The sequence below is a fragment of the Bubalus bubalis genome, chromosome 10, assembly GCF_019923935.1.
Source record: "Bubalus bubalis isolate 160015118507 breed Murrah chromosome 10, NDDB_SH_1, whole genome shotgun sequence".
In the NCBI taxonomy this organism is placed as follows: domain Eukaryota; kingdom Metazoa; phylum Chordata; class Mammalia; order Artiodactyla; family Bovidae; genus Bubalus; species Bubalus bubalis.
The window spans coordinates 88,543,984-88,789,865 of NC_059166.1; the positions used below are offsets into that span (position 1 = coordinate 88,543,984).

Below are 245,882 nucleotides of genomic sequence, written 5' to 3' on the forward strand. Positions count from 1 at the left end.
TGCACTTCAAAACTGTCCCCTTATTATTTGCACTTAATTAAAAACAGGTGACTATCTCCCAATGTATCAAGTAATTTTTTAATTTAAGTTTTATTTTATGTTGGGGGTATAGTTAATTTACAATGCTGTGTTAGTTTCAGATGTATAGTAAAAGTGGTTTGGTTATAGACTATATATATATATATCCATTATTTTTCAGATTCTTTTCCCATACAGGTTTTTGCAGAATTATATACAGTTTCCTATGCTGTACAGTAGGTCCTGGTTAATGATTGGACCAGAACCTGGTGGTCCAGAGTTGACAATAAGAAAGTAAAGGAGAGAGAAAGAGGCTGATATTCCTTGGTTTATGCAGAAAACCAATAAAATCCCTGACACAGGGGTTGCTCTGTTCACAAAGGCCTCAGGTGCCCTCTTGATGGGGTAAAGGTGCAGAGCGCCTTCTCGAGAGGGTCTTAGAAGCCTGGCAGGAAAGTAAACTCAGAGAGCCTTTGCGCTCCAGGGGATCAGCCTGAAAAAGAGAGACAGAGAAAGAGAGAGAGGGAAAGAGAAAGAGACACAGGAACCAAAGCTCTGATGGAGCAAAGGTGTTTTATTCAACACTGTGTGAGTATTTATACTGTCTTGCTGCTGCTGCTAAGTCACTTTAGTCGTGTCCGACTCTGTGCGACCCCATAGATGGCAGCCCACCAGGCTCCTCCGTCCATGGGATTTTCCAGGCAAGAGTACTGGTGTGGGTTGCCATTGCCTTCTCCATTATACTGTCTTACAAGCTAGCTAATTTCAGCCGAGATAAAATTAAAACTTACAAGTTATCAAGGAAACATGAAGTCATCCATATGAAAAAGAGAGGGTTGTAAATAATCACTTTTACCGTATGGTTCATAAAAAGGAAGAGGGTCGTAAATAGCTGCTTATCACTGTATGGAAATGCATGCATACTTCAGCCCCCAGGAGTAGCTTGCTGCTCCACTTAATTCCTGAACATTCAGAAATTAATAAGGGACAGAGGATTTGTGACAGATCCAAAACAACACACAGGAAGCCTCCTGTTAAATGCTTCCTGACAAATGATCTAGTATACATATTGTAGTATGTATATGTCAGTCTCAAACTCCTAATTTATCCCTCCCGTCTCTGGGCTTCCCTCATAGCTCAGTTGGTAAAGAATCCACCTGCAGTGTGGGAGACCCCGGTTCAATTCCTGGGTCAGGAAGATCCCCTGGAGAAGGGACAGGCTACCCACTCCAGTACTCTTGGGCTTCCCTTGTGGCTCAGCTGGTAAAGAATCTGCCTGCAGTGCAGGAGACCTGGGTTCAATTCCTGGGTTGGGAGGATCCCCTGGAGAAGGGAAAGGCTACCCACTCCAGTATTCTGACCTGGAGAATTCCATGAACTGTGTAGTCCTTGGGGTCCAAAGGGTCAGACACAACTGAGCGACTTTCACTTCTTCCACCTTTCCCCTTTGGTAACTGTAAGTTTGTCTTCAAAGCCTGTGAGTCTGTTTCTGTTTGTGTTAAGTAATTTTAAAACTGCAACAGAACTGATTATTTTCCCAGGTAAATAGCTCCTTGTGTACCCAAACCTATCAGGTTCTACAAAGTAGTACACAGCATAATCACCTGGTATAGTCCTCATTGTTACTGACATCTTCCTGATGTAGTTATCCACCTTAGTTGTACTTGAATTAAAGCAATTTCACTCCATCTTTGGACACCAGCTCTTACCATTATCTTGTTTGCCTCTCTAGACACACTCTAGGTGAATAGATGGATGAAGGGGTGGAGGAGTGGGTAATGGAAGATGGATGGATGTTAATGACAATGATGATGTCCCTGGATTTTAAATAAGGGGCTAGTCCCAGCCTTTCTTTTGGGGGCTGCAGGTTGATACACACAAGTGCCACAGTTGATTCAAGGTCATAGATGTAAAATGTGAACCTCATCAATGTAACACTTTATCTTTTGTCCATAGTTAAAATGTTAAATTAAAAGTAGAAAGAGATGATTTTCTCTGAAAGATATTAATGATGCAAGCATTCCTCCCAGCAGATGTGGAGCATTTGAATGTATTTTCTTAATTTAGGTAATAAATAAACTGTTGCCTGAGTTATTCAGATTCTCTTCTTAATGTTCACATTCTCTGTACCTTCAGCCTTTGCAGAATGCTATAAATCTTCCCTGGACCCCACCACCTACAATGTCCTATGGAGCTGAATTTTTATTACTTAATGCTAATATATGATTAGGCTATTATTTCTTCAAATACAGTTTATTACTTTTAATAAATATTGCAAATTATTCAAAATCCATTGTAAAATAAAAGCAGATGAAATATATTTTAGGTATGACTGTCAATACCAAGAGCACGAAATTAGCCAGGTATCCGAAAGACTAAAGGCAATTTAAGTGACCTTTATAGATCACTTGAGGCTGAGTGGTGCCTCAAGTTTGAAATTAAGACTATTAAGATATCCCCCTCGGAGAAGGCAATGGCACCCCACTCCAGTACTCTTGCCTGGAAAATCCCATGGACGGGGGAGCCTGGTAGGCTGCAGTCCATGGGGTCGCGAAGAGTCGGAACACGACTGAGTGACTTCACTTTCACTTTTCACTTTCATGCATTGGAGAAGGAAATGGCAACCCACTCCAGTGTTCTTGCCTGGAGAATCCCAGGGACGGGGGAGCCTGGTGGGCTGCCGTCTATGGGGTCGCACAGAGTTGGACACGACTGAAGCGACTTAGCAGCAGCAGCAGCAGCAAGATATCCCCCAGAAGTTCTTGCTTCTAAACTATCTTTGAAAAACAGAAATTTAGAGCCAGTCTCTTGCAATCTTCCCTCCTTTGCACATAAGGATTCCCTCTAGCTGATAAAACGTGGTGTACTCTAGTAATATCTTCAAAATATGTATTTACAAAACCAACTTACAAAATGCATTGAGGCAAGATGTTATGGTTTTAAGCAGCTGATATACAAATGTCTTCTGCAACTGTAACTTGACAAAAACCACTAAAAACTATCATACCAGCTCTCTTTCTCAGGAGGATTTATATTCCATTAAGACGTAAGCAAAGAAAGATCCTAACCAGCTTGTATAGACAACATCCTGGGAATTCAAACATACTTTTAACATATATTTGCTTTTTAGCAAGTTCTATAGATATACAGCAGGAAACATTAATTTTTTTCCCAAAGTGACTTTCATGGATATAAAAAGCATTTTATATGTCAAATGGAAGAATGTTTCTGAAAGAACTTCAATGTGATCTTATTATAGCTTTCTTACTTTTAGAGTACAAAGCTGCTGTCTAAAGTTGAATTTTCTTGTCTTTAATAAATTAATTCTAAAGAAGAGTTCCCTCACAGATTTTGGTATTTAACATAAATGTTCATGTAACCCTTCTGGACCCAAGTCTTTACCAGTAAACTATAATAAAGGGGCACTGGTGGACGAAATAGGGATCCCAAGGATTGAGGGCTGAAGAACAATGTTGCTTTACATCTTCCTCAGGGGCAGATCAGCTGGGCTGCCTGCATCGCTGTGATCTCAGAGAGGCAGCAGTGAGCGATAATGTGTTTCTGGATGTTAGTTCCCTGCCCAGGAATTGAACCTGGGTAGCCTGGATGAATCCCTGGTGGCTCAGCTGGTAAAGAATCCACCTGCAATGTGGGAGACCTGGGTTCGATCCCTGGGTTGGGAAGATCCCATGGAGAAGGGCATGGCAATCTACTCCCGTATTTTGGCCTGGAGAATCCCCATGGACAGAGGAGCCTGGAGAGTTACAGTCCATGAGGTTGCAAAGAGTTGAACATGACTGAGTGACTAAGCACACACACGGTCTGGATGAAAACCAGGAATCCTGAGCACCAGACCAGCAGAGGCTAGAGGCTAAAAGCTACCTTTCCCTGGCTCTTGACTCCAGTGACAAATGCATTTTTCTCATGGAGGAAAAAACTTTATAGTTTAGTATAGTATATAGCAGGTACAGAGTTTATCATTAGAGGCGTAGCACAACAAGTGGGAGAGCACACAGAGAAACCTCTTGTTTAGTTAAGATAGAAGCAAGGCAGAGATGCACACCCAGAGAGAAAGGGCATGGGCCTCCTCCCTCGGGAGGAGGAGCACAGTAAAGAGGCAGTTAAATGTAGGGCAGTTCTTCTGGGTCTTTGTTTACCTTTGGCCAGTTATTTGGTTTCTTTTTCTACACCTGACCTGCCCTAGGACCCTCCCCAATGTGAGTGTGCAAGTTTTTTCAAGATAGATTCCAATGCAAAGGTGTCTGGGAGGAGCAAGACTCATAATGGCTTGGCATCCCCTGAATTCTGAACCCCAAGAAGCCTTTCTAGACATGTGTAGTGTCTCCCTTGTCCCATGGAGGAGAAATATGTGATCTCTTGATCCTTTACTCAACCAAAATTTAGCCCCTCCCTGTGCCTGCCAGGACTGTTTTCTTAAGGTGTCCACAAGAGGCAAAGCCTGGCTATTTACCCTGTTCCTGTTGTTACTTCCATTTCAGAAAGGAAACAGGAGGCTGATTATAAATGCCTAACCTGGAGCCCATCTAGCTCCGGTTTCAGGAAATGCAAACAAGAGGCTAGTTGTAAATGCCTAGCATGGAACCCACCTATCTCCTGCCTCAGCTGTACTTTAACCATTGTACATTTTCCTATAATAAATTGTAGACATCTCCTCTATAGTGTTCGTAAACTTTTCCATGAATCAGAATCCCTGGAGATCTTGTTAAAACACAGATTGCTGGGCCCTTCCCCTGGAGTTTCTGATTCAGTAGGTGTGAAGTGGGGCAAATTAGCATTTCTAACAAATTCCCAGGGGCTCAGGTGCTGCTGGGGGCCTGGAGCACATTTAGAGAAACTCCACTCCATAGGAATAGCTATTGGGCTTTATTTGACATCTTCAAAGCTCTCTCATGCCTTTGCATTGAATTAATTAATTTCTAAACTTTGCCATAAGATGCACAGAGTAGCTCTTCTCCTTTCCATTTTAGATTATAAATGAAAAACACTGAAGTTTCCCTCCCACCTCCCACCCCCCCCCACCCCCGTACCCCTACCCCCACCCCAAGTATTTCCTGTCTCAGTGAATACACTCAGAATGTAAAGAATCTGCCTGCAGTACAGAGGAGCTGGGTTCGATCCCTGGGTTGGGAAGACCCCCTGGAGAAGCAAATGGCAACTCACTCCACTATTCTTCCCTGGGAAATCCCACGGACAGAGGAACCAGGAGGGCCCCAGTCCTTGGGGTCACAAGAGTTGGACACGACTTAGTATCTAAACCAGTGACCACAACCACCATCAGTGAAAGTGCCCGAGCTGGAAACCTAGCAGTGCCCCCAGGCCCTCTGCTCTCCATGCCCTCACGTGCAGCACCTCGGTGCCTCCGCGCCATGCTGCCCTCAGTCCCACCTGCTGAGCGTCCTGCTCCCTTCCGTGTCTGTGCCTGTGTACATACTGTTTTCTCTTCCTGATAAACCGTCAACAGAAAAAAATACATAACCCAAAAGTTGAGATTTATGTTTTATTCAGCAGACCACATGGAGGACTGAAGCCCGGGGCCAAGCCTCTCAGATAACTCTGAGAGACTGCTCTAAAGAGGCAAGGGGGTGGGGAGGACCCAGGATATACAGGCGTTTTTGCAACTAAGACCAGGTAGTTGGACTATCAAAAGATTACTGTTAATTAAAGAAAATCGTATATCTCAAGTTTAAAAATTTGGTACTTTTCTATGTATAGGATGATGCAGGGGGCTGGGCTCACTGAAACTATTCCTTTTATATGAACCTCAATTCTCTGGGGCCCGTATCCTGCGTTTTCTCATCCTGAGTCTCCTCTGGGTATACCACCGGGGGTTACTGCAGTGCTGGGCGGTGGGGTGGGAGGATTGGGAGCCCTCAGGGCTCAGGGTGGCTGTAATGTGATGGCTTCACAGCTGCTACATGCTTTTACTGTTATGGCATTTTTTATTCACAATACCTTGATACTTTTAAGTTTTTCTGCAAAATGTTTCTTAATATTTGATATATAATATTGAAACAGTATGAGTTAACCTTTGATACAGATCTAGTACATTTTGTCCCCTTCTTAGCATTCATGAACCCAGTTTCTCCATCACGCTGGTTAATTTTGTGGTACATTTTGTTTTTAAAATTCAGCATTCCCCAAGTGTGTGACTGGGTCTGAAACAATCTGGCTTGAAACACATGAGGCATGCGTGGCGAGACCTCTTCGGTTGGGAACTGGAGTAGCTAATCGCCTAATTCCCTATGGAATCTGAGTCCCATTTCTCCAGCTTCATTCAACCTGCTTCTTCGCCCTCACAAGTGTTCTGACTCAGAAGTCTTCCCCGTCTTCTCCTGCGCTCATTAATTTCAGCGGAGCCTCGTCAAGACCTGAGGTTGAATGGGGAGAGCTGCTCTCCTGAGAAAAAGTGTACACTAATATTGATAAATACAATTACCCTTTTATTGTGAAACTTTATGAGGAATATAAACAACCATGTTGCTAAACTGTCAGACTCAAAATCATTAAAAAATATAGCTGCTGTAATTTTCCTTAACTTGAAATTTCTGAAGTCTGTATTTTCATTGAAAGAAAGTCTCTCTAGACTCCTTGTTTAATGCTCCCTCAAATCTCAGCTCCTGGACCCTCCCCCCTAAACAAAATGGGAAGGAGGTGGTGAATATGTTGTCAGTAGACCTGCCTGTCCCAGTTCCCGAAGACAGTTGAACTACCTGGAAAATAGGACTTAAGCAGTTTAGAGATTCATTATTGAAAAGTAAAAACTAACCTTTTGTTTTACATCATGTGACCCACTCCAGTATTCTTACCTGGGAAAATCCTATGGATGGAGGAACCTGGCAGGCTATCGTCCATGGGGTCGCAAAGAGTCTGACACGACTGAGGGACTTCAATCAATCAATCACGTGTTAGTAAACCCACATGCCCCCTGATTGTCGTGCCCCTGATTGTTCTCTGTTGTAAGTAGCTTGTAATTCACAAAGATTCACCAGAGCCACTTCTTTGGATGTCCCCACATCCAGCCACCCACCTACCCACCTCTTTTTCTTCTAATTCTTCATGACGTATATTAGATCCAGCACCTTGTTAAACTACCAGTTGTTCCTGGAGACGATGGGTCTCCCATGTACTTAACACCAGCCTTATTAAGTATACACTACTGATTCTATGAAGAGTTTATTTATCTGTCTATGCCTCAATTTCTTTATCTGCACCTGATAACTTAGATGTGGCTTTTAGATACATACATAAATACATAGGAGGTGCTCAATAAATAGAGTCATTGCCATATTTTTGGCCACTATAAGCATTGACGGAGAAGGCAATGGCACCCTACTCCAGTACTCTTGCCTGGAAAATCCCAAGGACGGAGGAGCCTGGTGCGCTGCAGTCCATGGGGTTGCTAAGAGTCGGACACGACTGAGCGACTTCACTTTCACTTTCCACTTTCATGCATTGGAGAAGGAAATGGCAACCCACTCCAGTGTTCTTGCCTGGAGAATCCCAGGGACGGGGGAGCCTGATGGGCTGCCGTCTATGGGGTCGCACAGAGTTGGACACGACTGAAACGACTTAGCAGCAGCATAAGCATTGAGGCAGTGAATGAATTTATCTTGTTCATTGCTACTGTCCCTGTGCCTTGTAAGTAGCCAGCAGCTGGAAGTTATTGCGTAGCTTTCTTGAATTCAATGCAAGCACACATACACGAATGAGTGAAAGAAGCCCTGGCAGAGAAGCAACAACTTTGGGGCTGGGGGGTCTTGGTGGAAGTAAAATGGATAAGTTAAGAAAACTGAATTTTAGGGAGGAGCCCAAGTAAATTTTGAGTAGGACTTCTAAGTTTTCTCAGTCTTTGTCTGTAAATGGGACAACAATGCCTACCTTACCTTTCTCAAAGAGGGGTTAATAGACATAAATGAAATAAAGAATGGGCATAGAGAATAGAAAGCAAGTAAAACATATGTCAGCAGCATAAGACTACACTGGGTCTCACCAACAGGAAAGATGGAGAAAGCACAAAAATGCGTAATTTTCACTGCAGTCCGTGAGGTGCGCTGCCTGTGAATGGCAGAGAGTCGGGGAGAAGGGACCGGACTCTGAAGACCCCCAAAGAGGAGCAGGGAGGACCAAGACAAAAGGTCAAAGACAGCTTGTATTTAGTGAGTATTTGAGTAGGGCTTCCCTGGTAGCTCAGTCAGTAAAGAATCTGCCTGCAATGCAGGAGACATGGGTTCTATCCCTGGGGTTGGAAAGATCCCCTAGAGAAGGAAATGGCAACCTACTCCAGTATCCTTGCCTGGGAAATCCCATGGATAGAAGAGCCTGGTGGGCTACAGTTCATGTGGTCACAAGAGTCAAAAACTGAGAAGAGTTTTGGTTTCATATGGAAAATAAATTACAAATTTTATACAATGTAACTAACTCTTATAATACCTATTAAAATCTTCAAAGCTAATTTTACACAAAATACATAAAAATACTTTGTGAGGTATAAAAAGTCAAGGAAGTATATAGCTACTTGGTATTTCAGAGCTCAGTTCAGTTCAGTTCAGTCGCTCAGTCGTGTCCGACTCTTTGTGACCCCATGAATTGCAGCATACCAGGCCTCCCTGTCCATCACCAACTCCCAGAGTTCATGCAGACTCACGTCCATCGAGTTGGTGATGCCATCCAGCCATCTCATCCTCTGTCGTCCCCTTCTCCTCCTGCCCCCAATCCCTCCCAGCATCAGAGTCTTTTCCAATGAGTCAACTCTTCACATGAGGTGGCCAAAGTACTGGAGTTTCAGCTTTAGCATCATTCCTTCCAAAAAACACCGAGGACTGATTTCCTTTAGAATGGACTGGTTGGATCTCCTTGCAGTCCCATCACAATTAGTGAGTTCTCAAAGTTACTCAAAACTTTGAAATCTGGAAAATTTAGAGGTCCTGCTTAAAAAAGACTCTAAGTTTTCCTTTTCAAAAAACTAAGAACACCATGAGATGGAGTGGAAAATCACACTTACCAGGTTGTTACTATGTTTTCAGTCCATCTTGAATTCTTTTTGCAATGAAGTAAGGGTCCAATAATGAAAATTAATGTTTGAGTTTTGCAATAACCTTAACTTGCCAATTTCCAAACAATTAGAAAAAGTTTAAGAAAAGATTAAATATGTTCATAATCTTATAATCTTCTGTTTCATGTAATTGGATATTTCTATTATGCTTTAAACTAAAAGAATATTCAGTCAGTTCAGTTCAGTTCAGTTCAGTTGCTCAGTCCTGTCCAACTCTTTTCGACCTCATGGACTGTAGCACGCCAGGCCTCCCTGTCCATCGCCAACTCCCAGAGGCTACTCAAACTCATGTCCATTGAGTCAGTGATGCCATCCAACCATCTCATCCTCTATCATTCTCTTCTCCTCCTGCCTTCAATCTTTCCCAACATCAGGACCTTTTCAAATGAATCAGCCCTTCGGATCAGGTGGCCAAAGTATTGGAGTTTAAGCCTCAGCATTAGTCCTTCCAATGAACACCCAAGATTGATCTCCTTTAGGATGGACTGGTTGGATCTCCTTGCAGTCCAAGGGACTCTCAAGAGTCTTCTCCAACACCACAGTTCAAAAGCATCTTCAGCGCTCAGCTTTCTTTATAGTCCAAATCTCACATCCATACATGACCACTGGAAAAACCATAGCCTTGACTACACAGACCCTTGTTGACAAAGTAATATCTCTGCTTTTTAATATGCTATCTAGGTTGGTCATAACTTTCCTGCCAAGGAGTAAGCATCTTTTAATTTCATGGCTGCAGTCACCATCTGCAGTGATTTTGGAGCCCAGAAAAATAAAATCTGTCACTGTTTCCACTGTTTCCCCATGTATTCGCTATGAAGTGATGGGACTGGATGCCATGATCTTAGTTTTCTCAATGTTGAGCATTAAGCCAGCTTTTTCACTCTCCTCTTTCACTTCCATCAAGAGGCTCTTTAGTTCTTCTTCACTTTCTGCCATAAGGATGGTGTCATCTGCATATCTGAGGTTATTGATATTTCTCCCAGCAGTCTTGATTCCAGTTTGTGCTTCATGCAGCCCAGCGTTTCTCATGATGTACTCTGAATATAAGTTAAATAAGCAGGGTGACAATATACAGCCTGACATACTCCTTTCCCTATTTGGAACCATTCTGTTGTTCCATGTCCAGTTCTAACTACTGCTTCCTGACCTGCATACGCAATTCTCAAGAGGCAAGTCAGGTGGTCTGGTATGCCCATCTCTTTAAGAATTTTCCAGTGTTTGTTGTGGTCCCCACAGTCAAAGGCTTTGGCATAGTCAACAAAGCAGAAGTAGATGTTTTTCTGGAACTCTCGCTTTTTCCATGATCCAGCGGATGTTGGCAATTTGATCTCTGGTTCCTCTCCTTTTTTAAAACCAGCTTGAACATCTGGAAGTTCACGGTTCACATATTGCTAAAGCCTGGCTTTGAGAATTTTGAGCATTACTTTACTAGTGTGTGAGAAGAGTGCAATTGTGCAGTAGTAGAGCATTCTTTGGCATTGCCTTTCTTAGAGATTGGGATGAAAACACCTTTTCCAGTCCTGTGGCCACTGCTGAGTTTTCCAAATTTGCTGGCATATTGAGTGCAGCACTTTCACAGCATCATCTTTTAGGATTTGAAAGAGTTCAACTGGAATTCCATCACCTCCACTAGCTTTGTTCGTAGTGATGCTTCCTAAGGCCCACTTGACTTCACATTCCAGGATGTCTGGCTCTAGGTGAGTGATCACACCATCATGATTATCTGGATTGTGAAGATCCCTTTTGTATAGTTCTGTGTATTCTTGTCACCTCTTCTTAATATCTTCTGCTTCTGTTAGGGCCGTACTGTTTCTGTGCTTTATTGTGCTCATATTTGCATGAAATGTTCCCTTGGTATCTCTAATTTTCTTGAAGAGATCTCTAGACTTTCCCTATTGTTTTCCTCTATTTCTTTGTAAGAATATTATATATTGTTAATGTCACAGGAGTTCTATCCGTTATTTATTAAATGCTGTCTATCTCAAAGAAACAACTTATCATTGTTATATCAAGTAATATTTTTAAATGCCACTTCCTCAAATGTACTGATTCTCTATCCAGACTGCATGTTGGAATGACCTGGAAAGCTTTTCTAACAATGCAGGGGCCGTCTCTGAGGATCTAATTGTGCAGTTCAGTTCCTTTGCAGAAGGGCCTAGATATAGATACAGTTATGAAAATTTGCCAAGATTTTAATATTCACTCAGGACATAGAGTCTTTCAGCCTGTGGTCATGGTCTCCAAATACCTCAGTTGAATTTCATTCCAACTGCCTTTGACAAACAGTAAAGAATAATTCTCTAAAGGGGTAAAATCATGACTCTCATTCAAATATAAAATGAACACACGTCAAAGATTTTATCCAACTCATTAGTTAACAATGGGACAGATAAGATGTTACAACTGGTTCAGATGAGAATTCAAAGACAGGCAAAATGTAAGTCAGGAATTGACTATAGCCCAGTGGGCCAAACCCAGCCCACCAAGGGTTTCCAAACAGCCTGCATTAAGTATGGCTTTTACATCTCTAAATGGCTGAAAAAAAATCAAAAGAATATTTTATGACATGTGAAAAGAACATGAAATTCAATTTCAACCCCCATAAATAAGTTTTACTGGAACACAGCCCAGCCCCTTGGTCTACTGACTGTTTAGAGCTACAGTAGCATAGCTGGGTGGTTGTAAAAGAGAACAGATGAGCCATACAACCTAAAACATTTATTATTGGGCCCTTCTCAGAAAAAGTTTGCCAACCCCTGATATAAGCAATCAGGGATGCTGACATGAATTTGCAAATTAATGCAAAACTGGGTCAAAATCTACCCGGCAGTAAAATATAATGCTTGAAATCATTTCTTCCAGAGGAGGGAAATCAATGACCTCCCCACCAGACAAACTTCACTTGCATCTCTATGGACTAGAAATATTGCATTACCTTTAGTTTTCTTATAGCTTATGGAGTTGTAAAATAGCCCAAAGACAATGAAAACCACAGAACACTCTAGAATTAGAAAACCCCTCAAAATCTGCTCACTGATGCTCAGAATTCCTTTGAAAAGACACCCAGTAATCTTTTACATCCATATCACAATCTTCCATAATTTTTCCTGACAAAAAACTAAACTGCATTCACTTTTTTAAAAATTTTATTGGAGTATAGTTGATTAACAATGTTGTGGTTGTTTCATGTGAGAGCAAAGTGAATTTGTTACATATATTCATATATCCACTCTTTTTAAAATTCTTTTCCCATTTAGGCCATTACAGAGTATTGAATGGAGTTTGCTGTGCTATATAGTAGCTGTCTATTTTATATATGTGTATGTTAATCCCAATTTCCCAATTTATGCCTTCCCCAGCCCTTACCCCTGATAACCATAAGTTTGCTTTCTACATCTGGAACTCTGTTTCTATCTGTGGATAAGTTCTTTTGCATCACTCTTTTAGATTCTACATATAAGCAGCATCATATAATTTATGTCTTTCTCTGTCTGACTGATGTCACCTGGTATGACAGTGGCTAGGTCAATCCACGTTGCTGCAGATGGCATTTGTTGTTCTTGTTCAGTCACTCAGTCGTGTCCAACCTTTTGCAACCCCGTGTACTGAAGCATGCCAGGCTTCCCTGTCCTTCACCATCTCCTAGAGCTTGCTCAAACTCAGGTCCATTGAGTCAGTGATGCCATCCAACCACCTCATCCTCTGTCGTCCCCTTTTCCTCCATCTTCCTTCAATCTTTCCCAGCATCAGAGTCTTTTCGAATGAGTCAGCTCTTCACATCAGGTGGCCAAAAAATCAGAGCTTCAGCTTCAGCATCAGTCCTTCCAATGAATATTCAGGAAATAGGATTACTTTGTTTTATCCACTGAGTAATATTGCATCATACATATATACCACATCTTCTTTATCCATTCCTCTATTGATGGATATTTAGGTTGCTTCCATATCTTGGCTGTTGTAAATAGCACTGCAATGAAGACTGGAGTACATGCATCCTGATTAACCATGTTTTTCTCTGTATATATGCCTAGGAGTGGGAGGGCTGGATCATATGGAAGTTCTATGTTTCATTCTTCAAGGAGCTTCCACACTGTTCTCCATAGTGGCTGCATCAATTTACATTCCCACCAACAGTGTAGGAAGGCTCCCTTTTCTCTACATCCTCTCCAGCATTTATTGTTTGTAGACTTTTTAATGATGGCTATTCTGACCAGCGTGAGGTGATAACTCATTGTAGTTTTGATTTACATTTCTCTAGTAATTAGTGGTGTTGAGCATTTTCTTATGTGCTTTTTCTAGACATCAGAAACATACTTTAAACAGAACTTCTTATATTCCAGATGTGCTTAGGACATGGCCAGACCCTGCTTTAGAACCCATATTCTCAGCCTGCTCTGGGAGCTGGGTATGTACCAGTGACTGACCACCACTAACTGAGCCCTGAATGTCAGCTTCTCATTCACAGGCCAAGCATGAGTCTTTATTTGGCTTGTGCCTTGTCCCTGGGCAAGGAGCTCCTTTAAACAAAGACCCAGGTTCTACCCTGAGAGAGCATGTGTTCCTAGCACACACATTCCCAAACCAGTGTTGTTGTTCAGTCACCAAGTCGTGTCTGACTCTTTGCAACCCCAGGAACTGAAACATGCCAGGCTTACCTGTCCCTCAACATCTCCCAGAATTTAGCCAGGTTCATGTCCATTGAATCAGTGATGCCACCCAACCGTTATATCCATTGTCACCCTTTTCTCCTTCTACCTTCAGTCTTTCCCAGCATTAGGGTCTTTTCCAAAGAGTCAGCTGTTCACATCAGGTGGCCAAAGCATTGGAGCTTCAGCTTCAGCACCAAATCCTTCCAAAGTGTATTCAAGGTCGATTTCCTTTAAGACCGACTGGTTTATACAGATTCTCCATTTTAGATCTGATTCCCCTGTGATTTTACAGCTTCCTACTTCCCCTAAAGAAGAGGCAGCATCCTTCTAAAATTCTTATCTAGACTGCATTTCTTCCATGTACTGGTAGAAAAACAAGTCTGCATAAAAATCAGTTTCCTCTGATATCCTCTGATCATCCCTTAAAATACATGTTTGACTTTTCAATCAACGTTGAATACTTACTGCAATTAACAAAATTCTCATTAAGTATACCTTCAGTGTTTTGATGACATTCTTATGGAAAACTTTGTGAGGTAAACAATCTTCTTCCAAACCTGCACTAAAATGTTTGCATTATTCTTTAAAAATGACTCGCTTTGATCTTAGTAGTTCACAATGAAAATTGCTTAAGGCTGTTCTCTGAAGAGACTCTCTCCTAAAGCCAGACATGTGTCTCCAGGGTACACTAGTTTGGTTTCTATAAATGATCACAGTTTGTGGTTCAAAGACTTGCACTTGCTAAGTTTTGCTTTCTTGTGTTTGGCTTTGTTTCTCACCACACCCCTAAAGCCAGCAGGGCAGGTCGTATCAGCCTCCTTTCACAAACACAGACACACCAGGTAGTGAGAGTCAGGTCTCCCTTTATGTCTTCCAAAGCACCCCGCATGAACCCTTTGGCAGCACTTGGCACACGTCTGATTGTACAGTTACTGCTTGAAGATGGAAAGTTCCCTGGAAACAAGGGCTAGGCCTGCCATTTTCATCTCTCTAGCTTCAGCAGTGCGGTGAGGAGTGTTCTGGAGTGTGGCTGTGTGCATTTAAACTCCAGTTAACCACTAACTGACTCATTTGAAAAGACCCTGATGCTGGGAAAGATTGAAGTCAGGAGGAGAAGGGGACGACAGAGGATGAGATGGTTGGATGGCATCACCGACTCAATGGACATGAGTTTGGGTAAACTCCAGGAGTTGGCAATGGACAGGGAGGCCTGGAGTGCTACAGTACATGGGGTCACAAAGAGTCAGACACAGTGAACAACTGAACTGAACTAACCACTAGCAACCTCGGGCAAGTTCTTTAACCCATCTCTGTGCCTCAGTTTTCCATCCGTGAAATGGTCATAACAGTGCTTATTTCATGGGGTTCTTAAGAAGATTTCGTTAGTATGTAGAATACTTAAAATTGTGCCTAGAGGGAGAAATGGACTGGGAATTGGGGGTTAGTAGATGAAACTCCAGTACTTTGGCCACCTCATGAGAAGAGTTGACTCATTGGAAAAGACTCTGATGCTGGGAGGGATTGGGGGTGGGAGGAGAAAGGGACAACAGAGGATGAGATGGCTGGATGGCATCACTGACTCGATGGACATGAGTTTGAGTGAACTCTGGGAGTTGGTGATGGACATGGAGGCCTGGCGTGCTGCGAATCATGGGGTCGCAAAGAGTTGGATACGACTGAGCAAATGAACTGAACTGAACTGAACTGAGATGTAAACTATTATCTATAGAATGGATAAATGACAAGGTCCTACTCTATAGCACAGGGAATTATATTCAGGATCCTGGGATAAGCCACACTGAAAAGGAATATAAAAATAATGTGTGTGTGTGTATATATATATATATATATACACACACATAAAACTGAGTCATTTTGCTGTATAGCAGAAATTAGCACAACATTGTATAGCAACTATACTTCAATGGAAAAAATGAGTTTAAAACTCTAAAAAATAAAAGATCTGTGTCTGGTACATACCATGTAACCAAAAATTAAGAGCATGTCTGGCCACAACTCAGTATGCAATAAATATTTATTAAACAAATGATTGATTGGAATAAAAGCAGAATTGAATCAAATATTCAAATATTCCATCTCCAGATATTCATATATATGAGGGGGAAAAACTATAAATTTCTAAGCATATACCTTGACTCCTGTTAAGGTTGTTGTTATTATTGTTTCATTGTTGTGTCCAACTCTTTATGACCCTATGGACTGTAGTCCACCAGGCTCCTCTGCCCATGGGATTTCCCAATCAAGAATACTAGAGTGGGTTCCCATTTCCTCTACAGGAGATCTTCCCGACCCAGAATCGAACCTACATCTCCTGCATTAGCAGGCAGATTCTTTTCCACTAAGCTACCAGGGAAGCCCCATGTTAATGTAAAACTTTATTAAAACCTTCCATTACTCATTACTCTCATATATAAAATAAACAAGTCAAAGATTTTGTATGTTACAAATTAACTATTAATAATGAGGCAACAAGTAAGATGAGCAGTTTGAAGGAGAATTCAAACAATGCACAATCAGCAATTTAAAAATGAGGAAATATATTTACAAGTATATGCAAAATTGGTCAATATCCACATGGAAACAGTCAATTATATTCCCCCTGACAAAAACCCTTTGTCTTTCATAAACAAGAGTAATTTGCATTACTCTAGGTATCAGTTCAGTTCAGTTCAGTTCAGTCGCTCAGTCGTGTCCGACTCTTTGCGACCCCATGAATCACAGCACACCAGACCTCCCTGTCCATCACCAACTCCTGGAGTTCACCCAAACTCACGTGCATCGAGTCGGTGATGCCATCCAGCCATCTCATTCTCTGTCATCCCCTTCTCTTCCTGCCCCTAATCCCTCCCAGCATCAGGGTCTTTTCCAATGAGTCAACTCTTCACATGAGGTGGCCAAAGTATTGGAGTTACAGCCTCAGCATCAGTCCTTCCAATGAACACCCAGGACTGGTCTCCTTCAGAATGGACTGGTTGGATCTCCTTGCAGTCCAAGGGACTCTCAAGAGTCTTCTCCAACACCACAGTTCAAAAGCATCAATTCTTCCACACTCAGCTTTCTTCACAGTCCAACTCTTACATCCATTTATGAACACTGGAAAAACCATAGCCTTGACTAGACGGACCTTTGTTGGCAAAGTGATGTCTCTGCTTTTGAATATGCTATCTAGGTTGGTCATAACTTTCCTTCCAAAGAGTAAGCGTCTTTTAATTTCATGGCTGCAATCACCATCTGCAGTGATCTAGGTATACTACAATTAAAAGATTGCATATATAATAAATGGCATGGACTCCTATAGATCAGAAAACCCAGAAAGTTCTCTAGATAAGACACTAAAGTCCTTCACACTTTTTCCTGACACTTTTTTGATATAATTTGCAAAATACATTTTGCAAAATTTAACTTAACCTGAAGTTTTCTGCAAATTCAACTAATATGTATAGGGAACTTTGTGAAGTGTTAGCCACCAATTCAGAAAACCATGTACTACTCTTACCATAGTGGTGATCACTGTGTGTCCAATACAACATCTGAATCTGCCACTATAGCTGTAGAATTCATAGTGATGTTTAGGAAAACGATAACTCTCAGATGCTCAGTCATGTCCAACTCTTTGCGACCCCATCAACAGTAGCCTACCAGGCTCCTCTGTGCATGGAATTCTCCAGGCAAGAATACTGGAGTGGGTTGCCATTCCCTTCTGCAGGGGAATCTTCCTGACCCAGGGATCAAACCCAGGTTTCCTGCATTGCAGACAGATTCTTCACTGTCTGAGCCACCAGGGAAGATCCTGGTGATTATAGATGTTTATAGAAATGATGTTTATAGATGTTTACATGTAAGTACATATTGAATCTGACTTGTTTATTATGCCTTGTGGTGCTGTAATGCCTTTCAAATTACATATTATACTATTGTAAATTATTTTTTATTTATCTTTTATATTACATTTTTAACTTTTTATTTTATATTGGAGTATAGTTGATTAACAATGTTGTACTATTTTCAGGTGTACAGCAAAGTGAAACAGTTATACAAACACATGTATCTGTTCTTTTACAAAGTGTTTCCTATTTAGATAGTTCCATAATATTAAGCAGAGTTCCCTGTGCTATACAGTAGGTCTTTTTCGGTTATCCATTTTAAATATATCAGTGTGTACATGTCCATCCCAAATTCCCTGACTATCCCCCCACCCCCTTGTTTATATTACAGTTTCAACCATGCATTGATTTTTTTGAAAGTGTGTGTGTGCTCGGTTATATTCTTGATGAAGCTCATTTCAGGATCATGTGGTGAGCATTACAAAATATTTTCAGGAAAGGGGGTACTGAGTTGGTTGGCTTGGGGGCACCTGGCATGGAGGTTGTCTGTGGTAACCTAGATTAGGTAAATTAGGTCAGAGCAGCAACACTGAGGATAGAAACCACATTCCTGAACACACAAGATATGTCTGTCTATCTGTCCTTCCTTCTGCTCAGTCCTCCCCTTCTTCCCACCATAAGCACAAACACACACCATGTTCTAAAAGCTTCCTGTAAACAGGTTGTCATCTAATGTCCCCATTGCAGATTAGAATATTGATAAAGCCTTTCAGCATATATTATGTAGATTATGACATATTTCTGTAAAAGAAGATGACATACATACATACGTATGTATACATACGTATGTATGTATGTCATCTTCTTTTACAGAAATATGTCATATATAATGACATATTACTCAGCCATAAAAATGAATGAAATAATGCCATTTGTAGAAATGTGGATGGACCTAGAGATTGTCATACTAAGTGAAGTCAGACAGAGAAGACAAATACCATATGATGTCACTTATATATGATATCTTAAAAAATAATTCACATGAATGTATTTATAAAACAGAAATAGGTCCAAAGAAATAGAAAACAAATATATGGTTACCAAAGGAGAAGGCAGAGGGAGGGAAAAGTTAGCAGTTTGGGATTAAGATACACACACTATTGTATATTAAATATACCAACAAGGACCTACTGTATAGCAGAGGGAACTCTACTCAATATTTTATAATAACCTATAAGAAAAAAGAGTCTGAAAAGAATATATATATAAGAATTTACATGTTTATGTGTATGTGTGTGTGTGTGCGCTTAGTCGCTCAATCGTGTCCAACTCTTTGTGACCATATGGACTGTAGCCCGCCAGGCTCCTCTGTCCATGGGATTCTCCAGGCAAGAATACTGGAGTGGATTGCCACACCCTCCTCCAGGGGATCTTTCCAACCCGGGAGAGGAACCCAGATCTCCCACATTGCAGGCAGATTCTTTACCATCTGAGCTACCAGGGAAGCCCATATATATTATATATATATAATATATATATAACTGGATTATTTGCTCTACATCTGAAAAATTAACACAGCATTGTAAATCAACTATACTTCAATTAAAAATTAAAGTTTTTTTAAATTTTCATTAAAAAGGAGTATCTTAAACCAAAGCCAGATCCTTTGGAGTATTCTAATAAAAGCTAGCGTAAGAGACTGAGAGACCTAAACTCCTACAATGCCGGGTCCTTAAGGGGTTCTGTGTGGATCGGCTATCTGTTGCTGCAATAAAAAACGACTGTACAATCTGGTGGCCGAAAGCAACAATGAGCATTTATTGTCACTCCCGGTTTCTGTAGGTTCGAAATCTATGTAATAATTTAGCAGAGTGGTTCAGGCTCAGAGTTGCTCATGAGGTTGCAGCCAAGATGTCAACTGAGGCAATAACCTTAAGGCTTGACTGATGGGGCTAATGGATCTGCTTCCAGGATGGCATACTCAGAACCTTGCAAATTGCCCACAAGAAGGTCTCAGTTGTTCCTCATTCAAGCCTCTCCACATGGCCGCTTGAGTGTTCTCACAACATGACAACTGATTTCCCTCAAAGCAATTCATCCAAGAGACCAAAGTGGAAAAAGTCATATCTTTTGTGACCTAACCTCAGGCTCTTGCATCATCATTTCCATAGCATTCAATGGAAGTCAGCCCTCTGCTGTGTGAAGGGGAATCTATAGGACTCCTAATAACAGGAGGTAGTTTCATCAGTAACCCATGAGAGGCTACCATATCAGGTAATGTGTTGTGGGCTTTCCACAGTCCCAAATGCGCATTTTATGTAATTGTAATCTTTACTATTCCCTCAGGCGCATGTGAAATTATTAGTAGAGAGAGAATATATTGATTAGTTCACTTTGCAAGTCAAAGCTGGAAAAACTCCTTTTCAATAATCTTGGAATAAATGATTCAGAAGCCATTCAGAACCAAACTATGACCATGTTATTAAAACTAATAAATATTAGTTTCCTCCCATTTCATCCTCAATCACTACCACAATACTGTCACAATTACTTCATTTAGCCCAAAATATTCACTTCTTCGGTGAAATTTTATTGTCATCAACAAACCAAGGATCGTTGTTCTTTTTATCCAAGTCATACTCATAATTTCTTCCTAGAGGGCTGATTCTAAGCTTCTAAATGGAAAGCTATTAGAAATTATGCTACAAGGAAGAGAGGAAGTAGTCAGGTGTGACTCAGAGCTCTGTACTATTTATATTATATGAGGCAGAGTTTAGGTGTAATAAGATATCACAGATTAGGCATTTTTGTTTAATGAGGGAAAACTGTAACAAACTAAACGTGAAAAAACTGTGCCTTGCTTGATTTATTAAAATACACTGACAGCCCTCGTTCATTCTGATAACGACCTCTGGTCAGAGGACCTTCAACTTCACAGCCTTGAATCACTTCTCTTAATTACTCACTTTAATCACTTAAGACATACTTAGATATTTCAAAGACATCAAGTAGTGAGTGCAAAGTGTTAAATCCTGTGGAAATGTATAAAATGCCTTAAAGTAAATGAAGTTTTTTTTTTTTAATATTCCAGTACCTAGAACATAACAGGTGTCAAATAAATATTAGTTTCCTTCCATTTCATCCTCAGTCCTGTCTCTCAATATTCTTTTTTTTTATTTATTTTATTGAAGTACAGTTAATTTACAATGTAGGGTTAATTTCTGCTGTGCAGCAAAGTAATTCAGTTATATATATAAAATGTGTATATATATATATATATTCTTTTTATATTATTTTCCATTATGGTTTATTAAAGATATTGAATATAATTCTCTGTGCTTAGAACTTTATTGTTTATCCTTTCTATATATAATAATTTGCATCTGCTAACCCCGAACTCCCAATCTATCCCTCCCCCTGCTTCTCAAGAGTTTAAAACTAGATTCTGAGGCCATAATCCCGTAGAAACATCTAACTAAAATAGTAATAAGGCACAATGAGGTCCTCCAAGGTGTAGGAATTAAATTTCTTAACAATTTCAGTTTTAATTGAAATGTTATTTTAATGTTAACAGTAATAAAGATTTGGTAGTTAAAATATTTTTACTTCTGTGGTGACTCTCTGCATAAGATTTTTACTTATTAAGTAGGCACATGTGAAATTTTACATTTACCTTAGTTAACCAAGGAGCTATTTTTTTATCTGAAGTTTACAAAATCTAAAATAACATCTACAGGAAACACTTTTAAAACTGTATATTTCTGTAAATGTTTATTTATGTAATGTGTATTTATATATCTCACAGTGCACAAACAGATAATATTGGAGATTTCAGTGACCTCAAGTTTCACCAAGAATAATTACATATATTTATGTTAAGAGACTAAACAATAGACTTATAAAAATATTTTTAAATGATACATGCTCATTATTTAAAGTGTTAAAGGATGAAGAAAATTACCAAAAAAAGAAAATAAAATATTAAAACTGCTCACAAATATTTAAATGCTAAATCTGTCTTTCCAGCTATGTCTCAATACATTTTAAAAGATAGGCTAGATTAAGTGCTTTTACAAATATGAAATGTTTCTGGAATGCTATTCAAATAAAATGGACTGCATTTAATTTTACTTGACTTTAACATAAGAAAGTGAAACTGAGATAAAACTTAAGAAATTGCTGAATTTCAGATAAATATTTCCTTACTTTATGAGATACTGATTATTAAAAGATCCCTAAAGGCTAAAAAAGATTACCTAAAATATTAATTTGAAACATTATCACATTTCCTGTCTATGTACCAACATTAAACAGCATTTTGATATATTGTTATAAAAGGCAGGATTATCAGAACACTCACAGTCCAGCCATCTTCACTCCCCCATATCCAAAGTATTGATAATTAGGTGAGTTATACATTGTCAAGGTTTATAAATTTAAAACTGATTCTGCTGCTACAACTCCTATGGCTTCTTGGACAGATTTCCACGTTTAAATGAATTTAAGGCTCAATCTCAAACCTTCTATCACAGCTTCTCCATTCCTGAGTTCTCTGTTTTGATTTATCTTTCAGTTGGCTGGAATGTATCATCAAGTAACTGCTTCGAGGAGGGCTCTGGGTATCAAAGTTCCTGAGGGTTTGGCTACTAAATGAACTATTTTTCTATTCACACCACTTCTAAAATCAAATGTGTAGGGGATTTTCCTACATCAACCAATGCTTAACTTTCCAGACATCAACTGGGTCTCCTCCAACTCATTTACGACACTAAACACCTGCAGTTGGTACAGAGCCCCCAGATAAAGAGCTCAGATCCTCAAGACTGCCCCCTACCATAGATACCAAAGTGCCAAGCTGTCACTTGTACTTCTCATCAACAAGTTATAAACTGAGCTTTCCCAATTTTTATGGTTGCCATAGGAGGAACTGGCTCCCAACTCACCCAGCTCTGGCAGCCAATGGCATTCATCATTCACAAGTCCCCCAGAGCCACAGAAAAGGAAAGAAGCAGTTTTAAACAAACACCAAGCCCTTCCTGTGATCATCACCCTGGATTTAGCACAGGGGAAGCAGGCAAACATGCACGGCTCCCATTTCCTCCCTGAAACAGATTTGACTACAGACTTTTCCAGCTGCTGCTGCCCAAGGTTCAGAAATTTAGGAGCTCTGTGTCAGGAACTGGAGGCTGAGACAAATATGTATTCCTTATTGTATCACAGTTACTTGCTACCTGTAACTTTCAAACGTGAAGGACAACTTCACTTTTGGAGTTTCTTCCTCTGCCATTTTCACTGATGCCCCTCTCTACTGTTCTTAGAACTGCATTTGAATATTCAGTCGCCTCCAAATAAAAAGTGTAATTTTTTCTAAAGCCAAATCGTATTAAAGTATTCTGACAAATATGACATTTTGCTACCTCACACTTCCCTTCTGTGCAGGCCCAGTTACCAAAAGTACTCCCTTTTACCTCCACTCTTTCTTCGGGTATTTATTCTTGCTTTATTTCTAAATGATATATATCCTTTGAGCCGTCTGTTTCATATATTATTTACTGACTTCCTATTACTGCAATTAGGAATATGAGATTCTACAACACCCTTCCCTCTCAGTATGGTAACAACTATTATTGAATCAATATTCAGTGTTTACATTATGTATTCACAGCAGACCTATTTGCCCTAAATATGTTTACTTTCTGTTTTCCTGGAATTTAACGTCTTCTTTGTTTTTGTTTTTCTTTTTTTTAACTTGCATAATGTTCTTTGACATGATACCTAAAAAGTCAAGTTGTTTTAGATCTGTTTTGCATCCCTCATGATGAAATAAATGGCCTTGGCTCTTTGTGCTTGCCATCTCCAATGCAGAGTAAAAACTTCAAGATCAGAATGGCTTTTACTGTTGCCATGTGTTTTACATAAGAATCTGATGAAAACATAATTATTTAAAATACATTTACAAGTGGTGGTAAGGTTTCTAAGAAAGTTTTATTTTGAAAGAATTGACTATAGCCTTCAGTCAGTCAGTTCAATCACTCAGTCGTGTCCAACTCTTTGCGACCCCATGGAGTGCAGCACGCCAGGCCTCCCTGTCCATCACCAACTCCTGGAGCTTACTCAAACGCATGTCCATCGAGTCGATGATGCCATCCAACCATCTCATCCTCTGTCGTCCCCTTCTCCTGCCTCCAATCTCTCCCAGCATCGGGGTCTTTTCAATTGAGTCAGTTCTTCACAGCAGGTGGAGATTGGATGGATTGGAGTTTCAGCTTCAACTTCAGTCCTTCCAGTGAATATTCAGGACTGATTTCCTTTAGGATGGACTGGTTGGATCTCCTTGCAGTCCAAGGGACTCTCAAGAGTCTTCTCCAACACCACAGTTCAAAAGCATCAATTCTTCGGCGCTCAGCTTTCTTCACAGTCCAACTCTCACATCCATACATGACTACTGAAAAAACCATAGCTTTGAGTAGACAGACCTTTGTTGGCAAAGTAATGTCTCTGCTTTTTAACATGCTGTTTAAGTTGGTCATAGCTTTTCTTCCAAGGAGTAAGCGTCTTTTAATTTCATGGCTGCAATCACCATCTGCAGTGATTTTGGAGCCCAGAAAAATAAAGTCTGTCACTATTTCCATTGTTTCCCCATGTATTTGCCATGAAGTGATGGGACCAGATGCCATGATCTTAGTTTTCTGAATGTTGAGCTTTAAGCCAACTTTTTCACTCTCCTCTTTCACTTTCATCAAGAGGTTTTTAAATTCCTCTTCACTTTCTGCCATAAGGGTGGTTTCATCTGCATATCTGAGGTTATTGATATTTCTCCCAGCAATCTTGATTCCAGCTTGTGCTTCATCCAGTCCAGCATTTCTCATGATGTACTCTGCATATAAGTTAAATAAGCAGGGTAACAATATATAGCTTTGACGTACTCCTTTTCCTATTTGGAACCAGTCTGTTGTTCCATGTCCAGTTCTAACTGTTGCTTCCTGACATGCATACAGATTTCTCAGGAGGCAGGTCAGGTGGCCTGGTGTTCCCATCTCTTTAAGAATTTTCCACAGTTTGTGGTGATAGTTTGGCATAGTCAATAAAGCAGAAGTAGATGTTTTTCTGGGACTGTCTTGTTTTTTCAATAACCCAATGGATGTTGGCAATTTGATCTCCGATTCCTCTGCCTCTTCTAAAACCAGTTTGAACATCTGGAAGTTCACGGTTCACATACTGCTGAAGCCTGGCTTGGAGAATTTTGAAGATTACTGCACTAGTGTGTCAGTGCAATTGTGCGGTAGTTTGAACATTCCTTGGCATTGCCTTTCTTTGGGATTGGAATGAAAACTGACCTTTCCCAGTCCTGTGGCCACTGCTGAGTTTTCCAAATTTGCTGGCATATTGAGTGCAGCACTTTCACAGCATCATCTTTTAGGATTTGAAATAGCTCAACTGGAATTCCATCACCTCCACTAGCTTTGTTCATAGTGATGCTTCCCAAGGACCCCTTGGCTTCATGCTCTAGGATGTCTAGCTCTAGGTGAGTGATCACACCATTGTGATTATCTAGGTTGTGAAGATCTCTTTTGTACAGTTCTTCTGTATATTCTTGCCACCTCTTCTTAATCTCTTCTGCTTCTGTTAGGTCCATACCATTTCTGCCCTTTATTGTGCTCATCTTTGCATGAAATGTTCCCTTGGTATCTCTAATTTTCTTGAAGAGATCTCTAGTCTTTCCCATTCTATTGTTTTCCTCTATTTCTTTGCACTGATCACCGAGGAAGGCTGTCTTATCTCTCCTTGCTATTCCTTGGAACTCTGCATTCAAATGGGTATATCTTTCCTTTTCTCCTTTGCTTTTCGCTTCTCTTCTTTTCATAGCTTTCTGTGAGGCCTCCTCAGACAGCCATTTTGCTTTTTTGCATTTCTTTTTCTTGGGGATAGTCTTGATCCCTGTCTCCTGTACAATTCACAAACATCCATCCAAGGTTCATCAGGCACTCTGTCTATCAGATCTAATCCCTCGAATCTCTTTGTCACTTCCACTGTATAATCATAAGGGATTTCATTTAGGTCATACCTGAATGATCTAGTGGTTTTCCCTACTTCCTTAAGTCTGAATTTGGCAATAAGGAGTTCATGATACAAGTCAGCTCCTGGTGTTGTTCTTGCTGACTGTATAGAGCTTCTCCATCTTTGGCTGCAAAGAATATAATCAATCTGATTTCAGTGTTGACCATCCAGTGATGTCCCTGTGTAGAGTCTTCTCTTGTGTTGCTGGAAGAGGGTGTTTGTTATGACCAGTGAGTTCTCTTGGCAAAACTCTATTGGCCTTTGCCCTGCTTCATTCTGTACTCCAAGGCCAAATATGCCTGTAGTCCAGGTGTTTCTTAATTTCCTACTTTTGCGTTCTAGTCCCCTATAATGAAAAGGACATCTTTTTTGGGTGTTAGTTCTAGCAGGTCTTATAGGTCTTCATAGAACTGTTCAACTTCAGCTTCTTCAGCATTACTGATCAGAGCATAGACTTAGATTACCACGATATTGATTGGTTTGCCTTGGAAACGAACAGAGATCATTCTGTCGTTTTTGAGATTGTATCCAAGTACTGCATTTCAGACACTTTCATTGACTATGATGGCTACTCCATTTCTTCTAAGGGATTCCTGCCCACAGTAGTAGATATCATGGTCATCTGAGTTAAATTCTCCCATTCCAGTCCATTTTAGTTCGCTGATTCCTAAAATGTCAGCGTTCACTCTTGCCATCTCCTGTTTGACCACTTCCAATTTGCCTTGATTCATGGACCTAATGTTCCAGGTTCCTATGCAATATTGCTGTTAATAGCATCAGACTTTGATTCTATCACCAGTTACATCCACAACTGTGTGTTGTTTTTGCTTTGGCTCTGTCTCTTCATTCTTTCTGGAGTTATTTCTCCACTGATCTCCAGTAGCATATTGAGCACCTACCGACCTGGGGAGTTCCTCTTTCAGTATCCTATCCTTTTGCCTTTTCATACTGTTCATGGGGTTCTCAAGGCAAGAATACTGAAATGGTTTGCCATTCCCTTCTCAAGTGGACCACATTCTGTCAGACCTCTCCACCATGACCCATCCATCTTGGGTGGCCCTACACAACATGGCTCATAGTTTCATTGAGTTAGACAAGGCTTGTGCTCAGATTGGTTCGTTTTCTGTGATTGTGGTTTTCAGTCTGTTTGCCCTCTGATGGAGAAGGATAAGAGGCTTATAGAGCTTCCTGATGGGAGAGACTGACTGAGGGGAAAACTGGGTCTTGTTCTGATGGGTGGGGCCAGGCTCAGTAAATCTTTAATCCAATTTTCTGTTGATGGGTGGAGCTGTGTTCCCTCCCTGCTATTTACCTGGTGCCAGACTATGATGGAGGTAATGAAGATAATGGGGATCGCCTTCAAAAGATCCCGTGTATGTACTGCTACACTCACTGCCCTGAACCCTGCAGCTGGCCACCACCGACCCATGCCTCTGCTGGAGACTCCTGGACATTCACGGGCAAGTCTGAGTCAGTCTTTTGTGGGGTCACTGCTCCTTTCTCCTGGGCCCTGGTGCACACAAAGTTCTGTTTGTGTCCTCCAAGAGTCTATTTCCCAGTCCTGTGTAAGTGCTGGCAGCTGTATGGTGGGGTTAATGGTGACCTCCTCCAAAAGGGCTTATGGCATACCCAAGTCTGCTGCACGCAGAGCCCCTGCCCCTGTGGCAGTCCACTGCTGACATGTACCTCCACAAGGGATGTTCAAACACAGTTCTGTCTCAGTCTCTGTCAGTCTCTGACTATAGCTTTACTGGTTTCAATATCAAGCTGAGAGAATATAAGGAGTCTTTTTAAAATCACACTTAGATAGGGATACTAAATTCAGCAAAGAAAAATACAACCAACTTAGTTTAAATTTCAGATAAAGAAATGATGATTTAGTGTAAGTATATTCCAGTGGGGACCCTGTCTTTCACCTACCAATGTACATTTAAATAGCCAACTGTTCTATAAATGATGATTTAGTGTAAGTATATTCCAGTGGGAACCCTGTCTTTCACCTACCAATGTACATTTAAATAGCCAACTGTTCTATCAGTGAAACCAACTTGGTTGGGTTTATTGTGAATGTGAATGATTAATGTTAAGAGGCTACAAAGGGGAAAAGAAATTCATTTTTGTTGGCTGATAACATAATGCTGCAGAGCTTCCCTGGTGGCTCAGAGGATAAAGAGTCTGCCTGCAATGCAGGAGACCCAGGTTCAATCCTTGGGTTGGGAAGATCCCCTGGAGAAGGAAATGGCAATCGGCCGGAGTCCAGCCCCGGCTGATCCAGGGTATTCGAAGCGGGGACGGCGTCGGCGAGGATAAGGATACAATAGCTTCAATTAGATATTAATTAAAGATATAAAGAGTAATAGAATGAGGATAGCTCAGTAGGAAAATTCAGTGGAGAAAAGAGGCTGAGTAGCTTGGTTTACGCGGGAGACCAATAAAACTTCAAGGGCCGCAGGCGTCCTTCCGTTCTCCCAAAGGAGAGGAGACACTGAGGCCTCCCCGGTCGGATCTTAGAAGCCCAGGCATAATTAGCAAGCATGGCGGGTTCCGCGCTCCAGATGGAGACTCAGCCAGAATTTGAGAGAGAGAGCGACATGGGGAGACCAAGTTTCAGTGAACAAGGCCCGCACTTTATTTTCCAAAGTAGTTTTTATACCTAAAGTTGTGCATAGAGGATAATGGGGGAAGGGGTGGAGTCATGCAAGGACAGCAGTTCCTGGTCCTAATCGAAGCCAGGCTTTCAAACTTATCATATGCAAAAGTTCAGGTGATTGACATCATCTTCTGGACCGGAGGCCTGTTAACATTTTAAGAAACTTATTTTTCTCTAAAGGTGATTATTCCAAAGTCAGGCACCAGCCTCCAAAAAAGCATTGGACAAAGCTGCATTTTACATTTCTATACACCCATTATATCAATCAATAGACTGCCAAGGACACAGTAGGTAAGGAGTATGGAGACTTAGCAGCAAATATTGGCTCAATAAGTGAAAAACCCTTCACCAATACAATTTCTAATCAATCTTTTAACTACTCAAAAGAATCTGTGTTTAGACAGTTTAGAACATCTCCTGCCTCTCACAGTTGGGAGGCTCTGAGCAATCACATGTGGCCGGATAAACCTATTCAGGCAGGCTAGAGGACTTCCAAAGGAGGTTGTAGGTTGAAACACTGTCACACCCAGGAATTATTAACTGGAGCTGTAAGCTAACTCTCTTTTCAGAGAGAGGTAGTGGGGGACAGCCCCCCGTAAAGTCAGAGGTGTAGGTGAAAGCACAAAGCAGAAAGTAGGCAGACTCTGGTTTTGGGGGTAGATGCTCAAGAATTTCCAGGGGGACTCCTGAGACTCGATCCCACCTTTGCGTATGCTGAGCCTCCTTCCTCATGACCTTTGTCATGGGCGGAGTTCCTCACGCTGGCTCCCGACAGTGATAGAATTCCAGTTGAGCTATTTCAGATCCTGAAAGATGATGCTGTGGAAAGTGCTGCACTCAATATGCAATATGCACTCAATATGCAATATGCCAGCTCCCGGCAGCAATCCACTCCAGTATTCTGGCCTGGAGAATCCCATGGACAGAGGAGCCTGGCGGGCTACAGTCCTCGGGGTCACAAAGAGTTGGACACGACTGAGTGACTTCACTCACTCACTCAACGTAATGCTGCAGACTGTTTTAATCTGACTGAAGTCTGTATAGTGGAAAAGGTGTGAGTGAGTAGTGCAATGCTGACCCAGAGAAGAATGAAGACATATGTCATTGGTCTTCTTCCCTGGCCCTGGTCACCTGGAGGGGTGCTGACATCGCATGCCAGGAGCATGAATTCAAATGCGTTTCTCCATAACACCAAGAGGCCACTGATAGTACTCAAAGTGTTCAATTCACTCATCCCAGATCCCTCCACGGGTGTTCTAGACAGCCCGGGCTGCTATATAGCAAAACATCATAGACTGGGTGGCTTAAGCAGCAGAAATTTATTCCTCACAGTTCTGTAGGCTACAATGTCCAAAATCAAATTGTTGACTTATCTAGTTCCTGGTGAGGGTTTTTTTTCCAGTTAACACACAGACGCCTTCTTGCTGTATCTGCACATGGCAGAGAGAGATCATCTCTCATGTCTCTTTTTATTTATAAGGGCACTAATCCCATTCATGAGGGCTCCATCCTCATGACTTAATTACCTCCCAAAGATTGTTGCTCCAGATACTGTCACACTGGAGATGAGGGCTGTAACACATAAATTTGGGGAGGAGGCAAACATTCCGTCCATAGCAATGGAGATGTGAATAAAATTACAAGTGTATATCCAGAAAGATCTTAGATGTTAGGAAACTTCATTCTGATAGTAGACAAACCTAGGCATCCTCCAAGGGAGAAAGCAAGGGGGAACTTCTTTGAAATCTGTTTACAATTCACCATAGACAGTTTTTATTTTAAGAAACTAATAAAAGTAATATGATTCCACCTTTCAGAGCTGTTTATCACTTGGAATTTCAGTTTGGGTGATTGCACTCTAGTAAATTAGCTGACTGAGAGTCCAAAGATTATATCTGCCTCCAGACAGTCCATTCATCATGCTTAGTGTTTGAATTTGAGCACAGCTTTCCCACATATTTGCCAAAACGCCACCAAAGTAATCACAGAAAGCTCCCCGTTTTGATCTACCTAATGCCTTAAATATTGTCAGTGGCTGTGAAATTTAGGTTTATTGGAATACTTTAATAACCCACCAATCTCTTTATCTGAAAGCTTCATATAACCACTCTCTTAGTTCATAAATACTTATTGATTTTAATTTTGCACCAAAAAGGGAGTGGACTTCAGTAGTTCAATATGTACTTACTCAAGAAAGCAATGCAAAGTCGTAGTATTATCAAGATATAATCATGTAGGAATGAAAAAACCTTTAAATAGTATCAAATATTTACTTGCATGGCCAACGCAAAGTTCAAATTATTTGTGTGTAACCCACACCTTCACACTTTCAATATTATTTTGCAAACAGGCAAAGTGTTCATTTAGATTATCCAATTTTGGAAAAATATGATTTAAATTTTGATTGATAAAACTACCAAAATGTGATCATTGTGATCCCAAAAAAGCCAATTGCATAAAATTCAGGCTTGCATGATTGGAAAGTGAACAAAATTTTCAGGCCAAAAGTGCCCAACTAATTGGCTGAGAGTTCCAGATGGGTATGTGGGATCCAAGTCTATCCCAAAGCCATCTGTGGTTTGTACCACCTGCTGACCTAGTCATTTTTTACCACCTGGTCCCTATGTGTGCTGTGTCTCACTGGGCAGTAATTCCTAAAATTCTAGGCAATTGGTGCTCTTTTAGACTCACATATCCACAAGTTTTGGGCCTGAATAAAATGGTTATAGAGACCTAGCCTCTGTCTCCCTAAGTGTGGATATAGGGCTGCCTGCCCTTTCTGTACCAACTTGTTTTTTGAAATATGATATGAAACATGGTAATTACTTCATTGTATATGTAAGTCAAACCATTAAGCTATACATCTTAAATTTATACAGTGAGGTATGTCAATTATATCTCAATAAAACTTGGAAAAAATCTAGAAATTAAAAAATAAGTAAAACCAAATATGATATTAAAATAATTCAAATGCTATCTTTTCCAAAATTAATTTTATCTTTGGATTTTCTTTTTTGCCTTCTATTCTTTGTGGGGATGCTTGGACATCATGAATTGGTCTCAGGAGCTTCACCCACGGATGGTTGGTCTCCACCTGCTGTGACTTCTACCTCCCTATCAGAAACTCTACCTTTTTTTACTGCATCAAGCATCTTTTCTCAGACTGATCAAAGTGCCACAGACACAATGTCCATTGGCCAGACAGTACTAATCCCACAGCTTACTGTCCCCACTGATGATCATTCTGCCATCAGCCCATTGGTTCCGGAAATTTCACACTTGCCTACATCTTCAGAAGACCGGTTGAGTACCAGCAGCCAAGATACAATGGAAGACTCAGATGGAGTGGATCTCACTAGGACTCCTACCTCCTCTGAGGCCCCAGGATTCAGTGGGCATGTTTCCAGCCCGGATTATTTCCTGGAGAACATCACTCCTGATCCAGGTTTGCACTACGTCACCACCAGCACCATGACTATCGCTGCCAGGGGCCGAGAGTTGGTGGTGTTCTTCAGTTTGCGTGTGGCCAATGTGCCCTTCTCCACTGACCTGTTTAACAAGAGCTCGCTTGAATATCAAGCTCTGGAGCAGCGATTCACACAACTGGTGAGTGGACACCGCGTACAACTCTGTGCGTCTACTTTCCTTTTTGTTGTTACTTTAGAATGGAATCACTGCTGTCTTGAGCAATGCAATTCGGAAGAGACAAGCTTCTGAGATATCTGTTGCTGATAGCATTCAACTGGAGTGTTGAGATGGATTTGGATCTAACAGGCAAGAATTCTATGGTAGACGCACGAGGCAGCCACTCAGCTATCTGGGAACAAACTTATTTCTAAGACCTTTTCATTATAGTTCCTCTAGATTTCATTTTCCTGGGACCACTCAAGAACTGAACTTGGAATTTATAAATAATATGAGCAGACTTTTCCTAAGTTCATTCTGTTTTCCAGCTATCTGACAAAAGGGTTCAAGGCTAGAAAAGTCCAGAAGAGATGAGGTCAAGTGTTCAGGTGTAAGAAATTTTTTTTTTCAGTTCCCTTTATGTTCTTGTAAAACAAACCAACAAAAAAATAAAATGACAAAATGGCTCAGCATCCCAACCACTAACAAAGAAAGTGAGATCATCATCAAAAAGCATATAACTCTGATTACGAAACATCCCCCCAAATCACATATTTATTTTGTTTCTTCATGTACTTTTGTAGAAATACATACAATATGAAAACTGCTAAACTATGAACCTCTCACAGGCATGGATAATTAAATTCAAGTACACAATGCCCATCACAAAGATTACAGAATTTCTGAAAATAAGAAAAAAATATTTGTAAGCTCCATGTAAGTTAAATCACTATGCAAATTAAAACCACATTAAAACCAATTTTCAAGTGAACTTTAAATAAGACTTCGTGCTATACCCACCTCCCCCAAGTGAGGTGAGTTGATGTTGGGACAACCTCAAGGAACAGAGTCCCAGGGTACCAAGTCCAGGTGTATTAACTAGGATACCTCTAGGCTGCCATAATGAAGAGATCAAGAATACAGTAACTTAAATAGAATATGAGTTTATTTTCTTTCACTTGGTGGGTGGGACAACTCTGCTCTACAGAGTCATCCATGGACTCACATTCCCTCCATTTATAACTCTGCCAACCCCAAGGGTGTTTCCTTACTCTCACATCCAAAGCTGGGTCACTGGTACATCATTTTATTTATTTATTTATTTTAATTGGAGGACATTTATTTTACAATATTATGATGGTTTCTCCCATATATCAACATGAATCAGCCATAGGTACACACGTGTCCCCCCCATCCTGAACCCTCCTCCCACACCCCTCCCCACACCACCCCTCCAGGCTTTTCCAGAGCACCAGCTTTGGGTCCCCTGCTTCATGCATCGAACTGGCACTGGTCATCTATTTTACATATGGCAATGTACATGTTTTGATGTTATTCTGTCAAATCATCCTACATTGTCCTTCTCCCACTGAGTCTGAAAGTCTGTTCTTCATGTTGGTGTCTCCTTTGCTGTGCTGCATGTAGAATCATTGGTAACTGATACATCTCTGTTTCTATTCCCCTTCTCTGTGAGAAGGGGAAAGTGAGGAACCCCAGGGCAAGCAATATCCTAAGCAAGTGATGCCAAAGTTGCCCACACCTCTTCCACTCATATCCAATTGGTGGGAATTGGTCATGTGGCCACACCTTGCTGCAAAGGAGGGTGGGAAATGTGGGCTGTAGCAAGGCAGCCTCTTAGCCACGAAGAAGAGGAGAATGGATTTGGGGAAAGGGAGCAACTAGTTGTCTGCACATGAAGTGAGGACAGGGAATTCCCACTAGAGGCCAAAGCAATGTTAAGACACAAAGAATGAGTCTAGTCAAAGTACATGGGAGAAAATAGGAGAGAGTAATTCCACACTCTGTATACAATTTCATTTTATTTTCATAATAACCTGGAGGGGGCAGTTAACTGGAGGTGGTACCAACATGTGGGTTTGGGTCAGAGTCTGGTGGGGTGGAGATGGGGACAAAGGGAAAGCAGGTCTGGGCCAAGCCTGGGAGATAATAGTTTGTATCTGTGTCCTCTCTGGGTTTGTGGGTGTCGGTTCATGAAGGAGAGGTCCCACTTTCAGAGCCAGGAACAAAGCAGACATCACTGAGTTTCAGACATTCCTGAAAAGTGATCTCCAGGATGGCTGTGGGGAATTCCCTGGCAGTTCAGTGGTTAAGGCTCTGTGCTTCCAGGGTTCAGATCCCTAGTCAGCAAACTAAGTTCCCATGTGTCGTGGGGCATGGCCAAAAAAAGGCTGGTTGTGGGTCTCAGGAGGCAGGTGTGGGAATGTGAAGCACAACTCCCTAAAGCATCCTTTTAAGATACTTAAATTCCAGCTTGAAAAAGGTCCTTAGGGAGCCATTTTTTTTCTCCCTCACAATTCAAATAAGAGCACTGAGGTACAACTTAGTAGGTTATGTGGATTGATGAAGTCACATGTCTGGTTAGCAGCAATCTGAGGACTGACACCTAGTTTCCTGAGGACCAAGTTCTTCACAGTTTCCACTGCAGGGAATTTGTGATGACATGAAACCCCCTGAACAGACCAATGAGCCCATGTTTATGCTGTTGTTTATTTCAATAGGTCATTTCAAACTGGTTGCTTCCAAACAGATGTTCCATTTACCAGGCATAGGTCAATCTGCTACTGCTCAGTTTGGAACATGTGTTTATTTACTTGGATTTTTTTTTTTTAATAACTGAACCTGGCATCCCTTCTTGGCTGACGGTGTTGACCAGGATTTCTTTTTCAATCCTCTGTTCTCGCAATTCATCATGAAGAAAATCACTGCCCATCCATCTCAATACACAGAAAAGTGGAAATATGGGACATAATCACTGCAAACAGATCGTTAAGTAGTGGTGTTCTGGTCTCACATTAAATCCAAACACAAATATAAAAAAGGAACTGAAATTTATGCCTCAGATAATGAAATGTGAGTATAAATGGAATTAGCAGCAGCTGAGCACTTGCAACACCATTAAGAGTTAACCGTCTTTTGTTTTTGCAGCTGGTTCCATATCTTCGATCCAATCTTACGGGTTTTAAGCAACTTGAGATACTTAACTTCAGAAATGGGAGCGTGATTGTGAATAGCAAAGTGAGGTTTGCTAAATCAGTGCCATATAACCTCACCAAGGCTGTGCGAGGTGTCTTGGAGGATTTTCGTTCCACGGCAGCCCAGCAACTTGATCTGGAAATAGATAGCTACTCTCTCGACGTTGAACCAGGTAAAAGAATCCAACCCAGAAAATCGTGGGAGTGTTTTTGGTTTTGCTTGTTTGTTTAAGCATGCAGCTCAAGTTTGAGGCAACAAAAATCAACTTATAATGGCATTTAGCAAAATAATTTTTTGGAAGCTATGAATCAATATAGTAGAAAGGTAGGGCCCTAAGACATGCAAGTTAAGGTTTTCCTTCATTAAAAACCAAAGAGCAAGCATACCTCTTGCTTCACAATCTGGGCACTTTAGTTTCCTCACAGAACAAAACTTTTGCTATGCCTAAGATATTTTTCATTTTTTAATGTAACCCACACCTAAGCTAATTTACATCCTTCCAGAAGTCAAAAGCACTTTATTTGTCAGCAGCAACCACCTCAGAAACCTCCCAGTCCTGGTTAACTATGGTCATCACCTCTTCATAGTATAATTCAGGATGAAACTGAGACAATGTCCCAAGGAAAGAAAAATAATCATTACCAAAACTCCAACTTCGAAAAAACCCACTTCACCATCACCCAATAGGAGAATCATGTCCCTTTCTATATGTATACCCTAGATCAGCTTCTATGTGTGCTGCTGCTGCTGCTGCTGAGTTGCTTCAGTCGTGTCCAACTCTGTGCGACCCCACAGACGGCAGCCCACCAGGCTTCCCGTCCCTGGGATTCTCCAGGCAAGAACACTGGAGTGGGTTGCCATTTCCTTTTCCAATGCATGAAAGTGAAAAGCGAAAGTGAAGTCGCTCAGTCGTGTCTGACTCTAGCAACCCTGTGGACTGCAGCCTACCAGGCTCCTCCGTCCATGGGATTTTCCAGGCAAGAGTACTGGAGTGGGGTGCCGTTGCCTTCTCCGTCTATGTGTGCAGGTTAAAACAAAGTAGAGTTAAATGTGAAAAAAAAAAAAAATTAAAGATACAGGGGCTTAGCCTGAAGCTACATAATAGAAAGCAAACATTTGTTCTGATAATAAAGCACAGTGTACTGTACCAGTGTAAGAAGCTATGCCCAAATTTCCACCATTAGCTTCAAAATTCTGTTTTCTAACCAACCGAAGGAAATTTTTTATTCCCCGGACTGCAAGTGGGCAAGGCTCCAAATCTACTGGCAAAGCGACCTGAAAGTCAGGTTCAAAACAAAGCTTCCTAACTGGCCATGAATTAGTGAAGTGGATCTGTAACATCCTCCCTGGATTTCCCCAGACTAACAACAGAGAAAGGCCTTGGGCAAAATGCAAACAAAAAGCCTCTGTTGGGAGACACTTATCTTTGACAGAGCAGAACTTTGAGCAACTTTAAGAAAATTGCCTCCTACCTTAGTAAACAGGATTATTAAAAAGACAGAAAGCCCTGAAGGTGCTGAGCCCTGAAGCACTTACCTTTGAATACAAGCAGCTAAGCAAACCTTCTGGACCCCCTAGGAAATCAAAGACCTCCTAAACACTAGTAAGATACCTCCTCTTCTCCTGAAAACTTCCAGGGGGTCCCTGCCAGTTGAAATCAGGAAGACCAATTTTTTCCAGTCAATTGAAAACAGAAACATAAATAGGGAGAACCAATAAGAGAGCCAAGGGCCCAATCCTCTCCTTTCCTTTCCCCCCTGCCGAGCTGACAGACAACAGAGAGACTCGTCCAACAATAGGAGAAGATCAATCGAAGAACCCACTTGAGGCAGGGGAAAACTGGGCGCCTCTTAGAAAGAGGGCAGGAAGCTGGTGATGCATTTGCCAGTGATGCCCAAGAGACCCTGGTGATGCTGGAAGGAAGCATTGCAGAAAGTCATGACTCTATGATCCTGAATCTGTATGCTGCTGATGCTGAAAACTCAGTCTTTGTGCACGTGTGCCGAATGAAATCTCAGAGACAGAACTTTGGGGAAAGTAGAAAAGAATAATGTTACTGCAAAGGGGGCCAGCAGTCGCGTGCCTCTCAAAACTGTGTCCCAACCCAGAGTTGGGGGCGGGATTTGGTGAGGAGTTTTATAGCAATCATTCAAGGGCAGGGTTGCTGATAAGGATTGGGTTGTACCAGGCCTAAATTCCTTTATTCTGGCTTCAAGAGGTCCCTTGATAAGTAAGCTTCTGGGGTTTCTTTCATCTGTCCTCAGGTGCTCTCTAGATGAGTTTCTTGAGGTTATCATTCTCTGATCTTCTCTGGAAGAAAGAATGCTGACATCTTCCATTTGTTTTGAGTTTTAGTTCTGCAGAAGAGCTCAAAGACACAGTTCTGTGTATCCCTTGAGGCAGAACCAGGACCCTGCCCCGAGGCTGCACTGTTGCTTCCTGACTGCTCCTCCCTTGTCTCAGCACCCTCTGCCTCCCCTGATTAGGACTGTTTAAACCTGCCCTTTGAAACTCAGGGAAGGTCATGCTGGCTGGAGTCTGTTCCTTACAAACGAGAAACAGCAGACACAGAAATGCTTCCATAGCCAGGAGCTCCACAGTGTCCTGCTTGGTTTCACTAACAGCAACACTCCATCTCCACAACTGGAAAAATGGAAACAGTGACAGTTGCGAGGATCAATCAAAATTATATTTACAACACTTAGCGTAACATTTGACACACAGTAGTTAGTGGTTAATATGATAGCATCGTCATTAGTAAATGAGCTAATACTTTGTGATATGAACAGGGTACCAGTGGGAACAATGAAAAGTACCAGGACAAGGTATTTGCGTGGAGGGTCAACTGAAATTATTTCACTAATTTCTCATGACCAGTTCTGCTGTGTAGCCTTTCCTCTAAGAAGCCAAGAGCAAGAGAAATGAGACAGTGCTAACATGGGTTTCAGTCCCTGCATGCTTGCTAGGTCACTTTAGTCATGTCCGATTCTTTTGCAACCCTATGGTTGCATGGAATTCTCCAGGCAAGAATACTGGAGTAGGTTGCCATGCCCTCCTCCAGGGGATCTTCCTGACCCGGCATTGAACCCGCATCTCTTATGTCTTCTGCATCTGCAGGCAGGTTCTTTACTGCTAGTGCCACCTGGTCCTTACTGAAGCCAAATTTATACTGATTACTTAATGGGAGAACAGTAGCGGAAGCTAGAGAGCATTGGGCAGCCTGGGACATTATCTTACTCTACGCCCAGCTAGATAGTTGGAAAATTCAGAAGCTCTGAATTTTTGATACATTGCAGACTCATTGAATAATTGAATGAATGGACAGATGGATAGATGGACAAGGTCTGCCAAGAATGACTACTGTGAGCCAGCCAGGACATAAGTACTGCCTAAACCAGTGGGTTGGAAAACAGCAGATTTTGAAAGCCAAAAATTATTTTATAAAAGTTAAAAATAAATAACAAAGAACTTTACAAACTACATAAATCAAAGTGGATAAATCCAGTGTTCAGAAGGGATCTTATTTATAGTGAGAAGCCACTGTGCCATCTACCCCCAGAAATGTTCCTTCCATTTGACAGGGAGCTGGACAAGGTGGGAGAAGCCTGGGCTTCCTCCTACCTCGTTGGTTTAGTCATTTCACAGAAAGCAAAGTGAAGAGTCACCCATGTAACCAGCAACTGGCTGAGAGTCATTAAACCGTGACCATCTTCTACACACGTGTAATCCAAAACAATCACCGTTCATTCACCACAGTTATAAACAGTAAATATGTGAAAGTCTCTGCCCAAAGGAAAATGCCCAATGGCCAAGGATGATAACCTTACAAAAATGCTGGGATCAAAGCTATTCCTTTTTCCTTCAAAGACCTTCTAATGAGCACTTTCTGATATGCTTTATTTTATGGTTCATTCATTCAGTCTTGTCTGACACTTTGTGACCCCATGAACTGCAGCAGGCCAGGCTTCACCATCTCCCAGAGTCTGTTCAAAGTCATGTCTATTTAGTCGATGATGCCATCCAACCATCTCATCCTCTGTCGTCCCCTTCTCCTCCTGCCTTCAATCTTTCCCAGCATCAGGGTCTTTTCAAATGAGTCAGTTCTTCCAATCAGGTGGCCAAAGAATTGGAGTTTCAGCTTCAGCATCAGTCCTTCCAATGAATATTAAGGACTGATCTCCTTTAGGATGGACTAGTTGGATCTCCTTGCAGTCCAAGGGACTCTCAAGAGTCTTTTCCAATACCACAAGACGGACAGGTCATGGTGGAGAGGTCTGACAGAATGTGGTCCACTGGAGAACGGAATGGCAAACCACTTCAGTATTCTTGCCTTGAGAACGCCATGGACAGTATGAAAAATGCTTCTGCAGAGTTCATTAATTTCATACTTCTATGAATTTATTCATTTTATAAAACTTCTTGAACTTGAAATGTAAAATGTTGTTCTTAAAACAAAAAGAACACCTGTACTATTTACTATACTACAAATAGTGTACTATAAATAGTGTCAGTTCTCCTATACAATTTTAGTTTGGAGAAATATGCACAAAATTAGTATTTTGATTATAGAAGAAATGGGCTTCTGGGTTTTAAAACAAATTAAGGGAAAATATGCACATGATTTTCAATAGTTTTCTTCCTATTTTTTTTTTTAATCGAGAAGATCACAGGTATTTTGCTCCCAGTTTTTCAGCGTGACTAGCTGATCCAGATTTTCTGCTTCTGGTGGTGTATTTGCGTGTAAGCTGTCATGGTGATTGACAGGCAAGCTGATTGAAATGTCTTCCTTGTAGAGTAAACCAGTGCAACCACCTGATTGTGCTGCCTCTCAGCTCCCTGGACCTGTAGTGAAGATAATTACTTCAGCTTCCTAGACAACAAGGACTCAGATTCTAATTTACACAGCCTCTGGCTGTGTAGCCAGTATGGTCTCTTCCAGTGTCTAAGGCTGGGCTGATTCTCAGCAGTGCCCATCCCCCAGCACATAGTAAGGGAGATCACAGATCAGGACACTGCTAATCAAAATCCCAAGTAATACCTAAAGGTCATTTTAGCCAATACATGAAGCCTCCCTGATTCAGACTGGATCTTGCAAGTATTTCCTTGAACTCATTGATGAAAACTCTCCTTGAAAGAGAATTAAAAGGGGAAATCTTGAGGGAGATAAAGGACAGCTGCTGGAAATACCAAACATCAGGAATACACACCTAGCTTTGTCTCTGGGAAAGAATCTCAAGAATCTTCCCTTGGAAAATGGAGAAGATATCCTACCATTTCAAAGTTTTTCCAACCAGGATGGCCAAATATAGCAAAACTGAGTTACTGGATGTCTTACCCCTTTGCCCTTTTCTCGTCACTTTCTTGGGAGAAACAGGCGATTTGAACTAGGTCTCCAAAACACTGGAGGATCTCCCACCTCAAATCCAGTGTTCCCCAGCCCGGGAGCTGCTGGCTTTACCACCCATGCCTCCCACAGCCCTTATCAAAGAATAGCCTCCATGTGTGAAAAACATACCAGTCAATCAGATAGATAGTGGTCGTAGTCACTAAGTCGTGTCTGACGCTTGCATCCAATGGACTGTAGCCCGTCAGGCTCCTCTGTCCATGGAATTCCCCAGGCGAGAATACTGGAGTGGGTTGCCATATCCCTCTCCAGCGGATCTTCCCAATGCAGGAATCAAATTTAACATCTCCTGCATTGCAGGTAGATTTTTATCACTGAGCATTAGACGAAAAATACAGTTTAAAGAGGATATGGAAACAGGTTTTAAACAGAGAACAATAACAGAAAATACAATCACTGTATCATATCCATTATCTATACAATAACTTCTGACTTTATAGAGATCTGAAATGTCATTATCAATAGTAAATGGTAAATCAGTCCAAGTTACTGTCTTTTAGGTGTCAGCAAAGTGTTTCTTAAAATGTAAGATAGTTACTATTTTAGGCTTTGCAAGTCAATAAAGCAGAAGTAGATGTTTTTCTGGAATTCTCCTGCTTTTTTGATGATCCAAAAGATGTTGGCAATTTGATCTCTGGATCCTCTGCCTTTTCTAAATCCAGCTTGAACATCTGAAAGATCTCAGTTCACTTACTGTTGAAGCCTCACTTAGAGAATTTGGAGCATTACTTTGCTAGCGTGCGAGATGAGTGCAATTGTGTAGTAAGTTGGAACATTTTTGGCATTGCCTTTCTTTGGGATTGGAATGAAAACTAACATTTTCCAGTCCTGTGGCCACTGCTGAGTTTTCCAAATTTGCTGGCATATTGAGTGCAGCACTTTCACAGCATCATCTTTTAGGATTTAGCTCAACTGGAATTCCATCACCTCCACTAGCTTTGTTCATAATGATGCTTCCTAAGGCCCACTTGACTTCGCACTCCAGGATGTCTGGGTCTAGGTGAGTGATCACACCATCGTGGTTATCTGGGTCATGAAGATCCTTTTTGTACAGCTCTCCTGTCTACTTCTGCTTTATTGACTACACGAAAGCCTTTGACTGCGTGGACCACAACAAACTGTGGAAACTTTTTAAAGAGATGGGAATACAAGACCACCTGACCTGCCTCTTGAGAAATCTGAATGTAGGTCAAGAAGCAACAGTTAGAACCAGATATGGAACAATGGACTGGTTCCAAATTGGGAAAGGAGTATGTCAAGGCTGTATATTGTCACTCTGCTTATTTAACTTATATGCAGAGTACATCATGTGAAATGCTGGGCTGGATGAAGCACAAGCTGGAATCAAGATTCCAGGGGAAATATCAGCAACGTCAGATATGCAGATGACACCACCCTTATGGCAGAAAGCAAAGAACTGAAGAGCCTCTTGATGAAAGTGAAAGAGAAGAGTGAAAAAGTTGCCTTAAAACTCAACATTCAAAAAACTAAGATCATGGCATCCAGTCCCATTACTGCATGGGAAATAGATGGGGAAACAGTGGAAACAGTGTCAGACTTTATTTTTCTGGACTCCAAAATCACTGCAGATGGTGATTGCAGCCATGAATTTAAAAGACGCTAACTCCTTGGAAGGAAAGTTATGACCAGCCTAGACGGAATATTAAAAAGCAGAGACATTACTTTGCCAACAAAGGTCCATCTAGTCAAAGCCATGATTTTTCCAGTAGTCATGTATGGATATGAGAGTTGGACCATAAAGAAAGCTGAGCATCAAAGAATTGATGCTTTTGAACTGTGGTGTTGGAGAAGACGTTTGAGAGTCCCTTGGACTGCAAGGAGAAACAACCAGTCCATCCTAAAGGAAATCAATCCTGAATATTCATTGGAAGGACTGATGCTGAAGCTGAAACTCCAATCTTTTGGCCACCTGATTGGAAGAACTGACTCCTTAGAAAAGACCCTAATGCTGGGAAAGATTGAAGGCAGGAGGAGAAGGGGACAACAGAGGATGAGATGGTTGTATGGCATCACCAACTGTATGGACATGAGTTTAAGTAAGCTCCAGGAGTTAGTGATGGACAGGGAAGCCTGGCATGCTGCAGTCTCTGGGGTTGTAGAGTTGGACCCGAAGGATCGACTGAACTGACTGAATCTGCCCTTTGGAGTTCAGGCAAAGTCATGGGGACTAGAATCTGTTTCCAATAAAAAAGAAACAGGGAACACAGAGAGGCTTCCATGCCCAGGAACACCACAGTGTCCAGTTCAGTTTCAGGGTGGGGCTAGTCTAGAAAGGGCAGGAGGAAAATAGAGATTCCTAGGAATGGCAGGGTACGTCTCCCACTGTGAAAGCAGCTTTGGATACAAAGTAAAGATGCTCAGCAGAGAAGGAAGGGAAGGCAAGAATGAGACAGTGTTACCCCAAACACAAGGATTCCCTCTTGGTGGGTGTCTAGCTAAATAACACAACCAAGCCAAACAGCAGGAGAAGGAAGGATGTATCACTTGCAACAAGTAAGGAAAACCCCATGGATCCTTCCCAAAGCAGTGTCTCCCCAACCACAAAATTGGGGAAGTTTTAAGCTAAAGGTACATGCATATTCATGAGGGGCTTGAGAAGAGGAGAATTAAGGACAAAATTAGGACAAAAGTTGAGTCAGAACTTTAGCTGATGGAAATCAGCAGGGTCAGAAAAGGTCAACATCATCTTCCCTCAGGTTCCAGGTGACCTGGAGGTTGAACCTTCAGGGTAATCTTTCCCACTGAAACACAACTGGGAGTCTTTACAACTGATATGTTATCTTTGCTATAGGTTTGTAATTTTAAAACTGATATGTTATCTTTATTATTTCTCTGGTTGTTTGTTTCTGCATTCTTTTGTTCCCTTAAGATTAATTACTGAGAACTGTTCGAGGGCAAACATTATAGCCAGGCTTAGATCACAAAATAGCTTAGGCCAACGTGGCTTCTCTTATGTCAATAAAGCCAAGCCTGGTTCTATCTCCCGGGAACCCCATCCTATCTGCTCACAGCAGCTCAGTTAAAGTCAGGTTGTCTAACAGCCCCTGTTCAATCTATTTGCATCTTCTCTGGGGCCCATTTTTCTGTTCTTTCTTCCTCCCTCCCCTCCATGATTTATGGATTTTTAAAGTTAAACTTTAAAAAAAATGTGTGAAAGTCTTCAAACTAGGTGCTTAAAGCATTCCCAAGATTATAAAGTAAAAACACATAGAGTTTATCATTCATAAAATGCTGAAAATTAAGAAAATATTTGTTAAAAATCTATAAATAGTTACAAAGGACACATAAAGTAACTCATTTTTAAAAGATGAAGGGCAAAATTAATAAAATGCCTTAAAGATATAAAAATATCCCAAAAGACCTTTTTGGGGAAGCCAATTTTATGGAAGTGGATATTAGGTGGATTGACCTCTAACCTATGAAGTAGCCGTCTGGAGGCCTGGGTGGGAACAATACTGAAAGGATGCATTTGGGTGAGTGAAGAGTAGATGAAGTTCCTTTAAGCTGACAGTTCATAGGTCGTTAGAATCCTCTGCAAAAGCAATCTGGTGGAGCAGCAGGAGCAGAGGCCACATTTCTATGAGATTGCAATGATACGGAAAATGAGAAAGTCAACATGCCCTGTCCACCTCCTGTCTTACAACTTGGAGCAAGGCTCCAACCCTTCCACAGACACTGGAAGGTAGGGGGTGCTATCTTCCTTGATGATTACATTTCAAAGGGATGGCTCCCAGGTCCTGCAGAAAGTCAGGAGTCCAAATTCTGGCAGGAAGCTTTAAAGAGATTTCCATCTCAAACAGAGGAGGAAGTTACAAGTTTTCTAAAGTCTTACTCTTGATGCCAAAAATTTGGCCTCTGTGCACTGGTGCCAAATCAAATCTGAGAGTCAAGAGTTTCGTGTGAAGCAGAAAAGGATTGCTTTATTGCTTTGCCGGGCAAAGGGGGACACAGTGGATTCATGGCCCTCAGAACTGCGTGTACCAACCTGGTGGGATCTGGCAAGGAGGTTTATAGCAGTGGTTCAAGTATGCGGTTGCTGATAAGACAGGGGGTGTGCAGGGCACCACTCCTCTAATCTAGTCTCAGGTGGTCTCTTGAAGAGCTGGTCTCAGGTGGCCTTCCCTGAAATGAAGAAAGCTAATATCTTCTATTTATTCGGGGTTTTAGTTCTCTTGTTGTTGTTCAGTCACTCAGTCATAACCGACTCTTTGCGACCCCATGGACTGCAGCACGCCAGGCTTCCCTGTCCATCACCAACTCCCAGAGCTTGCTCAAACTCATGTCCATTGAGTTCTATAAAGACCTCAAAAGATAGTGTTCTGTGTATCCCTTGAGCGGAACCCGGACCCTGCCTGAAGCCTACGCTATTGATTCTTGGCTGCTCCTCCCAAGACTGTATCCCTTCCCTTCCGTGATTAGCAACTGTTGGAATCTGCCCTTGGGAACTCAGGGAAGGTCATGGAGGCTGGAGTCTGTTCCATACAAGAAGTGGAGGACACAGAAAAGTTTCTGTGGCCAGGAGCCCCACAGGGTCCTTCTTGGTTTCACAGTAAGGAAAGAGAGGTCAAGGAAAGAAGTCTGGGTAAAGATGAGTTGAGCTTAACAGTCCCAGACAGCTTAACAGTCAGAGGATGTAGCATTTCTTTTCTTTGCCCCAATTTTAATATATTTATAGGCAATGCCCAGACAGACCAATTATTTAGGTGCATCTGCAAAATTTGAAACAAAATCCAATCAGGTCTTTTTCTTTTCTTTTGGCCTAATGTCAGGGTGGAAAGTGGATTGGGGTAGCAGTGCTGGGAGGGGGGTATATTCTTCCTTTACTACTTGGGGACTAGAGAGAAGAAAGAGAGAATTTGAAAACCCTCCGGAGATTTCCAGGTGAGTCTCATTCCACATTCAGATCAGCACCAGGATGTGGGGCTGCATCCTCTAAAGGAGGATCGGCAGTGGTTAGGGCAGAGAGCATCTCAGAGGCGCAGGCAGGTAGGAGAAGCCACACGCTGTTGGTACAGCGTGCGGTTTGCCTTTCACCTTTTGAAACTCCCTGAATAAATGAATCTGTGATATAAAAAGTATAAACCAATGTTAGAACCACCTGATTCATCAACTGAGAAGCTGAATAAATCACGGCTTGCTCAGTATTCTGCTGGCATCCCCGGCCACTAGGGTCATCTTTCATTTAAGCTGCTATGAAAATTCTTCAGAAGCATGTAGGGCTTTTATGCCAGTTAGCTGTGCAGGTTGAAGATTTCAAAAATGAAAAACTCCATATAACTTATTCTAAATCCTTCTCTTCTTGAATTCCTAAAAATCTTCCTTAAAAACAGGCAGACCTCAAGGCTGGTAAGTGGTAAACATTGAAATTAATTTCAGCCTGGCATCCAAGACGCTTCCAGCCAGAATGTGGGTCAAGGCTCATTTTCTCTGGAAAGTGCCTAATGTGTAAGACTCGCACTTAGTCACCAGCTCTGCGAAGGCGGTAGTTGTCACTCATCACAATGGCAATAAAAATGGTAATCGCTCTTAATTAACACTATTTTTAAAATCTTAATAAATAACTACACAAAATTATTTCCCCCCATTCCATAGCTGAAGAAACTGTGTTTCCTAAAAGTGTAAGTAACATGTTTTACCGTTAAACAGTCACCAAGGGCTGGAACTGAATTCAAAGGCAGTTTTATGTGCTTCCCTCAACTCTACCTACGGTCTCTTTGTGAAAAGGAATCTTATTAACCCTCCTCCTCCTGGTATACTGGAGAGGGAAATGGCAACCCACTGCAGCAGTCTTGCCTGGGAAATCCCATGGACAGAGGAGCCTGGTGGGCTACAGTCCGTGGGGTCGCCAAGAGTCGGATTATGCCTTAGCAACTAAACAGCAACTACTGGGTATATGCCAAGTGTTTAATCTACTTAGAAAAGGTGACAACACACTTCAGTCTAATGAGACCTAAATGAACTATTAGGTTCTACATCTCACCAAGAGAAATTTCCTACAATATTTTATCATATTCTAGAATACAAAAAAAAAAAAAAAAAAATTATTCTCAGAAACAAAAGTCCTAAACTTCCCTTTCTATGTTCTGTTGTCCCTGCTAGGAGAGTCCCCTCCCAGCTGGGGCAGCCTCAGGGATTCTCTCCAGGAGGCTCTCCCCAGCCTCCCCCATCTCTGTCTCTGGCTGTGTCTCCTGCTGCCCTGTGTTCCCTGTGCTGCCATCGTAGGGGTTTTCTGTTAACGCCTGCTTCCACTAGGGAACCACAGTGCCAGCTGGACTGCCAGACAGCTTTTGCCCGCTCCAGAGTTTCAACCTGTCTCCTCAGCCCACCCCCAACCACCCCATGGAGCTTCTTTAAGAAGCTCCCAGGGTCCTTCATCCAACCCTTAATGCAAACCCTCCATGCGAGCCTGGGCTTCCGCCCAGCTGCAGGGCCACCTCCCACGCTGCTCTCGGGGTCCCCACCTATCCTGGGACACTCAGGCCCTAAGATCAGTGCACCCAGAATCCCTCGGTTTGGCAAATACAAAAAATGACTGAGAGCGGAGATCATTCTTCAGCCTCTCATCCAGGGTAAGCAATGTGTGTTTGCCTTGGAAGTGTTCCTGAAAGCCTACTATAAACAGGTTGTGGTGGTTGTTCTTGAGAATGGTAGAAAATTGAACTGAAACCCAAGCTTCTTATCGCATGCCCCTTCAAGCCAGAAAAATATCCCATGGATAATTGATTCAATTCCACAAACTTGGAGTGTATGCTCCAACAGCCATGTGCATGGTCCTATGTATCATCAAATAATTATTCTTAATCCTACCCTTCAGCAATAAGTCATAAGCAAAACATTTCTGGCCAATAATAAAATAATAATAAAATGATAAATATGAACTTAAGTGTAGTTGTTTTTTCTTTAAGTTCTTTTAGTCACTGACCTGCACAACAATTCTGGAGCCTGGCTACATCTCCTGCTAGCTTTGTTCCAGTAGGACACCTCGAATGGGAGATTTACTATATTTGATCTGGAGCAATATTAGTGATCACCTTCTTTAAACACCTCTTTTTATAGAGGGAATAAATGGGTCTCAAAGATGCTAACCCACATTCCAAGGCCACAGACACTTGCTAGCAGCCAGTTCTTCTCGCCCAGGGTGCTTGGGTGTGCACAGCAAGGATGAGCAGGTTAACTCCACGGCAAGTGTAGCCAAGCCCACAAAGTCCTCAGAATTTAGGAAAATAAGCCAGATGCACATGTTTGGAAGGTGAGGGATCTGCATTATATCTCAGATGAAACCCCAGAAGGGCACCATAGTTATTCAAATGACTAAGCACTCAGCACCAAGCACTGAATCGATACTCATGCCTTAAGAAGGAGCAGTCAGAAGACCAGGCTGCCTAAGGATTCCCTGGGCTCTAGACCCTTTGCTTCATGCATATTAATTTTAAACATTAATATTAATTAATGTTTAAAATTATATATCCTATCTGCAGTGGTATAGAGACAAATATAATCCAGGCTGCATTATATTAATTTTTGTTTCTGATTTCAAAGAATTTAAAACATGTTCTTAAGTTCCAAAAAGTATGGTGGTCAAAACTGTGTCCAGTGCCCCTGAAGATTATATGGATTGGGATGTGTGAGTTTGTCATTCTTTGATGCCCCAAGCAAAGGAATGACACCCCCTCCTCCCCACCAACAAAACCGGGACTGCAAAGCCTCTGTGGTTGGGGAATGAAGGGGCCCCTGCTTTCCACTCCTTTCAGACTTGGTCTCAGCCTCCTGGGAACGCCAGGGCTCTGGCTCTGCCTTTCTGAAATGGGAAAAGATGAGCCAGGAGTTTGCAATATAACCTCCAGCCAGCCAGGCCAGATCTGCTGTGGTGATCAGAGTCCTAATGGCTCTATCACTGGTCCTCTGGAGCTGCTCTTCCCACCGCCCGATTCCTGACAGACCTCGCCTCCCTGCACCAGTGCGCTCAGCACTGCAGTTTTCCAGCTCAGTTCAGTCTCTCAGTCATGTCCAACTCTTTGCGACCCCATGGACTGAAGCACGCCAGGCCTCCCTGTCCATCACCAATTCCCAGAGCTTACTCAAACTCATGTCCATACAGTCGGTGATGCCATACAACCATCTCATCCTCTGTCGTCCTCTTCTCCTCCTGCCTTCAATCTTTCCCAGCATCAGGGCCTTCTCCAAGGAGTCAGTTCACATCATGTGCCAAAGAATTGGAGTGTCAGCTTCAGCATCAGAACTTCCAATGAATATTCAGGATTGATCTCCTTTAGGATGGACTGGTTGGATCTCCTTGCAGTCCAAGGGATTCTCAAGAGTCTTCTCCAACACCACCATTCAAAAGCATCAATTCTTCGCTGCTCAACTTTCTTTATAGTCCAACTCTCACATCCATACATGACTACTGGAAAAACCCATAGCTTTGAGTAGACAGACCTTTGTTGGCAAAGTAATGTCTCTGCTTTTTTTTAATATGCTATCTAGGTTGGTCATAGCCTTTCTTCCAAGGAGCCAGCGTCTTTTAATTTCATGGCTGCAGTCACCATCTGCAGTGATTTTGGAGCCCAGGAAAATAAAGTTGTCACTGTTTTCATTGTTTCCCCATCTATTTGCCATGAAGTGATAGGACCGGATGCCATGATCTTAGTTTTCTGAATGTTGAGTTTTAAGCCAACTTTTTCACCCTTCTCTTTCACTTTCATCAAGAGTCTCCTTAGTTCTTCTCCGCAGTTTTTAAGGAGACAGAAATCAGTTCGGACCTTATATTAACAATATAATTTCATTCCGAGTCTATTCCTACTTCTTTTGCTATAGAGCGCCACCTAGCGATCACTAGGTTTCATCGCATCAAAAAAAAAAGTCCGCCGTAAAGGCCTAACAGGCCCTCAGCCGGGACCAGCCTTAAGAAGCCAGGGTTTCAGCCACACTGAGCTGAAATCCTGCCCTAGGATGGAACCCTATCAAAGGAGATGCCTCACCTCCCGTCCAACATTTGAGTGTTAGGGCAGCGCAAGGCAAGGGGATGACAAAATGGTAAAGAATGATGAAGTACAGGGTGGAAAGGGAATAATACACAGAACCAAGGATTTGAGACAAGTGACAGGATGTTCTAGGGGAGGCATGTGAGTGCAATGATCCAGAGTTAGTGCCACGTGGGCCTGAGACCCTCAGGGGCTGGCAGGAAGGGAGAGTCTGTGTTCAAGCCTGAGCAAATGAGTAGAGTACCTTTGGGATCGGTAACAGAGGGTTTGAAAAAGACAGTCTTGGACCATCAGGGACCTATGAATTTATAAACTGCTTGATGACCTGGATCATAATCTTTTTAGCTTTAACTGTTAAGTGCTTCCAAGTGTCCCCTGCAGGCAGCAAGGACTGTTCACTAAATGCGTTTTGATTACATGATGTAGAGTTGAGAGACAACCTTCCTCAGTCAGCGCTTGGGAATGCTTTTCAAGACCTTTAAAATGCAAACCTACTGCTCGGCATGCATGCATGCTAAGTCACTCCAGTCATGTTCGACTCTGTGTGACCCTACGGACTGTAGCCTGCCAGGTTCCGTCTGTCCATGGGATTCCCCAGGCAAGAATACTGGAGTGGGTTGCCATGCCCTCCTCCAGGGGATCTTTCCGACTCAGGGATCGAACCCATCTCCTGCGTAGAGAGGTGGGTTCTTTACCATTAGTGCCACCTAGAAGCCACTGCTCTGTAGGCTAGTCCCCAAAAAATGACACAGGGAAAGCAAGTACTCTATAAACTAAGTGCATTTGTTCTTCAGATTTACCCAATTCAGGGCCCCCAAATGTGGATAAATTCATTTCTCGACTTCTGCCTTATTGTGTTCGGTTCAGTTTTACTGGTGCATAGACTATGCTTGGCTGGGCTGAAGGGAATATTGGTAAAACAGAAACGTTTTTTAAAATAGAAACTTATGTGGTTATCCCACATTTTCTATTACTTTTCAGAGGGGCAGGCTCTGTGCATTCAGTCTCCTTCCCAAGTTAAATCTGTTTCTCCACAGCAGAGAGAGGGCAGTGGAGACGCCACTATCCCTCACGGCCTCTGCTTTCAGGACGGCAGGCCTGAGTATCAAGCGGCTGATAGCTGTTATTTATTAAGCCAGACCCCGGACGTGAATCACCTGGGTTGTCAGGGTAAATGTGAGTTATTTTCTAAACAGTGACAAAGATTCCTTTATATGGCCAGCTTTAGGAACTGTCAGGCAGGGAAACTTTGCATTACTCAGGCCTCTCTGTTCACAGGAAACCTCAAGTTGCAGAAAAATACAACTTTACGTAAGTACCTAGCAGGTCTACCTTGCTGGAAGACCCAAAACTACGTTTTCAAGGAACTGCTCTTGCCCACCCATTGGACTGGTCTCACTGACCTCCCCCGCTCTCTTTTTCCACCACAGGGAGGCACTGGATCAGGAGTGAACACGAGGGTCAATGGAATCTCATCCCACAAGCTGCCCACACCCACAGGCAGGGCTTCTGTGTGGTCAGTAAATTTGGCAAAACAGCTGACTGCAGCCTTCACTTGAAGATGCACAGTAGACATTAGCTTATCAGTGACTCTGAGAGGCTTACAAGGAAAAAGAGAGGGGACTGTAGCTGGAGCCAAAGTCCAGGGGAAAGAGAGAAACCCGTTATGTTTATTTCATCTAGCACTTAAAAAAATAAATAAAAAATTAGCACCAAGCCTACTTTTAGTATGTGTGTGTGCTAAGTTGCTTCAGTCGTGTCTGACTCTGTGCAACCCCATGGACTGTAGCCCCCTAGTCTCCTCTGTCCATGGGATTCTCCAGACAAGAATACTGGAGTGGGTTGCCATGCTCTCCTCCAGGGGATCTTCGCAACTCAGGGATCTAACCCACATCTCTTACGTCTACCTGCATTGGCAGGTGGGCTCTTTACCACTAGCACCACCTGGGAAGCCCTATAAAACATTAAATCCGGCTGAATTCGAGCTCTGCAAATGTTCCTGCTTGGGAAATACTAGCTCAGATGATCACTGAAATGATCCTAACTCTGTAACTTCTGAGATCTATGTACATGTTTTCTAAAGCACAAGTCTGCAATATTACAGCCCTCCCCTGCCTGCAGATCCTTCATGGCCCTCACCTCCTGTCAAGTCCAAAGTCCTTAGCACGGCATTCAAGCCCTACCAGAGCTTGGCCTGAACTTACCTCTCCAGGCTCAATTCCCTTCCTTCCCGTCCACGAGTCTCCGCTCCCCCCTTGCTGGACTTGCCCTGCTCCCTCTTCACATGCCTGTTTCTCTCCCACTTCCGTGCCTCTGCTTATGCTGGGTCCGGTCGCAATTCCTTTCCTAGTCCTTGCACATCCAAATGCAATCCACCTTAGACACAGGGTTCAGCAATCTTCCTGGCCCCTGTATCTCTAATGTAACCTCGTGGTTAGAGTTCTTACACTAGACGAGACCCTTGGCTTCTTGTAGAGGAGCATCTGTGTGTGTGTCTTACTGTCCCCCCTCAGCTTCTTGAAAGAGTAGCTTCATACCGGATTGCCTGTCCCCTAGTCCCTAACTGGCTTCCCTGGTAGCTCAGCTGGTAAAGAATCCGCCTACAATGCAGGAGACCCCGCTTCAATTCCTGGGTTGGGAAGACCCACCAGAGAAGGTATAGGCTACCCACTCCAGTGTTCTTGTGTTCCCTGGTGGCTCAGATGGTAAAAAAATCCACCTGCAATGCGGGAGACCTGGGTTCCCTCCCTGGGTTAGGAAGATCCACGGGCTACCCACTCCAGTATTCTGGCCTGGAGAATTCTGCGGACAGAGGAGCCTGGCAGACTACACTCCATGGGGTCGCAAAGAGTCTGACATGACTGAGCAACTTTCACTTTCACTCTACTAGTTCCTAGCACATGATAGGTGCTTATAGAAATAATCTGAAGGGTCAATAGCTGATGCGATTCAATGGGAAACCCTTCTAGGCAGAAAGAACAGTGGTCTGGGGACCAGTGGCCTGTTGTGGTTGTGCCCTCAGCATGTGATGATACCGACCTTTTGCTTCTCCCCTGGAGAGCAAGGTGTGCTCAACTCCAAAAGACAAGGAAGGGGCTGGAAGGGCCACGATTCTCCCAGAGCTAACAGTCTGAGATTTATAATTGTCTGTTGATTTGTAATCTACTTGATGAAGATTTTGAGACAATCCTACAGAATTAAGAATAGAGTGAAAAGGAACAATTGATGACTAAAAACAAAACAAAGAAAGACCTGAGGTCTATTTGAATTTTCAAAGAAAAGAACCTCTAGGGATCAGCAAGAGACTGAAAGAGATTTTTAAACCAGGAAGTTCTTGAAACTATTGACTACCGCTTTAAAATGTAACCCTGATCTTAAATATGTGTTTACCAACTAATCACTGCAGAAAATGTTTGCCTTAAAAAAAATTCTAACAAAGAAAAAGAATTTTATTGAAATATAATCGATTTCTAGTGTTTCGTGTGTACAGCAAAATGATTCAGTTATACATACATAAAATATACATGTATTTTTTCAGATTTTTTCCATAATAGGTTATTACAATGTATTGCATATAGTTCCCTGTGCCATACAATATCTTGTTGTTAATCTATTTTATATGTACTAGTGTGTATCAGTTGGAGAAGGCAGTGGCACCCCACTCCAGTACTCTTGCCTGGAAAATCCCATGGACAGAGGAGCCTAGAAGGCTGCAGTCCATGGGGTCGCTAAGAGTCGGACACGACTGAGCGACTTCACTTTCACTTTTCACTTTCATGCATTGGAGAAGGAAATGGCAACCCACTCCAGTGTTCTTGCCTGGAGAATCCCAGGGACGGGGAAGCCTGGTGGGCTGCCATCTATGGGGTCGCACAGAGTCGGACACGACTGAAGCAACTTAGCAGCAGCAGCAGCAGTGTGTATCTGTTAATTTCAAATTCCCAATTCATTCTTCCCCACTCCCTTCCCTTTTGGTAACTATAGTTTGTTGTGGCTGTGAATCTATTTCTGTTTTGTAAATAAGGTCACTCGTATCATTTTTTTTGTAAGATTCCACATATAAGTGATACTCTATGATATTTGTCTCTCTCTCTGATTACTTCACTTAGTGTGATAATCTCCATGTTGCTGTTGTGTATATGTATGTACCACATCTTCTTTATCCATTCCTCTGTTGATGGACATTTAGGTTGCTTCCATGTCTTGGCTACTGAACATAGTGCTGCTATGAACACTGGGGTGGGTGTATCTTTTTGAATTTAGAGTTTCTGTCTTTTCCAGATATATGCCCAGGGGGAAAAAAAAATTTATTCTCTAATGAGGTGGTTGTCAAAATGTGCTCCCCAGATCAGGTACATTAACATCATCTACATTCGAGGATTTTTTAAATGTTCTGCTTGGTTTTTTCTTAAGATTTTTTTTTAATGTGGACCATTTTTAAAGTCCTAATTGACTTTGTTACATTATTGCTTTTGTTTTTTGTGAGTCCTTTGGGGTTTTTTGTTTGTTTGGTTGCTTGTTTTGGCCATGAGGCACCTGGGGATCTTAGTTCTCTGACCAGGGATTGAACTTGTACCGCCTTAATTGGAAAGCAGTCTTAGCCAGTGGACTGTCAGGGAAGTCTCCCTCTTCTGTTTGTTAGAGCCTTAGAGATACAGATTCTTGGTCTCTAAACCTCCTGCATCAGAAATTGTGATGGTGGGGCTCAGAAGTCTGACATTCAACAAGGCCTCTAGCTGATTCTGATGCACACCAGTTTGTGCATAATTAAATGCGGAGCTAATTATGTCATCACCTGTGTCTGTAACCTCATTCATTAAAGATATAGAAATGCTTGGTTCTCTTTACTCCACTCTGTTCTCACTCCTGTACAACTCATGTCACAGTGGGGCGATGGCAAACCTATTCGATCTTCTGTCTTGACTTCTGCTGGTCCCACTGCTCAGGCATCCACACATCAGTAAAATATACCCTGTTTTCTACAGCGGATCAAGCAGATGCCTGCAAATTCCTGGCCTGCGGCGAATTCGCCCAGTGTGTGAGGAATGAGTGGACTGAGGAAGCTGAGTGTCGCTGTCGATCGGGGGACCCAGGCCCTTGTGCTCCCATAGAGGACTGTGAAGACATCCCGGGGAAGGGAACACCGTGCAGGTGAGGCCAGCATCCCAGCACTGAGACCCGAGAATCCGTTCCTTAGGCTTCTGAGATACCCATCATTAGAATGTCTTCACATGGTCCCTTAAACCCATGATTCTTAAACTTCAGGGAGCATCTGTCAGAGAAGTACTTGTGGAAACACATGTGGCCAGGCCATGAGAGGCTGTTTCTGATTCACTCAGTCTGGGTAGGGCCCAGGCCTGGCTGCTGCTGCTGGGCCAAGGACCACACTTTGAGAACCACTTGTCCTCAGCCTTTTCACAGTGTTTCATTAAGACCAATAAGGAAAGAAAAATGAGCCTATATCAGTTTCTAATGATATCTAATGGTCACTTACCCCAATTTCCCACTGGGGGGCTCATGGCTAGCTGCTTACACAATCAACAAGAAAGGAGAGAAATTTAGCCCTTTTCTTGATGAAACATACCCTGTTACTTTCAAGTATCTTAAAGACCATTATCCAGTAGGGGTTAAGAAGCAATTGGCTCAGCAATTTACTAAGCAAGTAGCAAGACACATTTCCTAACTTCTCTAAACCTCAATTTTTCCCTGGATAATGAGACTAATAAAACCCCCCTGCTGGCTTGCTGCAGGGGGTATATGAAATGACATTTATTAAACATCTTTACAAAGAACACAAAACACGGAGTATCTGTTCAAATAAGGGGGGATTATAATGATGCTGTCAATTTTCCCTGAGTTAATCCCAATTAAAACCCTGACAGGATTCGTTATGGAACTTGACGTTCTGGAAATAAAAATGTACAAGAGAAAATCTTGAAGTACAGTGGTGGGAGGCCGCTCTATAGGAATACATAACATAATAATATTTAAAGCATTAAGATAGATACAGACCTAGACAGTAGATCAATAAAACATACATAAGCCCCAAACAAAACCTTATATATCAGGAAATTTATTTTAACAAGCATTTCAAATCAGTCAGGTAAGTATAGAGTTCACAGCAATAGTTAGTATAAAACTGGCCCTCCATTTAAGAAAAATAAATTAAAATTAGTTTATTACCACACACAAATCAACATCAAAGATTCAAACCTAAAATTGGAAGTATGAAAATATGAGGAGATTTTTTTTTTCTACATTTCTACAAATTGGGCTTTGAAAAAAAATTTTCCTGAATAAAATCCAAGAAGACATTAAGAAGAGGATTTCCACAGGGCCAAGGACACCAAAAATAAAATAAACAGATAAGCAATGAGGTGGGAGAAAAATATTTACAACTTATAGATAAAGGATGAATATCCTTACTAATAAGAGCTCCTACACATCAATAAAAGGTAAACATACTAATATTAAAATGAGCAAAAAATACAGAGGCACAGTTCATAGAAGATATCCAAATGACCCATGAAGCATAGGAAAAGATAATCAATCTCACTACAAGTAGGGAAATCTAAAAGCAATATGGAGATATCATTCGTTACTCATGAGTTTAGCAAAAGAAGGTTAATAGCATCCAGTGCAGATAATATCAGTGAAAAACTAGTTCTATCAGGCATTACCAGCAGAAAAAATGGGAAGACCTTATTGCAAGAGAAAGTTGTCAATATTTTAAATTTGACTAAGATACTCTACTTTTAGGCAATTATCCCTACAAAAATAGTTGCACTTTGCGATGTTCACAGCATCATTGCTTTGAGTCATGAAACAATTGTGCAGCCTATCGGTAGGGGATCAGTTAAATCCATAGTGTGGTGTTATATTCATTGTGAAACATGGCAATTAAGAGCAGTAAGATGGTCTACTAGAACTGCTGTAAAAAAAGAGCAAGACATTTCATTAAATGAGAAAAGTAAATTTCAGGATAATAAATGCCATGTATGTAATGTATTAATAACAGGAATATGTACGTATAAGTATTTTAGGTTCAACCATATGGCATTGCCGTTTTGTCAGTCACAAATCATACAATGTTATACGATTCATTCTAGTGATAGTCACTCAGTCCTGTCCAACTCTTTGCGACCCCATGGACTGTAGGCTGCCAGGCTCCTTTGTCTATGGAATTCTCCAGGCAAGAATACTGGAGTGAGTTGCCATTTCCTTCTCCAGGGGATCTTCCCAACCCAGGGATCAAACACATGTCTCCTGCATTGCAGGCAGATTCTTTACCATCTGAGCCATGAGGGAAGCCTACTATTAAGAGACATTTCTAAGTATAGAGACAGGTCAACTTAAAAAGTATCAGCTTGACTTTATCTTGTAATCTGTAGACAATACATTAGAATACGTAATGAAGCCATACACCTTTTCCAAAGGAATACCAGAGACAGACAATCATCAATCAGATGAAATAATTTAGATGAAGCTTATCTCTCTCAGAGAGATGGGGACTGGTCAAGGGGTCAGGAAGGAAATACAATGTGCTTTTAAAATCATAGCAAATATGTGGACTAATAGGTTCACTTAACTATCATTCCACTTAACAATGGAGAGGAGCAGATTTGTGGTCCACAGTTTTTAGTTATGTGAATATGTTCCTGTTTCACCTGTATAACATAAACGAAAGGGGAGGAGAGGAAGAAAGAGTAACGAGCAAGGCCCCAGTAAGATGTGGAAGAGAAAGGGGTTGCACATGCCCTTTACAAACAATGAATATAATTTCTATTTTAGTCAATCTTATTTCCTGTTTCAGATGGCTATACAATTTGTCATTTTAGTCACCCTTCTTCTAGAGGAAGAAAGACCACTTTCTGGGTGGTTATAAATGAGGTCAGCAGAGCAAAGCATTCGGCGATCTGGAAAGCTGTCATGAGGGTTTGCTGTATTTATTGCCTCCACTTGCGCCTGCCTCTGGGGGCTGACATAGACCCCAAAATACAGTTACACAGGAATAAGGTGCCCCTTCAGTTCAGTTCAGTTCAGTTGCTCAGTCGTGTCCGACTCTTTGCGACCCCATGAATCGCAGCACGCCAGGCCTCCCTGTCCATCACCAACTCACGGAGTTAACTCAGACTCACGTCCATCGAGTCAGTGATGCCATCCAGCCATCTCATCCTCTGTCGTCCCCTTTTCCTCCTGCCCCCAATCCCTCCCAGCATCAGAGTCTTTTCCAATGAGTCAGCTCTTCTCATGAGGTGGCCAAAGTACTGGAGTTTCAGCTTTAGCATCATTCCTTCCAAAGAACACCCAGGGCTGATCTCCTTTAGGATGGACTGGTTGGATCTCCTTGCAGTCCAAGGGACTCTCAAGAGTCTTCGCCAACACCACAGTTCAAAAGCATCAATTCTTCGGCACTCAGCTTTCTTCACAGTCCAACTCTTACATCCATACATGACCACTGGAAAAACCATAGCCTTGACTGCTGCTGCTGCTAAGTCGCCTCAGTCATGTCTGACTCTGTGCGACCCCAGAGATGGCAGCCCACCAGGCTCCTCCGTCCATGGGATTTTCCAGGCAAGAGTACTGGAGTGGGGTGCCATTAGCCTTGACTAGACGGACCTTTGTTGGGAAAGTAATGTCTCTGCTTTTCAATATGCTATCTAGGTTGGCTCCCCTTACACCAATTCAATTCAACAAACATGTTTGAATACCCATGTGCTCGTTGCCATGTTAGATGCTGGGTAATAGCTAGGAAGGGAGGGAGGGAGAAAGGGCCCCATGGACCGTAGCCCACCAGGCTCCTCTGTCCATGGAATTCTCCAGGCAAGAATACTGGAGTAGGTGGCCATTTCCTTCTCCAGAGGATTTTTCCCACCCAGGGATCAAACCCAGTTCTCCCATATTGCAGGCAGATTCTTTACTGTCTGAGCCACCGGGGAAGCCCCATAGATAGGAAGGGAGGGAGAGAGAAGAAGAGTAGGAGGAAAGGACACAAGAAGAATGAAGAGAAACTCAATTTCTTTGGGCAGTAGAGAAGAGAAATCTGCCACAGCCCCTCAGTTCTACTCTTTCCAACTCCTTGATTAAAGATCCTTTTTCAAATGTGAAGTAATAAGCCCTGAGTATTATATCCTCTGGAGAAGGAAATGGCAACCCACTCTAGTATCCTTGCCTAGAGAATTCCATGGACAGAGGAATCTGGTGGGCTGCTCTCCACGGGGTCACACAGAGTCAGACATGACTGAAGAGACTTAGCATGCATGCATGCATTGGAGAAGGAAATGGCAACCCACTTCTGTAGTCTTGCCTGGAGAATCCCAGGGAAAGAGGAGCCTGGTGGGCTGCCATCTATGGGTTGGACACAACTGAAGCAACTTAGCAGCAGCAGCAGCAACATTATATCCTCAGCATGAAGATAAACCCCACTGCCCCCATGAGGTGCTTCAGACAGATTCTCACTGGAGAAAAATCGGAGCCCAGTGGTGCTCTGAGCATCTCTCCTGGACCCCCACCACCTGTTTCTTTGTCTCATCAGTTACTTCTGTCCCTCACAGGATGCCATCATTTGTGTGACTCTGGCAATTTACTTGAGGATCAGATGACAAATGAAGTGTAGATAGGCGGGGGCACAGCCACACCCGGCTGCAGACTGGCTGCCTGGGAACTCCTGAGCTCCTAGCCATTCTGAGAGCTCAGGGCAAAGCTCCACCCACCAGTGGACTAACAACTCCAGGATCCCCAGAGCCCTTAGTCAGAGACCCTGGGACCTGATTCACCCCTCAGAGGGTAGGCACCAGCCCCAAGATCCCCCTGGGCCACAGGCCCCCCTATCAGCAAGCTGTCTCCAGGTCTGAGACACCTTGGAGCCCTCAGTCAGCTGCTCCACTCATGAGTGGGCCAACACCTCTTTTAGAACATCCTAGATCCCCAGGCCAGCCACATTAGGAACTGGCTCTGCCTACCAGCAGGCTAACACTAGATCCTGGACCACTGGCTCTGTAGCAACCCACCCTAGAGCCAGGTTCCACCCACCAGTGACCTAGTGCTAATCTTGGCACCCACCAGGGCCATGTAGTCAGCCACCTTATGACCTGGTCCCACCCACAAGTGACCAGTAGCCACCACACAAGTCAGGGTTTGGCAGCCAAATAGACCAGGACCAGGTACATCTACCAGACCATCCGCAGTAGTCAGCCTGGCACAACAGAAGAACCAATACTGCGCACACAAAGCATGTGTCTAGAGCATGTAGCTCTGGTGACCAGAGGGGAGTGTACCGCTTGGATGCACAGGATATCTCCTACAAAGGCCACTTCTTCAAGGTTAGGAACTGTAACCAACATATCAAATACATAGAAATGAAAATAGCAAATTAAGCAGAAGAATATGCTCCAAAGGTACAAGATAAGACCCTGAAAGAACTAAGTGAAGTGGGGATAAACAATTTACCCAATAAGGAGTTCAAGGTAATGATTGCAAAGATGTTCAAAGAATTTGGAAGACAAGTGGATGAATAAAGTGAGAAGTTAAAAGCTTTTAACAAAGTGAGAAATATAAACAAGCACCAGAGATGAAGTATACAATAACTGAAATTAAAAAAAATACACTAGAAAGAATAGTAGATTAGATGATACAGACTGAATTGGAAGATAGAGATGTAGAAATCCCTGAAGCTGAGCCAAAAAAAAGAAAAAAAAAATGATGACAGATTTAGAGACCTCCGAGACAACATCAAGCATATAAGGGTCCCAGAAGGAGAAGAGAGATGAGGAGGAGGAGGATATATTTGAACACATGAGAGTTGAAAACTTCCTCAACCTGAGAAAGGAAACAGACACCCAGGTCCAGGAAGCACAGAGAGTCACAAACAGGCACAATCCACAGAGGACCACACTAAGACACGCTGTAATTAAAATGGCAAAAATTGAAGAGAAAAAGAACATTAAAAGCATCAACGGAAAAGCGACAAGAAGGTAAGGCTTCAGTTGACTTTTCACCAGAAACTGCAGACCAGAAGGGAGGGGCATGACATATTTAAAGTGATGAAAGAGAAAAACATACAACCCAGAGTACCCTACCCAGCAAGGTTTTCATTCAGATTTTATGGAGAGATCAAAATTTTACAGACAAAAAAAAGCCAAAAGAATTCAGCACCACCAAACCAGTTTTACAAGAAATGTTAAAAGGATGTCACCAAACACAAATTTCCATAACTAGAAATATGAAAATTATGAAAGAAAAGAATCTCTTTGTTAAAAGCAAATATTAATATATAGTAAAGTTAATAAATCAACCACATATAAAGCTAATAGGGAGGTTAAAGACAAAAGCAGTAAAATCATCTATATCCATAGTAAATAGTTTAGAAATATACAAAAGTATGTAAAACATGTAAAACAAAAACAGTAAACATGATCTAGGGGATTAAAAATGCTGGGTTGTTAAAATGCATATAAATTTAAGAGATCAGCAACTTAAAATAATTATATGTATGGCTATTTTATATAAATCATATTTATTTATGTATTGTCTTTATATGAATGATATCTCATGGTATGCACAAACCAAAAATCTCTAATAGATACACAAAAAAGGAGAAAATAAATTCAAACATAACACTAAAGATAATAAATCAGAAAGGAAGAGAATAAAATAATAAAAAAGAAAAAAAAGAACTACAAAAACAAACCCCCAAAATAATTAACAAAATGGCAATATGCACATAGCTATCAATAATTACTTTATATAAGATGGTGGGGTAGGAGGACATGAGCCATGAACAAATCCCCCCATGAACACATCAAAAATATATCTACACGTGGAACAATTCTCCCTGAAAAATAACTGGAAACTGGCAGAAAGATGACTGTACAACCAAGGCTGTAAGAAAGATCCACATGGCATCAGGTAGGAAATGAAGAAAAGTGATCAGGTCCGGACCTGGGTCCCTGGAAGGGGGCTCAGCGGAAAAGGGAGATTACACAGGTGGACACCCTCCCTGGGGAGGGAACGGTGAGGGCTCCAGATTTGACGCCCCAGTCCTAGGGTCCTACATGGGGGAGACAAGCTCCCTGGCTGGTTGGAAGATGGCTGGGACTAACAGGAGGGCTGTGGGAAGCCTGGACTCAAGCACACAGGTAAGGTACAAACTTCCTGTTGCAAAATAAATGTCACGGGTATGAAATGTGGAGTGTGAAGAATATCGTCAACAACTGTAATAAATGTGTAGAGTGACATGCTGTAGCTAGACACACCGTGTTGATCATTTTGAAATGTACAGAGATCTTGAATCACTGTGTTGTATAACAGGAAATAACATAATATTGCAGGTGGTTATACTTCAAAAACAAACAAACTCACAGAAAGATAAGATTTGTGGTTACCAGAGGCAGGATCTGGCTAGGGGGAATTGGATGAAGGTGGTCAAAAGTTACAAACCTCCAGTTATGAAATAGATAAGTACTACGGCTGTAATGTACAGTGTGGTAAGTATAATTGCCACTGCTCTGACATTATAAATGAAAGTTAAGAGAATACTGAGTTCTCATCACAAGGAAAAATATTTTTTTTTCTATTTCTTTAATTTTGTCTTCTACCCAAGATGATGCATGTACATTAAACTTATCATGGTCATCATTTCATGATGTATGTAAGTCAAAACATTCTCTCTACACCTTAAACTTATACAATGCTGATGTCAATTATATCTCAATTCAGCTGAAAGAAAAAGAGATTGGAGGCTTTAAAGTTAGTTCCAAGTTCCAAGTTTAAGCTCTACCCAAATTAGTTGTGACCTTAAGCTACATTTCCCCACTTTAAGCCTCAATGTCTCATCTTAAAATGGGAACAATAAGAATAAATTTGTGGGTTTGGTAAGCAATACCTTAGATGCTCCTGGGTGTCAACTGCTCCATGCTGGCATTATTGGAGCTGTGTGACCGTTATCAACAAAGGGCAGCCCTGTAAGGAAAAATCGATTCCCTACCTGGAACTTATAACTAGTCTCAGAGGGAAATCAGCTGAGGACAGAGTGTTACAGCTTTGAAAGCAGCATTCTCTAAAGAACCGTACACTTGGCTGCATTTTTGTTATTCCACCTGAAAGTGAAGAGAGAGATGAGGGTGTCCTGAGGGCGAGGGCCCCGCTGGGAAGATGAGGCCCCTGACACAGCACATGTTTGCACCTGGTTCAGGGCTTCATTCTAGCGCCGAGTCATTGCCATTCGCTGTATTTTCACCTTTTTCTTTCAGTTCCTTTCCTCCGTTCAATATTTATGAACAGAGACCATACATTTTTCATTTCCTTCAGGTTTCGATTTTTATACATAGAATCAGTTGTACTAGCAACATGGCAAACTGCTCCCCAGAATAAATAAAATTTCCATTTTCCAAGGTCTCCTTTTTTGGCCTGATGAGCTTGACTTTTATTAATCATAATTACCATTATAAGTGCACTGAACAAGCAAATCTACATCTAACAGAGTAAATTATACATGATTTTTCCTCTTCAGAATTAAGCTTTTGCACTTTGTCCTTCAGTAGGGCCTAACATGTTCTCTATGACATTATTTATAACAATGAAAACCATTTCCAAATATAGGGGCCAGATTAAGTACATGATGATAAAAAGTGACATTTCTGAGGAGGTTTTAATAATATGGAAGTAATGTTTTAATTACAGCAAGATCATAGGTTTACTCACATGCTATACCTCAAATAGGGTTGGGTGGGGAAAGGCCCATTTTTTTTTTCCCCCTTTAGAAGCTATTCCTAACTCCCTTTTGAACTCTTTCTCCACTGGATAATGGAGGTATGGGTGGAAATATGAGAGGGAGAGCTTAGAGTTTAATATACTCCAATCTAGTTTATAAAACTTCATTTGATTAATAGTTCAAATAATCATTTGAGGCAACTCAGCTCCCTTGGGATATATAGCCCAGCTCACAGGTCCTCCCTGACTCCCCTGTCTCCTCCCAGGTGGTATCTGGATGTATGGCAGAGCGAGGTGGCTCTCCTTGTCTTACAAGATCCTTTGAGAAGTTTCTATTGCCATGGTCCCCTCACCGGTGACCTCTTAGTCCTGACGCTAGTGTCTGCCTGATCCTTGGTACTCTTGGAGCCTCCAATTTGCCCAGCTAGGGCAAATACGAACCAAAAATGCTACCTTAGCTGGAGGCAGGAGGAACCAGGAACTTGATACTCATCCTCTTCAAACCCATCTCAGTTTTCCACCTTCTTCCACTCAAACACAAGGACAGGAGCAGGGTTTCCCTCCTTCCCCCTTTCCCTGAAATTATACTGGACAGAATATTCACAGAAGGGGAAGAGTTTACTGATAAGGAAATATACATCAGAAAACATCTCACAAATATCATACTCATTTTGCAATTTAAAGAGGGAAAAAAAGCAAGGTGCAAAATGTGTGTACAGTATTATCAGAGGTTATATGACATGTATATATGAGAGTCTGGAACTATATACATAAAAATTTTAAATACATTATATTTTTAAATTGCATGAACAAAATGTTATTACAGAGTTGTTTTTCAGCAACCACAAGTCAGAATTTGAGTTCAAAAATAACCCCACTTCTTGCAAGATAAACATCACTCTTTCCCATGAGCTTTGTGCAATCCTTCTGAGACCATTGCCGATGGAATAGTAAGCCAACTGGAAGGCAGAACTCAGTGGGGGTGGGGGAATGCAGGAGCATGTTTCCCCCAACTCCAATGGAAGACACCTGCAAAAATATGCTATTTTCAGGTGTCACGATCATTTTAAAACATTATATGAGAAAACTGTAGCTGCTCTTAATATTGGTAAGTCCAGGAAACAGGATATGTTGTTTTCGCTTTTCTTTTGCAGATCAGTAGACCAATCTAAAAATCAAGTGTATGAACCTGGTGTTAAAAAGTTCCGTCAGCAAGATAACAAGGTAAGACTGTATTTTTATATGTTGGTTTTAATTGTTGAATTAGAATTCTGAAGGAAATTAAAAATATTTCTGGGCCTGACTCATATTTTAAATAGAGATAAGAAAAAACACTTTTCCTTTATTTGCCAGGCTTTTTAATTTTGTGTTTTAAGAGGGAAAAAGGCAATTCCTGGTACAAAAAGGATAGAGACAGAGGCTGGCACTAATTGAAATATGTAGACCAAACAGTAAGATTTCAGGAAAAAAAAAAGCATATTATAATATTTCTAACCTATTCTTATAAAAATACACATGCAGTTTATCAAATGCATTTCAACAAGGTTGAATTTTTCATAATCATTATTTATATACCTGGAGTTGAGTAATTATATATATATATATATACACACACATAAAATCTTGTGAAATGTCTTTTTCAAATAATCAGCTAAAACAAAAATATGTAGGAGAAACGTGATTTGTGAACAATGAGCAGCATCAAAAATTCCTAAAAGTTCATCCTCAGATAAAGGTTTCTTCCAGTGTTCAAGATGTCTCTTTGAAAATACTCATCCATTCAATCTTTTTTTTGACTAAAATTTTATTCTGCAAAGGGAAATAACTTATCTAATAACCAAGTTAGCATAAGAGCTTTTAAAATAACTTTTTTAAAAATACCTTGGACAATTTATAGCCTAAAATAACCTAGTTTCAAAAATTATACCTAATCTTTATGGTAAAAAATGAGTGTTAATCAGCCAGTGTCCTGTCCAGTCTACCTGAGGTCTCTCTCTCTCTCTCTCTCTCTCTCTCTCTCTCTATATATATATATATATATATATACACACACACACACACACACACACACATATACGGTGCTAAATGGAAACAAACACAACAAAGCTTGCAACTGAAACTCATCATACAGTCAATATACAGTCAAGAGGGATGCTGAGGCCATCACACCACACACACATATATCCAAGGGTGCACAAAGAATAATGTGTGCCATTTTTATTTCCTAAAACAAAGAACATTGAAAAGACAGGAAAGGGTCAGACTTGGGCCATAAAATGACAGCAGGACACAGGATCTGATAATGAAATCTCCAGGATGAAGTGTACACCAACTGAATCCAGAAGGACCAGGGAGAATCAAAAACCACATTTCAAATGAAGCAGCAGTCTGGAATAATAATGCTTGGAAGGGCACATGGTGACTGATTCACAAGCTATTTGCCACCCCTGCTTCAAGATACTGATTCAGTCTGAGAAGGTTTAGGAAGAAATTGACTACATTCTCAGTAGGTTGTAAAGTTAGAGATATTTGGGGGGAGGACATCTCCCACCTTTCAAAGAATATATCCTAAATGACAAGCATATTATCTCATCTACCAGCAGAGCTAATATTGGAATGAATCACTGGTTTTGACCTTGAATGGCATTTCTTAATCTTTTAAAAATATTTCTCTTCCAGGTAACTATGAAAAGAAATTTGAATTACTGACTATAGGATATGAAGAATTTAACTATCAAGATTGGGAAGGAAATTAAAAACTGGAAGTGTACAAATTATCATTTAATCTATCTCAAGAGAAATAGAGATATTTCTCAAGGAAAAGTGGATTCACTCTCTCAAAATTCTGAAAACCTAGGCAGGCATATCCACTGGTCATCAAAATCCAGGCATGTAGTCAACACAGAACCAGGACACATCACATTTCAAATAGAGAAGACTTATATACTTGAAGACCAATAAATTCTAAAGAAAAAGCAGCTTATTATCAAAACCCAAAACACAATCAGTGAAACATAGTAAATATTTTGGTTATTTCTCAGTGACAGTCAAGGTGATGGCAAACCAGGTTTTTGTCCAGCTGCCCTTAAAATATTGCTCACAGATCATTTACAAGTGCAACTTATTATTTGGGGGCAGGGGGGTGGGATTGACCATATACCGGGAAATAAAGCTCTTCACATGTTAGGATGTACATAAAAGATTACACATGCAAGGAGGTGCAGAATGAATGCATATGGGACATGAACTGTGGGGAGTACATAGGTGCTCCACACTTCAGTGTCTGTAACTCACATACCTCTTCAGTGCTTAGGCATACTAGTTGTATAAGAAATTACTGCTTACACAGTAGATAATTTTGCTGCCAATAATTCCTAGGTTGTTCCTTTGAAGAACTGGGATATACATACCATGGGAAAAAATCTTACTTTTCTTGTAACTGCATAGACCTATTTTAGAGGAAGATATTATATTGGGGGGGAAAACTGAGGTTGTACTTTGTGACATAACCAATTCCTCTTTCCCAACACGGATGAACTATATCTTTCTACAATTTGGTAACTTCACTGGGTAATCCTGGACGCTAACTGTGGTGTGTGCATAGGTAGACCGGCATCAAGGTGTTCCAGTTCAGCCACTTTGTAATGGGCATTTAATGAAAAATGAATTCCTCCATATCTCTTTCAAATGTTCAACTATCAATTATATTTGATGCAAAACTTTAATTTCAATAAAATATGATATGTACTATATCTCCATAGATTTACAATGTGTGTTTACTAGGTATCTCCTGGATTTGCTTTATAGATTATGGTCAATGATTTTAAGCATGCAAACCCTTGGGGAAAAAACCACTGATATTTGTCTTCCAAAGGCATAACTTTCACCCCTATTCTCATCCCAATCCTCCCCAAAGTGAGGAGTGATGATATGGGACAGAGACTGTGTGTCCTGATAAAGTGCTGCAAAGCCAAGAATGGTGGCAAGACGTGTACCTGCTCATTTCCACGGCCTTGGAACTCCCCAGAGGAAAACGTGCTTGTCAGAAGCATGACAGGCCAATGAGAAGCATGCAAGAACAATTCTATCAAGACAGAAAATAAAAATCTAATGTCATTACCTCCCCATAACGTGCCCTCCACATGTGAGTTGTGCTGTGACTACTACAGAGAATGTCGCTTTGGGTAAGGAAAGAGAAGTGGGCAGGCACTCCAGCTTCTGTGGGGAAGGGCTCCTGTGGAAGCAAGTGTCCCTGACCCTTTGGATCACCCACTTTATGGATTGGTTTTTTCCAACCCCCCAGAGAAGAGCTGCTGAGGTAAGCTGGCCCGCCCCTCTGCCGTCAGAAGACCCTTCTGGATCACGGTAGGCTTCACACGAGTCAGCCTACAGAGACCAGCTGTCTCTCAGGGAGGACCCTTCTTTGGGTCCCCAGTTTTTACATCCTGTGTTTCCTCACAAACAGATTGATGAGGGTCTGGGGAAATGCAGCCAAGATTTGGTTTCTCTTTAATCTAGGCAAAGTGGCTCACATATGATCCTGCTTTTCCCTGGAGGAAGAACCCAGAAGTTTGGGGTCAGAGCTCAAAGACCTTCCAATCACCCAGGTTCCTTGCCTGTTCCTCCGCCTTCTGGCACAGAGTTTCCGGTGACTGGACCAACTTCAAGATCCCAGCTTCTCCAGTTTATTCCATTGGACTGGAGGCAACATGGCAACACATGCAACATTTACAACTTTGCAACACCTGGCAACTGTATTAAAAGCACAAGAAGCAAGAGGAAGTTCTACATAGAAAGCATTTATTATTTGTATTTCCAGTACATCAGTATTTTAGGACAGTGTCAGATACATATCTTTAGGAAATAAGGAAAAATTAAGTAACAGATATAATTCATTGAATTTTCAAAATGAAAAGAAAACAGCCAAGTAATACACCTATTTGGATCTGAAGGTGAGAGTCTGGTACAGGTAAAAATTAGGATTAAAGATTTTCTTTTTGATGTGAACTTTTTCCTGGTTATCTCCTGTTGAAGAGTATGACATATATTAGGCTAGTCATGCGGAAGGAAGACTACACTGATTTGACTTGAACTTCACTGTCCTCCAGATCTGGTCCAGGAACGGGCAGGCTTGACCTCTCAAAGGATCTCTATTTCATCCTTCCACAAGGCTTATGCACAGAATGTCTACTGGCCTTCCCCAGCACGCCATTTCTATATGCTAAGAATGTGTACACCAGGCCTGTCTCAGTCCAGGCTCAATAGGTCCATGGGTTCTGCTCTTATATTGCATACAGTTCATTCTAAAACTTGGGGAGGATCTAGGAGCACCAGCCCCCACACCACATCAATGCTTTCCGCCTGGCAAGCAGCTCTTCAGGATGCACCTCTATGCTTCCTCTCCATCCACTCTTCTCTCTCCTTACTGTTACCGCTGCCCCCAACCCCTGCCCCTGCTTGTCCTTACTGTAATTTTTAGGTATCCTCTGTCCTCCCCTCCCTTGTTAGTTTATCTTCTAGGAGAAATAAAAACACTCAGTAATTGTTACTGCTGGCTATGTTACAAAGACAAAAGCTGCCACCCCTTCTGAAGATTGGGGATGACAGAGGAGCAACCCTCTGTAAAGCCCCAGGGGTTACTCGAAGAAGTCTGCTTGCTTTGATTCCATTCTCCACGAGTGGAGTGAAGGTATTTCTCTCTCTTTCACGGTCTAGAACTCAATTACTCAAGCTGTCTGGATCCCTGTTAACCTCTTACATAAAAGCAGTCAAGTCTACCACTAACACTGTAATAATTCACTGACTGATTCATCCAATACTATTTATTCTACTGATCCAGTACTCTCAAGGTGGTTCAGGTGAAGAAACCAAAGATCTACCTATTTGGATCCCCTGAGAACCATTGCAATAACCTGTGAATGAAAATAGCTTTTTAAAAATCCAATTAATAAAACTACAATATCCTCATTATTGAGCCTGTGAGTTTCTATTCTCTAAGTTTTCACTTGCGTTCCACGTAAGATGCTATATTCTTTTGTGATCTGATATGATCTTTTGTTTCGCTGTCTACAAAAGGGTTCACTATGTTACTGGAAAGAATGACCTACAAAAAGTCACTATAGGAAGCAGAAAGTAATTTACAGTAGAATGTTTTTTGTGCGGGCCTGTGCTCCTTAGTGCACTCTTTTACTTCTTCTTCATGTTATCCTTTGAGACGGTGCCGTCTACTCAGCCTTACAACCAAGAAAACTCACTTCTCTCTTAACATGTGAGTCTTTCTCTTGGAGCCTACCCATAGCTCACAATATGTATCTTAAATGTGTTAATGAATTAGGAATTCCATTATAGTTGAATGTGAAAACTTTCTGTTTTCTCAGTTTTAATATTTTATGGACGTCTACCTTAACAAAGCATATGCTAAGGAAGGAACTGGTATTGAGCAAGACAAGCATTAAGAAGAATTGGCTCTTAATGTAGAGTATGCTGGTTTAAACTTCTAATTTTATATCCCAATTAAAATGACTGAGTAAAATTTAAATTTGCATTTGATTCATCCGGTTTTCATCTGGCATTCCTGGGTTTGACTGAGAACACCGTAAGACGCTGCACCCACATTTTTCAGAACGCCACCTCCACTACCTCCCTCAAAGGGTGAAGGGTCCTAGGCTTCTCCAGCAAAGGGGCTTCTGCGTGTGTGGAGCTGTTATATGGAGGTGACTGGAAGTCTATCCGAACTAGGGCAGGTCTCCTGGAGTCAGAAGTAACTCAGGAGACTACTTAAAATAGATGTGTTCCAGGACAGCTGTGTAACACAATTAGCAATAAAATGAGTTCAGGCTTAAGACTGACGATAATTTTATCAGCTATTAAAGTAAAACACTATGAAGATCAGTAACAGTGCTTTGCTGTGATATATTTCTTTTTAAAAAAATACTCTTAATTATTATTTCTTAGCTAAACTTTTTTCTGTACCCTTCAGTGATTCAAAGAGCATAAAGGTCAGGCCCATTTCATAAACCCTTTGAGCAACTAAAGATTTCCAATGCCTAGATAATGATCTGTGGCATCATTCCAAAGAAACTTGATTCGGACAGGATTTGAGCTGTAAAAACAGAAGTAAACTGCACTCAGAGCACTAGGTTCAGGCCTGTGCTTGAGATGGACACGGACTGTGATACATTTCCCACAAATTCTTCACAACTTTAAGTTCTCTGTTTCCATAATTTAACCTGTGTGACTAGCTTTCCATCAAGTGCCTGCATGGATCTCAGACATACATAAAACTGTTTCTGGAAATAGTACTAAAGGCACAAGGCATTATAAATCTATTTGGTTACTAAATTTTCTTCCAGGACTCTACTTGCTACCAGTTAAGAAAAAAAGCTTTTCATTCACTATCCTGTACAAATAAAAACACCAGTTAAAGCCAAGTGATAAGAAGAGGAAGAAGAGGGCATTTATTTTCAGTAACCAGATCTTCTGTCACCAAATCACAGGGACTGCATGACCCAGGGGTCGGTGAGTCTATGCAGTAATACAGCTTTCAAAGGATGATCACATCGACGTTCTCAACAGGACAGACAGGACCATTTAATTTCTTTAACAGAAGACCATCATTTGCACAGTGTCATAATAAATAAATATCTCTACACTAAGACATATTATGAGAGAAGCGATTCCAAAAACAGTGTCTGGCTCACAAGCTCTAATCTAGTCAGCTGGGAAATACCTTCCTAACTGAGATGGCTCTCTCTAGGAGAAAAAAAAAAATTACTGGAAATTCATTTCAAAGGTTTAGAATCTTTGAACATCAGGGAAAAAACGTACAGAGAATAATTTTATTTCCTAATTTTATTCTAAAATACAAACAAGACTCCTTAGGACTATGTCAACGTAACTCCTTGATGTATTTCTGTTTCCAAATTCCTAATATGAAAGTTAGAAATATTAGGCTTGAAACTGCTGACATTTGATCAAAACTAAACAGCACACAAACAAAAACATTTTTTAAAATTATCGGTTACATGAAACAAGCAATTTCTAAGTAGAGGGTTTTTGAATTACAAAGCTTATAAAAGAGCTCTACAATTACCAGAATCTCAAAGACCAAAAAAGACAATAGGAATTTTTTTAAAAAACAGGAGTGTTTTGAAGCAGAACACCAGATTAAAATCACATGAAACAACTTGGACAAGATTCTGATATAAAATTGCAACTGAGATGAAACTGAAATCTGAATTCAGTCAGTTAAGCCAAACTGCCACCTAAAACTTATTTCTTTTTCTAAGTGAAACAAAAGTTATCTCAAAACTTTCAAGCATTTAAGTGATCCAAATTTCCTTTATTTGTTCATGGAGTGTAAGAACATATTCTTATAGCAACACAATGTGATAGAAAAGCAAAACAATCTGTGCAGAATACTATGTACCTTCTCTATCAAAGATCGTATCAGACACATCAAGGCTCTCTCCAGAATTCTAGAACTTCAGGTAAATTGCTTTACTCAAACTAAGACTTGCAGAACAGGGGGGAAAAAGTATTCCCACCTTTGATGGAAATTTCCATGAATTTCTGAAAAAGTGAGTACAGGAAGGATACAGCTTTCAGAGAAAAAACACCAGTGCCTTGATCATTCTAAGTGCCTTGATTTTTGTAAGAAAATTGAAGTTAAGTTTTCTTTATTCCAGTTTTATGGTACTGCGGCCTCCTTAAAAAGCAAGAATTCTGCATTTTTTTTAAAAAAAACTTCTTTTCCTAGCGAACAATTAAAATGGATATAAGGTAGTCTGTTGGCAAAGAAAGAGAGATGTCAGAGTCTGTCCAAATGTAACAAGTCTCAGGATGACAAGAGGTCTAACAGTTACAGCTGGATACAGGAAAACAATTTTTCGGTCCCAAAGTCACTACCATAATTAACCTTAAATTAACAAAAACCCATGATTAGTAAAATCTGTTCACTTGTGTAAGTAATCCTAACTTGATCGTGGAAGGGTTTAATCTCTGGGGCACACTCCCTACATGGCAAGGCCTCCCAGCTGCAAGGTTAGTGCACCTTCTACTTTAACAGATTCTGCAGCATGGCCGTGGCATACGTGGGTCTGGCCTGCCTGCTCTCGATTGCACTCTGGAGATACTGGATGCCTCCACAGCGCTCCCAGATTTCTTCGAACTGTCTTGGCAGAATCTCAGCACCACGCTTTCGAGTCAGGCCTGTCTCTTCAAGATTCAGCTCACACATCTCCATGTCATCCTTCCCTGCACGGATAGAGACATCAGAGGATTAACCATACCTCCTTTCAGATGTGTTTACCGTAAACTTTATTCCTGAAATGTCTACCAGTTGTCATAGATTTGAGAACTTTTAAAACTTATTTCTTTCCTCGAAGGTTGAAATTTGCTTCATAAATTCACCAGTAAGAAATGTGTCCTCCACCAAGTATACCATTTCAAAATATACTAAGGATGCAGTTGATCCAACAAGTTACCAGGGTTAAGAGAAATGCTACATCTCCTTAAACCACTACAAGGCAACCTATATAATTAAATATGAAAGGACACAGACAAGTTTCTGTGTGTTCCACGAGGACACAATCCAAGCGATTGATTCCACGCTGTAAATAAGTAATCCTCAACTGATGTGATTTAACTGCAAAACTCCATGCCTCAACCTTGAACTTTACTGCATTATTACATTACCCCATTTCATTCAGAGGGTATACACTACTTTCCTGCTTTATAAATTTTTGTTCATAGGAATCGTACACACCAGCCACGAGGAGAATGGGTGGCTTGTCAGGATGAAGCTCCATCTGCCGGGCGATCCACGGTCCATCAAAATGGGCATACCACCAGCCTTTCTTCTTATTCTGCGGGTCTTTGTACTGGTCCGCGGGGCGGATAAATGGGATGCGGAAGAAACGCTGCTGTCGGTTCATCTCGATCTCCTGCTGCCTGGCGGGGAGCTGGGCTGCCGGGTTCTGCTGAGCTGTCACAGAGAACAAGGACAGTCACCCAAGGGAGAAGGTAAACAGTCTTTAATCCTAGAATGCACCACCACTTTTTTTTTAAAGCCGAGACAGGGGGTCCTAATAGTGAATTTAAAACAAAATGTAAATATGAATTATCTACAAATGAATACAATTCAAAGTGTGATTTTTTTTTAGAATGTTCTCTCCCCCCGCACACACCCCAACCACCAGCACCACACCACCAGCACCATCGGCAGCAGCAGTAACAACAGCAGCCCCCGGAGATTCCCACAAATGCTTGCATCCCTACCTAAAATGAACTCATGCAATGAACTCACACGGCAGGAAAGCAAACTAGTTCTGTTTACTAGATTATAGTCTTCCTCCAAGGAGTTCACATGAATGCTGCAGAATGATTTTTATGGGACTATTTATGATGAAACAAACAGCAATTTTACAAATCTAAGGGATTCTAGATATTAGACTATTTAACCACAATTTCCTCAAAGAAGTGAAAGACATAAAAGTTTTCTCCTTTGCCAACTGATCTGGAGATTTAAAATGGCCCAGATAACAGAGATATTTTATGAATAAGATTTAAACAACTTCATGACAACAAAACTGTAACAGTAAGCATGAACCTTCACTCAGATTTACTTACTCTGAAATTAGACTTCTCTTGGAATAAAATCCATTGTAGTAAGTGGAACGTGTATAATATTTGGTTCTCTTTGCCAATAGAAAAGAAAAATCCTTGCTTTTCTGTTAACACTGAGTATTGAGCTCACAGCAACCTCTTTTCCCTTGCTCAATTTTCATTATGGTTGGTTTTTTCTTTTTTTTTTTTTTCCTGAAAACACACAGTTCTCTGGGGCAATGACTTTACATCTTCAGGAGCATAATTATGGCAAATCTGTTTAATATTCTCTATACTCACAACTTTAAAGGTAGACCAATCATTTACTGCAGCTCAGTTAAGAATCTCACTGAAACTAAGTATGTCAATGAAAACTTATATGTCTAAGTCAAGGACAGTCACATGGCTTTTGTAAGACTTTCCGAGTACTGAAAGGATGAAATTACTCTTATTCTACCTCTTACACCAATAGCAAAAGCTATAGAGCAGCTGAATTTATTTCTGTGCAAACAATAGTAAGCAAAAAGCAGTTAGCAAAGTTGTATACGCCTATGAAAAGAGAGTCCCAGCTTTATTAGTGATTTAAAAAAGCTGTATCACCTTCAGCATGTTACCAGAGATGAGCTTATTTATCCTCTCATTCCTATTCCCTCAAAACAGCTTACAGTTCAGTGTTTCCACTTCGAGTTTTAAAAACTACCTACTCTTCAGGATATACACTAACTCAAAACTAAAACATTTTATAAAAAGGATTAAAAGGAAAAAACCCTTCCTTCCATCTTAAATAGTGAATTAGAACTCAAGGTCCTAATGATCAAAACATACTAGATACCAATGGCCACCCATTAGTATAACCTACTTTTTTTCTTTCAAAATAACAATCTCCTGTTGGATAAAATTAAGAAACCCACCAGAAAGCCTTGGATGGCTTTGTCTACTAATGTGAGAAAGGAAACTGTGGGAAGCCTGGAAATGAACAGTCATCTGGAAAAGTACAAAGATACAGATGTGGAAAGCTTGAAACTAATCTTCTAAACAACTATTTCTTTCACATTCAATTGTTCTTCTAAAGTATACGAAAATGTTTCAAATCTCTAAGTTTGTAAGTTACCAGAAGCAGTAAAAAATAATTATGTGCAACCATTTGGCAAATAAATATGGCATTATATTCAAATTACTGTTCAACTGATTCTAGAAGAAGTTTACTGTACGCTAAGATGACTCAAAGATTTTTACATTATCACAATACATGTATCACAGGAAGCTACAGAAGTAACAGAATAATCTTCTCTTCCTATTAAGAGGTATTCTATTAAGCTGTGTACATTATCACATGAAAGTCAAATCTCTTCGGACAGAAATCCTTATACCATTACAGCATTTGAAACCAGCACCTAAGTTAGTCTTTATTCTAAAAGACTAGCTGCTTATTAAGATAGAGTTTTGCTACAATAAGAATTGTATATACTCAGCTTAAAATGCTAGGTTTTTTAAAAAGGAAGTAATTTGATAAAATAGGGACTTCCCAGGTGGAGCACTGGTAAAGAATCTGCTTGCTAGAGTTCAATCCCTGGGTTGGGAAGATCCCCTGGAGTAGGAAATGGTGAGCTGCTCCAGTATTCTTGCTTGGAAAATTCCATGGACAGAGAAGCCTGGCTATAGTCCATGGGGTCGCAAAGAGTCAAACATGACTGAGCGACTGAGCACTTTTATAAAATAACAGATTAATTAAATTTTTTTCTGCAAATATATTTTGGAGTGATCCAAATAAAAGTACTATCTCAAATTAAGTATCTTAGTACATATAAACCAAAATTAATGTACTACAATTCACCTTAAAATTGTAGCAAAACAATGTTTAGAAGAAGTTAGTACTTTATAAAGTATTTTTAACCCATCTTCCAGTTAGCTCATGAGTAAGCACCCATTGACTTACGTGAATTGTTCAAAAATGGTGCAAAATCTGTGAACAAATATTTTATGTTGAAGAAAAGATAAAAATGCCAAAAATGTTAAATAAGCATTCTTCTAATTCATAACGATTTCCTATCAATGGAGGTGGTGACTAACAGATAAATTCCCTATCCATGCCAAACACTCCCATGATAACCTACAAGTAGATGCTGCTTTCCAACTTTTAAAAATCTATTTTGATTATGTTTGGGGGACATCCTGCTTGATAGACATACAAAGAGGACCAAAACTTAATTTTTAAACACAGCAATATCCAAACAAAAATCCAAAACAGCAACTTAATAATCAACATGAGAGTACCATTAAAGCATTACTAGAATTTTTGTAGGAGGGGGTAAAAGAGAATAACTCATAAATTCATTAAAAATTATATAGAGAAAAAGCATTACCACACTTACATGTACTCAGCAGGTTTTAATTTCTTCACACGGTCTTAAATCTTAAGCTGACGACATTTTTAGTTAGGGATGAAATAAAACTGCTCTCCAAAGTCACTGTTTCAAGCAAGTAAATATAAATCTTTACTGGGTAATTTGCTGCTGCTCCCCAAAATTATTTCTGAAAGCCTCTTTCCAGGGTAAATGTGATGAGGGGTGTGCTCCCCTACTACAGCAAAAGGAAAGGGGTTTCTGAGCCTCCCAATTACTAACTCTTAATGCTAATCATGATTTGTCAATGTCTTACTCTTTAAGGTTATATTTTTGTTAATCGCTATGTTGTCATCATTTTGCTTTCTCAAATTAAGGACTTCTAATCCTTCTAAATATTAAACTGTGCAGCCATTCCTTTTACAAGTCAAGCAGCTGCACCATTAGGAAACCTTCTAGAGAACAGAATTTTCTCAAATAAGCTGTTAAGCATCTTGGTGCTCGTCACCTTTCCTTTTAACTTTATTCCTTTGTCAGAATAAATTTTACATGAGAGAAAAATAAAAATGTACTTTTCAGAGCAGAAGTTACCTTCTACCCTGAAAATGCATCATGTTCAATTAAAATTCTCTGAAGACTACATATATGTGGAGTATGTTCATACACAAGTCCTAGTTTTCTTCACATACCTGGATGGGACCCTTGGGAAATTTTCTTAATCTACTCTGTTGTTCTTCCCAGTGGTACATTATGAATGGAAACAGTATGGGAACCAGCAAGGCAAGCCATATTTTATTTGCTCCTTTTGGGGCAAAGTTGGCTGAGTAAGGTGCCAAAGTTTGGTTTGATACAATAATACAATAAATACTTCTATATTTCATTAAAAATGTGGATGTCAAATATGAGAAGATTTATTTCTTTAAAGAAGTGCAATCATTCAGATGTATAAATTTTAAAATAGAATATAATGAAAGTCAATCAGTTGAAGGTCATGATTAGAACATTACAGCTAAAGAGTATCGCTAAAAAAAAATACTCCTTTGTCATTTTCACAAAACAGAGCAACTGTGGTAGGAACTTGGTACAGAGAGTGAACAGAGAATGGAATCATTGTGTCATCTTCAATTCCCAGAGACAAAGTTTTAAACCGGAGAAGAGAGTGGTAGTTACAAAACAGCAATGTTTAGAGGGCTTTCCACTTGCCATCTCTTAGTTGTAAGGCAAGCTTACTGCTCTTTCAAGAGTCTTACATTCTGATTGATGACACCCATAAGCAGTTACTAGCACTACTAATCACACTTCCCTTCCTCAATCTAATCTTTGCAACAGCTTAGAAACACTTAAATTTTACCACCTAACTGCCTTTCATCAAACACTGTTTTATTTGCTAGGAAGGTAGTAAGGAGACAAAATACAACTGTGAGCTCATTTCCTAAGTCAGCTTGGGTCATGCATGGCTAAACTATACTATCAAGAATTGGGAATATACCTCTTTAAAAAAAAAAGATATTAATATGCTGTCACCTTGACATTAACCAGAATTAACCTAATAAACTACTTCTGTAGCAAGTTGAATAAATGAAATTCTAACTATTGTTTTTAAGACTGAAATTACAACTCACAGTTATTCTTACTAAATGTTAAAGCTAGTATGTGCTTTGACTAGGTTATGACTCTTCTGCTGTATTTCCCAATTTCATGTACATGGCTTTGCCGTTCGAACAGCAAAGTAGCAAAATTCATTTTTAGGATCTCAGTCAAAAAATAAAATTCTGGTTGAGGGAAAATTCTTCTAACCAAGGTACTATTTCTCACTCTTATATTTTCACCGTATTATAAAGTGTTATTTGCAATAAATATTCTTTTTTCATAGTAATCTTTATATTTCCACACTTAATTTTTACATATGTCTGTATATGCATATGTGGAAAGAATACGTATTTACAGCATTATCATACAACTTCCTCAGTAGAGATAATTTTTACCCCTAGAATTTATCTTAACAAGTAAATTCAATACTTATAAACAAATATGACTTTAAAGATGTATCTAACAGAAATAATACTTTGAAAGACAAGCCATCATGGTTGTGTCAGGTTCAGTGGACCCACAGTTCTAAAGTAAAAGGAAACTTGGACAGTTTTACCCAAATGCCTTATACATAGTTACATGTAATTATACACATATACTTTGGAACATTCAGAAGTACAGATGTGTTTTTACCATAATCAGTAACAGACTTTGGAGCACGCTGTTCCGTTTCGGTATTTCTCTTCTTGTTCTTGGATTTCCAAGCATGATACACTTTTAGTCGCCTATGAAATTCTTCTCTGCAAGCTGCCAGGAGCTCAATATCTATCAGTTACATAGAAAGATTTTTTAAAAAAAAGCAATTAACATCCTAATTTAGTTCTCTAACATAATTATTCTTTGGCATAAACATATTTTTAAATGAAGGTTTCATTTTTAAATTAACAGTACAAAATCAAAAGTAAACCAATTATTGACAAAGATGAGTACTTTCATGGTAATACTATTTTTTAATACAGAGCATTTTCTTATGCATAACTACTATCTTGTATCTTTACTCCACACAAGAACTCTGGACCATATAGATCTTTTATAGATAAGGAACTTGGATCAGAGAGGTTAAGTCACTTGTCCAAGGTCATAGACCAGAATAATAGAATAAGAAGTCACTGTGCTCAAATATAAGCTAGATTTACAAGCACCGCATGTTTTACATTTGTAATTATGCAGATAAACTCAGCGACAAGGGAAAGAACAATAGTGAGGCGTCCTGTACAATTATGACATCTGAGGTCCTAGTTACAGGGTCCCAAATTCAAATACTGTGACTGACATGTGAACACAACTGTGTGGGAGCCCCTGGATACAGTATTTTACTCTGTTCTGTTGGAAGAAAAACAGCTTTAAAAAGGAAAAACTCCACTGCCATTTTTCACTCTGCATTTATGGGCCAAAATTCTTGCTGGAATAATCCCATGGACAGAGGAGCCTGAAGGGGTACAGTTCATGGAGTTGCAAAGAGTTGGCCACAACTGAAGCAACTGAGCTCACGGACCAAAAGGGTCTGATACATAGGCATTTAGCTATTATGAATTGCCGGGAGCCAGGGTGAGGAACTCCCCCCGTGGCAAAGGTCAAGAGGAAGGAGACTTGGCATACGCAAAAGCAGGATCGAGCCTCAGGAGTCCCCCTGGAAATTCTCGAGCATCTACCCCCCAAAACCAGAGTCTGCCTTCTTTACTGCTTTGTGCTCTCACCTACACCTCTGACTTTACAGGGGGCTGTCCCCCACCACCATCTCTCTCTCTGAAAAAGAGTTAACTTAGAGCTCCAGTTAATAAAGTTCCTGGGCGTGACAAGAGTGTTTTAGTTCACAAACTCCTTTGGAAGTTCTCTAGCCTGCCTGAACAGGTTCTTCCGGCCACATGTGATTGTTCACAGCCTCCCAACTGAGAGGCACGAGATGTTCTAAACTTTCTAAACACAGATTTTGAGCAGTTAGAAGATTATTAGTATAGTATAGTGGGTTGATTAGAAATTATATTGGTGAAGGGTTTTAATTTATTGGGCCAATGTTTGCTGCTAAGTTTCTACATCCCTTACCTACTGTGTCCCTGGGAGTGTACTGATTAATATAGTTGGTGTATAGGAATGTAAGTAGTAGCTTTAATGTTTGTAACCTTGGACCCTTGAGTTAATTCTTTTCTTGTTAGAGCCCACCACGCCTTTGCCCTGTAGGAATGCAACTTTATCTAATGCTTTCAGAGGGTGGCGCCTGACTTTAGAATAATCACCTTAGAGAAAAATAAGTTTTCTGAAGAAAGGGTCATAAAATGTTAATAGGCCTCCTGGCCAGAAGATGATGTAAATCACCTAAACTTTTGCATATGATGAGTTTGCAGGAAGAAAGCCTGGCTTCGATAAGGATCAAGGACTGCTGACCTTGCATGACTCTACCCCTTCCCCCATTATCCTCTATGCACAACTTAAGGTATAAAAACTACTTTGGAAAATAAAGTGCAGGCCTTGCTCACCGAAGCTTGGTCTCCCCATGTCGTTCTTTCTCTCACCTTCTGTCTGAATTCCCATCTGGAGAGTGGAGGCTCGTCAAGCCTACTCATTTTGCCTGGGCTTCTAAGATCTGACTGGGGAGGCCTTAGTGTCTCCTCTCCTTCGGGAGAACGGGAGGATGCCTGCGGCCTACTTAGGTGACGCAAACTCCTTGTCTTGGAGTTTTATTGGCTTTCCACGTAAACCAAGTTATTCAGCCTCTTTTCTTCACTGAATTTCTTCGCTGAGCTATCCCTATTTAACCACTCTTTATATCTTTAATTCTATCGTATCCTGATCGCCAAAGCCATCTCCCCTTCGAATTCCCTGGATCCACCGGGGCTGGACCCTGGCAACAAATAATTATAGGAGTGTTGTGTGCTGTGCTTAGTCACTCAGTCGGGTCCAACTCTTTGTGACCCCATGGACTGTAGCCCGCCAGGCTCCTCTGTCCATAGGGATTCTCCAGGCAAGAATACTGGAGTGGGTTGCCATGCCCTCTTCCAAGGGATCTTTCCAACCCAGGGACCGAACCCAGGTCTCCAGCACTGCAGGAGGATTCTTTACTGTCTGAGCCACCAGGAAGCACATGTTAGGAGAGTCAGTCACTGATACAGCCCCAACTATAACTTCTCTGTGCTCTTCCTCTCTGGCCTGCAAAATCAATTTAACTTAGTATCTGTATTTTAGCTTTGTGCAGAAACTAGATCTTCACTGCAAGGTGTGAGTAAAAAGAGAATGGTTTCAACTAATTTATATGAATAAAATTCCCACCCCAATCTAGGTATTTACTTGCCAGCTACGGAACCTTCCCACTTTTCATCCTCCCTGTACACTTACCACAAGAAGTATTGATGGTATCACGGAGTTCTGCGTATTTCCACTTACTAAGATCGTGTTTCTTGGTACCAGCAGCTGCTTTCGTGGCTTGTACAGCAGGGCCTCTGTAATTATTACACATTTTTACATATTGAAACTAGAAACACAAAATGTTGACTAAATAGACAAGAAAATGAACTTAAGTTTGCAAACTGGAAACAACTCCTGGAAAATATAATTTCTTTATCTTTAATAGATGAGATTAAGAATGGTGTACTATGGAATGCCCAAATTAAAATTTTCCACTGCATAATTTTTGTATTAGATTTTAAATCAGAACTTCTGATTCCAATATTCTAGTACCATGGACTCAGAAGTTCTGATTTAAATATTTTTTAATTTAAAAATTTAAAATATATGTTTAAATATTTTACCCACAGCTGTTTAAATATTTTAACTCATGGATATATGATCATCAAGACTTAATACATTTATATATATAGTGTGTATATATATATATTCCTCAAAATCAAAACTACAATGAGGTATTACCTTACACTAGTCAGAACGGCAACCATCAAAAAGTCTACAAATAATAAATGCTGGAGAGAATGTGCAGAAAAGAGAACCCTCCTACGCTTCTGGTGGGAATGTACATTCGTACAGCCACTATGGAGAACACTATGGAGGCTCCTTAAGAAACTGAAAATAGAACTACCATATGATCCTGCAATCCCACTCCTGGGCATATATTCAGAAAAAAACTATAACTGGAAAAGATACATGCACCCCGATGTTCATAGCAGAATTATTTACAACAGCCAGACATAGAAGCAACCCAAATGTCCAGCGACAAACAAATGGATAAAGACGATGTGGGTATAATTAATATATACAATGGAATATTATTCAGCCATAAAAATTAATAAAATAATGCCATTTGCAGCAACATGAATGGACCTAGAGATTATCGTACTAAGTAAGTCAGACAGATAAAGACAAATATCAAGTGATATCTCTTATATATGGACTCTAAAAGAAAAAAAAGACAAAAATGAACTTATTCACAAGACAGAAAAAGATCACAGACACAGAAAACAAACTTATGGTTGCCAAAGGGGAAAAGGTGGTTGGGAAGGGATAAATTGAGAAGCTGGAATTAACATATACACACTATTATGTATAGAATTAATAGCCAACAATGACCTATTGCATAGCCCAGGAACTAAGCTCAGTATTATGTGATTATGTGAAGTGAAAGTTGCTCAGTTGTATCTGACTCTTTGCGACCCCAGGGACCATACAGTCCATGGAATTCTCCAGGCCAGAATACTGGAATGGGTAGATGTTCCCTTCTCCAGGGGATCTTCCCAACCCAGGAATCGAACCTAGGTTTCCCTTATTGCAGGCAGGTTTTTTGCCAACTGAGCCACCAGGGAAGCCCAGGAATACTGGAGTGGATAGCCCATCCATGTAGTAAGGGAAAAGAATCTAAAAAAGTATATACATATAGATAGATAGATAGATAGATAGGTACTTTTGTGTGTGTGTGTGTATATATATATAAAACTGAACTGCTGTGCTATACACTTACACAATAATGTAAATCTACTACACTTTAATTGAAAATTGCTTAAAAAATCACATACTTTAAGATCATGAGAAGCACATGACGGGTTAAGGGCCAGTCACCTGCAGACTGCTGGAAGCTGCAGATGACCAAGCCCCAACTGTTCCTACTGGCTGATTCTCCCTGGACGTCTGGATATTTACAAGTCCCCAGGGGAGTAGCCAAACGCCACCCTTTGCATAAGTCTCCAGATATAAGCTAGAAGAGCTGCTTGGAGCCTGGAAACTCCTGTGACTTTTGCGTTCAGGTCAAAAGTTTGAAAAGTTCTATAAGCAGATAAAAAAACCACATCTTGGTATTCAGTGAGTAATAATATGACAACTAGTAAATTAAAGGAAAATGGTTGTAGGTCATGAGACAGATAACGGAGATTCCAAAGGGTATAGGTACTATAACATGCCCCAACTGGTAGGAACGTTTGAGTGGGAAAATAGAAAGAAATAAAATATAAAATACATATATTTACAATATAAAAAGTAAAATAATAAATAGTTTAAAAATTAAATGGGATAAGCTGTTTCACAGCAATGCTCCTGAGGGATGATCATGGTATAATGTTCAAAATGAGCTCATATTTTCTCAGCATTTTACATTTTGAAAGACAACAGCAATCATGGCAAACAACCAAGACATAAGACACTTAATGAGACTTATGTTATTTAAAAACGATGCTTGAAAATATGAATCGTCCTTCCTGAAATAAAATTACTCCTTCAGTACTAAGCTTAAAATTGAAACAAGGTACTTTTGACTCTTCGAAAGGGGTAGTTATGCATTTTTAGAGAATAAAAAGTAGCATACTTCACCCTACATACTTAAAAACTGTTAGACATGATGATTTTTAGTCACTTATATGCCAAGTTAAAGAATAATGTGTGCCCGTTTAGTCCTTCCTGAATTTTCATGGTTACAATCTGTTTCAAGTTCACTGTAGAATTTCTTCATAAGCTGTGTAATTGGCCATTCTTCACGGAGCTTTTTCTTCTTAAATGCTTTGCTCAAAAAGAGCCAGCTGTGTGTCAGCAAGCTCTCTCTATTACCCTTAACAATAAATTATGCTTTTAACATTATTCAAATATCTGTTTTTTCTTTTCTGCATCCTGAAACCACCATTCAATAAGCTTAACCAAAAAATTCTCTTTTCTTCCTAGGTCTTCTACCAGTCTTTTCTAGAAAGGTAGCTCAAATTATGGGGTTTTGCTGTTGTTTTCTTTCCTTTTGAAAGAGAAAGTGATTCTACATTATACAGCTTTATAGACTGTCAGAATATATATGAGATGTTGATATACGTAAGATTTATTTTGATACTTCTAAAAATCACACTAAATTCAAATTATTATTGCTTGAAATATGGTTTTACTGTTACCAACTTTTAATTCATATTACCTCAAAGAAAAATACACCTGCTAAAAAGCATATTCAGCATCCTAAGAACATAAATCAAATTCACTTAAATGCCTCCCCCCTCATCTTTGGAAGTATTAAGATAGAAAATGAAGCTTCACTTTCAACGACTGATTATTTAGACTTGTTATAAAGACAATCACGTGAACAACAGAGTAAGGCAGTGGCAAAATTGACTTTGATTTAAAAAAAAAAAATTAAGTTGAACACTTTCAATTAGCTCTGTAAGTTCAGAATTGAAAGTTAAAAGGTTATTGATTCGTATCCAGGTGATAATGGACCAGATCCTGCTGGGAAGTTCTATTCCTTGGTGGCTCAGCTTTTACACCCTGGTTTTCCCTCCCTGTGCTATGGTGGGCAGGGGCCTTGGGGCCACACGCTTCCTCACTTCTCTTCCGTTCCCCAGGCAGAGTGGGTCTCAGTCAGGGGGCAGCACCACCCTCAGGGGGCGTTTCAAAGTGTCCCTTCTGTCACAAGGACAGGAAGGGTTCCCCCACTGAGGCTGAACTGGTGGGGTCCCTGGTGAGTGCGAGAGCACCGGCAACAAGGGACAGTCCCCCCCGAACACCCGCTGTATCCCCACTGAAAAAGGCCAATTTACAGGAACTCTGGTTATTATTTTTTTTTTAACCTTTTTCTACGTTAGTGTGGCAAGAGAGCAGACTGACATTTCTTGAACAGAAAATTTACATGGAAAGAACAGGCTACTCTATATAACAGGTTCTGGTCCAAGTGATGAAAATATGATTTTGATGTGACACTTATCTCCCCAAATTACACTGCACTAACCTACTCAAAATTTCTGACATCTCTTTCGCCATTTGTTCCCTATAAGAAAAATAATAATACAAGTCATACAAGATAACTATATAAAAGTATAATGAAAATTTCAATAAGATTATTGCTTTAGTAACCATACACTATTATTTTACTTTGCAAAAGTTGGTAATACACTTTTTGATATACAGCCATAAAATACAATAAACTTTTTGTTTGAATCCAGTTAAAGTTATTTGAACTTCATTTTTGCAGTAGAAACTTTTGGATAAAGTCTCATGAAAGCCATGCTTCTGTGATATTTTTACGTATAGAATATAATCAGCATGTTCTAAATGCACACAGGGAACTTGGTGGAATTCAGAATATGTACAAGGATTTTTGCACTGGGGTTGCTTGGTAAATATTAATTAGGGCATAACGGTGGTACACCAAATGATCTATTTTATGGTGTCAGAGTTTAAATAAGAGTCTGATGTGCTCAAAACTCCAAAATTCTAAATCAAAGCATGCCTAAAAATATTCAAATGCATCAAGCACTTGTTAAATTAAAGATCAGAAGTGTTCTGACCTTTCAAGGATAAACATTTCCCAAAGGCAAAAACTTACTTTTTTTTATTAACCAGAAGACTGTAACTTTTCTCAAAATCTGCTTAATTCTGTGTAATGGAATGTTCATGTAATCATGTTCATCAGCTTCATTAATATTTTATTTTCCTGTTTTGTTCTCTTCCTTCATAATCAGTCATTCATTCATTCTATTCATCAGACTCTGGTAACCCCAAAAATCTTATAAATCAGCAAAAATCAAGAGAAAAGAAGATGGCCATGTTTGCTTCGGGACTCAGAGCTGGGCCCTGATCATAAAGGAGAAGATCTCACGGCATTTAACTGACTAAAACAAATTTCTTACATCAACTTGCACTGGTAGCTGTTGCATTCATGGTGATTCTTTGTATATGTGAAAACATCTGACTACCTACTATCGTTTTCTTATAGTTGAGAGTCAGCACTTTCATATTAAAATAAATAAAATATAATAAAAATAAAATAAAATAATTATAGACTGCTGTCTTTTTATTTCTCTTTTATGTGTATTATTTAGAGAAAACTATTAAAGGAGGTTGCATCATTTATGAAACATTTGTTATTGGTACTGGGATCTGATAGAGTTAAGAACCTTCACTATAAAAGGTACAGCTGGAAAAATAAAAGCTGTTAAACAAACTTCCAAATTTTATATATATAGCACATATACAAAAATATACGCAAAAAGTATATTTTGTGCATATAATGTATATGTATATCCCAAAATGTTACTTAGATTCTCTCTGTGGGGACATTTTCATAACAAAAAGATACACAAACACCACAATTAACAATACATATATATAACTTCAAATTATGAGCTGTTTTAGGTGTTAGCAGAATAAACTATTACACATACTGCAAGACAGCTATCTGCCATGATTCAAACACTTTAAATATTTTGCTTATTCTTATTTATATCTCTTTATCTACTTCTATAAAGACATCAGTAAGGGAAATTAAAAACACATAAAATGGGTGTTAAAGTTTAAACAAAGTTAGCAAACACAAAGAAACCAAATCATGAACTACTGTGACTGAACACCAAAAAGGAGCATAAACATCTTTCCTGGGAAAAATAATAATGATGATGATAGTAACAAGGACATAAAATTTACTTCAATGAGGAAAATATTTCTCCTAAAAAGTATCCACAACCTATTAAAAAAGAGAAAAAAAAGGTTACATGATTAAGTCAACTTTAAAAGGGAAATGACATACGGTGTCATTGTGCGTCTTGTTCCATTAATTCTGTGAAAAGAATACATATATTTTAGTCAATACCATAACCAATTCTGAACTGTGAAAATCTGGATTGTGCAAAATTTGTGTTTCAGTGACTTTGAAAATTGATTTTCAAAACTCCATTATCTCTATTTAACCTATGTATGAGAACGCTCAGAATTTTAATGTTTTTAAATCTTCATTACAAATGATTAGAAAAGAATAAACTAAGGCATTCCATGAAAATTAAAGAGTGAATATATTATATCTAGATTTTAAAAAATTACTTATGTGGGGTTTGTGTTTGGTTTTAGTAGAATCTAGAAATGATAATATTAGATAATGTGAAATCATTACTTTGCATCAAGGATCATTAGTGTTATTAAATGAGATCATAATTTGAAATACATTACATGCGTAGGAAACAATTCTTACTTAGAAGTTACTGGATGGAAATCCAAGCTGGAAAAGTAACTTAAAATTGTTTACTGCAGCAGAATCTATCTACATATATATTTTTAAATATATCACAGACCGCAAGAACATTTTCATGCCATATATTGAGAACAGAGTTACTTAGGTTCTTACTCATAAACATGTTAGAAAGAGTTCAGTGCTAACTAACGTAACATAAACACTCAAAAACACTTAGTTGTAGCCCATGGAGTAAGATAAAATAATCAAACATGGGAAAATACATAGAGAACATCATCCACAATAAAGTGTTAATGCTTGTAGTACAGCGTATAAAATAACCAGGCAGTTCAGAAGTGAAGGAGTTCACAGGGAACCGAGGGTCAGGAAAAGCTTCCTGGAAGACAGCTGGCAGAAAGGACCTGAAGGGACAGTCCAAGGAGGGGACATCATCCCTACAGCTACCCCACAGGAGAACTAAAACTCTTCTGCCGTTCAAGTCATAACTACTTGCATATCTCCTAATTACTTCGTAGTGATCCCATCACCCAATTACTTCGTAGTGATCCCATCACCCAGTTAATGCTGTTTAATTTAAATCATATGTAGCTCATCCCTTATGCTAAAGTTCCTAAATGCTCCACCCTATCCGAGACCACTCACACTGGATGAACTGCATCTTTCTGAGGATGGGAAGGAATCCACATATGAGCTAGTATTTTATTCACAGTACACGGAATGACACTGGATACAGCTAAATATTTCAAATGCTTAAACACAGAGTTAAGCCATAAATACCAACAAGGGCTCCACTAAAGAGTTTTTCACTAAAGAGCTTCAGCCTTAATAATGTCAGCTCTGTCAAGTGTGGAACTTCCTCACACACATCATGGCCAGCCTTGGCTCACTGGGAACCCGGCCTAGCCCACTAGCTGGTTATCCACAAAGGCTCCAGACACATCACCAAGAGGCATGTGGAAGGAACTGACTAGCAGCTGGGCTGAACCTGCAGTTAAAAAGCCAGTATCAAGCAAACTCACTTTAACTAGAGTAAGAATGTTAGTAATTAAGAGCCCAAAGAGTGGCTCCAAACCAATGAGCTCAAAAATTATTATAACACATAGGCCTATTCAATTTAAATATAACTTTCATGTATAATTCAAACTCCAGAGTTCCCCAATATAATCACTCACTACAAAACGTGCAAAGGCAACTTAACATACCCTTTTCCTTACCTGTCTTTGTTTTCAGCTAAATGAAATCTAATTGCCACGTTCCAATGTGGACCAAATTTTCTACCTTTCACAAGGAAATAGCAACATCTAGTGGTTGTGTTTTAATTATTCTGTCATAAACAGCACTTGGACATTCTGAAAAGTACGGTTATACACAGGCCCCCAATATATATACAACATAGGTACTTATGCATAAAGGAATTCCACAAATGAGTTTTGTTTTTACAAATAAATAATAATAACTAATGTCTGTACATTCTATATTTTTAAAAATGAATCTGTTATAGTAAAACTTCCTTCAACTTTTACCAAGAACTTCCATATTCCTCTGTTCAGTAGGAAGTTAGACATGAGCAGCAAGGGGAGGCCTGGCTGAAAAGGATGCAATCTGATTTCTAAACTCCATCCCAGACACACCTAGGAGAGCTCACAGATGCTAGAAGATAACCACAGAGACTTTTCAACTCCTGCACAGGCACCCTACTAACACAGTGGATACAAAAGAGGCTTCTCCAAGTAACCTTTGGCCATGAGGAGCCCAGTAAGGGCTGATGAATATTCTACATCTAATCTAATTATAACAGACTGAATTATAGGAAGACATAAGCAACACATTCTGCTGTTATATAACTTGAAATTGTTAATCGGCCTTGAGGGTATGCCTATTTGCATTCCCTTTCATTGACTGGTGGAGGGTACGAGCCCTACTTTGAACCAGGCATAACAGAAAGGAGGAGACTGGAAGAATAAAAGAGGGAAGCCAAGAGGACTGGATAGGAAGGGTGAGGAGCCCTCCTTTGGGAGTGTCCGACTAATACAAGATCTGTCTGCTTAAGCTGAAATGAGCTGTAACTTGTCTTTGTTTAACGCTTTTTGGTCCATTGCTCCAAATTTTTGTTGCAAGGAGACAAGAACCAAGGAAGAGAAATAAACTGACCTGACACCTCCACACTCCATACTATTTAGAGTAATTCAGAGTAATTAGAGTAATTCAGACCTGAGGAGCAAAGTTATTTCCATGTGATTAATCTGCCTTCTTGGAAAGGTAAATCTTATTTATTCTAAATCACAATGGGGAAAGGTATGTGTATGTGTAAAATTTCTCAGGGGTTAGGGTACATGATACATTTGAAAAATTTGCAATACATTCCAGCCTCAAATATATTAAGCTGGATTATAACATATTCACCATTTTTATGCCAGTATCTAGTGGCAGATATTTAAAAACTGTCTACCCTTTATACAATATTCTTTGATAGTTTCAGAGTAAACCAAGATGTTTCCTTTAAGTAGTTATGAACTGAAATAGCAGTTTTAATTTTCAACACAGCTTGATGAAATCAACAGTTTCACTGACTTCAGTGTAAAAGTAAATACAAATAATTTTTAAGTGGCAAATATACCAGGACCTAGGCAACGTGATTTTCCCCCTACTTCCCTCTCCGTGGAAGGAGAGGCAAGGCGGCAGGTGAGTAAAAGCAGCAGCGCCCTCCCCCAGGCGGCATCGCTCCGCCCACCCGAGAGCCCCACCCCGCCCATCTGTGCCCCCGCCCATCTGTGCCCCCGCCCACCTGCGTGCCCCGCTCGCCCCCGGCCCACACGCGGTACCTGCGCAGCGCCGCAGGGTCGGCCTGTGCCTCGTCGCTGATGAGCTCGGCCTCGCTCCGGGCGATACGTAGCGCCAGCTCTCGGTCCCGGCGCTCCTGCTCCAGAACCGCCTGCTGCTGGGACTCCTCCTCCCGCTGCCGGGCCAGCTGCGCCTCCACCTCTGCCTGCCGGCACAGAAGGCCTTGACGCCGGGCATCTCCGCTTGTTTACTTGCTCATCCCCCTCACTATGCACACTTGCTCCATACACGTTTTTCTTTTCATTTTTTTTTTAAACTAAGAAATACATACTCTTTAACCAGAAATCTCCCGTCTTTTCCCCTTCTATATTATGATTAATGTTTCCTCATGCCCAAAACAAGAATCCGCCATTCTATCACTAGAATATGAGTCTCCCAAACATTACATCAGTAGCCTTGGTGTGACCTGAATACCAACACCTACACTGCAGATTTCAGGAATTTAAAGTCTTGATTGTGTTCAGGATAAATCAGAAAAACAAGACAGATACTCAAAATAGGATTAATTATTCTCAGACATGGATTAAAAAAAAAAAAGATGGTGGAGGTAGAATATCTTAATCCTATTAATATTAGCATCTACAAAGTTATAAAATAACATTTTAAAATATTAGATAATTATGTTGTGACTGAATGCTGATCTGACTTTCCCCCTCTGAATAATAACAAACTAATACTTACTAAACAAGGCACTGTTCTAAATGCTTTAATAGGTATTACCTCATTTAATGCTCACAATTATTATTTATCTCCATTCCAGAAAGAAAACTGTGGCCCACAGTCACTCACTGTAACTCCTGCAATATCACAATTTCTGTCAGTGAGAGGCTGGATTTGAACTCACTTCCCTAGCTCCAAAGTCCCTTCCCATAACCACTTCCGAAACTGCCTTTGCTCTCTAGGATAAATCAATGACAATTTATCTAGTAAATGAAGATCTTGTTTTACAGTTTTGCAGATTCTATTTAGTAAGAATTCAGTCTGACTGCCTAGAGAGTACAGACCTGAATACGTTTTTCATCATCTTCCCTTTTCTTTCTTTCTTCTTCTTCTTGTTTTCTCTTTGCTTCCATCTCAAGTTTCCTAAAAAAAAAAAAAAAAAAAAAATTAGAAAACTCTTCAAAAATTAACAGAAAATAAGAAACTCTTCAGAAGAAAATTTAACTGTTAATAAATAAATGTTACAAAATGGGAAATCAAATTAACCTCCTGGCTATTACATTATTAACTTATTTTTTGAAAAATAAAATATAACTTTGATAGCAGCTCTTTAGAAACAAAAGAAATATAATTATACTCCATAACCTTTACCATCTCTGGATTAACTTGGTTACCAAGCCTATTTGTAAGGTCTTGATCACACTGCCTCTCCAATTAGACAACTCATATATTCCTTCTGTCTGTCCTACTACGGCAAGCTTCCAAAATTTTATCAGTTTTAAAACTGCTGAGAAGTACTTTCTTCCTAGATCATAAAATAATATGAAAGTCAGTTTCAAAAAGAAGTTAAGAAACCCTCAGGTGTGAGTTTAACCAAAATTCAGATTATAATTAAAATCATTTTATGTTATTGTAAAGGGAGCTTACTTTCTCCATTTTCAAACTTCTAAAATCAGTATTTAAATATAAGAATATCACTTTTACAGATAAGAATATTCATTAACCACCATCAACACTTCAGAGTTCAGTATGGTGTCAGTTTCTAATCCAAGGCAACAACATAAATGCCTTACATCCGCCTTTCCTCCTCCTCCTTTCTTCGACGTTGTTCATCTTCTTCACGTCTTTTTCTTTCTTTTTCCATTTCTTCTTGAATGCGCCTTAGCCTTTCTGCTTCTTCTTCCTGCTGCTTTTTTTTCTGTAATGCGCTGAGAAGGACCTCTGAGCTTTTAACTAGAGCATCATATTCTTTCTGTATTTGTTCCCTTGTCATCATCGTGGACTTAAAGAAACAATACAATGGACGTACACTTAAAAAGTTATCTCTTCTGTTGTACAACAATTTGAACACACTAAACACCACTGAACTGTACATTTAAAAAATGGTTAAGGTGGTAAGTTTAATGGTATGTGTTTTACCACAATTAAAAAAAACAAACCAACATACACATACACAGCAAAACTGAAAAAGCTGGTAAGCAGTAGGCCCATTATCTTTTTATATTGTTTAAATATTAAATAATATTAAAAATTTTAAGTTATCTCTATAAACAAAATTTGAGTCTACTTCCTATCAATCAAGTATCTTAAGAGTGTACTGTGGACAAACTAATATACTGTAGTTAGAGTTTATTTTTTAAGAAATGATTAACTTTGTCAGAATTTACTATCCTTTAATATTAATGATCAAATAATACCTCGGGAATATTTAAGAAATTATCATTATACCCAAAATTGTTGGATGATTTTCTTAAATGTGGCTGGGTTGATTTTAATTGATTAATACCGCATAAACAGGGGTGGCTCCGGACAGATCTGTAAAATCAGATCTATCTGATTTTAAGGCTATCCAAATAGCTATCCAAAGCATTTTCAGTTTTCTCTTGACTTTTCTCCATTCTTACTCCAAGATTTATCATTATCTGTAGAAAGTATCTAAAAGCCTCACTTTAAGATATTATATCTCACATAACTGCAATGAATTATGAAAGTCAATGAGAAAAACATTGAGGCCCTAAAATATAATAGAAAAAGATATGACTAGATAGAACATAATCAACAAACAAGCACAAAGAAAAAATTTTCAATCCCACTAGTAATCAAACAAAAAGCAAAACCAAAGAGGCCCTCTTGTTATTTCTTACAAAATATGGGAGAAAATTAATTGTTATTTCATGAAAGTTAAGTAATTTATGATATAACCTATATGAAAATAATTTAATAATAGGGATGAGGCAATAACATAATGATAGGAATGTGAAATAAAATGTACCTTATAAGAATGATGCAAAAATATGTGCATATAAAATAAGATTGAGAGGAATATGTAATAGTATATAGATGAATGTGTTAGTGTGAGGGGTAAAGATGTGGAGGAGATTTTCTCCAAATTTTTGATAATATTACATTACTTTTAAAATTTAAAAATTAGTTTCTGAAAGTAGAAAAACATGAAACAAAATAAAATAATTTGCATTAATTTTCTCTCAGTAATGATTTTGCAAAAGCTTACCAAAGGAGGATAATATTTTAGTTAATATTTTGGAAAAATCTTTCCTAGCAACAAACGAATTGCACAAAAATTGTCTTCATTTTAATTTTTTTGCTATGAAAAATTTCAAACACAGAGTAGAGAAAATAATATGACTATCACTTATCACTGAGACTCAACACATGTAACAGTCTGTATTTTTTTTAAAAAAGGACATTTTTCTATAAAATTTCAATATAGTAACAAAAAAATTTAAACTGTTTTTAAAAGTCAAAAGTCATTTGGGTTAAAACTACATACCTTAATTTTGGCCATTAAAGCATCAATAGAAATTTCAAGGTCCTTGACCTGTTTATTCATCTCTGGTTTTCCATCTTTCAATGCACTTACTACTTCATTAAATTTATCGAGCCGTTTTTTCAGTGTGCCCACCTTAACCAGGCCATCAATGCTGCAAAGATAATACTTTATCAGTTTAATTCTACCATTTAATCATAGAAATAGATTTTTCATTTTAATTAAATGCTAAAAATATGACTAAATAGAATACTTCTGTTTTCATGTTATGCAATATTCTTCTTTTTTTTAAGGTCTTTTGTTGAGGTTAAAAGAAATCATCAGATATGGATGTGAATGACATTAATATCTGTCAGTAAGATTTAAGACTTCTATACTTACACTGAAGAATTTGAGAATTAAAATTCTTTAAATTTTAAAGAGTAATTTAAAATTTCTTTAAATTAAAAATTTAAAGAAAAACTTTAAAGACTAATTGCTTTGAAAATGTGTAATAGATGAACAGTTATTCAGACCTCCACATTTAAAATTTCTAATAATAAAAGAATCAAATAAGAAATAAAGGCTAAATTTACAGTGACACAGTATAATTCCTACAGAAAATCTTGAAAATTATGGTCAAAACATTAATGAGATGTTTTTAAAAACAATGTCAATTTGACATTTACTAATAAACTCAAGTCACTAAAATAATCAGAATAAAACAGCTCCTTTCAATCTCTTATACTGTTTACATTTCTCTAATCTAACCCATATGGCAGAAAGTGAAGAACTAAAGAGCCTCTTGATGAAAGTGAAAGAGAAGAGTGAAAAGCTGGCTTAAAGCTCAACATTCAGAAAACTAAGATCATGGCATCTGGTCCCATCACTTCATGACAAGTAGATGGGGAAACAGTAGAAACAGTGGCTGACTTTATTTTTGGGGGCTCCAAAATCACTGCAGATGGTGATTGCAGCCATGAATTTAAAAGATATTTACTCCCTGGAAGGAAAGTTATGACCAACCTAGACAGCATATTGACAGAGACATCGCTTTGCCAACAAAGGTCCGTCTAGTCAAGGCTATGATTTTTCTAGTAGTCATGTATGGATATGAGAGTTGGACTATAGAGAAAGCTGAGCATTGAAGAATTGATGCTTTTGAACTGTGGTGTTGGATAAGACTCTTGCGAGTCCCTTGGACTGCAAGGATATCCAACCAGTTCATCCTAAAGATCAGTCCTGGGTGTTCACTGGAAGGACTGATGTTGAAGCTGAAACTCCAATATTTTGGCCACCTGATGCGAAGAGCTGACTCCCTGGAAAAGACCTTGATGCTGGGAAAGATTGAGGGCAGGAGGAGAAGGGGATGACAGAGAATGAGATGGTTGGATGGCATCACCAACTCAATGGACATGAGTTTGGATAAACGCCGGGAGTTGGTGATGGACAGGGAGGCCTGGCGTACTGCGGTTCATGGGGTCACAGAGTCGGACACAACTGAGCGACTGAACTGAACTGAACTGAATCTATGCTATTTCAAATCCTTTTACAGAATGAGGCAAGTAATGAATGAATGAATGAAGAAATTAATTAACATCCAATAAGTAACAGACTAACATCTTTTTACAAAGAACACGAGGAAAAAGAAAATTCTGAGTATGCAAACTGCTCTTCATTTTGATCTTATAGCCATTTTATATTAGGATAAACAGGTATCTTGGATTCTTTAGACTCTATTCATCTTACCGAGGTTTGTGTCTCCTTTTGCAAAGCCACATTCGAATAGTTTTCTGCATTTTAATGCAGGCTTCAGCTCGATATTTTATTTTGTTTTTCACTATGTGTAAGAGGAAAATATAATGATAGAAAATTATTTAGCTTAAATTAGATTTACAGTATTTCTAAAAACCACTCATTCCACAAAGCAATCCTCAAGAAACATAAAAATCTTGATGAACGTATTATACCAAACATCAAAATTGGCACATTCCTTTAGTTCCTTAAACTTCTTAAAACAAAAAGTATATCAACTATATGGCTAAGTGTACAGTTTAAATATGCTATTTCCTTGTTACACTACACTAATGTGTCCCAAACTGTCCTAAACTGTCCTATGCAATACTGGCTTAAGAAAGGTTAAAACGTGTGTCTTTTTTCTTTTTTATCAGGTGCACTTTTTTTTCATTGCTGCATGTGAGCTTTCTCTAGTTGCAGCGAGCTGGGGCTATTCTTCACTGTAGTGGCTTCTCAACAGGATAGTGGAGCACAGGATCTAGCTGCATGGGCTTCGGTAGCTGCAGTGGACTCCGGAGTGCAGACTCAGTAGTTCTGGCACACAGGCTGGGTTGCTCCGTGCATGTGGGATCTTCCCAGACCAGGGATTGAACCCGTGTCCCCTGCATTGGCAGGCAGATTCTTAACCACTGTATCACTACAGAAGTCCAACAGGTGTGTCTTGAAAAAAGGATTCACCTGTCAAATGTAAGTCAGGAAACGCTATCTGCTACGTGTGGCCTCTAAGGATCCTACCACAAAGGACTCTACTTAACTTCAGTCAGTCAGAATATCCTAGACTAATCTGACCTGGAGTCATTCCCCATTAACATCCTGCAACGATTCTGTCTACTTACTGACTTGACCACTGCACAATATAGTCCACAAACTAGTAGTATAGTAAAAATAATGTTAATAAAAATATGTTTTCCATCATAATACAATGTTTAAAGCTGAAAGCATTTAACTATAGTGAAAAGTATGATCATATTTCAGTTGGAAAGTGATGGGGAAAGAGCTTCTGTTATCTTATTTTATTATAGTTTTATTTATATTACAGTTGACTAACAAGACCTCATGGTTGTATGTTGCTTACATGGTTCCTTCTCATTAGGTCAAAGGAATTTTTTTTTATTAGTAAGCGGAAATGTACTGAATCCTTTTCCTGTGCCTCTAGCACTGTTCCAGGTGAGGTGGAGAGTTGGGCGGGGGTTTAAAATTGTAATCAAGTTACTGACAGTACTCCCTATGACTAAAGGTTTTGCATAGACCACCACCATCAGGTAACCCACCATTATTCTGTCCCTCATCCTTGTTTTAGGTCAGAGATAAGTAGTTGCTATAACATTCTAAGACTTTAGACTTTGCCCTGTATTACAGAAAAGATATAATCAAAGCCTTTAAATAAGAAACTCTGGGAAGATAAGCCTGGGAAGCCAGGAAAACCAGTTTGGGAGCCGCTGAAGTCACTATGCAAGCTGGGGAGAGGGGTTCCACGAAGAGAGTGGCAACAAGGAGAAAAGATGTGCAGTGTTTAGAGGGGGAATCAAAAGAGTTTGGTGACTGGCATGATTTCAGGGACAAGAGAGAAGAGACAATACAACTGTGAAATTTTCAGTGTGTGTTCTGGTGACGCCATGTGGGTGGAAAGAAAAGTTCTGGTTTAAGTCCCAGAGACTGGGGTATGGTGAGGGGAGAGGGGAGCAAGGGAAAGAGAGTAGGGGAGAGAGGGAAGGAGTCAAGATAGTGAGATAGAATTTTTAGAACAAGATGAAATTAACTATAATACATGTGATTAAAGAAGCTAAGTATCATACACTCAAGAAGCTGAGGAAGTCGACAAGTACTAATTTATCACATACTACATGTAAGGTGTTACGTGAGGAACCAGGGGCATAGTGTGAGTAAGTGACACAGTCCCTGTGGCCTAGCTCTCACCACTGAGACAAATTAATAACATTCCACAAACCAACGCGTTTCCAACATAATTCCAGGTCTGAGAGTGGAAGAAAACACCTACATTTGATGACGGACAGCGAGCACCACTGGACCTTCTTCCAGCGACTGCAGATTAGCCAGTGGTTGACCCTCTTCACCAGCTGTGCTAAGTGGTCAGGGTCAGACTTCATAATCTGATCAAATTCTGCAAACTGGGAAATCAAATAATTGACTAATAATATCAAAAGACAGACGTGCTTAAACACACAGCGAGATACAAAATAACCAGAACACAAATCAAAATCTAGCTTTCTGTATGGGGTCACAAGCCTGTTACACAGGCATGTCTCAGTGGAGTTTCACAGCAAACCCAGACACACGTGACTGAATTTTGCTGCCTTTCTCTTCCTTCCTCCAGGACTCGTTTTGTAGAGGTTACGGGGAGGGTGAGTTACTCATTGCTAGTTAGAAGACTCAATAATAAAAAGTAGGGAAAAAAAAAATCTTAAATGACCATTATAGATGATGGGCAAAAAGGTTTTATGGCGAGAAGAATGAAAAAAAGTCTAGTATATCTCTGAACTGGCAAATCCATATTCCCAGATAACTGTACAAGCAAAGGTCAGCTCTATAAAATTGGGTACCACCAAAACTACTGTGTCTCTCCCAACCCCATCCTTCTTTTGATCAGAAAGAAGAAACTGCTACTAAGAGACAGACAACACAAATAAAACATCTATTAGGTTATTAAATCACAAAATGCATTATTTCCACAATTTACCACCAAACTACATATTGATTTCTATCCTTTACCGAATATCCCACTACAATATATTGAGGATGTCACACACCTATCAAAATAACAGCTTCTTATAATCAAAATTAAAGGTAACAGAGACTAAAGATCTTTGAAAATTTGCCCTGTGCCTGCACTGTGTCCTTCTGACTGATTAATTTTTCTGGAGGCAGATAAAACCAAGTGCTTTCTCTATCAAGCCATAAATCCCTAAAATAGTTATTATAGATCTGAAAAAAGAAATGTTGAGTTTCTGATAAATATGTATGACTGCAGCTAAGCCAACTATGAATACTTATATATTCATTTTCTTTTAACTTGCTTCCATTTATGATAAGAGATGATACAGGTTTTACGCAGTAAAAATATTCACAGGAAAGGGCATACATTGGTAATGCATTACACAGATTTCATCTCATGCCTCAAAATGTGAAGTCAGATTTATTTATCTGATTAATTTAGCCTTCAAGGCACTAGAGATATTTACGAATGATTTTGCTAAGTCAAACAAGTATAGTTGTCTATTACATAATAATACTTGTGTTTAAAATTACGAGAAAGCAATATTCAATCAATATTAAAGAAGTCAAGAGTGGTGAAAATACTATGAACAGACTGTGAATGGGAAGTAAGTATTTCTGCCTCATATGTATTAAGTCATGAAATCTTCCATAACTCAATTTTGTATCATAGTACAAGACCAGTGCAAGAATCTATAAATACTAAAACTATGGGTAGCCTAAGAAAACTGTATTAGTACAAAAGTATGCATACAGCCATCCCTTCTATGATTTGACAGAAGTCAGCACAGACTCCAGTCTAATTTTCTACATGCAATACATCTATCATGCTCTAACAGATCTCATTCTCACAATGAACACTCAAAAGTACTGTGAAACTTTTAATTACTGAAGACCGAATCAATTTTTTAGAAAACCTTTCAACTTGTTTAAAATAGAAGTATTCCTGGTTAACCCTTATTTTAAGTAAAAATTCAACTAAACAATCCTCTGATTTCAATACCTCCAAAGCTAGAGGAAAAAAAACCAAAAACTCTATAGAGTGCTATACATTGGAAACTTCTCACCAGTGGGAAAATTTTGTGTATGTCTGTCCCATATATATATGCATGCTCTAAGTGATTATCTAATTTAAGAATAATATAAATCACTAAACACTTAAAAATATTCCATACTAATTATGTTACAGTTTAAAATAAAAATGCATTTACCTTGCCAGGTCTAAAAAATACTTTAGTTAACCCAAACTTGTAGTCAACTTCATTTAAGCCCAAAGCTTTAAAAAGAGCCTGAAAAATAAAAGTTAAGTGCCAGTTAGGGATTAATAAGAATGAGTTTATAGCTAATAAATCTCAATTTAGGTAGTATTTGTACCTTACAAAATAGTCTTGGATCTAATCTTGCAAGTTTATCTGGCATATACTTTTTATACATGTTGTAGAGTTCGTGAAATGAAGCTCGTGATGGGAAACCACCTTGCATCAAGTCCAAGACAGACACCATACCTAGAATCATAAACAAACACAAGTTTTACTGCCAATCACCATACAGAAGTCCAAAGGTAATTTGCAAATGATCAAAGAATTTTACAAATTAAAAGTGGTAATTTACAGAAATTACCCACAATGAAATATTACATAGAAAATATCATACTTACATCATGCTTATGTTCCCAACTTATCCACCACCTAAAAACTACTGCAACCAAATTTCATCTCTAGCTTTTTTTAATATATTCAATGTTGATAATATTTAGTGCTGCTAAGACTGTGGGGGAAAATTACTTTTTAATACACTATTTCTGGAAATAAAAGATGCTTCGGGATTTTGAGAGCAGTGCTATAGAATCTGTCAAACTTAAACACATGCATATTTTCTATTTTAGTGAAGACACAGACTTCTCCAACAGAAATAAATGAAGATATCTACAAGTGATGTTCATTGTGTCCCTGTGTGTAAGGCATAATATTAGAAATAAAATAAGTTGCAAGAAAATGAAAATAAAGCAAAACTAGCTTGACTATATTTTCTAGAGATAAACTACTGGTCTCTTGAAAATTCAAATGTAGTTTGTATCTATTTTTTCTGCTGGAAACCTTTGTGTCACAGTATATAAGGCAAAGACCTGCATTTGGCTACTTTCTAAGTTCTGAGATTACTTCTGGAGTAAGATTAAGAGATACCAAGACAAAGTCAAACATATTTCCTGGTTCTCACCAGCACTTAAAGCAAATGGAGAAGACAGAAGACTATGTCACTCTAAAGACCCCCATTTCATTCACCTCTCAAAGGAGCTAGTCTAGTCTACTGGAGTAAAGAGTCTACAGGATGACTATCGACATTCAGGATAACTTTAGTAAATGACTAATTTGAGCCTTGAGTCAGTGTGAGCTCTTCATGGCAGGAACAGCATAAGAAAAGGGTCAACTATTGATAATATCAGGACTTTTGTTTATAAAAAGACCTGGATTTCAGTCTACAGGACTATTTAAATCAATGAAGAAAATAAGATTATTCAATAAAAAGGGTTAGGACAAATGGTTAGACATAAGGAAAACAAAAATAACATAAGACCTGTACCTCACTCCTTATAACCAAAATAAATTTCTGCTGGTCAAAAATTTAAATTAGGAAAATAAAATTATAAAGTATTCTTAAATGGGTAGGTTTTTATTTTAAAATAATCTCACTGGAAAGAGAGTTTCTCTAGGCAATCAGATTGAATTTTAATCTGACTGGCAAAAGGGTAAAACCCCAATAATACTCAGGGATGATGACAATGTAGGAAGACACACATGTACATTCTTAGTGGGAGAGTAAACCAGTGTAAGAGTTTCAGATGGCAATTTGGAATAAGTATTTATATTATTAATATTAAATGCTAATAAGTTATCCCTTTGACGATCTTTCACTTCTATGAATCTATCCTACAACTTGTCACATACATGGGCAAAGATACACATAGATACACATCTATAAATTCACTGGGTCATTGCTAGTAAAACAAAACACAGAAATAACTTAAATACTAATCAAATTATACTACAATCCTATGACAGAATATGATATATTAATTAAAAATAATAGGGCAGAGCTCAAGCAAGTATAAAAAATATGTTCAAGGCACAGAGTTAAATGGTCACCTTTTTGAAGTGAGACTTCTTTTTACGTATATTATTCTGTACCATTTAATTTTTGTTACAGTGAACATATATAACTATTATAATTTTCAATATAATTATATATGTAATATATAATTTATATATACTACTATAATATATAACATGTTATATATTATCATAAAATAAAGTTTAATACTGAATTAAATATAATATTAAATTTAATATAATGGAACACATAAAGGCAGTTGTTTTTATGGAAAGAAATTTTTCTTTCAACTAGATTGAGGCTCTGGCTCTGTCTGGAGAAATAAAAGTAAGGTTTAATTGGTACTGTCAGAATTGTTGCCTATGTATATCAAATAAACAAGCACCCGTAGAAGCGTGAGCGTCGTCTGAGTCCCTTGGCTTGCCCTACCACTGCATACAACGTACGAAGTGGCTCACAGGAGTTCATTAAGAATTTCATGGAGCTTAACAAATTACTAAGTCTGTGGTTGCTTTCTCCACACTTGAAGTTAATTTACTCTAAAGATATTCTGAGGCTTAAAAATGTAAAAATCACCCAACCAGGTACCCTTCCTTCTAGAGATTCCCATGCCCGGCTTTTCCTCGGGGGAGTCTGGTGAGGAACCTCCTGGAGCAGTCCCGGCTGGCCATCCTCAGAACCCTCTCTGCCACCATGCAGGGAGCACAGCCCCCAAGTTAAAGGAAGACCTGCCTTCTCTTACTTTCCCCTACTTTCCCTGGGGTTGGCTGATCAGAAGACAGTCCCTTTAGTAAAAGCTGTCCTAAATTAATTATTCTCCTTAAATTGGAAAAAAAAATAGAAATGGAAAGGCAAAGGAGAATTCCAATCTTAGATGGCTTTATTTTAGAAAGCATCACAACTATTTTTATTTCTACCAGTTATTGGTAAATGTTTTTGCTTTTTCTCATTACCTAGTCATACAATTACCAATTCTAAGCCATTTTACTGCAATTAGTATTATAAAAAAATCAAACCATTATGAATTGGTGGCATCTATTAAACTGTCAACATATCTTGTTAAAATGAACTGCTTACTGAAAGAGGAATCCCAGCTAAAGCATCAGTGAGCCCACATTCTGCTAATCTCATAGTGCACAGAGCTAAATCTAAACACACTTGACTGGCCAGGACACTGGATGCTCAGTAGGAAGTAAATGGTATTATGTTAGGCTAACCAAATCCTAAAGAGAAATTTAAATGAAGAAAATAAGCAGACTCCAGGCAAAAATGATCTGAAGAAAACATTACAAAAATACAACTATACATATGTAGGAATAAAACAGACATCATTTATTTAACTTTCTGGTGGTCGTGGTTTGGTCACTAAGTTGTGTCCAACTCTCACGACCCCATGGGCTGCAGCCCACCAGGCTCCTCAGTCCATGGGATTTCTCTGGCAAGAATACTCGAGTGGGTTGCCATATTTAACTTTCTAGTATTTGCTAAAATCAGTCAAGAATAAATCTTTATTTCCTAGTCTGTGTATTTCATTCATATTTACTAAGTCTAGTATATGCTTTGCATTGCCAGGAAGCAGGAATGTGCATACAAGTCAGAACGGTTTCTGCCCTCAAGAGTTTACAGATTAGAGAAAGGAGAAATTAAATAACATCTGTGACTTTGAAATGAAAGTGCTTGGCGCCCTTTACTCGGGCCCCCTTCCTTGTTGGGGGCATCAAGAAAGGCTTTCACGAGGAAAGGACCACCAAGCTCAGATGTTAACAATGAAGACAAAGGGGAGAGGAGAGTTTATCAAACAGAGGAAGCAGCAGATGCAGAGGCCCCGAGACCGGAGGGAACACAGGGCATTTAAGAAACTAAAACAAAGGCCAGAGTGACTGGAGAGCAGAGAGGAGAGAGAGAAAACAGAGGCAAACGGGCCCACGGGCCAGATCACAGGGGGTTTCATAAGCTGCCGAGAATTCTGCTCTTTACCCCAACCAGAGTCAGAAGCACTGCAGCATGTCAAGCAATAAAAAGGCATGCTCAGACTTGAGTTGTAAGGCAGTAATTCTGGACCTATGTGAAGATGAGGTCTGCAACGAAACGCCTTATTCAGGATCAGGAGAGTCACCAGAGATCCTACCCAGAATCATCCTGGTGAAAGCTGATTTCTCCTGGGCTCAAGAGTGAGTGGAAGGCAGGAAACTGAGAAAGCGAGAAGAGAATATTCTTGGAGAGAAAAGCAAAACCTGGAGAACAGAAAGTAAGGCCAGATGGGGAGGGAGCAGGAAGGAAATGCTGGTGAGAGGGAAAGAAGAGGTTCAGAGGGAGAAGCCGTCTCAGAGCTTCAGTACAGGTCGTCAGTACTCAAGGTTCCTGAGACGGCAGGGAGGGATGAATCCAAAACACTACAGTCTCAATGAGGAAGAGAGGCACTTTCTACTTTCCATCAGGAGGGAAGGTATGCAGGTAAAGATATTTGGCGGCACACAGGTAAGGCATTCAGCTTTTGAGTAAAAAGAGGTGAGGCTGCCTGTTGGCAGAGGCTCAGGGCAGGTTGAGTCATACTGGCCTCTGGGGAGAAACAAAACCTGCTGGCCAGGGAAACTCGGTGGGTGGGTATGAGAACCCTTTGAAGGTTAGTGATCATGAGTTTACAACAGCGCCAATCTGCCTTGCCCACCTTCTCCATGCAGATGAGGAGAAAACCATTCATCGACAGCTAAGGTTTTATGAGAGGGGTCAGGGTAGACGCAGCTGAAAGCCGAAGAATTGATGCTTTTGAACTGTGGTGTTGGAGAGTCCCTTGGACTGAAAGGAGATCCAACCAGTCCACCCTAAAGGAATTGAGTCCTGAATATTCATTGGAAGGACTGATGCTGAAGCTGAAACTCCAATATTTTGGCTACCTGATGCGAAGAACTGACTCATTTGAAAAGACCCTGATGCTAGGAAAGATTGAAGGCAGGAGAAGGGGACGACAAAGGATGAGATGCTTGGACAGCATCACTGACTCAATGGACATGAGTTTCAGCAAGCTCCGGGAGTTGGCAGTGAACACAGAGGCCTCGTGTGCTGCAGTCAATGGGGTCGCAGAGAGTCGGATACGACTGAGCGACTGAACTGAACTGAAGCTTATATAATTGGGGGAGGGCTCTTTAAGAAATAACTACGAAATTATAAATTACAAAGAATATAATATCAGGTACAGGGTTCTGAAAGGAGCCCATATAAACAAGGCACTCCATAGCTAAAGCGACCTCAGCTTTCTAATAAATCGGCCGCCAAGAGGAGCAAGAAATGGAGTCAGGTTGGCAAGAGAGTTTCAGGAAGTGTCCCAAGCCTGAATCTATAGGAAGGGAAAGGCTGTGCCCTGGAAGAGGCAGGGGTGGTATGAGAAGGACAGAGGATGGGCACAGGATAAAGAAAACAGTCCCAGGCCCCTGACCTACATGACTGGGTCAGGTTTTGGTGTCCTTGCTTCTCACTCTACTACTTGTTAAAAAAAAAAAAAAAATTGAAAGCACACTTCCCTTGGCTCCCATGGGACTTTTCTGCACTTAGTTAAACCATCACTCTCTACCCCTCACCTGGCCATGTCTGTCCTTTCTTAAGGGCACTGTGTTGTTTGTTTTTAATAAGTAGTAGAGTGAGAAGCGAGGACAACAAAACCTGACCCAGTTACATGGGGAATGAACTGCTGTGGGACTGAGAAGGCCATGGAAAGAAAGCCACAGAGAGCACCCACAGAGGAGATCTGGATTCGCAGCTTAAGAGTTTTTTTTGTTTTCTGAATTATTTTTTATTTTTTAATTGGAGGAAAATTGCTTCACTATGTCCTGTTGGTTTCTGCCATACAATAATGCAAATCAGCCATAACTATACATATATCCCCTTCAGACATGAAACAACAGACTGGTTCAAAATTGGGAAAGGAGTACGTCAAGGCTGTATATTGTCAGCCTGCTTGTTTAACTTACACACAAAGTACATCATTCAAAATGCCAGGCTGGATGAAGCTCAAGCTGGAAGCAAGATTGCTGAGAGATATATCAATAACCTCAGATATGCAGATGATACCACCTTTATGGCAGAAAGTGTAAAAGAACTAAAGAGCCTCTTGATGAAAGTGAAAGAGGAGAGTGAAAAAGCTGGCTTAAAACTCAACATTCAGAAAACTAAGATCATAGCATCTGGTCGCATCACTTCATGGCAAAAAATGGGGAAAAAATGGAAACAGTGACAAAGTTTATTTTCTTGGACTGCAAAATCACTGCAGATGGTGACTACAGCCATGAAATTTAAAGATGCTTGCTCCTTGGAAGAAAACCTATGACAAAACTAGACAGCATATTAAAAAGCAGACATCAGTTTGCTGACAAAGGTCCATATAGTCAAAGCTATGGTTTTTCCAGTAGTCATGTACAGATGTGAGAACTGGACCATAAAGAAGGTTGAGCACTTAAGAATTGATGCTTTCAAATTGTGGTGCTGGAGAAAACTCTTGAGAGTCCTTTGGACAGCAAGGTGATCAAACCAGTTCATTCTAAAGGAAATCAACCGTGAATATTCATTGGAAGGACTGATTCTGTAGTTCCAAGACTTTGGCCACCTGATGTGAAGAGCCGACTCATTAGAAAAGACCCTGATGCTGGGAAAGACTGAAGGCAGGAAGAGAAGAGGGCAACAGAGGATGAGATGGCTGGATGGCATCACCAACTCAATGGACATGAGTTTGAGCAAACTCTAGGAGACAGGTAAGAACAGGGAAGCCTGGTGTGCTGCAGTCCATGGGGTAACAAAAAGTCGGACATGACTGAGCAAGTGAACAACAACCCCTTTTTCTCCCTCTTGAGCCTCCCACCTCTCTAGGTCATCACAGAGCGCCAGGATGGGCTCCCTGTGTTAAACAGTAACTTTACACCAGCTATGTATTTTATACATGGTGGTGTATATATGTGAATGCTACTTTCTCCATTCATCTCAATTTTTCCTTTCCCTGCTGTGTCCACAAGCTTGTTCTCTGTATCTGTGTCTCCATTCCTTCCCTGCAAATAGGTTCATTAATACCATTTCTCTAGATTCCATATGTATGTGTTAACATATGATATTTGTTTTTCTCTTTTTGACTTACTCCACTGTGTATAACAGGTTCTAGGTTCATCCAACTCACTAGAACTGACTCAAATGCATTCTTTTTTTTATGGCTGAATTATATTCCATTGTGTGTATGCACCACATCTTCTTTATCTATTCATCTGTCAATGGACATCTAGGTTGCTTCCATGTCCTGGCTATGGTAAAGAGTACTGCTATGAACACTGCGGGAAGCGGGGTGGCCAGGGGGTGGAATTCTCAGGTGGCACAGTGGTAAAGAACTCACTTGCTAATGCAAGAGACATGTGTTCAATCCCTAGGTCAGGAAGATCCCCTGGAGTAGAAAATGGCAACCCACTCCAGTATTCTTGCCAGGAAAATTCCAGGGACAGAGGAGGCTGGTGGGCTACCATCCATGGGGTTGCAAGGAGTTTGACACAAGTGAGCACACACACACATAACTACTATGAACACTGGAGTATGAATATTTTTTCAATTATGGTTTTCTCAGGGTATACTCCCAGTAGTGGGAATGCTGGGTCATATGACAGTTTTATTTCTAGTTTTTAAAAGAATCTTCATACTGTTCTCCACAGTTGAAAAGCTTTTATAAATTATACTTCAATGAGGTAAAAGATTATTGTAAAATAATACTATACACCAATATTGTTCAAATAATTTGTCCACCTTTCTTTTCTTATAAATAAAGGAATATAAAAGTCTTATTGTGCTTAAAAATAATCAAGATAGTTGTGAATTATTTGAATACACTGGATATATTAAATTGTATTTGAACTAAATAAGACTCTTGATATACTCCAACATAGATTATAAAATAGAGAAATACCTGAACACTGAAGCTGAGACAGAATTTGAGCTCCTTCAAAGTCATGGCTTGTCATCTTTAAATTAGGCTTGATACAGCGAATAAAGCTTGCTCCCTAGAAGAATAAAGGTACTTTAAAACATAATACATGCAGCATTCTTCTTTTTCTAAGAATTCTAGCAACTTTCAGAGCATATTATCATTAAGTTATGAGCTTCTCTTAAAATAATCACTAAGGAACTTAAAACAACTAGCATACTTTTACAATGTAAAGCATTTATATAGTAATAATGTCAGAAAAATACTGTTTTATATTTGAGTGCCAAAAATTGTGTTATTGTAAAAAGAAAAGTCTTTCATAATAAAATATGTCAATATATTTAAACAATATATTTCATAGGATGGCATACATGTGATTATAGTCCACATTTTTATGTATTTATGTGCTATGCTGCTGTGCTAAGAAAACTGCCCTATGACAAGATGAGCAAATAAAATTATGCCTCTTAAAATTTAGGGCAAAGTAATAAAAAAAAAATCAACTTTTCTCATCGTTCTACTTTAGAAACATACAGTAGGTCCCTGAGCTGCACTATTGTACATCTTAAAGTTTTGTTAAATGGTATGTATTTTAAAAAGCTTAAAGGCATTCGTTTGGAGTCAGTGACCAGATTATGCTGAACAAGGCAGAGAGAACACTGCCATGGACACAGTGAGACTGTTGGGGACTGAAGCTGATACACTGAACATCCAAGTAACGGCTTCTCTTCCAAGTAGTCACACCTGCAAAGCTCAACAGGTATATCAACAATGATGCTCACTGCAAATGCTTTTAGATACTTTTTAGAAAAGCCTTTAAAAAAAACCACAACTATAACATAATCATTTAACAGTAGCATCATATTTGGGTGATAAAAATAAAATACCTCATCAGGTTTAATTTTCAAAGAATTTTTATCCTTAAGAGATAAATATTTGCAAACAATGAAGATATTAAAGAGAATTTCTTAATGGTTTCAAAGGCAAGTGTAACAATAAATTAAGCAATAACAGCACAGAGAATAAATATTTGGCTTTTCAAAATGACTACTTGAAAATGAAGAGTATTTAGTTAAGTTCTGTGGATTTGTTAAAAAAATAATCTTCTCCTGAAGTCATGCTTCATTAACATAAGCCACATATCAAATTTCTTTCTATGGTGAATTTTCTTTAAACAAACAGAGGGAATTAAAATGTGCAGTTTTTAAAAAAGTCTCTGGGGAGCTACTGCCTCTATTATATGGCATAAAAATACTACGTCCATTTTTTCCATATCAACACTGTCACATCATGCTGTCATGTAACACTGAATGTTACCACCAGAGAAATAAAATGAAAATGAATTACATGCACTGTCTTTAATCCTAAAAAATACATCTTCCTTCTCTATAATAACTAATTGTTTTCACTCTCCTGAAGTTACAGGATAATCTTAGTAACATTCAGAGAATTCTTTATGTTTACAACAATTTGACTGCACACATACATTTGACTTGTCTTCAGAACAAACCTAACCAAAATGATAACCATTTTAAAAACTGATTTTCTTTCAATGAGGAAATTTTTTTAATAAATTTTTAATTATTCCAAGTTTACTGTGCTTATTTTAATAATTACTAATAATAGTTTAAGAAGACCATTTAAAAACCCTGTTTTTTTTTTAAAGTATACTCACTGTACTTCGAAGTTTATCCAGAAGCAAATTTAACTGTGTCTGTAGAAGAAATCATTTCATTATTTCAGAAAGCAGAAGTACACAACACCATAAGTAAAAATTAGCTCTTCAACATGCAATAATGCTCATCTACAACATGTTACAATTTAACAGCTCTACACAATCTCTTTAACAGACAGTAACATGCAAAAATGTATGGCTAATACATAACACCAAGGACAGTAACTTAAATATACGGAACTTGTGTAATTAAAAGACTGAAAATTAGCAATACTAGAAAACATACATGCACGCTTGGAGGTGGGGTGAATGAGGAAAAAGGATACAAGCAATGAAAGAAGTAAATGAAAATGCAGGTGTGATGCATTCAAAACGGAATGGATGGAGCAGAACATGAACACGTAGCACGCTGGGTGTAGCTTGTGTCACACTCCATTAAGAAGGAGGGTATGTTTAAAATACCCACTCATGCTATATATTAGAACTGTTTTATGTAACACCTATCATAAATGAAACCAACCTGCCTACCTGTTGAAAGCCTCTTTACTGTTTAAAAATCTCTCATTTCAATTATTTTTAAAGGCTAGGACAATTTTCTCAAAGTAAAATTCACAATGGACACTATAAGTAGTTACTGTGCTTTCCTTTTTAAAATAATATTAAGTGATTATAATTTACTCTGGCTCAGTACGTTAAAATCATGTATTTGCTTTACTTCTCTGCAAAGTAAATTGTGTAAAATTGTTATATTGATTTTATACTGGGATGCTTATTGTACTACTTAACAAAAGATAAATTAACATATCTACTTATAACTATATTTAGTAATAATAATAGGTATACTTTACTGAATGCTTTCTATGAGTCAGACACTGCTCAAAGCTTTTCACAGGTACTATCTAGTTTAATCTGCACAACTCTAATTAGGGATCTATTAGTCTCATTTTACAGGTGAAAGCATTGAGGCCCAGAGACATAAATTATCTGCCAAGATCATGGAGCTAGTAAAGGCAAAACCAAGATTCTAACAAAGGCCTAACACCAAGGTTCATTCTCTTAAGCATGATGCTCGAGCACACTTCAGACATTATAGGCTTAAGTTACAAAAACAGAATGAATTTAGATTAAAAGAATACACCCACTTATCTGGTTGCCACAGTTTTGACAACCTTAACCAGTCTGGACCAGCACACAAATGAAAACCAACTGTAAGAGCCGCTAATTTGGAAAGAAAATGACTGCCACAAGGCCCATGGTTCCTAATCCATAGCACAGTACTCTCCCCAAAAATGGAGATAAAGTGAGAATGAAGAACAGAAGCAGCAAAAATGAACTACAGTATTTGAGAGAAGAGGGAAGAATGTCCATTACCAAAGACCAGTGGTCAAAGACCACATGGCATAACAGCCTTATGCAACTCATGCTTTATTTGTATTTTATTTTAAAACATACAATTGTTCCTGTATATAATAAAAGAATAAGATTTTCATTAAAAAAAAAAAAACTTTTTCTAAAACACTAATAGTAAATGAGTTCTGTTTCAATAACCTGAAAACGTCACATTTCATTGGAAAGCCTCTGGTTCTCAGTGATGCTCAGTAATGTAAACGCTAGCCTGTTTTGTTTTATTGCCACACATAACCTGAATTTAATTTAATAAACTGTTCTACTATACTTAAAAATAAGAATTACTATTATTTCATTTCAAAGCATCACAACAGAACATTTTGAAATTTTATTATTAATAATGTTACAGCTTTTAGTTACAGTTTTCAAGTAGTCTGATGTGCAAAATGCATCCTATTGCATTTAAGCAATTTTAAGCACTTAGTCTTAACATAAACTACCTTAGTCCAAAGAATTTTAAGAATGTTTTTTATTGTATTTATATAAACTGTCTAAAATTTCAAGTGTGTTCTTGCCAGCAATACTAATATATCATGTAGGAAAATACTTAATAAATGATCTCCATTTCATACAGGCTACTGTACTATTTTAAACCAATCTGTCAGCACATGTTTATGTAAGAATTTAAGAATATCTAAATAAGAGAAAGAACACTCAAGAGAAGAGGCTCATAATTAATTAACAAGAGTTTAAGACCTTTTATTCAGTTACCTGAAAAATATGTGACAAGCTTTCTCTTATGTCTATGCTTCAGCTCTTGTTTTATAGCCATGATTTTATCAAGTTAGTTATTTAGAGCCAATTTCAGCCCACAGTGGATTTCAGGAAGCTTACATTATCAGTATCCTAGTATTCTGAGTCTTAATTAAATACTGTTCCTAATTAAATCATTTTTTAATATTTGGAGTACACAAAATGAAAGGCATATGCGGTTTTCTTATAAATGGAACAAGACTGTGGAAATGTATAACAGAGAAATTAATTCTATTTATTTTATCTATTCATTATCATTTATTCATTAAAAGTGATACAAAGTTTTCAAATTATCTTTTTATAGGCAAAATACTCAACAGTTAGAACCAAACAGGAGTGTTCCATTTCTTAGGTGCATCATGTGACAATTCCCTGTCAGACCTCAAGGAATAAATAAATTCCTGATCCAAAATCAGTGAAACAAATGAAGTGTTCTTCAGTGTTAAACAATATGAAGGGTTTGCCACACCAAGTATTTATCTTTTATCGAAGTTATTAAAAGCTTTAATCAAATTTTAGTGTAATATGCACACCCAAAATGCACTATGAGAACACATTAAAAATGAACTACAAACTGAACCATTAACTGAGCCGGGCTTTAACACGGCAGCCGCTCTATTAAGGAGGAGTCCACGAAGGTGATCATTTACCTGAAGCCCCTGGCAGTGCCTGCTTTTCCTCTCTCAACTCAACTAGGCCTCTCTAGCCATCTCGAGCTGGACTACTCCAGCTAAAACAAAACTGCTGAATGAGGAAGGAAACAGAAAACACGTGGGAAAGAGAAGGTTTGAAGGTCACCCAGACAGTAAGCAGAAGCAAGAACATTAGGAGAAGCAATCAGACATGTGAAGCACCAAGGAGGAACACGCTCATAAAATTACAAGATTTCTGTACGTTCCGTTACTATGCCAACTTTATGTTCTTTTGTAAACAAACATCAACAATTCAGGGTCTGCTCTTTGAATCTCACTCATGGGATTTCTCAGAGTGAACTTCATTAACCACTGGATAGTGTAAAACACAATTTTTTAATGCAGTAAGAGTAAAAAAAAAAAAATTTTAGCAATACATTTGCCATAAATACCTTAAACTTGTTTCCCACACTGATGAAGCTAAGTTTTCCTGCTTTTTGTTTGGTGTCTTTGTTGTTATTTGTGGATGACTCAAATAATTCCCGGATAAATTTATCCCTGGATTCACATATTAAGGACTCAAGAGACATATGTAAGGCGTCATTATTTTTTTCCACAAACTGAGTCTGAAAAACAAAGCAGACAGGAATGGTTCAGTCCATCTTGTGGTAATATTCCTTAACACGGTGCTGTCCGACAGAACACTCTGAGGTAACAGAAATGCTCTGCATCTGCGCTGTCCAATACAGCCACCACCAGCCACGGGAACAGCGAGCACGCGAGATGTGGCCGGGGTCCTGAGGAACTGAATTTTAAATTTTCCTTAACTTTAAAAAGCCAGATGTGGCCAGACATTATGGTATTGTACAGTGCAGCTTTAACATCGAATGGTTTTCTCCCTGTAAATGTTCTACTCACTGTTTCATAGCACACTGCCCCGGCAAAATGCCTGACGATGAAGCCTTCGTCATCTCGGATGTTCCTGTGAACTGCCAGCTTAGACTTTCTAGGAATCTGAAAATCAACACATACGTCAGTCATTAAATTATCAAAAATATACAGTGTTAATAACTCCCTTTAGAAAACATCTGGGATGTGAAATACTTAAAATCAAAAAGGGAGTTTTCATACTTTATACAATCATATTGCTCCTTAAGTAAGCCTTTATGTACCAATAAAATCTAGCAAATATTTTTGGTCATAATTTCTTAGGAAGAAAAAAAAAAAAAGGAATAAGACCCAAAACAAAACAAAACCACATTATTTAGAAGCACATGCAAAACACAGCAGGCATTTTATAAAGTTAACTGTTTATGTCTAAAGTAGTAGCTGCTGAATTGTCATCTGGAGCACTTTTAAACCACCAAACCATTTACATGAGGTGATTCCTAGGTGTGACCAAGGTTGAGAAGCATTGTTCTACAGAAACACCTGAAATCGGCACAGGGACTCACCTACTGATTTTAGCCATACCTCCTAACACTTTTACACAATGAGCCCACATCTATTTGAAGAAAACAAAATCACTTTCTGGTTGTACTATCACTATAATATCTCATATTGGTATCATTTCTAAAAGTTTCCAAAATAAAAGATCACCTCTGACCCACAAAATAGCCTAAGGTTAAGAAAGACAATCTCATTTAAAAATGAAAAGGCTAAGACCCCATAACCTCACCAGGCTTCTGCTGGGTGAGAGAGCTGGCAGACCACAGAGCCTCCCCTCTGCGTGGCAGCAAATAGCACGAGTCAGAGGGTGGCCCTGGGATCAAGACGCCAGCCTGATGCCCAAATCCAACCCTTTCTCTCTATTCTAGGAAAGGAGGTCGCCTGCCCTCTCCATGCCCGTCCCGTCATCTCTAGCATGGGGAAGCAAGCAGGAGCAAGGGCAAAGGATTACTGTGAGCTTAGTCACTCAGTTGTGTCTGACTCTCTGTGACCCTACGGACTGTAGCCCACCAGGCTCCTCTGTCCATGGGGATTCTCCAGGCAAGAACACTGGAGTGGGCTGCCATGCCCTCCTCCAGGGGATCTTTCCAACCCAGGGACTGAACCCAGGTCTCCCACATTGCAGGCAGATTCTTTACCATCTGAGCCACCCGTGAAGCCCATTATGAGGATTAAATAAAGTAATTCAAACAAAATGCTTTTTGTAATTCAAACCTGGCACATGGCAAGCAATTCAATAAAGGGATTATCATTATTTATATTTTCAAAGAAACACAACAAAAGTAGTGAACCGTACAAATTAGAATTTACTGCTGTGCTCTTGTTGTTTTGAGGAAAGTGACCAAAACCCATTCCTGATGCTTTTGTTGGCTGTCCTTGGAACACTATGTCTCAGAAACCTTGGTCACAATTTGTTGACCAGCAGTCAGTCCTCTTGGCAAAAGTGACTGTGCATCCAGACTGGTTCTCATAGAGAGCAGTGAATACACAGGACTGGATACACGTCTTCAATCTTAGTGGAAGTTTTCCTGGGGACCCACGCTGTTTTATTTCTATCTCCACTGAAGTGAAGAGAGGCAGCCTTCACATCCCAAGATTTATTTAAGGACATAGAAGAACTACAAGTCAATGAAACAGGTGGCTATGGGATGCAGTCTCCAGAGAAGGTTAGCATAATTACATCAGCTTTTTCAGTAAATGCCTTCAACCTGCTTGTGTTATGATGTATAGAAACAAATATCTGCTTTCATTCACTTGACCTCCTGGACCCATCAAAGCAATGACTGTTATATTATGCCCCAGTCTCAAAACTGTAACAGTATAGGAGGGAACTGCAACTCTGAACAGCTTTTCTTTTCTCTTCCATCTTCCTTCCTTCCTGTCTTTGTTGTTCTAAGATGAGGTAGCACCTACCTACATGGGTGAAATTAACATCCACATTTCTCTGTGCTACTCTGCTCATTCTGGGCACAAGGACGGAGTTGTGTTTGGATTATGTCAGAGGATGTAGGTTGAGTGTAAAGATGAACACAGAGCTACCTAAACAAAGAAAACACCTCGAGATGCACACTCCAGCCTTATGGAGAATGGCCCTACTGATCACCACCACTGGCGGGGATTCAAGCACAGCTCTATGACACAACAGCAGTCTAGAGAACCAGGTCTTCTGACACTTTTTGGAAGAGCACTTCTCATTTATTTCTCTCTGTGTCTCTTTTTGTCTCTCTCTGTGTCTGTTTTACCCTTCAGCTAATTCTTCTGTTGCTTCAGCTTCTATGACCCTTTCTGAGTACAATTTCCATTCAAAACTCATAAGGAAAGAGCATCAAATGAAATTACTGATCATTAAATGAATTGCTTCTACCAGTCAGACTCTTAGCCACAAGCTTTGCTGGTTTTACAAACGTGCAGACAGGTGGCTGCATGTGACTCTAGGTCCTAACACCCCTGGGAAGTGATCCACTTCACACAATACCTAACAGAGCAGCTGATGGCCACTTCATCCAGAAGGGAGAACATAAAAAGAGTACATAAATGTACAAAAAAATGTACATAAATCTTTTTGTACATCTTATATAGGAGAAATGTATTTTATATCCAGCCAAAAAGGCCTTGATTGGATAGATCAGCAGCAGCAAAGATATACAGATATAAATTAATGGTCATCTATAGAAGACACAGTGCTGGATTAATTATAGAAGATGTATATAGTTGCTCAAAGCCTTACATAACTTAGGAGCCTAATTATCTAATAGCTAACATCTAGCACATCTTTCTGAAAGTTTCTCTTCCAACCAGAGCCTCAGTTTTGAAATGACAAACTCACAGAGAGTCGGAAATGGTCCTTGTGCTTCTGGTGAACTGCAGATGTGAAGTGTTGATCGCTTGGCTGGGGAAGGCGATTTTCTTCATCCAAAATATCCAATATTCCCACTAATTTTGCTTCAATTAAATCTATTTCAAAAATTTCAAATATGACAGGGTAAAAACACAACACTTTAAACTTACTGATCACAAATTTTGAGGGCTGGTCAGAAACAAAGAACATGATTTCACTGTTTTCTCTCAAAAGCTATACAGAGAGTAAATGAATTTTATTTTACATCTGACAATTTATTAGAAAGCAACATCATATACTCAACACAGTTTAGAGAACAACTCTATAAAGAAAATGACTAACGTAATAACCATCCGGGCTGTAAGCTAGGACAGAGGCCAAAGAGCCAGCAACTTTCCTCTCCCAGATGACCTCTATATTCAAAATGAAGTACAACTACAGAAGCTTTTGTAAGCTTAGGTTTTCAAAACTACTTACAGATATGGATTCAAAAGCTTTCCAGCAAAACTTCACCAACAACATGTATTTATGTTCCTTACATTCATATGTTTTGAATTTACTGCCTGTCCAAAATAACTATAAAATGTAAGCTGCTTAAATGCAGAAGATAGAACTGTTAAATGGGACAGACTCTAAAAGACAGGAATTAGGAACAAGATGGCAGAGGAGTAGGTGGACATGGAGTACATCTCTCTCTACGGATACATCAGGAACATAGTTTCAGACACAGAAGTGCACGCAGAACACCAGCTGAGAGTGGCCTGGAGTACCTGACCAGTAGAAAAGAATATATAGAACCACGCAAAACCCGGTAGGAAGAAGGAACTAGGGGGAAACACAGGAGTGTTAGTACGGCTGTACCTGCCCTCGGCGGGTGGGGGAACTGAAGCAGGGGTCCAATCCCCACATCAGGGCAATTGTCTGAGTCAGAGGAGAAACATTTAAGGCTGAGAGTGAAACAGCTGATCTGTGGCAGCCTAAATGGAATGAGAATCAGACAGTCCTTGCCACAGCCATACATACCCTGGACAGGGATGCAGGTCCCCTGGAAGGGGCAGCAGCTGGAAGCTGGAGTTTAGGGATTGTGGAGCAATCCCAGGGCAAGAGCTGCTGTTGACTGCAGAGAGACAGACCAAGGGGATGTGAGGGAGGAGACTGTGGTGGGAAATGCCTGTGGAGGAAAGCCAGGCAGCCATGGAAGCAAGGCGATACTGCTGAGTCACGCATAGGGGATGGACCCATCACCACAGCCTCTCTCTCCACACGCCAGCATTAGCAGCTGAACAGAGAGGCGGGCCCATCAAATACCTGAGGCACTACAGAGTAGGACCCCAGCCAGGGAGCCCCTTTAAGTGCCCGACACAAGGATATACTGAGTAGGATCCCAGTCATGGGGGCCCCTCTATGTGCTTGACATCCCGAACAACAGAGAAGGACCCCAGGCAAGGGAGCCCTCTAAGTGCATGAATGGGCAGAGCTACAGACAAAGACTGGCCAGAGGCCTTCTGATTGCCAGCTACAAGAGGCTCGAAAAAAGACTCTGAGAGGGCCATAACTCCTGCCAGGGAGGCAGTCCATGTCCCTGCACACTTGGTGCCACCAGGGTCCCCACAAGCCAAGCAGCTGCACCTCACCTCTCACTGGTGAGCTGCCACGGGCAAAAAAAGTCTTGCATCTATGCGCACAGGGTCACTTCAGTCGTGTCTGGACTCTGTAACCCTGTACACTGTGGCCTGCCAGGCTTCTCTGTCAGGGAGCAGGGCTCTCCAGGCAAGAATACTGGAGCATATTGGCCAATACCGGTTGCCATACCCTTTTAGAGCACTGTATTTCCTGCTGCCCTAGCTTCCAACTCCCCTGAGTACCTGGTGCTGCCAGAACCCCTGAGACCCAAGCAGCTGCACCACCTCCACACCTGGCTCTCACGGGGCAAACCCAAGTCCTCCAGGGCAGCCTCAGGAGCAAACCCCAGTGGACGACCCACATGCAGAGATGGAAATAAAACCACAATTGAAACCCGGGTGTAGTGTGGCTGAGGAAGAAGATCTAAAACCTTCCCACTAGCTGTACAAGCTGCAGATTAAATCCTTACACTCATCTAGGCAGACTCTGTGTCTATGGAATATATAAAAGGCCACTGAGAGCTCCCACAAAAGAAAATGCACTAGTCCTGACAGCTGTAGACATTGGAAGCAAGAATGCACAGGAGTAGGACCAGATTAGAATGTGAGCTGCCCCGACAGCAGGTTCAGAGATCAGCACAGTGTTGGAGGGCATCCTACAGAGGTGAGGTGGACTGTGACTTCCAGCGAGGGAGAGTACTCTGAAAGCAGTGACCCAAGAAAAACATTTATTATTCTTATGTTTGACTTATTCTGTAGATTCTTTTGGATTTTTTTTCTTTTTTCCCCCTTCCCCCATCTCTGTTGCAGTTGTCGATTTTATTGGCACTATGAAACCTAATTAAGCTTTTGAGCTTTTCTTTTTTTCCTCAGTTACATTTTTTATCATTGTTATAAACCTCTGCCTCTACACTGGGCTTTTTCAGTTTTGTGGAGTTTTCCTTTTTTTTTTTTTTTCCTAATTTTTTAATATTACTTTTTAATTTTTTAAACCTATTATTTTTCCTACATTTATCCCTTTGCTTCTCCTACTGTTCTTTTCCCCTTTCAATTAATCCTTAATGTACATAAATCTTATTTACCTTTATTTAACTTTGTATATCTATTCCTTCTTTCCTTACATCTCAACATATTTGTTAATTTTATTTTCATTGTTTTATTCCCCAGTTGGCACCTTGCTTTAGTTTTGTTTTCCAGTTTGTGCTTCAGTTAATTTTGTTCTGGTAGATACAATTTTTGGTTTCCTTTGTTCACCAGGTCAGTCTATTGTACTTTATTTTTGTTGGAATGCTTTGATTTTGCTTATGGGTGGATATGTATATGTGTTTATTCAGTCACACTTTTTATTGTTGTTATAAACCTCTGCCTCTACACTGGATTTCTGCAGTTCTGTGGAGTTTTCCTTTTTTTGTTCCTTTTTCTTTCTTTACTTTTTTTTCTCTTCTCTTTTTTACAATTTTTAATTTTTTTAAACCTATTATATATTTTCTACATTTATTCCTTTGTTTGCCTTTCCTACTGTTCTTTCCCCCTCACAGTTAATGTTTAATGTATATAAATCTTCTTCATCTACCTCTATTTAACTTTGCATATCTATTCTTTCTTTCTTTTCTTTCCTTCCTTTCCTCTCAACACATTTGTTAGTTTTGTTTTCATAGCTTTATTCCCCACTTGCAACCTTGCATTAGTTTTGTTTTCCAGTTTCTGCTTTAGTTAGTTTTGTTCTTAACTGGTAAATATAATTTTTGATTTCCTTTGTTCACTGGGTCAATCTACTATACTTTATTTTTCCTGGACTGTTTTGTCTTTGCTCATGGGTGTATATGTATATGTGTATGTTCCATTTTTTAAAATTATTATTTGCCCAATTTTGTAACTGCCATTTGTCTGGGGTTCATCTTTGGTTTCTCATTTTTGGATATTTGTTTTAATCTCACTTAATGTCATAACAAACCACTTGTGGAATCTTCATTCCTGACCAGAGATCAAGCCCTGAGCCTTTGGAGTGGGAACACTGACTCCAAGACCCTAAACTACAAGAGAACTAACCCTGCTGTTGCTGCTGCTAAGTCACTTCAGTTGTGTCCAACTCTGTGCGACCCCAAAGACGGCAGCCCACCAGGCTCCCCCATCCCTGGGATTCTCCAGGTAAGAACACTGTAGTGGGTTGCATTTCCTTCTCCAATGCATGAAAGTAAAAAGTGAAAGTGAAGTTGCTCAGTTGTGTCCAACTCCTAAGCGACCCCATGAACTGCAGCCTACCAGGCTCCTCCATCCATGGGAGTATCAAATAGTGAGAACTCACACAAAGGAAACCACTTGAATACAAGGCCCAGCATCACCCAACCACGAGTAGTACCCTGTGCAGGATGCCTCATCTGAACAACAAACAGAACAAAAATACAAACCCAATCATCAGCATACAGGATTACCATATCACTTTGCCTTGTCCATCAGAGGAAAAAGAAAGAAAGAAACAAACAAACAAAACCTCAGCATAAATCTCACCCTATACGAAGCTTACACAAACCCCTGGACCAAACTTAGGAGGGCAGAAACCAAAAAAGGAAGAAAGAATTCAAACTTGAAGCCTGGAAAAAGCAGACCTCAAATACAATAAGTTAAAAAAAAATAATGACAAGGCAGAGAAATACTACACAAATGAAGGAACAAACCAGAAATGTAGCAGTCCAAATAAATGAAGAGGAAACAGCCAAACTACTTAAAAAAGAATTCAGAATAATGATAGTAAAGATCATCAAAAACCTTGAAAACAAAATGGAGAAAATGCAGGAATCAATTAACACACATCTAGAAGAATTAAAGAATAAACACACAGAAACACATAACACATGTACTGAAATTAAAAATACTCTAGGAATAATCAATAGCAGAATATCTGAAGCAGAAGGAATCAGTGAGCTAGAAGAAAAAATGGTGGCAATAACTTCTGAAGAGCAGATAAAAGTAAAAAGAATGAAAAGAACTGAGGATAGTCTCAGAGACCTCAGAGACAGTATCAAAAGCACCAACATTTGAATTAAACATTCAAAGAAGAAGAGAAGAAAGGGGTATGAGAAAACTTTTAAGAGGTTATAGTTGAAAATTTCCCCAACATGGAAAAAGAAATAGTCAATCAACTCCAAAAGGCACAGAGTCCATACCGGATAAACCCAAGGAGAAACACGCCAAGACCCATACTAATGAAACTAACAAAGACTAAACACAAAGAAAGAATATTAAAAGCAGCAAGGGAGAAGCAATAAGTGACATACAAGGGAAACCCCATATGCATAACAGCTGATCTTTCAGCAGAAACTCTGCAGGCCAGAAGGGAATGGCAGGATATATTTAAAGTTCTGAAAGGGAAAAATCTACCACCAAGATTACTGTAGCTGGCAAGGATCTCATTCAAAACTGCTAGAGAATTCAAAAGCTTTTTCAGCCAAGCAAAAGTTAAGAGAATTCAGTACCACCAAACCAGCTTTACAACAAATGTTAAAGGGATTTATATAGTCAAGAAATAGAAGAGAAGAAAAAGATTTACAAAGTCAACCCCAAACAATTAAGAGAATGGCAATAGGAATATATATATCAATAACTATTTAAAATGTAAATAGATGAAATGCTCGAACCAAAAGACACAGACTCACTGAATGGATACAAAAACAAGACCCATATATGCTGTCTGCAGGAAATCTACTTCAGACCTCAAGACACATATGTACTGAAAGTGAGAGGATGGAAAAATATATTCTACCTAAATAGGAAGGAAAAGAAAGCTGGAGTAGAAATCTTCATATAAGATAAAATAGACCTTAAAATAAAGATTACAAGCGCGGGCAGCTGCAATGGTGCACAAGAGCAGCGGAAAGGAGCTACACCACGTCCGAGGTCAGGGGTGGAGCCCGGGAGGAGCTACCCCGTGCTGAAGGTAAGGAGCAGCAGCTGCACTTTGCTGGAGCAGCCATGAAGAGATACCCCACGTCCAAGGTAAGAGAAAACCAAGTAAGAGGCAGGCACTGAGAGAGGGCATCAGAGGGCAGACACACTGAAACCACAATCACAGACAACTAGCCAATCTGACCACATGGACCACAGCCTGGTCTAACTCAATGAAACTAAGCCATGCCCTGTGGGGCCACCCAAGATGGTCAGGTCATGGTGGAGAGGTCTAATAGAATGTGGTCCATTGGAGAAGGGAATAGCAAACCACTTCAGTATTCTTGCCTTGAGAACCCCATGAACAGTATGAAAAGGCAAAATGATAGGATACTGAAAGATAAACTCCCCAGGTCGGTAGGTGCCCAATATGCTACTGGAGATCAGTGGAGAAATAACTCCAGAAAGAATGAAGAGACAGAGCCAAAGCAAAAACAATACCCAGATGTGGATGGTACTGGTGATAGACACAAGGTTTGATGTTATAAAGAGCAGTACTGCATACGAACCTGGAATGTTAGGTCCAGGTTGGGTCTAGGTCTAGAGCAAATTGGAAGCGGTCAAACAGGAGATGACAAGAGTGAACATCGGCCTTCTAGGAATCAGCAAACTAAGATGGACGGGAACGGGTGAATTTAACTCAGAAGACCATTATATCTACTACTGTGGGCAGGAATCCCTTAGAAGAAATGGAGTAGCCATCATGGTCAACAAAAGAGTCCGAAATGCAGTACTTGGATGCAATCTCAAAAATGACAGAATGATCTCTGTTTGTTTCCAAGGCAAACCATTCAATATCACAGTCATCCAAGTCTATGCCTCAACCAGTAACGCTGAAGAAGCTGAAGTTGAACAGTTCTTTAAAGACCTACAAGACCTTCTAGAACTAACACCCAAAAAAGATGTCCTTTTCATTATAGGGGACTGGAATGCAAAAGTAGGAAGTCAAGAAACACCTAGGGTAACAAGCAAATTTGGCCTTGGAATATGGAATGAAGCAGGGCAAAGGCTAATAGACTTCTGCCAAGAGAATGTACTGGTCATAGCAAACACCCTCTTCCAACAACACAAGAGAAGACTCTACACATGGACATCACCAGATGGTCGACACTGAAATCAGATTCATTATATTTATAATATAAAATTGATTATATTATATTTCTTTGCAGCCAAAGATGGAGAAGCTCTATACAGTCAACAAAAACAAGACCAGGAGCTGACTATGGCTCAGATCATGAACTCCTTATTGCCAAATTCACAATGAAATTGAAGTAAGTTGGGAAAACCACTAGACCATTCAGGTATGACCTAAATCAAATCCCTTATGATTATACAGTGGAAGTGAGAAATAGATTTAAGGGCCTAGATCTGATAGAGTGCCTGATGAACTATGGACTGAGGTTCGTGACATTGTACAGGAGACAGGGATCAAGACCATCCCCATGGAAAAGAAATGCAAAAAAGCAAAATGGCTGTCTGGGGAGGCCTTACAAATAGCTGTGAAAAGAAGAGAAGCAAAAAGCAAATGAGAAAAGAAAAGATATAAGCATCTGAATGCAGAGTTCCAAAGAATAACAAGAAGAGATAGGAAAGCCTTCTTCAGCGATCAATGCAAAGAAATAGAGGAAAACAACAGAATGGGAAAGACTAGAAATCTCTTCAAGAAAATTAGAGATACCAAGGGAACGTTTCATGCAAAGATGGGCTCAATAAAGGACAGAAATGGTATGGACCTAACAGAAGCAGAAGATATTAAGAAGAGATGGCAAGAATACACAGAAGAACTGTACAAAAAAGATCTTCACAACCCAGATAATCACGATGGTGTGATCACTGACCTAGAGCCAGACATCCTGGAATGTGAAGTCAAGTGGGCCTTAGAAAGGATCACTACGAACAAAGCTAGTGGAGGTGATGGAATTCCAGTGAAGCTATTTCAAATCCTGAAAGATGATGCTGTGAAAGTGTGGCACTCAATATGCCAGCAAATTTGGAAAACTCAGCAGTGGCCACGGGACTGGAAAATGTCAGTTTTTATTCCAATCCCAAAGAAAGGCAATGCCAAAGAATGCTCAAACTACCGAACAATTACACTCATCTCACATGCTAGTAAAGTTATGCTCAAAATTCTCCAAGCCAGGCTTCAGCAATATGTGAACCGTGAACTTCCTGATGTTCAAGCTGGTTTTAGAAAAGGCAGAGGAACCAGAGACCAAATTGCCAACATCAGCTGGATCATCGAAAAAGAAAGAGAGTTCCAGAAAAACATCTATTTCTGCTTTACTGACTACGCCAAAGCCTTTGACTGTGTGGATCAAATAAATTGTGGAAAATTCTGAAAGAGATGGGAATACCAGACCACCGGACCTGCCTCTTGAGAAATCTGTATGCAGGTCAGGAAGCAACAGTTAGAACTGGACATGGAACAACAGACTGGTTCCAAATAGGAAAAGGAGTACGTCAAGGCTGTATATTGTCACCCTGCTTATTTAACTTCTATGCAGAGTACATCATGAGAAATGCTGGGCTGGAAGAAGCACAAGCTGGAATCAAGATTGCTGGGAGAAATATCAGTAACCTCAGATATGCGGATGACACCACCTTATGGTTGAAAGTGAAGAGGAACTAAAAAGCCTCTTGATGAAAGTGAAAGAGGAGAGTGAAAAAGTTGGCTTAAAACTCAACATTCAGAAAACGAAGATCATGGCATCTGGTCCCATCACTTCATGGGAAATAGATGTGGAAACAGTGTCAGACTTTATTTTTTGGGGCTCCAAAATCACGGCAGATGGTGACCGCAGCCATGAAATTAAAAGATGCTTACTCCTTGGAAGAAGAGTTATGACCAACCTAGATAGCATATTCAAAAGCAGAGACATTACTTTGCCAACAAAGGTCCGTCTAGTCAAGACTATGTTTTTTCCAGTGGTCATGTCTGGATGTGAGAGTTGGACTGTGAAGAAGGCTGATCGCCGAAGAATTGATGCTTTTGAACTGTGGTGTTGGAGAAGACTCTTGAGAGTCCCTTGGACTGCAAGGAGATCCAACCAGTCCATTCTGAAGGAGATCAGCCCTGGGATTTCTTTGGAAGGAATGATGCTGAAGCTGAAACTCCAGTACTTTGGCCACCGCATGCGAAGAGTTGACTCATTGGAAAAGACTCTGATGCTGGGAGGGATTGGGGGCAGGAGGAGAAGGGGACGACAGAGGATGAGATGGCTGGATGGCATCACTGACTCGATGGACGTGAGTCTGAGTGAACTCCGGGGGTTGGTGATGGACAGGGAGGCCTGGCGTGCTGCGATTCATGGGGTTGCAAAGAGTCGGACACAACTAAGCGACTGAACTGAATGAAAGAAATCCAAGATGACATAAACAGATAGAGAGCCATTGCATGTTCCTGGGTAGGAAGAATCAATATTGTGAAAATGACTATACTACCAAATGCAATCTACAGATTCAATGTGATCCCTATCTAATTACCAATGGCATTTTTCACAGAACTAGAACAAAAAATTTCACAATTCATATGGAAACACAAAAGATCCCAAATAGCCAAAGCAGTCTTGAGAAAGAATAATGCAGCTAAAGGAATCAACCTTCCTGACTTCAAATTATACTACAAAGCTACAGTCATCAAGACAGTGTGGTACTGGCACAGAAACAGAAATATAGACAAATGGAACAAGACAGAAAGCCCAGAAATAAACCCGTGCACCTATGGGTACCTTATTTTTGACAAAGGAGGCAAGAATATACAGTGGAGCAAAGACAGCCTCTTTGATAAATGGTGCTGGGAAAACTGGACAGTTACATGTAAAAGAATGAAGTCAGAACACTTCCTAACATCATACACAAAGATAAGCTCAAAATGGATTAAAGATCTAAATGTAAGACCAGAAATTATAAAACTCTTAGAGGAAAACATAGGCAGAGCACTCGGTGGCATAAATCAAAGCAAGATCGTCTATGACCCACCTCTTAGAATAACAGAAATAAAAACAAAAGTAAACAAGTGGGACCTGATTAAACTTAAAAGCTTTTTCACAGCAAAGGAAACTAGAAGCAAGGTGAAAAGACAACTGTCAGAATGGGAGAAAATAATAGCAAATGAAACAACTGACAAAGGATTTATCTCCAAAATATACAAGCAGCTCATACAACTCAATATCAAAAAAAACAAACAACCCGATCAAAATGTGGGAAAAGAGCTAAACACACATTTCTCCAAGGAAGACATACAGATGACTAATAAACACATGAAAAGATGCTCAACATCGCTCATTATTAGAAAAATGCAAATCAAAACCACAGTGAGATTATCAAGTCACATCAGTCAGAATGGCCACCATCAAAAAGTCTAGAAACAATAAATGCTGGAGAGGGTGTGGAATGTTCTTGCTCTGTTGGTGGGAATGTAAATTGATACAGCCACTATAGAAGAAGGTATGGAGATTCCTTAAAAAACTAGGAATAAAACCACCATATGACCTTGCAATCCCACTTCGAGGCATATACCCTGAGGAAACCAAAATTGAAAAAGACACATGTATCCCATTGTTCATTGCAGCACTATTTACAATAGATAGAACATGGAAGCAACCTAGATTTCCTTCAACAGATGAATGGACAAAGAAGTTGTAGTACATATACACAATGAAATATTACTCAGCCATAAAAAGGAACGCCTTTGAGTCAGTTCTAATGAAGTAGATGAACCTAGAACTTATTATACAGAGTGAAGTAAGACAGAAAGAGAAAGATAAATATTGCATTCTAATGCATATATACAGAATGCAGAAAAATGGCTGAAGAATTTATTTACAGGGCAGCAATGGAGAAACAGACAGAGAATAGACTTATGGACATGGGGAGAGGGTAGGAGAGGGTGAGATGTATGGAAAGAGTAACCTGGAAACTTACACTACCATGTGTAAAATAGATAGACATGGGGAATTTGCTGTATGGCTTAAGAAATTCAAACAGGGGCTATGTATCAACCTAGAGGGGTGAGATGGGAGGGAGGCTCAGAAGGGAGGCGATATATGTATACCTATGGCTGATTCGTGTTGAGGTTTGATAGAAAACAACAAAATTCTGTAAAGCAATTATCCTTCAATTAAAAAATTAATTAATTAATTATAAATAACAGCTACAGGACACAGGAAGAGAAATCAAGACTTAACTGCACTGGTCAGAGAAAGATGCGTCTTGGGCAGTTAGTGGGGGTGAAGGGGGGCACACTGACTGAGCTGTAAACGCGAGTATTCTGACAGATGCAGCACGTGGATGTGGGCAGAAAGGTAAACCAAAGGGGAGCGTTCCAGCCAAGACATCCAATGACACATCAGAGGCACAAAGGTCTGAGAAAGGACAAGGTACGTGGAGGGATATGCTAAGTGGATGAGGCAGGATATGAAAGTCCTTAGAGAAGTTATATAAATGTAAAGTATTATCATTGTGACTGTGTTGTTGTTGTTACCACTGTTGTTCTCTCTTGTCCAAATCTTGCAAGAGTTACTGGCTCAATTGTCAAATTCCACTTTCACAGCAAGGTTTACCCAACAGCTGATTTTAGAGGTTGGCTGGAAGGAAAAGACAGCCTGAGCACCAGCTGGGTGACAACAGGGCAAGGTCTCTCTACCAACAGCAGCCCAGGAAAGAGACTGTTCTCCTGCTGCGTGGCATTATCTGAGGGGACCCACTGAACTTGTGAGGCCTGCTTGCCGCCAGTTGGAGGGTAGAGCCGATGTCCAGAGAACAGAGACGAAGAACGGCAGACGCTGAGCCAAGACCCTGCAGACCCCGCGGGGACCTTGCTATACCACGGGCTTCCTCACGCCAAGTAAGGAATCTCTTCACTGCTTAAACAGTTTTGTTTCCTCCTTAACCTAGCCACGTGTTAACTGTTTAAGAAAGAAAATGCCCATCACAGTAAACAGAAGAAATTTTCAGAATACTTTCAATATAGCTGAATTTGGTGCCTTCATGTGAAAAAACAACTTCCTAGCAGTGCTAGAATCAGGAGTATAATCAGGAGATATCAATATTACCAGGAGACAATCAGGAGTATCAACCACAGAGCATAGAAGAATGACTAGTGAAAACATTCACTGTATCTCCCCATAATTCCCCAAAATGGAGTAAAAACAACACATACCTATACAGTCCTGATTATCCACATAATGCACTTCATTCACACCTAAACCTTCCTTTTGATAGAGTTCTTGTTCCTAGAAAGAAATAATCATAATCACAGATATGGAGATGCCATGTGAGAGGACAGACTCACAGTTTGGTGCCAGATATAATAATAACATTTATTAATTAGTCAGTGTACAAAGGTTCACACCAAATGATTTGGTAACTGAGAAGTCTTACAAAACGTTAGGGAAGAAAAATCCTTGCCCCTAAGGCAAGGTGAAATCACAACTTCAATGGCCAACGTAACATACGGTTTACATATGTGGAAACGTTCCCTCACAGATAAGCACGCTTTCCCTGAAATACCCTGGGCAGCCAGGCACAGACAACAGGGATCTGTTAATAATCACTCAAACCCAAGACAACACCAGGGCAGGCAGGCAGGAATTTTATCACAGATGAGTGAGCAATGCAATGAACTCAGGGTTATGTATATTTCTTATTTTTCCCCCTGAATGTTTAAATATTTCCTCCTAAGAGACATACTAGCAGAAGGTTCTGTCATTCTAGGAGGCAGTGTCCACTTGAACTCAATCTGAATCTGAAATTCACTTTTATTTTAAAGAACTGTTATAAACATAAATCAAGACTGTCTCCTCTTCATGCAGTTTCTAGATAAAGCTTGCTGGGCTGGAAGGAAGGGAAGAATTAAGGCAGGTTATGTGAGAAGCATACATGCCAACCTTCACACAGTAATGGAAGGACTAAGGCAGCCGGAGGAAACATTTTCAGAGAAACCCTCTTAACTGCTAAGTACTTGTTTTCATCTGTTTGTTTATGCCAGAACTGGCTTAACTATAATATATAAGGAGAGGTATAAAAGTTGGAATGTGCTGGGAAATCCAAAAGGACAAAAACATAGTAAGAAAGGAGGAAAAGATGAATGGGATGGGAGCAGGAAAGAAAGGATTTCACATTTCAAGTCCAGATTCAGAGGGGAGCTCAGAAAACAGCAGTGCTAATATGAAGGGAACCAGCAGCCAGGAAGGTGGGTGTAGACCTGCAGAAGTCACTGAACTGCCGTGGTTTCTTCATCTGTAAAACAAAGGGCTGGACTAGATTAACGGAGGAATTTTGAGTTCCCTTTAACTCTATTTGCTTCACCCAGGAAAATACATCTCAAACAGCTCAAAGGAAGGAAAGGGAAGAGTATTAGTAGGAAACAGCAGAAAATTCAAAATACAAGGTAAAAAATGGTGAGACTAATCACAAATCTACTGATTCAAAGTTACCTATACTTACTGTGCACTGTTAAGTGTCACAAAGGAACTTTCCTAAGACCTGAGACTGTAAGTGCAGGACAGGTCCACAGTTACCTACTATGAGTAGTAGCGGGAAGTTCCTTACCCGACCAGAGACGGTGTCCGGCCAAAAACACACCACCAACAGGCCACTGGCAGCGCACAGTGTAACCTGGCAGGGCTAGGGAGGCAGGCCAGGCCAGTGCCCATGGACTCTCCCAACCGGGGGCTCCGCTGCCATGTACAGAGAGAGGGTGAGCAGGTAACGAGTGGGCAGAAGCAGAGACCCAGGGGAAGAGAGGGGTGCCCAGGACTGGGTGAGAGGAGACTGCTGATTGGCAGTGGAGGAGGAGAGACAGCCAAATCAGGAAACGAAACAAGAAGAATTTCAAGTCTAGTAAAAGTCACTAGTAAAAGGCAAGATACCCTCCCTTCTGAGGAGGCGCCTATTTTAGAGCTTTTACTTAGCTTGGTCCCTAAGCTCAGCTCACATCGACACTTAGGATGTGCCCCCACAGCCCACGCAGGGCCTCTCTGATTCCCTGGGCCACCTTACACCACACCCCATCCATCGGGTAACTACAGTCTATCTCTGCACCCTGAAATTTAAAATAGAGGGCTGTTCTTAAATCTAAATTGTACGCCAATTACCTCCTTCAGAATCCTTTCATTAAAAAATTGTTGAAGCTTCTCATTGCAATAGTTGATACAAAATTGTTCAAAACTGTTATGTTCAAAGTACTCTGAAAATAAAACCAGAATCAAGAGTCATCATCAGATCAACTTCATATTAATAAATTTAACTTAGGATAAAATTTTATTGTATCAATGCTTAATTTAACAGTACGTTAAAATGTATGTATAACTGTTTCATAATCCTCAAATGCTCTTATTTCAAGACTTAAATTTTGATAGGCACTAAAATTAAGTATTAGAAACACCTCAGCTTGACAAAAAGTTGTTTGTTAAATAAATATAATATAGTAAAAGATATAAAATATAAGTCACTTGTAACATATTTTTAAGGCACAGGAGTTAGAGCAATCTAAATTGAAGAAAAGGACTTAAAATGTAAGCACTTCATATTTTTCTGTATAATCTGTGAGATTATAGTTAGCAAAAATATTATACCTACTAATGCATTTCTAAAATTAGGAGTTGTATTACATTATTTCTAAGATCCTTGCAGCTTTAAAATGTTATGCCTTTGTGTATTCCTGTGCTGGAACAAACTGGTGCAGACCAGGAAACGCACGTCTGAAGACTGTGAAATTCTCAAGTCAGTAATGAGCGTTTCTCTAGCTCTGAGCAAAAGGTAATGCTTTATTGTAAATGTCAAAATATGTATCACATCAAAAACAAAACTCTGCCCTTCCCCAAAACGTAAGCACTCGTATCTTCTCATGGCACTGCAAACAAACTACAAAGGACACCACTTGTCCACAGACAGAAGGAACGCCGCACTGACAGAGCTCAATAAAAAAGGTCAGACTCGCTGTGGGATTTTTACAACATGGTCATTCCGAACACAGCATTCAGACATCAGTGACTCATTTCATTTCTGGTCATACACACCCACAATTCTTCTCAAATATTTATCTGAATAGCTTCCTCATTCGGTAGAAATTAATTGGAAATAGCTCTCTGTTGACAACTATCAGTCAGGATGAAGTTTTATACACAGTTATGAGTTTGGCCTCTGTGCTGGGTCAACCTGTACCCAGCTCTACACTGGAGTCAATGGTCTTAAGGAGTCAATTCTCTTTATCAGCAACACTGAAGACTTTATTCAGCTCTACTCATTTAAGAGTACTGAGACATGTCTACCCACAGTAGTTTCAATCAATATTTTAAGCATTAGTGTGACCAAAATCCACAAGTCTTTCCTTTTTTTCTGAAACATTTAAATCATATTATGAAATGAAATGATAGTATGGACACATAACTGGAAATACGTTAAGTAAAAGGTACTACAGGGAAAAAAGGTTTTTAAAATTTTAATTATGTGTGGAAAAACTCAGTGTAAAAATATCAAACAGATACAAACTCACAAACAAAACTATATTTACCAAACCCAGCAATATCCAGGACTCCAATAAAATAGGATGATGTTTCAAAAGGAAAACACAGGTTTACTCTGTTGACCACGTGATCAAAAAGATGGCTATAGACAGTCTTTGCCAGGGCATCCCGGGCATTGTTTGCCTGTTCCACTTTCAGGGGTACCCTGTAAAAGAAGACCGAGTCAACAGAAATTCTTCCTAGTAATATGTTATGGAAATAATGCCAGGTTCCCAAGAGCTGAGCACGCACAGTCAACACGAAGGAGAAAATAAACAGCTACAAAATGTCAGATGTGAATGGAAAGAAATAAACAGGGCCAAGTAACATACTACAGGAGAATTATCTATAACTAAAGACCTATTATTGAGTAAAAGAATATTAGGCTCAAAACATCTTTTTAACCTTAATTTTATACCTCACAGTACATGCTGAATACACAAAAAATTTATTCAAAGGAATAATCTTCCAGGTGACTTTCTTAAATGCAAAAGAAACTGTGTTTAATTCCAGTATTAATTATACTTAATTAATATACTTAATACTTAATAAAGTATTAATAATACTTTAATACTTGAATCTCTTCTAAACAGTGGTTTCCCAACTTACATTTCTTGCAGAAGAACCCTTTCCTAAAGGGACTCTTACGTGGACACTCCATCCATAAAACACAGAACTGCTTTAGCACACAGGGGAAATGGAGCGGAGGACCACACCCGGGGCTTTTACCAGCCTTCCCGTGGCCTCCAGAAATGTCTCTGAAGGACCACGCTACTGCAGGCACAGATTTTCTTCATCATAACAATAACTGGGAATTAGCTTAGCAGAGAACCAGGCTAAACATATCTTGCTAATATTTCTGAAAGTAAGTTATGGGATTTTCTGTGTAGCTAAAAGGGTTTTTTTTATCCTTACTTTTTAAATGTATTGAAATGTTTTGATACACTCCTTTGCCTTACTCAGCAAGGAACAGAGACAGGATCTGGCTTTTCCCTCACAAGGCAGGACCTGCAGGGAGCAGTGAGCAGGGGACTTACTTTATCACTGTTCCTTTGGTGCCCCCTGCTGTTGTCAGCATGACTCTTGTAGTTAAACTTACACGAAGATCATCTTGATCCAGACCCAGTAATTCAGCACAATATTCCAATGACTGAGTAGATTTATTCTTCAGATTACAACCACCTAACGAAAACATATTTTAATTTGCAATTAATAAACATTACATGAGATTTTCAAGATGCATTTCTTAGGAAATACACTTCACTGACATACAGCTATGAACAAGACAAGGCTTATTTGTGACTTTTAATTTCACCTCCCTCGTTCCCCACCCTTGTCAGACACTCATACTGCCAAGGTCACTGGGCAACTCATTCAGGGCAGCCCATGACACAATCCTTTCAGCCCATCAAAATTTTAACCTATCAGGGTTTCATTTTTCATGACCCTGCAAGGGAAATAAACTAATGATAGATTACAAACCTTGTTAATATATTAAATCTCTGGAGTCATGGAATGCCTTATCACTAAAACTCATATGACTGCAGAAAACGTTAAGGAGTAATTTCAGTGGTAAGCGTCATGACATCAGTGTGGGTGTGGATGTGTGTCTAGGGGCGGGTGTGAGTGCGCACACACGCATGGGCTGGTGACACTCGGGGACAAAGGAGGAGGGTGAGGCGGCCACGGCTATTTTTCCTGAACATCATATCTACAGGTTCCTATCATGGAGGCTGTTTCCAGATGCTTCTTATAGAAAGACAGCATACAATAGTGCTTTAGACTCCGGGCTGTTATGGCTCTAGAATTTACTAGTTGTGTGACCTTGAATGAGTTACTTATTATGCTCAGTTTCCTCACCCATATAATAAGGATAGTAACTGTATCAATCTAATAAGGTTGTTATGAAGACTAGTAAGGGTGGATACGTGAATTGCCCGGAAGAGAGTCTGGTGCATAATAAGTACATATAATTATTGTCTTATTATAATAATAAAATAATTAATATTTTTAGGACTGTATAAATGATTCATTTAAGACCAGCTAATTTCAAAATTACAAAGAATGCATGTAATCATATGAGAATTATATCATGACAGGTAAACTATTTAACAGACTGGTCACAGGGGAAATAGACTATGAGATCTCATATGAATAAGGGGTTGTCAAGACAATTCATTGAGGAAAGAATTGCATTTCAAACAAATGGCACTGGACAACTGGATGTCCACAGGCAAAAGAACGTAACTGGACTCCTACTTCATGCCATACACATACAAAGAAATTAACTCAAACTCAAAGACTTCGAGGTAAGAGTTAACACCATTCTCTTAGAAGAATTCAGACATAAATCCATATGATCTTGGACTAGGCTGGTTTCCTAGATATGGCACCATAAACAACAAAAGAAAATAATATGCAAATTGAATTTCATCAAAGTGAAAACCTTTTACATTTCAAAGAACACTATCAAAAATTTAAAAGACAAATCACAGAATGAGAGAAAATACTTGCAAATTATATATCTGATAGGAACTCATATTCAGAATATACTTAAAAATTCTTACAAGTGAATTTTTAAAAGGCAATCAAATAAATGAGTAAAGAATATAAGCAGTCATTTCTCAAAAAAAAGATACACAAATGGCCAATAAAATCATGAAGAAATGCTCAGCAGCTTGATCCATCAGGAAAATGCAAATAAAAACCACAATGAGGCAGCACTTTGCATGCACTAGAGCGGTGAGAATGTAAAACGATTCAGTCACTTTGAAAATCAATAATTCCTCTAAAGGTTAAATATAGAATTACCATATGACTGCAATTCCACTCCTAGGCATACATACAGAGAAATGAAAATATATATGCACACAAAAACCTGCACATGAATGTTTACAGTAGCAATATTCATAATAGCCAAAGGTCGAAGCAACCTAAAAGTTCCTCAAATGACAAACGGATAAAATGTGGTATATATCTGTGCAATGAAGTATTAGTCAGCAAAAAAAGAAATGATGTACTGACAGATGTTTAAACATGAATGAACCTTGAAAACACTACGTTAAGTGAAAGAAACTAGTCACAAAAGAGCCCACATTGTTCGATTTCATTTATATGAAACACCCAGTTGACAGAGACAATGTGGAACAGTGGCTGCCTAGGTATTGGGTGGGTTGGGGAGTAACTAATGAAGGCTATGGAGTTCCTTCTGGAGTGATGACAATGTTCTAAAACTGATTAGAGAGATTATTGTGCAACTCAATACAAATTGCTTCAATAAAGCGGGAAAAAACAATAAGGGAAGAGGAATACTTAGAAGACATATTAAACCTTTAATTCCAGGAAAATAAAATTACTACTAGTTTGTACACACATACACATGATCTAAAATTACATAACTCAAAAAATTTACCACCAATAACTGATCAATTCATGTCAATGCTTCTTTTTTTAACTATTTTGCAAAGTTTGCCTGGAAAATCTCATGAACGGAGGAGCCTGGTAGGCTGCAGTCCATGAGGTCGCTAAGAGTCAGACACAACTGTGCGACTTCACTTTGACTTTTCACTTTCATGCATTGGAGAAGGAAATGGCAACCCACTCCAGTATTCTTGCCTGGAGAATCCCAGGGACAGGGGAGCCTGGTGGGCTGCCATCTGTGGAGTCTCACAGAGTTGGATACAACTGAAGCGACTTAGCAGCAGCAGCAGCAGCATAAAATATTTATGGTGGTAAATTAAAAGTTTTTTAAAACATTAAGAGTTTCAAAAATGCAAAAAAAAAAACACTATAAAATAATGTAAGGCTTTCATGTCACACCTTCTAAAAATGAACTTCTTTGAACAATTTTTTACAATTGTTCTTATAATAACGTATATCTCGTTATGTGGAATTTTAAAAACATAGGAAGTCCCAATAGGTATTTTTTGCATTTCCATCAAGTACAAACTTCTAAATAGCAATGGGAGCTGCCACCATATTTACTAAAGAATAAATTTTCTGATAAAATAATTACAAAATATCCACAGCTTTTTGCAAAGTCATGCCAAAATTGAGCTCTCTGAGACAGGAAAAAATAAATTCTAACTAGAAAGAAATCATCTGAATCTACAGGAAGGATTATAGGAATGATAAAGATTAATATAATAAAATCTTAGCTATTAAAATAAAAAAGACTTAGTTTATTAATTCTTCTGATTTATTGCCTCATTCCAATCTGCTCTGCTTTCTCCTCATTTTCCCTTCAAGAGAAGGAAGTTAGAGAAGAAAAATAAAAGACAATGTAAATATCTACTAAGTGCCTTTTGACAATTAAATGCTTTTCAACTAACTAGATCCACATTCATGATTCTCTGTGTACACCTGCACCACAGGGTAATAACACGAGGTGTGTGAACATGCCACCTATCACTTCAAACAAACAGTATTTCCAAAGTGTGCATTAACTAAACATTTTTGGATATTATTAATACTTGGAATTCCTACATGCTCCCTTGGTATAATGATGCCACAGAGCAAACGAAAATGTACTCTAACATTCATTACATTTTCAAATCCCTCAAAAAAAAAAACTAATACAAATTTTAATGCATACTAAGTACATACCTGATATTGCCTGGTTTTTCTTTTTGCTTGTTTCATTTTAAACTGGGATTAATCAGTATTTTTATTTTTATTTTACTTATGAATTAAAAACACAGTGATTACTACATGGCAGGCATAAGTATTTGAATCATTCTACAAATATTCAACTCATTTATTCCTCTTTATGACATGAGGTTGGACCTGGTATTTATTATTCCCACTTTACAGGTGAGGAAACCGAGACTCAGAGAGGTTAAGTTCCTGCCCCAGGTCACATAGGCAGGTAACACACGGTGAACAGATTGGCCCTAGACAACGTACTCTTACATACCATACTCTGTCATATGATGCTGAGGTCACAGATTCACAGACACTCAGTCTGAAAGCCATTAAGACTGTTGACTTCCATCTGCTCAGGAAGTTCAGTGATAGAGGGCAATGAGGGGCAGTTATCACACACACCGGAGTCAGTCAAATGTGAGGAGAACCAGCTCTCATACCTACAACTTCACTAGTGACCATACTACTTAAACTTCTCAAAGGTCCTACTTCTGTAAAACAGCGATAATATCCTCTATCTCATTATCTTTATTAAGTTCAGATTATGACTGTGATGTTTATAATGAAACACAATATATGAAGGGTCTTACACGTAGCAGACACATCCATTTTTTAATGTTTTTCCTTCCTCTTGTGCCCCCTCCTTATATGCAAACTACTGCTACGGTTAACTGTACTTTAAAAACACTTCCCTCAGGGATTATCTCTTCATTATTTTATGAGTGAAAAAGTCAAGGTTTACAAAGCTTCTGGGATCTGACCCTAAGGCCCACGTTACTGATCACTGTGTTACATGGTGCTTTTGATTTTTTTAAAACAATGTATGTATGCAGGAATCAACAATCTTTTCCTCTAAAGTATGAAGTTTTAGGCTTTGCCAGCCACGCAGTCTTTGTCACAACTACCCAACTCTGCCACTGCAGCATGAAAGCTGGCGTGGATAAGGCATAAATAAATGCCTTTGTGTATTCTAATAAAACTTTATTTACAAAACAAAAACAGGCAGCTAGTCAGATTTGACCATGAGCCAACCCCCGCATTCATGGATCAAACTTAAGATCATACAAAGAGTTAGTTGCTCAGTCATGTCCGACTCCTTGCAATCCCATGGACTGTAGCCCACCAGGCTCCTCTGTCCATGGAATTCTCCAGGCAAGAATACTGGAGTGAGTAGCCATTCCTTTCTCCAGGGGATCTGCCCAACCCAGGGGTTGAATCTGGGTCTCCTGAATTGCAGGCAGATTTCTTTACCATCTGAGCCACCAGGGAAGCCTTGGTATTTGCATAGAAACTGAAACAATATGGCTGAAAAGTTGTATCATGAAGGCATTTAAATGCTTTTTAAATGTGCATTAAGTTTAACTTGTTTTCATTTCCGATAATAATGTATATGGGCTTTTATGTACTCAATTATCCTAACTAATCCAAGTTTAGATCAGTGAACCAGAAAAACATCAAAATAGCACAAAATAGTAGAGGATTATTCTGTTCACTTATTGGAAAAGACTATCATCAGTCCAAAAATTTAACCAAATATGACACTAGTAGTCAGTTACTTATCCTTCATAAAATGAGTTTATTCCTCACCAGTATCGCTGATTTATTCAAAAACAAATCTCACAATAACCAAAAATGCAGCATCCTTCAGTTGCAAGTTTCATCATGTGACACAATATAGTCTGGAAATGTAGGGGATTCACAAACTAGCACACAGAGTCAATGTACATATACAATTAAATAACAGAACTTCGAATTTTACTTCTTTTTAAAACAAAACAAAAAGATTACACACAAAAGAAAAACAACCTGAAGTGCTGCCAGCTTCCTCAAAATCAATATTCCCAAGGTGCAGGACCCCAGCTACTACCCGGAACAGATCAAGCTTTTCTTCATCATCCAAGCCAATCTTTTTCATGGCTGTGCACATTCTAACAAAATCTCCATGGTCATCCAATAAAGGATCTTTCAAGGAGCCTGCCTTAAGATGCTACAAAACAAGAAGACATCAGTTAATTGTGGTCTACATTGCTTAAGTATCACCAACACAACTACGCAAGGTCTACTAATGCTCTATGTAACATGCAAAAATAAAACGTGTCAATCAGAAAACTTTAGTGTTTCAACACATTCAAAAACTGAATGACTGGGCAAAGTGTACACAGGATCCATATATTATTTCTTTCAATGATGTGTGAATCTACACCTGTCTCCATAAAAATTTCAGTCAAAAATGGAATGAGATGTTTTCCAATTTAATTACAGTTTTAACTCTAAAGATAAGATATTATATAAAAATATAAATTGAGTGAAAATGAAGGAAATATCAGTGGTTGAATCAACATAAAACCAAAGATCAAAAAAACTGAAGTTTTAAAAAACTGTCATAAAAGTTTAAATCTGAGCTGTACAGTATTCAAAAGCAATGAACAGTGGAAAGGCTAACAGCAATTTTCATGGCCTGGGAATTAATTTTTAAGCCTTTATCTATTAGTATATATGAGGTAAAGTATATTAGTAAGCATTATGCTTATGCTAAGAATTCACGCAATGACTGAAAACATTTCAGAAAAAATGCAAGAGAAAATTTGCTTTCTTTCTTAAAAGAATGTTCATCTAATGTATTCTTGACTAGAACCTATAATAAACTCAGAAAAAGGAAGAAGAAAAGTCAGCCCTGCAGAAACTAAAAGGAGGAAAAACAAAAGTTACTGGACACAGAAAGACTGGACTAGCAATTTTCCAGAACTTGAGAATGAATAAGCAAAATTAAACATGAGGTAACAGTGTTTGAATTAACTAGCCATTCTAGACATCCCTAGGAGAGCTTTTTTTTCCTCCAGGTTGCCAATTGCTTCCCAGCTAAAGTTGTAACTGCCTTTCCACAGTCTTTAAAATGTTTAATTATGCATGTGTAAAATTTCTGGAAAATGTCTAGTCAAAGAAATTTAATTTTATTCTTCAAAGAAGCAAACAACAACATGCAGCCAAATTTAAAAGAAAACACATATCATGCAGAATTTTTAGTCTTGCAATTGATCGGTTACTTCACTTGCAAACTGTTTCTAATCAAATGTCCATAAATATATTGCTATTATAGCAGACTAAAAATACTGCATTCTCCTAAAAATTACACGCAGCTTAAAGACACGCCAATGGAACTAGGCAAAGAATTCTGAATAGTCAAAATGATCACCTCATCCTCCTGATACAGAAAACAATAAAAAGTAATTTAAACATATTAAATCCATTAGTCACTTACATATTTTTATATATAAACTCAATAATGTGAATAAGATTCTTAACAATGTATGGTGACTCTAGAATCAGAAAGTGAACATTTTCTTCTTAAGAGAGTACAAAGAGTGCAATATTCTTTGGAAAGTAAAATAATAGTCTTCTTTCCTCTCCACTCAGTCTTTCCCACGCCAGAAGATTAAGTATATATATGTATGTGTTTTTTTGCTTTGGGATAGCAGCAATATCCCACTAGGGAATGTCCCAATTATCTTAGTGAAAGTAATACAATTTCTGTATTTCAATGGTACCTTGTAAAAAGATAGATTATCATAACAAAAGAGAATACTGTAATAAATAATAATGTCATTTCTTAAAGTCTCTACCATGGATGTTTACAATTTATAATTCAGACATCTGTATCTAAAATAATAAATAAAATGTCAATTTAAACAAACATTAACTGCAGACTCATCTGTTTAGAATTCAAAATAATGGGGATTTTTATTTGTTTTCTATTCTTTTCTATGAATATACTAAAGATATAATTCTCACTATCTTGAAAGTAGTCAAAAACATCTAACTCACTCAAATGCATCTAACTCAAATGCAGAGACATTAAAAACTGAATATAATAAAATTTTGTTCAATTACACACTCAAATCTTTTTAAAAAATTAATAAAGACAATATGAACTAGTCCCTATAATTAATCCTGACTTAGTATTTCATAATTTAAGCTGCCTGAGTAGCTACACCTTCATACCACTTAATAAAATTTATAAAGGTTATAGATCTTTAGATTAAGGATTTTATGCTTTTAAAGTAATGCTTACATACCTGTGGCAGATTCATTTTGATATATGGCAAAACCAATACAATATTGTAAAGTTAAAAAATAAAATAAAATTTAAAAAAATATAAAAAAGAATAAAAAAAAGTAATGCTTAATGGTATAATTATATTTAATTAATCCTAGAAATACAATAATTTAGTAAAAGTTACACATAAAACTAAACTTTTCATAATAAATTACAGAAACATGCTGCTTTAAAGAGAAATATCACAACACATAAGAACTAGTTCACAACAATGTTCACTCTTTGTGTACATCAAAGCTTATTTCAGCCTTGACACAGATAATAAATTATAAAGAGCATATTTTATATTTAATCCTAATGGTTAATATAAGAGTAAGTTTCAAAGCTGTTAGCAAAGGATTTGTAGGCAATTTGATACCCTCATGTTTGGAAAATAACAGGAAAAAAAGTGCATTGAGGTCCCACCAAGAAGACCCAGAACCTGCAGCTTCTAGAGATAGCAAAAGAGGAATAAAGTGTTTCAGGGCAAGAGAAGCGTGAATGACTGTGAAGGTTTTTTATGCATAAGCCTAAAGTAAGAAATCTTACTTGGGCTTCAGAATAAAAACAGAATGTATCTTTCAGCACAATTTTTTTGCATTAAAGATTATAATTTGTTTTAAAAGTCTACTTTACCTCAAGAGTTTTTCGGTTCTGTAAAATCTGTTTGTCAGTTTCTTTGTTAGCAAAGTATCTAGTGCAGCCTCGGTTTAAATACTATGACAAAGAAATTTAAAATATCATTAACAATATGATCCACAGGAAAATAACACAAAGGAAAACACAATCTATCCAACAGTGCTAACCATTTCTAAACATAACCTGAGTATCATTTAATCTCTCAATTAAAATCAATACTTCTGTATATCATAAACACTTTACTTCTATTAATCAAACCAGGGATGGTGAAACTCTTAATCTGAAAGTTGAATTAAATGATTAACAGAAAAAAAACAGTACCACAAAGCTTTCCTACTTTTAAAAAGGAGCAATTTTAAATCTTTACAAGATATGACCTAAATATGCAAAACGTCTCAAACAAGGACCCACATTGTGGTTTAATATTTTGAATAATACTTTAAATTCTGAATAATTAACAAATAATATCCTTGAGTTTCTTAATTTCTGGTTTTTACAATCAGTCCTTCAAAACATGCCTTTCATAGTGACTGACAGCTAACACTAACTGTACATAAATTACATTTGCTTTATGAGCCTTCACAGGTATTCAAATAACAATTTCAGCTTTTACCTCAATGATTTACTTCCCTGCCCAGAAGTTTTTTAAGATTAAGTGCTTTGAAAACACAGAACAAGGGAAGCAATTGAAAAGAAAATAATACACTGGTCTTGAGCAGAATCCATTACCCACATTTAATAGGTGGGGGTTGTTCAGGAAGAAGTGCACAGGGAACAGGATGAGAAAATTTTTTAAACATCTCAGCTTTTCTTAAATCAGGTCACTAGGATTCTACTCTCCCATGACATGAATTTCAAGATTAAATTATACAGATATCAAGAAAAAATTTACAGTAAATTGAATGATTTAGGGATAAATTAATACTTAAGATAATCAACGCATTATCTCCCCCCATTATAGTGAAATATTAAAATACAGTTAAAACCAGAAAATAATATCCAATGAATTTTTCTTTGCAGACTAAAATCTTGAGGGAAAGAAAAAAATAAAAGGGATAATACTGGTAAGCATTTTCAACTGACTTTCAAAAAAGAGCTCTTTTATTTAGTAGGATAATAGTAGCTTAACTATATGGACCCAAAACTAATGTTTTCTTTGCTAGCAAGAATTTTATCCACCTACTGCAACTGTTTTTATCAAGTACTAGGTTTTTCGACAGATGGACTTAATATTAAAATCTAAGAACAATACTTGTTTCTTCTAACTTTTCTGTAACTAGAAAGCTGTAACTATTCTAGTCACCCATTCTCATTCTATCCAAGCTTTACTTATATTCAAAGATCCTTGCATGACTATAATGAATGCTTCCATGGAACATGTGCAAAAATATTTCAAAATTTTGAATAATGCAAGCATTTTTAACCTTTTATTTTCTAAAATACATGTGTAGTTAATATGGATGTTTTTGAACAGATGTAATTCTACAATTCTTTATATACTAATTTGGATAGAGTCACTAATTTGTATACAGCAGTGACGAAAAAATCTGGGGGCGGGGAGAGTGTTCACCCTACTGCAGTTTCTCCTTTGTCTTTACAACTTTATCCCCGAGTTATAATTCGAGGCCTAAACTAAACCAGAGAAAAACCTGATGAAGTGACCAAGACTCGAAGTCACTCTAAGGCAGGATAATTTGGGGGAAGGAATATAGAGGTGCATGTCCGCCTGCCAGAGAGGAAGATCCAAGATGGCAGATGTTTTTAGGTAAGAGCTAATGCTGTTCCTCTAGTCTTCCTCTTACCACCAAAAGGACTCCCTTGTAAGAGGAAATCATGCCCCTAGGTCACGCCACAGGGACAGGAAACTCTGACCTGATAAAGTATTTCAGAGGCTGCCCTCTTAGGGTGGCTGTCCTTGTGCCAGGAAAGACTACATTCTGAGACACAGGAACCACGTTCCCAAGCCCCCAAGTAGAAAGAAACACTAAGTTAAGACAACAGGCATGCCACTTTATCCTTAACTCTGTGCTGACAAAGCCACATCAACATTATTAAATTCCATGTGAGTCATATTAATTTACAGTCCTTTTCTAAAAATCACTGTAGAGAAATGCCTCTTTTACTGTCATGAAGATCCTGTGGGCAACTAACGAAATTCCAATTAATTTGGTGAGTTCTAGTGGGCTGCCGTCTATAGGGTCGCACGGAGTCGGACACGACTGAAGCGACTTAGCAGCAGCAGCAGAGAAGGTTAAAGGCTTCCCTCATTGCTCAGTCAGTAAAGAATCTGCCTGCAGTGCAGGAGACCTGGGTGCAGTTCCTGGGTCAGAAGATCCCCTAGGGAATGAAATGGCACCCCACTCCAGTATTCTTGCCTGGAGAATCCGATGGTCAGAGAAGCCAGGAGGGCTACAGTCCGTGGGGTCACAAGTCGGACATGACTTAGCGACTACCCCACCACCACCACCACCGGAGAAGATTAAACATTGCAGGACTACATACGTAGATGCAGTTATAAAGCATTTTAGAACAACAGAGTTTTTAAATGCCCAAATATACATTAAAAGAAATTGACTGAAGTAATAAAGAGAGGCCAGGTTGCAAACACACACACAGAACAATAATTAAATATAAATGTGTGTCATGATTCTCAAGTGGAGGACTACTGGCCAAAAAGGACTATGAGAATCACCTGGAGAACTTGACACCGACTGCCCTTCCGACCTGCCCCCCACGATTCTCACGTCCCGAATAGGGACGCCATTTTCCAGCTGAGAACTTGTAAATTACACTAACCACTCCCAGTCACCACTTCCTGAAACTGAACACTGACTTGTGATCCTTGGCATTCCTGATTTCCTCATGCTTCTCTCGCAACTCCACTTGGGCTTCCTTTCTTAGACAGCTCGTCTGACTCATCCTCTTTACCTCTAGAGTTTGGATCCTGGCACATGCTGTTCTACATTATGCAATCTCTCTGCACAATCTCATCTCCTCACTCTCACAGTTCTAACTATCATCAGTGTACTGACATCTCACAAACCTATCCCCACAGCTCTGACCTGATCTTATCCCACCCAACAGTCTTCTGAACAGCTCCACTTGGATATTCCACAGACTCCAAAACTGGACGCATCCTACACACCACAAATCTTCCATCTGGCCCCAACATGGTATTTACAGCCACCCAGTTACCCTAATCAAATCCTGGAAAATAATTTCAGACTCCGCCTTCTCCTTACCTAATTCAGTCTCCAAGTCATGTCAATTTTACCTCCTGTTGCACATATCCCCTCCTCAGTAACCCTGCCATCGCTAAACCAAATTCAGGCATTGAGTAACTGCTATGTCACCAACAGGTTCCCAACTCACTTATCCATGGTTGCAATTTCTCTCCATCCCCTCCTCTACCACCCCACCCCCCCCCCCCCCCCCCCCGCTTAAAGCTATCTTCCATATTAAACCTGAAGTTAAGTACAGATCTGATATCCAACTTTCTTCCTAACACCCTTCAACCACTCTTTACTAACTACAGAAAAAAGACCAAACTCTCTAGCTTCAACTCCCATCCTCCCTGTCCTTTGCTTTAAGCTATTTCTTGCCTTTGTTTATCTTTTTGCATCTACCAGGAATACCCTTTGCATGTTTCCTCCTCTAGTTAATACCTGAAAATTCCTCAGGATTCTGATCAAGCATCAATTGTTCCAGTAAGGTTTTTTCCAAAATTATCAGCTTCCTATGCATCTCTCTTACTCATTTAACATATCAGTCAAAATTGTGTGCATGTTTTCCGCCAGTTTCTAAATTGCTCAGAAGCAGGAACTGTGTATCATTTATCTTTTTAACTATGTCACAATCCTGGTACCCAAAGGGTAAGCAATAAATATTTGTTGAAATGAATTAAGGAAGACAAGTAGGCATCTTTTATTAATATTAATTCAGTAGTCAAACTTTTTTTTGTAAGTCAAAGGTAACTGTAAAGCTAGCATTACAGAACTATCATAAACTACTTACTGAAGATAAATTGATAACCAATTGATATAACTGGTTTAGCATCCTTCCTTTTATCTACTCCATTATGTATCTTCTCATATAGTGTTATAAACTAAGCAGTAAACCTCCATACAGATCCACTTATTACAGAAGTCACTCTATCACAATACGCTGAACTTAAGGTAAGTTATATGTAACTAGACATCAAAATCCACTGAAATAAGTTTTAGAATAGAAGACAATTCAATTTGCAAAAACTGTATGAAATTTCTTTTCATCCAACCTACCCGAAAATTATCTGGAGAGCTCAAATGAAGTCTTTCCCTAATATCTTCAGAAGCACCAGCACATAACCTATAAAAGATATGATAATTCCTTTCCTCTTTGCCTTGAACACAGATCCTAGATTTCTCTAGAAGATAATGTGAAACAAATCCTCCAACAACTGAACTCTAGAAAACAAAACAGAGAGAAATTATCGTTTTGCATCTGAAGTCTTAAAGTATAACCTACCAGTGTCAAACTATCTTTCCTAATAACCATTTGTCTATCAAAGAGGTTGTAATATTTATCAAATAAAGGAGAAAAACAGGTAACTATTAAAAAACATAAGCTTTAGAATTTACAGAGATCACAGTGAACATATATATTCTCCCAAATATCTAATAGTAAGAGAAAAATTTTAACATATTTGCCATGAGTTCAAGTACACTACCAATTCTATCAAGACCTTTTGCTTTTTCCAAAAACACTTCCCAAATATATTAACCCAAAACTCACTCTCCCTTACCTTTTCATTGAAATGTATTTCTACGAATTTCCCAAATCGACTACTATTATTGTTGCGAACAGTCTTTGCATTTCCAAAAGCTTCTAAGAGTGGGTTAGCTATTAAAAAATAAATGAAAATATGCCATAAAAATTAACATGAAGGAAAATTACAAAATATACATAGTGTTTCCATTTATTAATAAATACATATAACTAGAAAAATATTCTCAAAAAACTAACATGAATGAATTCACTTGTAATGTCAAATCCCACAAATATTTCTTGACTCCCCTTATGTCAGGCCCTATTAAAGTACAAGAGATGGAAAATTTATTCAAAATTTATCAAAAGAAAATGTAAGTGTTATGACAAAGATGAAATTTTCAAAAGTCATTAGATTATAAAATTTATAACTCAACTTTAAAAATTACTCTCTAAATATTTTTATAGTTTCCACATCAGCCCTACATGAGCAGAAAACAGCAAACCTCCTATGATAAAATACAGGCAAAATGTTATTAGTTGACCTACTTTTAAATATATATATTAACATAACCTCCAGATTTAACATTTTTACATGCACATCCAACAAAACCTAACAAATTCAGTTTACAGAATTACCTACAAAAGGTTCTCAGAACAATAATTTTTGAAATACCAATGAACAAATGTAAAATTTTAATTGTCTTCATTTTATAATGTCTCTCTCACACACACACATACACATACACTCTACACTACTGAAAGAGTTACTCGAGTCCATTCATGTACTCACCATAGTCTCAACTATAATTATACCAGATTAGTGTCACTCCTACTCACACATTCCTTCAACAATCTCATAAACTGCTTCATGTGTTTATTGCTCGAATATTTGTTATGAAATAGTCTAAAGTCCATTTCTCTTTGTCTGTCCACAGTAGAAAGCTTAACTAGTCTCCAAATCCAGTTAAAGATCACTCCCAGGTTGCTTCACTTGCTAAAATAAGTAAGAAAGTACTAAAACTGAAAAGAAATGTTAGCATGTATGTCACTTCGAGATATCTATGGTCCTGCCAGTTAACATACACTATCCTCCAATAAGGGGCTGGAGGAAAATGTGGAATAACCCTTTCCATTGCTCCTCAACTACAGCCTGTTACACATCACACAGAGTGTTCTCATGACAGAAACTAGGCTTAGATCCAATTCACAAGTGAATCTGCGCCTCGCATAATCAAGTCAGAATATTGATTAGTATTTCATTAAATTAATCCCTAATTTGTTTTTATTTACGCATTCAATTTTAAACGAGAATTCTCTCACCAAAGGCACTTTGCTGTGATTATACTTTGGTGCATCACCATACCTCAGTGAGAACTGTACGTAAGATTAGAAAATTATTTATATCAAGAAATATGAAAACCTTATTGATGTAAACTTTAAAAATGTTTATTAGAGTAGAATTTATATTCACGTACATGGATATTTTACGTAATTGTGAAAAAGTGTATGTAACTTCTGCCTGCCGTGATCTAGCAAAATGCATGAAGGCTCCTGACAAATCTTTGTTCAACTGAAGTTTTTTTTTTTTTAAATGTCAGGAGTATTAAAAAGAGCACTTAGTAGATTATGCAATTAAGATATCTGTCTTTATGTCCCTTCTCCACAACTGATGAACTATTTACTCTTCAGAAAGTCACTTAGACTCTTTTTACCTTAGTTTTTCATCTGTGGAGCAGGGATAAAACATTACCTACCTCGTATTCTGTGAAGATGTAAGTTAGGTAACCCATTTTAAGCAAATCAGACAACACCTAATGGATCCCACACATGTCAATATCATCATCATTATTATTAAATACTGAGTGTCTGGTAGGATGGGGGAGCCTGGTGAGCTGCCGTCTATGGGGTCGCACAGAGTCGGACACGACTGAAGCGACTTAGCAGCAGCAGCAGTCTGGTAGGAAAAAGCGAGGAAGTGGTGAGGGACGTGTCAAGGAGGCCTGAAACACCTCAAAGAACTACAAGGAGACCAATGTGACTAAAGCATGAGGATTCACAGGAAAAATGACTCAATCAGACCAGAAGAGGCAGGTACCTGGCCACAAAGAGCAAGGTAGGTTTAACCCTGAGAGACATATGAAGCCAATAAAGAGCTTAGAGCAAAACAGATCATTCTAACTTCCACAGAGAGAATAGATGATAGGAGGGGAGACCAGAGAGGAACCTGTGCTCCGGAGGCTACTGCAGACTTGCCTGGACCAGCAGTGTCCAAACAGGGTATGGAAAGACTGTCTAAGGGGTATACAGACACTGACTGCTTAAGGAAATCAACATACTGCCTCTTGCCTTCCAAGTGTACTCTTCTGTTAAAATGATTTCCCCCAGCACCTCAATTCCAAATAACCCTCTCCTTTTTTCCTTTACTAAAACAAGGTCAACAAAATGCATAGGAGGCCAGAAGGCTTCATGTATTCCTTTCACTCACTCACAGCTCCATAAATGATAATGCACATGCCATGTATCAGGTACTATTCCAGGGATTTTGAATATATAAAATCTCTGCCCTCTTAGTGTGTACATGGAGTCAGGGGAAAAACGACATTAAATAAATCACAAGATAAAAACGGAGCAAAGATTTGTAAGAGATTGGAGTTTTCCGGATCTCTGTGAGAACATTCCAGACTACTTAGAGGATTCTTCTTAATTTCAGTACATATCTAACAATAAAAAATAAGAATTTAAAAAGTTCTATCACCTTCAACAATTCTATCATCAATGTCTTGACCGGTTCCATAGGATTCAGTCAGATACCTGTTTAAAATACAGGATAAAAAAAAAAGTTAGATGACAGTGATATTGCATGCATTATATTGCTTTTAAAAATTTTTTTTTCTTTATACATTTTATTGAATTACAGTTGATTTACAATGATTCCAGTGCATAGCAAGGTGATTCAGTTATACATATACACATATTATTTTTGAAATTATTTTCCATTATAGATTTTTTTTTATTTTACTTTTAAACTTTACACTATTGTATTGGTTTTGCCAAATATCGAAATGAATCTGCCACATGTATACATGTGTTCCCCATCCTGAACCCTCCTCCCTCCTCCCTCCCCATACCATCCCTCTGGGTCATCCCAGTGCACCAGCCCCAAGCATCCAGTATCATGCATCGAACCTGGACTGGCGACTCATTTCATACATGATATTATACATATTTCAATGCCATTCTCCCAAATCATCCCACCCTCCCCCTCTCCCCCGAGTCCAAAAGACTGTTCTATACATCAGTGTCTCTTTTGCTGTCTCGTATACAGGGTTATTGTTATCGTCTTTCTAAATTCCATATATATGCGTTAGTATACTGTATTGGTGTTTTTCTTTCTGGCTTACTTCACTCTGTATAATAGGCTCCAGTTTCATCCACCTCATTAGAACTGATTCAAATGTATTCTTTTTAATGGCTGAGTAATACTCCATTGGGTATATGTACCATAGCTTTCTTAACCATTCATCTGCTGATGGACATCTAGGTTGCTTCCATGTCCTGGCTATTATAAACAGTGCTGCGATGAACATTGGGGTACACATGTCTCTTTCCCTTCTGGTTTCCTCAGTGTGTATTGACTAGAGTTCCCTTTGCTATAAAGTCAACCTTTGTTGTTTGTTGCATATCTATTTTTTTAATTAGAAATCTAGCATTCTAGTCATACTAAGTGATACTAAGAGGGATCAAACTGTCATAAATTTTTTAGACAAAAATTCATAAGTTTTCTGAAATATATATATTATTTATATATGCTGCTAAGTCGCTTCAGTTGTGTCCGACTCTGTGCGACCCCATAGACGGCAGCCCACCAGGCTCTGCCGTCCCTGGGATTCTCCAGGCAAGAACACTGGAGTGGGTTGCCATTTCCTTCTCCAATGCATGAAAATGAAAAGTGAAAGTGAAGTCACTCAGTCGTGTCCGACTCTCAGTGATCCCATGGACTGCAGCCTACCAGGCTCCTCCGTCCATGGAATTTTCCAGGCAAGAGTACTGGAGTGGGGTGCCATTGCCTTCTCCATTATTTATATATATATATTTATATAAAAGCTTTTCTACTACACTTGCTAAAGACTTGAGAAAGAACATCAAAAGAAAAACAAGATGATGTGGAAAAACTGGAAAACATAAACTAAATGAAATGGGAGCACTGAATATGAAACAGAAAAAGTGAAACGAACTACATAAAAATAATATATCATCATATAATAGAGTTGTTTTTAAACATGGCTGCTTATTAGAAACATATCTGGGGCTCTGGAGAAAAAAGAGGCAATATCTAGGCATTTGTATTTTTCAAAAAATTCCAAGATAATTCTGCTATGTATCTGGATTTTAAAAAGTGATTACAGGTTTTTCTATTAAATCATAGTTCTGGTGATATAGAGTTCTCTTATTTTGCTGTTGACCAATCATAATACAAATAGTACTGAGTGAGTAATAGTTACATAGCAATAGTAAAAGATGTTTATCAGTTTTCACAATCAATAGCCAGACAAAAAATAAAAAACAATTATAATTGTAAGTCATAATGGAAACATGATTAACCTAACATTATAAAATAATTATATACAATTTGGGGGAGTCAAGCAGACTGATGCGTAAGTGGAAGTGTATACATGTATACATGTTTTCATCTGCCCAGCCAGTCACTATCATTACTCTGAATTCTTTTTCTGGAAGGTTGCCTATCTCCACTTCATTTAGTTGTTTTTCTGGGGTTTTATCCTGTCCCTTCATCCGGAACACAACTTTCTGCTTTTTCATCCTGTAATGTGGTCTTTGTTTTAGCTGCTGTGTGACTGTGGTTCTTCTTGCTTCTTCTGTCTGCCCTCTGATGGAGGAAGCTAAGAGGCTTGTGTAAGCCTCCTGATTGGAGGGAATGGTGATGGGAAATGCTGGGTCTTGCTCTGATGGGCAGGGCCTTGCTCAGTAAAGCTTTAATCCAATTATCTGCTGATGGGTGGAGTTACATTCCCTCCCTGATAGTTGTTTGGCCTAAGAAGACCCAGCCCTGGGGTCCATGGACTTTAGAGCAGGGTTAATGGTAACCTCTAAGAGGGCTTATGCCATGGGGGACCTTCCAGGACTGCGGCTGTCAATGCTCCTGATTCTGTGATGAGCCCTTGCCGACTGACGCCTCCACAGGAGACCCTCCAACACTAGCAGGTAGTTTTGGTTCAATCTCCCCTGGGGTCACTGCTCCTTTCCTCTGGGTCTTGGTGCATGCAAGACTTTGTGCCCTCGAAGACTTTAGTCCCTGTTTGCCCCAGTCCCATGGAAGTCCTATAATCAAATCCCACTGGCCTTCAAGGTCAGATTCTCTGGGGATTCCCAGTCTCTTTGTCAGGTCCCCAGGCTGGGTAGCCTGACGTGGAGTTGAGAACTTTCACAACAGTGGGAGAACTTCTTCAGTATTATTTTTCTCCAGTTTGTGGGTCACCTACCTGGCAGGAATGGGATTTTATTTTCTTGTGATTGTGCCCCTCCCACTGTCTCACTGTGGCTTCTTCTTTGTCTTTGGACATAGGGTATCTTTGTTGGTGGGTTCCAATGTCCTTCTGCCTGTCGATGGTTTTTCCACAGCTAGTTGCAAGTTTGGTGCTCTTGCAGGAGGAGATGAGTGTATGTCCTTCTATACTGCCATCTTGAACTGGCAGCCTATATTTCTAATTTTAATATTATTTAACACATCTAACATTGAAACCTGAATCATGTACTGGAACGGCTCACTTAAATATTATAAATTTGTATTTAAATGTACCTACTATTCTATTATAGCTTTTCTGATATTTAAAATCCTATTTGGATGGTTTTTGACATCTAAATCAGCATTATTTTTTTAGAACTCTTTGGGAACATTCTGATTTTAACCAACTATTGTATCTGAAATATGGTATACATTACACATAGAAATATTTATCTTTGATGCTGGGAGGAGGGTTGTGGGGAGGTAGAAACAAGGTCAGTCATCATAAACTTAAGGTAAAAAACTATTCTGACCACTCTAATAGCAGGAATATTGAAAACAGAATGTAATGGTTGGATTTTGAAGGAATGGTTGGAGATTTCCCTTTGCCTAACCAGCACTGGTCTCCTCTAGGATGCTCCTGAGAATATCATGTCAGAGCTAGATTTCAAAAATCTCCAGCTTAGCTTCCACATAAGGTGCCTGTTTTTGTAACAGAAACAGAGCCCACCATTTCAAACTATGTCATAAAGCATGCAAAATATGCAAGGTTAATCTGGTCAAATCTCAAGGAGATCTTTGTAACTCTTTGTTCATATCATGTTCAAGGCAACACTCTTCACAAGAGTCAAGAGATGGAAGCAACCCCAGTGCCCACTGATGAGTGAATGGATAAACAGATGTGATATATAAACATGACAGAATATTACTCCTTAAAAATGAGGAAAATTCTAACACATGCCTCAACATGGATGAACTTTGAGGACATCATGCTAATGGGGGAAAACCAGTCACAGAAAAACAAAAAGTTGTACATTTCACCTACATGAGGTGTCCAGAGTAGTATCAAAAAGGCAGGAAGTAAGAACAGTGGTTGCCTGGCATTTGGGTTGGTCAGGGGGAACGCAGAGTTGTTTAAAGGGTATAGGATTTCAGTTTTGCAAGATGAAAAGTTCTGGACATGGGCTGAACAACAATGTGAATATACTTAGCACTACTGAACTGTACACTTAGAAATAGTTAAAATGGTAAATTTTATGTTGTATATTTTTTACCACAACTAAAAATAGTCAACTTGTTCAAAACATTTTAGGTCAGCTAAATATTCCTCACCTTAGAACAAATTTTGTATTTTCCGTTTTGCCAGCTCCTGATTCTCCAGATACAATGATGGACTGACTCATCTTGAGCACCTTCATGTCTCGAAAAGCCTTATCAGCTGGAGACAAAAGAATACCACACTGTTAGTGATGAACACAGTATTAAATAAAAATTTCCAAATGATAGAAAGTCCATTTACTAACAAAAAGCACTTGCGCTGAAAGAAATTATAAATGTGTGTTTACAGTTACCAAAATTTTTAAATAAAATCATTTAAAAGTATTCAAAACATCTCTACAAGTATACACTTTAAATGTTCTCTATAATTATCCTGACAGCTAACTGCTATGAAATCCAAATAAACAACTCTTATATTTGCACTAGAATGTCTCCATATTATGAGCAGTGGCTCAGCTTTTCCTAATACCAGAACATATTTTCAGAGAGATGAAAAATGCTCACTATACATAACTAATGACATCCCCAGAGAATTAAACAAAAAGTAACAAGCTAACAATTAAGAAATCTGGCAGCCAAAATTTCTGCTGGAGAGAAAAAGAAAACACAACTGCACAACAGATCTGTGGTGGGTTTTTTTCCCTCCTGTAATTCTACCACTAAACATAAACATCTTGCAGAATTTACCAACATTTCAAAAACAGGCAAAATTAACTGCTTTCAATTGTTTAGATATGCCATTATTTATACATATGATTTTTAACTATCTTCATTATCCTCCAATAATTTAAGCTGTATCTTTTGGACTTTGCAGACAAAATGAGCACAATTTGATTCTGTTAAAGTGGACTAAATTAAAGTAAATTTAATTAAAAGTGAGGTCGTGACAAGTTGGGCCCTATAAGGCAGCTATTTCTCACCCCAGACAGGTGCTACCCAAACCAGTGAAGAAGGCTCTACAGATGGCTTTTCCCCTAAGGACCCAATGCAAACTCATGCAAGACTGTTCACATCCCTTTGACCAATTCATCAGCAATCTGTTTCACCCAATTCTGTGGAATCGCTGTAAACACTTTTTTAGTAGTAAGCAACTACATTTTAAACACATAACTCTGTCTAGTGATGATCCTGCTCACCCTTTCTCCAGCTGACAGAACACATGCAGATGCCCATCAGAGCACCATAGAACCAGCTGCACTGGACTTGGTGCACATATTCACTCTGCCTAGCAGCACCCAGAACATGTACAGCCAAATCTGGAGGTGAAGCCCAGTTAAGCCAAAACACAGGTACGAAGAGAAACTAACTGCGCTAAAAACCTGAACCAAAACGTGTCACAATTTAACTGCTGGTTATGTCTGAATTCCAAGGCTTAGCTAACATCTCTGTACTTGTAGCCACCAGCTATGGGGGATGCCTCTCAAGCAACTCTATCTCTGCTTTTCAGAGCTAAAGTGCTTCGAGATAAGAGACAGTGCCCAAGAAAGGCAAAGACAGATGCTGCTGCCCTTCCATGCAGATTCTCCAGAAATATGAAACATGTGTCACTGTCCATCCTTTACAATTTAAAATGTCCTGATGAGGGATAAAGCAGGGAAGGTGTTTGTTCTCACACCCCCCTTCTAGCCGAGGTAACACGCTTACAAGTAAGAGTAAGAGCGAATGGTCTAGGCTCCTTCTTAGTTGTGGAAGGAGGACACTTTAAAGATGGAGTCAAACGAAAACATTAGGTCACATTTTATTATGACCTGCTTTCAACTGGATAGACACACTTAAGAGAACACAGGCATTTAACAAAGGTAACGAGGTACAACCACCCCATGAGTCAGCAGCAAAAGTATTCCTCCCCACCCCGTGTGAGCGACATGCTCCTAACACAGTGACGCAGGCAGGTGCACACAGGAGTGTATGCACACCTTCATACATTCGATTCATGGTGTCTTTCACTAATCCAAAAGAAAAACTGAATGAGTATGTACAACTGAAATAAAAATTAAGATATAACGAAATTACTTACCAATTGCAAACACATGGGGTGGCCTCGTCCCAAGAGATTTTCCTTGGTACGACTTTATTGTATCTGAAGAATAGATTTTAGGTATGTCAAAGTATGGGTTCACTGCAATCAGAATGTTGGCCACATAGGTCTAAGGGGGAAAAGCGTAAACATTAAATTTTCTAATAATTATTTTCATTTAAAATCAAACAAAGCTCATAAAAGAAAGAACATACAGCAAGTAGACACCCCCAATTCTCTCTGTAACTAGAACTCCCAAATCTGCATTTCTAGCCCTCAACACTCCCTGATCTCTATTGGACCCATATTTCTTCAACACTTAATAAATATTTACATCTTCTTATCCCACAGGCATCTAAAACTCGCCACATCCAAAATCAAAATCGCCTCTCTTGACCTCCCTTTGCATCAAAGGAAACACACTCCTTCCACCCGCCCTCCCAGGTTCAAGACACCACCACCAGATCCACGTGGGCAGAGCTGAGCCTCTACTCCTCTGTCTCAGACATCTTCTGCTGACTCCACTTACAACACCCGCTCTGTACCTGCAGCCTGCGTGTTGCTTATTTGTACTCCTTGTCTAGACTACTTTCTTCACTGAAGAGTGTAGCATAGATCACGGAACCCTCAAGGCCTATGCCCGTCACTGAAAACCTAGGATTGATTTAGCTCTGCAGTGACCACTTGGTCCCAGACTTTTGCAAAACACCATATGCTAACTATTGCCTAGAATACTGATGCACCAAATGTTTGATGAGCAATGAAGCTTGCTTTCAAATTTGAAATTTCACCGTGGCTTCAAAAGACCAAAAAGAAAAAAAAATGCCACCAACAGGATTTATAAAATTCTTTGTGGGTAGAAAGAGAGTTGTGGTTTAGCAATTAGTTTTTGTTTGCAGACCAAACTAGGGCATACAGGACCATATTTTTTTCTCTTCTACTTCTACTATGGAAGGGAAATGATGTGGAAACCCCAAACTCTCAGCCTGCTAATCTAAAATTCAGCGAATGCTCTCAAACCTGCTTCCTGGGGTGGGGTGAAAAATAAATTCCAGTTAATAATCTTTCCATGGGAAACAAAAAGAAAGTAAGAGAGACTTTAGTAACCAAGGAAAATGTTAAATGTCTAAGGGAGAACGGTGGCAATTCTGGTCAATGAGAAGTATAAAAATATCCAACTCAAACTATTCTGAACTGCTTCACTCTCTTATATATGTTACAGTAATAATCATTCTGCTTGTGCGTTGCTGATATTTAATGGTTTTATAACTAAAAGGCATACCTGGCTAGGCAAAAACCCACCAGTTAATGGCTTTCATTAACTTTGAAAACACTGGTTTTCCAAACAAGAGCTGTGATGCTAAACAGCCACTGTCTAACAGAGGTTGTACACCCAACTGCATATACATCTTAGGAAAAGAACGCCAGAACAAATAGAAATAATTTTAAAATTCTCCAGAGTGAGGCAGACTCATACATGAGGAACAAAAACTTAAAATTTCATAAATAAGTAATTATTTCTATCAGGTATGTGATTCAGCAGAGACTTGTTGATCAAATGCAGTGCTAATCTTTTTATGAAAGTACAATGAATTCTGCATGTAAACCTTCAGTTATCAGTGGCCACAGTCAGCCAGTAGAACATCACCGTTGCATAGGAAACATTAATGGATCAATGAAAATTCCAGGGTGAGAAGTTTATGTATAATCATCCCAAATAAAAACCAACCATCTCAATGTTTTGTTTGTTTTGTTGAGTAAGATGATTCTGTAAAGGTAGTTTAAAATGTATAAACTTCAAGAAAAAGATATTAAAACAATTAAAATTTGCTCAGGTAAGTAAAACTGATTCACTACCACCAAGTAATATAGACATGTAAAGAAAAAATAGTGGCCAGTTCTACCTGAAAGATGGTTACCGCTATATCAACTTTTACTGACCTGTTACAAGTTAAACTGCTTTAACAAACAAACTTTAAAAACTTTATTATTTTAGCACCTAAAACATTTAGCACACATTAGATACTCAACATTAGTCTGCTGATTAAATGAATTTTGCTTCCAAATATATTTCTAAATAAGAATAGCCATATCTATATTAACTTAAATATACTATTTAGTTGACTTTGGGGGGAAAAAAAAAAAAAAACAAAGAGAAAAGGAAAGACTTAATACTGTGTATAAGCGAGGGTAAATTCTTTTGGAAAAGACTAACTAGATTAGTTCTATTTCCCAGATGTCACTACTTGGACAGATGGCAAAGACTAAAGGTAATTTAGTCAGAATTAAGTAAGTACAATTAGGCAAACTGATAGTGATATAAAAAATTAAGAACGTCATTTGATCTAGGAAGTGTCAAAGAAGCCATGTGTTTTCTTCTTTCAAAAATAATGACGAGCCCCATCTTTATAACAGGAGAGCTACAGCAGGGTAATTTATCTCCAGCCAACAAAGGAACCTATAACTAGAATAAAACCTCATACATGCCCAATGAATCATGATCATTAAAACACACCATTTAAGCATTCATCTGAATGCTTTGGTGCAAACCCTATTTAATACATTAGAAGCACTGTCTTTCATTTTTAAATATCCTGGGCTTTTAGGAAAGTTCTCTCTTTGGAATCAAATATCGCAACTATTCAGGCTCATGATCAGCATTCCAGTGTTCCTGAAATTTCCTCACATATTGCCTTCTATTCTAATTTACATTTTTTTGCCATCCAAATTTTTTATTTCATTATGTATGCCTTAAGTCGGACTTAAATGTTTTGCAGAACAATGTGGAAAGTGCATTAATTAAACAGATCTATAGATGTATGCCATAAATTTAAAAATCAAAGTTCAAAATAATTAGTGCTTTTTTAAATAACCAAATTGGGTAGATTTAAGGCTGAAAAATATTACATGATGCCCTGAATTCATTATTTCATTCCACAAATATTTCTTAAGTACTATGTACCATGCCTGGTGTAAGCCCTGGAATTAAGAGCAGTAAATTACAAAAAAATCCTCATCCTCATGGAGCTCAGGCTCCATTCAACAGGCTCAGGTCAAGTGTGATCTCCTGGTAAGAAAATTTCAAGCTCAACAAAATCAAACAGCGGCATGTAAAATAATAACCCCCACAAAACTTAAACCACAGGTAAAATACTTACATAAATTCTGTCTTTACTGTATCGAACTTTGATATTATGGAGTAGTGTGGCTTCATTTAAATACATTAATGAACCTGAGATGGAAATTTTGTAAATCATTAGATATCTGAAGAAAAAAAGCAAAATAAAACAATGCCATCTTAAGCTGAATCACTCGGACTCAAGCTAAAATTCACCTGTTAGGTTAAATTTAATTCCATCTTTTCCCTGGTACCTGTAAACTCCAAAAGCCGATTTAAAATATATCTAGCTTACATACATGTTATAATGATATTTTTAAACAAATTTTCAGCAAGAGGAGTGTCTCCAGTGAGTATCAGGTGAATACACAGTTAGGAGGGCTTCCCTGGTTGCTCAGCTAGCAAAGAATCCACCTGTAACGCAGGAGACCCTGGTTCGATCCCTGGGTCGGGAAGATCCCCTGGAGAAGGGCTTTCCTGGTGGCTGAGTCGATAGGAACCTGCAGAAACCCAGTCCAGTATTCTTGCCTGGAGAACTCCCATGGACAGAGGAGCCTGGGAGGCTATAGTGCATGGGGGTGCAAAGAGTCGGGCACGACTGAGTGACTAAGCACACACACGCAGTAATGAAGGTTGGCTAAAAAATCAGACACCATTCAAGTGGAAAGACAGTACTACTCTAGACAGTGCTGATTTTTAACAATATTTACTGTTTGTTTACAGGGCGGCACCAGGTCTTGGTTGAGGCCTGCTGGATCTCGTTTCCTGACCAGGGGTAGAACCAGGCTTCCTGCACTGGCATGTGGACTCGGCCGCGGACCACCAGGGAAGTCACGGACAGTGCTGACTTCACACATTTTTGACACAACAAAGATTAGTGGATGACACTAATCCAATCTGATGCTCAAAATTTCACAGAAAATAAAAAAGATGAAATTTTAGAATGTGAAAGGAACAGGTCATTCAGTCAGTGCATCACAACTGACATGACAAAATAAGAATCCTGGAGAAATTATTGTGTCTTAAACTAGAACAGCAGCATCGGGGTAGAAATCCTGTTTTTCTGACGTCTGTTCCACTACCACTCTGACACACTCGATTCTCCCAGCCTGATTTACTGCCCCAGCCCACAGTTGGCTGAGCTCCATTTTCACGTTTCCACCACACGCTCAGGCAGACAAGCCCACTCTTACCCCACTCACTCCGTTTCCATCGTCAGCACTACCACTCCCCATTCATCTGTTCTGCAAGCCAAGTGGATACGAGGACCCTCCTCTCCCTTCCTTGCTCTGAACTCACTTCCAAGTCCTTACACATGTAATAAAGTGAAGCACAGCACCCACCTCAGGGTAGGCACTCACAAGTAACACACTGAGCCTCTGAAATGGCTCTCCTTTCTTTCCAATTCCACAGCCCCAAGCCCAGTGCAGGTCTCATCGCCGCTTCTGTAATCACAGGGGGCCTCCCGCCTGTCTACTGCCCCAGTCTCTCTCCTCTCTAACCCTGACTGCTCACGGCTCTCATCTAACCACACTACTGGTGGCTTAGTCGCTAAGTCGAGTCCAGCTCTTTGCGACTGCATGGACTGTAGCCTGCCAGGCTCCTCCGTCCATGGAATTTTCCAGGCCAGAGTACTAGAACGGGTTGTCACTTCCTTCTCCAGGGGATCCTGGCAACCCAGGGCTCAAACCAGGGTCTCCTGCATCTCCTGCACTGCAGGTGGAATCTTTATTGACTGAGCCTCTGCTGCTGCTACTGCTGCTAAGTCGCTTCAGTCGTATTCGACTCTGTGCGACCCCATAGATGACTAAGCCACTAGGGAAGCTTATAACTATACTAGAGCCCTGACTAAATCTCTTTCTTCCTCAAAAATTATCAGTGGGTCTCCATCAACTACCCAAGTCCATATTCAAGTCCAGTATTCAAGGCCCTTAGTAAACCGGCACTCGACTGACCTTTTCATACAATTTTCCATAACTCTCTTTAATATGGTCTGACTTGCAGGCAGACTAAACCATTTATCAAACTCAAATATCATGCCTCCGCATCTCTATGTCAAAAATCTAGCTGTCCTTTATGGTCAGCTCAAAGACGATCCCTCAAATAACACCTCCCCATCGTCACTACCCCACCAGCACTAGGACTACTTTCTCCTTTCTTCGTGGTGCTTACCACAGAACGCCAGAAAACACTGTCTCGATCCATGAAAAGGACTGCTACCAATTCTGAATACCCAGCAAGTTAAAACAAAAAAAAATTTTCTCTCTCTTTTTAGATGCAGCAGAATCTCATTCCTTTCTGTTGCTGTGGTTCTGACTGCTAATTGGAAAAATATTATCCCATCAGACAAATTCTCTAGCAATTCTGGAATGGAGGGGAGCTCCACCTTTTTTTCCCCCAGTCTCTTACACCTAATAACAGCAGATACCATTTACTGAGAGGCTACTAGAGGTCAGGCACTGCGCTAAGCATTTTATAAGTATAATCTCTAAGTATGAAACAGAATCATTATTACTCCCATTCTATAGAGAAGCCCAAAGGAGAGAGAGAAACTGCCCATAGGCACCCAGCTTCCTAACTGCATAGTCAGAATCTGGGCTCTGGACGCCCACCGTTACTCTTGTATTCTGCGTCACAGATGGGAATCCTGCAGGCTTGCTCAAATGTGAACTCCAGAGAAAACCAGCAAGGACAAAACACATTCCTTTCTTTACCTCTCTTCTTTAAATGGTTTTTAAAGTCAGATACTTTTAATGAAACCCATGACAACTGGACATGGTTCTCAAATCTTGCCACATAAAAAATGAAACATGATTACTGCTTCATTTTGCTTACTGCTGTTCCACCAAAAATTCCAAGGCAGTTATAAGTCAAACTAATGCTGCACTTTAATATACTGTTCTGAAATCATTTTTTCAATTGGTATTTACTGAACAGTATTTTTTTAATGTTTTTTCTTTAAAACAGAGGCATTACATGGCTGTTTTTGACTCAAATTCCAAATTACTGAACCACATATACCAAAAAAAAAAATCTGATTCCAGATGAGGTTCAAAAAACTCTTCCAAAAAAAAAAAGGCCCAAGAGATCTTTAGTTCAGGCTTCACAGCAAATAAATTATTCCCATTCCCTGTATTTACACAACTGAGATAACAGACTTTCAAGAGACTTCGTTCACCAAAGTCTATGTGTGAGAGACCAATGCATCTATGACTGTGGGCTCCTCCATTCACAGAAACCTTCACATCAAAAGGCTACATTTCTTCTCAACCAGGATAGAGTACCCTGTAATATAATCACTCATACATTTTTGGAAGGAACAGTTTCCTTTTCTATGATGAGAACTACTTTTCAAACGGATGCTTACAGTTATCTTCCACATCTTTTTTACTGTCCTCTTCTGCAGGAAACACTTGGTTTATGAGTGCCAAAAATGTCTAAAAAAACAAAACAAGAGCTTATTAAACCAGAAGCTTATAAATGGAAAAGAAGTCAAAGGAGCTTAATTGTCTGCATATATTGCAATAACAGCGATAATATGCTCTTCATTAAGATGTAATATCAGATCCTACTGTTCAACAAGTCTTTAACACAAAAGCAGGATAACTTTAGTCAAATATATTATCCATTATTATTATGAATGCGAAATCAATAATAGAAATCAATAAAAAAATCCTGTGCTCTAACACCAAGAGTGGCACAAAACAAGAAGTATGTTAATACTAGCATAGCACACAGTACCTTACACACGCATGCTTTTCAATAACTTTTCAAAAAATAAAAATTTTAGTGTTTATATACACAGCAATTTTATTGTTTTAAAAAAGGAAAAAGTAACAGCCAATCAATCAAATACACCAACAGACTATAATTTAATTAATGCTATTGTCTGAGTAAAACACATTAGACCTAAATTCCTATAGGAATGTGTCAAAAATATAAACAGTATCCAAAACTACTAGGTACATAAAATTACAGATATCTATGAATAAGTTTGGGTTTAAATAAATGCTATGGCAGAAACTCTAGAATTAAGATAGTATCTTGTAAGAGAGAAAGAATGATCTCAAATTACCTCTAAAGAGAATTAAATTTTCTCCATGCCATTCTAACAGTTGCTTATACATTTCTATTTCTCAAACAACTACAATTACTCTTATGGTTGAAGTTCCAAACCATCCATATCAAATAAATCTCTAAGGAAAAGCTGCTCAGTGATTTTAGAATAATATATATAAATTCTATATATGAATATATATGCAAGAGTATAAGACAAGGCTACTGCTACAGTTTACAGAGTAAACTTAAAATCCAGGTTGCTTGTACTACCACCATTCAAAGTCATATCCAAATGAGAAAACTGGTATGCCCTGAAGAATCCAGAAGTTAATTATTCGGAACCCACCACACATGTTCTTAACGTTATATGTGAGGGAAGGTTTAAAGGATAAATCACAAGTAGAGAACTAATCTATAATGCACGTTAAGTATATTAATGGTGCTATAAAACAATCCACAACTTATAACAATGATTCTACAGGAAAAACACATTCAGAAATAGCTCCCGATGTCACAGGGCCACGTGCCACATTCACAGCCTTAGCCACCGGGCTAAGGCCTCCCCAGACTCAGGTGTTGGCTGTTATGTTTGGAGCCTCTAAGAGGTCAGAAAAAGGGCTGCAGGACAAAGCGTTCCTGCAGTGAGAAGGGGAAGCCCGGGGCTGAAAGAGCTGCAGGGAGCCCTTAAAGCTAGTTTCTCTCCATCTTGTTTCATCCCCCAAATGACCACCAGCCTCTACCTTCTTCCCTGCTTTATCACTACTCAGGAGAAAGAGGAAATTAGTTTCATTAAGGCAGTTGTTTTCTCTTAGAGGAAGGAGGCTTCTTCTCCTCTCAAGAGACTGCAGTAAACATCTACCACCCAGCAAACACAGGGCATCCAGCCCCAGGACATGGACAAAGGAAACCGCCCCCGTACTTGAGAAGATTACAGTCGGGTAGGAGGGGAAAATGTAAACCACTGTCTCCAATAAAGTGTTACCGAGGTTAAGAATGTATACCACTCCTAAAAGCAAAGAGTAATCAACAGTAAAGTTGACTGCAGGGGAGGAGGAGGAAGAGACAGAGCATCTGTGGGAAAACTCCAGAAAGGAGGTGACTTCAGTCAGTCCTGAGAGATGGATTAGTGTTTGCTGAGCGCAGGGCTCTGGAGAGCAGCATTCCAGGCAAAAGTAGTACTGTGAGCAGAGACACACAGCACCACCCGGATCCCTGAGGACCGAGGGGGAAGGCTGCAAGAGGAAGAGAAACACACACAAGACCAAGGGTATGGCAAGAGTGTGAGAGGGAGACTGCTGGCCGACAAAAGACACGACTAGCAATGTCGACTGGGAAAAGGAAAGGTTGACCCTTAAATGCCGCGTGTTCAGGGCTTTAGTCTGAAGGCCAGCCAGCTGCAGATATGGAACATGAAGTCAACTGAGAGGTTCAAGACGGCGTTTTTAACAGAATAAAAGATATCAGAAAATATCAGAATCCATTACACATGAAAAAGATGTTTCATCTGAATACATACACATGTGTGTTGTTGACATGTAGTATCTATTTGTTATCAGTACACATATACACACACATGAATAATACACCTACCTAATGCGATTTAAAATCTATTTCTTACTATGTGCCACAACTGAAAAACTTTAAAAGGCACTGCTATCATCTAAAACATGTTCCCCATGAGAGCTAACCCCCTCTACGACGCTTCTGCTGTATCAGAAAACAGATCTGTTTAACTTGTCCATTGCTTTCTGTACTTTCTTAATTTTCAAATGCTGATGATCATTATTCCACAAATCATCCACACAAGAGGCTCCCTCTCTTACAGATATTTTTAACCACATGGTTGTCATGACACTTCATAATTTATTAAGACTCTAACCAGGAAGTAGGAAGAGGGGGAATTAAAAGAAATCACTGAGAATTTGTGCACTTTCAAAAAAATCTGGTGAAAAGAAACTTCAACTTTAGTTATAAATAATCTATAATCCATAGGGTTTTTATGACTCCACAATTTAAATTTTAAGTGTCTGAATTGATTCTATGCATGTACCTGATTGATACTAATAAGGCACAGCAGAAAGCACATAAAATATTTAAAATACAAAAAAGCATATACCCATAAAGCAAGCTTCTTCCATCCTTGAACTGAATACTTGTGGATACAACAGAATACATATTAATATAACAGAATGTAACTAGGAAATTTACTTTTCATTTCATGGTTTTGATTTACTGTGCTGACAAAATATATTAAAAATTTAAAAAAAAAAAAAAGACTTTGAAGGACAAAGAAAGCCTCACTACATTTCTGTCACTTCCCCCCAAATACGATACTTTGGCATACTGATAATCTTGAGTTAAAAGCACTTGAGAAACAGCAGCTGTAACAAGTGCACTCTGACCCTTTTTATTCCTGAAAGCAAGAGATAAAACTCCCACTTGAAAGGTCCCTCCCTCTAACCAGGGGGAAAGAGACATGCTTATCACCAGGGGAGGGAATGGAGGCCAAGGGAAATCTGTGCAGAAAAACCCTGTCTTGTCAAACTAACCCCAGCCCTCCCTGCCACTTGTCCACAATTCACCACCCTTAGCCCAAAAGCCCCTGCCTTATCAATTCTTCTCAAATTTATTGTTTCTTTGTCTAAAAGACATAAAAGCCTCCTGGTCTGGTTACTTCTTTAGTTCTTCATTCCCTTGCAAAGGCTGCCATGTTCATGTAAAAATGTGATAGAAGTTGTATGCATTCCTACTGTGAATCTGTCTTATGTCAATTTAATTTTCAGGCCCAGAGATCCAAAAAGGTTGAGGAAAATTTTTCCTCCCCTACAACTTCAAATATATACAAATAATTGAGCTTATTTTTAAAATTCTTTCTTTTTTAGAACATGTACTGCATTGTTAAGTACAAATAGGTACTTGTTAATAAAAGGAAAAACTAGAAACACTCTGTCTTTTCTTTCCTGAGGGTATCTTTAATTGGCCTCCTCTAACATGGCACATTATATATTATGCATTTAGGTTCCTGGGTTGTTTACAGTAACAGAATAGTTTTCTCTGTGAACAGACCTCATGAGAGATCTACCTTGTTTTTCTAAGGTTCCCAGAAGGATGGCAGTCATATGGCATTAGTTAACCATGTATCAGTAGAATATAAATTATTCATGAACACTGGCAGAGTCTAAAGTAAACAGAAATGATATCAACAAATTTAAGTTAGAAGTCCTACTTAACAGGAATACTTATTAAACTAAGAAGAGTGAAGCTCTCCCACAAAACAGGCCCTACAGTCTCCATGAAAAATGAAGACTCCAGGTCACTTTCCCCCAGACTTCATTTTGTTATGCGGTCTAGTCTGTGTCTAAGCCTAAAAGGAGACAGATACCATGTGTACAAAGCAGAAATATGCTTTTAGGGTTTAAAAATGCCATTACAACAAAAAACAATAATAGATGGTTATGTTTAAGACTTAAGTACAGTATCTTTCCTTAATAGAAATATTTTTATTCTAATCACACAGTAAATTAACTAAATAAAAAGTTTTTAAAAAGTAATTACAGAATGGATAAACAACAAGGTTCAATATCCTATGATAAACCATAATGGGAAAGAATATAAAAAAACAATGTATATATATGTATCACTTATCATTTCGCTGTACAGCAGAAATTAACATTGTAAATCAACTATATTTCAATTTAAAATGATTTTAAAAATTATTCAAAAGCTAAAGCAAACAGCAAAATTTCATATCATTCATTTTTCATATTTTTACTTAGTAACAGACTGAATATATCACAGATGTATATTCATAACTTTAGTTATATGGCATCAGGAATAAAAATGTTATTGTTTATATTTTATTATGTAGATATTTCTTAAGAATATGTTACTTACAGGCTCACTAAATTATTATCTGATTTTAGGAAGTGATATCATTTCCCTCCCCCCCACCCCCGGGGGTCTGTACCTCTAATTCAATCAAATGACGTAGAAAACTATGATTCACTCCCCAGAAAACTGCTTCCCTTTATCTGAGCTAAAACAAAACAAAACAAAAACAAAAACCCACCTACTTCATTAAAAAGGGAGATACCCAAGAAGTGAGATTTTGAAATCCTTCTGAGAAACTTCTTACCTTGCCTTTTTGGCCCAGGGGCTCAATGGTTAAGCTGTCGGGGCCAATATCCACGATGTTGCCCATCTGAAACCCCTCTGTGGGGTGCGGGGCCCACACGGGCCTTCCGTCCTCCATTTTCAAAGGGAGCTACCACAACCTCCTGTTTCAAAGGAACAAAGTAACATGAATCACTTTGGAGTTTGTTGTTTTTTAGTAACAATCTTTCTTTCAGTTAACACGTAAATCACATTTCACAGAAAGGCTCGAGTACCCCCGCACAGGTAATCCTCGCCCCACCCTTCTCTTCGACGGTGACTGCAAAGAACTCACTACACTGCGAGCAGGACAAAACAGAGAGCAACGGTCACAGTGTTGACCTCCTGCCCATACTGTTACATTAGCACCTCCTTACTTATCGACACCTAAAGATGTTTGTGCCCACACTCTCCTTCCGTGTGGCATTCTCAAATCTGCGATGTCCCCCGTGGATTCTTCATCAGGCCTAGTCCCTCATGAAGGATAAGGAGGTCTGGTACATGGTTCAATAGAAAAGCTGCTAACTGTTGGCAAGTCGGCAAAGTGCTTGCTGGTTAACATCTTCCAGGCCATGGTTACATGATGGGATCTGCTGTCCAAAAAGCAGTCAATGTGATCATGGTGGTGGAGGTTTAGTCGCTAAGTCATGTCCGACTCTTGTGACCCCATGGACTGGAGCCCACCAGGCTCCTCTGTCCATGGGGTTTTCCAGGCAAGAATACTGGAGTGGATTGCCATTTCCTTCTCCAAATGTGATCATATTTAAGAGCAATTCACAGTTAACAAATGAACTGAGGATTCTCCATAGAAGTGAATGAGCAACACTGCTTCAGATCTGGATGACCACACCTACACCTACACACCTTCCCTAAATAATCATATCCAGTTCCAGGGCTTTAAATAGAATCTATATGTAAGTGATGGGCTTCCCTGGTGCCTTAGTGGTAAAGAATCTGCCTGCCAATGCAGGAGACATGAGTGTGATCCCTGTCAGGAAAATCCCCTGGAGAAGAAAATGGCAACCCACTCCAGTATTCTTGCCTGGGAAATCCCATGGACGGAGGAGCCTGGTGAGCTACAGTCCATAGGGTCGCAAAAGAGTCAGATACGACTTAGCCGCTAAACAACAACAGTTATGTGTAAGTGATGCCCAAATTTACTCCTCCATTCTGTAACACCACTGAATACCCAGGTATATGCCTGCATACTGGACACCTCCTTATGGAGATATCTAACAGATGTAACATTGTTATTAGTATGGTGTTATTACTCTGTTCCACTACATTCTTTATGTCAGTAAAGGCACCAACAACGTTCAGATCAACCTGGAGTCATCCTCAGTTTTTTCAGCTCCTTCCAAATCCTTATTACCCCCTAATCCTACAGGCTCTACCTCCAACAGGTATCTGAAATCCACCCACTTCTCTGTAGCTCCTCTGCCAACCTGGTTAAAACCAACATGCCTTTTACCAGGACTCCTGTAATTAACTTAGTTGCCTACTCCTACTCTTGCCAACACTCACAGATCACCAGACATTCTATTGAAAGTTAAGTCTGATCATGATATACTGCATCAGGGCACGGTCCTCTTGTGGCCCCAAGGCCCAGCACGAAGCAGGCAACTCAACATTCACTGAGAAAATGAAAGAACTGTTCACACAGTTTGGTAGCCTAGGAGGAACTGAAAGGTCTTAAAGTCTAGGTTTGAAATGAAGCTCCACCACTGTCTGACTAGCTCTTAAGTAAGTGAGTTAATCTCTCTGATCATTATCTTCATCCTTACCCATAAGTGATAATATCACTTACCTTACAGAATTGCTATGAGGATTAAGTGACATAAGGTTGAGATCCCCATTCTAATGGCACCCAACTGTTGCTATCAACACTGTCTTCTTCCCTTACATTTCCCCACAGGCTTTTTTTAAGCCACCAGTAAATTTCAAAATTGGTCTTGCTAAGTTCTACATACAAAGGGAAACTACAGGACAATCATGAGGGATCATTTAGGAATCATTAAATATCTGGGGAAAAATCACAGTAAAGGAAAACCCGCACAGTTCAAAAAAGAACAGCAAATTTCCTGGAACTATTCAAATTGTTTTCCCATTTTGAACCATTTGCTGCAGCTTCCCAGTTAAGACAACAGACTTGAAGGAGACTCAAATGCATACATCTACTGTTGTTCCTTCATCAAACCCCTAAATCTACTGCAAAAAGATTCTTTAAAAAGGTATCAGTCCACAAGGCCGGGAGAACCCAGGAGACGACAACGACAACATTCCGGAAGCTGGGAAGTGAGTGGCTGGAGGACAGCTGACTCAGCACACCCGAGAGCCAAACCCCAGATTGGGAGGAAGAAAGATGAAAGACAGCTCAAATTATACCACTGTCACTCAAAAGACTTAAAACTACAGTCTTCTAGGAGCAAGGGTGAATAGAGGTCTAACATAAGGGAGACCACACAGAAGCTCTCTGAGAGAGACTTCCTAACGCTGGCCACACGCTCCAGACACTGGGCAAAGCCCTGCTGTCTCCCATCATCGCCCCAACGGAAACCTGGAGGTTCTTATCTGAAGGAGACAGAAAAGTGTTAGTCACTCAGGCGTGCCTGACTCTTTGTGACCCCATGGACTGCAGCCTGCCAGGCTCCTCTGTCCAGGGAACTCTCCAGGCAAGAGTAATGGAGGGGGTTGCCATGCCCTCCTCCAGGGGCTCTTCCTGACCCAGGGATTGAACCCAGTCTCCCACATTACAGTCAGATTCTTTACTGTCTTAGCCACTCGGGAAGCCGACAGAGGGTCTCTGGAAAGAGAAACACCAGGAACAATGAAGGGTGTGCAGACCAAAACTTCTCTTCTTGACCAAACTTCACTGGGCCTCTGAGCCCTCTTCCTGCTGAGGCCTCAGCTGGGCCTTCGAGTCTATCCGGTGTCCTTGTTAGGCCTACATAGGCCAGTTTAGCAAGAATGCTGCTAAGCCTGTTTAGGGAAATTCCCTCATCCTTGATATCTTATCAAGTTCCTCATCCCTCTGATATATAAATGCTTAACTTGCCTTCAACAAGAGCTCCTTTAGTTCAGTTTAGCAGAAATCCCCTACCCGTGCAGTTTCCACTTAGTTTTTTGCCTCCCCTGACCCCTGCTCACTGGCTCCAAGTCCCCAGCTGTCTTCAAAGTGGAAGCCAGCCTCTCTCCCTACTGTAAACCTCCTATTACAGACTGAATGTATGTGTCTTCTGTGGACTGGATTGTATTCTTCTGAATATTCATGTTGCAGCCATAATCCCCCTGTGACTGTTTGGAGACCAGGCCTTCAGGAGGTAATCCTGGTTACATGGCATCATAAAGGTAGGATCCAAATCCAAAAGGACCGGTGGAGTGCAGAGTGTTAGTCGCTCAGTCGTGTCCCAACTTTTTGAGACCCCATGGACTGCAGCTGCCAGGCTCCTCTGTCCCTGGAATTCTCCAGGCAAGAATAATGGAGTGGGTTGCCATTTCCTTCTCCAGGGGATCTTCCCAACCCCAGGATTGAACCCAGGTCTCTGCACTGTAGGCAGATTCTTTACCATCTGAGTCGTCAGGGAAGCCCCAAAAGGATTGGCAGCCTTACAAAAAAAGGCAAGAGAGCCAACTCTCCACCTCAGTGTACATATGTAGGGAAAGGCCATGTGAGCGTCCAGCAGAAACGTAGCTATCTGAAACCCAGAGAGAGTCCTCACCAGACTCCAACCATGCTGGCACCTGACCTCAGACTTCTGGCCCCCTAAGTGTGAGAAAATAAATGTTTGCTGTCTAAGCAGCCCAGTCTGTGGTATTTTATTACGCCAGCACAAGCAATCTAACACACTCTTATGGTCCTAAATAAAGCTGTATTTGTCATCTTAACAAGTGTCAAGATAATTTTTCTTTAAGAACATAATAGCAGAAACAAAATGCTTATTAGGAGGTAAAAAAATAAAGTTGAGGCAATTTTTTTTCTTCAGAAATCCAAGGTGGGGGAGAGAAAGAGAAAGTGGGGGCAAAAAAGAAAAATAAAAGGAAAAAACAAAAAATGAGACAAAGATTTCAACATCAAAATACTAGGAAAAGCAGATATCCTGCATCCTTCAAACTAAAGAGGGGAGAAAGCTTTGAAATATCCAAAGAAAACTCACCAGAGCTGAAAGGCCTGATTTTCCAGAGTCTAACCAAAATGCCCATTAAATCCTCAACATAGTAACTGAAAACAGATTCAAAAAAATTAAAAAAAAAAAAAAAAAACAGTCAAATTTCAGAACACTAGAAATAAAGAGATGTTGAACATTTCCAGAGAGATGAGAGGAGAAAGGAGGAAAAAACCTGAGTCATACCCAAAGGATTATGAATCAAAATGGCTTCAGCAGCACTGAAAGCAGGAAATTAATAAAGCAATGCTATTAAAATTCTGAGGGAAAATGATTTCCAACCTAGAACACGTAGGCAAATTACCAATTCAAACTGGGGCAGTATGACTCCAGAAGAGCTACTTTGAACACCGTTATCAAACACACCCACTGCCTTTGAACCAAGCCAGTCTGGCCCAGATTCTGATCTGAACTTATCTTACTCTGTATCAATGCTGTAACTTGTATCTGGAGGGGTGCTAGACACTCAATCCCCCTTCTATTAAATTAAATATTATTTTATATCAAGGGCAAAGTAAAAAAGTAAAAGTCAGCTGCACAGTCGTGTCTGACTCTTTACTCTTTGTGATTCCATGGACTACAGCCTATCCCACTCCTCTGTCCATGGAATTCCCCAGAAGAGTACTACAGTGGGTTTCCATTTCCTTCTCCAGGGGATCTTCCTGACCTGGGGATCGAACCCTGGTCTCAGGCACTGCAGGCAGAGTCTTTACCAACTGAGCCACTAGGGAAGCCCATCAAGGGCAAAGTTTTCACTAGAGCAAAACCTCTTTTAAAATAAAACTTTATTTAATTATTTCTGGAATCCTCATTATTTATGACATAAATTATCTCTCATCAATGAAGTTTAACTTATTCATTCCATGAAAAAAAAATTTTTTTTCTTTTAGACATACTACTATTTGGCCCCAGAAAATCATTTAGAACACCAATGCAATCAACACTCTTACATATTAAGAATGCCTGCATAGGAAGAGCACTTAAACAAGTGCTACTGTACTAGAAACCATAAGCACATTAAAAGCTGACTACATATACACAAAAATACAAAGGGAAAAAAATGATAAGCAGCACTGGGGTTGGCTAAGCAAATTTAAAACTCTTGAAATTCTTTAAGTTATTCAGGAAGAGAGGGAATGCTCTATAGTATACTATCATCAACTGAAAATTATCTCATTTTTAGTACTCACCTGATGGCAGCTTTTTATAAGTAAGCAGTTCAGTAATCAACAGAAAAAACCTACAGACAGTAATCTGTAGCCGTTGAGAGGTACTTTCCTAACTTTTCATTTAGGCTTTGTTGAAAAGTAAAAAGTGTTATCACCAAGAGACTCCTTAGCGAGCAAATACACTGGAGGCTAGGGTGACAAATGCATTCATATCCATATTCTTTTTTTTTTCTGCAACTCCAATGATGATCCCAATAGCGACCATGCACGCCAAGCAGAACGCGTAGACCCAAACCACCACACATGGGCCACGGCCTGCCATGTCACCATCACCTTCAAAGATTACCCTCCTAACGTTCTGTAACTGTGATATATGACAATGCCTTGTTTTAAGTAGCGAGGGTATCCGAAACTGAGCACTAGCGGAAGTTAATTTAGAATTGAGCTGAAAGAGTGGGTGTAAGATGTCCAAAAGGAAGAAGCATTAAACAGGGTAAGAAGAAGCCTTAAAGACCATCTCCCACAGTCATTCACTCTGTAAATTATTACTTATTTGACCACCTACTATATACCACATACTGCTAAGTGCTAAGGGCATAATGACAGGCCAAAAACAAGCAAACAAAAAAAGACGTGGTCTGGCTTCATGAAAGCCTTTCCAACAGTAAAACAATCGCTTGGAACAGAGCAGTAAACCAAACTGGCAAATATCCCTGCCCTCCAGGATCTTAAATTCTAGCTGGGGGTAAAGGAGCTGCATAGATATATCAAATTTGCCTTTTAAAAAGACTACTCTTTCATCTGGCCAGGCTCCAGCCCAGTTGATCAAAAGAATATTATGTGCACCTCTGGCACACAAGCTTTAAACTGGCAACTTCTCTCGTGTATATCAGTGTATCCTCAAGGCGATTAGCTTCCCTGGTGTCCAGACACTGAGAAACCTGGGCACCAGGGAACTGCTGGCCGTGGCTGGTGTGCTCTGTATGTATCGAGCACAATCCTTCATTGAGCATTTCATTTCAGTTCCATAAGAACTTATCTGTACAGCAAATGTCTCAAAAACATTTCAGCAGGTTTCCCTTCTGTCACTAAATTATCTTTTAAAAGCCTTCCTAGAAAACATTTCTCTGTTAATCCTGTTCAGCTATTTATAAAGCATGGGAATTATTTAATTGCTCTAATCCTGTATTATGAATTCACTAAACATTTGTATTAAAAATTTATCGTGAATATCTTGGTTTTATCAGCAATAAACATTCATTAACAATGGGAAGAAAATACCCACCATTAAATACAAACTCTTGACAAAGAAGTAAAATAAGAAAACATCTCAAGATCTAAAAGTTGACTATCTCAATGAAGAAGTAACTTTGGTACTCACTCATTTATTTTTTCAGTGCGTACTTATTGAGTACCTACCAAGTGCCAGCTACTGTTTTAGGCTTATATATTGATAAGAAAATACAGAGGTCTAATGTTTTTTAGTCTAAGACATAAAAAAGGAGCAAGTAGGCCAGCTATGATACTTCTCCTGATCTTAGTAGTGCTAGGTCCAGTCGATCACAGCCATGGTCCTAATGAGTGATGGTTTTTACAAAGGTTATACAATACTTCCAAATACAACCTCAGAAAGCCCAATGCACCCACTGGTGTCTAAAGCTAAGTCCATTACCCCTTGATTCTTAGAAGTAGCCTCAGAACACCAAGGTTAACTTTAGCTTAACCGGTATAGCTAAGATTAACTAGCTAACAAACAAGAGAGTAAAAACATAAAGGCAAATGTTTTATTAATAAGGTTATCATATGGTTATATTTAATATCTTAAATATTTAAGATATCTTATAAGGTTATTTGAAAACCAGTACAATCAGGCAAATTTCTCCAAATAAACATAATCTGAATTATGAGAACTGGTTATGTAACGTTCTTATAGATTTTCTGAAAAGAATTGTAATTACATTTAAGAAATGAACTTCTACATAAATTACTATCACAAAACTGATTTTAATTTAGACATCACTTAAATAATACATGTAGACAACCTACATTAAGATAAGTTGGTCACAATTTAGATCATTCTAAAGAAAGTTCTATATTCTTCAGAGATTAAAATCCCAGTTTATTTCAGAAGCTCAAATTCTCTTTTACAGATGTTAGAATATCAGAATAGAACAACAAGATATTCATTATGCCAGGTGATTTAAATTTTACATACCCTGAGACTAATAGTAAGATTTTATTTATTGTCCAATGATTACATCCTGACCACTGGATAATTAGTGCTAGACTTAAAAGCTACTTCTGGGAAGTTTGTCGGTCTTTCAGAAGTGGAGTCTGTGAAAGACTGAAGACTTTTTCACTTTCTCCACCAACAGGAAATGTTAGCCTCCTAATAAATGGCTAATGAAAAGGACAATCATATTTCAAGAAGCCACGTTGGTCTTCAAGTTAAAGAAATGCCTTTTCTCTAGGGTCATCCTGCTGCTGCTGCTGCTGCTAAGTCACTTCAGTCCTGTCCGACTCTGTGCAACCCCATAGACGGCAGCCCATCAGGCTCCCCCATCCCTGGGATTCTCCAGGCAAGAACACTGGAGTGGGTTGCCATCTCCTTCTCCAGTGCATGAGAGTGAAAAGTGAAAGTTAAGTCGCTCAGTTGTGTCCGACCCTCAGCGACCCCATGGACTGCAGCCTTCCAGGCTCCTCCATCCATGGGATTTTCCAGGCAAGAGTACTGGAGTGGGGTGCCATTGCCTTCTCTGAGGGTCACCCTACCTACGTAAAATGGCCCCACTCTGCTCAAAGTAAAACATTCTGCAGCTTAAATTGCAGGCCCTTGTTCCATGTGACTCAGATTTGTCAGGAAGTAAAAGTTTCTGTGTGAGCAAATCCACAGTCTAGACTGTACAATATCATTCATCAAGATGATAAGAAGTCTGAACATCCTTCAGGCCTTTAAACACATCTGTGACATCTCTGGCATTTGAACCCTCTGGGAAATCAACCCTGAATACTCATTGGAAGGATTGATGCTGAAGCTCTAACACTTTGGCCACCTGAGGCAAAGAGCCAACTCATTGGAAAAGTCCCTGAAGCTGGAAAAGACAGATGACAAGAGAAGAAGGGAGCAACAGAGGGTGGGATGCTTGGATGGCATCATCGACTCGATGGACATGAGTTTGAGCAAGTACCAGGAGTTGGTGATGGACAGGGAGGCCTTACGTGCTGCAGTCCATAGGGTCACAAAGAGTCAGACACAACTTAGCAACTGAACAACGACAACAAAAATGTCCCAAAACAGGAGTTGAATATTTTCACTTATGAACAGCAGAGTTGTTTTAAGAGATGGCTGCAAGTCCAATCCAATTCAGGCCACCGTTCTCCTGAGACAGGAACTCATTAAACAAACAAAACGAATCAGGAGGAATAAACTCAGAGAAACACAAAAATTAAAAAGGAAGGGGAGACGGTGTTGCTTCACTGTCATTTCTATCACCCTCCCATAAATGAGCCAACATAATCCAGGATACTCAATGAAGTTCTCAGGCAATTCATAAGACTAAGAATTTGTTGGGGTTTTTTTTTTTGGCTGCACCAGGTCACAGCTGTGGCATGTGGGGTCTGGCTCCCTGACCAGGATTCGATCCTGGGCCCCCTGCATTGAGAATATGGAGTCTTACCCACTGGACCACCAGGGAAGTCCCAGGGTGTGTTTGTTTAATTGTACTAACTAGGGTTGTGTGTGTGCATGCACGACACATGTATCACACAAAACAGGGACTGACGACACAATGACTTTTCTTCTCACAGCTGGGATGGAGCTCAGCCTGTCAAAGGCAACCACAGAATCACAACGTTTCCCAGACCTTCACTACGCACAGACGTCACACTAAATCACTCCCACGTGTTATCTCAGTTCATTTTTACAGCTCTGGGAGGCAGCTACCATCCCTGTTCCGAAAGTGAGGTTCGGAAGTTTGGGCAAGTTAGCCAAATAGAGACAAGTGAGAAACGAGTATGGAGGATTAGAGCCTGTGCAACCACGCCCAAATTCACAGTCACTGCGCTACGCAGCTCTGCCTCGTCAGGGCTGTTGGGCACGTGGTGGTGTATATTAGTCACCAGACCTGCAAAAACACCTAGCTGGATAATCCTGTGCTGTCCTGATCTGTTTTTTAATGGCATAAGAAATGAATGAAAGTTAAAAAGATATGTACGTAAAGGCTTTATGAAAACCTTCTTACTACTGCTTTCATGAACATTAAAATGTTTATTATTTCTTATTCATAAAGTCTTAACTTGGATTTAAATCCTTCAATGGGCAGACTACAGGGAAGCACAAACTAGAACTTCTTTTTGGCCTGGGTGCTCTGTGCTGAAAGACAAACATGATGATTGCTGCTGTTCCTGTTGCTCAGTCACTAAGTCGTGTCAGACTCCTTTCAACCCCATGAACTGCAGCACGCCACGTTTTCCTGCCCTTCACTAAAACACGATGATACGTGGAGTTAATTCTGTCTGCCAGTTAATACTGCATTTAAATGACTAACAGAGAGTCAGAGGGATAATGAACAGGATTGGAGTTTTTCACTGGACTTTTTCATTTTATTAATTCAGTTTTATTTTTATATTATTCTTTCTGAACTGCTACATCAGTAAAAATAATGCAATAAGAATGTTCAGATATTCTAATTGACTGCAACTACTTCCAACCCTACTTTACAATATGCTTTGAAAACCGTATCTACCAAAATATCTGTAAAAATTCAATTCTTCTCACTTTTTAAAATAATCAAACATTCCTTGAGTTTTCATCACCGCATTGACTTACCATCCTGTTTCTGTGCCCATATATTCTGCTTTCTCGTCCATTACTGAGACCGAATGAGTCTTCCTCAGACATAAGACAAATTCCTCTTTTTATCCACCAGATCCTACCCCCTCGGGCCACACAAAGACAGAGCTGCTATCTCTGCTTCCCACCCATCTCCCCCTCATCACAACTGACTACCCTCCCATTCACTGTCCACACGCACTTCCTCCATTTCCGCTCTTCTCCTCACCTCTTGAGCCCCTGCCTTAGCAGACTTCATCCCTACGCTGGAGGGTCACTAGAGACCCCGTCACACTGCTAAGACACATGACCAGGGCTCAGTCTTCATCTTACTTAAATCAGCAGCTCCACCTGACAGAGCTTAGGACTCGCCCCTGAAGCAGCTCCTCACAGCTTTCAGGATCCTGAGCTCGTCTGGTGTGCTCCCTGGATTACCTCAGCTTCTCTGGCTGGATTCTCCTTATCTCCTCAAAGTCAGAAACTCTTGGGGAATCAATCCTTGGGCTTTTTCTCTTATCTACTCTCATCCCTCATCAAGCCTTATTTCACCTAGTCCTAAGGCTTCATGCATTACCCCACCACATGCTGATAACGCCCAAGTTTCCACCTCAGCTGACTCCTCTCCCTCACTCCAGGCACCCAACACCCACAGCCTGCTCCGCATAGGTTCAGTCGCTCAGTCGTGTCTGACTCTTTGTGACCCCATGAACCGCAGCACGCCAGGCCTCCCTGTCCATCACCAACTCCCGGAGTCCACCCAAACCCATGTCCATGGAGTCCGTGATGCCATCCAACCATCTCATCCTCTGTCGTCCCCTTTTCCTCCTGCCCTCAATCTTTCCCAGCATCAGTGTCTTCTCAAATGAGTCAGCTCTTCGCATCAGGTGGCCAAAGTATTGGAGTTTCAGCTTCAACATCAGTCCTTCCAATGAACACCCAGGACTGATCTCCTTTAGGATTGACCGGTTGGATCTCCCTGTAGTCCAAGGGACTCTCAAGAGTCTTCTCCAACACCACAGTTCAAAAGCATCCATTCTTCGGCGCTCAGCATCACTCTTTAGGAAAGGGCAGCCACCTCAACCTTCTATCCTAAAGTGGCCTCCGACCTCCCCTTTTGATGCATTCCTCTCTTGGTCCTCTTCTCATCACATGAAAATGTCACCCTCACTCGTGTATGAGTCACAAACTTTGAAGTCCTCCTCAGCTCTCTTCTTTCTCTCCATTCTCTGTCTAGTCCCTCAGCAAACCCTCTTGGCTCCATCTTTGAGTTCTATCCAGAACCTGGAAGGGTCTCATCAGTGCAACGGGCCCCACCCCAGCCCGCATCCACACGGCCTCTCGCTAAGACTGCCGCCGCGGCGTCTGACTGGGCTCACCTTCTGTCTCCTTCGCCCACACAGATCAGGGCTGGCCTAGCGATCAGTCGGATCTTTTTATAACTCAGGCCAGTGCCCATCTCTGCTCCACTCTCTCCAAATGCCTCCCACCACTCACAGAACACCTAACTCTCCCCAGGGGCCCACAGGACCCTTCACAAAAGCCCTCCCTTACCCCAGCCCTCTGATGCTACCCCACCTCCTACTCCACTCCCGCTCGGTGCTATTCCTTGAACACACTATTAGTGTTAGTCGCTCAGTCGTGTCCAACTCTTTCACGATCCCATGGGGTGTAGCCCACCAGGCTCCTCTGTCCATGGAATTCTCCAGGCAAGAATACTGGAGTGGATTGCCAGTCCCTTCTCCAGGGGATCTTTCCAACCTAGGGATCAAACTCGGGTCTCCCGCACTGCAGGCAGATTCTTTACCAGCTGAGCCATTAGGCATGCGTTTATTTCAGGCCTCTGGTCTTTACCGGTGCAACGCTCTGCATGAACAACATTGCTTTCTCCGAACTTCTTCAGGACTTTGCTTCACTGTCACCTTCTCAGGGAGGCTTCCCTCATCATCCCACTAAAAGAGAAACCCCACCCATCCACTGAAACCAGCACCCCTTAACACTCCCCTCGACTTTGTAACTCATATAGCACTCACCATCTGACATACTAATTATATGTTTTGGTTATTTAGAATATCAGCTTCTTTGATCCAGGGGCTTTATTCACTGCTATAAATCAAGATGCTCAGAACAATGCTTGGCACAAGATAGGTAGGTATCTGTTAAACTGACAAATTAATTCTATAGTCTCACCAACTGTAAAATAGCTAGGGTCGCTGCAGTGAGATTCAAAATCAAAAACTGAGAAAGCTGACACTTCAGGGTGCCTACTCCAGTCCCACCAGAGCAAGTGTCAGGCTTGCTGGAATACTGAAAGCAGACTAAGGAGATCCACTTGGACCTGAGGGCCCTTGAGATGGGCACTTCAGTACTTTCTCAGCAGCTCCCAGGTCCAGCTACTGATTCGTTAGGGAGCACACCTCATGGTGGGTGTTTCTGAATGGTTATGTTAACCCATTCACATTTGTTCAGCCTCACAAAAAATTCTCTATTTTCTTGGGTTAAAGATAAGGGCTGATGTCACATGTCTCCTATGACTCCAATACAGAGCAAACAAGAATCCAAGAAGAAGGTGGTGAATGTCACTGTGACCCAGGCAGTCCTGCTCCACAGGATGTGGGACCATCAAGCATCCTCTGATGCAGTGGAACTCATTGCCAACGGAGCTGGGACTCCAACAGAACACTCTTAATAACCACAAAGGCTCAGAGAAAGAAGTTTTTCAACAGAGCAGAAATTCTGTTTTAACTTTTAATTAAAGTCACAAAGTAAATATATCTCAGACACTTGAGTTAAAAAACAAAAAAAAAAACCAAGCAAGTGTAAGAGAAACAATAAATCTTTTCCACAAAATCAGACTTCGACCAAATGTCCTAGGATTATGAGGTGGGAGCCTGGGTCAACCATATGCTGTTCAATAATATCTTCTAACAGGAACTGCACCAGGTTTGGAAGGACAAACTGAAACACATTTATGGACTTTAGGAGTCATTCTTCTTTCTCGACTACCAGCCATTAGTAGGGCACGCAACCATTACAGCACCAAATTCTTAAATCTCTGACAAATCCATTCCAAAATAACTCGTATGGAGAATATGGAGTGATTCAGCTAATTTCATTTCTTCTCACTTTTATATTTGGCGTAACTATACTTATCTTGTGGCTTCCCAGGTAGCTCAAATGGTAAAGAATCTGCCTGCAGTGCAAGAGACCTGGGTTGGATACCTGGGTCGGGAAGATCCTCTGGAGAAGGGCATGGCAACCCCCTCCAGTATTCTTGCCTGGAGCACTCTATGGACAGAGGAGCCTGGTGGGCTACAGTCCATGGGGTCGCAAAGAGTCGGACACAACTAAGCAACTAACACCTTCACTTTTCATACTTCTCTTAAATATTAACCATTTGAAGTAGTCATAGGATGATGAGGCTGTATAAGTATTTTAAAAACATGCTTTCCTACAAAACACAATTTTTTTCAGCAGATAACATCAATTATGGACCAAACATAACACATCCTAAAAACTCCAAAAACTTACAAAGTTATCTCCCATTGCCATTTAAAGAATTCATACCAGTTATTTCACAGCAGGGTCAGGGGAGAATAACTAAGGTGACAATATCCCAGGTGCCCAAATGCAGGGGTAAGGAGGGAGGTGGTCAGAAAACCAGTACTGCAACGCTGCCCCAAAGAGTTATAATGTGGGTAAAGTTAGTCTACACCATCTTCTCTTTCCTCACCTTTCTCCACCTAAGCACACTAACTCAGGCATCCAAACAGGCAAAAAATCAAGACACAGTGGCTATCTTAACTCCTTGAAGTGAAGATTTAAACCCCAACCTACACAAACCTTGTTAACAAGTACATTAGGAAGGCGGAAAAAAACCAAAGGTAGTATTTTCCTGCTTTATAAACAAGTCTACATTTGCCTGCCTTATAAACTCCTAGGGCTTATACATTTTTTAAAACATTAATTTGAAAATTTCAAACAATGATCACAATGCTTCTGGATCTATCATCCTCGTTCCTCTCCCACCTACAAACACCTGTGTTCTTCCCTGGCCCTGCTGTTCTACACAAATAAGAGACCAGAGACCAAAGTAAAATAGTCTCATATGTGAGCATTAAGACAGGATGACTCTGGCCACCTGACTGAAGTCAATGCAGGGGTGTGACTTTAGATAGAGTGATGTAAGCTGGGTTTCAAAAGTCCAAGGATTTCAACAAGTAGAGAATCGGGGACGGGCATTCCAGACAAATGAAAGAGCAAAAGGAAAAAATCAGAACTGCAGAACTGAAACTGGAGGGTACTGAGGAGAAAAAAAAAAAAGCTGGCAAGAGAGATCCATGCCAAAGTATAAAGGACCTTAATTCTTAATTCTTTATTCCACAGGCAATAATGGAGAGCCATCTGATTAGATCTGCATGAGAAAGATCACTGTGTTCTGGTAGAAGAGCCTGTACTTAAGAAACCAATACGATGAGGGGAAAAAAAAAATCCAAATTCAAGCAGCGTCAGATAGAATGACAAAATGGGATGGAAACCAGATAGCAATAAATAATTAGTGAATGCATGAACAGACAAAAAGACAGAACAGGCTTAGTAACTGACTGGATGTTTCAGACAAAGTTAAAAGAACACTGTTACAATCTGCTGGACTGCATACACCCTCCAAGCAGACACATTCATTGCTGGCCATCCAACCAGGCAATTCCCACAAATGTGCTGGAAAAGTAAGTGACAGAAACAGGGTAACACAAGAGATTCTCAAAACATGGATAAAAACACAAAGATTTACCAGTCGGCAAAGTTTAGATGAAAATTAGATTTTTTTTTTAAAGGTAGATTTTTATTAAAAAGTATAAGTAGCAAAATAAATCACTGTATTTGGGATTTCCCTGAGTGGAAAAATCTACTTGGATTTTTTATTTTTCTAAGCAAGACTTGAGACAAACACCATTTATACACTGCTATGATCCCTCATACAGTGTTTTATGAAACTACAATGCTTTTGTCAAAGCACTTAAAGAGTTAAACAGTTAACTTTTCACAAACAAAATCAATTAATCATTCTAAAACTGTAAAATAGTGACTACATGATCCAAACATTCGTACATCTTCCCAGCTCATAAAACATGACACCTCAAAGAAATGCTACTTCCAGGGTTAAAGGGCTTCAGTTTCCCTAAACAGTGAAAAGTAAGTGAGCTGTTTTGTTTTTTAATCAGCTCTCAGGGCGAAAACTCTCTCCTCCATTGCACTTTGGGCATTTTGCCTTTACTCCAACATAGCTATGAATGGTTGCCTTTAAAGCTGCTACTTTCCACCTACACCAAAATTCAATCTTGAGTTTTTACAGTATCAACTTTATTTGTAAAGTTCCTAGCTGTTAAGGTCAACTGAGTCCAAGGACTTTAAATCAGAGTAGTTCTTGTCCTCAGTTACTATTTTTATAATCACATGCATCTTGTGGACATAAAATTACACAGTAATTATTCAACAATTAAAATTCAACTCAGCTACAATTTAGTCTCAATTCACAAGAATTACTGTCCTGGAATAAAATCTGCTAGAACCACTGAGTACTCTTCATGAATTTCTTCTCACCCTGATTTTGGTCTTCTTTTCTGTCAGTTTAAGCTGCTCACTTCAAGTTGCATGAATTACAATCTTTCCATGAGTCCTATGCAATACTGATAGCACTTCATGATGACGTACTTTATATTAACTTTTTTTTATTAAACTGATTTTAAATTAAGAACAGAGTATTTAAACCAAATATACTATTTTAGAGCTTATATAACCAACCCCAGGGCCCTGTCCTCCCCTCTCCCCTCTCCCCTCCCAGCCAGCTGCTCTCTGGACCTGCAACCCAGCATCACCGAGGCACCCTTCCCTCCTGGGTACACGCTGGAGCCCATTCACGTCCACCTTCATATCAGTGATAGACTGAACACACACACACACACACACATTGAATTCTAGGATGAAAGTCGTTTCTCTTCAGGATTTCAAAAGTGTAACAATTAGCATCCAAGGACTGTTCTGCCTTTCAGATTCCCCATCACTTAATACTCCTTGGAGAAGGCAATGGCACCCCACTCCAGTACTCTTGCCTGGAAAATCCCATGGATGGATGAGCCTGGTAGGCTGCAGTCCATGGGGTCACTACGAGCCAGACGCGGCTGAGTGACTTCACTTTCACTTTTCACTTTCACGAAATGGAGAAGGAAATGGCAACCCACTCCAGTGTTCTTGCTTGGAGAATCCCAGGGATGGGGAAGCCTGATGGGTTGCCGTCTATGGGGTCACACAGAGTTGGACACGACTGATGCGACTTAGCATAATACTCCTTCTCTTATCCCCTTGGAACTGCAAGCTTCAAGGATTGAAACTCCCCGAGGACACGTTAGGTGTGGGGAACTTGGATTCACTGAGCTATACACTCAGGAGAGGACGTTCACGCTGGGGGCACAAGTCACACAAAAGTGACCAATCCTCCAGTGTTACTTCTTTAGAAAACCTCATTGTTCTCTTTCTGAAAGTTCTATAACTTGATGCTGCTCCTCCGAGGCCTCTCCCTTTCTCCTCCTTTTTCTATCATGCATCCCTCACCTCTATATTCCACCTAAATGTCCCCCATTCAACTCTCTATTCCTGTCGTCGAAATTTTTATTCTGTAATCACATTTCTAATTTCCCTCCACCGTCTTGGTTTCCTTGTTGTTGTGTGTTTTCCTATTGTTTCTGTTCTTTCTCTTTCGTGGGAAGGCTTTTCCTCAACATGTTTGTTTTCCATTCACATTTACAAGGCACTAGAAGGCTCTGACCAGAAGCTCTGTAATCACCCGGAGGGCAGTCTTCATTCTCAATAACCCAGGCAGGACTCGGCCTCTCTGTGGGCACAAGCCGCCAGAAGTATCTGTTCACCTTACTCTGGTAAAGGTCCGTTTTCTAGACAACCAGGTCTCTGTCTCTGGTGAGACAGTTATGGAACTGGAGGCCTCAGCTCTTCACATGCAGACTTCCAGCCAAGCCCACCATCCTCTGCCCCGAGCCTCCACCCTCACTTCTGCACTAACCAAAACCCCGAAGCCCAAGGCCTTGCAGGGATTCTTCAGTGTGATCTAATCTGCTCTTGTTGGGTTTTGTCTCTGCAAGATCTTAGAATATAGATTCCTCCACTTAACTAAGTCAGTTTAATACTCCTTTATCCAAATTTGCTGAAATTCCTCATCTGCTGCTGCTGCTGCTGCTAAGTCACTTCAGTCGTGTCCGACTCTGTGCGACCCCATAGACGGCAGCCCACCAGGCTATCCCGTCCCTGGGATTCTCCAGGCAAGAACACTGGAGTGGGTTGCCATTTCCTTCTCCAATGCATGAAGGTGAAAAGTGAAAGTGAAGTCGCTCAGTCATGTCTGACTCTTCACAACCCCATGGACTGCAGCCCACCAGGCTCCTCCATCCATGGGATTTTCCAGGCAAGAGTACTGGAGTGGGGTGCCATTGCCTTCTCCAGAAATTCCTCATCTACCACTGCCTTAATATTAACACATTAATAATTTTTTAAGAGTTTTTTCTTAACTTAATTTTTTAAAGTTTGCCATTAAATGGCTTCCCCAATGGCTCAGCAGTAAAGAATCCACCTGCAATGCAGGAGACACAGGAGACACGAGTTCTATCCCCGGGTTGGGAAGGTTCCCTGGAGGAGGGCATGGCAACCCACTCCAGTATTCTTGCCTGGAGAATCCCATGGACAGAAGAACCTAGTGGGCTACAGTCCATAGCGCTGCAAAGAGTTGGCCACGACTGAGGTGACAGAGCACAGTTAAATGCATTTCATGTAAGTAAATTCTGGTGAGCTCAGTGACTTGTATTCTACTTTTCATTATAAAACTGGGATTGTTTTCCCTAAGAGGAAAGAGGCTTAATCCCAGGGTAGAGTAAAACCATTTAGTATCTTTTAAATTTTAAAGTCATGAAAAGAAAATTAGTTTCACAGAAACGTTAACTGAAATACTCAAATACATACAATAGATGAAAATGCACAATACATGAAAAATACAAGAACCAGAAGCCAGCAGAACCACTGCTCCTGCCCATCACTCTTCACATGCTGTGCCCACCACATAGTACCAATCCCACAAAAGGCCTACAACTTTTGCATTTTTGCTTTACTTCAGTATTCTCAAATACTACATCCTAAGGTTCAACATCTGGATAAAAACAGATGTAGAAAGATGCAGGAAACTTCAAAGAAACTCTGTGTGGGGTGGTGCTGTGTGTGCGCGTTCACGCAGAGTAAGCGTGAGAGAAAACATTAACGTCATCTTTCGGCAAGACAAAAATACAGGTTTGGGATCTTGAATTCTCTGGCACAAATTCTCCCTTATTAACTCTGTAAAAATAATTATACAGTCCAACCTATCTTCTATAGAATAATCTAATTTTACCTTGTTAACAAGATACTGACAGCCCATGTCATCATCCAGTGTACCCCATTAATATCAACAGAGCAAAACCAGCTACAACACGCTAGACTGGATCAAGCCGTTCAATAAATTCATCTTAACTCAAAACTTAAAAACCAAGAACCAAGTAACAACAGAGACTGGTGGACCAACTCTTCAGCAGAATATCAGAATTAACTGTTTCTGCAGTAATGAACAATCAATGACCTATGTTATTGTCTTCATTTCCAAAAACAAAGGCAGAGAAAAGTTAAGTGACTCATCCATAGCCATAGAACATGGGACACTAGAACAAGGCTACTCTTTGTCCATCCATTTGCTTTTCCATTAAACTGTGCCAGCCCTTCAACTTCCTTTCAAAAATCGGTTTCTATCAGAGCCACAAGAAAATTCTGCATTTTAATATATATTACTTAACATTCAATTTTTGTTTGTTCCCCAAAAAGATTCAACTATGCACTTCTAAACAGATTGCTGACAGCCCTTCAGAAACAGCAGACAGTGTGGCTCAACAGAAAACTTTTTCAATGTTCAACCCCAATGCTTCATAATTAATCTAAGATTCTTATATCAAAATGAAAAATACTTTTTTCATTCTTATATCAGCTGAAAAATCAGACTCTTTGATGAAGTACTTTTAGTAATGGAATAAAATCAAGAGGAAAAGATTTTACAGTATCTCTCTATTATTAAGTGCCAAAATTATTTTTACCACCTAATGTAATATATATTATTATGTTTTAATCATATACCATTATAATTTAAATTTTTTTCAGAGATTCAGGTTTCACAGCAGATACAATTTTATCCTACCATTAATAGGATCATAAACATTATATGTATTAAGTTCATTAATTCTTCAAAATATAAAATCTCATCTAAGGAAAAAAAACCACAAATTGAGCAACAGATCAAAATAAGAAATTCAATAGGACTCCAAAATTTTTCTAACTATAACGATTATTTTTTATAATTAAAAATTTGGCCATTATGCTACTGCAGAAGAAAAATAAATCTAGTAATTAAAAATGTCATAACAGTTGCATAATTGAATCTTCACTTTATAATTTACTTATTACCATTAAAAAAATCCAGAAACTTAACATCAATGATAAGCTCCTATAAAAATTAATGTGAACAAGTCTTCAATCTAATAACCAGAAAAATGCAAATTAAAATGAGATGCCATTCTTGTCTACAGAATTAGAAAAAAACCTTTACTGTAATAACTAATGTTAAAGAAGTTATGATGGAACTTATATCTTCAAGCATCACTGTGAAAAATATAAACTGGTATTACAGTTCTGAAAAGCAATACAACTGTATACATATATCAAGAGTCTTAAGGGACTTCCCTGCAGATCTGGTGGTTAGTACTCCCCGCTTCTACCGCAAGGGGCAAGGGTTCAATTCTTGGTTGGGGAACTAAGATCCTGTATGCTGTTTTAAGAATGCTTAGACTTTTCTTATTTCTAGGCATCTATACTTAAGAAAATAATGAGAAGTTTAGCTAAATTCTCTAAAGCACTTACCAAAAAAAAAAAGACAATGAAGAGAAAAAGAAAACAGAAAAGCAAAGAAAAATCTTAGAAATAAACTAAATGTTTAATGATAAAGAACAATTAACTAAATTATAGTGTTGTGTAATTCAGCATTTGAGGAATCAAAACCACAGGTCTGAATATCCAATAAGAGCCACTCTGAAAAACCACAATACAGTGATTTACAAAGGAGTGACATCTACCAACACTGTATTGTGAGGATTAAACGAAATACCACATATCTCAACAATCATAACATGTACTTTTTTCATGTGCTAACATGTTTAGAACTAAGATCTATTTAGCAATCAATGGTGTGTCATGACTTAATTGGTAGTGTTTTTTTTTTTCTCTTTCATCAGTACATAAAATAATTATGTACTTTAGAATTGATGGTTATTAGGATGGAATTTCGGAGAAGGCAATGGCACCCCACTCCAGTACTCTTGCCTGGCAAATCTCATGGACAGAGGAGCCTGGTAGGCCACAGTCCATGGGGTCGCTAGTAGTAGGACACGACTGAGCGACTTCACTTTCACTTTTCACTTTCATGCATTGGAGAAGGAAATGGCAACCCACTCCAGTGTTCTTGCCTGGAGAATCCCAAGGATGGGGCAGCCTGATGGGCTGCCGTCTCTGGGGTCACACAGACTCAGACACAACTGAAGTGACTTAGCAGCAGCAGCAGGATGGAATTTAGATTCAGTGAAACACAGCAATGGACTGCAGAGCCTGGCTCAAGTTTGAAAGGCGTAGCACGCATTACAACTTGCGCCTTGATCCAGTCATCTGGATGGCAAGTGAGCCTGCAGAGCCTCCGGCCGCCTCCCTCAGCCCATCAGGTGAACCGGTGGTAACACACAGAGGACCTCCCATTACTGTCTTCAGTTAAAGTCTACGCTGCATATGAAGGAATATCACATTGCCTTAACTGTCTTCATTTCTTTAATAGCATGGCAAATGCTTATTTCTTTGGGTAACTACTTTTTCTCACCTCCTTCTCCAGCCATCCTCAACCCAAGCATAGTACTCCCCAAGCCACTGTTCAATCAGCTTCCTCTGACAAGATCATTCCAGAACCAAAGCTCTGGCGTCAGCTCTCTCTGAAGCTTCTCCTGCCTCAGCCCACTCTCTTCCCCCAACTCTTCCTCATATTTGGTCCCACTTTATCCCACATAAAATCTTCCAATAAAGCATGAGAAAATGTTATTATACTAGTGTTTACTTAAGCTCTTCCCCCTAAACTGAAGCACCTAATGATGAGGACATCTGATTCGTATATGTGTATCCTCAAGCCAAGGGCACAACAAACCTTCTATAAATGTTGCAATACACAGAGGGATTTAGAGAGCAATGTACATAACTTGCAGAACTAACTATACCTTGTATACTCCAGAAATAAAATTGGCATCAGAAATAAATTTTTAGTCCTACATGTTTGTCATAAAATATGAAAATAGTTCAACTTTTCTTATATACTTCATTTAGCCAGTATTTTCTCAAAAGAAAACAGTCAAAAAAAAAAAAGAAAGAAAGAAAGAAAACAGTCAAGGAGTTAAACCAACACATATTTTACACAGCCCTCATGCAAAGAATTCCACAATTCATCCTGACGAAAGAGCAAACTTGATGATAAAATTCACAAACATAGATACAAAAATCCTAAACAAACATCAGCAAACCAAATCCAGTAATAAATAAAAGTACAATATATCACAACCATATTTCATTTGTTCCAAGAATGCAACTTTGTTTCAATATTTAAAAATCAATGAAAAGATACTCAAAAGTATAATGGATGGCAAAAGCAGCACAGAAAATAATATTCAACACTGTAATCATCGGAGAAATACACCTTAAAACCCCAATGAAATACTACTATGCATCCGCTAAAAAGGCTAAAATTTTAAAAAATGATACTCCCAAATGTTAGCAAGGATGCAGAACAATTAGAACTCTCATATATTGTTTACCATACTATCTGAAATCCTACTTCTAGGAATTTACCCAAAAGAAATAGCCACACAAAGACTTATAACCAAATGTTTACAGCAATTTTTTTAATTGCCCCAAACTGGAAACAATTCCAGTAACCATTGACAGATGAACAGATAAACAAAAATCTATACGATGGAAAACTACTCAGTAATAAATAAGACTGAAGTCCTGATAGCCAACAGGAATGAAACTCAAAAGCATTAAAAAAAAAATACACAAGACATCAGGAATATATAGTGTTAGATAGCATTTACAGGCAAAATGAATTTAAAATAACAGGAATCAGATTGTGGAGGGGATCATGAGCTGAGGATGGGGCACTTTGGGGGGAAAGGGAGCTATTCTAAATCTCAAACTATACTCCTTGAAAAGTGAATTTTATTGTATGTAAACTATACCTCTGTAAACTTGAATTTTTTTTTAATCAACTATTAGGATTCATTTACACTACAAACACCTGGTAAAATTCAACAGTCAATTGTGATTTTTTTTTTAAAAAAAGAGACCCCCAGAAAACTAGGAAGAAAATATAAATTCCTTAATTTGATCTAACCAACTATGAAAAAAGGAAAATTATATGTATTGGTTAAACACAGAAAGTTTCTCCTTTAAAAACAGACACTGTGTAATAAGGGAGCCTGTTACCACCACCTCACCATTTTAGCTGAGGTCTTATCAGATTCAGTAAGGCAAGGAAAAAGCAAAAGACATGGAGGGTGGAAAAGAAACATTAAAAATCTTATTTTCAGACCTGACTATATACAAAAAGATACTTTTCAAATCTACAGATAAATTATAGGAACAATAACTGAGTTAATAAGTAAATGTGTGAAATAAAGATCAATGTATTGAGTGGATGACATTTTTGCACATGAACAATAGTTTAAAAATTAAAAATTTCCAGGGACTTCCATGGAGGTACAGTGGTTAAGACTTTGCCTTCCAATGCAAGGGGCATGGGTTCAGTCCCTGGTCAGGGAACTAAGATCCCACATGCCTCGTGATTACAAGCCAAAATATAAATAAGAAGCAGTATTGTAACAGATTCAATAAAGACTCCTTAAAAAATGGTCCACAATAAAAAAAATCCTTAAAAAACAATTTCTGAGATACCATTTATAATAGCACCAAATACAGAGGAATAAATCTATTTTAGAATATGTCCATCCCCCCATAGATACCTAATTACAAAGCAGAAACAGTAACTTTCTATGTAAAGTGACAGATACCACCTTAATCAAATGATCAAAATTCTAGTCAGTACTTCATACCCCTTCTGAAAACGTACAGCCTAAATCTCACCATGAGAAAACATTAGACAAATGTAAACTGAGAGACTTCATGCAAAAGAGCTAGCTTGAATTATTCAAAAATTTCAAGGTCATGAAATACAAACAAAGATGACAGGAGACTAAAGCAACTTGATGACCAAATACAACTTAGAATCTGGGGTTTACTTTTGCTATGCATGAACTCTGATTATGATCTGAAAATTTTAGATAACATTTGGTTATTAGGAAATACATACAGAAGTGTTTAGGGGTAAAGGAACAGGGTTCTGTCTGTAAGCATTATGAGGGGAATAAAGAAAATGTGGTAAGGTGTTCATTTAGGGAATCTCGGTAAAGGATATTTTTGTAAAATACAGGAATTTTTGTAAAGAACACTGTTCTTAAAACTTTTCTGAAAGTCTGAGATTAAAGTTAAAAAATAAAAACACACACAAGTAAGACTATTACAGAGCAAACTATAAAATATCATCATAAGGAATTAACAAAGACCTAAATAAAGCAACACGTTATGATCCTAGACGAAAAGACTCAACAGTAAAGACTCAACGGTGTAGATGTCAGTTCTCTTCAGTGACCTCTACGTTCAATGCATCCCAACTAATATTCCAATAGGTCTTTTTTTAGGACTTCACAACCTGATTCTAGAATTTATACAGAAATGTAAAGGCCAAGAATAGCCAAGACATCTTTGAGAAGAATGAGATGGGAAGGTAAGATTTATTATAAAGCTACAAGACAGTGTGAGAACGGAACATGGGCAAAGAGACCAACAGAACACCACAAAGATTCAAGCACCAGGAAGCATATGTGCACACTTCCTTAACAACAAAAGCAGCAATCCAGAAGAGTAAGCAACGCAGGGGACAGATTCACCTTTCAACAAATGCTACTAGAAAAACAGAAACACATCTGGGAAAAAATGAAATTTGAGACCTACTTTACATCAAATACAAAAATTATATACAGGTGAGCTACAAATCTATATGTGAAAAGCAAACAATAAAGCTTTTGGAAGTTTTACAGGAGATTATCTTTATGACCTCAGAACAGGGAAGAACTTTAAACGTGGGGGGGAGGGAGGAAGATGAAACACAAAGAAAAAGATGCACAAATCTGACAAGCTAAAAATTTGTGATCTTAATTACTACACAACTCTATTTTCCCCCAAAGAAGGCACTTTAGCAGAACTTCCAGTTACTTAGTTAGGACTACACAATTCTATTTTCCCACAAAGAAGGCACTTCAGCAGAACTTCCAGTTACTGAGTTATGACTTTCTTCTTCATGATGAGAAAGGTTGCTACTCTGTGTTTCAAATGATTAACTTGGGAAAAATCTCATGGTTAGCACTCAATGAAATAGGAATTTAGAAAGATGGTAACAATAACCCTGTGTACGAGACAGCAAAAGAGACACTGATGTATAGAACAGTCTTATGGACTCTGTGGGAGAGGGAGAGGGTGGGAAGATTTGGGAGAATGGCATTGAAACATGTAAAATATCATGTATGAAATGAGTTGCCAGTCCAGGTTCGATGCACGATACTGGATGCTTGGGGCTGGTGCACTGGGACGACCCAGAGGGATGGTATGGGGAGGGAGGAGGGAGGAGGATTCAGGATGGGGAACACATGTATACCTGTGGCGGATTCATTTTGATATTTGGCAAAATTAATACAATTTTGTAAAGTTTAAAAATAAAATAAAATTAAAAATAAATAAATAAAAAGCAGAGACATTACTTTGCCAACAACAACAAAAAAAATAGTTACTAGGTAAGCCACTAGATAAATAAATGAAAATTTACATTTACTTGATGAAAAATACATATTTGGAGGACAGAAGTATGCACTGAGTATTAACAAATAATGAGTTACAGAGGGACTCCTACACTGTTAACATGTGGGTCTCTCCTCCCGGTTCCAAGGATTAACAAATTAAATAGCAGGTAGCTTTCACTTTCTCTATAATGGTTTCAAACCACAGAAATATGAGTACTCTTCCATCTCAAGTCAGCTGGTACTTTCTTCCCCAGCTCCATTCTCTTCTTTTTCTTTGCCTCCTAAAGTAGGAACTTTTCTCCCACTCTGGTCTGCTCCTTACTGTCACACCCTGTGGTCTGCTGGTTTTCCCCAGACTGATTTTATTACACTATTTCTGGCTTCAGCTTCACCTCCATTTCTCTGTGCCCAGCCCTAGTTATTTCAAACTTCCCTCCCAACCCCTCAAATAAAGACGACCCTTCAGGATATCTTAACCACTCATGTAGACGGTCTTTCCACCAGGGCCCGACTGAAGGCAAACTCTGATGAACAAGAATTGCATCCCAACTTTTTCCACCCGGTCCTTCACCATACAGCAGAAATCTGATGCCGCCCTTAAACACATCTGATGCCTGCCTTCAGCTGTCCCCGACTTAGGAGATTCACAAATATGAGTCAAGATCATGTAACTGTGTTCCAGTCTAGATGAGACATTTCTAACTCTCTCAAAACGGCTAGTGAACGCTAAATGATAATAAAAATGACCACAGATGGGTAGATCCTAGACTTGAGTAGGAGAGAATGACTGCTATTGTCAAAATAATCAATTTTATTGACTTCTTGACACAGCCCCAGGCCTTGTCTGATTATGGCATGTGTCCGCACCATTGACGCAGGGAGGACAGCTGTGAGATGCCATCTTAGAGTGGAAATACCCCTCTGTAAGGGGCTTCCCAGGTGGTGCTAGTGGTAAAACCCACCTGCCAATGCAGGAAACTTAAAGAGACGTGGGTTCGATCCCTGGGTTGGGAAGATCCCCTGGAGGAGAGCATGGCAACCCACTCCAGTATCCTTGCCTAGAGAATCCACAAGGACAGAGGAGCCTGGCGGGCTGCAGTCCATGGTGTCGTCGCAGAGTCAGACCTGACTGAAGTGAATGAGCACACACAGCACACCCCTCTGTAAAATATTCCATTAGCAAAATAAAGGGCTCCACCAAAACGCAGGAAGAGATGGAGGCGCGCTGAAACCAAGGCTATTTCAATGTCCTAATTTCACAAGTGGGGTTCCCACGTCAGTGCATCCAATCAGAAATTCTCATCTGAAATCAAAACAAGAACCTATGCCAGCAGGCAGTTTCCCAAAGGACAGAGAAAACTAAAGCTTTGGGAGAAAACCAGAGGCACTTTGAGGAAAGCAAGACTAAAAAGTAAAAAGCCCCCAGCGGATATCTAAGACTATGGCTTGTTCTTTGGGAAAAGCTAGGTTTGCAGCAAATCCACTTCGGAGAGGTTCATGAAGACAGCCAGAACCCTTGGTCAGACAAACAGAGAATCTCTATTTTCAGCTTAAGAGATAGTTAGCACAGAAATAATAGATATGGGGCAAGGAAACAAGGACAGGTGGAAAACAGGCTGAAAAGGGGAAAGGGAAAGAAGAGAAGGGAAACATGAATCTCAGGACGGGCTATCAGCAAGGATGAAAGCCGAACAACCAGGGCAACACACACTGGCCAGGAAAACAGCAACTCACTCGGCACTGAAAACTCAACGACGGCGGGCAAGGTGAAATGAGAGATCTGTAACCACCACCAGATTTAAATGATAAACCATGAGTCATCTTTCTACTTTTCTTTCTAACCAGCTATAGAGAAAAGTTTAAAAAAAAAAACAAAACACCAAGATTCTGCGGAAGCAGAAGCAGTGAGTACCGTCACCTTGAATATAAGGGTAAGGAAGAGACAGAAACCAAAATAAAACCACAACATAAAACTATTTTAAACGGATACAAATTAAGGTAATTAATGAATATGAATTGTATTTCAACCTATCACTAACGTCCAACAAAACGCCCAGCACAAATTCAGATCCAAATGCAAAGCAAATGCGTTTATGAAAATTCCATTAAAGCCAGAGAACTGGGAAACCCACCGCAAAGTGACCTCCGCCATCAGCCACCCTGCACTTTGTAATATTTGGAGTGAGGTTGCTCAGAATAATTAGCCTCACTGAACTACAGCACAGCTGCTCATCTGTCCCGGTGGTTTAGGTGACGCCTCACCCTCCCGTACCTTTGTCTCATCTTATCTTGCAGAGAAACAGTTTCTCCAAGTGACACTAGAAGAAACACATACAATCCTGCAAACCTGGGAAGCCGCGCTATCGCCCAGCACAGATGGACGTGCTGACTGCATTTTGGAGACGAGGCGCCTGGACAGTCTCCCTTTCACCAGCCTGAACAGGTCAACTTCTACTGGGGTTGCTTCAACACATCTCATGTATTCTGCTCCCCAAACACGTTGAAGAGTCGCCCATCCACACACACACAATTCACACTCCCCTTTCCCTACAGTATTCATTTCATTCATATGTCATTTACTTCTAGTCACAGCTTCAAGAATCAAGTAAATCACTCCTCCCTGATAATCCTCATAATTAGGTGCTCCTTCCTCTATATCTGCTTTCAACTTTACAGAGAATATCATCAGTTTCTGTTTTGTTTCGTACTTTGTTGTTAAATTTTAACCTCTTGAGAGTTCTGTTTCCATGTCCTGCCTATTCATAGACCGCCAGCACTTAATGTATCATATGTAGGGAATTATTAAATATTTGTTGATCAAATAATATGCAGCGAACGCCCTCTTCAATCCAAATGACTAAACAGAGCTGTATGTTAAGGTTAGAATCTGAACAAACGATAGTGTCAGATGCTAAGATAAAAGTTTTCAAGAAAGCAGGTATGTGTCATTACTAGTTCATCTCTACAGAACATATCTTGTCTCCGTAAAGAACAAAAAATTGGTAATATGCTTAAGAGGAGTTTTAACATCACACGTTCAAAGTGTCCTAATTTAAAAATGAGTTTTACCATTACCCAGAAATGTTGACAAACATCATAAAATGGTTTCTGAAGTAAAACTGACACATTACAATAAAGTATTACAATGAAAGACAACTTCGTGAATTAGAACATTCAAATATACTGGCTTTAAAAGTGCTTATCTTGAGGCTCACAAAACTTATAAAATTAACGTATGGTTGCCAGGGGAAAGGGATAATTAGGGAGTCTGGGATGGACATGTACACACTGCTGTATGTAAAATGGATAACCAGCAAGGACCTACGGTACAGCACAGGGAACTCTGCTCCAATGTTACGTGGCAGCCTGGATGGGAAAGCGGCTTGGGGGAGCATGCATATACTTACATGTATGGCTGAGTCCCTTTGCTGTTCACCTAAAACTCTCACAACACTGTTAACTGGCTATACCCCAATACAAAATAAAAATTTAAAAAGAAATAAATAAAGGTGCTTATCTTTTTTAAAAAAGCATTTTTAATAAGAACTTAATTAACAAAGGCATTGTTGTATACCTGAAACTAACACAACTACATCAACTATATTCCAATATAAAATAAAAATCAAATTTTTAAAAATAATTCAAGAAAGTTAACTGGCAGTCAAAAACACAGGGGAAAGATTACCTTTTATTCTGGTTCTTTTTTAAAGTATTATTTTTTTCCATGAGGAAATAAGAAAAGTGTAGGCAGAGCTATTCCTATTATTTATATTCACTAAACCAATATCAGTCATATGAAACTAAACACCTTAAAAAGAAGTAAACAATTCATTTGCTGCTCAATTCTCAAGAAATCATAAAATACAGAAGAAAATGTACTGTACAGTATTTGCAAGATGCTTTAGACTTTGACCACCATAAATAATGGAGACAGAAAAACACTTAAAAAAAGTAAAATTCATGTCAGAGGGGACTATTTACACACTTAGCTGGGTATTTTATGATCTGCTGCTGCTGCTGCTAAGTCGCTTTAGTCGTGTCGGACTCTGTGCGACCCCATAGACTGCAGCCCACCAGGCTCCCCCATCCCTGGGATTCTCCAGACAAGAACACTGGAGTGGGTTGCCATTTCCTTCTCCAATGCATGAAAGTGAAAAGTGAAAGTCAAGTCGTTCAGTCGTGTCCGACTCTTAGCAACCCCACGGACTGCAGCTTACCAGGCTTCTCCGCCCATGGGATTTTCCAGGCAAGAGTACTGGAGTGGGTTGCCATCGCCTTCTCCAACTTTATGATCAGGTCCTTTTAATACCATACTCGTATCTGTTTCTGTTTGCTTATCATATAGATCATGCCAGTGCTAACCAAAAATCACTGATACATGTACAAATGCTTAAACTTAACACTGCAAATGCTACACTCGATTACAGTATTTGAATTCTAATGTTAATTCATTACTTGTCTATTTGCCAAACTAAAATGTATTCTTATTTCTCCATTCCTCTAAACAAAAATATATCTTGATTCCATATTTTATTAAACAAACTGCATCTTTTTAAGTTTGAGGACATTTCTCAAGGTCTTAAGACTTTAAAACATCTGATTCTAAAAACTGAAAGGCAAAAAATACTTTTGTCCCTGTGTTTTAGCTCAAGTCAAATGAAACCTAAACTAACTAAAATTAATTGGGGGTAGGGAGTTAAGTGTTTCTTTATACAAAATGATGAATTCAAAACAATTTTTTTTTTACCTTTCAAACACAAAGTCTGTATTTCAAATAGCCAGACATGTCTCTGTAAAGAATTACACCAGAAATCCACATTTTATCCATCTTTATCATTAAATTCTGATATTTCCCCTTAAGAAAGATATTATTACATAAAATTAAACAAGATACTTTTTTTCACCCATTACACTGATTAAAAATTAAAATCCAGTAACATCAAGTTCTTCTACAGAGTGGTAAATTCTCTGAATCATCACTTCTTAGGATACACCAAGGCTATTCACTATAGCATTATAAGTAAGAGAGAAAAACTACAAACAGTCTAAGTATCTAGCAATAAGGAAAACAGCTGAACAACTACATAATACCTGGACTACGGAAAACCATCAAATTAAAAGCAATAAAGTAGATCTAAACCTTCCAACATGGCCACGTAAGTCATGTGGTTACATGAAAAAACAAAACTGCAAAACATTTTGCAGAGTACTCATGTCAAAATACACAAAACACACACAAAATGACACGCATGAAACTATAAATAACACTAAAAGAAACAGAAGTATACACACCAAACTGAAAGCAAGGCTTGGTTTCTAGAAGGAGAAAAGGTGGTGTCCATGGGAACATCAGCTGGAAGTGTACTGTTTTGTTGCGGCAAATCACTTGCTAGTTGATTAAAATGAATACACTGAAAAAGATATTACTCAAAAAAATTTTATGAGGCTTTAATAAAGAGCAGAGGAGGACTGCCCTGGTGGTCCAGTGGTTAGGAAACTGACTGCCAAAGCAGGGGACATGGGTTCGATCCCCGCTGCAGGAAGATCCCACATGCCGCGGAACAATTAAGCCCATGAGCCACAACTACAGAGCCAGGAGCCTACAGTCCCTGCTCCACAAGAGCGGCCACCAAAATGTGACCCCCGAGCACCTCAGCCAAGAGAAGCCCCCACCTGCTGCAACTAGAGAGAGCCCACATGCAGCAATGAAGACCCAGCACAGCCAAAAAATTACTAAATAAATTATTTTTTAAAAAAAGAGTAGTGGAAATGGGACTTCCCTGATGGTCTAGTGGTTAAGATTGCACTTCCACTGTGGGGGACACGGGTTCAATCCCTGGACAGGGAACTAAGATCCCACATGCTGTGTGGCATAGCCAAAAGGAAAAACAAAACAAAGAGTATGGAGGAATTAAAAAATAAAATTTCCCTAATAACAATCCAAACTATCAGACTTTACTGTGTAATAAAAGGAAAATGATTAAATATTACAGTTTTAAAATAACTGTTCAACCATGCTCCAAAATAAATGTAGGACAAATTACCGTTAATTAGGAAAAGAGAGAGTGGAGCATAATACTTATCTGATTTCACAATAAGAATTAATAAAGTTTTAAAAATATGTATATTAAAGTATGAATACTTCTTGTTTCTAATTGGTGCCATTATAAATGAGTTTTCTCCTTTACACATTTCATATTTTTCAAGTTTTCTGAAGGATAGTGACTGCTTTTATAATAGAAAAGAGTTATCTTTAAAGTAACTTTCATTTAAAAATATAATAAATTGTATGGAAACTCTAACTGGTTCTATACATGTATGTGTGTTTACAACAGTCTTTCTTACTTGGTGAACTTGTTCAGGCCAAGAAAAATAGTACACAAAACTTCAGGATGCAGGTCAAAAGGTGGAATATGTGCAAATTACTACATTTAGCTTTCTAATTTTTCAAAATGATTGATCAAACCCTAACAGTTATGCAAACGAGCAGACCTGGTCTCTACCATGTATCCTGCACCACATCCTCCAAATTATTAAAGAAAGGGTTCTTTCAGCTGAAGTCTCACCTTCCTTAAACAGATCTTTCTTACTGTTGCCATTAGTTTCAAGGCTTTTCTTTTTTTTAAGCAATATTCTAGGTACCTGGGTTCATTAAACCCTTGACTATCCCAATCTCACCTGCTTTAATAATCAGGAAATTTTTTAAAAAGTTATCTTTAAAGTAATTTTCTAAGAGGTTTTAGGTTGACAAGATGACCTAGAATTTCTATTTGGAGAAAAAACTTTTTCAAAGAAGCAGACAATAGATCTACAGTTCAAATTTGTGATTCAATTATTCACTGAATAAACATTTACTGAGCATCTAATAAAACAGGCCCAAGTCTTAGGTTCTAAACACACAAGAATAAACCTAGTGTTCACAACTCACTGAAGGAGAAAGACCAGGTAAATAAACCAGGTAAATAAAAGTGTTGCAGAGCAACACTTAAAAGAAATGCTGAGAGAATTCAAGGGGGAGGGACTGGGTGAGACTGGGGTGGGGGGACACAGCAAGGACAACAACCAGGACAAAGGAGACCCATTTTAAACAGAGTATTTAAAGACATGCAGAACAAAATCTTAAAGCAGCAGCATGCTACACATTCTAGGAAAATAAAACAAAACTCCAATGTGCTCTGGAGAAGGAAATGGCAACCCACTCCAGTATTCTTGCCTGGAGAATCCCACGGACAGAGGACGTCCATGGGGTCGTAAAGAGGCGGGCACGACTGAGCAGCTGACAGCCAATGTGCTCTGCAGGTCAGGACTCAAACTACTTGCAAATGTTACTGTTAGCAAAAATGCATGAGTTAAGGCCATTTAAAAGCCACCTTCACAGGTCTATAAAAGTAGTCCTAAGAATTTCTGACACAAGCCATAGTCCCTCAAACAAATGTATTGCTAAACACCAAAACCGTTAACCAATAACAAAATAACATTAACAAATAACAACCGAAAAAGCTCGAGCCTCGAACAACCTAACTGGAAAAGGAGAGGATCCTTTTGACAGGTCACATGCACCTCCTGACCTCCCAGAGGTCACAGCACTCCTCTCAGGACAGGAGACGTGTCTCCTGCAGGGCCAGGCATCCACTGGGTGCTGCTCTCTGCATGCTGCCGGCAGACAAGCCCAAGTAGGCCTGGAACCTGAGAAGATATATGTCCGATCTGGACAGTTGCCAACCTATCCCATTCGAAGCATCCAGGGACCAAGTCCAGCCCAGCCCCCACGCCCGGAGCCCAGGCAGCAGCACCTTCTGTTTGGACACCCGACCCAGAGCTGACCTGCAGGCACTCTTCCCTACCTGCTCTTAATCAGACAGGAATTTGCTCAGTCCAGCAGCTGTGCAGCCTCCAGCCTGACCACTGGCAACCCAGCAACCACAGCTTCAAGTCCTGGGAGGATCATATTTACTGTAGAGAGCACATGGTCTCTTGGGACAGAAACTAAGGACTGCAAAATAGCACCTCCTTTACCATGTATAAATGATAATACTGAGCATCACTCTTGCACGGTTTAGAGCCAAATAATCCCCCAAGGTTTCAGGGAAGGGGGGATGTTCAAGAATAAAGGGAGAGAATTCCCTGACCGTCCAGCAGTTAGGACTCTAAGGGTGCAGGTTCAATTCCTGGCTGGGGAACTAAGATTCTACAAGCTGTAAGACTTAGCTCCCAAAAAAAGGCAAAGGGGAAAACTTGGTTTCTCTAAATTACACCACAAAATTCTAACCATTACTTAAGAAGCCATTTTTTGAAAGGTAAAAAACAAAACACCCATGATGCTTCAGTACATTTCAATATTTACAGATGTCAATAGCCACATAAAATACTAATTACATTCATTCTCTAACACTGGTTTTAAAAAAAAAATCTAAAAGGATATCATCAATTTGGTGGCATAAAGTTACACAAATAAAAAGATTGTCAAAAATAAAAGGCAAGTTTTTTCAAACTGTTGGATTAGAAGAAGGAAATCTAACAATTCTTTAAATTTGCACAGGGCTATAATTCATATCCGGGCTTCCCTGGTGGCTCAGACAGTAAAGAATCTGCCTGCAATGCAGGAGACCCAGGTTCAATCCCTGGGTCAGGAAAATCCCCTGGAGAAGGAAATGGCAACCCACTCCAGTATTCTTGCCTGGAGAATCCCATGGACAGAGGAGCCTAATGGGCTATAGTCCATAGGGTTGCCAAGAGTGGGACATGACTAACTAACACACAAAATTCGTATAAATTCATTAATCCCAGTTGGTGCAAAAATACTGGATTATCATGCTTTTTAATTATATCCTTAGAAAAATACACAATTCACAACCATTTTGTTATACAAAATTAAAAAACAATAAACGTGTATTACATGATATCTATAATACCATAATAAGAACACATTTGCCTTGGGCTATAAATAGACATTCATCTACTTAAGTTATCAAGTAATTATTAAGTAGGGCTACAACACTTTGGTATCCAAAGGTAGTTATTTTTCTTTATACAGCAACAATACTCAGAGGACCCAACTCATAAATTCCAGGTGTAGAAATGAAATTTCCCAAATCATTGTACAAAAATGGAAATGCACGTAATTTTTAAGGCTTTCCAAAAAGGACATGGGGAAGGGGAGTTTAATTTCATTTTTGTGAAGAATATATAGGCACACACATATACACACAAAAAATATACTAGAGTATCACCCAACAATATGCCAACAATAGTGATTATCTCTATGTGATAGAAAGATTGAGGATTCTTAACTTCATGTTATTATGTGGATTCTGCACCATGAACCAACCATGAGTTAATTCATAAGGAGGAAAAGAGCATAAAAGACAACCGATTAGTCCACAAAGGTACTCCACAACCATCTTAATGTTTCAGCTCCACTTGCACTGTTCTTCCTCACATCCTTCCCCATCACATGCTCTCAAAGCACCCACAGAGCTTGTCCATTCAAGTCCTGCCATAGGACTGTCTATGTGCCTGCTAGAACACAAGTGTAATGATGGGAGATCACGTCCATTCTGATCAGCAATGCATCTCTAGAACCTGACATAGTGCCCCTACCCAGTAGGCTGACAAGTGACTGAAGGTGAATCAATGAACATCCTGAAAGATGATGCTGTGAAAGTGCTACACTCAATATGCCAGCAAATTTGGAAAACTCAGCAGTGGCCACAGGACTGGAAAAGGTCAGTTTTCATTCCAATCCCAAAGAAAGGCAATGCCAAAGAATGTTCAAACTACCACACAATTGCACTCATCTCACACACTAGCAAAGTAATGCTCAAAATTCTCCAAGACAGGCTTCAACAGTACATGAACTGTGAAGTTCCAGAGGTTCAAGCTGGATTCATAAAAGACAGAGCAACCAGAGATCAAACTGCCAACATCTGCTGGATCACAGAAAAAGCAAGAGAGTTCCAGAAAAACATCTACTTCTGCTTTATTGACTATGCGAAAGCCTTTGACTGCATGGATCACAACAAACTGTGGAAAATTCTTAAAAAAGATGGGTATACCAGACCACCTGACCTGCATCCTGAGAAATCCGTATGCAAGTCAAGAAGCAACAGTTAAAAAGAATTGGACATGGAACAAAAGACTGGTTCCAAATTGGAAAAGGAGTAGGTCAAGGCTGTATATTGTCACCCTGCTTATTTAACTTATATGCAGAGTACATCATGTGAAATGCTGGGCTACATGAAGCACAAGCTGGAATCAAGATTGCCGGGAGAAATATCAATAACCTCAGATTTGCAGATGACACCACCCTTATGGCAGAAACTGAAGAGGAACTAAAGAACCTCTTGATGAAAATGAAAGAGGACAGTGAAAAAGTTGGCTTAAAACTCAACATTCAAAAAACGAAGATCATGGCATCTGGTCCCATCATTTCATGGGAAATAGATGGGGAAGCAGTGGAAACAGTGTCAGACTTTATTTCGGGGGGCTCCAAAATCACTGCAGATGGTGACTGCAGCCATGAAATTAAAAGACGCTTACTCCTTGGAAGAAAAGTTATGACCAACCTAGATAGCATATTCAAAAGCAGAGACATTACTTTATCAATAAAGGTCTGTCTAGTCAAGGCTATGGTTTCTCCAGTGATCATGTATGGATGTGAGAGTTGGACTGTGAAGAAAGCTGAGTGCCAAAGAATTGATGCTTTTGAACTGTGGTGTTGGAGAAGACTCTTGAGAGTCCCTTGGACTGCAAGGAGATCCAACCAGTCCATACTGAAGGAGATCAGCCCTAGGATTTCTTTGGAGGGAATGATGCTAAAGCTGAAACTCCAGTACTTTGTCCACCTCATGTGAAGAGCTGACTCATTGGAAAAGACTCTGATGCTTGGAGGGATTGGGGGCAGGAGGAGAAGGGGACGACAGAGGATGAGATGGCTGGATGGCATCACGGACTCGATGGACATGAGTCTGAGTGAACTCCGGGAGTTGGTGATGGACAGGGAGGCCTGGCGTGCTGCGATTCATGGGGCTGAGCACCGAAGAATTGATGCTTTTGAACTATGGTGTTGGAGAAAACTCTTCAGAGTCCCTTGGACAGCAAGGAGGTCCAACCAGTCAATCCTAAAGGAGATCAGTCCTGAATATTCATTGGAAGGACTGGTGCTGCAGCTTAAACTCCAGTACTGTGGTCACCTGATGCAAAGAACTAACTCATTCGAAAAGACCCTGATGTTAGGGAAGACTGAAGGCAGGAGGACAAGGGGATGACAAAGGACGAGATGGTTGGATGGCATCACCGACTCAATGGACATGAGTTTGAGGAAGCTCCAGGAGTTGGTGATGGACAGAGAGGCCTGGCATGTTGCAATCCATGGGGTCACAAAGAGTTGGACATGACTGAGCAACTGAACTGAAACTTAACCTGAATAAACATACTGGTCTAAATCCTTCAGAATGCAACTCAAGCAAGATTTCCTCTGTTTCCACTAAAAAATGCTGTCTGATAAGTGATCATTGTCTTCTGTATTTGAAAACATGTCTGAATCATATCATTATTCTTCTTTTTCAATTTAATCAATTTCAATCCCCTGAAATTTTCTCCAAATATGTGGCTCTTATTCCGAACCCTAGTTTCTTCACAATGGTTCAGTTGCAAAGTTGAGGATTCATAAGCCAAACATTTGAATTCTTATTTACTATTTATTATAACTGGAGGAATAGACATAATTTTATACAAAATTTGGGCAAATTCAATCAAGTGTTTATAATACCCTCCATACATAAACATCCTGCCCTCCCAGAATATGAAATTTCAAGTTTCTAAGACTTTCTTTCATTCTCCCCTTTCACTACCATCACTAGCATAGTATTTTCACCAATGGTATTATTTTACTTTTTACAGATTCTATGTCATAATCATGACCACTTCTTACTCTGTTTTTAAGAGACATATATAGATAAATGTGGAGAAGGCAATGGCACCCCACTCCAGTACTCTTGCCTGGAAAATCCCATGGACGGAGGAGCCTGGTAGGCTGCAGTCCATGAGGTTGCTAAGAGTCAGACACGACTGAGGGACTTTACTTTGACTTTTCACTTTCATGCATTGGAGAAGGAAATGGCAACCCACTCCAGTGTTCTTGCCTGGAGAATCCCAGGGATGGGGCAGCCTGGTGGGCTGCCGTCTATGGGGTCGCACAGAGTCGGACACGACTGAAGCGACTTAGCAGCAGCAGCAGCAGCATATAGATAAATGTATAGTTACTTCCTAACCTCATGGAATTATTTTTTTTTTTTGCAAAGTCAAGTAAATATAATTAAAATCCAAATCCTTGAACAAGGTAATTGGACAATTTGCTTTAATTATCTGTATGTTTCCTAAAATCACAAGACCGCTAACACAGTCCATATATCGTCTCCCAACTCTGGAATTTCAGTAAGGCCCCAATATCACCTTTACCTTACAAAAACTTGTGATGACCTAATGTCTACCTGACAGGAAAAAAAAAAAAAATGCAATAAGCTGTGAAACTTCTCAATACTCTGCCTCTCCAACCAAAAATACATCTGTAACTTCATCCACTTTTGAACAGAGCTGACTTCTCCACACACGGTTGTGACTCCATGAGTTCCCAGCCCTTCAGAATCCCAGTGCTCCAGGCTGTCTCTGAACTAATTTCAGTCATGTCCTCACCACTACCTTTTCTTCATCAGATATAATCTCTTTATCTTACACAATTTGGAGTTCCCTGATGGCCCAGACCGAGTCTGCCTGCAAGACAGGAAAGCCGGGTTTGATCCCTGGGTCAGGAAGCTTTCCTGAAGGAGAGAATCCCCCTACCCACTCCAATATTCTTGCCTGAGAATTCCATGGACAGAGGAACCAGGCGGGCTACAGTCCATGGGGTCACAAACAGTCAGACACGACTCAGTGACTAACACTTTCGCTTTCATTTTAATGTTCAGGCTGTAATTTTGACTGATTTTTTTCCCTTAAAATTTTATTCACAGAGAAAACATTTAGCATCTGGTGTCCAAATATAAATACTGGAGATCTGATGAGGAACAATTATAGGTAAATGTATCTTGAGTTAAAACATACATTCATTCATTTCTTTCCCTTTTGTTCATTAATCCATTTCTTGGAATATATACACACTTTAGCAAAGGCCAGTAAAAAAGCATTTTGCAGAATCCTTTTCACAGAAAATTTTTGTAAGGAAAAGCATTGCTAACTTACATGGATATCTCCTAAGTCTACATTTCTATATATTTCTTAGGCAAAGCTATCTACACTACCATTTTTTACAACACTTAGATTCTTTATATTGTTACCTGTCAAGGTTCAGCTAAACTGTCAATGTGACATCAAAAAATCAGAAAAGTCAACTAAAAGATATCTTGCTTTCAATTACACATATAAGTCACTGGAAAATGTCTATAAAACTAAAGGTATATAAAAAAGAGTAGATTCTAAGGACTATAGCCCGCCAGGATTCTCTATCCACGGAATTTTCCAGGCAAGAATACTGGAGTGGGTTGCCATTTCCTACTCCAGCAAATACTAAATAGAGCACAACAAATATTTAATGCCATAATAATAAACAACATGATAAAATTATTTCTGGCCATCTTTTCAACTACATACCTCTTTATGTATCTTCATGACAATTTCTCTCTAGTATATCTTTGTGGAAAACTAATTAACATATCTTACAGCAATAATTTACTTCTAACCTCTGTTCATTCTGAGACGCACAATCTCCTTGAAGGTAAAAATTAGATTATCTCCATCTGAGGCAAATCTCTCATAAGATAAAGAAAAATTCTTGTATTTAAACTCAGATTCAAAATAGAGCAGATTATTGGGACCTCAATATTCTAAAACTATAGATAAAAGGTTTATTTATGCATTTTGCAACACATATGGCCTTTAAAAAGCTAACAATATAACACCTGTGGAGACAAAATATGATTTCTGTAGTAAATTTGTTATCAGTTGCAATGAATTGCTATTAATCTAAGTGGAATCTGTGAATCATATGCTATTTTTTAAAAGAACTACATATATTTACAACTATCACATTTGCTAATTTACATCAAAATAAATATTTTCATTATTTCACTAATTATTTGTATTTTCTATTCAATTTAAGTTTCAGTATTTCACCTGAAAATAGTTGCACATCACTCAATAATGAATTAAAGGTGATGATCCAATAAAATTAATGCAGCCAAAACAAGTGTCTAGAAGGACAATTCAAACTGATATGACTCCTGTGGGAAGCGATATAAAGAGCATTTTACATTTTACTTCAAATTATTCTGATGCCATTAATGATACACAGAAGGCAAAATAAGTAGCAAACTTAGAGAAGACAGTAGAGACCAGAATCATATCTAAAATATTTTTGCACTGTTTTAACATTTACTGAGTTTCCCTGAAATAAAATATCACATAAACTGAGAGAAGACTGTCTTTCATCTGGATTCTCACCAAAGATGTTTATTATTTTGGAGAATATTCTATTACACAGCAATGCTGATCATAGTATTTGAGTCACCAATATGACACAGCTCTATGTTAGTCTAAAGTGAAGTAGCTGCATTCATGACTGTTTTATATACGGATGTTAGCAATGGATTACTTTGTTCTGTATTATAGTATAAGAGTATCTAAGCCTTCACATACTGAAGTATGTGTAGTAATATGTAATTAATATAAATATATTTAATTTATATAACATAAATATATTGTTTAATATAAATATATTTGATACATAATTTAATAATTACTTCTTTTATGTAACATCACTATATTTTTAATTATACATGCATACACATATGCATATACATGTATGTGTAGGTTAATTCAATGTAGTACATGGGGTTTCACAATTGTTTTGAAAAGGGGGTCCCAAGTCTGACAGAATAGAGAATCACTAGTATTAAGTAAAAGAGAACAGGACTGAGGCCAGAAACAAGGCATTTTAAAGGATGAATGAAAAAGAAAGGGACAGTTGGGAAGAGTAGACAGAAAGGGAGCACCCTGGGAGACAGTACGTTACCAAAGGAGAAAGAAGTCTGAACAAGAAGACGCTGTCCTCATCATCAGCTGGTTCAGAAGAGGCTGACAACTGAAATTAAGCTGGTGGATTTGCAAACGGGAAGGGCAATGGCAATCTGGGAGCGGTTGAAGCAGAAATAACACTGCAGTGAGTAAAAGGGTAAACAGAAGAAAAACAGAAAACAGCGCACAGAGAATTTGCTCGTAAGGGAAAGAGAAAGCAAAAGAACACAGAGATGACAGGGTATAAAGAGGAGGGTTTGTTTCTGGCTTTGTTGGTTAGGCTAGGAAAAAGCCCCTGAGAGGTTAATTCAGACTTATTTTAGATATCAATTCCCCTAATTACGAAGTGTTAAGAAATATTCTCTCCTACAAACTGAAATGCTTCTAGATGATACATCATTTTTTTTAAAAAAAGGTAAAATAAGATTAACAATGAGCTGTTAATTGCTGAATCTGAGTGGTACAAAGTGGTGCACACGCTCTTTTCTGAATACGCTTAAAACCTTCCACAATAAAATTATTTTTAAAAGAAATACACTCCAAAAGATGCTCAATTATTTTTCGATTTTCTATATAATCAAATCCTGCACCATCTCAAATGTTAAGCTGATGATACTCATTTTTACTAAGGTATATAGAGGTTTCTCTTAGTAGTAATTAGACATTAATTGCTGAATTATCTTAATTTGCCACCCAATCTTCCATCTGATCACAGCAAGCCATTTCATAGCCAACTAGCTGAAAAAAAGGGAGGAGGCAATGGCACCCCACTCCAGTACTCTTGCCTGGAGAATCCCAGGGACGGAGGAGCCTGGTGGGCTGCAGTCCATGGGGTCGCTAAGAGTCGGCACGACTGAGTGACTTCACTTTCACTTTTCACTTTCATGCATTGGAGAAGGAAATGGCAACCCACTCCAGTGTTCTTGCCTGGAGAATCCCAGGGACGGGGCAGCCTGGTGGGCTGCCGTCTATGGGGTGGCACAGAGTGGGATACGACTGAAGCGACTCAGCAGCAGCAGCAGCATAGTTGCTTTACAATGTTGTGTTAGTATCTACTGTACAGTGACGTGAGGCAGCTGTATCTTTACGTATATGCCCTCCTCCTTGGAGGAGTCCCCAGCCCACCCCCACCCCTCATGCACCCCCCCAACTTCCACCCCACCCCTCTAGATGGCCACAGAGCGCTGAGCTGAGCTCCCTGAGCTACACACCAGGTTCCCACTAGCTATGTATTTCACACGTGGCAGCGCACATTCGTCCATCCCACTCTCCCAGTTTACCACCTCCCCCACTCCCTTGGTGTCCACACGTGTCCTCTACATCTGTGTCTCTTTCTGCTTTGCAGAGAGGTTCAGCTGTACTATTTTTCTAGATCCCACATATATGTATTAATACATGATACATGTTTTTCTCTTTCTGACTTACTTCACTCTGTATGACAGACTCTAGGTCCAGCCACATCACTAAAAATGACCCAGTATCATTCCTTGTTTAGCTGAGTAATATTCCACGGTATACATGTGTCACATTTTCTTTATCCATTCCTCTGTCGATGGATATTTAGATTACTTCCATGTCCTAGCTACTTAGTGCTGCAATTCCTCAACTTCTTGACAAGGAGTCTGAATTAAATTAACTTGAAGGTAACGTCTGATGCTGGGAAAGACTAAAAGGCTGGAGGAGAAGGGAACGACAGAGGATGAGATGGTTGGATGGCATCACTGACTCAAAGGACATGAGTTTGAGTAAACTCTGGGAGTTGGTGATGGACAGGGAGGCCTGGCGTGCTGAGGTCCATGGGGTCGCAAAGAGTCAGACATGACTGAGCAACTGAACTGAACTGAATGTCTAATTCTAACTCTCCAGGCATCTCCACGTCAGGTCTACAGAAAACCTGAACACACAACTCCAGTGGACAATGATCTAGACCAGCAGTTCTCCAAGTGTGGCCAAAGGACCGCTGGAGATTCTGAGACCCTCACAGACAGTCAACACAGCAAAACAATTTTCAAAGTGATACTAAGGCATTTGCCCTAATAATGCAGAACCAATGATGGGTTAAACTTCTACCACTTTAGCTAGAATCAAGGCAGGGGAACCAAACCGTACCAATGGTCACAGCTGCCACAGTAAAAAGGAGGCTGCCTCATTTAACCTCTGATGTGAAACTAGAGATTATCATATCAAGGAAGTAAGTCAGAAAGACAAAAACAAATACCACATGACATCACTAACATGTGGAATCTAAAATATGACACAAACTAACCCATCTGAGCCCATCTATGAAACAGATTCACAGACACACAGGACAGACAGGAGGCTGCCGAGGGGGAGGGAGCTGGGGGAGGGATGGAGCGGAGGCTGGGGTTAGCGGATACAAGCTTTCATACACAGAATGGATAAACAAGGTCCTACTGTGTAGCACTGGGAACTATATTCAGTATCTTATGATAAACCACAATGGAAAAGAATATATGTATGTGTGTGCGTATATATATATAACTGAATCACTTTGCTGTACAACAGTAATACAATATTCTAAATCAACTATATTTCAATAAAAAAATAATACCTCCAAAGTTGTTGCTGTTGTTGTCGAGTCACTCTGACTCTTTTGTGACCCTGTGGCCCATAGCCTGCCAGACCCCTCTTCCATGGGATTCTCCAGGCAAGAATACTCCAGTGTGTTGCCATCTCCTTCTCCAGGGGAGCTTCCCAACCCAGGGATCGAACCTTCATCTCCTACATTGACAGGTAGATTCTTTACCACTGAGCCACCAGAGAAGCCCCAACTTTATGACATTTTGATCCTCAAATATAAATCTGTCATATAAACAGGGATGGTGCACAAATTACTTTCATGCTAAAATGAACTACAGTGTTGCCCCAAGGAAAACATTCACGAGAGTGTCTGAGTTAGCGTCTTCAGGAACTGACGTTTTTTCATGAAACGCTATTTTCACTGGAAAGAATGACTAACAAACCTTGGTTATTTATAACCAACCTGACTAACAAACTCAAACTTGAGTTTTTGGTAAACAAGTTTTGTTTTTCTGAGTGAAGCCTGTCACATCAAGGAAAGCGACGGACAGTATTTGTTAACAATGATACAATTCAAATGAAAATAGAATCCGGGAAAACCTGTATGTGTCACCTTCAACATAAAACAATTTATCCTGGAGAAGTATAAACACTTGACTTTTTTGATGAGATTACATATATTTTGAAGGTCTGCATAACTCAGGGAAATAGTATGTTCCAAATGACCATTACATTATATTATGAAATTACATACGAGGAGAAGACCCATTTAAAGTGCAAAACTGAATAACAAATTTTAATGTCACAAGATACAAAAAATTTACTGATATGGTTTAAAATTTCACTTGGGACTTTAAGAAATTACCATTTAGGAGAAAAGGAAAGATATAAACATTTGAATGCAGAGCTCCAAAGAATAGCAAGAAGAGATAAGAAAGTCTTCTTCAGCAATCAATGCAAAGAAATAGAGGAAAACAACAGAATGGGAAAGACTAGAGATCTCTTCAAGAAAATCAGAGATACCAAAGGAACATTTCATGCAAAGATGGGCTCCATAAAGGACAAAAATGGTATGGACCTAACAGAAGCAGAAGAGATTAAGAAGGGATGGCAAGAATACACAGAAGAACTGTACAAAAAAGATCTTCACGATCCAGATAATCATGATGGTATGATCACTGACCTAGAGCCAGACATCCTGGAATGTGAAGTCAAGTGGGCCTTAGAAAGCATCACTACAAACAAAGCTAGTGGAGGTGATGGAATTCCAGTTGAGCTATTCCAAATCCTGAAAGATGATGCTGTGAAAGTGCTGCACTCAATATGCCAGCAAATTTGGAAAACTCAGCAGTGGCCACAAGACTGGAAAAGGTCAGTTTTCAGTCCAATCCCAAAGAAAGGCAATGCCAAAGAATGCTCAAACTACCGCACAATTGCACTCATCTCACACGCTAGTAAAGTAATGCTCAAAATTCTCCAAGCCAGGCTTCAGCAAGATGTGAACTGTGAACTTCCTGATGTTCAAGCTGGTTTTAGAAAAGGCAGAAAAACCAGAGATCAAATTGCCAACATCCGCTGGATCATGGAAAAAGCAAGAGAGTTCCAGAGAAGCATCTATTTCTGCTTTATTGACTATGCCAAAGCCTTTGACTGTGTCGATCACAATAAACTGTGGAAAATTCTTCAAGAGATGGGAATACCAGACCACCTGATTTGCCTCCTGAGAAATCTGTATGCAGGTCAGGAAGCAACAGTTAGAACTAGACATGGAACAACAGACTGGTTCCAAATAGGAAAAGGAGTTCATCAAGGCTGTATATTGTCACCCTGTTAATTTAACTTATATGCAGGGTACATCATCAGAAACACTGGACTGGAAGAAACACAAGCTGGAATCAAGATTGCAGGGAGAAATATCAATAACCTCAGATATGCAGATGACACCACCCTTATGGCAGAAAGAGAAGAGGAACTCAAAAGCCTCTTGATGAAAGTGAAAGTGGAGAGTGAAAAAGTTGGCTTAAAGCTCAACATTCAGAAAACGAAGATCATGGCATCTGGTCCCATCAGTTCATGGGAAATAGATGGGGAAACAGTGGAAACAGTGTCAGACTTTATTTTTCTGGGCTCCAAAATCACTACAGATGGTGACTGCATCCATGAAATTAAAAGATGCGTGCTCCTTGGAAGGAAAGTTATAACCAACCTACATAGCATATTCAAAAGCAGAGACATTACTTTGCCAACAAAGGTTCGTCTAGTCAAGGCTATGGTTTTTCCTGTGGTCATGTATGGATGTGAGAGTTGGACTGTGAAGAAGGCTGAGCACCGACGAATTAATGCTTTGAACTGTGGTGTTGGAGAAGACTCTTGAGAGTCCCTTGGACTGCAAGGAGATCCAACCGGTCCATTCTGAAGGAGATCAGCCCTGGGATTTCTTTGGAAGGAATGATGCTAAAGCTGAAACTCCAGTACTTTGGCCACCTCATGTGAAGAGTGGACTCATTGGAAAAGACTCTGATGCTGGGAGGGATTGGGGGCAAGAGGAGAAGGGGACGACAGAGGATGAGATGGCTGGATGGCATCACGGACTCGATGGTGAGTCTGAGTGAACTCCGGGAGTTGGTGATGGACAGGGAGGCCTGGCATGCTGCGATTCATGGGGTCGCAAAGAGTCGGACATGACTGAGCGACTGATCTGATCTTAGTTGTGATGAATGACTGAAGCATATACACAACTTACTGACAAGGTCAAATTAATACTTCCTTCCCCAATAAGGTATCTGTAGGATGCCAGAATTTCTTCATCCAAAGTTCAACCAAAAAAAAAAATAAATAAAGCAAAATAATGCAACAAACTGAATCATGAGCAGATATGACAATGAGCTATCTTCTATTGTCAGACATTAAGGAGTTTTACAAAAGTGTAAAATAGTAGCCCTCTTTGCACTAATTGGTGTTTTGGAAAATAACTGTTTTTCATAAAACATGTCATTTCTGCTAAAATGCATAAATTTTTATTTGTAAACAGATTAAGTATTTTTAAAATTTCTAATACAGCAAATATCAATAAATATAACAGATAAGCAAAATCTTTACAGAGTCCTCAATAATTAAAGAGTGTAAAGGAGTCCTAAGACCCAAGATCTGCTGATCTAAATAAAACCTCGCCAAATCATTTGCTGGCAGTTCACACACTTGAGTCATTCACCATCTAGGAAGAGCAGTGGAGCATGAAAGAAGATACACACATATTATATAACCAGTGATGAACACTATAATACAGGCATGCTTCCAAAACAGTAAACTGGGAAAGCTACTTTCAAAGATTTAATTCAAGCAGGTTCTGAGACATGGGTAAGCCTGACTAAAGGCAAGTATTCCAGACAAAGGCCTGTTTGAAGTGGAGGAGGGAGATGCGAGAACCGGGATGTGTCTGGGGAGCAGGTCGATGGGGCCTGGGCACAGGACAATGGCCAAAGAGTGACGAGTACGCAGGTGAAAAGTGGGCCAAGAGATCAGTCCACAAAGAGTGTCAAATCCCACAATAAACGTCTGGACTTGCCAATGTATTAAAGCGGTAAACAGGGACTCTCACTGAGGAAGAGGTTATTACAGTCAGATTTCTACTCTGAAATAGAACTCTAAAGGCAATACACAGGGCAGCCCACAGGCTGAGGGCAAAGGCCAAATGCAGGGAGCCGTGCAGGCGTGAGGCTGCACCTGGTCCCGGGCAGGAAAGCGATGGCCGACCTTCACAGAGTGTGAGGAGTGACATGAGGAAAGGTGAGTGAAGTTCCGAGCGTGAACCACGAGCGTAAGGAGGGGATCGTAAGGGAAACAGGGGAAAGGCAGCTTCTGCCTGGAGGTGGCCTGGGAGGAAATATGTGAAATGGGAAGGTGTCTGTGAAGACGATACGTTCAGGGATGATTTCTATAGTTTATGAAGATGTCTGTGGAGCATCAGTTTGGAAAGGTGCTCAAGATAACACGGAAAGCAATCTGAGAGGAAAGCGGCATGAAATGAGAGCTGATATAATTATCAAAAATAAGAACAGCGCGAGTAGAGCAAAGTGCCAAGCACAGGATTTTATGAGACATGAACAGTAAAGGCATGGGCGGAGAAAATCAAGCAGCAAAAACTAGACCGCAAACGTTGGAGATCTGGGAGAGTGCAAGAGCACAGGCGCTGAGAAGGAAGAGTTCAAGGAAGACTTAGCAGCAGCAGCAGCTGAAAGAGGTTGGAAAAGAAGAACGATCTAAATGAGGCCACTGGATCTATTAACTAGGAGGTTACAGAGCAGTCTCTGTTGAGTGTTCAGGGAGAGAACACAGATTACAATGGAACTGGGTTCACGGCCTCATTAACAAGGTATTAGGTACAGGAAATAAATATTTTACTCAGGACTGCATGAAACCGTGTGTTCCAAACCAACAGTCTGTCCGCTTTTCAACCATAACAACTGTTTCATAAACTCTCACTCTAAACTTTATCTGTTATTTTTAGAGGATGTATTTCAGACTCATGTAAAACACTTACTTTGGCATTTAAACAGAACACTAACATTTACCTAATAAATTTTTTATGACACAAAAAGAATTTACTGTTGTGCTATATATTTAACCTCAACCTACTGCTTAAAAGAACATAATTCCTCGTCTAGATAAGCCTACTAAAGTACATTTTAGTACAAATACAACAAACAGCACTTAATAAACCCATTTTTTCAATCCCTTTTTATTAACAGTATCAAGCACAGTATGAAGTCAAACTCAATTGAGGCATATTCATATGAAATGTGTGTTTAGCCGGGTCTGTGTTTATACAAAGGTCATATGTGAAAGATCCAGACTTGTTAGTATAATCTGGAAAACAATCATTTGTTTTACAAAAGGATTCTTCCCTTTACAAAAGAAGTCACTTATTGGGATCCTTTAAACAAGCAGCTTTCCAAGGATAACAAAAAATTACAATTTAGTTATTTAACTTATACAAAACTTAACAGCAATACATTTGTTTAAAGCAAACTAATAAGGTAAGTGAAAGGGGTAGTGGTTAAGGAATTTAAAACAACATCTAGAACGGTTTAGCCTCTACACGCCCACAAGGTCTCCCCGGGCGGCCCTGAGAACAACAGGAATCAGCGGGTAGGGACACCCGAGCGCGTGGCAGAGGACCTACCCGCCCTACCCGCCCTGGATGAGAAACCACGCCACTGCTGCCCGAGGGTCAGGATGTTATCTCCCTCATTTAGACAGAGAAGGACACAGAGGCTTAATCCTCAAAGCTTCAAGTCTTTAAAAGAACGCACGAAAGAGGAAACTAACATTCTGAACGGGACAGAGGCTCAGATCCAGACCCCCTGAAGACGCCTTCAGCCCTGCCCCCACTCCAGGGTCACCTAGGCAAGTTGCTCGACCTCGGTTTTCTCTGCTACAAATGGAGGTGAGAAGAGCCACCTCACAGGGCCCACGTTAGAATGAATGAGGAAAGGACTATAGGGCTCGCAAAGTGGTGGCACGTCATGGGCCCTCAGGAGCTACCAGAACTGTGCTGTTGGAGAGTCATTCTGGGCCCACTCCTGCAATCATCGTCATGAGACACTGCTGTCTTTGACCGTTCAAGCATGCTGAAGTACTCAGGGGTCTGTAGGTCCCGAAAATAGTCTAGGTCAATGTTGTTGCCAAACGGTGGGATCGCAGAGAATAGGACTAAAGTGCATGAGATTCTGGGCCAGCTCCAGAGGCACACTGTAATAAACAGCCCACTTTCTGACAGACTGACATCCCACGCAGCTGTCAGGCTATCTCCATTTATGCTAATAACTCGTGAAAATCATCACAGCAAATAACTGGTTCATAAATTCCTAACTTACGCTGCACACCCTCCCCCCTTTCAAAAGCACACTCATCAGTCAAACTCATCAGTAGAATCTAGCTCTATAAAATACAAAATTCTGACTCAAATTTTATTCTCTGACTTACTGGGTTGGCCAAAAAACCATCTGAAGTGAATCTGGTCATATGCTCAAATTCATTCAATTCTCTTCCTCCCCTCCCCCTCGCCACCACATCTGATACAAAATCTTTCTTCTCTGTCCATGGAAATTTCCCAGGCAACAAAACTGGAACAAGTTGCCGTTTCCTCCTGCAGGGGATCTTCCCGATCCAGGAACCAAACTGGAGTCTGCTGCGTCTCCTGCACTGACAGGCAGATTCTTCACGACTAGCACCCCTGGGAATCTCCAAACTAATACAAACCTCCTCATTAGCAGGTAGATACAAAACAACTATTTTTACACTTTAAAATAGTTTTCTCCATCATCTCAACAGCCAACACAAGTCAGAGTTCTGTTTGCAGCCTCAAGCACAACAGATACATAAATCATCTTGCTCTTCTCATCTTCAACTCAATAATTACAGGCCAGAAACACAGAGAAAGTAATTCATTCCCTCGCAATACACACACACATGCATACTTTGTTCTTCCCCAAAATACCAAAAGGATAACAGACAGCAAATCATGCCCACAAACCAAAACACAGCTGTTTCATCTAATTTTAGAAAAAAAATAACAAGGAAAGGGAGAAAAGTTCTCTCTGGAATAACTCAATCCTCAAATCAAGGAAATTCAAAGAGCATAACAAGGAAAAGCCAACAGCCTCAATCCTTCCCTGCGGGATACTAATTCTATCAGCATCAAATCAAAATAAACAATATGCTTTCAGAAGATTTCACAAAAGTTTGAACTCGTTCCTTTCAGAAAAAGGCTCACTTACAGGAAAAAAAAAAAATCTAAATATATGATTTCCAAGCACAGGTGTGATTTTGTTTACCCCAAACCTGTTTATTTTTTCCACCATACTCTTTTAAAGATAAGCTGAGAAACTTATTTGTTCCCCCAAACCCCCCCTCCCAGTTATAACATTTACATAGACGTACCGTTTATTTGTATGTTAAAGTTTCATACCTAGGTGTTGGTTACTGATTAATTTGGTCTTTTTTTGGAAGCTGTGAATAAGACCCAGTCTGCTGCTGCTGCTGCTAAGTCACTTCAGTTGTGTCCAACTCTGTGTGACCCCATAGACATCAGCCCACCAGGCTCTCCTGCCCCTGGGATTCTCCAGGCAAGAACACTGGAGTGGGTTGCCATTTCCTTCTCCAGTCTAGTTGCTGCTTAATCTGAATGAAATCTTGGACTCTTTCCCCTGGAACCTGTAAGAGGGGAAATGTAAATTATTCTAATTGCCTTGTCTCGAGTAATGCTCATAAACTAGTGACCTTCACGCCATCTCTTTAAGGCGAGAAATATTTTTCTTTAGTAATCTTCAGGAATCTATCCAAAGTGAAGAACAGAGGTTTAAACTTTTAGCCACAATTCAGATTAACTAGGTAAAGTTGGCATTAGCAGAAGGCAGCTGTGTAACAGTACACTGTGACAGATTCATACAGAAATTTAATGTGTCTTTAAAAGGACTTGGGGAAGAAGAACAATTATTTCACAATAGTCCTACTTCTATGAACTGTATTCTGGTGTTCCTGCTATCAGTCCAAGTGAATAGGAAGTATAAATTCCAGAAGGCAAAGGACTTATCTTACCAAAATATTTTAAACTTAATCAGTAAAAGATCTTTTTTTTAATGAAAAACATTCATTCTATCAAACCAAGACTACCCAATGAAGAAAATTTCAGAAAGGCTAAGGCATAACGACATATGAATTAAAGTGCTATATGTTAACCTGCCTAGGTTATGTTTTTCATCAGGCTGTATGGATCATTAAATTTCCTAATTGTTTGATTAAATGAAAAAGTATTTTCTAAAAGCATGTAAAAGACAGGTAGTCTCAAGTACTTTGCAGACGCATCACAAAACTAGAAATTATTTAAAATGCACCAAGGCAATGCAACAGAATCCCAAAGTTTCCAATTGATGCCTGAGTCGTTCCACTGCACCCCCTTCCCTCTTCTGCTCCACTCCTGCCCAAGGCTCCCTACTCAGAGCCATGCTAACTGGTCTCCCCAGCTGCCTGGTAACGGAAGCCACCGGCCAAGACCCAGAAGACAGAGGACGCCGAGAGCCCCGGGAACCTCCCTGCTCCCCGCCTTGAAGCCTGGGCTCCCACCTCCTCGAGGCCAGCTCTCTACTCCCAGGATCTCTGGAGAACTGAGGGCTTCTCACCACTGCTATCCCCTGGGTACCTCCCCACTCCATGTTTGCTTCTAAGCCCTGCAAGTCTCTTCGCTGGCACCATCCAGGATGGAATCTCTTCCTGCTGGGACCTCACCTACTGTGGCTAACAAGCCCAAGACTGGTTATTCAGAAACAGTGCATTATCTAAAGAAATCCAGCTAAAAAGTTTAAAAAGTTCTTAAGATTTAAATAAGGATTATTTATATAATACTGCTGTGTGTGTGTGTGTGTGTGCACGCACGTGTGCGCTCAGTCATGTCTGACTCTGTGGCCCCAAGGACTGTAGCCCACCAGGCTCCTCTGTCCATGGGATTCCCCAGGCAAGAAGACTGGAGTGGGTTGCCATTTCCTTCTCCAGGGGATCTACCCGATCCAGGGACTGAACCCAAGTATTTAATGGCTCCTGCACTGGCAGGTGGCTTCTCTACCACCAGCTCCATCTGGGAAGCTCCACTACTATTTGTATAGTCATTTAAAAATTAAACATGACCAGCTCCCTTCCAAATGAAGCTGGTTAATAAGCTGAAATACTCTCTACAATTAACGTGTGAAATTTAACACTACATTGTCCTCTCAAGATAAATGCTGTGAGCTCCAAATAAGCTTAAATGAAAAAAACAATCAATGGAGAGATTCTGGTTGGTAACCGATATTTCACTTCCTTCTACCACATGCTGCCTGGTTAATCCAAGCAATGTTTTGGTGTTATTGCCAACACACTCCCAAAGCAGAGGATGAAGAAAAGGTGTCAACCAGTGGTTCTCAAATTTTGGTGCACAAATAAATCAACTGAGAAGCTTATTAAAATGCCATTGCTCACACCCCACCCACACCTCTCTGACTTGTTTTTACTAGTTCCCCAGATAATTGAGGTGTGCACCTGTTTTAAGGTCAACCCTTCAAGATTTCACCTGAATCTCCAATACATAGCTTGTTTTTCCTTTTGGATGAACATTCCATGTTAAACATGGGGAAAACCCCAACGCAGTAACAATAATACTGTACCCTAGCTATGTGCTTTCTCTGTATTAGTGTCTAATCCAGTCCTCATGAGAACCACACCAGGTAGGTAATACTGTAGCCTCCATCTGACAAACTGAAGCCCAGAGAAGCGAAGCCATGTGACCCTGGTAACAAGAAGCAAAACCAGGATGCCCTCCCCTCTGCCCGCATTCCCACTTTGGGGCTGGACAAGCAAGCCCTTTTCACAAATGCAACTCTGGAGCCTGGGGGCTGGAATGAAGCGGGTCAGGGGTCAACAGTAAGGCAAACAACAACAACAACAAAAACCCACCTTGTCCCTGCTGCTGCTGCTAAGTCGCTTCAGTCGTGTCCGACTCTGTAAGACCCCATAGACGGCAGCCCACCCTGCCCCCCCCCCCAACTCCCCCCACTCGCCCAACAAGCTCTCCTGACCCTCCGCGCCCACCCCTCACTCACCAAGCCCTTCCCCCTGCGCGGTGTGCCATGACTTGCGGGCGGCATGACGCAAGTCTGTCGACTCTCGCCACGTGAGCGGCTGCGACCACACTCTGAGGGCGGCAAGGGGTTCAGTCCCAGCTTCACTCATACAGGCTGGGAGCTCGAGCCAGTTTAACACGCCTATGTCTCTGTTTCCCAAGACACAAGTCACAATGCCAAGGGCAATGAAGCGACCCAGTGATTATCTGAGCTAAGGTACACACAGCACTCGTCTGGCAGTACCTACACACGGCAAGCGCTCAATAAACAACAGCTGCCATTAAAATTACACTTTGCCAACCCTCTCTCCTCCCTTTACTTTTCTCTCAGCCTTGTTTCCTGAAACTGTGAAAAAAGGTGGAACATAGTAGTATTTATCAAAAGTCGACTGGTAACAGGGCTGTGACTCAGGGGACTGAAGGCCAGGAATAGAATATTTTAGAGCAAATGAGGCTTTCAGTAGCCCTCAAATTGCACCACTTTGACAACTATTTCCCAACTTTAGGGTCAGCCCTGTTAATCACATACTAGAATGAAGAGTCTATAATTAACTTAATTCAAAACAACAATAAAATGTCACTCAGTACGAGGACTTGGTTTTAATTTATCACCTTAACGACACTTAGAACCATGCCTCCACGTGATAGACACTCAAATATTTGTGGAATGAATGAAGGCATATAGATACCAACACAATCACACCTTACAGTTCATTAGTGAGTCTTTACAAAAGCAAGATAACCATCAGATCAATACCAATGTGCCAAGTCATAAAATTTATTTTCAAAATTTCCCCAGAATACTTTTCTCCTTTTTTAAAACTAATTGCAGTTTTCTCTTAAAAACTCTACAATTAGATAACTACCAACACTGACTCCATTAATCTACTGAAAATGTTAAAATGTTAGAGTAGTTCCATAATAATGCATCATGCTCGTCTTCCACCTTACATTTAAAAAAAAAAAAAGGAAGAAAAAGGAAAAAACAATTTGTAACTACATATTTAATAATTATCACTTTAGTGATCCTGATTATTCAGAATTTTCTGACCCATCTGACTTAAATCCATAAAATGAAATAAGTCACTGCTGAGAGGTTGATGAGAAGAACTGACTCATTGGAAAAGACCCTGATGCTGGGAAAGACTGAAGGCAGCGGGGAAGGGGACGACAGAGGATGAGATGGTTGGATGTTATCACAGACCTGATGGACATGAGTTTGAGTAAATTCACCAGGGAGTTGGCGATGGACAGGGAAGCCTGGAGTGCCGCAGTCCATGGGGTCGAAAGAGTCCGACACGACTGAGCGACTGAAATGACTGACTGAAAGGCTAACCCCAACTAACACCTAAGAGCTAAAAGACCTGGAGGAGGGCGGATCTATGGGAATATGAGGGCAGAAGGTCCAATTCTCAGGGACGCTCCTAAGCAGCCTCCCATGTGGCCCTGATCAAAGCGCTGCAGTGGCCGTTGGGTTTGTTCAGGTTTTCCCGTAAGATGGTAGGAAACACCAGAATGCACGTTTTGGCCAACCCAATACTTTTTTTTTTTTGGTCTCCATTTTCTCATCTGAAGATTAGGAATAAACTTACCACATCTACTTAATCAAGTTTCTCTAGGACCAAATGTACATAAACGAATTCCAAAACGGGAAAGCGCCACACGTGTAAGGCGCTCCCTTCCGAGGTAAGCGTCTCCAGGTTTTAAGTGGATGCTTCTCGCATCTGCGCCACGCTTTCTGTACCCTAAATCCAAAGATCTGCCAGGAAAGGGAAGAACCAGTGCCCATTAACAGCTGTATTTAGACACAATGGACCCTCAGTAAATACTGGTTGGAAAAGGTGCTCATCCATAAAGCACCTTTAGAATAGAAGTATTTTAAATCTGCGATATGGAATACTTTACCGTGTACAGGTTAAGCGGCAGGTTACCTTCAAATAAAAGAACAAGTGACGTAAGGTACGTGAGCGATGCCTGTGGTTCTGCGGGAGCGCCGCCTGGCTTTGTGCACATCACTCGGCAGGCATGTGAATATGACCCGAGGAATGTGCCTAGGTATTTTGGTTTCACTGGAAGCCTGCTTTGTGAATAGAAAAGGCCTTCCCCTTCTCTCTGATACTAGCAAGGTTTCTAGCCGGATCTGTTCTTCCGGTTTGACTTCCCATGCTTCAGTACTCACAGGGAGAACTCCTGCAGACTTGTGGTCATTTCTCAAGCCACTGTATCATTCTTCAGTTCAGTTCAGTTCAATCGCTCAGTCGTGTCCGACTCTGCGACCCCATGAATCGCAGCAGGCCAGGCCTCCCTGTCCAACACCAACTCCCGGAGTTCACTCAGACTCACGTCCATCGAGTCAGTGATGCCATCCAGCCATCTCATCCTCTGTCGTCCCCTTCTCCTCCTGCCCCCAATCCCTCCCAGCATCAGAGTCTTTTCCAATGGGTCAACTCTTCGCATGAGGTGGCCAAAGAACTGGAGTTTCAGCTTTAGCATCATTCCTTCCAAAGAAATCCCAGGGCTGATCTCCTTCAGAATGGACTGGTTGGATCTCCTTGCAGTCCAAGGGACTCTCAAGAGTCTTCTCCAACACCACAGTTCAAAGCATTAATTCTTCGGCGCTCAGCCTTCTTCACAGTCCAACTCTCACATCCATACATGACCACAGGAAAAACCATAGCCTTGACTAGTCGGACCTTTGTTGGCAAAGTAATGTCTCTGCTTTTGAATATGCTATCTAGGTTGGTCATAACTTTCCTTCCAAAGAGTAAGCGTCTTTTAATTTCATGGCTGCAGTCACCATCTGCAGTGATTTTGTATCATTCTTACACTACTCAATAAGAAAAAAGAAAAAAAATTCATCTTTGAACACCATAATTAGGAAGATAGCCTAATAGTTACATTTTAAGATTATTAACAGTCCACTAAATGTGTCAAATAAAAGTGTAACTATTTTAAATGCAGATGGTCCTGGTTCCTCTTAACATTATATATGCCTCAAAAACAGAATTAAGCTTATTATCAAAAACAGAATTAAGCTTATTAAGCTTTAGTTAGTTCTTGATTATCCACACACACACACAAAAGCAGATGTGTTACAGATCATCCATTAATAATTTGCACTTAGCCCTTGGATGATGGTTTTGTATTTACAGTTGAATATGAGTATCTTCCAGATGCGAAATTCCCCGCAGTTTAAAACAAATAAACACCTGTAACAGAAGTCACCCAACTCCGCCTTCCTACCATTTTTCTGCTCATTTACTCAACCACATTCTACTGCCGAAATGACTCATTTGCTACAGAAGGTGGACTTTGTGTGCTCATTTTTGTTCTTTATGTCTATTATAGCTCAAGGGACATTCCTGAAATAAACACAGGCCAATAAAAAAACTGTTCAAATCGAACAGGTCACCATTTAATCATGAACTAAAAACCATTTCTCCCCTTAGTATTACACAGTTAATTATGTATTATTTAAAAGGCAACTGTATTTATGGGCAATAGTCTACCTCATTTTTAAGTTCTAACCAAGAATATTATGCTGTTCATTTTAGCTACAATGAAAACCAGTGCTGCATTACAGTCTGATTCTAGTTCCTATAACCCACCAAAATTAAAAGTGCACAATACGTGTTAATATTCTGGAATTTACCCCCAAAATGATAAAGCAACATCATATCACTGTTTAAGGCTGTCCACCTAAGAAGGAAGAAACAGAATTCAAAGTTAGTTCCACAGGCCCATGTCCAGTCTTTCTCAACATCACTCCTCTACACCTCCTTCAAATCTGCAGTTACATTCTTTAGCACAATACCAGTTCTGCAGGTTTACCAGAACAGTCTACCAAATGCACCTGAGATCAAGGTAACCTGCTCTGGTGGAAAGGTCCGAGGTTTCACGGTCAGAGGACTAGAGTGTGCATCCAGAATCTCTCAGGAATTGACAGGACCTCATTACCTTGAGCAAATATTTAATCTCTGAGCCTAAATTTCCTCAAGGGACAATTTAGGACAGGTGGTGCTAGTGTAAAGAATCTGCCTGCCAATGCAGGAGACTCAAGAGATGCAGGTTCGATCCCTGGGTCAGGAAGATCCCCTCGGTAGGAAGTGGCAACCTGCTCCACTATTCTTGCCTGAAATATTCCATGGACAGAGGAGCCTGGGGGGCTACAGCCCATAGGGTCACAAAGAGTCGGACACAACTGAGCACCCGAGCGCACACACACACACAAAACCACCAACCTTGAAAATTATTTTGTAGATCAAGTTCCTCACTGTTCTGCTCATGACAGATGCCTAATAAATAACAATTTTATCCTACTAAAGGACCAGTCACCAATTATACTAATACCAAATATCTCATAAGGATCACAGATAAACTGTATGAAATTTATTACAGTTATCATACTTTTTTTCAATCTTTTACTTAAAATGTTTTAATATATAGAAATAAAAAATTCACAAAGGTTAAATATCCTTGTAAAACTGACATTTGACATAACAGACATGGTACTTTGATTATCAGCAGACTGTAAAGTTTTCTTAAAAAAAAAGTCTGGGGTGCTTATATTTATTCAAACCTCATGGTCATTTCTTTAAAATGTTATTTAAAAAGCTGCGTTTTATTGGGAGATGGGGACTGACGCATCTACACAATTGATACCATGTACAAAACAGACAACTGATGGGAACGCACTGTACAGAACAGGGAACTCTCCTTAATGCACTGTGATGTCCTAAATGGGAGGGAAAATCCAAAAGAGAGGGGGTATATGTATATGTACGGCTGGTTCACTTTGCTGTACAGCAGAAGGTAACACAACATTGTAAGCAATTATACTGCAATAAAAATTAATTAATGAAAAACAAAGAAAGTTGTATTTGAGAATGGGGAGACAGCCGGGTTATCTAAACAATGGACTACATAATCTACCACAGTCTCCAGGCAAAGTCACAACAGGATGAGAAAACGGCCTCAGCTTCTCTCAGATTTCCTGGCCACTGTTATTTTAAAACTTGATCACACAAACATAAACAGAGGAAAAAATCCATTTCAGATGAGCTCCACGGGTTACGACTTATGGTATTTTTAAGCCTGCATGAATTTACATTAAATTTTGCAAGAGCTTATTACATTTTTCTTGTCCATGTTTCCAGGCACTAATGAAAAAACATATATTTTATACATAGTTTAAAATATTATATAGAGAGTTTTTAATCATCATCTTTTCTTGAAGTTGCTCACCACTTCCATTACTCCCTCTTAAAGTCAGTTTTTGAACATTAAAATGTAACTTAAAAACCAACAATAAATAGCATGTCACACAGAACATACAAGTGCAACTGGGAAAATGTGCGTAAGACTAAAATAACTTTTGTTTACCACTATGCAAGTAATTAAGCTGGATATTTAAAAGTCAATGAGTTATTTTAAAAGGTTGCTTTGTTTCAAGCTCTGGCTATAGACCAAGTTGTGGTGTTACTAAAATTAATAATAAAAGACACCAAGGTAATTTTTTTCAGTAAACAATTTGCAATGGCAAACCACAAGCCAAGGAATCTAAGAAGTTTAGTTAATTTGTAGAGAAACGTCCTTTTGCTTCCAACCTTTGTACCATGACCAAGTTCAAAATTCACATTTTATGGTGTGAACAGTGTTCAGCTAAATCTTAAGAATAACACTTTTTAAAACTCTCAAACCCTGACGATACTTAGCTATATTGCATCTACACGGTCAGAGCACACCAACCAGGAAAACTTACTTAGCATGAACAGCAGCCTATTAAATTGGGGCAGTGTTCCTAGCTCCTTAGATCTGTAGATTAGGATTTATGCATTCCTCCACTACATACTTCACGCCAGATAAAATGTAACACTTTTCCTAAAACTATATGGAAATATTTCTGATACGGATGCTCTACTAATAATAACCCTCTCAAACTACTTCCTTATCCCAGAGCTGGAGCAATTTTAATCGTTTTAAAGAGTTTTGGAAACTAACAAATATGAAAAGCTCTTGTTCAGTAGCAGATACATAAATTAACATACCCAAAACACTAGACTAACCGAAGACTAAAAATGCAACTTTAAATAGTCCCAATCCGGGCTCCTATATGATTAATAGTAATAGCAGCTGATTCTCACATCCCAGAACAAAAAGCACTCTTTCTGCACTGAATTTTAAGCTCGTGGACGAAAGAGAAAACTGTCACGGAGAGTCCAGGTCTGAGTTGGACACCTGAGTGCTCTGTTTCAACCTGGGAGCCAGAGATGATACACAAAGGTATCTTAGTGATGATAAACCCATGAAAGGAGACTCTCATTGTCCTGTGGAAATGAGACCCAGCCCTGAGCTCCTGGGAACCGCCGCCGCCGCCCGGGCCCACTCATCACCTGCTTCACCCTCGGCGTCCTCGGGAGAAGAACCGAGCCGGCTCTTCGACCCCGGGCGGCGGGCGGAGGCCTCGAAGCGAGGCCGGGTTCGGACAGCGAGGCTGCAGACGGCGAGGCGCGGGCGCCCCGGACACTCACCGGTGCGGACGCGAGGGCAGGTGCGCGGCGGCGGGGCTACCTGTCGCCAGTAAGGCTGGTGGGTGGGGTGCGGGGCTGACGAGGGCGAAGAGACAGCGACGGCGAGCGCCAGCACCAGGACGGGGCGGCGGCGACCGGTCTCCGGCTCGCTTCCTGCTCGGACAGATCCCGGGTCCGTCTCCACCCGCCGGCCGGCGCCCTGCCGAGTCCCCGGCCCCGCCGCGCGCACGTCACGGCTACGGAGCGCCCGAGGGGGCGGGGAGGCCGCGGGCCCGGCGGGCGGAGCGGGCGCGCGCGCCGGGAGTGGGGGCGCGCGCCAGGGAGGGGGACGCGCGCCGAGAGAGGGGGCGCGCGCGGGGAAGGGCGCGCACACCGGGAGAAGGAGCGCGCGCCGGGAGGAGGGGGCGCGCGCGGGGAAGGGGGCGCGCTCAGGGAGGAGGGGCGCGCGCGGGGAAGGGGGCGCGCGCCGGGAGGAGGGGCGCGCACGGGGTGGGCGCGCACCGGGAGAGGGGGTCGCGCGCCGGGAGGAGGGCGCGCGCGCCAAAAGCGGGGGCGCGCCCGGCGCAGGGCCGCTCCGCCCCTCAGCTCCAGCCCGCGGCGCCGAGCCTCCCGGACCTGGTGGGCGCTCGGCTGCTCCCGGAGGAGCCGCCCCTTGCCTGGCCCGGAGCCCTAGTTCCTGCCCCCGCGAAACCGCCTGGTTCACGGGGCTGTGGTTCCCGGCGACTGCAGAGCCCCCTGCGGACTGTGGGTGCAGGGACGGTGCAGTCCGGCCGCAGCAGGAATCAGTTCCCGGACGGAGAAAGTCGTTCGGGGACAGGGCGAAGACCCTGAGTTGTGGAGAGGACGGGGGGAACCGGGCCGCTTGGCAGAGGCGGGCGGAGGCGGACTGTCCCGCAGCCCCGGGCTGAGCTGCCCAACGAGAGTGGTCACCTCCCAGTGCAACAGACTTGCTGTTCTGCTTTTGGGAACGGGGGTCTGAGATGGAAATTTTGCATTTCTTCTGCCCTTCTGCCACCGCCGTATACACTTAATAGAACCCAGATATAATGTTTGTTTTACTGTTTGTACAAGTGACATACCTGTGAGTCATATTCGAAAGTTTAATATGATGAAAATATGTTTTGCCTTTACGACAAAAAGAAGCTTTTTTTTTTTTTGAGAAAATGATATGATGACTAGAATGCTGAAAGTCTCCGCGGAAAAAAAAGCTAATCGTATTCACAACAGAGAATTACCCTGTGAACATTAACCCGGAAACATTCCAAGTAGCAAGGGAAACCTACAAGATTCTGATCAAGGACAAGTTTGGGAAAGTTTTGGGAAATCTACAAGATTGCGATGGGGACAAGTTTCAGTTATTTAGATGTTCCATAGTTCTAGGGGGAAAGCTAAGTTATGATGAGGTATTTTAGCATAGAGTTAAAACAGAAGATATTAAGAATAAAATAGGGAAGTAAGAAAGAGGAAGATAAACCAAGAAAGGAAATAATTGACAGCAATCTCAGAAATGTAATTCCAGATTGCCAGGAGGTAAAACTTAATTAGATTTCAAAACGAAAAGGAGTGGATGGTTTCAGTTCACTGCTTTGACTTCATTTTGGATTTAAGATTAGAAGGCTTTGACAGACCAATAGAAACCCATACACACAACTCACTATGAGTAGGGACTTGACTTTCTCTCTCTCTCCCTCTCCCTCCCCTTTCTCCTCCACTTGTAATTTATTACTGTCTCTTTGCCCCTAGCTCCCTGCTTCTCTGGCTTCCCTGGTGCCTCAAAGGTAAAGAATCCTTCCGCCCAATACAGGAAAGGAGGGTTGGATCCCTGGTGGGGAATATTCCCTGGGGAAGGAAATGGCAACCCACTCCAGTATTGTTGCCTGGAAAATCCCATTGACAGAGGAGTCTGGTGGGCTACAGACCATAGGGTCGCAAACAGTCTGACTCGACTTAGTGACTAAACAACAGCCCTGCCTCTCTGGCGTATCCAGTTCCTCTTCCTAGCAACTACTAACTTGTTTCAGGCCACCATCCGTTCACGTGTCTTATGCTGCTTTAGCCGCCAAACCAATTTCCCAGGCTGCAATCTTGTCTGCTCCTAATCCAGTCTGTACAGTACCATCAGATTTACATTTTATAAAATGAAAGCCTGATTAGGTATTCCTCTCTGTAAACTCTTGTGGCGGCACTCCACTACCTCCTTGGTGGTTTAGTTGCTAAGTCGTGCCAACTCTTACAACCCCATGGATGGTAGCCTGCCAGGCTCCCCTGTCCATGGGATTCTCCAGCCAAGAATACTGGAGTGGGTTGCCATTTCCTTCTCCAGGGGATCTTCCCGACCCAGGAATCAAACCCAGGTCTCCTACATTGCAGGCAGATTCTTTACCAACTGAGCTATGAGGGAAGCCCAAACTCCTTAAGATGTCTTATATGATCCTTCACCTGTTTTTGTTTGACTAGCACAGTGGGGATCTCCTTTGTCTTTTTTTTTTTTTTTTTTTTCATTGAATTTGCATGCCTCTTCATTGTTTCCTAGTTTATCACTGTGCTAAAATCCATAAAGCTGTCCTAACAGCTTCCTCACAGAGTTACCTTTCTTGGAAATTGCTGGCCTTTGAGACTACTGTCTTAGCCCCGCTTACTTGTCTAGTTTCATTTCCACCCACTGCCTTTTGCCATTTCTTGTACTTTACATTCAAGCCCTTCTGAAATGCTTGCAGTACAGAACAAACAGCTATGCTATGTATTACACTGAAGTGTTGCCAGACTAAATAGTTAATTCTTCAGAATAAAGCCTATTGGTCCTCTCCAAGAAATTTTTCCTCAAAACCTTATTTCAAAACTGAGGTGCAATATGGTGCTCTCTCTTAGCACCTATTGCTTGTACATCTTCCAACACTCATTTCCCCATCGGTACTTTAGTTATTTACAAGTACTGCCCACCTGGACTGTAAGCTCCTTGAGAGCAGGGTAGCATCCTTAATTTGTCTTTGTGTCCCTAGTGCCAGACGTGATGGCCTTCACATCTCATTGAACAGTGCCTACTGTTGTTATTATTAAGTAAATGGGACGCACAGATAAACAAACAGCCAGAGAATAGACAGCTCTGCTGCTACAGAAAACAGCATATGTTGCTAAGCATAGTGGATATAACTGTATCTTACCTGCTGCCAGAACTCATCGTAACAATGTATTCCATACTTATGTTTGTAAACATTTCAACTTCGCTCTCACTCATTGAATATTTGTAAGACTCTTCCCCAAGTCTCTTTGTGCTATCCCATGGATTCCTAAACTGAGATCTGCAGACTTCCTATCATAGATGGGGTCTCCAAGAACTACCTCTGAGATCACATGCAAAATCTTGTGATTTGGTTCTTTCATTTTGATAGGAATCAATATTATAGGTATCTACTGAGTCTTTCCACCTTCTCTGACTGATAGCCAATTTAATAGCTTCAGCTGCATGCTTTGATGCCAACTTTTAATGTGAGGCAAGCCAAAGACCACGCACAAACTCATTCTCTTTCCTCTCCCAACTGCTTCGAATTATTCCCTTGCCTATCAGTATAATGATGGCATGACCATCCGCTTGTCATAAGAAGTTGTGGGTTTTTTTAGTCACCCAGGGTCCCTTCCATTCCTCACTCCTAGTGCGGGAGGCACTGAATGTAGTTCGTTCTATGTACTAAATTATTGGGTTGGCCAAAAAGTTCATTCAGGTTGTCCCATAATATCTTACAGAAAACGCTGAATGAACTTTCTGGTTGACCCAGTATCTCTAAGCTGCTGTCTTACTTTTCACCTTCCCTGAAAACAGGCGGTCATCTTCTCCCATCTGAACTCTCGACACTGCCTCTGCTCACTCTCATCCACTCTCTCACGACTCCTAAAGAGTCACCCCATCCCCCAGGTCTGATTAGGTCATCCCCTTTACCAAGTCCTGGTAATCAGTGAAATCACTCATTTCGGTGATACACAGAATCCTTCACAATCCTGAACCTGCCCCAGTCACAGGAATTCAGATATGCCAAGCCCTTTCATGATGCTGCTCTCAGGATTCAGAACTCAGTCTGTTTTCTTCTCTGTTCTGACTGGGGCAGAATTGTTTTTCCTTTCCCTTCTTTTCCAGTATAGGTATGAGTCACAGTATATGAGTCACAGTATACGACTTATAGTATAAGTCATACCTATACTGTAGCAATGGCAGCCCACTCCAGTACTCTTGCCTGGAAAATCCCGTGGATGGAGGAGCCTGGTGGGCTGCAGTCCATGGGGTCGCTCAGAGTAGGACACGACTGAGCGACTTCACTTTCACTTTTCACCTTCATGCATCGGAGAAGGAAATGGCAACCCACTCCAGTGTTCTTGCCTGGAGAATCCCAGGGATGGGGAAGCCTGGTGGGCTGCCGTCTATGGGGTTGCACAGAGTCGGACACGACTGAAGCGACTTAGCAGCAGCAGCACTTATTTATTGGTATTATTACTATGTGTTTATATTTGTTTCAGCCTATAAAAGCTTTCCAGAATAATTGAGCCTTTTGGTTAGAAATGTGCCCTATTACATTTTTATCCCTAGAGATGAGCGCATTGCCCGCCTCATTGAGTCAATAATGATAACAGTGCTGAAACTGATCACCTGCCTCCTTGAACCAGCATTGTGCCAAGCGCTTTACACGGATCCCCCCACTAAGTCTTCCCAGTCTTGTGAGGTCATACAGTGAGCCTTTTACCTGCCTGATTTCTAACCTCCCATTCTATTTGTGGAGAATCCGTAATTTTGAGTCTTGGTGGGAACAGGGTCCACTTCGCAGTTTGAAAGCTGAGTTTGGCTCACGTCCTTGTCACCACTCTCTGGTAACTAGGGAGCAGTCAGGGCATGGGACCCAGGTTACATCAATTGGATGCACTCACCTTAAACTTGGAATCTGCACAAAGTGCCAGCAAAGATACAGAGATAACCCCCAGTGGTGTGCAACACTGTGGCGACCAGGGTCTGGCTCTGACAGCGCCAGTGGTCATGGCCCTGCCCATTTTACACAGTGACTTCTCCACCATCCCGTTTTTCTTCCAATACAACCTTTTTCCAGATAAGTTAGCCAAGGTTTAGTCTCCTTTTTATATTTATTTATTTATCTGGCTGCATGCGGGATCTTTAGTTGTGGCATGCAGGGTCTAGTTCCTTGACCACAGATGGAACCTGGACCCTCTATATTGGAAGCATGAGTCTTAGCCACTGGACCATCAAGGAAGTTACAGCCAGAGTTCATTTATGTTGTCTTCCACAAAGAAACCTGATTGATAGAGAAAGTTCAGCTGTTATCCTCATCCTACAAAGGAGGAATGAGTAGGTACTCAAGTATTATTTAAAGAATAAATGAGATATTTACATATAGCTTCTGAAAGAAGTTTTGATTTGCTTTAGTTATTAACACGTTTGCATTAATGCTGATCATCTAGAATTTATAGGGAACTAAAATACAGGGAATAAGCACATCCCTAAAGAGCTCGTCTTATGATTTTTTTCCTGCAGGTATTATTTAGCCCATCCTCAGATACCATCAACACCTGTATCTCCCAGACTTCATCAGGAAAAACATATGCTTAATGTAATCACTATAAAAGCACAATCTTTAAAAAATATTAAATCATGTTTTGAACATCATTCCTGAACATATTCTCTAGAAAGAAAGTAGGTTAATATATGTTAGAAATAATTCCTATATAAAGGACAAAAATTACAGCTAAAACCTCATTTATTAATGCTGTTGTCATTCAGTCACTAAGGCATGTCTGACTGTGCGAACCCATGGACTGTAGCATGCCAGGCTCCTCTGTCCTCCACTGTCTCCCAGAGTCTGCTCAAATTCATGTCCACTGAGTCAGTGATGTTATCTAACCATCTCATCCTCTACCGCCCCTTGCACCTTTTGCCTTTAATCTTTCTCAACATCAGAGTCTTTTGTGAATCAGCTCTTTGTATCAGGTGGTCAAAGTATTGGAGATTCAGCTTCAGCCTCTGTCCTTCCAATGAATATTCAGGATTGATTTTCCTTAGAATTGACTTTAGATTTGATATCATTGCAGTCCAAGGGACTCTCAAGAGCCTTCTCCAGCACTACAATTCAAAAATGTCAGTTCCTTGGTACACAGCCTTCTTTATGGTCCAACTCTAACATCCATACATGACTGCTGGAAAAACCGTTTCTGTCATTAGAGTGGTATCATCTGCATATCTGAGATTGTTGATATTTCTCTTGGCAGTCTTGATTCCAGCTTGTGATTCATCCAGCCCAGCATTTCACATGATGTGCTCTGCATATAAGTTAAATAAGCAGGGTAACAATATACAGCCTTATCATACTACTTTCCAATTTTTGAACCAATCAGTTGTTCCACATCTGCTTCTAACTGTTGCTTCTTGACCCACATACAGGTTTCTCAGGGGGCAGGTAAGGTAGTGTGATATTCCCATCTCTAAGAATTTTCCACAGTTTGTTGTAATCCACACAGTCAAAAGCTTTAGCGTAGTCAATAAAGCAGAAGTAGATGTTTTTCTGGAATTCCCTTGCTTTCTCCATGATCCAACAATTGTTGGCAATTTGATCTCTGGTTCCTCTGCCTTTTCCAAACCCAGCTTATACATCCGGAAGTTCTTGGTTCACATACTGCTGAAGCCTAGCTTGAAGGATTTTGAGCACTACTTTGCTAGCATGTGAAATGAGTACAATTGTGTGGTAGTTTGTACATTCTTCCGCATTGCCCTTCTTTGGGATTGGAATGAAAACTGACCTTTTCCAGTCCTGTGGCCACTGCTGAGTTTTCCAAATTTGCTAACATACTGAGCCACACACAATGGTGTGGTCTCTTATTTATCAATAGATGCTTTAAAAGAAAATTCCTTAACCAGATCAACACACATCTCATCATTCCAGATCCTGGAAATTTCTATGCAGTGTTTTTCTTATTTAAACTTGCACCTAGTTTTTCCTGAATTGTTATAGTGGTCTTAAAATTAAAGCTGAGAGAACTCTTGGTCGTCCACTCTCTTCTCAGTCCCTGCTCCTGATGGCCCTGAGGGTATGTGTGCTGGGGGCGGCCCCCAAGAGTAGGATGTGCTGGGGCTGGCAGGGGTGACTAGGAGGGGAAGCGTCACTCTTGCAGCAAGGATGGGGAAGACCAGGAGACAGCAAGGATAGGCCCAGAAGCAGTAGCGTCCAAAGAGGAACAAGCAATAAAAAATCTCGGCATGGAAAATGCCAACGAGGAGACTGAAAACAAGAATGAAAGGGGGCAAGACGCTAACAAAGGAGAGCCTTGGGCCCTCCTTTTGGAAGCTGTGTGCCTAGAGGAAATCGTAGGTGCTTCCATGGTAGGCAGCCCTTTCTGGATTATAGATGGGACATGGCTCAGAGGCTTGCAGAGCCACAGGCAAGGGGGAGAGAGGAGAATATGGGAAGCACTGGGAAGGAGGTGAGGCAACTAATGGAAAAGCTTTGGGAGAATCAGTTGAGTCATAATTTGAGGGCAGTTAGTGCTGACCGCCTCAACACGGCCATCATGATGAGTTACGCCTTATACCTTGATGCCTAATGCTAATAGAGGGACATCTGCTTCCTAAACTTACATGTTTGTGACAGACGTTTGTTGTAAACCTTTTGGTGTTGGTTCTTGTGGTCTTCCTGTTACCGGCTTCTCACTGACTGTTGTGTTTTTGACCCAATCTGTTAAGTTTCTGTCAGCAGCAGCTTTACCTATTGCATGGAGAGATATTCATTATATATTGTGAAGTTAATAAAGCAGTTTAAAATAGCAAAAAAACAACAGCAAAAACAAATAAAACTGAAACAGTAGTCTAACCAAAGGTCATCACCTCAGACACTTTAACTGAACTGTCAAATGCCTTAAAAATAATGTTTCATCTAATTTGCCATATCCTGTGATCTTCAGCTCGAGTGGGATAATTTGAAGAAAAGCAGAGGAAAGACGATTATTTTTTCTTTCCAGATTTCAGTGGGTCAAATGTAATTAATCAAGTTGTAGAAATTAAAAAAAAAATGTGTGAAGGCCCCTCTAGAGGTGCAATATTATATTAAAACTTATTTAATTTGAGGTGAATAATGTGAAGAGAAACTAGGTTCCAGGCCTGTGACCTGTAAAGTCACTTAATCTCTCTGAGACTCAATTTGCTCATCAATAAAATAGCAATGATAATGATACCTCCTCCTCAGGGAAAGGACTAAATAAGATCATACAAAAAGAAAATGTTTTGCAAACTAAATGGAGGTTTGCAAACAGCGCGTTACCAATCCCATGTGTAGATCATGTAAACAATAATAAATGCATTTGTAAGAATACATGCCCATATAATCTTGAACTTGTTACATGCTAGAAAAGTTTGAAATATATTTGAGAAAAAATATATAAAACTTTAAAAATAAAACCAATGATAAAATTTATTTGAAGTTAACTTTGTTTTAAACTTAGAAATTAATTTGAGAAGTAAATTATAGAATGTCTTCTAAGGTGCTGAAATATGAATGTTTAAAAAAATCCATAAAAATTTGTGTAAAACATATAATTTCTAAAAATTTTCCCAGTCTAGAGAAGTCTTCTGCTGTAGCAGAAGTTCTGCTGTACTTCTAGGAATATAGTGAGAAAAGTAGTTGATTATCTATTTTTGTTGCTTATTATGAATGAATGATTACAGTTGAATTTATGGATATTATTTAATGAAAAAACCAAAATGTCCAATTGAAGGAAGCCTTAAGAAGCTATCAAAACAAGCTTGAATTAAATAAAGGAAACTATGCATACGTATTTGCTTTAAATAAATAATCTGCTTAAAATATTCAGTGACACAATTTGGAAAGGTCAGTTCTGCACATCCTGCTTAAATAGCCCCAGAAAACACACCAAAACGTCAGTGGTGTTTAAAATCTTCAAGATTGTATCTTTACAAATTAATCCCAGTTTGATTGCAAGTTAGTCCTTTTCAGTGCCTTATTGATCTTTATTTAGAAGTTAATATCATAAACAAGTTTCAACTCTCAGGCTGCATTTAATGCCCACTGACATGCCCTGTGCAGGTCTCCACATTAGCACACTTCCTAATAAGAAAGGATGTTTTATTTTCAAGTCTGTGAGCTCACCGAGATCCTACCAGTCCAATGGGTTCATAAAAGGCGTGCACTGAGGGAACTTTTGTGCAATGGACCTGAGCTGAATACACTTGAGATTTGCCATGTGTCCATAATCTTGACAGTCCTTCGGAAATGAATATTTTTAAAACATTTTAGAACTGTGTTATAGAAAGGCAGGGTTATAATCATTGAAATATAAACCACCATTTCACATATAATTCAGTGTTTATTGAGCTGTCTCTATACTTATTTTTATTTTTACCAATTCTTCAGTTTCATACAAGTTAAACATTATGATGCTGCTATCTTACAAAAAATATAAAAATGAAAAAAAATTATACCTTTTTTCAAGGTAAATAACCTATTCAAATTTGATATTGCATAATGCAAAAAATTACTATGTATATAATATTTAAAAAAAAAGACTCGGTGTGGGGAGGACTATGTAGACAAATCAGTGATACACAGTATTATTCTGAAAGCAATGTTTTTTAAACAAATGAAAATATTGGCACTGACTGATTTCCTTGCCTTAAAAATAGTAATATCTTGAAATAGACCAAGGAAGTATCAAGTAATCTCTAACCAGGAAGTATCTAATTAAATATACGTCAGAGTTAAATATTATCCTTCAGTTAATAATAAACATGAGTTTGAAGTGAACAAAGCCTTAAATGGATTCACAGAGTAATAACCGGAGTTCATTCACTTATGCTTTATCGAGTGTACCAAATGGTTGTTGTATCAGTCAGCCTTTGCTGTAACCAACAAAATCTCAGTGGCATATAGCAAAAAGCATTCATTTTCTTTCTGTCAAGTATGCAGGTTGCCGGGGACAACTCTAATTCAGGCTGCTAGTAAATTCAGGTCTGCTCTACGTGTCTCATTCTAGGGGTTAAAATGAAGGGCCAGTGGCTACCTGGGGGTACATTCTCCTTGACGTCAGAAACCTGCTGTGATTCCTAAAGCCTCGGCTCAGAACTGGCACCCTGGTACTTCTGCCACCATTCCATTAGAGGAAAAAGTTAGATGACCAAGTCTAGCATCAGTAGGGCAAGATGAGTGGTCTTAGCGTGGATGCACAGGTAGTGAATGTTTGCTGAACAGCAATCAAATAATCTAAATAATCTATTGCACTTGTTAGTAATTCAAAATGATACATTTAAAAGGGTTGGTAGCTTAAGAAGCGGAGAAGGCAATGACACCCCACTCCAGTACTCTTGCCTGGAAAATCCCATGGATGGAGGAGCCTGGTGGGCTGCAGTCCACGGGGTCGCTAAGAGTCGGACACGACTGAGCGACTTCACTTTCACTTTTCACTTTCATGCATTGGAGAGGGAAATGGCAACCCACTCCAGTGTTCTTGCCTGGAGAATCCCGGGGACGGGGGAGCCTGGTGGGCTGCCGTCTCTGGGGTCGCACAGAGTTGGACACGACTGAAGTGACTTAGCAGCAGCAGCTTAAGAAGAGCCGTGTGGAAGGCTTCTGAGATGCTGGTAATGTTCTGTTTTTTACCTGAGTGGGTGGCAGCGGCTCAGGTGGGTTCATTGGTGCTAATTCTTTGAGTTATACATTCATTCATTTATGGTCTTGTACTTTTTCTGTAAGTTTGTAATACTTAAAAATAGAAGCTTGTATCTTTTAAAAAGAAAATATAATCTGAGATATTTTCAGCATTTTTTTTAGCTTTCTGAAGTTTTAGTTACTTTCTCTTAGAAGAGTCCGATTGAAATAAATGGCATGATTCTTGAAGTCTTTTGTTAAAAAAATTGCTGTGAGAAAACTTAGGTCTTTTCAAAGAAATACAAGATGAAATAAATATTATATTTGCACATTTATTAATAATGTGAAGATAGGCTGGCTAAGTTAATTAACTCAAGCAAATTCTAAAAAAATGTCTAAGGTCATTTCTGGGTACAAACAAAATTTTTAATTTTGCTTTTGGATATTTTAAAACAAATGTCTGTACATTATGTACAGTCCCACTGCACTCACAACTTCAGCTTTCCCCCGAAGAGGCATCTCCTAACCTGGATTTCTAGTTTAATAATTTTCTGACTTTTCTGTTTTCATATATATGAATTCCTATGCAATGCAATTTTAGCTTGAATGTTTTTTAACATGAAAGAACTAGTATCTTACACTGTAAATTCTCCTGATACATGTTTTCAGCTCCCAGTACTGTTTTTTATCTAACATCCATGTTGTTACATGTGGATGGAATTCATTTTCACTGTTGTGTGAATTAACGTTATATGATTAAACCACAGTTTATCCATTCGACTGTCAATGAACATTTGGGCTTTTCCCTGTCTATGCTATTGTGAATAGTATTATTGTAAGTATTATTCTTACATGTTTCCAAGTCCATTTTTACACAAAAATGTTTCCAGAGTATTAATCTGAGAGCAGAACTGTGGCTTCCTAGATTATAAATATTCAGGTTTTCTAGACAATACAAAATTGTTTACCCAAGTGGCTGTTTCAGTATAAACTCATGCAACAAATTATTCTCTGATTACTAATAAGGTTGAAAGTCTTTTCATGTTTGTCATTCATATTTTATTAGATTCCTTGTATACTTTGCCCATTCTAAAAATTAAATAAAAGTCTGTAGAGAAATATATTGGTCATGCAATATAATCTTGCCAATAGCAATTATAATGAAAATAATCAGAAAACATCCTGCCTCAGCATATACCCCACACATTCCAAAGTTCAACGTCATCTTCGAATAAGTGATACATTTTTAAACAAAAATTTGAGAATTCAAAAAACAATTTTCATAATTTATGCAACATGAATATATCAATGTATCCAAGTTGTCACTAGATAAAATTTTACTCTTTTGTATTTAAATCTTTTGAAGGGCATAAAGGTAAAACATTGGTGTTATTCAAACCGTGGATGATAGTATCAAGGTAGTGGCTTTCAAGGAGCATTTTAAAAAAGAATAAAACAGAAATTATCATAATGCATCATAGTAGAGTATATGAATTGTTTCCTCCTGAAACTTTCCAGTTTTGTTTGTGTGTTTGTGTGACAAATTCAGGTCGCAGGCAAGGGGTGGGGGGAAGGGGCAGGGGCAGGGGGGCAATGTATAGAGAACTGGATTTTATACAGGGTCAAAATCTAAAACATTTGTCTGTGATGTCACTGTCGAAAAGCCTGCAAAGAAAAGAAACGTCTGACATCCACTGACTCTTCCAGAAGGAATATAGTCTCTAGTCCATGAACCTAGTCTTGCCTGGGGCTTTGGTAGGTTACTTGGCAACTTGAAGAAATCGTGATGAGTGCTGTGTCTAGAGAATGATTTCTCCCCAGAGTTATTGTGGTTATCCTATTTATAGCCAGGTCTCTATTGAGTTAAGGATAAAAACAACTGAAGGACTGTTATTATAAAATGTTAATTAGTACTTCAGACACGGCTGATGACAGCAGCAGTTTATTCTAAAGCCTCCAGCCTAAATGAGCAGCACGTAGAGAAGTAACAACAATGAACAACTGGATGACTGGTCACTTCGATATTTGCTACGTTGTTCTTTTCACCCTTTGTGTGTTGCTGGTGCCTCGCTCTCTTCTTTTTCACATTGTATAAGTTTAATGTGTACAGTGTGATGATTAAAAACCCACACATATTTCTTTTTAAAATTTTTATTGGAGAATAGTTGATTTACGGTGATGTGCGAGATTCAAGTGTACAGTAAAGTAAATCAGGTATGCATATATCCACTCTTTTAGATTCTTTTCACATATAGGCTATTACTATACTGAGTGGAGTTCCTGGTACTACACAGTAGGTCCTTATTAGTTATCTCTTTTGTATATATAGTAGGGTATATATGTCAATCCAATCTCCCAATTTATCCTCCCCCTCCCCTCAGCCCCTGGTAACCATAAGTTTGTCTTCTACCTCTGTGACTCTATTTCCATTTTGTCGGTAAATTCATGCTGCTAAGTCACTTCAGTCTGACTCTGTGCGACCCCAGAGTCGGCAGCCCACCAGGCTCCCCCATCCTTGGGATTCTCCAGGCAAGAACACTGGAGTGGGTTGCCATTTCCTTCTCCAATGCATGAAAGTGGAAAGTGAAAAGTGAAAGTGAAGTCACTCAGTTGTGTCCAACTCTCAGTGATCCCATGGACTGCAGCCTACCAGGCTCCTCCAACCATGGGATTTTCCAGGCAAGAGTACTGGAGTGGGTTGCCATTGCCTTCTCCAGGTAAATTCATTTGTACCCTTTTTTTAGATTCCACACGTGTTGTTAAGTCACCCAGTCGTGTCCAACTCTTTGCGACCCCATGGACTGTAGCACACCAGGCTTCCCTGTCCCTCACCATTTCCTGAAGTTTGCCCAAGTTCAGGTCCATTGCATCGGTGATGCCATCCAGCCATCTCATCCTCTGACGTCCTGATATCCTTCTGCCCTCAATCTTTCCCAGCATCCGGGGACTTTTCCAATGAGTCAGCTGTTTGCATCAGATGACCAAAATACTGGAGTTTCAGCTTCAGCATCAGTCCTTCCAATGAGTATTCAGGGTTGATCCCTTCAGATTGACTGGTTTGATCCCCCTGCTGTCCAAGGGACTCTCAGGGGTCTTCCCCATCACCACAGTTCGAAGGCATCAATTCTTTGATGCTCTGCCTTCTTTATGGTCCAACTCTCACATCCATACATGCCCACTGGGAAGACCACAGCTTTGACTATATGCACCTTCGTTGGCAGAGTGCTTTTCAACACACTGTCTAGGTTTGTTATGGCTTTCATGTCAAGAAGATGCCAAATGTAAGCAATATCGTATCATGTTTGTCTTTCTGTATCTGACTTACTTCATTCACTATGACAATCTCTTTATCATGTGGTCTCTCCTGTCTTCCTCTGCTTCAGTCTGTTTCTCTGAACACACCTCATTTTTATTCTATCTTCCTTCCCAAATTCAATATTGATTTTTCATAGTGACTTGTCATACATTCTGATACCTTTTTTCTAGGATTCTATCAGGGATTTTTTTTTTTTACTTTTATATAAGCTTTGAGATTTTAAATTTATCTAAAACAACACTACCAGTATTATATAAAATTGAATAATAGTTCAATTTTGAGAGAATTGACGTTTTCACAGTGTAATACCTTCCTGTCTGAGAACATGATTATGTTTTGCGTTCCTTCAGCCCTTATTCTACGGCCGTCGATGAAATTGTGTAGTTTTCTCATATGCTTTTTCTTGTTTAATTTACTCCTAAGTATTTTATATCTCTTGGTCATTACTGGAATATTTTTTTCCCACATTTCTTTTCTAGATTCTTATTGTGCATTTATCCAGGCAATGGACCAGTTCTTTTCTTAAATAAGTCAAAAAACATTCTTTATACTGAGTTTATGCCAGATATCCCATATTCTTGTCTTTTTACATCTGTTTGAGTGCAAAAACAATGTTTAAGAGTATGAGAGCCATCTAGTTCTCAGTATAAATTTTAGTTTTTTATGTTTCATCATTTAATATATTATTATTAGGAATTTGTATTTTAACAGATTTCTCAATTCTCATTTAAAGACTGTGTTGTGTTATGAATGACTGCATTTTTATACAGTCCCATAAATTCCTCCCTTTAAGCTTTGACATAATAATTAAGTTGATATATTTTCTGATATTGAACATCCTTGAACTTTATCATAGGATATCACTTGTTTCTTATTACTGGATTCTAATGATCAATATTTTATTTAAATTTTGTCAATCTTGAAGCACAAATTACACTTCCTTAGTGTTGCTTTTCAATACAGTCTTCACTGGAACTTTTTAACTAAAGGTATGCTGGCCTCATAAATGAGTTGGGAGTTTTTCACCCATTTTTATGGCCTATATTGTTTAAATAACCTCAGATTTAACTGTTTAAAAATTCAAATCCAAGAATTGATAAGGTATTTGTGCAATGTAACAGTGGCTCTGTAATACCTTGCCAGTATCTTCTAACTGTACATAATATAATCAAGTTGTCTACTTCATGAATCCATTCTAGTATATTCTAACTCTCCAAGACTTCTGCCTGTTTCCTTCAAGCTTTCAAATTTGTGGTCATAGAATGACACATTAAAATCCCTTTTTAAAGCCTTACTGTATCTGTGATATCTCTCCTTTTCCTTTTTATTTTTTTTTTCATTTTACCTTGATCAGGCTCAGAGTTTATCTGAGATAAGAAAAGATAAATTATTATCTTTTCCCAAAATCCAGATTTGGGGAGGTTTTGTGCTTGGAACAACAGACTGGTTCCAAATTGGAAAAGGAGTACATCAAGGCTGTATATTGTCACCCTGCTTATTTAACTTATATGCAGAGTACATCATGAGAAATGCTGGGCTGGAAGAAGCACAAGCTGGAATCAAGATTGCTGGGAGAAATATCAGTAACCTCAGATATGCGGATGACATCACCTTATGGTTGAAAGTGAAGAGGAACTAAAAAGCCTCTTGATGAAAGTGAAAGTGGAGAGTGAAAAAGTTGGCATAAAACTCAACATTCAGAAAACTAAGATCATGGCATCCAGTCCCATCACTTCATGGCAAATAGATGGGGAAACAATGGAAACAGTGACAGACTTTATTTTGGGGGGCTCCAACATCACTGCAGATGGTGACTGCAGCCATGAAATTAAAAGACGCTTGCTCCTTGGAAGAAAAGTTATGACCAGCCTAGACAGCATATTCAAAAGCAGAGACATTACTTTGCCAACAAAGGTCCATCTAGTCAAGGCTATGGTTTTTGCAGTAGTCATGTATGGATGTGAGAGTTGGACTATAAAGAAAGCTGAGCATTGAAGAATTGATGCTTTTGAACTGTGGTGTTGGAGAAGACTCTTAGGAGTCCCTTGGACTGCAAGGAGATCCAACCAGTCCATCCTAAAGGAAATCAGTCCTGAGTGTTCATTGGAAGGACTGATGCTGAAGCTGAAACTCCAATACTTTGGCCACCTGCTGCAAAGAACTGACTCATTGGAAAAGACCCTCTTGCTGGGAAAGATTGAAGGCAGGAGGAGAAGGGGATGACAGAGGATGAGATGGTTGGATGGCATGCCCGACTCAATGGACATGAATTGAGTAAGATCCAGGAGCTGGTGATGGATAGGGAGGCCTAGCGTGCTGGAGTCCAAGGGGTCACAAAGAGTTGGACATGACTGAGCGACTGAACTGAACTGAACTGAACTGTGCCAGGGAATGGTAGTGTAATAGAGTTAGTTCTAGCTCATTAATTTTCATTTTCCTTAATTTCCTCTTCCATAGTTTTTTGAGAAAATGTTATTTTATTGTTCTGTTCCTATTTTCTAACATGTTCTAAATACCTTTATTTTTCATTTTTCTGTGTAATAATGGAAGGGATTAAGTCTATAAACTTCCTTTGGGTACAGCTGTCACTGTGCTTTGTAGTTGTGTGTGTGTGTGTGTGTGTTTAGTCATGTTTGATTTTTTGCAACCCTATGGAATGTAGCCCACCAGGCTCCTTTGTCTATGGGATTTTCCAGGGACCAAACCCGAGTCTCTTGCATCTCCTTCATTGGCAGGCAGATTCTTTACACTAGCACCACTTGGGAAGCCCCAGATAGTTACTATAGTTATTAGATATATTAGGTCTTATAGTTATTAGGTATAAATTAATTGTGTGTGTGTGCGTGTGTGTGCACACGTGCACGTGCGCACATGTGCACACATGGGCTCGATTTTCATCCAGCTCTTTGCAACTCCATGGACTGTAGCCCACCAGGCTCCTCTGTCCATGAGATTATCCAGGCAAGAATACTGGAGTGGGTTGCCATTTCCTCCCCCAGGGGATCTTCCCAGCCCAGGGATTGAACCCACATCTCCTGCACTGACAGGTGAATTCTTTACCACTGAGCCACCTGGGAAGCCCCATAAATAGAGTAATGAGACCACTTAAAAAAATTGAAATTTCAGAAATAAATATTAATGTTATAGTAATTATATGACAAAGATGGAAATTCATTTTAATGCTAAAAAGTTTTTATAAGTAATGCTGGCACAAATGGCTATCTGAAGAATATACATTTAATAATATAACATCCATATCTTTTTGCCATACACAGAAATGAGTTCCACAGTTTTATTACTTAAATTTTCTAAAAATCTTGAAAGACATGTGTGACTATGTGTCCTATCAGGATTCAAGAAGGAGCTTCTTAACTAAGATTTTAAACTCAGAAAATACATTAAAATGTTGGTATGAAGTACCTCCCTGGCAGTCCAGTGGTTGAGACTCCATGCTTCCAATGCAGGGGGTGCATGTTCAATCCCCATTTGGGGAACCAAGATACCACATGCCACAGGGTTCAGCCAACAAACAAACTAGTATGAAAAATATGTAAACAAGGCTTACAAATAATAATCATGAAAGATACACTTGTAAAACAGATGACAGTGTAATATGCAGAAAGCTTAAATGTTAATAGAAAAAACCTACTAATACAATGGAAAAGTAAATGAAAAGCACAGGTGTCATGAAAAAAAGTACTCAGATTTAAACTGGAGCTAAGGGAAATGCAAATCAAAATAATATTGAAAACAGCTTTATGTTCACAAGACTTGCAAAATAAAGCAGCTAGAATACTTACTGCTGCTGGGGATGCAGAGAAAAATGTGTTTTAATAAATTTCTGGAGGAAACGTAAATTCTTACATTCTTTTAGGAAATAAGTAGAAAACATTTATAAAAGTTAAAACTATCTGGGATCTTTGATCCTGCAATCCCTAGGAATCTACTCCAAAGAGCAAAAACTATCAGTGTACTAACAAACAAACAAACAGGGAAATATATTACATGCTCATGGAAATAAAGGGAAAGCCCATCAGTAGTCTGGTAATCACGGAAGCAGCTAAAAATATTCCGTTTTAGAATTATGGTAAGAGTGAACTTCTTTGTTCATGGTGAAATTAGAAGTGTCGCCTAGCACGTTTGGGCCAGGGCAGTGTGAGCGAAAGTGACGCACCCCTCTGGGTAGCAGCTTTGGGTTCATGTGCTGCTCATCATTAGGCTTCCTTCCTACTCTGTTGTGGCTGTGAAAGCTTGTATCAGCCTAGAGCTTCCTCAGTCTGGGTAGCCAAGTAACTGGGACAGAACTCCCTTGCCTTCCTCTTTTGGACATGTAGCCTGACCAAAGGGAGAAAGCTTTTGGAAAGAGTAAGCCACTGAGATTTTGGAATTGTTACTACAACATAACCAAGCCTATCCGGACTGCTAGAGTTATGGCTAAATTACAGTCCACCACTGGTGGGTCAGATGGTAAAGAACCTGCCTTCAATACAGGAGACCCAGGTTTGATCCCTGGGTTTGGGAGACCCCCTGGAGAAGGAAATAGCAACCCACTCCAGTATTTTTCCCTGGAGAACTCCATGACAGAAGAGCCTGGCGGGCTACAGTTCACAAGGTTGCAAAGACTTGGACAGGATTGAGTGACCAACACTTTCATTTTCTTTCTATAATTCACTTTGACCTTGATTATACTAGGTGGCTTGATTTTCACAAGTTATTGCTGACAGACAGAAGAAAGATGCTTTAAAAGTTTATATTGTTATTCCAGTTTTTATAAAAAACACATTTAATACATCTTTATACATATTCTATAGAGATTATATGAGTATGGAGAATATATGAAAAATACAAAGTTGTTAAATGAGGCTATAAAGGAAAGATAAATCTAGATTTAACCATTTTTTAAAAAAGCTAAGCTGTGTGGTATGATCACATGCCTCAGAGATATTCACATTTAACTGTAATTACACATCAAGTATTATTGAGTAGATATCATCAAATAATTTCATATAGTATTTTTCTGAATCTAGGATGCTTCGATGCTTGGTGCTCTCTTGGTCTTACCTGCTTCAAGAGGTTTTCACATACATGGCTGCAAATGCTAAATAAGAAACACCTCAGTGGTTCTCGAAGTGTGGTCTTCCATGGGTTGTTAGAAATGAGAATGTGCAGGCTCAACTGAAGACAATCCTGAATCAGAAATTGAGGATGAGGCCCAGTAATATGTGTTTTATGGAGCTTTGCAGGTGATTCCAACGCAATGCAAACTCATTCCTTGTTCAGTAAGATGTAGCCTTAATTCAGAGGTTAAAATGTGAAAAAAAAAAAAAAAAAAGTCCATCTTAGAAATAAGGTATCTTTTAAAAATAAGGACATTGCATTAATTTTCATCTTCTTTTATCTAGCCAAGTTGACCTAGCTTCTAGGGCAAGATGGTGCCTAGCTTTGCTGGAGAAACTATGTCTTTGGACCTGCTGGTTCTTCTGTAAAGTGGGAGTAATAATAGTACACAGCTCACAGTCATTGTAAATAAATGAATTCATACATTTAAAGTTTGGAACAACGTTCAGCATATCGTGCACACTTGAACGAGGCCATCATCATTTAGGACAGCTTACACATCTCCCTGCCTCATGGACTTTGCAGTCTGCAAGCACAATTTTTCTGCCCTCCCGTACTTCATGTCCCCCAGTAGTTCTAATGTCACAACTTCAAGGACGATGTCCCCAACCTCCCCAGATTAGCCTTCATACAATGTATGCTTTTCCTACATGGCACTTATTTAAAATTATTTATTCATGAGGCTGATTAACAGATGTGTTTCCATTATACTATAAGGAAGCTCCATGAGGGGAGAAGATGGTATCTGTTTGGCTCCCTGTTTTAAACCCTGAATACCTAGTACAAAAGTAGGTACTCAGAGCATTTCTTCTGTATTTAAGGATCAATTTCTTTTCATCTCTGGGCTTCCCTGATGGCTCAGACAGTAAAAAATCTGCCTGCAAAGCAAGAGACCCAGGTTTGATACCTGGTTGGGAAGACCACCTGGAGAAAGAAATAGCAACCCACTCCAGTATTCTTGCTTGGAGAACTCCATGGACAGAGGAGCCTGGCAGGCTACAGTCCATGGGGTGGCAAAGACTCAGACACGACTGAGTGACTAACACTTTCATCTAATTTGTTTTGGATCGAATCCTCTGCTGTCAACATGTATAAAGCTAATTATGATAAATGAAGTTTTATAACAAGCTTTAAACAACTAATATTTGGTTATTTCAGGGATTAAACATATGGAAAGTATATTAAATCAATAAAGAGTCCTTCTTTGCAGATTTCTTCAGAAGGAAAAAAAATGTTCCTAGCTATAAAGTTTGTGGGTTTCAATTTAATTCTAAACTAGAGGCTGATGGAGTGGAAATTAGGGGAGGTGTAAGCTTGCAGTTAAGTGATTCAGATGTAAACAGAAGGAAGAGCCTCCAGATAACCTTTCAGCTCACTTTCATCTTTTTACACAATCTCTACTTGTGTATGAATGAGTTTAGGAAGTCTGATGATTTACAAAAATTGGTATCATCAAATCTGTTTTCTCTAGAAGAATCCACTTTATAGAGAGTTAGGTCTGTAATTTTTTAATTAATTATAAAAGAATGATTCACATGAAACTTCATTTCCCCAAGAATGATTCACATGAAACTTCATTTCCCCAAGACACTAGTCATTTATTTTCAAGTTTCCAAATTGTATACCCAAGTATTAATAAAATAAAATGTAAAAAAATAACCAGCCTCAGATAAGTCTCAAAAACATCTTCTCATAAAGTTCAGTTCACAAACACCCCAAATAGTTAATTCTGTCTTCTGATGGCTAGTATTTATAAGGAAGTTTAGAGAACCAGTGCAGGAGAAGAGAAAGAGGATATGGTCAAATTCTGAATTTAGTATCCTGTGTTCTGCATATCCCTTGTTTAATCATTCTGAATATTGGCTCCAAGAAACCTGCCTAATTTGCTTTAAAATTTTTCTAAACTTATTCGACCACAGAACTTATATCTCTCAAAACTAGAGTCAGCAAAAACACTTTGAGAATTGTTAGTCTGGCTGCATTCTACAGATTGACAAGTTCAGAATCCTAGTTAAAATACTAAACAACCCTGGTTATAGGGCCCCGTTAACTCCTGGTGGACCATTAAGAGTTCACAAATCATCCATTTAATAAATCCACTTTAGAATCTTATCAAGAGTTGATGTTCTTGTAATTTGCAGAATTTACTTTGTGCCTTTTGAAAAACAAGGTATCTGCTGGGCTCTAACCTTTGAGTACCTTAATTTCTTTATAATTCTGCAAAGTTTAGTAACAGGAATTTATTAATTTTACCTATCAAGTTCTTCATGAGAATTTGGGAGGTAGGTGTAAAGTGGTATCTTAAAGCATTTTAGAGAAGAAAATGCAGACAAGCCTTTACCTTTGGGACCAGCAACTTGAAAGATGTCAGGGACATATATCAATCCTTTTTACATCAGCGGAGGTGCCTACTAGAATTACTTGAGGAACTGTCTGAAAGAACATGGCACCACTGGGGTAAAGACCCTAGATATGAGTATTCTGAAAAGCTCCCCAGATGATTCTGATGCACGTTCCTAGAAAACCCTTTTTTGGATAGTATGTTCCTCACTATAATCTACAGTAAGTATGGCATGACTTGTGATAAAAACAGTGAAGACCTCTAAGCTTTTAACTTTTTTCTGTTTCAGACTATGAGTGTGTGGTACTTTCCTCTAAGTACACTGCACTCTGATTTCCTTAATAGTTCAGGGCATTCTACCATTATTTCTTCATCTGGCTTTTCAGAATTAAGATGGGAGGCCTATTTCCCCCAAGGTATACATTTCTTCCACTTGATCAACCAATACTTCCTCTGTGGTTAAATTTAAGTTTTGAAGAACAGTTTTCGTAACTGTTTTACTTCTTCTTGGGAGTAGTGAAATGACAACCGTACCAGAAAGCCCTACTGGGTATTTTAGAACATTGTTTAGTAGGTTACATTTCCTACTCTGGTCTGCCTCTGTGCATTCAGTGGTCAGCTCTCTATTGATGGTCCCCTGGCTAGACAGTCTGTGGTCTCCTTCCCCAGTTCTCCTCCTTCCACTTGTTGTCAGAGCCACTTTGCTGTCTGCACCTCTTCTAGACACACAGTACCACACAGCCTCATCTCTGATGGCTTTTGTCTAACTACATTACCCTTTCTATTACTACATCCCAGTAAGCTTTATGCCACCAACTCTTGATCATATATATTAAAATATATTCTTTATTATTCCTCTTCAGTCAATTTTCTGAGACTTTAATTTTTAACTTCTGGGAAATTAAAACATTCTTTTTTTTTATCTTACAGTTCTCAGAGATCATAGTTTTTTAAAGAGAAAAAATATGAAATTCATTTTGGTGACTTAAACAAGATATAATTTCATCCTTTCAAATAAAATCTCCTACATTTAATTAACTAATAATTTAAGCACAGG

The 245,882-nt window shown here is 39.7% G+C and overlaps 2 protein-coding genes and 1 pseudogene across 6 annotated transcripts; 2 read left to right on the forward strand and 1 right to left on the reverse strand.

The window, feature by feature from the left end:
- Positions 1 to 31,363: 31,363 nt before the first annotated feature.
- IMPG1 (interphotoreceptor matrix proteoglycan 1) lies at positions 31,364 to 54,951 on the forward strand. Its single transcript, XM_044924500.2, has 3 exons — positions 31,364 to 31,899; positions 34,864 to 35,083; positions 54,303 to 54,951. The coding sequence occupies exons 1-3, from the start codon at positions 31,480 to 31,482 to the stop codon at positions 54,470 to 54,472; spliced, it is 810 nt and encodes a 269-aa protein (XP_044780435.2). The 5' UTR covers positions 31,364 to 31,479; the 3' UTR covers positions 54,473 to 54,951.
- A 12,855-nt stretch (positions 54,952 to 67,806) lies between these two features.
- MYO6 (myosin VI) lies at positions 67,807 to 223,644 on the reverse strand. Of its 5 annotated transcripts, none has more exons than XM_006061992.4 (36): positions 223,408 to 223,644; positions 164,365 to 164,506; positions 159,538 to 159,607; positions 156,211 to 156,284; positions 153,053 to 153,182; positions 151,090 to 151,195; positions 146,989 to 147,044; positions 144,268 to 144,365; positions 143,765 to 143,929; positions 139,482 to 139,562; positions 136,559 to 136,739; positions 131,146 to 131,290; positions 130,117 to 130,274; positions 128,699 to 128,790; positions 126,763 to 126,835; positions 115,027 to 115,154; positions 112,170 to 112,265; positions 111,704 to 111,877; positions 108,460 to 108,498; positions 106,767 to 106,860; positions 99,104 to 99,234; positions 98,941 to 99,018; positions 96,996 to 97,125; positions 94,949 to 95,039; positions 93,224 to 93,374; positions 91,506 to 91,714; positions 90,777 to 90,855; positions 89,754 to 89,917; positions 86,932 to 86,958; positions 86,494 to 86,523; positions 84,697 to 84,735; positions 80,895 to 80,998; positions 78,198 to 78,329; positions 75,569 to 75,595; positions 72,794 to 73,012; positions 67,807 to 72,282 (listed from the first exon to the last, which is right to left on the reverse strand). In XM_006061992.4, exons 2-36 carry the CDS (start codon positions 164,479 to 164,481, stop codon positions 72,083 to 72,085), a joined length of 3,888 nt encoding a protein of 1,295 aa, XP_006062054.3. In that variant the 5' UTR covers positions 164,482 to 164,506; positions 223,408 to 223,644; the 3' UTR covers positions 67,807 to 72,082. The 5 variants fall into 5 exon arrangements, with proteins under 5 accessions (XP_006062054.3, XP_044780434.2, XP_025150640.3 ...); XM_044924499.2 differs by lacking the exon at positions 223,408 to 223,644 and adding an exon at positions 223,270 to 223,291; XM_025294855.3 differs by lacking the exon at positions 75,569 to 75,595.
- A 4,982-nt stretch (positions 223,645 to 228,626) lies between these two features.
- Positions 228,627 to 230,990, forward strand: LOC123464640 (annotated as a pseudogene).
- Positions 230,991 to 245,882: the final 14,892 nt, after the last annotated feature.

Coding starts and splice junctions, on each gene's coding strand:
- MYO6 (XM_006061992.4), bottom strand. CDS start 164,481: ATGGAGGACGGAAGGCCCGTGTGGGCCCCGCACCCCACAGAGGGGTTT. Junction 115,155..126,762: donor GGATAATCAGGACTGTATAG/GTATGTGTTGTT, acceptor TTTTTGAAATAG/ATTTAATTGAAGCAAAATTA. Junction 108,499..111,703: donor GTGTGGGAAACAAGTTTAAG/GTATTTATGGCA, acceptor TTTCTTCTACAG/ACACAGTTAAATTTGCTTCT.
- IMPG1 (XM_044924500.2), top strand. CDS start 31,480: ATGTCCATTGGCCAGACAGTACTAATCCCACAGCTTACTGTCCCCACT. Junction 31,900..34,863: donor AGCAGCGATTCACACAACTG/GTGAGTGGACAC, acceptor TTGTTTTTGCAG/CTGGTTCCATATCTTCGATC. Junction 35,084..54,302: donor CTCTCTCGACGTTGAACCAG/GTAAAAGAATCC, acceptor TGTTTTCTACAG/CGGATCAAGCAGATGCCTGC.